This window comes from Mauremys mutica, chromosome 25, assembly GCF_020497125.1.
Source record: "Mauremys mutica isolate MM-2020 ecotype Southern chromosome 25, ASM2049712v1, whole genome shotgun sequence".
NCBI classification, from domain to species: Eukaryota; Metazoa; Chordata; order Testudines; family Geoemydidae; genus Mauremys; species Mauremys mutica.
Window position 1 is genome coordinate 9543843 of NC_059096.1, and position 201942 is coordinate 9745784.

Below are 201942 nucleotides of genomic sequence, written 5' to 3' on the forward strand. Positions count from 1 at the left end.
CCACTTTGTAGGAAAGGTTATTAAACTAATTTCTACTGTAAGGGTGAGTAAACTGAGGGAGAATGCATCCAACGAAGTGGGTATTCACCCACGAAAGCTCATGCTCCAATACGTCTGTTAGTCTATAAGGTGCCACAGGACACTCTGCTACTTTTACAGATCCAGACTAACACGACTACCCCTCTGATACTTGAGGGAGAATAAGACCACAGAGGGAGTCAGGACCAGAGCAGGAATTAGGCAAGTCAGTTAAATGAGCGTGGACACCTGCATCTCAGAAGGCTTACCCTGAAACACCAAGTGTGATCAGCTGCAAACCTGAGAAGCCAACGATGAGTTTCTTTTCACACTGTGCAGATGGCATCATTTTAATTACTGGTAGGCATCACAGGGTGAATAGAACATTCTCATTTTTTTTAAATATATGGACTGTTGTATCTGCTTTCCTTTCCTGACTGCACCAAACAGTCATCGTGAGATGAGGCAGAGACAATAAAAGCCAAACAGCAGCCTTTCTGCAGTGTTATCACATACTAATTATTTAATACTAAAAAGACAAAGTTGACAGAATGGAACATATGACCATGATGACAGGCTCTATTAAAAAACACTTTGCACTGGCTGCATTTCCTAGTTACCACAGCATAGAAACAGGTTGCTAGGTAACAGTCTGCAGTCTCCAGTTCCGGCCATCCTGGATTCGGAAATCAGCCATAAAAGGAATTCCCATACCAGTGCATGGTTGCCATGGGGACCATACATAAGTGATGCATCCCAGGTTAGAGGCAACATTGTTTCTCTCTTGCTTTAACACTTTCCAGACCTTAAATAAAGGGAGCCTGGAATTCTAAAAGCCAGCTTTTAAACAGAAAAAGATACTGATGATAACCAGTTAGTCAAGAATCACGTTTCAAGGGTACACTCTCAGAGCTTCCACAAAACCAACTTTTTTTAAATGTTCAGATTTTCTGAGACTTTGCACACATATATAATTAGCAAGGACAAATGTCTGCAGTATCAAATTGAAACCAGCAGTCAAGCAACAAAGGTGCACAGTACATATTTAACTGTATTCCTGGAAGGAGTTAAATAGTAAGGAGAGTGGAATGTGCCAGGTAGACAGATGTAGGATTTAACTATCATATAAAAATAGCCTGAGGGGGAAAAAAAATAAAATCAGAGGACATTTGGTGAGACAATTTAGCCTACTGATTAGTGCAAGACAGAGTCAGCCTCCTGGATGTTATTGTTGGCTCTGCTACTGACCCATTGAGACACCACAGGCAAGTCACTTAATCTCTCTGTGCCTCAATTTACACAACGGTGTAGGTATAAAACTATTTGGGTACAATTGTACTTGCTTATCTCACAGACTGTGGGGCTTAGTGTTTTTAAAACGTTTTGAGCTCCTTAGATCACAGGTGCCATAGAAAGGTGAAGTAATTAATTTGGGGAAGTTTACTGGAATGACATGCAAGAGTAACTATGTTGACATGCGGGAGTAAGTTTGATCAGCCGAATGATTCATGGGGATCTGGGGGTATCAGCTTTAACAACCTGCACAGTATGCCCAAGGTCTTCCTTTCCATGACTATTATTACACGGATTATTATGCTGTTAAACCAGACATGTACCTTGACTGGGGACTTCACTTGTCAGAATCAATGAATGCCGGCTTTTAACAATGTCAAGCCCACATTCATCTCACTGTGCTGGACAGTAGCTGGATCCTGAAAGATACACCATGTGCAAGTGATGAGGAAAGACAAAGAGCACCCTTTGCATTTGCAGTGACATCCCTCTGAAGGGCAGCTGAATGAGGGTAGTTTGCAGCTGATGAGCTCTTTTTCCCCCCCTGGAAGAACTGTCTAAAAAGGCCTCGTGAGCCAAAATTATAAAGTAATTATACTCAGCCTTGAACTGAACACAAAAAGGGTTATTCACTACAAAAGCCCTCGCAACCATGCTGCCCTGAAAGAAAAAGAATACCGACTGTCAAAAGCAGTAATGAAAGTGACACACAACTATTAATTTCATGTCTGTCTTTCAAAAGTCTCTAAGAAGAAGTAATTCTTTCAAAGTATCCATTATTGTTCCATATTAAAGGACTTTGCCATTCCCTAGCTATGTCTTTTATCAGGATAATGTCCACTTTATTCCTTAATTAAAAATACTCATTCTTTTTTCAGTTCAGAAAGGAGCTATAAAAGTGCCGAAACAAATCTGTAGGTCTTAGTACAGTAGTTCTTAAACTTTTGTACCAGTGACCCCTTTCACACAGCAAGCCTCTGAGTGCGACCCCCCTTATAAATTAAAACCACTTTTAAATATATTTAACACCATTATAAATGCTGGAGGCAAAGTGGGATTTGGGGTGGAGGCTGACAGCTCGCGACCCCCTATGTAATAATCTTGCAACTCCCTGAGGGGTCCCAACCCCTAGTTTGAGAACCCCTGGCTTAGTATGTCGTATCTGAACATACAGATGAATCCCATCTGTTCCCTACATTAATTGGTGGCCTTAGCACCATGTTTCACATCATAGTCACCTTGTGCAGTTAATATGTTTCTGCTTAGAGCGAGGAGTGAGCTAGACCAGATTCTTTTGGAACAAGTCAGGATTAAAGCTGTGGGGATTTGCACCATAACTAGCAGGAGCCAAACAGCAAATTCCACATTTGAGTGCCATCATTTTTCCTTCCCTGCTACAGGAGAAGTGATTGCAGGGTGACCAGACAGCAAGTGTGAAAAATTGGGACAGGGTGTGGGGGGGGGGGAGGGAAATAGGTGATTACATAAGACAAAGCCCCAAATATTGGGACTGTCCCTATAAAATTGGGACATCTGGTCACCCAAAGTGATTGTTAACATGTAGCTAAAGGACCAGACAATAATAGCAGATGCAGGTAGGATTGGGCGTAGCTCCTATAATTGTATAACAATACGATGTCACTGGATAATGAAAAAAGGAATTCAATCCCAGAAGCAGAAATTTCTGTGTAGTCAGCATAAATACAGTACTGCCTCCAGCCATTGATCCTGAGTCAGGAGTGGCATTAACAGGTTTGCTAGTCTCATTCAGGCCTCAGCTGGAAGGGCAGGGGCTAGCATCAGGGTCTTGTGTGTGAGGGACTACACTGAATTAAAACAAGGGTGTTCTTAGAATTAGAGAACCACAAACTCCCCTCCTCCCCACCAAAAAGTGTGTATGCAAAACCTGCTCTGATAAAGTATAGATGAATAATATTTCACACTTTTAGCACCTTCTGTTGGATGCGTTCAGGATTCTTTATAACATGAGCCTGCGAAATACTGCCACCTCCATGACACAGAGGACCAGAGAAGATCATAGACCAAGCCAATGGCAGAGATGGGGATAGAAGCAGGGACCAGGACACCTCAAATCCTGCATATAACAGGAAAAGTGCAGTCTTGTAGAGCTAGGGAAACACTCATCTACTTGCAACCTGGCTACCCCAGCCCTTGCAGAGGAAAGGGAGGTGCATTGCTCTGTGAACTGCTCAGGAGAGCAGTCCAGGAATAGGGGGACTGCATCTGTGTAAATAGAAATGCCTGAATGGTGATAAAGCAGAGTGTAGCACTCTCTGCTACACGTGCAAAGTGTGTATTAGCATGGTGCTGTTTAAGCCATTTTGGAGCTTGTATAAGTTGCCTCCCTGGTTACCAGTCAGTCAATGTGAATATATGTAATGCATGCCATTTCACATGTTCCCTTTCGTGCCCAATTCACAGACTGAGTCTGTTGCAGGACCCAGCTACAAAGCTTGGAGGTTTAGCTTCAGCTGTAGAAACTCATGCGTTTAGCATTAGAAATCCTCTATTCAATCCCCAGTGTTAGCCATCAGACATGGATATTGACTGAGACTTCAGCCTTGAGGGTCTGCAGCAGAATGACTTGGCTCAACCTAGTTTGGGCTTCCAACCATCTCTTTACTTCTCTGTCACATGCCCTGACAACTGGGAATCCCGAGTTTTCACAAAGCACTGTCTGTGTTTAGAGTCAGCCACTGTATGTTGCAAATGACTTATAAAAAAAAATAATGACAAAAAAAATTGCCAGGGGTGAAATCTTGGCCCCAGTGAAGTCAATGGCAAAGCTTTCATTGATTTCAGTGGGTCAGGATTCATCTGAGGACTTTATGATGGTACATTCCATTGTCTTCCTTCTGTGACACACACAGGAAAAATACAGACATCATGATAAGGGTATTCTTACCATGAATGGAATTTTGACAGTTTTCCCTCACCACACAGTGTGCTAAGTATATTCTCTGCCTGGGTTCCCTCATCTAAAACGTGGTTACATCAGCATGCTCTGCATTGCCTTGGGGTACTATTAAATGTAATGCAAAATAAAAACAGAGCAATACTTATTTATTGCATGGCAAACTCCCTGGGTTACCATGGAGAGACCCAAGACATCTCCATTTTGTGATCTTAGGCCCACTCTCCCACTGCTTCCACCCACTGCCTTCTGCACTCACTGCCTGTCCTGTGCTGATTAGTAGGGAGTGGGATGATTCTTTGCTGATTGCATTATAAAAGATGGCAAAGTGCTATTTCAGCCTCTCTGGATCAGATGGATCACAAAACCTGCTGCACTCACTAGACCACACTTAGAGTTTCAGATCCTGTCTCCCCCAGCTCCAGTAAGTGCAGCCCATCAAGCTCCTTTAGCCAGAATGAAGCTCCCTTCCTCACTTCTCTGGTCCCAGCAAGGAACTGACATGCTAAGGCCCTGCAGCTCCTTTTATCTGAGCCTGCTGGGCTCTGATTGGCTACTTCTGTGCAGCTTTCTAGGCAGCCCTGGAGGACCCACCTTCACCGCTCTTTTCCTGGAGGGGGAGGGAGGAGGAGAGAGAGGGTGTATAAGACCTGCTACACCCATCACACCGAGTATATTGGTGGCCCAGTACCACTCACTCCCATTCTCTGAGCTTGATTTTCAGTTGTCCCCATCTCTACAGAGATGGGGACAAAGGGGAAAATAGACTTTATGCAGCCTTTGCATTGGACATACAGTAGAACATCAGCGTTACAAACTGACCAGTCAGGTACACATCTCATTTGGAACCAAAAGTACACAATCAGACAGCAGCAGACATGGGCGCCAACTTTTTTCGGTGCCGGTGAGTACTCGCGCACCCCCCCGCCTTGGCCCCACCCTGCCCCTATTGGATCCCCCCCAAATCCCCACCCTGGCCCCTCCCAGGCTTGCCATGTGAAACAGCTGTTTCCCAGTGCAAGTGCTGGGAGGGAGGAGAGAGAAGCAGGATGCGGCGGCGTGCTCAGGGGAGGAGGCGGAGGCGAGCTGGGGTGGGGAGGCAGGGCAGGGAGCTGCCAGTGGGTGCAGAGCACCCACCAATTTTTCCCCCATGGGTGCTCCAGCCCCAGAGCACTCACAGGAGTTGGCCCCTATGGCAGCAGAGGCACACAAAAAAAAAATTAAAAAGCAAACAATACTGTATTGTATTAAATGTAAACTACTGAAGAAAAAAAAAGCAGCATTTTTCTTCTGCTTGGTAAAGTTTCAACACTGTATTAAGGCAATGTTCAGTTGTAAGCTTTTGAAAAAATGGACATAGTATTTTGTTCAGAGTTACGAACAAATCACCATTCCTAAGGTGTTCATAACTGAGGTTCTACTGTATTCTGGCACCACACAGAGCTCTGCCCTGCTCTTGGTGTAAGCTAGAAGAGTCTCAAGGCTGAAACTCAGATGAGAAATGGTATAATCAAACACTTGCACAATGGACTATATTATTTATACACATATACACACACACACATACACACACACCCACCCACCCACAGCAAAGCTCAAAAGCAGACCTTCACAAAATGAATCTCTCCACCGGCTTGTACCAGCAGGCCCTGTTTATTTCCATTGTTTACATAGTGGTTTAGGTGTACAGAGCAGTGTATAATGGGTAAAATGTGCTGAACAAATAAGTCTGCTCCAAAGATCTGACTAATGGCACCAGAGGGGTGCAATATAGAGCACACATGGAGCAGGGTGTGGTGTTTCTGGCTGGAATGCATCCATTTTTTTAAAAAGGAGAGGCGAAGCCTTCGTGAACTCTACTTGGAAGGCTATTTCCAAGCATACGGGACAGCATAAAAGCAAGCACAAAACAGTGGTGGCCCAAGGAGAGAAAGGAAGGTGTCAGTACAAAGAACTGAGCTAAGTTTAGGGTGTTGGGGAAGATATGTAGAGGGTGGAGTTGTGTAGAGCCTTGAAGGCTGGAATGAGGAACTTGAACTTGATACATACGGCACTGTGATATATTTTAATTACAGTACATATTGCGCCAAAGTTAACATATGGCTGGTAGACTTGTTTTGCTTTTTAAACCATATTACGGAGATGTCTATCAGTGACTCCATAGTTAGAATCATAGAATCATAGAATCATAGAATTCAAGATCAGAAGGGACCATTATGATCATCTAGTCTGACCTCCTGCAAGATGCAGGCCACATTAGCCGATCTACCCACTCTTTTAGCAAGCGACCCCTGCCCCATGCTTCGGAGGAAGGCGAAAAACCTCCAGGGACACTGCCAATCTGCCCTGGAGGAAAATTCCTTCCCGACCCCAAATATGGCGGTCAGCTGAACCCCGAGCATGCGGGCAAGACTCTCCAGCCACACCCTCTGAAAGAGGTTAAGAATATCATATTATTGACCCAATTTGACCCAATTAAGTACCAGTTTGGCACTTAATTGACCTATTGACTAAGCCCGTTATCCTATTATACCATCTCCTCCATAAACTTATCTAGCTTAATCTTAAAGTCATGGAGGTCCTTCGCCCCTACTGTTTCCCTCGGTAGGCTGTTCCAGTATTGCACTCCCCTGATGGTTAGAAACCTTCGTCTAATTTCAAGCCTAAATTTCCTGACTGACAATTTATATCCGTTTGTCCTCGTGTCTACATTAGCACTGAGCTGAAATAATTCCTCTCCTTCCCTGGTATTTATCCCTCTGATATATTTAAAGAGTGCAATCATATCTCCCCTTATCCTTCTTTTGGTTAAGGAAAACAAACCGAGCTCCTCAAGTCTCCTGTCATACGACAGGCCTTCCATTCCTCGGATCATTCTAGTGGCCCTTCTTTGTACCCGTTCCAGTTTTAACTCATCCTTCTTAAACATGGGAGACCAAAACTGCACACAATACTCCAAATGAGGTCTCACCAACGCCTTATATAACGGGACTAGCACTTCCTTATCCCTACTAGAAATACCCCGCCTAATGCAACCCAAGACCGCATTAGCTTTTTTAACGGCCACATCACATTGCCTACTCATAGTCATCCTACGATCAACCAGGACTCCCAGGTCCTTCTCCTCCTCCGTTACTTCCAACTGGTGCGTCCCTAGCTTATAACTAAAGTTCTTGTTAGTCATCCCTAAATGCATAACCTTACACTTCTCACTATTGAATTTCATCCTGTTACTAATACTCCAGTTTACAAGGTCATCCAAATCTCCCTGGAGGATATCCCGATCCTTCTCCGAATTGGCAATACCTCCCAACTTGGTGTCGTCCGCAAACTTTATCAGCCCACTCCTACTCTTGGTTCCCAGGTCAGCAATAAATAGATTGAATAAAATAGGACCCAAAACCGAACCTTGAGGAACTCCACTGGTAACCCCCCTCCAACCCGACAGTTCCCCTTTCAGTACTACCCTCTGCAGTCTCCCCTTTAACCAACTCCTTATCCACCTCTGGATTTTCCTTTCGATCCCCATCTTTTCCAATTTAACCAATAATTCCTCATGCGGTACCGTATCAAACGCCTTACTGAAATCCAGATATATTAGATCCACCGCATTTCCCTTGTCTAAAAAATCTGTTACTTTCTCAAAGAAGGAGATCAGATTGGTTTGGCACGATCTACCTTTCGTAAATCCATGCTGTAATCTATCCCAGTTGTCATCGGCCTCCTGCTCCTTAACCACTCTCTCTTTCAAAATTTTTTCCATTACTTTGCATACTACAGATGTTAAACTAACAGGCCTGTAGTTACCCGGGTCACTTTTTTTCCCCTTCTTGAATATAGGAACTACATTAGCTAATCTCCAGTCCAACGGTACAATCCCCGAATTTAGAGATTTATTAAAAATCATCGCTAACGGGCTAGCAATATCACTCGCCAATTCCCTTAATATTCTGGGATGAAGATTATCCGGGCCCCCCGATTTACTTCCATTAAGCTGTTCAAGTTTGGCCTCCACCTCAGATACCGTAATGTCTACCCCCATATCTTCATTCCCATCGGTCCCTCTATCACTATTCCTTAGCCCTTCATTAGCCTCATTAAAGACCGTGGCAAAATATTCATTCAGATATTGTGCCATTCCAAGATTATCCCTAATCTCCACTCCGTTTAAAGTTTTAAGCGGTCCCACTTCTTCCTTCTTGGTTTTCTTCCTATTTATATGGCTAAAAAACCTTTTGCTATTGCTTTTAATCCCCTTCGCTAGGTCCATCTCCACCCGTCGCTTTGCCTTTCTCACTGCATCCCTACACCCTCTGACCTCAATAAGGTAGGTTTCTTTGCTGATCCCTCCCATTTTCCACTCCCGGTACGCTTTCTGTTTTTTCTTAATGACCCCTCTAAGACGCTTGGTCATCCAGCTCGGTCTAAAACTGCTACCTACGAGCCGTTTTCCCTTTCTCGGGATACATGCCTCTGACAACTCCTGCAATTTCAACCTGAAGTAACCCCAGGCGTCATCTACCTTTAGATTCCTAAATATGTTGGTCCAGTCCACTTCCCTAACTAGTCGTCTTAATTTAGTAAAGTTAGCCCTTTTGAAATCGTAAACCCTAGTCTCAGATGCAATATTAATTATCCTCTCATTAATTTTGAAACGAATTAGCTCGTGATCACTCGAGCCAAGGTTGTCCCCTACAACTATTTCCTCAACAAGGTCCTCATTACTCACCAAAATCAGATCTAAAATGGCATCCCCCCTCGTCGGTTCAGCAACCACTTGATGTAGGAATTCATCAGCTATCACGTCTAGGAAAAGCTGAGCCCTATTGTTATTACTAGCATTTGTTTCCCAATCTATATCTGGGAAGTTAAAGTCTCCCATGATCAAGCAGTTCCTATTAGTGTTTACCTCCTTAAAAACATTAAAGAGCTCTCTATCCGTCTCCAAGCTAGATCCCGGCGGTCTATAGCACACCCCAATCACTATCCCGGGTGAGGCTCTGGTAGTTTTCTTCCCTAATGTGACCATTGCCCACACAGACTCCGTATTAACCATTGCATTGCTAGTTATTTCATTACATTTCACCTCATTATTGACATACAATGCTACTCCCCCACCTTTACCTTTGCATCGGTCTTTTCTAAACAGCACATACCCTTCCATACCTGTACTCCAGTCATGGCTATCGTTCCACCATGTTTCGGTTATTCCTACGATATCCGGTTTCAATTCTCGGACCAGGAGCTCCAGTTCCTCCATTTTATTACCTAAGCTTCTCGCATTGGTGAACAAACATCCTACCCTTTAGGGTTGTAGTCTTATGCTTACCAGCAATTTTATGTCCATTTTATTTCTCAAAAGTAAGTGGCCAGTGTGAAATTTCACACACGGTTAGCGATCATGCCCTTTGAATTTTCTGTGCGGGTCCCTCCCTGCCCTTTTCATAAAGTTTTAAAAAGGCTGTACTTGCATTCTGGCTGAAGTTTGTCTTTGGCAGTCCTCCTTTTCCATTGTTGACCAATGTTTTACAGAAAGGATTGTTTCTTTACACAACACTGAATAGAAAAAGAGGGACCTGACTAGGCCTGTTGCAACAGGTAGGTTTGGTATTATTATAAATAAAGAGATTGACAGGCAGACACACAGGCTTTGGGGTCATTTTTAGCTGTGATTCACATTAGAATAGAAGTTTATGTGCTATGCATACAAACCTGATTGATGGTATGATTGATGCAGGCTGGGCTTATGCAAGCATGATGGATGCAGGCTGTGCACACACAAAATCTTCTCTGTCAGGAGCTATGCTTTTCCTCGTGTTATCCTACAGCAGCGAGGACCTTAACAGCAGCCTTAACTAGGGGCCCTAGGGATGCTAACTTTGCCCTGGTCTACACTACGAGCTTAGGTCAAATTTAGCAGCATTAGATCGATTTAACCCTGCACCCGTCCACACAACAAAGCCATTTTTGTCGACTTAAAGGGCTCTTAAAATAGATTTCTGTACTCCTCCCTGATGAGGAGATTAGCGCTGAAATAGACCCTGCTGGGTCGAATTTGGGGCAGTGTGGACGAAATTCGACAGTATTGGCTTCCGGGAGCTATCCCAGAGTGCTCCACTGTGACTGCTCTGGACAGCACTCTCAACTCAGATGCACTGGCCAGGTAGACAGGAAAAGCCACTGCTCAAAGCAAGACCAACACCAACTAAATCATCTCAGCCAGGCACAGCAGGGCCACTACATTTCTCCCCTGTCAGTGCAGGTTAGTAGAAGGAAGTGGGTCAAGATTCAGCATCCCAACCCCACATAGCTACCCATATAGGCCTGGGACAGGCATTTCCCCTTTGTAGCGGGGGAAAGACCAAGCAGCAGATTGTAGCAGAGCAGGAATCAGTCACAATGTCAGCACAACAGAGTGCTGCCCCTTTGTTGGGGATTGTGGCAAGGCCATGATTTAACCCTCACAAAGCAAACAACCCGCATAGCAGAGCCCAGAAAGAACAAAGGCTAAAAAAAGAAAACCCCATAAAAAGGACCTCAATAAAACACCATGTTTCTGAAAGTGTAATGCATTGTTGTGGTTTTCAATGTAAAATATAGTTTACAGCAAACTTTGTAAAATTACATGCTTTGCTTAGAAAGATAGTTACAGACAGGAGATAATTACTAGTCCATTTCTAGGAGTCAGAATCCTGGTGTTCCTCCAGACGCACAGTGCATTCCTGCTAATTGTCATGCATTTACACTAAACACACACATTTTTGGCTTTAGTTTAAAAAAAAAAAATACACCTACCCCCTTTGGTGCCTCGATCCAACAGTTGCAATTAAGTCAGTGATTTTGATTAAGTTATTAGCACTTAATGAAATCTAACAGACAAATGAAGGTTACTTACCGGTAAGTCAAGCACATTCACACTACTGAGAAACGCACCTCTGGGTTCAGAAACCAATGGAGCCTCTCAGAATCAGTGACATTACAGCAGTCCCCAAATGTTCAAGAGTTATAGATTGGGACCCCTCAAAATGATGATTGGCTTAAAAAAATGTTTAAGGTATTACTTTTGGGCTTTGGTTATCTGAATTCTGTTTTTTGAGCGTTCAGGGTACACTCCAGTCACATTTTCAAGCTTCAGAGTAGCAGCCGTGTTAGTCTGTATCCGGAAAAAGAACAGGAGTACTTGTGGCACCTTAGAGACTAACAAATTTATTTGAGCATAAGCTTTCGTGGGCTACAGCCCACTTTATCGGATGCATAGACTGGAACATGTAGTGAGGAGATATATATACATACAGAGAACATGAAAAGGTGGGAGTTGCCCACTCTAAGAGGCTAATTAATTAAGATGAGCTATTATCAGCAGGAGAAAAAAAAACTTTTGTAGTGATAATCAAGATAGGCCATTTGAGACAGTTTGACAAAAAGGTGTGAGGATACTTAACATGGGGAAATAGATTCAAACACACATTGAATGGACACAAATCTGGCATCAGGAATCATAACATTAAAAAACCAGTAGGAGAACATTTCAACCTCTCTGGTCACTCAGTAACAGACTTAAAGGTGGCAATTTTGCAACAGAAAAGCTTCAAAAACACACTCCAACAAGAAACTGTTGAACTTGAATTAATATGCAAACTAGATACCATCAATTTAGGCTTGAAGAGAGACTGGGAATGGCTGAGCCATTACACACATTGAATCTATTTCCCCCATGTTAAGTATCCTCACACCTTATTGTCAAACTGTCAGAAATGGGCCATCTTGATTATCACTACAAAAGTTTTTTCTCTTAATTAATTAGCCTCTTAGAGTTGGTAGGGCAACTCCCACCTTTTCATGCATGTGTGTGTGTGTGTGTATATATCTATATCTCCTTACTATATGTTCCATTCTATGCACCCGATGAAGTGGGTTTTAGCCCACAAAAGCTTATGCTCAAATAAATTTGTTAGTCTCTAAGGTGCCACAAGTACTCCTGTTATTTTTAAGCTTTTCTCTGTAATCATGGGCAGCTAGAAGCATGCTTAAAATAAATAAATAAATAATAAAATAAATTTAAAAAAGCTGAGATTCTCACCTCTCCAGGAGTTGAGGCTTTAAGTAAAATATCAAATATGACAAGATTCATGATAAAGTCACGAGAGTTGGCAACATTGCATTGCCCAGATTCTAGGTCAGCAAATGCACTTCACAAATGACAGCAAGATGAGATAACATGCGCAGATGGTCATATAAACCTAAACTGGGCCCAATTCTCATTTACAATGAGGTCCTTCATGCTGCTCCAGCACTGTGAAAGGCCCTTTAAGTGAGTGCTAGCATAAATATAATCTACAAACATTTTAAGGCTCTTTCACACTGCCAGAGGACACAGGTCTTGGTGTCAATGAAAATCAGGGACAAGAAAAAAACCCCAATAGCATAGGCAAAAGTTACACCATAAACCAGGGGTAGGCAACCTATGGCACGCGTGCCAAAGATGGCATGCAAACTGATTTTCAGTGGCACTCACACTGCCCGGGTCCTGGCCACCAGTCCGGGTGGTGGGAGGGGCCCTCTGCATTTTAATTTAATTTTAAATGAAGCCTCTTAAACATTTTAAAACCCTTATTTACTTTACATACAACAATAGTTTAGTTATATATTATAGACTTATAGAAAGAGACCTTCTAAAAATGTTAAAATGTATTACTGCCATGTGAAACCTTAAATTAGAGTGAATAAATGAAGACTAGGCACACCACTTCTGAAAGGTTGCCGACCCCTTCCATAAACAAACTTATTAAACCTGAATGTAGCTGAGGAGAAAACAATTCCAGTAGAAACTGACCTTTGCATTTCAGGGCTGCAGAAGGATGCTTAAGAGCTGGTTGGCCCTGCTTACCTGAGTAATACAATGGATCCATCATAGCTGGAGCTTCATCCTGCTTCTCCTTTTAAGAGTCTTAGGAGTGGACCCTTAGATGTATGAAGATCATTCAAAACTAGTGGAAGTGGAAGAGGAGTTGAATGGATCCTCTGTTCTAACAGAGGTATGGATCTTATTCATTTTGGCCCTGGATCCAGAAACCAGTGTCAATTTAGGCACTTGGCTAGGATTTTTAGGAACTAAAGATGGGTTGGAAATAAGTGAAAGATGGCCTCTTTGGGTCCTGGATGGAACACAAGGACTTAGCTGACAAGGCCTCTTGTAGGAAGAGTGCCTGCAAACAGTTCTGCATCTTTTTCTTTGCCTGCCATCTGTTTAAGCCAGTGGTTCCCAAACTGGGGTTCATGAAACGTATCAAGGGGTTCTCAGAAAAAAATTCTGTCATGGTGGACAGAGCCATCTCTAGGGACCTTGGGTGCGGGGGCCAGCAGCCCAAACCCTGTGACCATGACTTCCTGGCAGAACATAAACTTCGGTTGGATCAGTACACTAAAACCAATACATGTGCACACCTAAAAGGACTTTGCACAATGTTGAGGCAATACTTTCCAGCTATGTCAGGCGATGATGACTGGATTCACAACCCCTTTCATACTACTTTCTCAACGCAAATATTGAGCACTGAGGAAAAAGAAATTGATTGAGATCTCCTGTGATTATGAACTGAAAAGGAGTTTCAGCAGTCTGTCATTGATCAACTTTTGGCTGAGTTTAGGAAACGAGTATCCCCTGCTGGCAAAAAAAGCTACTATAGTTGTTACCGTTTTCAACAACATACTTATGCAAGAAAGTATTCTCCTCGTATGCACATGTGAAAACCAAATACAGAATCAGACTCAATTCTGAACTGGACCCGAGACTTTATCTTTCTCCAATGGTTCTAGACTTCCAAGAGCTATGCAGATCAAAAGCAAGTGCATCCATCACACTCAGGAGATTTAAACTTCAGGACTCCTTATGAGAAATGGAAAGGGAGGTGGATATTTTTTGATGTTTCTAAAATTAAATAGGCTACTTGTGTTGTTTTTAAAAAATAGATAAGTACAGAACACACAAACTGACATGTAAATCCAGGGATTCATTGGTGGGATAAAGTAAACTGGAATAGCAACCTCAGGTCTGTAATTTATATAAAGAAATAAGCAACTTTAAATCATATGGATAAAATGAGTTGGTTGTCATTTTAGTTCTTTGCCTTCATCATCTGCCCGACAGAACTGCTATGTTCGCACAACACCACTTAATAAAAAGTGACTATTGAAAGAAGGGGTGAAGGAAGGTCAAACAAATATACATAAGTGGCAAATTAAAATAAATATATGTGTGTGTGTGTGTGTATACACACACTACAAAAAGCACACACATCACAAAAAGCAAACTGACCAGCAATGAGATGGAACCTGCTCCTAGTGACGTCATTAGTTTTGACTTCACTGGGAACAAATGGGATTCTGTATCAGCACCATAATGGACTAAGATGTATTCTGTGGACATTCTTTGAGCAGGTGGGGGCATAAGTGCAGAGATGAGTGCAGAGATTCCCCCCCTTTGTGCACCTGTTCAAAGGGAAGCCAGAACCCCACACTTCAGATTACTGGCCAGATTTACAAGCAGTAAGCCATAACATGATAACCATGTAGGCGGCAAAATAAGATTGACGATGATAAAGACAGACTGAACATCCAGCCACATAGTCTTAAGAACCTAGTTAGAAATCAACCCATGTGGCACTCTATCAGCAAGGATTTACCTTGATAATGATGATGACTGGGTGCCTAAAGATGCAAAGAGGCATTTTTGTAAATCTCACTACATATCTAAGCAGGTTAGAGGCCTAGCTCCCATGATCTGATAATGGCTTCTTGGGACTCCCACCGAATTTAGTCTGTAAGCTCTTTGGAGTAAGCATGATCTTCATTGGTCGTGTCTTGTACAGCTCCAAATAAATTTGGCACTAAAAATAAAGTAATACCAGCAATAAAAGACAAAACAGCAGTGGGTATGTAAAAGGAACACCATGACCTCATGGGTGAATGTGGATCCACGATGTCCTGCCTTAGTTTCCCCCAGATGAGGTAACTGAAAGTCACTCTAACAGCCTTATGGCAGGATCTAGGAGAAGCCAAACACTTTACTTTACATCCGTATGGCTCCCTTTAACAAAGTTTATGAAATGAAGACTATATATAATGGTGTAAAGGTTCTTACCTCAGAGCCCAGACCAAACTTAAAAGTCCAAGAAACAAAAGAATCCCGGTCTCAGCAGCAGGTTGTTCTCCAGTAAGGCCTCAGGCGTCTCCACTACCTGGAAAGCTCTGCAGTCTTTCTCCTGCTTGCTCAGGGTCCTTCACAGACCTCCCTGCCTTAGGAGTACAGCTTTTGGTTAGTTCAGGCTCCCCAGGCACGCCTTCCCTCCAGAACTTTCTTTTTCCTCAGGGGCTCTCCCCAGCTGAGCTCTGCTAAGCTTTTCTTAGGCCCAGGTGCTCCTTACTTAACTGCCTTCTAGATATCTGAAGAAGAGCTCTGTGCAGCTCCAAAGCTTGTCTCTCTCACCAACAGCAGATAAAAGATATGACCTCACCCACCTTGTCTCTTCCAGTTATTGGGAATCCAGAGATGGGTGGGTACAAGCCTGCCCACAACTAAAGACTCCTTCCCCAGTCTAAGGGGAGGAGCTACCAGATCCAAATCCCAAGTAATTTAGTGGGTCAACTAATGAAAAAACAGGGATGGAACACCTTGTCTCTTTCAGCTATGTAGGCAGTTAGCTATCTTCAGGTAGAGCTGGGTTGGCTTGCTTCCTTCAGTGGAGCCTGTCACAGGTAGGCTGGGGAATCTGACTCCGCTTAAAGGGCCAGCCCTGAGATAGGGTGAATATTGAACCAGGAACTAATATTCTGCCGGTACTGCAGTATTCTGCTACTAACTCAACCTTTTAGTTTGTTTCAGTAAAAGGAGGTTGAATGAACAACAACATTCAAATAAAGCTTATGGCCTGACACCAACAAACAAGGAAATTCCAAATTAAGGATATCACTGAGTTCTGGAAGCTCTGCAATACTAAAGGGGATGAGTTAAGGGAAGAGCAGGATTCTTAATTTTGAATGTTCTTTGCTTGTGTTGGTTTCACCCTTTCAAGCCTGAAATGGGCAGCTGTTTACTAGGATGTCAGCATGACCCAGATATATTCAGTCACAGTGCAAGAGTGTGTTTCACATATGTATCCTGTATGTAGTAAATCCTGGAATTGGCAAGTCCGATTTTAAAGGCCTTCTCATTACCAGCTAGACATTAGTAATAGTCTAAACTCCTATATCACTTTTAATTTGAAGATCTCAAAACACTAATTGGGCCCCAGTTCAGCAAAGGACTTAAAGGTGTGCTCAACTTTAAGCATGTGAATAGTCCCATGGCATTTTGTAATCTCCATTCTTTATACTACCACATTTCCTCCCTAACTCCCCTGCCCCCAAATAGGAGACCAGCAGCAGTGAAGAGATATGGATTTGTTTTATCATCTGTACCTATTATCTCCTTTCAAGGTTTTGAATATGATCGCACTGGGATTTGACGCTGTGTAAGGCTTTCTGAAAAATCCAGAAAAGAGGAAACTGTCCTGTGCTTCAGAAGAGTTCAACTGAAGTACAGGAAAGGGGAGCATAATAATAATGGTACATAAATTTACCCATTACCAGTTACATACTCATGTGATTAAAATTAAGCAAATGCTTTGCTGAATCAATGTCTAAGTCTCACATAACCCTCTTCAGCTAGTGAAGTAATATTAAACCCATTTTACATACAGAGAAATGTGGGCAAATATGTAAACTGACCCAAGGTCCCACAGCAAACTAGTGGCAGAGCTGGGAACAGAACACAGGAGTTGTATCTTGTACTTGAATGACTCTGCCGCTCTGAGAGCTAAAGACCAGAAGGGACTTTTACCCTCTTAAAAATTCACACCGTATTGCCAGTTTGAATTTTTCTAGCTTCAGGGTTTAGTCATTGGATCTTGTTATGCCTTTGTTTGGTAAATTTATGAGCCCTCTAGTATCAGATGTCTTCTGCCCTCATAGATATTTGTATAGACTGAACAAGTTGCTTGTTTACTTTCTCTCTGATATGCTAAACGGCACTGGGCTCCTTAAGTCTATTATTAGGGGTGTCAAGTGATTAAAACAATTAATCGTGATTAAGCGCGCTGTTAATAGAATCCCATTTATTTAAATATTTTTGGTTATTTTCTACATTTTCAAATATATTGATTTCAATTACAACACAGAATACAAAGTGTACAGTGCTAACTTAATATTTATTTTTGATTACAAATATTTGCACTGTAAAAAATAAATAGTATTTTTCAGTTCATCTAATACAAGTACTGTAGTGCAATCTCTTTATCATGGAAGTTGAACTTACAAATATAGAATTATGTACAAAAAAACCCTGCATTCAAAAACAAAACAATGTAAAACTTTACAGCCTTTAAGTCCAATCAGTCCTACTTCTTGTTCATCCACTCTCTCAGATAAACAAGTTTGTTTACATTTATGGGAGATAATGCTGCCCACTTCTTAATTACAGTTACCTGCAAGTGAGATCAGATGTTTGCATGGCACTATTGTAGCTGGCATAGCAAGATATTTACATGCCAGATGCACTAAAGATTCATATGCCTTTTCATGCTTTGGCCATCGTTCCAGGGGACATGCTTCCATGCTCCCCTGGAGCTTGTTAAAAAAATAATGTGTTAATTAAATTTGTGACTGAACTCCTTGGGGGAGAATTGTATGTCTCCTGCTCTGTTTTACCTTCATTCTGCCATATATTTCATGTTATAGCAGTCTTGGATGATGATCCACCACATGTTGATCATTTTAAGAACACTTTCACATCTGTTCTCACTTTCAGGTGACATTGTAATTAAGAAGTGGGCAGCATTATCTCCCATAAATGTAAACAAACTTGTTTCTCTTAGTGATTGACTGACCAATAAGTAGGACTGAGTGGACTTGTAGGCTCTAAAGTTTTACATTGTTTTGTTTTTGAGTGCAGTTATGTAACAAAAAAAACTACATTTGTAAGTTGCACTTTCATGATAAAGAGATTGCACCACAGTATTTGTATGAGGTGAACTGAAAAATACCATTTATTTTGTTTATCGTTTTTACAGTACAAATATTTGTAATAAAAATAATATAAAGTGAGCACTGTACACTTTGTATTCTGTGTTGTAAATGCAATCGATACATTTGAAAATGTAGAAAAACATCCAAAAATATGTAATCAATTTCAATTGGTATTTCTATTGTTTAACAGTGCGATTAATCATGATTAATTTTTTTGAGTTAATCGCATGAGTTAACCGCGATTAAGCGACAGCCCTATCTATTAGTAAGGTGTATTTTCAAGACTTTGAATCATTCTTGTAGTGCTTTACTGAACACTTATCTCCCTACTACTATTCTATATTGCCTTGTTTATCCATCCAAGGACTAGTAGCTCTCTCAGTCACAGTATAGCACTGGGCGTTCCCATTCAGTTGGTTACCTACAATGAGCCCTTTCAGATGCCTGAATGACCTATATTGTAATTTCAGAGTTACAGATTACCAGGATATAACCCCACATTCTGTAAATAGGACCTACATTCTTTGTTCCAAGATATGTGTGGCTGTGCATTTGGCCAGATAAAACCACACAATTTGAATGAGCTCACCTTACCAAATGAGTCAGCTGTGCATCAGTGACCTCCCCTTGCTGTCATTCACCACCCAGCCAATCTTTGTGTCATCTACAAATTTTACCAGCAATGACCTGACACCTTGGCACCATATTGTTGTGTCTGACTTGATACAATGTGACAGTGTTTCACAGAAGCAATCCTGAAAGGGAATTTGGGAATCTCATGAACCACAACCAGAGTTTCAGACACACTCCAACCCAGAAGGTAAATTCTATCTGCCTCTGAGAGTCCTTTGCACTGGTAACGGGGAGTCAGATACAAGGGCCAAAATTTGACTTGAAACTGCCCCCCCCCGCCCCCAAAAAGCAGAGTCAAGTACACACAATTTTTTTCATGAATTTGTGTTGATTTCAGCAAATTGTTTCGGTTGAAACAAACATTTCGATTTTTGGGGGGCAAGCGCTTCACAAAATGACCAGAGGAGGTGGTCGGCCACCACCACCCTCTTATGATCTTTAGCTCAGTGGCTAAGACCTTCATCAGGATGTGGGAGAACTGGGTTTGAATACCCATTTGACAGCAGGGACTTAAACCCATGTCTTTACCCACCCAGGTGAATTCCCTAAGCACCAAGTTATTCTGGGGGGTGGGTCTCGCTTCATCTTTCTTGCTGAAGCTTGCTCACTTTACATACAGTTCTTGAACGGACATTTGGGCAGAGAGTGAGAGAATGAGTCTAGCCTGGTACTCAGGGCACTGGAGGAGGGACACCTGGCTTCCAGTCCCTGCTCTGGAGGGGAAATTCAAACCTGGGCCTCCCACAGCCTGCATGAGTGCTCTAACTACTAGGCTAATAGTTAGAAGGGGGCCATCGCCAGCCCTAGGTTTGTGAATCTAGCCCTTCATTTCCTTTTACTGAACGTACCTAAAACGAAACTTCGATGACTTTTTGAGCTGCTGAAAATTCCAAAACCATCTCAGTTGTGGCTGAACAGGAAGGGAATTTTTGTTTTGATTTGTCAGAACTGCCAGCGAACCAGAAAATCAGTTAGTTGTCCGGCTCTAGCCAGGCCCCAACTCCAGTGCCTCACCGTGGCACCCCAGGATCCTGTGACTGGGGCCCGGGCCACCCCCACTCCACTTTCTGCCACCCCCACTCCTTGAAGCCCAACTTTCTGCCTGTATTTGCCCTACTCCTCCTCTATCCGCTCTCCCATTCGCTGCCCCTCCTCCTCTTCCATTCCCCTTCTCTCTGCCCTCCCCCATTCCCTTCCCCCTTCTCGCTGCCCCTCCCACTCTCCCATTCCCCTTCTCTCCACCCATCCCCTCTCCCATTCCGTTCCCCCTTCTTGCTGCCCCCCCTCCTCCAGCCCCTCTCCCCCATTCCCTTCCCTCTGCCCCTCCCCACTTCCCCCTCCAGCTTCCTGCAGGCGACTAGGCCCGCTCGCTCCCCGGTGATTGGCCCCGGCCACAGGCGCGCGCTCGCTTCCCCCAGCCCGCCCCCGAGCGGCGCGCGCCGCAGCCGGCAGGCCGGCGCGGTTGCCTTGGGAACAGCCAGACGCCGGTCTGGCAGAGAGACGAGCTGGCGAAGGCCTCGCGAGGTGAGCGGCGGGGAGCCCGCTCCTCTCCAGCAGCGCCCCCAGCTGGGGGGCGCGCCCCAAACACCCCCCTGAATTCACCCTCGGGGGCGGGCAACATCCCAAACACCCCCCCCTAGCGGGGAGACCCCGCCCTTCCCTCCCGGGGGCCAAACCTTCCAAACACCCCCCCCGAACCCCTCCCACTGGGGAGACCCCATCCTCAGCTCCTGGGGGAGCCTCCCTAACCCCCCCATCCCTTGGGCCCCAGCTCCCCCGTCAGGGAGGATCCTGCCTGCACTTCCTGGGGGGGACCTCCTAAAAGACCCTCACCCATGGAGGGAGCACCCCAGTACTCCCCCACCCAGCAAAGGCCTGTTCCCCATTTCAGGGCGCCCTGATAAGTGCACACTCCCAAGGGAGTGCTCCAGCAACCCCTCCACCCACCCCAGGGAGCAACGCTTCCCTCAGTGCCTCAGAGAGGAGACACCCCACAGTTAATCCCATTTGGGAAGACACCTCCTCCTCATAGGGGAGTGATCTCCCAAAACACCCCTTTCTCAATGGAGCATGCCCCAGCACCTCCATTAGAGGGAGACCCCCCCCCAGCATCCTCTCACATGAGCAGAGCCCCCCTGATCCTCCCACAGGGGAAGCCTCCATAGCATTCCCCCCATCCTGAGGGAGGGGAAACCCACCACTCATTCCTAGGGGAGCGTTCCCAGGAACTAGCTTTCATGCTCCATTAGTGTAGCAAATAGGGCAGGGGGGTTATCCCCCCCCCCAAGGTGTCTCCAGGGGAGGATTTCTGCACTATTCAAAGGTATGTTGGTAAAGCCAGGTAAATCCCCACTCCCAAAGCACTGCCCTTTGGTGGGAGGCATCATCTAGCTTCCGATCCTGCATCCAAATGTTCAAAATACACTCAGCTGAAAAAGTACAGGGAACATCTAAGAGAGGGGTCGGCAACCTTTCAGAAGTGGTGTGCCGAGTCTTCATTTATTCACTCTCATTTAAGGTTTTGCGTGCCAGTAATACATTTTAATGTTTTTAGATGATCTCTTTCTATAAGTCTATAATATATAACTAAACTATTGTTGTATGTAAAGTAAATAAGGTTTTAAAAATGTTTAAGAAACTTCATTTAAAATTAAATTAAAATGCAGAGCCCCCCCGGACCAGTGGCCAGCACCTTGTGAGTGCCACTGAAAATCAGCTTATGTGCCGCCTTCGGCATGCGTGTCAAAGGTTGCCTACCCCTGATCTAAGACATGGGAGGGTCATTGACAGTGTGAGTTCATCTGAGGAGGCAGTAACAGGGGTCATCCAAAATGTTATATGTGCTGGGAGAGGGACATTTGATTTGGGGTGCAGGCTAGGGCTTTTTATGCAATGTGGGATGCACACTGCTGGGTGGGGGTGTCACCCAAAAGAATATGAAAGGAAGAAGTGTGATGTTCTGAAACAGCTTTCCAACTTATTTTAAGATGAAACTTGATAAGTTTATGAATGGAATTGTATGCTGGGGTTGCCTCAGCTAGCAGGGGACTGGGCTCAATGACGACCCGGGAGCTTTCCAGTCGTATGTTAGTATAAATGCTGCCAAGAGTACTTATCACCTTAGAAGGCTGGAGCTGTTGTCTCATTTGTGTCTACTCAAGCCTGACACTGGTTCTTAGGGTTCGGTAATTTTCCCATGAATTTGCCTCCTACTTCTCTCTACCCAATCTGGGTTTCTTTTTCTTTATCATTAACCTAGTCTACTATTAAAGTGAAGACTATTTATACTGCCCCTCCCAAGGGTCTGCCACATTTCTGGATGTTGTAACAGATGGCTGCATAATACAAAGTGATTAATATGGAGGAACTTCTGCAGAGATTTGGCATTAGGACAGGTGATGGTTAGCACAGGTTTCACAATATTTTAATTTCTTTTAGTACAGTGTCCCAGCTGCAGAATGAAGAGTGTGATAGGCACAATACAAACCCTTACTCATGCAATAGTTCATACTGATGTGAGCAGTTCCATTTGCTGCAATGTAAGGGGTTCAGGCTTAGAATATATATGAAATAAAATGAATAAATATAGTCAAACAAACAACCCCCCACCGACATAATGCAGTGTACTATTTATGTGACTATGCAGCCATCAGATCTGTGTGTGGTTTCCCTTCTCCTAACAGAAATATTAATACCCAGTACTGATACCCCAGAAAAATCATATTAGGACCCAAAAACCATAAGATTGGTTTAAAAATTATGAAATTAAAAGAAAAAAGTGGTGGTCTTTTTATTTCCCGTATGGTTTCTGAGCATTTAGGATATGCTTTTGTCACGTTTTCAAACTCTTTCATCCACAACTGTAAAGCCAAAAAAAAGTGTTCTTGATTTTTTTAAAATGAAAGCTGAAATTCTCACTTAGTCACAGGCCTGCAGAAGATGCAGACAAAGATAATAGCTGAGCTAACTTCTGCTCTCGTTACCACTATTATAAATCCAGATTAACTTCAGCAGAGTGACTGGCTTTATAGTGGTGTAAAAGCTGAATTTGGCCCCTGGAGAATAACTCCAGCAGAATGACCTCAGGTATTCCGATGGGAAAAATATTCTCACTGTTTGTGTCAGCGTTCTTAGAATATTAAGTCATTGAAAATGCCTAGGTAAACGGAATGTTTATAGGAGAGAACCCTGGCTCCTGGCTTTGCATTCCCTTTCCCACTTCTCTATCTTCCCATGCCCCTTCCTTTCCTCTTCCTTCCCTTCCCCTTTTCCCTTCTTCCTTCCCTTCTCCTATTAATTGTGAGCAGGACTTACCTCCAGAGAATTAATACAGCCCACTATAGTACCATCAGGAACCAATAGCTGCAGTGAATACAGCAGTGAGTGCATTTTAAATTGAGAGACAATTTCAAAGGTGAGGAGCTGTCAAAGTTAAAATGTCATTTGTAATAACTGAGAATATGAAATTTATTTACAGTTAGCAAGTATGTCCTTATTTCTGATAAATTCACCATTATCTCATGAAAATAAATCCCTGTATCCTTTTTATAGTTCTTAAAAATCATCACTGATTTGTGTGGGACTATTAATGCTTGTAAAAGGCCCTGAACATCTCCTTTTTAATTACTGAAAATATAAGGCACGGGCAACATTAGTTTAAATTCCTCCACTCTGTCCTCCCAACCTACTTCAGCCTTGATCTGTAGGAATGAAAAGATAGGTCTGTTCTCTGTAGCTCAGTTACAGCTTCTCTACACAGAGATATTTCTCAACATAGGGAATTATTCCTGAATAACTTTCTCATTGACTCTGTGTGTGCATTCTTATTCTGGATTAATTCCACAGGTTAGAGTTAATTCAGAATAAGGCACTCATATTCCAAAACAAAAGCATCCACATATGGATTTTATTAGAAATAGCTGTTCTCTTTAAATTCCTACCCTACTTTATTCTGGATTAAGTTTTGTGTTTAGATGAGCCCTAAATGCTTGGTTTCTTTTCTGAGATTGCCGACAGAGAACCAGTTAGTGCCATACATTGTGATGCTTCTTGTCTAGGTCCTAGCAGACAGACATTCAGTTTCATTTTGCATGGGCCACTTTACAGTTTATCAATTATACAGAGTGAAACAATGCATATATGCACATTATGAGGTTTTTGTGACATCATGGGAATCTTGAGAATGAAACTTGCATAGATTGGTATATCTGAGATGTTCTCACAGACCGCCTGTGTTTATTGTATGTGATGGACCACACAAAATGTTAACAAGAATACATAATACCTGACACAGAACAAGATTTACAGGTATATAATTTATTGTCTGGACTCCACACATTCTTTGCCTGCCTTATTTGATGACGTCTGTCAACTCTTCTGAAAGAAGTAGCAGTACTTTTAATTAACTTAATATATATCTCCAAAACCTTTTGGTGCTTTTAGCATGTCTATCTGACATTCTCAAACATCAAACAGTTGACGGTTGTTCATCTTCTTAGCTGAACCTGGCAACAGTCAAGGTTATTGTTCTTTTCTCTTGACAGATGCTAAATGGGTTAGGCAGCAAGACAGCAGGTTCACGGTGGCTGCTGCCTGACCCACAGTTGTTAGGATTCTTGATGTCCCTGATCATCTCTGAACTGAGTATTTGAACTTCATTTCTATTTTCAGGACATCCATTTTCTATTTGAGGAACCTTGTTGCCTTTGTCATTTCCTCAGGCTTCTGTGATTGTTCAAGAAAACTTTGTCTCACATACTTTCTGCAAGAGATGACTGCATCTTGCTTAATGGTCTATGAGCTTTCTGTAGCTATCACTGATTTCTCTCACTAATTCTCCATTAATTTACCTCAGATCATTTTCGCTGATGTCTTGCATGCAGCTCTTTGTACAGGGTGATGAGCATACATGCCCTCTAGAAATGTGTACACTGCTCATTTAGACCAAGTCAGTATGATCTTCTCTTACATTACTGCATTTTTATTATTAGTTTGAAGTAGTTTATGTTTCTGGATAAATTTGGGAGGTAGCATGGTCCATTGGGTAGGGGAAACTAGACTGGAAATCAGGAGACCTTGTTTCCTGTGCTGGCTCTGTAACTGACTTGCTGTGTGACCTTAGGCAAGGCATTTTACCTCTTTGTGCCTCTGTTTCTCTCCTACTGTAAAGTGTAAGCAAGCTCTTTGATACAGGGACTGTATCTCATTAGATATCTGAATAGCAACTAGCATAAATGGAGTTCCAATGTGAATTGAGACTGCTAGGCCTTGCTGTAGTAATAATTTTCCTCTGCGCTTTGAGATGCCATTCGTGGTGACCATCAGACATGATTATTCAACTTCTTTTAAATATAAATTAAAATATGTTCTCTCCTGTGTGGTTAACAAATGTTAGAGATTAATAAGGCTTCTTTCAGCAGGACTGGGACCAACAACAATTTTCAGTTCTAGACCTGTGTTTTCAAGGACTCTCTCAGAAACTTTAGCCTTTGAGGATGATGATATTTTTTCATACATGGATTCTGGCTGAAGGTGATTTTTTTGAGTGAAAATGGTGCAGTAGTGACATACAAAGCTGGGAGAAGAGCTCCTGCAGACCTTGCAAGATGCAAACACATTGGAGAAGGGCTCCTAAGCACTTCAGTATAGATTACGTCTTTATGGTGCAATCCTAAGTGGGGTGTGAGGTGCGGCAGAGCTAAGATGATCATATTTAAAAAAATAAAAAGATGTTTTTGTGTTAGCAATTTTTAAGGGGCCTCAAATTGATATTCATATAGGTAATGCAGTTTCATACTCATGGTATAATGATATGAAACCATAGGCACTAGACTTTTATAACAATTTCTGTATGTTTCTGGGAACCACAGGAAGGAGGGACAGAACAGGTATCAGGTACACATCCTCTCCCTTCTCAACCTTCCCAGAGGAGTCCAAGCATCTGGCTTTGCTCTGATTAGACTGGATCATTAAACCATTGTATTCATAGTGTAGTGGTGTTGCCCGACATGTTATGATAAGCTTTGGCCCTGAATAATGGTTGCCATAAAATGCATGTTCACTACCTGATGAGGGTGAAACAGGACCACACATTTTACAATCGATATAGCAATATGCTTTGAACAAACACTTTGTACTTCAAAAACACATTTTGGAAAAAACAAAACAAAAAACACACAGGCCATTTTAGGTATTCTGAAAGTCATAAGAAAAACTGGGAATTGTCCCAGTGAAATTCAGACATATGGCCTCTGTAGGCAGGGAGAGTTTAGTGGAGGACTGGGTCTTAGGAACAGACCATCTCCAAGTGGCCTTCTGGATGGTGCAGCCTGCACTCCCCTGTATCTCTTGTCTGCTAGGGATAGCTAGGGCCATGGCATCACCTTACCATCTTCTTGTTCCTCCTATGTTTATAAACTGGTAAGGCTGCAGCTGAGGCATCCAGAACCCAGGAAATATTAGCATTAAAGGTATATATTTCTCCCTCGCATTTTTGTACAATGCTGCCACTAAGCTCCTTTTTCTCAGGTGATAGATTAAGATATCTAATAAAAATTGCTGTATATTTTTCCTGTTTTCCATACAGCAGTAATCCAGTTATGTGCAGAGGCATTTCTAAAAGTTACAGAAAGTTACTACTTTGGCAAATTTATTACAGTTTAATGTAATATGAGAACCATAAGTATGAGCAAAGATTCTATCAGGCTATATGCCAAACTGAGGCAGGATGAGAATTATGAAAAGTAAAGGAGTATTTTCTAGCGACTCCTTAACTTTAATTCTCTCTCATATAGTCATACAAATCCATGCACCTTTGTATCCTCTGCTGCCTGAATGTACACTGGCAGGTGGAATAGTGGATTCAATACTGGGCCCAGTCCTACAAGGTGCTAATAACCTCCTGCATGGTGTTGAGCACATTGGCAGTTGCACATTGCAGAATCAGGCTCCAGTATTACAGTTCAGTACAGATTTGAGAAATAATCATTAGCCTCTAGTAATTGCACAGGAGACAACTAATTTAAGCTTTCTGTCCTTAGTATGTCTTGGATTCATACAATTCTACATTAATAAATAATTTACCTAGATCAGATTCCTTGTTGCTATCTATACTACTACTGCTGTACCAGATCACCGTGCAGCAAATTTGGGCTGATTTCCTGTTAATGATCAGAACGAGTTCATTCATGGTGGTTGGTACTCTGGAATTAGTAAAGAAAGGCTGTAAGAATGCCAGCATGGCAGGGCTTTCTTTAAACAGGAACATCTCTTCTATCTACCATTAGTAATTAACACATAGAGAAAAGGCAATTAGAGCAGAGCAAAACTGAAGTAGTGAGATAAAAAAATGATCTTTAAGAAGACATACTTGCTTTATGTGCAGGTCCTGCTTACCTACTGTAATGTACGACTCCAGAGAAAGACAGAAGTTCATCAGTGATGCTCAGTATGTGAGGGAAATGCAACACAAGATGGATTCAGAGTATCAGGTACGCCCAAAAAGCAATAGACTTTGGTCAGCTATTTCATTATTTGTTGAAAGTTACCTTCACTTGGGTAGAACATTAGCTGGTGATTAAACAGCTGATTGCTACTGTTTTAATATATATATTTCTAATTAGGGAACTTACATTTTATCTTATATTCTAATATGAGTAGAAATCAGTAAGATTTCATCAGTGAACGTTTTCAGGCCATTCAAAGGAAGTCTCCTTATGCCAGTGGTCCCCAACCTTTTCGGCGGGAGGGTGCCAGCCGAAGGACTACTGCGGCAGTGGAGCACCCGCTGAAATGCCGCCGAATTTCGGCGGCATTTTAGCGGCGATGCCTCTCGATGACGTCGCTTGTCTACGGCCAGTGGCGTCAGCGAGAGGCATCGCCGCTGAAATTCGGGAGGGACGCCTCTCGATGACGTCACTCGTCAGCGACAAGCGTTGTCATCGAGAGGCGTCCCCGACGAAATGCTGCTGAAATTCGGCGGCATTTCAGCAGGTGCTCTCCCGGGGGCCAGGACGTGGGCACATTAAGATGCCCCCGCAGGCGCCATGGTGCCCATGGGCACCGCGTTGGGGACCACTGTCTTATGCACAAAAGTTTTCTCTGTACCTCTCGCCATGCACTCCCTAACTTAGCAGGAATATTTCTGCTCCCTTGAGGCCCCTCCACCAGCCCAGAGAACCTTGAGCAAACACATTTCCTCCCACTTTCCTTCTCAACTGCCTTGGATGCTCTGTGGCGCAGGTCTACCTACATTCCTGCAGAGAGGCTTTGTCTACCTGCAGTCTAACTCACCTGGCTAGAATGATGTAGGTTTCTCTCACTCAGCAAGAGTGAGAGATTTGCTCTTCTTCCTAATCAGCCCCCATCTATGATGAGTTCAGCCATTTTCTACTCACCCTTTCCAGGCTTGAGACATACTGCAGGTGTAGCAGGGTGAGGCTGATTGAGCTCATAGGCCCTTATTAACCCCTTCTGACTCAATGCCTAACTGTAAACATGTGAGTAGTTGAAATCAATGGAATTACTCTATTCACATACTTAAAGTGAGGCATGTGTTTAAGTACCTTACTGATCCTCAGATGTATTTAGCTGCATACCTTCCATTGATTTCAGTGGAAGTTAGGCACCTGAATACCTTTGAGGATCTGAACCTTTGTGATGTATTGAGCACCTTCAGTTCTCCCTGATGTCAGTGGTAGACATTTGGTGCTCAGTATCTTGAAAGATGGGATTCATATTTTTCATTTATCTATTAGGATGAATGTGAAGCAATACCAATGGGCTACATTTGAAAAATGTCCCTGGGGCAACCCACTTTACTTGAGAATATTATCACTGTTGCTGTAAATGTTGAGAAAGAGGGTGCTGGCAGTTCTGCTGCTGTTGGTTTTATTTTCAGCGTTACTAGTACATTTTGTTGAGAATATTTTAAAGTGGCTTTTTATTATTGTAACCTCCATAGTTGAGGTTAATTTGAAATTTTCACATAAAGCAGTGATCTAGGTCCCATTCAGCAAAGTACTTAAGTATATGCTTAAACATTTTGCTGAATAGGATGGGCTTAAGTGCATGTTTAAAGTTAAGCCCATGCTTACGTACTTTGCTGCATAAGGATCTTAATTTTTTTCTTAAATATTCAGTTACTATTCATAATTATTTATTTGTATTGTGGTAGCACCTAAGAGCCCCAATTATGGGCCAGGGCCTATTTGTGGTAAGCACTGTACAAATATCTGACAAAAAGGCTATCCCTGTTCTAAAAAGCATATAATCTAAGTTGAGCAATATTTTACCTGCGAGACTCTCAGTGGATTTATAGTTCCATGCAACTTTTAGAATGTTTTTCCAGTGTGTGTACTCTATAACATGACATAACTGAATTAGGGTTGAAAATGACATAAGTAGGTTGGTATACAGTACACGTCTCAAGTGTCCTGAAGGTTAAAAACTTCTGCTCAAAACTAGTGGTTTTGTGAGCTACCACACTTCCAATAATGCATGGCCTTGCCTTGGAGATGCAAAAGATATAGGTTCAGATCTTCTGGACTGGCTGAGTTGCACTTCAAATAAACCTAGGAAGGTGGGAGCAACAGTTCCTTTAATACACTCTGTGCTCCCTCATCCTGGTTTGATGAGATTCCTAGGTTGGCAGGCCCTGGCCCCAGGCCACATTAGAGCAGTCTCACAGGCCATTCTAGTAGCAGGGGATCTACAGTGTTTAGTGGCACTGTGACTATATCCTGTTTTTCCCAGCCATGATACCTACCCCAAGGGCTAGGAGGAAGGGGTTGCAGAAACCACTGTTCCAGGCCCTCACCATCTGGGGAGTCCAGCTTTTTAGTGGGAATCCTTGGGCAGCAGGATCCATTGCCTCTGTGGCCATTCCATACTGGCAGACCAAGGTAAAGTAGTAAAGTGTTTTGAGTTCAAAGGATTTGGCTGTTGGATTAGACTAATTGGTCTGACCTCTTTGCAAGTACACTGCAACACCCTCCTCTTTGACACAAGCATTTCCACAGTAACTAGAAGGATGATAATTAAAAAACCCCAAACCTTTCATTTCCCCAAAGGAGCCTCTTTAACTAGTGAGGGGAGAGGAGCAGAAATCTCTGTGAACTCCATTAAGTACCTCACCCTGCAAATTTAATGTACTTGGGAAATGCTTTGATTCTATGGTGATGGGCGTCATAGAAAATCCTAAAATAGATGAGTGCATGTGGGGTGGGGGAACAGGACATAGGAACACACACACACACAGAGTCTGATGAGCTGCTGCACAGTTTATTAGTTGTTGATAGTTACCCAGGATTATTGAAGCACCAGGTCAGGTAATTATTCCGATCAGTGTTAGGCTTAGACATTCAATAGGTTAATTCTTTCATTCTATGATGTATTTTGTGACAGGTGTGAATACAGAACAATTGGAGATGAGATTGTCTTGACAAGGTGGACTGTAGCTAGAATTAAGACTCAAGTTATTCAGAAGGAAAAATCTCTCTCATTCCAGACAAAGAATGTGTTTTGTTCCTTAGGCTTGCCTGAGAAGACAGGAGCAGAATAGAGAACAGACTGAGAAGAAACGAGAGCAACATGCCAGGCAAGAACAGAGGCAGAAAACCCTATCTTCCATCTATGCTACACGCAGTTATGAAAGACCATGGATATCAGGCATACCAGTTACCAGACAGGTACTTAAACTATAGGTCACACAGGGTTTGATAATTTAAAAGATAAAGTCAAGTGGAACAGAATATTGTTACACTGTAATGGTCTCCTGCTGCTGCATAAAATTCCAGGGAGAAAGGGAAGCAGTTAATAGGAAATGATTGGTGAGGAACAGTCAAAATATTTACTTTTACATTGAGCCTGTGAGTGTTGCATTCCAGTGACTTTATTTTTTTCTGTCAAATTATGGACGTACATGTAATCATTTTTTAAGAGGGATGCTGGGCAAGGTAAGTAACATTTACTCACTGTTCCATAACTACATTTTTTTTTAATGTGATAGTGAATTTCATGGCAGTATTCAGGAGATTTTCAGTAAACCGAACATTAAATTCTTCCATCAGATCCATGTCTGTGGAATCTTTCCATACTTCAAATAGTGAGCCAAATCCTTGATCCTGATAAAGCAGCAGCTTTGTGTAAATACAGCAGCACAAAGGAGTTTTAAAGCTGTCCTAATGGGCCAGCTAGTATTGCCTTAGTACAGGATATCTCCAGCACTCACAGTGGCCCCTTAGAGCAGCCCTGAGGCTGCTTGATTCCACCAAGCTCAGGGAATTGAGGAGAGCAACTGTGGTATAAAGTCACCTTTACCACCATTTAGGGGCCTGCAATGTGCACTGTTCACCCCAACCCAAGAAGCAAGACCGCTGTTTCTGTTATCTCTGCAGTACAGGCTTGGAACTAACTGATCACCAGAGGGGGGATGGCTTTGATCTGGCTTGAGCATGTTGTTTCTAGCATGACACACATCAAATCTAAAATCCTAATATTTGTTTAAATTGTGCCGTTTGGGTGAAAAAGTATGATAGTCTATTACTGGAATAACAGTATACTGTGGCCTCCTTTAATGTGGAACCAGTGACTCAGCAGATGGATGGTTACCAGGGACAGGTACTCTCACTAGGGAAAGAACAAACACTTTATGTGGATTCATTTTTTTCACAAATAAACTAACATTTTAAGTACTGGACTATACAGACCTATTAGACAACATATATACATTTTGACTTGTGTATCAACTGTTTGTCTTGTACACAAATATATTCAGTAATTGCCATGGTGACTGTGAAGCTGAAGGATGCCCAACTCCCAGGCAGGTGAAGAGGAGCTGCTGAAGGGCCAGGGAGCTGCAGATAGATGCCTTGCCAGGGATGGAGTATGGATTTGTTAATTCAAAAACTTAAAAAAATATATACTATTAACCTTTTAAAATATATCAACATGGAACAGAGATTAAAAAACATTAGGTACATAGGAACTGATGAACTGGATCTGACCCATGGGCCATCTAGTTTAGTATCTGTCTCTGAGAGTGGTTAATCCTAGCTGCTTTGGAGGAAGGTGCAAAAAAACTATGCAGTAGCAAATATGGGATATGTGCTCCCAGGAAAGTTTCCTCCAGCTCTGAAACACGATGGTTTATATCCCTACCAAAATTATTGTTTTGGTTTATTTTAACATTTACTGTTATGTGACATAAAAAAAACCCAGCTGTACTATGCGATCTCATTATAAACACTGTACAACTGCATACAGGATTTGGCAAAGCACGACATAGCTTTTTCAAAGTTTATTGGATGTAGAGCTCCTGCTAACAGTTCCCCAGACTTTACTGTCCCTCAGACTATAAGTCTCTAAGATGGGATAAGTAAATTTGTCATGTGAACACAAGGTCCCTTTAACGCACAATCATCATCATGGGTTCCTCCCGAGATCATGGGGCGAGTATATGTCTCCAGGTTATGTCCTGCTTTAACCTTACCTGCCTGTGCTTACTGTTGGTAGTGGCCCTGCAGAGCTCAATTAATCTCTTCAATACCCAGCAGGGCTCTCTTTGCAGCCTCCATGACATAATGATGATAGAGCCAGGGCAATAGTGCCTGAACAGGGAGGTTTTCAAAAGCATTACACTGAACTTTGGAGCCCTGAAAATAGCTTTATTTGACTGTAAGTCAAAGAGAAAAACCCAAAGTTTTTCACCAAACTGAGAGATCCAGTGCCTTTCCTTCCATTTTATTCCTGGCAGAGACAAATTAAAAGATCACAGCAGAATGGGCCACAGTGATAATAGTTGCTTCTGACTGTGATGATGCTGTGGTTCTTGAACTTAAATCAAATACAGATACCTCCTGTGGTGGTGCTGTCTCAAATCAGAGACTTTTTCTGATATAGGGGCAAGTAGTCCTCCCAAACTCCAACTTGCTATGTCTAGCAGCCTGGAAGTTGGAATTGATCTCCCTGAGATACTCACAAAAAAAGTCAATGAAATGCTCCTGTCTCCCAGGAAGAAGTCAACAAACTCAGCGCATAGAAAATATGGGCAAAAATCATATATTGGTGTTATAAATAACATACATGAGCTCAATCAGCAAAAATGAACTCCATGTTGAAGTTTTTGCAGTTCAGCTTGCGTATGGGTGGTAGATCAAACACTCGCAAAAAACACGTTTCAGCCATCTCAAACATGGTCAGATGCAAAAGACCTTGGCTGATCACTGGACTACAACACTTACGTATATCAATTCTTGAGGGTGGCATCATCATCATCATTCACAGATTCCCCTCATGGATCTGTAATGTAAGCACTGAAAACCTCTCCTTTTGAGCCATCAAACTAATAGAATCATAAGGTTAGAAAGGACTGCAAGGGTCATCTAGTCTAACCCCCTGCCGAGATGCAGGACTTGTTGTGTCTAAATCATCCATACAGATGGCTCTCCAGCCTCCTTTTAAAAACCTCCAATGGAGAAGTTTCCACAGCCTCCCAAGGCATGCTGTTCCATTGTCCTACTGTTCTTACAGTTAGGAAGTTTTTCCCCGAGATTTAATCTAAATCTGCTATGCTGGAGTTTGAACCCACTGCCTCTTGTCCGGCCCTCTGTGGCAAAAGAGAACAACTTTTCTCCATCTTTTTTGTGTCAGACTTTCAAGTGTCCAAAGACGGCTATTATATCCCTCCTTAATCTCTTCTTTTCCAAACTAAACATACCCATTTCCTTCAGCCTTTGCTCATATGGCTTGCATTCCATACCTTTGATCATTTTTGTTACTCGCCTTTGGATCCTTTCCAGTTTCTCTACATCCTTTCTGTACATTGGTGACCGTAATTGGACACAGTACTCCAGCTGAGGCCTAACTAGCACTGAGTAGAGCAGTACTATCACCTCCCATGACTTGCATGCTATGCCTCTGTTAATGAAACCTAAAACTGCATCACATTGCTGACTCATGTTGAGGCTGTGATCCACCACAACTCCCAAATCCTTCTTAGCAGTGCTGCTGCCAAGCCTTTTCCCTCATTCTGTATTTGTGCATTTGTGTTTTGTCTTTGTTGAATTTCATTTTGTTGTCTATAGCCCAGTTCTCCAATTTATCAAGATCCCTCTGAATTTTAGCTCTATCCTCCAAAGTATTGGCAACCCGTCCTAGTTTTGTGTCATCTGCAAACTTGATCAGTATGCATTCTGTAGCTATATCCAGGTCATTAATAAAGATATTAAACAACACTGAACACAGAACAGATCCCTGTGGAACCCACTTGAGACCTCCCTCCAATCCAACATCATTCCATGAATAGTTATTCTTTGTCTGTGGTTGTTCAACTAATTATGTATTCACTTAATGGTAGTTCTGTCGAGCTTGCATTTCTTCAGCTTACTTATCAAAATGTCATGTGGGACTGTGTCAAAACCCTTGGTGACGTCCAGGTATAATTATGTCCATCGCATTCCCTCATCCACAAAATCAGTTACCCTGTCGAAGGAAATCAAGCTGATTTGGTATTATTTGTTCTTGGTAAAGCTATGTTGTCTGAAAGTGATTATCCCTTCATCCTCCAGGTATTCACAAATTGAATGTTTTATACATTGCTGTAGTAGCTTCCCAGGTATCAAGGTCAGGCTGACTGGTCTATAGTTTCCTGGCTCCTCCTTTCCCCACTTTTTAAAGATGGGTACTATGTTAGCCCTTCTCCAGTCTTCCAGGACCTCTCCTATCATCCATGAGTTTGTAAATATTATTGCCGGTGGCTCTGAGATTTCTTCAGCTAATTCCTTCAGTACTCTCAGATGAATAGCATCCAGCCCCACTAATTCGAATTCATTCAAATTGGTCAGAAGATCTCTGACATGTTCTTTACTTATCCTGATCTGCATCCCTTCCCCTTTATTGTCTATGGTAACTTCAATAACAGTCATCCGCTCACATATTATTTTTTGTGAGAAGACTGAAGCAAAGTAGGCATTGAGCCCCTCTGCCTCCCTATCATGTTCTGTTACCAGCTCACCTTCTCCATTGAGCAGCAGACCCATGCTGTTCTTGGTCTTTCTTTTTTGTCTGACCGCCTCCTTTTTTCCCATACCTATCCTTTCAGAACAAGCTATATCCCTCAATGAGGGTATTCCAATCATGGGAGTTGTCCCACCAAGTCTCTGTGAGGCCAATTAAGTCAATTTTCTTCATATACCAGGCCTTCCAGTTCATCCTGCTTGTCCCCCATTCTCCTGGAATTTGTATACAGGCATTGAAGAGATGTTGCAGACTGCCTTGTTGCTTTTCTTTTTGCCTTTTTACTGCAGTTGTGATTTCTAGACCCTTCTCCAGAAATCAGCCTCCTTCCCTTGTCTGCATTCCTTGAACCTAGATGCATGTTGGCTGGATTTTTGTTACTATCCCTCATAGGAACTAGTTTAAAGCTCTCCTTATCAGGTTAGCCAGATGATGTCCAGAGATGTTTTTCCTGGCATTTGATAGATGGAGCCCCACCCAGCACAGTAATCCTCTTTCCTGGAATATCAGCTCATTGTCGAAGAAGCCAAAATCCTCTTGCCGACACCACCTGCATAGCCACGCATTTACTTCCACAATTCGATGGTCCATGCTCAGGCCTTTTCCTTCAACAGGTGTCCCAAACTCTTTTATCCTTCTTCCCAAAGCCACGTAGTCTGCAGAGATCCGCTCAAAGTCATTTTTTGCAGTATCATTGGTGCCCACATGGATAAGTAGGAAGGGTTAGTGGTCTGAGGGATTGATGAATCTCAGCAGACTCTCAGTCACATCCTGAATTCTAGTTCAGGCAAGCAGCATACTTCTTGGGATTTCTGGTCCGGACAGCTGATGGATGACTCTGTCCCCCTTAAGAGGGAGTCCCCGAGCACCACCACTCTTCTCCTCTTGGGAGTGGTGGTCATGGAACCCTCATCTCTAGGACAATGCATCCCATGTCTTCTGGTCAACGGGGTATCCTTCTGATCCCTTCCCTCAGATGACTCTTCCAAGACATTCTCAGCAGTAGTACATGTGCAGATAGCTTGAAAGTGGTTGCTTACCTCCATCTGTGTTGGGGGTATATTGGTTGTCCTCCTCCTTCTCCTGGAGGACACATGCTGCCAACTTTCTTTCTTGTTCTTCAGTCCCCCCTGCACTGCCCTCTCTGATTCTTCAGCATGCTGTGCCCACAGTACCAAATCCTAACTTCTGTCTAGGAAGTCTACATTTTCTCTGATGCAATGCAGGGTTGTTACTTGGGTCTCTAGTCCTTTATCCTTTTCTTCCAGCAATGGAGGTCAGTGTCTTTGTGCTTTCTCACATTCAGTCTCCTTTGCTGTCAACTCCAGGAGGAGCGTTTCAGAAATAGGTGCGTTATACAGGAAGCTGTAGTACTGCACCTTTCATCAGAGTAAGATCGTTCTCAGAACTGATGCTTTTCATAGAAAATGTTCATTTGTTTCCCATAACACAATGTAGTGGTACTGCTGTAATTCTGTCTGAGTCCCAAGTACCCAAGGAGACCAAGTAGTATATTCTAGACCAGGGGTCGGCAACTTTTCAGAAGTGGTGTGCCGAGTCTTCATTTATTCACTCTAATTTAAGATTTCGCGTGCCAGTAATACATTTTAACGTTTTCAGAAGGTCTCTTTCTATAAGTTTATAATATATAACTAAACTATTGTTGTATGTAAAGTAAATAAGGTTTTTAAAATGTTTAAGGAGCTTCATTTAAAATTAAATTAAAATGCAGAGCCCTCCAGACCAGTGGCCAGGACCCAGGCAGTGTGAGTGCCACTGAAAATTAGCTCGCGTGCCACCTTTGGCACACGTGCCATAGGTTGCCTACCCCTGTTCTAGACATTAGCGGGGCAATCAAAATATATATCAGCATCGCACTGAGGTCTAAAGAAAGGCAACATCCCTTCCAGTGCTTTACCAGCCAGCAATCCAGAGCAGGAAAAAAGGTCCTTAAAAGCCTCAATAAGAAAACGTGATTAAGAGATGCATCTAAGACTTGCAAAGCTAATAAGGTAAGCCCACTTGTTGATATCACTACACATTTAATCAGAAGAACAGCATCTATGTAGCCAGAAAAGTTGAATGCATCATACAAGAAAATGTATAAGTCAACAACTTGGTCTTCAGTACACTTACTCAAGACATTACAAAGTAGACATCCTGTCCTCTGCATATTCAAGCTTTGGCAGGAAAGTTCTACAAGTGTTATCTCAGTAACACATCATACCCCTGAGGTTTGCAATAAATGTGTTAGTTATCTAATTAGCACCCCTTCCTCTTTGGGAATGTCTGCATTGCCATGTAAGCCCAGGGTTAGTACAACTCAAGTTAGCAGACCCTGGGGTTGTTACTCTAGGGCTAGAGTGTATACACTCATTTGTAACCCCAGGTTAGGAATTGTTGAATCCTGGGTCCCAACCTGGGGCACCAGCATCTACACTGCATTATGTATGTCTGAGTCCCACCACTCAGATCCCAGATTTCCTAATCCCTTCCCCACCCCCACCAAAAAAATGGCCACTGTAGCCCTTTTTTCTTGTTGCAGCATGGGAAAAGCTGACTGTCCACTAAACTTGATAGTCCGTAGGACAAAGAAAGTCAGCCCATGGGATTGTGGGATACTTTTGGTGGATTCCCAGAGCACAAGTCTGGAAGGGCTGCATCTACACAACAAAACAATAGGGATTGGATCCTGAGTCCCAGCTTAATTTAGGCTCAGACCTTCCTCCCCAATGGGGTCCTGGGACCAAGCCCTGGGTTAGGGCAATTTGTGTGTAGATGGAAGGGGAGTTAGGCTTGGTCCTGAGTTCAAACCTTGGGCTTACACTGCAGCGTAGAGATATCCTTTAGGCCCACTAAACAGTCACTGTTCAGAGCATGCCTTGCAAAGATTGCTGGACATGCAATGGTCTAGAAAAGAAAAAAAAATATTCTTACCTGTGAATTTATTGTCTTGGTCCCCACAATCCTGCAGTTTGACCCATTTAGGGAGGAATACATGTGAGGGATTATAGAACAATCAGTTAATTTTCTAAAGTTTATCAAAGGCGCTTTTGCAAGTGTAATCTCAGTTTTACATGAATAAATACTATTGCTACCTTAAAATTTAGTTCTGAAAACTATCAACTATGGGTAGGGTTTCCAAAAGATGGGACCCAAGCCCAATGTCAGAGATCTGCTCTTCCTCCAAGCTCCTAAAAGACAAAGGAAAACCCACTATAAAGACTATTGGACATGAAATGCTTAAGAAGGGAAATAACCACTGAGAATACTTTTTTCTTTCTGTGCTCTGAACAGATCTTGTCCATGTAGGAGGTCAGATATGGAAGGATTCTACCAAGGCAAAAGTGAGGACTAGAGAGTAAATCCCATATTCTCTTCTGGGGTTGATTCCATTCTCAAATCATGTCATTACATTCACATCCCAGTCACTCCCTGATACGTATGCTGTTGGTAAATGTAGAGCTAATCAGATACTATTATTCTGAGCTGGGAAGCATTCAGACTGTCCTGTTCTGTGAACAAAGTGCTCTGACTTTTGGACTCAGCTAGAGTTCAAACTTTGCAGTCAAGGCATGTTTTGTCTGGGTGTGCCTGACTCTCCCCCTTCCTATATATTTTTTTTAGGGTGACAAAATATTTCTATAATAACAGTGTTCTGTTTAGGATACATTTTTCTGGTGTGATTTGATCACACTGCTCACTCACCAAGGTCTATTCTACAGAGATTGTTATACTGTCTTATCTCTGTATTATATGAGCACTTTCAAGTAGTGCATTGAGCAAAATGACCAATATTTGTCACATGTGGTTCATTCTTTTTCTCATCCTCACCCCAGGAGGAGAATTGTGTGTGCAGCGTAATGTTTTGATTTTAGTTTTTTATTTTTTAATGTCCATGCTACTATGTATTTATACAGGAGAAAGTGAGGTCAAAACAGCATGTCTTGCCCTTAGAGTGGAAGGTGGTGAGGATTTATGGTTGTCTTTAGTTCCTGCTTTGTTCCACAGTCTTGGACTGGACCCTGAGAAAATTCTGTCTCCTGGAGTTAACTTTGAAAGTTATACTTTGTGCTTTTTCTGTTGTATGAGCCTCCGGCTAATACTCCTACACCCTTTCCCTGAATTTGAGAATCTCCAAGAGTGGGAATCAATTATAATTTGAACTTTTGGAGACAAGACTTAACTATGCTTCAGATGATTCCCAGGTAGGCTGATGTTCTTTGCATAGTATATTCAGATGAGGGAACAAGTAAGGCAGTGAGACAGAACAAGGTTCACTGAAAACACCATGCATGAAGCTAACTATTGATATGGTATTTAGTCATGTAAAACTGAGATTATACGTACAGGTTTCAGAGTAGCAGCCGTGCTAGTCTGTATCCGCAAAAAGAACAGGAGTACTTGTGGCACCTTAGAGACTAACAAATTTGCCTATTAAGTCAACCTCAGCAGTTTCTCGTTTGAAGCTTCAAAAACAGACTCCATCGAGAAACTGCTGAGTTTGAATTAATATGCAAACGAGATACCATTCACTTGGCTTTGAATAGAGACCGGGAGTGACTGGGTCATTACACATATTTAATCTATTTCCCCATGTTAAGTAGCCTCACACCTTCTTGTCAACTGTCTAAAATGGGCCATCTTGATTATCACTACAAAAGTTTTTTTCTCCTGCTGATAATACCTCATTTTAATTAATTAGCCTCTTACAGTTGGTATGGCTACTTCCACCTTTCCATGTTCTCTGTATGTATATACATTTCTTACTATATGTTCCATTTTATGCATCTGATGAAGTGGGCTGTAGCCCACGAAAGCTTATGCTCAAATAAATGTGTTAGTCTCTAAGGTGCCACAAGTACTCCTGTTCTTTTTGAGATTATACTGCAAAAGTGTCTTTATAAACTTTAGAAAATTAACTGATTGTTCTGTTATTCCTCACATGTAGTCCTCCCTACTGGTTGAACACTGAGCATTTGTGTGAGTAGCGTGACTTTAGAAATAGTTTCATAGCTCAGTCCCCACTGAAGACACAGAAAGTATTCAAACTGATTTCTTTTGTTGTAGTTGCATGCTGCAGTCTACAGACAAATGTATTTAGGCTCAAGTCACTAGATTTAATCAAAAAAAAAAAAGCAAGAAAGTCAAAATCCTCAAATAAAATGTGAGAATTATTCTCATAAGGGCACTAATCTTGATGAAGACTATTTTGAGTCAATGATAATAGCTTGTTTTGGTTAGATCAATTTTTATCTGAAAATCTCATTTCCTTTAGTTAAACATTCAAATTTCCCCTTTTTATTTTGTAGAATTGTACTAAACAGAGTGCAGTCTCTGAGGGAAACATTGTATTGAGTAAAAACAACAAGGAGTCCTTGTGGCACCTTAAGAGACTAACAAATTTATTTGGGCATAAGCTTTCGTGAGCTACAACCCACTTCATCAGATGCATGGAGTGGAAAATACAGGAGCAGGTATAAATACATGAAAAGATGTGAGTTGCCTTACCAAGTGTGAGGACAGTCTAACCAGACAATTCAATTAACAGCAGGATACCAAGGGAGGAAAAATAACTTTTGAAGTAGTAATGAGAGTGGCCCATTTCAGACAGTTGACAAGAAGGTGTGAGTAACAGTAGGGGGAAATTAGTATTGGGGAAATTAGGTTTAGGTTTTGTAATGACCCAACCACTCCCATTCTTTATTCAGGCCTAATTTGATGATGTCCAGTTTGCAAATTAATTCCAGTTCTGCAGTTTCATGTTGGAGTCTGTTTTTGAAGTTTTTTGTTGAAGAATTGCTACTTTTAGGTCTGTTGTTGAGTGACCAGGGATACTGAAGTGTTCTCCTACTGGTTTTTGAATGTTATGATTCTTGATGTCAGATTTGTGTCTTTTTGCGTAGAGACTGTCTAGTTTGGCCAATGTACATGGTAGAGGGGCATTGCTGGCACATGGCATATATCACATTGGTAGATGTGCAGGTGAACGAGCCCCTGATGGTGTGGCTGATGTGGTTAGATCCTATGATGGTGTTCCTTGAATAGATACGTGGACAGAGTTGGCACTGGGGTTTGTTGTAGGGTTTGGTTCCTGGGTTGGTGATTTTGTTGTGTAGTTGCTGGTGAGTAGTTGCTTCAGGTTGGGGGGCTGTCTGTAAGCAAGGACTGGCTTGTCCCCCAAGCTCTGTGAGAGTGAGGGATCGTCCTTTAGGATAGGTTGTAGATCCTTGATGATGTGCTGGAGAGATATTAGTTGGGGGCTGTAGGTGACGGCTAGTGGCGTTCTGTTACTTTCTTTGTTCCTTTTCTTTCTTCCCTTGGTATCCTGCTGTTAATTGAATTGTCTGGTTAGACTGTCCTCACACTTGGTAAGGCAACTCACATCTTTTCATGTATTTATACCTGCTCCTGTATTTTCCACTCCATGCATCTGATGAAGTGGTTCTAGCCCACGAAAGCTCATGCCCAAATAAATGTGTTAGTCTCTAAGGTGCCACAAGGACTCCTCATTGTTTTTGCTGATACAGACTAACACGGCTACCACTCTGAAACCTGTCACATTGTATTGAGTGAACTTAATGATCATGAAAGTGAGGGAACCGGACTTAGTATGGACTAACTCTATGCAGGGTTCCCTGCACTGCTCAATCCAAGTACTACATTACCATTTGTTGAGCAGGGACTGCCAGCCTAGTCACATTTCACAGTGGTTTTATGATCTGAATAAATGGAAACTGGGCATAGACTCTCAAACTCATTTTCACTTACAATTTAAGGGAGAGTAAGAACTAGTATGGAGTGAATCTCACAAGGTTCCAAGGTTCATTTCAGATAAGCCATAAGACTTTTGTATTTTTATTTGAATAGACCAGAATCTTTTGAAGCAACAAAAGATTGGCTGATGCAGATTTCAGTTATTATATTGGATATTTTCATTACATTGATGCAGCTGTTCATTGTGTAAATATCTGAAATCAAAGTTTACACTACAGGTTTTTTTTTATTTGTGGGATGTTGAACCGTTTGGTAATTATTCAGTAGCTTTCATTATTTAATACACAGTTCCATGAGAAAAATTCATGTGTATTTAATGAGTTTTTCTCTAGTACTGAACTAATTCACTAGCATGCAAATGAACAAAGCTGTCTACTGATTTATCTTCTCTACAGTATATGTAGTTTTTTAAACTTCTTACAAACAGTATTTGTCAATGCAATTATTATGCGGCTTTGAAAATGAAAAAAGCCTGTTTTATACTTTGGTTTTATCCAAACTTTATAATAATATCCATCTCCTGCTAGCTGAATCAAAGTTAATACATTTGTATTTCAGACCCCAGTGCAGACTATGTTCATGCTCTTGCTTGTTCGTATGTTTGCCTCCTTTTCTGTCTCCCATATGTAATGATTGTTTCCATGAAGTCATATATTTCATATTTCTATCTTTATAATCTACATATCTGATGAAACAGTGGGAAGGCAATAGGGATTTTTCTTTATTCAGGAGAATAATTGGCTAATTTGTATTGGAATATAAGAATCAACTGAGATTTAGGGTTTTATTTACAAACAGCAGCTTCCTTTATATTTGGTTTTATTTGCTGCTGAAATTTTAAAACCTTCACCTAAACAGAGCACTAAACCTAAAATAAATCTCTTCAGGAGACAGATTGTTTTTTGGTGTCCTAGTATTAGACTTTTGAAAATTGTATTTATGCTTTTCATTCCAGATTGAAAGCCCAGCGGAGTTAAAATAGTGAAACTAAGTATGTTAAAATAGACAATGAGATTAGAAGAATTTACACACTTTATGGTCTCAGTTTGTATAAACATACAAAAACATCAAAGAAAAAGAAAGCAAATTGCAATGTTTGTGAGAAAATAATCAAAGTCACTTCAAAGCTGAATATTGTGGCTTTTTAAATGTTGTAATCTATGCATTCAATACAATTATTTGTATTCATTAGCTGAAGTTTACAGATTGAGCTAGTTACTGAGCATAAGTATTTTTTAAACAACTGTATAAAAGCTAACTTTTATTCCACTTCTTCCTCCCTGTAATGTTCCAAACTTTCACCTTGTGCTAAAATAGTGTGGACTGAACTTCTGTGACCAGTGTAATGCTTGTTACATTGTAACAGTACTTCTATTTTGAAAGCAGCCTCCCCAAAAACATACATGGCCTCCCACATAAACATATTTATCAGTAGGCAATACTTAACGGTGAGATTTTCCTAGGATGCCTAAATCTAAAAGCAATGGGGCAGACTGGGAACTTAGTTTCAGAGTGGTAGCCGTGTTAGTGTGTATAAGCAAAAACAATGAGGAGTCCTTGTGGCACCTTATAGACTAACAAATTTATTTGGGCATAAGCTTTCGTGGGCTAGAACCCACTTCATCAGATGCATGGAGTGGAAAATACAGGAGCAGGTATAAATGCATGAAAGGATGGGACTTGCCTTACCAAGTGTGAGGTCAGTCTAATGAGACAATTCAATTAACATCAGGATACCAAGGGAGAGAAATAACTTTTGAAGTGGTAATGAGAGTGGCCCTGACCCATTTAGTCTGGCACTGACCCATTTAAGCTTGTATCGCAACACCATGATTCAGCACTGCAGCCTATAATTTCTCACATATACCTGTTACTAAAGACCTCTTTAACATAAAAGATAAAGGCACAAAAATATCCAGTGGCAGGAAGTAGAAGCTAAAACAATTCAAATGTGAAATAAGGTGCAAATGTTTAATGGTGAGGGTAATTAACCATTGGAGCAGCTTGCTAACAATATGGTAAATGCCCCATCACTCTAAGTATAAATCCAGGTTGAAAGTCTTTCTAAAAGATACACTGTCATTTACCGGGCTCAATGCACATACTCCCTGTCTCAGTTTCCCTTCTCAGGAAGCCAGTAATTCCACTTCAGGCACTCTTGACATTTGATTCAATAGCACCCTTCTTCGGACTTGTTTATTACAAAACCTCCTTCAAAAGGGGCCATAACAAAAAGTCACAAATAAACAATGTACTTTTGGGTTCCTCTGAAACCTGCCTTCTATGTTCTGTTCCCCTCTCTCAGTCTTTAAGTCTCTCTTTATGGCAGGCACTCCAGCTTTCCTCCTGGAGCTGGGTTGCAATTTATCTCTGGCAGCTGGCCCCACTTAGGCCTCACATTCATAGGACTGGCAGCCTTCTGCTGGGGTCTGCTCCCTGCTAACTCAGAACCCTGCAGGGGTCTTCTTACTCCTTTCAGTGTCTGCAGACATCTACCCTGTGATGAAGGAGGAGCAGCATTTATGGTGGTCCTCTTCTCTCAACTCATCCTCAATTGGTTGGGAGATAGGGGAGTTTTGCCCCACCTCTCTGTAAGTCTCCTGGCCCCAGGCCCTTAAAGAAACAGTAGCAGTGTTTCCTCCCAAACTCCGCTTGCTCCCAGCATCTCCTAGATTATATCTGTAATTGGAACTTGCAACTCTTTCGAATTATACTGGGTGGACTGAGCAGTAGACATTACTGCCCTTAAGTGGCAGACTACCCTGGCAGTGGCCTACATTATACAAAGGCTTGTCAGGATTTGATTTAAGGTGACAGATGTCAGTAAATGTTGATTTCAGCTGACACTGAAATTGACCAAAACAAAAAAAAGAGTATTGATGTGCAGCCACCCTTGTGCCTGCAGGGATTGAGGGTCACTAGCCCTGTAGCAGTGCAGGGAGCCCTCCACAGCCCCACTACTTCAGACCCACTCTCACGACAGTGGAGTGGCAGAGGGCGTCCTACAGATTTAGGCCTAACTACGGGTTAAACATTGCCATTTGAAAACAGCTCTTCATTATTTCAAGGGGGGCTTCCAAGGGCCAGATTTGTAACTCTCCAGAAGTATATCACATTTTCTTTTACTAACATGTGAGAAAAGTCATTTGTATGGACAATATGCAGAGAGGGTCATACCAACACGTGTAACCATTCACACTCACTTATTAATGGCAACTAATTTTAAAAAACCCTTTAATAAAGTAAAATTATAAAATTTAGATCAGACTCTCTAAAAATAATGAAAATAGGGGTTGAACATAGTGGTCCAGTGGACTCAGAGTCAAGAGACAGAATAAAATCCTGTTCCCGTTGAAGTCAATGGCAAAACTCCCATTGACTTCAGTGGGGCCAGGCTTTCATCCCAGGGTTCTATTCCTAGCTCTGCCACTGGTCTGCTGGGTTACTTTGGGCAAGTCACTTCAACTCTCTGGTTCACTTTTCCTCATTTGTAAAATGGAGATAGTGACATTATCCTACTTAGTATAATTTGGAACCACAGCACATAAGTTAATAACACTACTACTAATTTGTTATAAAGCACATTTCATCCACAGAGCTCAAAGCATTCCACTATCTGCCAACAAATACAATCAGTAGATTGAATGTAAACTTCTGTTCTTGAAATCTGATTTTTGTGAGGATGAAGTGGAAAATACAAATAATGATGGACATTAAAATCTTTATTAATAGAACTGGCCTGATCCAATAAATAGAAGAGAGATACCAAGATGAAAATGTTGTGGAATCAGAAAACATGTAGTAGTTTCTCCAAGAATCCCAAATCTTTGGTCCCAACTTCATAATAAAACTATCTTACTTTTTTTTTTATTGAAGTAATATCTTAATCAAGTGAAGTTTTCAAGATATTATATCAGAAATTCTTACCTGAATACCAAAAACTGTTCACTGATTTGGATGACAAAATATGTTCTGCTTCCTATTGACTTATTTCTGTAATACTTACATACAGTGCAGCATCTTGAATGTATAGCTGTGATACAATTGAATGAAATAATCTTCATTAAAATATACAGTGTACTGCAGAAAATTGAAAGAATTATAATCAGGGTGGAGTGTGCTTGGCAGAAGCAGCATGGAGAGAAACCTTAGGAAAAAATGTACTTCAGGAAGAATTAACAATAAAACTAATGAATATCTAGTGGTCTGTGAATATCTAATATTTATCACTTTTGACTCTACCACATTACTTCCTGAGCTGTTTCTCTATAATTATTAACAAGAACCTCTACTAATAATCTGCTCTTTTATTTAGAAAATTAGGTGTTTTTGCCCCTGCATGGAAAAGTGGAATCTTTTTTTTACATCTGTCTTTCTTGTTAGCATTTATTTAGGAGGTTCAAATAGATTTCTGTAATGACCCTTTCTGTACAATCATTTGATAGAGAGATGATGTATATGCATAATTTTCTGGCATACAGTCCTTCCAGTGTACTTATTTCTCTGCATGTATAAATGAAGGCCCAAATTCTCCACACCCCATCCAAGTCATTGTGCTTCACATCTCTGAAAAGGGATGGGGGAAGAACTCTCCCCACCCTTTCAGTGTCTGGAGTGATGATGCTTATGATTAGTGTTAGGTTATCAGATACACCTCAAGAATATTATATTTAAACACTACCAAACAAACAAAAAAACCTTGCTGTTTAGTTCCATTGCTATTATGTAACCAGTAATTCAAAGCTACCTAACATCTTGATACCAGAGCAAGTGGGAATTAAATAGGGACTGCCATCAGCAAGAGCTATGAACAGGATTAATAGAAACCTGCAGAGCATATTTTTCAAGAAGTTTGAGCAAGCTTTCCCCTCAGTGTGAGGAATTGTTGGGACACAATGCTAATGGGGAAAGCCCAGTGTTCCAGTTTGGGCACTTAATATTTGGGTACTCAAATGAGAATTTAGGAGCACAAAACACCTATTTTTATACTTAATCTCTCCTAAGCAATTTACATAGAAATCTAGATGATCTGCATTCATACCCTAGTATTAATAGTAAATGGATGTGTGTAGCACTGGAAAATTATGACACCATAGCCACCAAAGATCATGCCTCTCTTGTAGGGCATAATTGTCTTGTGGAGTAGGAACATACAGTGTTTTGGAATTGAATAGCAGCAGTTTACCTTGTGTGATTGCATTGTGATCTCCTTTATGGTGTTAACATGTAAATGATCATAGGTTTAAACTAGACATGACAGTTAACCACTCTAGTATAATTAATGGGAGACATTCACTCACATATCTGTTAGGATCATTGTCTTGCTTTCTGATTATAGATTTAGGGCCAAATTCTGCTCTCAGTTCTATTGCTGTAACTCCATTGACTTCAATTGAGTTACTGCAGAATTATATGGGTGTAAGCAAAAGCAGAATTCGATTTTTAATGTCTGAAGATGCTGATTTGCACAGTGAAGGTTCCAGCCCATTTGAGAGAGTTTTCATTTTAATCTCAGCATAGATATTGAATTCTCTGGAAATATCTATTTTGATATATACAGGCGAGTCTCATCTTACGCTGGGGTTACGTTCCGCTGTCAGTGCGTAAAGCGAAAATCGCGTATAGTCAAAATTACACTGAGTGTAATGGCGGGTGGAATCGCCTGCACTACAGTTACAGTATTTAAATTGTTATTTTTCTCTCTTTTTTTTTTTTGCTGACTGCGCAAATCTGAATTCTTTTCTAGACCTCTGCAGATGAGGGTTCTGGGTCTGCCATCAAGTCTTCTGCAAACAGATCTGACTCAAAATTCCCTGCTATAGAAAAAATATCAAGCAAGCAAAAGCAAAAACCTCCCATGAGCTCCAGCAAAGTAACTCCAGGTGAGCTAAAGGGTGCATAAAATGGAACTAGTTACCATGGTATTAGGAATTATCAAGTACGTAGAAGATGCCTTGTGGATTCAGAGTCATTATGGTACTGCCATGCACACTTATGGGCCTGATTCTCATTTACAGTTAACAGAGTAGCAGCCGTGTTAGTCTGTATCCGCAAAAAGAACAGGAGTACTAGTGCTCCTGTTCTATTTACAGTTAAGTCACTTTACACCATTCTGGCAGGGTACAGTGACCTTAAAATGAGTACAAATGAAATTTACACCTGCTTTACGGCCACTTTACAGCACCAGGGTAGTGTAAAGCAACTTAACTGTAAATGAGAATCAGGCCCATATGACAAACAAACAATCTCACTGAATTAACTGAAACCCACTAAACCATTTTAAAATCATTTAGTTCCCTTTTAGAACCAAGGAGATTCATTTTAGAATAGCAATAAAAGGCACTGCAGGGCATGTTTGTATGTTCTGCAGTCTCGCTTATTTCGCCTTTGATCTCATGTTCACACTGGAGAAGTCTTACAATCACCTGACTTCTTCGGGGCCTGGGAGAGTTTTGATTGACTTCAATAGGACTCTAGTGGGAGCAGAATCCATCTAATATCTGGAACCCAGGGCTGAGAGTGTTAAAATAGCAACTGAAAATGTGGGATTGGTGTTTAAAACATAAACAGATGATCAGAATTAAGGGCAGCTTTCCTATTATAAATAAAGTTAATTAAAAAAAGGCTTAATAATTCTAAATATCTGCTGTTAATACCAAAAAGTGCATGAATAAATTCTCAGAAAATGGTATACGTTTAGCCAGGATTACCTAATCAGCCTGTTGCTTTAAAGAAGTCAGTTAGTATGCATGCCATCCAATTACCTTTTAAAATGGTATTCCATTTGTGAAAAATGCTTTAAATATTTATGCTATAAAAGTTATCCCATAATATAATAGAAGGTACCTTTCCTTTGACACAGGGAGATTGTGACAACATGGCTATATCTCCAGAGACAAACAAAACAAAACAGGCCCCCAAAGACCCAATCAGAGACAACAGTTGTGTGGGAATGATTTCTTACTATCCATGTATGTCCATGTCATTATGTAAAGCTCCTGCAAAGACAGAAGGCTATTTCAGTATGTTCATGAAACGATCAATTACATCAGGACTATCCATGTGGCCAAAGTTAAAGATCCCTCAGTGTTTACATTATAAATCACTACCAAATATTTGAGATAAATATATCAGATGTTCTGAGCTGAAATGGTACATAAATTAGTTTATTTTATTTTTTTTACTAAATTTGAGATGAGAGAGGGGAAGAATCAAGCTGATCGTTTTAAACCTAGTTTAAAATTAAAATTTCTCTCTTATTGCATTTTGGCATCCCACTAATTAAAAACAATTTCATTTATCAAAATGAATTTTTTTGCAGGTAATGAGGGTCTAGATATGCTCTCATTTACCCTGGTGTGAATCTGTATTACTTCTGCTGCCATCAGAGTAATTTCAGATTTATAATGGAATTTAGAGCAGAATTTGAGACTTGGGCATTTTGCGGGAAAAGTGTAATCAAAACAAATGAAGGCTCTAATCTTGCAACTGACTCTGCATGGGTTGAATCCTATGTCCATGCAGAGCTTTGCTGAAAGCAACAGGGCAGTACAGGGTTCTGCCATGCAGAATGAGTTGCAGGATTAGACATATTTTTTCATTTCAAAATGTGGATTCCTGAGCATATAAGAAGGGAAAATTGAATGTTTACCATATTATACCCTGAATCTTTTTTAATGTATTTATCCTCCCAGCACTCCTGTGAGATATTAATTATTCCCATTTTACTGATGGGAGACTGAGGCACAGAGAGACAGAGTATTTTGCCTGTGGTCACAAAGGAAGTTTGTGGTAGAGCAGAAAATTGAACCCAGCTCTCCTGAGTCCCAGGCTAGCACCCTAATTACTGGATCATCCTTCCTCTCCCAAGCTAGTAACTAGTACAGTTCCATGTCCTTTGTGAACATGAGCAATGTGCTGTGTCTGGGAGCAATTATAGAGCACCAGCTCTTCATTTTCTTTGATTCTGTGACTAAAACTTTGGAAATAGCACTTTCACTACCCAGGAGCTAGCAATTTTCAGTGACATAGTAAATGCTTTGGTTTGAAGTGGAAAACTGATCAGGTCGTCAGATACTCTCGATGAACACCCTATGTTCTCAGTCAGAACTATTTAGACTAAAGCAGTCTCTGACCCAAAGAGGTCTCTGTGGGCCAGATTCTCATTTACACTTATGTCTCGTTGCTACATTTGGCAGCGTAAAGGGACATTGAAATAGATGGAACTATAATTTACTTCCACTTTAAGGCCCATTTTCACTGACCAAGTAGCATAAAGGACCTTTAGTGTATATGAGAATCCAATCCTGCGTGTAGATTTGGATGCTTTCTTGAGATGGTTCACTGAAGTTAAAGATGAGATACTCATTTATATCAGGGCCTTATTCTAATACGTATATATATCAGACCAAAAAGGTGTAAGAAAAACTGAGTACCTGGGAAAATGGTGCAAGGACAGGGTAGGCCCATTACTCGGGGTGTGTGTGTGTGTGTGTGTGTGCGCGCGCAATAACAGAAAATGGGGAAATGGCAGAGGTGCTCAATGACTTCTTTGTTTTGGTTTTCACCAAGAAGGTTGGTGGTGATTGGCATTCACTATGTTAGACATTCAGTGCCCCAGTCCAGAGCCCCCTCTCACATCCTGAACCCCTCATTCCCACCCCTACCCTGCAGCCCTCACCCGCACACCCCAATCCTCTGCCCCAGCCCTGAGTCCCTTCCACACCCCAAACACCTCATCCATAGCTCCATTGGGTCACGGTGATCAACAATTTTCTTCAACTGGGTTGCCAGAAAAAGAAGTTTGAAAACCACTGATCTAGAAGATAGAGTGATAAGTAACAGTCATCATGGATTTGTCAGGAACAAATCACGTCAAACCAACTGGACAGCTTTCTTTGACAGGGTAACAAACCTTGTGGATGGGGGGGAAGCGGTAGACATGGTGTATCTTGACTTTAGTAAAGCTTTTGATATTATCTCACGTGACCTTCTCATAAACAAACTAGGGAAATGCAACCTAGATGGAGCTACTAGTGGTTCACAGTCATGCTGGAAGGGCATAACGAGTGAGGTCCATGCAGGGAACAGTTCTGGGTCTGGTTCTGTTCAATTTCTTCATCAGTGATTTAGAAAACGGTAGAGAGAGTACACTTATAAAGTTTGCGGACAATACCAAGCTGGGAGGGGTTGCAAGTGCTTTGGAGGATAGGATTAAAATTCAAAATGATCTGGACAAACTGGAGAAATGGTCTGAAGTAAACAGGATGAAATTTGATAAGTACAAATGCAAAGTACTCCATTTCGGAAGGAACAATCAGTTACACACATACAAAATGGGAAATGACTGTCTAGGAAGGAGTACTGCAGAAAGGGATCTGGGGGTCATAGTGGACCATAAACTAAATATAAGTCAACAGTGTAACCTCTATGCCAAGCATCCGACGAAAGCTCATGCTCCAATATGTCTGTTAGTCTATAAGGTGCCACAGGATTCTTTGCTACCGCTACACCTGTGTACCTCTGCCTGTGTAATGAGTCAAGTAGAGATATGCACCAAAGATCCTCACATTCACATGGCACTAATGTTAGGGTTTATTGTAAGCTGTCTATCATTTAACAGTTTCTCATGCACAGCTGTTTCCAGGACTGGTTGTGACTATAGGTCATGTTTTAAATCACTTTTAAATGCTTGCCTTCACTGCATTGTTAGGTCAAACTATAACTTGAGTTTTACTCCTAACTCAGCTCCTGTTCACACACTTTGGGTATGTTTACATAGCAGCTGGGAGATGCGATTTCCAGAGCTGGTAGTCATACATGTTCTAGCTTGCTCAAACTAACATGTTATGTAGAGGTATGTGTTTAGGTCTCTAGCCTGAGCCACCACAGGTGCTGCTGCGGCCGCACTGCTGTTTCATTGTATCTTCACTCTCACTTGGCCTTGGGTAGCTCACCTATTGTTACTAGAGTTTACTAACTCAAGCTAACTATTGCAGTGAAGATGAGTGTGTTTATAATGGGCTCATTTTACAGTGAATTTTTGTTACAGATGTGTAGTCTACCCCATCCTATATGGCTACTATGAGCACCTGGAACCTCCTTTCCTTTTTCCTCTGTGCTACTGACAGCATGGTGCTGAGGAGGATACTGTGACAGCAGTATGCAGTGATTTCAACCTGCCTGTTTGCTTTTTTGCATTCAAGGAATTTTGAAATCTGATTAATTTCATTATCTGCTATGTTTCATAACACAGTAACTGGAGACACCAGAATGCAAGAGGCTCTTTCCGTATTATTTTAACATACACTTTTGTGTATGAATGTGAACATACAGAGAATTCTATTGCAGAGTGCCCAGGAGGGTTGTCACAAGCAGCAGGCCTTCCCCAAAGTACACAATGAAAATTAATTCAGCGTCGCATTAGAACTGGGGCAAATTAAAAAGCTCAATAAAATGTTTACATTACTCTGTCACTTACTTATTAGACATTAAAGTTCCTAACACTGAAAATCCCACCTCTTGTGTTCCAAAATAAAAAGATATTTGTGGTACATAATTAAGCCTTAATTAAGAGTTCCTCTGCATATACAAAACCATAAACATCTCCAGCATACTCAGCAAGGTGAACAGTCTGAGCCCTTTAATTTTAGGTATACATCAGGAGCTGCCTATTACACTGAGGCAATATCAGTCATTTCTGTTTTTCCAACTGAAAAGAAATAGATGATATCTGTTAATTATCTTTTGGACCTAACCTTTGCACTTTCTGGCACTGCAGCTACTGGGAAAAGTAGTATTTAGTAAAAGGGGCAGAGGGTTCCTATATATTTGTTTATTGTCTGAACCAAAAATCTTCCTTCCCCTAGAACTGTCCTTTTATATTAGTGGCTCATTATCACCTCTTGATGACAGCCCAAAGTAAATCAACTCTGCCTTCTTGGTGCCTATCTCAACCAACCAGCATCCTGACACTGACTGAAAATTTGATAGAACATTTAATTCCTCTTCTTTCCAAGGCCAAGTGAAAAGCAGAGCCCTATCCTACCCACAGCTGGAAACAAGTTGCTTAGTGAACTACCAGTGCCAGGATTCCTAGGAGTGCCTTATGAACTGAAAATACAGATTTTTTTTTGTTTAGTTTGGAGACATGTCCTCCCCTCCTGCATAGAAATACACAGAAGGGGAGCACTTGCATGAAGAGAGCTACAGCTCCTGCATCCATGAAGATGCAACCTGTCATTCCCTTACCTATATGGGATCTGTATAAAGAGCAGGAATATAGTCTGCCAAATACTTAGAGGCCAAAGATCCATAGGATAGGGCCTGATCCTTCAGACTCTGGGTATGTATCCTGCTCCCCATCTCTTGATGTGGCTCGACTCCTCTGGCAGCTGCACTTTTGACTCCCTGAAAAGGGTCACGGAGCATATGGGAGGAGGTAATGTTAGTCTTGGCATTAATTAATGTATTGTTCATATCCACTGGTTTGTACAGGGAAAATGCTGAATGGAACAGCTTTTCCTTACCCCTCTCCTCTGCCTGGGCACACTACCTTTTTGGCACAGTGCTGAAGTCATTATCTTTATCTGGACTGGGATTGTGAATGCTCTCTAAAGTTTGGAGGTGTTCAAATGAAGAATTTTTTGTTTCAGGTCCATCTCCATATATGACACTTTAGACCAGAGATGCTTATCTTTGGCCTTTATCTTTCAGATGAGGGTAAATCCAACTTTACAAAATTTATAAATAATTAAAAATAGTGACAGCTCAATCTGTTCAGGATCTAGCTAATTTTAAACTGGAGGCCTCTTTATCAGAGATAAAGAATAATAATTCAAATTTCCTAACGCTTTCCTGGCAAATCCTGTTAACATTCTCCATGGGCAGGAGGCTCATTTAGGGCCAGATTTTCAGAGAGGTCTGTACCCACAATCAGCTGGATTTTCAGAAGAGTTGAGCTCATGTCTCCAACTGTAAGTGGGTAGATTTTCGAAAGAGCTCAGCACATTAGGTGTGCATTGGGCAATGAGCTCTTTTGAGAATATGGTCCTTGTTTAGGTGCATAAATGGCAGCTGAGCTTCGACAATCTGGATCCCATTGCGCATGTTGAGCAGTTGAAGAACTGATTGAGATTTTGAAAACCTGAACCTTAATTTCTATGCTAGGTGAATCCTTAGTTTATCTTTGGAAACTAATAGTTACCCCTATGGATATGGAGGTTGACCACCAAACTGGACAGTTCGTCAGTATGTAATGAAGTGAGACCAGCCACCAAGCCTCCTAATAGAACTTCAGCTGTGATTTATTACTGGAGAAGACAGGTCTTTGCTTCAGCTTTCAGAGATTTATGCAATTTCCCACTGCTTTGAACATATTCATTTAATTAGAGCTGTTTATAAAAGTTATTTTCCTTGAAAAAAGTTTTAAATTTCAAAATAGAGTTGTTTGAAAAAATTCAAATGTTTCTTTATGGCTCTTAATGAAGAGAGATTGGTATTTCGATATTGCGAAGCTAAATGTGAGTTTGGATAACCCCCCAAATCTCTGTTCACTGAATATGACTCTGTATATCTGTTTTTTAAAAAAAAAGCTAACATTATATACATTTTGCAGGAATAAAAAGTGTCTGGCATTTTTTCTTTGAAATACAAATTTTTCTTTCTATTTTGAGTATAAATGACAAAGATTTGCCAAAAGAGAAATCAGTGCTGATGTAGTCTCTTGCTCTGCAGAGGAAAACCTTGGAGGGACTTATCTTCTAGGTCTTTTAAGAACAAATATTTTAATGGAAGCTCTTTCCCTGAAAATATAAGAAAATTACTGAAAGGTTTTATACTTAACAGCTGCCCAGAAGCAGTCATTATTAAGGAGAAAGAGAATGAACCAGGGAGGATTGTTGGGAAGCCCAGACACACAGAATATGAGAAAATTGGAAGACAAAGACAGACGGGCCTCGTTGCTGCAGGCAAAGGTACAAGTTACCAGCGCATCTGGTGAGAAAAATCTCCTTTACAACTCATTTGGTCTGTAGAAATGTAGAACTGTTTATTTCTAGGCTGCTGAACTCTTACAGATCCATTTCTCATTTACACCACGATGTCCCCACTCCAGTACCATAGAGAGCCCTTAAACTGTCATTTACTTTCACTTTAAGGTCCATTTACACTACCATTATAGGCTTAGTGTAAATGAGAACAAAGCCTTAATTAACTGATATTCTCATATTGTCATCTTTCTCCTTATATAAAATGAGAGATAGAGAGAGAGAGAGAGTGTGTGTGTGTAGAGGAGACATAGAAGCAATTCACTAAATAAATAAGTAGTCTTAATAAATGTATAGCTTTAGAAAAATTTATCCATCCTCTAAATTCTGTGCAGCCTATTTATCTACATTAAATGGCTGATCCAATTGATTGAAGAAGCCATTAAAAATTCTTAAAATAACAAATATACTGAATAAAATAAGCATCACATATTGCTGCATTTTATTCTTCAATCTTTGATAACTTTTATATAAGATAAATACCTCTGAAATTCTAATCTAACACATGGCTATACACAACTTCATGCCTTGGAACTGGCCAAATAGGTTGCCATTGTCTGGATATTCTGTTGCAGTAAAGCAGCAGACAGGGTCACACAATCGTAGGGTTAAAAAGGGACCTGCACTAAGGCAGGAGCAAGTGTACCTAGACTATTCACAACAGGTGTTTGGTCAACATATGATATAAGACCTCCAGTGATTGGAATTCCACAACCTCCCTTGGAAGCTTGTTCCAGAGTTTAACTACCCTTATGGTTTGAAAGCTTTTCCTAATATCTAATCTAATCCCTTGGTATATCTTAAACCCATTACTTCTTATCCTACCTTCAGTGGACATGAAGAATAATTGATTACTGTCCTCTTTATAATAGCCCTTTACATATTTGAGGACTGTTGTCAGGTGCCCCCTCAGTCTTTTTTTCCTCAAGACTAAATATGTCCAATTTTTATAAACTTTCCTTGTATGTCAGGTTTTCTAAACTTATCATTTTTGTTGCTTTCCTCTGAACTCTATCCAGTTTGCCCACATCATGAGTGATACAATTACCCCCTGTATCTTACATACAACTCTCCTGTTAATACACCCAGAATAATATTCACCCTTTTTGCACATGCACCAATTGTTGACACATATTACCTATAACCTCCAATACTCCAATTTGTCAAGATTGTTTTGAATTTTAATCTTGTCCTCCAAAGTGCTAGCAACCCCTCCCAACTTGAGATCATCTGCAAATTTTATAAGCATACCCTCCCTTATCCAAGTCATTAATGAAAATAATGACTAGTATTGGACCTGTGGGACCTCACTAGACACATCCCCCAAGTTTGACAGCAAAACGCTGATAACTAGTCTGAGTACTGTCCTTCAACCCCACCTTATAGTATTTCCATTTAGACCACATTTCCCTTCATTGCTTATGAGAATGTCCTGTGGGATTGCGTCAAAAGCCTGACTAAAAATCAAGTTATATTCTGTCTACAACTTCCCCGTGGCCCCTTTCCCCTCATGCACTAGGCCAATAACTCTGTCAAAGGAGGAAATTAGGTTAGTTTGGCATCATTAGTTATTAACAAATCCATGCTGGCTATTACGTGTAATCCTATTATCCTCAAGGTGCTTACAACCTGATTATTTAATAATTTGTTCCAATATCTTTCCAGGTATCAAAGTTAGACTGAGTGGTCTATAATTTCCCAGGTCCTCTTTGTTCCCCTTTTTAAAGATAGGTACTATGTTTGGCCTTCTCCAGCTTTTTGGGAACTCACCCATCCTCCAGGAGTACTCAAAGATAATTGCTGATGGTTCCGAGATTGCTCCAGCTAGTTCCTTAAGTCCCTAGGGTGAGTTTCATCAGGCCCTGCCAACTTGAGTACATCTAAATATCTTTAACCTGTTTTTTCCCTGTTTTGGCTTGTATACAGCCCCCTTGTTAACATTAATTCTGTTAAGTATTTGGTCACCATTAACCTTTTTAGTGAAGATTGAAGCAAAATAGGCCTTATGCACCTAAGCCTTTTTGTTGTCATCGGTTATTAGCTCTCTTTGTCCACTAAGTAGAGGGCCTACACTTTCCTTCGCCTTTCTCTTGCTTCTCATATTTAAAGAGCCTCTTCTTATTGCCTTTTATGTCCCCTGCTAGGTGTAACTCATTTTGTGCCTTAACCTTTCTGAATTTGTTCCTACATGCATGTACTATTCTTTTATACTCCTCCTTGGCAATTAGTCCATGTACTCACTTTTTGCAGGATTCTTTTTTGATTTTCAGGTCGTCAAAGAGCTACTGATGGAGCGATATTGGGCTCTTCCTAGTCTTTCTATCTTTCCTTCTCATCAGGATAGTTTGCTGTTGTGCCTTCAGTCTTGTCTCTAAGAAACTGCCATCAATCCTGAACTTTTTTCTCTTAGATCAGTGGTTCCCAAACTTTAACAACCCACAAACCCCTTTCACAAAAATATCAAATCTCATGAACCCCCTCCTAAAAATGAATATTCCAGGGATTTTCTCCCTTACCTGAGCATAAATTTTAGCAGCAGTGATCTTGGAAATAATTTGGCTTTTTATGATATGCCTATTACACACTATTATTTATTACATTATTCATCATTACATTATTAATTTTATTACATTATGAAAACAGCAACACTCTTCCAAGATTTCACTTTTGTAGCTCATATCACTTCAGTTAAGCCTCCTACATGTTTCATCAAGGAGTACCAGATGTGAAACAGCATGAAGGTATTTAAGACGCCAACTCAAATAAAGAATTCCTTCCACAAGCATTTGTGTCTTGAGCAGTCCAGGCAAACAACGCACACAACTACAACAAAGCTTAAACTTGTTCTTCATAATAATATTAAAAACAACACTAGCAGCCTATTTAATTTTAGAAACAGCAAAAAATATCCACTTCCCTTTCCATTTCTCATAAGGAGTCTTGAAGTTTAAATCTCCTGAGTGTGATGGATGGAGAGTGGTGAAGCACTAGAATGGGTTTACCTAGGGAGATGGTGGAATCTCCATTCTTAGAGGTTTTTAAGGCCCGGCTTGACAAAGCCCTGGCTGGGATGATTTAGTTGGTGTTGGTCCTGCTTTGAGCAGGGGATTGGACTAGATGACCTCCTGAGGTCCCTTCCAACCATAATATTCTATGATTCTATGATGCACTTGCTTTGATCTGCATAGCTCTTGGAAGTCTGGAACCACTGGAGAAAGATAAAGTCTCAGGTCTGGTCCAGCATTGAGTCTGCTTCTGTATTTGGTTTTCAGCTGTGCATACGAGGAAAATACTTTCTCGCATAAGTATGTTGTTGAAAACATTAACAAAACTATAGTCGCTTTTTCTGCCAGCAAGGGGTACTCATTTCTTAAACTCAGCCAAAAGTTGATCAGTGACAGATCTCTGAAACTCCTTTTCAGTTCATAAGCACAGGAGATATCAATCAATTTCTCTTTTTCCTCAGTGCTCAATATCTGCGTTGAGAAAGTAGCATCATCAAAGGGGTTGTGACTCCAGTCATTATTGCCTGACATAGCTGGAAAGTATTGCCTGAACATTGTGCAAAGTCCTTTTGGGTGTGCGATTATATTGGTTTTAGTGTACTGATTCAACCAAAGTTTATGTTCTGCCAGGAAGTCATGGTCACGGGGCTTGGGCTGCTGGCCCCCGCGCCCAGGATCCCTAGGGACAGCTCTGTCTGCCATTATAGATTTTTTTCTGAGAACTCCCTGATACATTTCATGAACTCCCAAGGGTTCACAAACTCCACTTCGGGAATCACTTCCTTAGATTTTCTTTCCATGGGTCCTTACCCATCAATTCTTTGAGTTTGTTAATGTCTGCTTGTTTGAGGTCTATTATCCTTATCTGCTGCTTAATTCCTTCCTTTTCTTAGAATTATGAAATCTATCATTTCATGATCCCTTTCAACCAAAATTGCCTTCAACCTTCAGATTCGCAACCAGTTCCTCTCTCTTGGTCAGAATCAAGTTTAAAACGGCTGTCCCCCTGGTTACTTCCGCTACCTTTTGAAACAAGAAGTTGTCACCAATACATTGAAAGAACTTAACGGACATTTATATTTTGCCATATTACTTTTCCAACAGATGGGTGGGTAGTTAAAGTTCCTCATTACTACCCCATCTTATGTTTGTATATTTCCATTATTTGTTCTAGAAATGCCTCATCCATCCTCTGATTTAGTGGTCTATAATAGATCCCTACCATGACATTGTCCCTGCCCACCCCCCTTTTTTAATTTTCCTCTAAAGTATTTGTATTCTTGATATATAATGCATCACCGCTTCTCTTTGTCCCTGCCTGTCCTTCCTGAACAAGCTATGCCCCTCAATACCAACATTACAGTAATGAGATTTATCCCACCAAGTCTCTGTGATGCCAATTAAGTCATAATTTAGTTTATGTAGTATTACTTCCAGTTCCTCCTGTTCATTCCCCATACTACTTGCTTTTGTCTATAAATATGTAAGATGTTGAGCAGATTCTTCCACTGTTATCCCTCTCACTGAGTCTATGACTATTGTAATTTTCCATTCCTCGCCACCCCCAACATTTAGCTCTCTGTTAAGGTCACCATTTTTAAACCTACTTAAGGGCTTTTGTCAGCTGCCCCCTTTGAACCCAATTTAAAGCTCTGCTCACTACTAGAGGTCTGTTTGGGCCTACTTTTTAAACCCAACCCAGTCCGAAACCCAACTGACCCAAGCCTGAGAAAGCTGAGTCATTTTCCAGCCCATCCCGTCCTCTCTCTCCTGAGTCAGCACCAACGTTTCCTCCTGCCTATGGAATTGGCTTGGCTCAGCAGCAGCTACATGCCCTATTGCTAGCCACTACCCCCTGGTGTGATGTGTGTGCTGCAGCACGAGAGGCACTGTGACTTCTCAGTACATGCATTCTACAGCACACACAGTGAGGCAAGGTGGCAGCAGCTGGCAAGAGCGGGGCACAAAGCCACCGCTGCACCAACCCCATGGGCAGGAGGAGGTGGTGGTTCAGGCCAGGTTGCAGTGCTCTACTCAATATGTTGGTGAGTTGTATGTGAAGATGCTGTTCTCCCTCTTAGTCAGGGGGGCCCCATAACTTCCCAGCAGTCCTCTTTCCTGGAACATCCCATAGTTGAGGAAGACAAAAGCCCTCCTGTCAACATCATCTGTGGAGTCACGCATTCATCTTGCTGTCCTTATGGGAAACGTCCCACTTGAGCAGCGTTTATTCTGTACTGTATATTACACATTTTAACACCTTAAATAGTTACTATATGTAATAAAGAATATCTGTTCAGTAAAAAGTCAGAGAATTGACTGTTAACATTCAAACATATAAATATTCTAGGTTTATTATCTGGTGATCTGTAGAAGAGTCATATTCCAAAGAGACTTTAAAAAAAAAAGTAAAATATACAGTAGAATGTATCTTTAGTGCTTATCAAAGTGCTTAAAAATTTTAAGGTGATTAATCCTCAACTCCCTATCCATAGGAAATTGGGTAAACACAAAGCAGATATGTTAATGTTCACATTTTCAGATGTGCACTAATTTTGTATGCCTCAGGTGGTTGTTTTTTTTATAGTTGATGTCAATGGTAGCTACTCATGATTAGCAACTCTGAAAATCAGTCCATAGATGTCTGTTGCTGAGCACTCAAAAACGGAGACATCCAAAATAAGTTTTTTTTGAAAATGTTGACTTAAGTGACTTGACCAAAGCCCCAGAAGAAGTCACTCTCACAGCTTCTCTCTCATTAGAATTCAGGAGCTATTAGTTCAGTCCTGTTTGTAGACCTAGCCTCTCTCTCCCCCTTGCTCCTTCTTCTCTCACTGTTAAGACAGTTTAATTAAACAATTTCATTAACACCACACCTTTATAATAGGATATCTGAATTTTGCCCACCATGTGCTTTGTATCACCTCTTCTTACCATGTTATTCTTCTTAATTGTAAAATAACATGATAAGAAGAGGCAGATACAGCCTAGTGATTTGTGAAAAGTCTAAGGTGAACACAATCTGTTTTTCCTCCTCTTCCTGAGTCCATACTGTGTACTGTGATAAAAGAAATAAAAAGCATATGGTCATGGATAAAATGGAAAATCCTTTCCAAAACCAAGAAATATAGGACTAAACCCTGCCTTGGATGCATCTGTGTTCTCCTGTTAAAGTCAATGGGAATTGTAGGAGCACTTCCCAGAAAGAAGTTGCTTGTAATTTAGAGAGAGGAAGCAGTGGTAAGTCTATGCACTTTTATTAGACAATGCCCTTAATAGCTGTTCTTTGCTTATTCCCTAACACACTCATGTAATGTCAGAAGATGTTACAATAGAGACAGAATCTACACCGCTACCTCGATATAACACCACCCGGTATAACACAAATTTGGATATAACGCGGTAAAGCGGTGCTCCGGGGGGCGGGGCTGTGAACTCCGCTGGATCAGAGCAAGTTCAATATAACACCTATAACACCTAAGTTCAATATATTCACCTATAATGCGGTAAGATTTTTTGGCTCCCAAGGACAGCGTTATATTGAGGTAGAGATGTAGTTCCATTTTCTTACTCATTTTTATTCATACTTGGAAAGTTTTGACAAAGGATGCCTTCCCATTATGACTGACGGTCTGCCCTCCTCTAGCTAAACTAAATTGGCTATTTTGGATACTGCAATGGAGGACAGGCTACAACAGAAATCTTTTTCAGATCTTGGTCCTTGATTCTCATTCATGCTAGGTTAATGATGACTAAAAGTGATTTATTGCTGTTCAGTGGTCTTTGTGAAATCAGCATGTCTCAGTCCTGTTTCTAGGCATCCATGTTGGAAACAATTGCTATGACCACAAGTGGCATTTTATGTTGCACTTAGAAACCAAGATTTAGATGGTTTCTTGGAGAACGAACTATTCTTCACTCCCTACAGGTGGGTGATCCTCTATGATACAGTCACTAATGGGCACAGAGGATTTCAGGGATGTCATTCTGACCCCTTTCACCAACCGTACAAATCACGTGGGAAGGAGCATTATTTGGGGTTAGAATGGGTGACTGGGAAGCTGGAGAGCAAGAGTCAGTTTGCATATCTACTGCTGATAAGCTGTGAGACTTTGGGCATATCATTTCACCTTTGTGTATCACTTTTTCCATTTGTAAAACATGGATAATACCTACTCAATTTGTGAAGAGCTCTGAAAGCCTTAGAGGAGCTATGATGTTATTTGCAAATAATTATTATTATAAATTTTGAACAGAAAAAAATCTAGAACATTGTGATAATTTCTGTTGATCACAAAAGGGCAGTTCCTTCTGGAACTACACATGGAATGCAAGTAGTAGGTGCGACAGTATTTATGCTGGGAAGGAGACGTGTTAATTGGATCTCTAGACGTGCCAGTGCACCATTTAGCATGATTTATGAATTTCCTTTATATGGTCTTACAGGTGTCCAGATAGCAAAGAAATATTGATTTCTTGTCTGAACCCTAGAAGAGTTTATGAATAAAGTCTACTAATTGTGTTAAAGTGCACTAGAACTGCAGTTACCTATAATTGAACGTGTCATAACATCAATACCAGAACAGCAGTGGTAAGAAATAGCCACTTTGAGCATGTGTTAGGCACTAGAAACAAAAAGGATCAAATGCTGAAAGTGATTTTGTTTTCACGGCAGATCTTGGAGTGACAAATGAAACTACGCTCACGAACAAGAAGAGATCTCAAGAGAGAAGGAATGTAATCCAGTCTTCTAAGCTAAATCTCGATCGTAAAGGTCTAGACAAAGATAGCAAAATAGGAAGTGTCCTTCCACAGACTCGGCAGTCTCCAACTCTATCATCTGCATCTACCTTGCAAGGAGCTCATGGTTCCTTTGTCTCAAATGAGTCACATGGTCCATCTTTTATACCCACTAAAATGGCCCCTTTGAGGTTTAGAGATGAAAACTTTTATTCTATGGTTTGCTTAAACATGGAAGAGTCCTGTGAAGAAAATGATACTAAAGATGATGATATACTAGAGAAGGAATTCCTTTCTTTCAATCTAAATCACTCTCCTACTCCTCTAGAACAAATTAGCAAATTTAGTTTAACATCCTTGGCACAAGATGAACAATGTAACTTTGAAGAAACTGGAGATGATAGAAGCATTTCATCAAGGAGTGTGGAATCTTCTCATCAACCATTAAGACAACACAATGTAATGGACACAACTGTTGAACAGTCTTCATTAAGGCAAAGAAACTTTAGGGACTATGGAAAGTCTTACACTCCAGATGGGAATTCTTCTGAAGGTGCTGATTGCAATAAAAATGAAAATGAAACTCCATTATTTAGTTCAAGAAGCTCACAAGCTGAAAGCAGACCAGGCAGCGCACCTATTGCTGAGACTCTTAATAACATTAGCTCTATAGATAGGCCTAGTGTCAATATTTATAACAGAGAATTGCAAGCCTATGAAAGAAATCAGAGGCGTTATACTGATCTCCTTACTTCTGCAAGGTCAACAGTTCATAGACCATTATTGTATTCTGCATATAATACTCCAAGATCATTAATACAATCTGCACATAGAGCTGAGGTCTCAACAACTGTATCATCTCAAGTATTGGATTTGGATGGAAGTTCAAGGTTTAATGTTCGTAGACCCTTGTCTCCTATAAGAAGTAGAGATTCTTTTTCTGCTACAGAAAGTTATGAATCTTCATCACCTATAGTCAGTACACCTGAAGATAATAGCCTACTGGATGATAGTATAGATAATGGTTTAAAGAGTACATCTGCAAATGCTGCCTTACATGATGAAGAGAACTTACTAAATTCACATAGTTCTTTTTTATCTATAGATTCTTCCAGCCCATCTTTGTTTCAAACAAATTTCACAGCCCACCTTCACATGGCTGGCACATTACATGATCAATTACCACTTGCTTTGCTGGCAGTGTCTGATTTACAAAATCAAAGTAGTGCTATGAGCAGCATTGCAGCCTGTGATACCACAAGTGCAAAGGAAATAAACAAACATGCAGACCCAGAGAAGCTTAAGAAACTACAGGAGAGGTGAGACATATGTATCGTTACCTTTTTGACATGAGCAATTAGCCAAAGTTTGAGGCCCTGTGGGTTGTTTCCATTGGGAGGAGAAATTGATGATGGAGGCAGGTATCTTTGAAGAAATCCTTTTTATTTCCAAAGAACATACAAAGTCCTTTTTCCCTGAACACAGAAGGAAACAACTGGCGATATTTTCTTTGCTGACAGCTCTAAGTCCATTCAGCCAGCATTCAGCCTAAAAGCTCTTTCTATAGGTTTTTCTCAGGGCCATACTCTGTGCTTGTTCAGGCTGCACCTGGCTTTCTTCGTCTTCTATGGGGTTTCTCCTGCCTCTCTCTCTCACATACACACAGCACTCTACTAAAACAGTCCCTGGGAAGCCCCCCCTCCACCCAATTAGTTCAAATTCCCGAGCAACCTCACATGTGCTTGTGCCTGTGTTTTGGGCAGCACCATGCACTTCTGTTTGAGGTGGAGACTTATTGTTCCATAAAAGGATCGGACTGTTTCTTACAGCTATCTTAAATGAAGGATGGCCGTTGCATACCCCAATTTTAATGAGACTTAGCTTAACTCGTAACAGTATAATTATACGGGTCACACATCCATGATTTCACAGTAACATGCCGTTCTAGAGCTAAATGGAGAGCTCTGTGGAATCTCTCTGTGGAGAGCGCTGTGTTTGTTTAGATTAAGGTTGCCCAGTGGTTGACCTTTTGGATCCCCTTTGGTAATAAATGGCTGGATTTTATAATCTTTCAAAATTTCCATATGGTTAAAAACTCATTGCCAGCTACCTTTGTGTACACAGGTGAAGAATCAGATAGTAACCCCTTTCCCTCCCCCCCCACCCCTCATATTGCCCATTATAGTTACGATTTTCCCATACTCAAATGCTTGCCATTTTTCATAACGTACAATGGCACTGAAGCTGCTTATGCCATCAGTTTTAGTAGGGCGTGCGCACACACACACACACACACACGTGCCACACTAGTAAAAATGGCAGTACTTCTCGTTGTTTCCAATGGAACACAGGCTGTGGAAGATAACTGCCATTTTACTACAGCAAAACATAGGTTGCATCCCGATGGTTCTCTCACTGACACACGACACTTACCTTGTGTCAACCCTGAATATTTGCTAATGTTGCTGAGGTTGTAATTAAGGTTTGTGTAATACTGTGAAGGGGATGAATGTGTTCTTCGCAGTACGTTTCTTTATCAGTTGAAGGCAGAAGTAAATTCCTTTGGATGATCTGGAGTCTGTCACTGTCAGTGGAAGTGTGCTGTGTGGGCATTAGGATACAGTTAAGAGTTAGCTCAGCTTATTATTTTCTTGCTTTTTAGGGTATCAGCCATCCTTAATCTCTTTTAGACCAAGTTTTTGGTTATGGAAGGAATATAGATAAAAAGAAGCCATCCGTACAGATGCTAAGGAAGTTAAGAGGATTGTCTGTTCTAAAAACTTGTTAGCTGACCCAGTTTCTTCACTTTCTTCCCTAAAACTGTAATTTCCTTGACTGAAAAGACTTTCTGATAAAGGCATATTGGTCAACTCTGGGTTTCCTGCTGCTGACTGTAATCGGCAAGCTGCTCTTTTTCTCAAGCAGTTGTTTCAGCAATTAAGAACAAAGATGTTTTCATTAAAATATGCCTCTCCATCCCATCTCTCCACTCCCCCGGAACATAAACCAACTGGCCACATATTCAGTTTTGGCACTTAACAGAAGTGACATAGCTCTGAGTCATACAGTAGTACCAGAATGTAAACTGGACCCTTAAAAGAACAAAGATGCTTTATTTCAAAAGGTGTTAACCCTTAGAATACTACAGACATGCTGCACTGAAAAAATGACTGTAGAGGAATAAACTCATCTCCTCCTCTCTACCCCCATCTCCAACAACAGCTCTGTTTCATTCTCAGTCCCCTACCCCCTTTCTTTCCTCACTCCAGCCCAACATGTCCGCTTCTTCCCACCCCCCCGTCCCCTTTCCAGAAAACACCAACTAGGCTGTCACAGACTCTGTCTTTTTCACCCACCTCCTTACAGCTACCGGCCCCAGATATCAACTCTGCCACTTCCATGCTCCCGCTTGACTTCCATCTGCTGTACCCCGGCAAGCTCTTAGCCCTGGGGATTGCTAGAAAACTAGCAGCAGAGGGTAGAGTGACCAGATGTCCCAATTTTATAGGGACAGTCCTGATTTTTGGGTCTTTTTCTTATATAGGCTCCTATTACTCCCCACCCCGTCCCGATTTTTCACATTTGCTGTCTGGTCACTCTAGCAGAGGAAGTTGAGTCATGTTGGAAGGGCAGGCTAGGAAGGAAGTGGGAGTCCTGGGGACAGAAGCTTCTCCTACTGTCTTAAAAACTGTCCAATTGCTAATCAGCTGTCCTGAATAAAGATCCCTAGATACTCTACAAGCACCAGGAAATAGCCCATAGCCAAGTGATATTATTTGGATATTATTTGTTCAGATCACTGACATCTACTGAAAGATGTTTAGGAAATCCTCTTTAACCCCCCATCCAAAACATGTTAATTAAAATATAAATTAAGTCTAATGTTGGACTGTAGAGTTTGGTGAAAGAACACTTCTGATTTGTTTTATTGTGTCTTTAGTCTACTAGCAGAAGACTCAGAAGAGGAAGGAGACCAGTGTCGGATATGTCAGATTGCTGGGGGCTCTTTAACCAATCCACTAGTAGAACCATGTGGGTGTGTAGGAACCCTACAGTTTGTTCATCAGGAATGTCTAAAAACATGGCTGAAAGCTAAGATAAAATCAGGTAGGAATGTGAGAAGAGAATACAAGTGCAACAGCATGTCACTAATTTAAGAAACCTCATCATATGAGGGCCAAATTCACCTTTGGAATCACTCCCTGACATAAGTGGAGCTATACCAGGTGATATCAGTGGAGTTACACCAGGGATGAATTTATTCCATAGGTTTGTCAACATTTCAGTCTTTTTCCACAATGCAAAAAATAGGTCAAATAACTTCAAATATTTGATGGCCTTGCTTAGACTCCTGGCCATTAAATCAACAGATGATTACAACTAAAATTCTAAATCTCCAGAGTTTACCATTTAAAATAAGCCAAAATATATATCAAACACTGAGGGATTTACACATTACCAGTGGTATCATGTGAAGATCAAATTGTGTAGGATCCATAAACTTCACATGTAAGACTAATTAATGGGGAGGAAAGGGAACATGTTGAATGACAAATCCATAAAGTGAGATAAATATTTTTTTTTAAATATTGAAATAGGGGGAGAAGGAACCTGCATAGAATGAATTTTAGTGCTTATGAAAGTAGCGGCTAGCAAATTATTGCTATGCAAGCTTTCCTTATCTTCATCCCCAACTTGGTCAATACATACTAATACTACATTGAAACATTCCAAGTATTCTATTTCTATTCGTGTCCTCAATGAAGATCAAAAATGTTATTGTGCTATAAATGTGAATTGCAAAGCAGGGTTTTGCAAAGTTTTCCATAATATGGACCAAATTTTAATACAAAGATTCTCTTGTAAACCACTCCCCCTTACATTTGAAATCACACATCAATTAAGCCATTGCTTGCATGGAAAAGGAATATTGAGCATACACGTATGTGTTTTAGTTGTCTGTTACTGCAATTTAGTAGCTAGAAATGAAGGAGAGGAGTCAGTGGCTAAGAGTCTAAGAGTCACAGAATCAGGTCTCAGCCTCCAGAGATAACAATAAGCAAGTTTATCACTTAATTCCGTATATGTGAGAACTCACTGTTTAGATTTGTGTCAAAAATTCTTTTCTTAGATTCAGGAAGACAGGCGCCCACACCAACCTTGTTTTACTCTTCATCAGCAGAGAATGTAGCAGTTAAATGCAGATTCTTAATCCTTATTCAAATTCCTGACTGACCCCAGTATCCGGGGAGTGAGCTACTTCCTTCATCTTCCCTAGATCCTGCCCTGGTTCAGGGAGAGTTCAGCCAGCCAGCTTGGGAGCCAGAGTGAGAGAGAACACTAGCAAGGGGAGAGAGAGTTGGGAGGGCATAGTGGAAATTCATTTGGTATTTGACTAGCTATGTGTTTGGATGGGCAGAAATGGGACTTCTGGTCAGCAAAGGATTTTTTTTTAAGGTGTCTGGCTTTAGGGTGAGGCCCTGATCTGAGTATCTGTAATAACCTTAGATTATTTTCAATACCCAAGAAAAGTTTATAGAAGGCCACATGCTTTTAAAAAATACTAACCACGTATGAAATATAATACAGTGGGCCCAAAAGCAACTGGAACCCATTGTTCTAACTTAGAGTTTTATACAGGCACCTGTCACCACAATATATGACTGTCTTCCACACAAAAAATCAATGGCAATAGCAAAGTCCCAAGAGGATTTCATGGAGTCTCTAGTATTTCTTCCATTTGGGGTGAAAATCTGCTTGAGGGTTTTTTTTTTGTTTTTTTTTTAAAACGGATTTTATTAATTTCCTCCTCTTTATTGAGGTGTGTCTCAGTGCCATTTTTATGGTGAAAAGCAACTGGAACCGATTGTTCCCTTCTTTGTTGGTGGGGGGAGGGCCGGAAGGGGAGGAAAGATATCCAGTGAAAATACTAGGCAGCACACTAGGCCTTTATTTGGTTGGTATTGACCAGGCCTTGCGTGTAGAGTCTTGATGTGTGGATGCTACTGTTATATTTTACTTGAGACTCGGGTGGAATTTTCCTGCACCTTTTCTCTTTTTCACCACTATCCCCACCAGTTCAGTGAATGAAATTCTGTTTCAGAAGGTATAGGTCTCACTATATAGTCAAAGAGAGAATAGCCAGTGTCCAGTCTCGTTTCCACTGCAGTCAGTGGCAAAATTCTTGCAGACTTCAGTGGGAAGAAGCCCAAACTATTTAAAACAAATACAAATAGAAGTGTGTTACTGGTTATCTGGAGTTGTTGTTTTTCAAATGTGGTTCCTGGACTACAAGCAGACTTCTAGTGTTTTGTGGAATTAAGGATTTGGAGAAGCAAGCGGTTGGTGTTGATAAGAGAGGTCTCGATACAAAGATTTCTGTAATGAAATGGTCTGCCAGAAAGAAAACTGACCCTCTGAGATAGATATGACTCACCATTTTGAACTCTGCTTTTTGACTCTTCAGTTTACAAGGGGAAAAAACAAAATCTATCTTGGACTCTGTTATTGTTTATTTTTCTACAATATAACATACATTTATATGTAACAAGCAAGAGGGGAAAAAAAAGAGTATTTCACATCATACTGTCAGTCTTGAGTGAGTTGGTCCCTAAGGGCCAGGCCCAAATAGTTAGGGCCAGATTTTCAGACAAGCTGAGCTTCCATTTAGGTACTGGACTAAAAAGCCAGATTTCCGAAAGATCTCAACACACTGGGTGCATGTTGGTTGCTGAACTCTTTTGAAAGTCTGGCCATAAGTGTCACAATGGGAGTGGAGGACTTTTGAGAATCTGACTTTCATTTGGGAACCTAAATGGGAACTGAACTCATCAGAAAATCTGGTCCTCGTTGTGGGTGCTGAGGCCTTGGAAATCTGGCCCTGAATGGCCACTTACATTAATTGAACTTACATTTGTTTCAAACAAATGGACATAAATATTACTTTTCTACATCAAATAAACCATATTGATCAAGGTATGCATCTCATAACTCCTGCATTTGTAACCCATATCAGTTACAGTTTTGTAAACTGTTATACATCACATGGAGTGTAATAGACAATACAGCTAGTATTTAAAACCATTATACAAAGCTTACATAATAATGGGTATGATTAGAATAGAGTTCAATGGAATTTAGAGTCAAAGCTAGCAACTTTGAGTAAAAAAATGGCTTAAAAATAAGGGTTCAACGTAGTAGTGATTTATATATATACAGAGACACTGTGCTCAATATGGACTTACAAGTTCAGTATTTAATTCCTCATTTAATTTCAGGTGCTGAGCTGGGGGCAGTGAAAACCTGTGAACTGTGTAAGCAGAGCCTGATAGCTGATCTGGATGATTTTGATGTGAATGACTATTATAGAAATCACCAACAGTCTCGGGTAAGAAACTGACTCTTTCCAAATAAAGGCCTGTAATCCTATTTTGCTACTGCTAGCTTGCAGTACTCTGTGCGTGTAATGATCTGCCATCAGGCACTGAAGCCAGCTAAACTGCAAGGAAGAGATATGCTTCTTTACGGCGATTTAAAGAAATGTAAAAAAGCCCCTGAGTAATAAGAGTCTGAGAATAATAATCACAGTTCACTTCACAAAACTGCCCAGTATCATGAGGCTTTGAGTGAAGGAAGTTTGTAATTACATTTGGAGATGGGGAATAACATTCTTGTTTGCTAGGTAGAGATGACATTGCAGTGTGCAAGCCTCTTGAGGGGGAGACTTGCCAAGGTTACTTCTCCTCTGCAGCATCTTACAATTTAAAAAATACACAAACAGAAGATTCAAGGAATTGAACATCATCCCATTATTAATATCAAAGTGTTATTTGTGAAACAAGTTAAATAAATGTATTTTAAACAGAAAAATGCAGGGGTAAGATACAGAGATATTGAGAGCTGTAAGAAAACAAACCTAGCATCACAATAGATTTAGTATTTTTTAGCTTTATGCCTGCCAAAGAATAGCTTAATTTTCCAGAAGAAAAATATTCCAAGCATGGAGTGCTAATACTTTTCTATAAGATGGTGATGGGGTCAACTTGTTCAGAAACAAGATAAATGTTGTTCATAAAGGAAGACAGGAATGACAGGGTAGGTCATGCTGGTGGGGGAGTGGCAAAATATGTGAAAGAAAGCATATTGTCATATAGCAGGGTCTCTACACTCTGAAATAATCACACTGAACCATAAACAGACTAAAGTGATAAGCATACACACCCTTTTTCAAACTTGAGTGTTTTACAGAATTACAGGCTGTACCTATATTGGGTACAGTTTGATGATTCAACACATCAGATTTACACATTTAAGGACATACTGCAAAGCTCATCTCTTTTCCTAGGCATTTGAAAATGGGTGGAATTGTAAGGATGAGTAATTGTTGGAGAGACAGGGGGAATTAAGGTAATGGGAGGTCTTGCTTGCTGGTTGTGATTTATATCTGTTTGTATTGATGTACTTTTAAGTATTATTTGTGATGTATTCTAGTTATGCCAAAAGCACCTAAAGCATATGGATAGATATACTATTTAGTATTTATAGAAATCTAAATAAATACTGCAGCGTGCCAGAGTTTTTCCCACTGATTCGTAGAAGATAGCCACTTCTACCAGATTGTGTTTCTCAAATTATTTGCAGTAAACAGTGTATATTTCCCCATCTGCATCGCTCTAGGACTTATTTAGTTATAAAAAAGTAAATGATTTCCCAGCATGCTTTGACAGAAGTTATACCACCAAACTATTTTCTAGCTGATTGATTTGCCATTGTGCTGTAAAATGTATATGAATATAAAGGTTCACTTAGAATGAGATTGTCTATAGATACCCATTGAAAGCGCAGAGGAGAACATCATGGCTTGGAATATAATTCCCTGTCTGAATGGAACAAAAAAACCACAAACAAGCAAACACACCATGAGAACCAATCAAGATACAGCTTCCAAAAAACGATTTGAGGAGATTTTTGTAAGTGCTAAGCCATGCAGATGAATGCTGTAGTTTCAGGAAGGCTGTAGTTTCCAGATTAATGACCATCTCTTAGGTTTATTACACTGGTAGCACTGACAGAGGATGCTGTTGAAAAAGTTTGACCAAGTGACTTGCTCAAGTTCAGAGAAGCAGTTAGAATTGATGAGTACCTATCTCCTGGGCCTGTGCTTAGGCTTTGCCTCTCAGGGACTACTGTACCTGAATGCTTAGTTTTTAAGCCACTGTTCTTAATCAAGAACATGCTGCTTAGAACCAGCACTATTATTAGTAACTTCAAGAGTTCATTTAGTATTCAGTGTGCACCATTAAAAAAATTACTTTTTTTTTTTAAATCTCTGCTTCAAGAGTGAAATGTAACTACTTCTGGGCTGGAAAGATGGCTGGCATTCTGAGCTAGCAACATGATACAGTGTATTTGGAGGGGAAATTGTTATTATTGTTAATTTCAGTGATTCTTTTCACCAGTGGCAGCTTGATGCACTAATTACAGAGAATAAAACGTAAACAAAAAAATAGTCAAAAGCCAGGCAAAATAATTCTTACATTTTGTTCTGCCAATTGATTAGATTCACAGTTAATAACATTCAGCTACAGAGGGGGAATTTGGGAAGGCAGAATTAATTACCTACCCAGAGTGTGGCCAAGACACTGGGTTTTCAGCACCCCTATGATTGCTACAAGTGCTGTGAGATCTTTAATGCCCACAAATGGTCAGGATCTCAAATTTCCATCATATCAGAAAGCTGAAACATCCAGCAGCATAGCATACTCTACTCCATGATATAGCATTGAAAGGGAAGAGTGCCACATGCTAACTCTCCACACTCATGGTTTTCCCTGGAGAGCTCCCATCTAATTATGGAAAGGCCCACTCCTCATTTGCATGTTAGATCTGATGATCTGTATTGTATTTGATATGTGCCAAAATATACAGCAGTTTAAGATGGCATAGCTTCATCTTTTTGTTAATTATTAGCTGAGATTTGCCATTATTTGTGCCAAAAAGTTAATTTATATTTTTTTTCCTCCTGTTTTGTGCTGTATGGATACCAACTGATTTTCTCCTCTTTACATTTCCTTCCTATAAGATCCCAGGTTACATTCTAGATGAAATTCTATGGTCTGTTTTATGCCAGAGATCAGACTAGATGAGCATAACGGTCCCTTCTGACCTTAGCCCCCACCCCCAAGCCCCTCACGAATTTACCAATCCAGAGGTGAGCCTTAGACAGGACTCTCCTTAGTCTCTTTTGTCCCTTTAATTGCCCGCCAAAAGTCAGTGCTGAATCTCTCATCCACCCTATGTCCTTAGTATGTTGTGTTTTAGGAATGCTGGCAGTCCCTGCTGGCCCTGGGGTCTGATCGCTTCCCGATCCAGTCTAAGCCAGGTCACTCATATGTCAGTGCAGAGACCTTATGCTAGGCTATTATATGTGATAGTCACTACTCACAGTAATTAAGAAATTAAATACAGGCCACGAAGATAGGTCAGAGTTAATAAATGAGTTTGGTAGGTGATATAGCCTCGGGCTGAAGTAACTGAGTACTGGTTCTAGTCCTTAAGGTCTTTAGAAACCAGCATTACAGTAACAGTAAATAAATTGGCTCTCTTTTCGGCACACAGGCACAAAGTGAGCTAATGAATTCAGGTCTCTACCTTGTGCTGCTCCTTCACCTTTATGAACAGAGGTTTGCAGAACTCATGCGCCTAAACTACAATCAAGCCAGTAGAGACAGGGTAAGAGGAGTGAAAATGATAGTGCTTCAAATCAGACACCACTAATATCATATACTCATTTGTTACTTACATGGCTCCTTATCCAGCTAATGACGCCTCCCTAGTTGTCAAGCCCACAGAAGCTCTGCAATCCACTTAGAATCCATGGCAGTCTTTCTTTTTCAAAATCAGCCACATGAAGTTTTATTAAGTAACCTAAGCCTTCCTCAGAGGTACAAGCGACAATCCTGCCTAACACTTATCCCAGTGCAGGATGGGTATTTCCCCCACTGATTGCCAATTATTTACACATGCTCCATACCCTGTCTGTCAGCTCCACAAGATACAGCTGTGCAATGGGCAGGAGTGGTGTTATGTGTTTCCCTTGCTTACCAGCCACAGTAGAAGAAAAGTTTAAAAAAAAAAATTCTGGGATTAACTATGTGCATGTGGAAATGCAGCCTGAACCACTAAAGAATGAGAATCCCAAAAACCTTGTCTACAGAGCAGAGTTATGCCCCTGTAATTTCTATCAGTGCATTGTACCCGCAATCTGGCTAATCTGGTTAACATAAACCTATTTACAATGATCTCACACAGAATTCCCTCTAGCTATTTCAGTGCATTCCCAGACTTCCCAACCCAGATCCCTGAAATGGGGTTTGTGGAAGCAGATCTCCACAGTTAGAGAGCTGCTATCAGGGCCGGCTCCAGGCACCAGCACAGCAAGCAGGTGCTTGGGGCGGCCCATGGGAAGGGGCAGCACGTCCGGCTCTTCGGCGGCGGGTCTCTCAGTCCCTCTGGGAGGGAAGGACCCACTGCCGAATTGCTGCCGAAGAATGAAGCGGCGGCGGTAGAGCTGCCGCCAAAGTGCTGCAGATCCCTTGGGGTGGCAAAAACGCTGGCGCTGGCCCTAGCTGCTATACCAAGTTTTTTTTAATTGTGGCCTGTATAAATAACATGATTCAGCATGTAAGATAGCAGCTATCTAAAGCTGAATAACAGCAGTATTACATTAAAAGCTTCTTTACTTTTTTTTAAATAAAATAAATCTTGAGTCTGTTGTATTGCACCCTGTGAACAGAAAACTTTTATGCATAAAATTACAGTCAGAAGCACTGGAGATACTGCACAGGGTAAGTGCAAGAAGAGTTGTAGGAGCCTTATAAAAGCATGCTGGGAGATGCCAAATGCAGTGATGCAGCTGCCACACCAGTGATTTCTACCAGCACTACCACAGCGATGGTCAAGAGTGACTTGATGCAGGTTGCAACAGTGGCAAGCCATACTTCGAGCAAACGCAATTGCACAAGTACTAGCACCATTAAAAGCACTTTTGAATGTGGACCCAACTGGCCTAATTCTCAGTTACCACATGCCTGCAGCTGAGGCACGGTTAAGGTGGCTCAGGTCTACTCTAGTTTTCACTCTGCTTCACATGGCCACATATGGGCCCTGAGAAGAAAACTGCTGAAGGTCAGGATTTTCAACAGTGTTTATGTGATTTAGGAGAACAAGTCTCAGCAACTTTCAATGGGACTTGTGTTCAAAGACACATAGGTACATTTGAAAATCCCACCGATAGTGCAGTACATGCTAACCATTCCGCCGATCCAATCCCTGATCCAAGGGCTAGGAACAGGGTCATTTTAAGGCCCTCGTATCAGTGCTACACCATCCAATCACGCCCCCAGTGGAACTGGTATACTCTGGGGGCTCTTTCCACCCAATTTAAGGCTGATTTTTGGTGCCAGCATAGTATGAGGGGGTCTTTAATGTGATTGAGAATCAGGACTAAGCTGTGTTACAAGCATATACACAAGACTTCAGGATGGTTCAGAATGCATCTGATGGTGGCACCTAGTATCATATTTCACAATAAAAAATTGACATGATGCAGCTTGTTGGCATCATGAACATATTTCAGAGCAAGATATATTTCTGTTCTCTTAGAGCACTTCTTATGAGTTGCAAAGCTACCACAGAGGCTTTTAATTCAATTGACAGGAAAAGTCCATCTGGAGCTGAAACTGCTTTATACCTTGTGGAGCTCTTTTTTATTTTTAAATTCACAGAACACTGCTTCATTGGAGTGTTATAAATATAGTTGAGCTGGTCTGAAAAGGTCACATATACTGATCCAGTGGCTTTGGGTGCTTGTAGCTAATCTGTGGTCCCTCCTTGATACTGATGGGAACTGAGGCTTTCAATCCTAACTGTCTGGAAGCTGGAAAGGAGTTTAATTAGAACATGACCTATGGGATATTGGATTCTCTTGATACTCACTATGTTTTGAAAAACTGACCATAAAATAATCCAGATTTTGCTTTTAGTACAACAGTCCTCATTACATCGTTATTGTCCTGATGTGTTTATCTTTACAATTAGTAGTTTTTCAGCCTCTTTATACCTCTTACGTTTCCAAGGCCCATATCATACAATTAATTAAGGCTGAGTATTTGTGTCAGAAAAAATTGGAAAACTCACAACTTTGTCATGGCAAAAAAAATACTAAAATCACAATTTTAGCTGGAAAAAACAAGTCAACCCCTTCCTATTTTTAAATATCATGCATTTTTAAATTTTAAAAAGCTTATGAATTGGGAAACAGAGAGGCCCAACATTTTCAAAGGTGGCCTCTGATTTTGGGTACCTATTTTTGGTAGCTCATTTTGAAACACCTTATTTTGATTTTCAGAGATGTTGAACACCCACAGACGCAGCTGAAGTCAACAGTAATTCAGCACATCTGAAAGTCAGGCAGAGGGTGTCTCATGTTGACCACTGAAAAACAGAGACACCCAAATCAGAGGCCACGTTTGAAAACTTGAGCCTAAATGACAGGTGCAAGATCACCTACATAGCGAGCTAGTGAGAGAGGTAGGAATCGAACCCAAGTGTCAGTAAGATCCCTGTTCTTAACACTGGGCAAACTTGTCTGACGTGGGACATATACTCCAAAATGAGGGACAAAAATTCTATTACAGGAAGCTTAAAAATAATTTTGTTTCTTTAACATAAATAATATTTTCTGTGACCTTGTGATTCAGTATTTTAGGTTACACTTCACAGCATTTTCAGTCTAAAACAATACACCATTGCTGTAGTGAGAGGTTATAGATAGTCTTGTCATCAAAGATGGTTATAAAACAGTATATCAGCACCAGGCAAACTCGAAGAACCTTTAACAAACACTTCAAACAGAAAACCGAACTAAGATTTAATTCCAGGGCTTTTGTTCGGTGAAGCTCTTTGATATTAGTCACTGGCTAATAATGAGTATATTGTGACACAGTGAGTCATCTAGTTTCACTTCAAAAATATGTGCCTTCTGAGACATGATTCAGCACTTCTTATATAAATATATGACAGCAATAAAAGAGAGAACAACCAACAAGGGTAGCCAGGAGGTAAGTTTGAGACTATAAATGAGAGACAATTGAGAAATACTCTACACCCATTCTGAGCACTTGCTAACGGCACACTCCTGCTATTGGGCTGCCCTTGTTGTTTAACCTTCCCGTCCACAGAGCTACACATTACAGCTATTTGGGTGGGGCATAGCCAGTGAAGAATATTTATCTCTGGCAGAGAGAGAGAGAGATTTTTTTTGTGCTTCTATAGAAATTGTTCCTCCCCGACAGAGTCACTCCCAATAAACTCTCTCTCTCTCTCTCTCCAATGCTTAGTCAGACAGTTGGCTGACGGCCTAAGAGTCCAACATCAGAACAGACTTGATGAACCCATGTAATAGGGGGTCTGCCTCTGGGCTGCCTCCACCCCTCGGTTGGTGGAATTTTATCTCAGATAGTACAAGCCACCTGAAGAACAGTGTTCGCTGGAACATCTTGTGGTATCCTTGCAACATGCCCAAGAAGTGTAATGCATTGCCTCTGGACAATGGCCCCAGTAGTCTGTAGACCTGAACGACCATAAACATCTGCATTACATATGAAGTCATTCCACTCTATGCCCAATATACAACGTTGACATTTTGTGTGGAAAGCCTCCAGCTTTGTCCAGTCTGCGTGGCATAGTGTCCATGTTTCACAGCCATACAACAGTATGGGAAGGATACAGCTCAAATAAATCCTGAAGTTGGTGCTCATACTAAGATGATGTTGATTACATATCCGTTGTCAGCCCATGGCAGATGCTGCGATGCCAATCTGGTGGGGAACTTCCATGTGAGAATTGGAGGAGCTGGTAAGTATAGAACCCAGATAGCGAAAGCTGGAAACTGATTTGACGGTTTTGTTGTTCAAAGAGAATGGAGTCGCAGGTGGACCTGGTCCTAGATTTTGCAGTTTTGTGTTTGACCATGAAACATGGAGGCCAATTTTAGCTGACTCCTATGCTGGAGTGCCTCATGAAACCTGTCGGGGCTCGGTACTAAAAGAACATCATCATCAACGTAGTCAAGGTCTGTTGGTGATCTCTCACTCACCTCAATGCCTATGGACCTGATGGAATGCTACAGTATGAAATCCATTGCCCGACAAAAGAGTGCAGGGACCAGAACGTAACCCTGCCTACCACCAGATACTGATTTAAAAGGCGCTGACCTCCGGTTCAACAGAGGACCATGGACAGTGGTTCCATTATGAAGCTCTCTAATCAAGTGCAGCAGAGTGGTAAGGACACCTATGCCCTTTAAGGCCTTCCATAATGCAACACGGTCTACTGAATCAAATGCAGCCTTAAGAACAACATACGCTACATGCAGGGGCTTTCTGAACTCGCGATGTATCTCTGCCAAGAGAAGGGCCAAAATGGCATCTAACATGGACCTGTTCCTCGTAAAGCCTGACTGTTGGGGGTGACACTTCCGATGTAGCAAAGGCTCCAGGCTTGCCCGCAAACCATGCGCAAACACCTTTCTGGAACAGAGAGCAAGGTGATCGGCCTGTAGCATGGGTAGGGGAGGCTGGGGGAGGCAGTGCCTCCCCAAACAGCCAGGCGTGGCCCCACCCACACTCTGCCCCCAAGGCCCTGCTTTGGCAGTGCTTCTAGGCTCAAGGGGGCGCTCGGGCGGGGGGGGCTGTGGACACTAGCCAGCCTGGGCAGAGGCCAGCAACTGCAGTGGTAGGGGCTCTCGGTTCCAGGACATGCAGAAGGGGCATGGCCTTGGATGAAAGGGGTGGGGCCGGGGGCTAGCCTCTGCTAGCCAGCGGTTCACGCATCGTCCTATGGCCTGTAGCTCTTACATTCATTGCATGGTCCCTTGCCCTTATAGAGTGAGATCACAATACCGTCCGTCCAGGTAGTTGGCAGGGTTACAGTTTTTCACACCAAATGAAAGATGGTCAGTAGTGATTCTGCTACAGGATCAATAGCACATTTTAGCAGCTCTGATGGAATGCCATCAGCACATCCATTTTTCAGTTTAGCGATGGCACACTTTCACTTCATCCAATGTTGGTGCATCAGTACAAATGTCTGGATCTGGAACTGCAGTGACTGCCAGATCATCCAGCTTTGAACAAGCGGCGGCTGGAGGATGGTTCAGAACACTGTGATAATGTTTCACCCAGCGTGAGAGAATATCATCATCCGATTTACATGGATGGCCTTGGCTGTCGTTCAGGATGCCAGTTGTTTTGACTACCTCTTGACCACTGAGGTTGCGAATGTCACGAAATGCTGGCTTCAAGTCACCCCTGGCTAAGCCAAATTCACCATCATCCGCCACTGGGTTATAATATGCCTCATGATCACGGAGTGCCAGGGTGTTAAATTTTCACTTCAGCTGATTACGAGTGTGCTTATCGCCACGTTGGCGGGCTGCAGCCTTCAACTTAATTATCTGGAAGGCCTCCTCTGATAGCCATGGTTGATGTGCTGGGTGCCTATAGCCAATCGTCTGCTCAGCAGATTGGTTGAGGGTAGAAGTGAACAGAGACCAGGCAACCTCCACATCATCTGGCAGATTAGCTAGAGCTGAGAATCTGTTGCTGATGTCAATACAAAACCTGTTGGCTAAACCTGGCACATGGAGTGCATCAATGTAAAACTTCATCGTCACAGAGGGCTTACCTGCCCATTGGAGCATCGACACCATACTAGATGGTGATCTGTATTCGCCACGCATTCCGCAACGTGATATACTCTACAGGAGGTAAAGAGACACCTGTTGTGTGTAATGATGTGGTCCAACTCCTTCTGAGTGATGCCACCATGAGAGATGCATGACAGCTAGTGTATGCGTCACCGCTTGAACCATGACCCAAGAATGGAAAGATTCTGGGAGGCACAGAATGTAAGCAAGTGGCGAGAGTTATCATTGGGTGTGCCTGAACCATAATGACCAATCACCTGTTCAAACCCAGTCTGCAGGGAGCCAGTAACTGCATTTAGGTTATTTGGAGGGACTGTGCATATTAGAAGTTCCAACTGATCGTAGAAATGATCTTTAACTGAGTCAACAGATTCCTCCGTTGGCGCATAGACTACTGTGACAGTGAGGTAACGGTGTCGCTGTTTAAGACGTGCAGTAAGTAAACAAGGAGACACAGGTGTCCAGGTTGTCAGGAAGGACTTGGTGTCACCTCGCAGTAGTAGTGCTACCCCATATAGATGGTTGGGGCCGCTAAAATACAGAAGTAAAGAATCTTCCACCTCATGACGTCCGTGATCCATCAGCCTTTCTTCTGTTAGTCCTGCGATTGAAATACCAAGACGGTCCATTTCATGTGAGACAGCAACCTGATGACCATGCCTGTGAAGAGTTGCAACATTCCAAGTTGCAATTTTGGTGGACTGTCGGCGATCCTAGATAGAATTGGATGCATTGTCACAATGTACTGCAGACGTGCCTGCCGACATCAGAGGACACGTGATCTCTCTCCTGCCATCCATCTCCACCCTCTGACAAACAAACAGAGTCTAGGGACACCATTCCTTACCCATCATGGCTAATAGCCATTAATGGACTTAACCTCCATGAATTTATCCAGTTCTCTTTTAAACGCTGTTATAGTCTTAGCCTTCACAACCTCCTCAGGTAAGGAGTTCCACAAGTTGACTGTGCACTGTGTGAAGAAGAACTTCCTTTTATTTGTTTTAAACCTGCTGCCTATTCATTTCATTTGGTGACCTCTAGTTCTTGTATTATGGGACTAAGTAAATAACTTTTCCTTATCTCCTTTCTCCACATCACTCATAATTTTATATACCTCTATCATATCCCCCTTTAGTCTCTCCTTTTCCAAGCTCAAGAGTCCTAGCCTCTTTAATCTCTCCTCATATGGGACCCTCTCCAAACCCCTAATCATTTTAGTTGCCTTTCTCTGAACCTTTTCTAGTGTATAGAAAGAGAACTGTATAGAAAAATATTGAGAAAAATAACATTGATACAAAGAAAAAGTCCCAAACTAAGTTGCAACCTTACATCTTATTAATATTATCAATACTGACAAACTCAAATGCTGATCCTGGGATGAACTGCTTCAAAGAAACAAGTCTTTTCACATAACCAAATATAGCTATGTCTAATAACAAACCAGGTAGAGGTTGTGACTGTTTATAACAGTCACAGGGGACCAGGGGGTTGGACTAGATGGCCTTCTGAGGTCTCTTCCAACCCTAATATTCTATGATTCTATAACAAGACATTGTAACATTAAGAATAATCCTTCATTTTTTGTATCTTAAGTGTTAATAGTGCTGTGATTTCCTCACTTATCATGCTTTTAAACAATTTCCATGCCTTCTTAAAGTGTTTTCAAGACATTTCCATAGCAGTCTCTAGGTATATTAAATTTTATGTCTCATCAGTGTTCATGTGGAGAATTTTTATTAATCCTTGTCTCCTTTCTCATAGCTCTCAAGACAGCCTAGAGCAGAGGAAAGTGAAAGTAGGTTTTTGGAGTTCAGAATCACTTCTCAGAGATTCTTGCTTATTAGTTCTCATTAAACATGCTAACCCTCAGATAGTGGCAGGAAGTACTAAGACCCATTCAGATGTAGAAGTTAACAGACCAGAAAAAAAGATTTCTGGAATTTCAAGTTGCACAAAATCGTCAGGAAGATTTGTATCACACCAATGTATAATGAATATGAATTTTTAATTGTGTTTGTGTGTGTGTGTGAGAGAGAGAGATCTGCAATAAGATTTTATGCTGCTTATACGGGCATTTATGAGCTATTTTTAGAACACCCAGAAGGAAGATTGGTTACTCATTCATTGAAGACTTCATCCATTTAATAAGGTTTTTTGTTTTATCCATTGTTTTTGAGTGCTGACATTTGGCTTTTCTCCTTTGGATTGATCAGGAAATTTTAGTTGTCCATGCAGGCTCAGAAAGAAACCCTAAAAGTGAGACTTTACCGTACATAAAACAAGGCAAATAGTGAGATTATTTTTATGGGACTAATCACAAGCTGTAAGAAAATATTTTGGTTTCACTTACAGAAGAATCTTAAACTCTCTGGGCTAGAATGTGGAGCTCTTACTTAATCTAGTGAGCATTTATTCATGCAAATAGTCCCATTGAAGTCACCTGCGTAAATGCTCACCAGCATGAGTATGGGCTCCATAGTCTGGTCTGCTGAGAAAATGTACTATGTTCTTTTTAGTGTTTCAGATTAAAAATCTAAGACTATGTCAATGCCATTGTCTTTTAGATAGTGAGCTTTAGCGCATACTAAAGGTTCCCTAGTGCTCTTTAACAAAATTCTGTTTCAAACAGCATTCCACTAGAAGGGTCTAGATCACAGGTAGTGAATATGGACTATGGGCCAAATTCGGACTGCCAGATGCTTTAGAACAGACTGCAAAATCTTTTATTTACTTATCATCCTGATTGTTATTGAGGTGTGACAAATGTTTCTCTGAAGTCTGGACCTTGACTATACCTTGACCAAGAAATTTGGATCTTGACAAAAAATAATTGACTACCCCGGTCTACATGGACCAGTTACAACGCAATGCATCACTATGCTTCAGCAATCACATCCTGTAGAGTGCACCATGTAGACAAGCCCTCAGTTTTCAATTGTGCTTTGCAGTTTAGTTTTAAAACCTCCTTCCTGTAAAGTTTCTAGCTTCATCCTTGGGGTTGACCTCCATGTTATATAATATCATATATCACAAAGACTTTTTTGTCCTACAGCTGTGAGTTGCAAAGAGCATTTAAACAAAGCAAGCTTTAGATTTAGAGCAGTTGTCTGGCTAATGGTTACTTTCTCATACAGGAAGAGATTAACCCATCAGTTCTGAGGGCAAATTCTTGCCAAGTTACACTACAGTATAGGGAGTCTTATGCCTCTGTCAACAGGAAGGACTTTTGTCTCCATCTCAGAAGTAGAGTGAAACAGAAATAAAGTGGAGAAAAAACTTTGTGGCAAATGATTTGTTAATCCTTAGAATGTTAACATTCCCCTAAGACATGCCATTGCCATCTTGTGGCTAAAGCCATTTCTACTTTCACCTATTTTGATTCCTTATTTATAGTGGTATCGCTAAAGAAAAACCAGAAGGTAACAAACGAGAATAAATATTTTAAATACATGTTTTACTAATGCTAGACGAACCAACAAATTTATCCATGGTCTTGCAGTGCCAGTTTATCAAAGTTATAATTGTGATATATGAAAACATCCTCTCTTCTCCCCAAACATAACTGTACTGTTAGTGGATAAGGGTCATTACGCTGAATCCATTCCAGACACATCAGCTACAGAGAAAAATATCAAATATTATAAACATGATATAAATGAGGATGTAAAACTAGTAACATCTGGGAAGAAAATCAACTGCCCAGCTTGTTATTCCACCCATAGGCAGTCTCCAGGTCTTGTACCTATAGTGTATGGCACGTGTGCTCACAGCCACTCTCTTTTAGTAGGCGTCAGGTTAGACGCTAGCAGACTTGATTCAATCTCTTGGTGTTTTTGCCAAAACAGCACTGTTTCAGTTTTATGGTGTCATACTATAGTGACACCTAGTTTCTAGTTAGGTTAATTACACCCAATTTCCCCTATGCATGCCCTGCAGTGAATATACCTAGAGCCTATTTTCTTCTTGGGGCATTGGCTTCAGCAGTCAGAAATTCCTGGTTCTAAGCAAAACCTGCATATGCATTTATTGCCCCTAAACGTCATTAACTGAACCAGTACTTAGAATGTAATAGTCTAAACTATAGTGAAATAGCAACTACTTATTTAGGCTGGTCCATCTAGAAGTACTTGGAATATAAAATAGCTACAGTACATGCTTACAGTCATCTTTTAATTAATTGGTGACATACCATGAATCTTGAAGATGGATGGCTCAATGCCGAGTGTTTTCCAGTCCTTTCTGTCTTGCCACTAGACTTCCACATTTTTCCTCATCTCACCTATGCTGCTAGTCCAGCAGCTCATTGCTTACGTAGCGTCACCCCAGAGGAGCATATTTTCCTAATTGTCAAACTGTGACAGTATAATATGAACAAATATCTCAGCTTCCCCTGCCAGCTCCACATGAGAGATCCGCATTTACATTTTGTCTGGGATAAAGCAGCCTGTGATTAATCTTAAACCCTTTCCATGCTGAGCACCTCCTTGCCTTGTAGAGTCACAGTTAATAGTGGGGCATGTCAGAGCAGAGAGAAGCTTAACCTTACATTTTTTCCATGTAGTCTTATAGGTCTTCTCCTGTTTTTAAAATGATTCCATATTTCACAATCCTTTGCTTTGACCATGAGACTACATTGTGTCTCTAGCTGACTAAGTCATTGCAAATAGACATCAATTCTCAGTTATTATTTAGCAGCTTTCTAATGGACCACTCTCTACTGTGCTCAACAAGTGAACCTAATCTAGATGGTCACTTGCTGTCCACCATTAGCACCATGTAGACATCTGAAAGGTCAGTTTTAAACCCTTGTTGTTGTATGGGTCAGCAGCTTGTGTATTCAGAACAAATACATTTGTCTTTTGGATACCTGAACCTGAGTTTTAAAGAAGCAAGTGCCAGTTGTAAGGCTATTGAACATTTTAGCAGGCATCTTGCAGTAGTTTGTTTTCTTGCAGAATGACAACCCATGGAGAGGCTTTAATGTTGTCATTTGCTGGTGCAGCCCAACAGAGCACACACTACATTACTATTGATCTGGCTTAAGCTCCAAGAAAGGAAAACAATTATGCTTGTCTATACATACATAACCTGCTCAGCAGGTGTTACCTGTGTTGGAGTGAGTAGTTACTGCCTCAGAAGCAGCTCAGCTATGGAGCCTTTCTCTGCTGAAGCTTGAACTTCAAATGAACCATTCAAATACCAGTAGACAAGAGCAGTTTCTATATTTATTTTTGGAATATGCCATAGTTTTTACAAAAATTATAAACAAGGACCAAAGTATAATTTATACTATGCTAACTCCAATGATATTAAACCAATGTAATAGCAGAATTTGGTTTTTTAGCACTCCTTCCCACAATGAACCAGCCCTTTTTTCTGTTCCACTGCATGCATGCCCCCTATTCATAAATAGTGGGCTCAGAATAGTCAGCCAAGCACTACTAATATAATAGAGTGGACTAATATCTCAGAATCGGTGGGTTTGCCAGTCACCCGATCGTTAGGAAACCACCCTTGCTGCAGTTGTACTTCTGAGAAGTAATAAATAAGGCCATTTAGGAAAACAATACTTTGCCCTTCTTTAACAGTGTCAACCCAATGATCTCAAAATGTTTTACAAATATTAACAAATGAAGTTTTGCAGCACTCTTGTGAAATATGCATTAGCAGCCCTATTGTACAGATAAGGAAACTGAGGCACAGAGGGTAAATGACCTCCCCAAGGCGCCACAGACTTCCTGTGAAACATTTGAGAATAATACATCCTTTTCTCTTGCCACAAGACCATGTTTTCCCACTGTAATTCAAACTGTGTAAGCCCCAAGGCAGTCTCAAGCAATGTGCCCATTTTGCACTTTGGGGGCCCAGATCTGCCCGCAGATAAGCATGCGTGACTCCATTTGACTTCAGAGGGAGCTGCTTAGGCATGTCCGATAGCAAAACTGAGCTCCTGGTAGTGCTGAGACATGGCAATGAGAGTTTGCCTAGTTATTCCTGCTTGTGCTTTGCTGTATGTGTTTAAAAGAATAGTTTTTAGGTTGCTGAATTCACTGAATATTATTCCTCTCTACAAAGGGAGGAATTCTAAGTAGTCTTTTTTTTTCTCCACTTTACAGATTCAGAGTCGGGGAACAATGGATAGGAGAGTGCTTACCAGATTGTCCAATGAATTTGGAATTTGGCAAATAGCCTTTTATATTGAATACCCTTCTCCATGTGTTTTATATCCTTTTTTGGGGGGGGGGGCGGGGAGGAGGGTGTCTTGCTTTACACCAAACTAAAACAAGTTTGTACATGTCACACAATCCTTTTCAGGGGGTCTATTATTGTCTTTAGAGGTGGAAACACCAATTGATAATTACTTTAAAATAACATGGAACAAAGCAGCTAGTAGTGAAAAAAAACCATGCCGTTTCTATTGATTATATCCTAAAACTGCTCACCATAACAGAGAACAGATGACTAGCAGGCAGTGTGTGTTACTGACTGGCCTTCTGTAACCTTTAAAAATCAGAAGCTACAGAAAGGCGTGTGGTTGCTTTATTGTGTACGCTGGACCCATATTTCATTCTGAGATTCAGAGGTTTCTCCTGATTAGAGCTTGGGTTTGTACAGTAAAGTTAAACCATCATATATACAGCTTACACTGGAATCTTCTAGAGCGTACTTGTATAGTATTGATTTACTGTATGTGATGACAAACTTATTAGTGTATCATCTCCAGCTTGAGTGGGACAAACTTTCAGTAAAATAATTTTATTCACCCCTTAACATTAGTGTACACTAATTTTTAAAGAACAAGGAATACACAAGTTCTTTTCTTTTTGTGGGGAAGAGAATAGGTGCTGGAACTAGGGGTGCTGCCACACCTCCTGGCTTGAAGTGGTTTCCATTATATACAGGATTTACAGTTTGGTTATATGGCTCTTAGCACCCCCACTATACGAATTGTTCTAGCACCTGTGGGGAGAAGGACAAGGGAAGGCAAAAGTCCCTATTCTGACTTGAACCAGAGGAAAAGACATGTAGTAAGACATCGAACCATTAGTTATCTCCACAGACAGCAACTAGAACACTTATCCATCCATTTGGTGTATTGCTATGTTGGTAATAAATGGCATTTTGCAGCATTTCCTGAATAGTGGAACATGAGGTGGGATGGAGACTGAATGCTTCACAGAGTGAGATGCTGTGTAATCAGCCTGGAGCACTCAGGATTTCACACAACTTTGAACTGATCAATACAGATTTGCTGTAGCTTTCCTTTCAGGCAATGATCAGATCTGTAAATGACTAATTTCTCTTTGATTTACATGGAGGGGTCTCCTCCTGCCCACATGGTGCATGTGGCCCCATGGAGCACCCCACTCCTTTGGGACCCATGGAGGCTATTCTGTTGGTCTGGGGCCCACGCAAGGGAAAGGGGCAGACAATTACACTGCCTTCCCCTTACTCTGGCCCCACAGACCACAGGCAGAAAACAGAACACATATGGGCTAAATTATCTTTCTGATGAAGCCTCAATAAGCCCTGGCAGGTCCTGTGGGCTGCAGGTGATGGGGCTGAGACAGCTCCATTAGACTTACAGTGCTGGGAACTGTGGGGTGCAGTTAAGAGGGGACAGAGTTGGAGCAGAGGCCCACTTTCTGGGGATCACCTCAGTTTGGGGGTTGGCCCCACAGCTCATTCCATGAGGCAACCTCCAGCCCCAGACAGAACAGGAGAAGAACTCCAGGAAGGAATCCTCATTGAGATTTTCTCCCATAGAGACCCATCTCATGGGTTTTACTGCAGGAGATGATCGAGGTCTGAAGAATTTTATGGCAGTCCCTAAAACACATTACCAGGATGGGAAAGCTTATGCCCATCCCCTGGATTTTGAAATTCTAAGCTCCTGTTGGGCATTTTATCTCTGACTACTGGAACATCAATTTGTTGCAGGCTCTGAAAATCCAATAAATCAATAATTACGTTAATAGATGAATTTTTTCTTTAGAAAAAATTAAAACCTGTTAAAGTAAAAAATTCATAGTAAGGGCCCAATTTTGTGGAAGCTTTTGCATGTGAGTTGTCCCATTCGTGTAAATTAGTCAGTTTAACTGCAGGTGAGTAAAGTTACCCACATGTGTGAATATTAGCAAGATTGGGAACTATGGGCAAGATCCTCAGTTGCTGTAAAGCAGTTTAGCTTCTTTGGAGTCACATACACTAATTACTAAGGTGATTAAGAAGAAAGCTAGAAGGAAAAACATTTACCCCAACTCACTCCTCCTTTCTGCTTAAAGTCTAGTTTTACAGTGGTGTAATTGAGAGCTCAGAATCTGACCAGAGGTGCTGAGCTGCGATCCCTATACAGCTTGTCTACATTACCAAATGGACTACTGTGGATACCGGGCACAGCTAAATCTGTGCACAGTATGGCTTGTCATTAGCTATACTACCATCTAAACCACGTTCGGCGGCAGTTCAGCTGCCCCTGACGACATCCATTGTCAGCAACAGGTAACTTTCTAGTGTAACTTTTAGAAACACCAGTTCTGGATTGTGTAGTGATAAACAAGGTGGCCTGGAGCTTGGATATCAACTCAAAATATATTAACAGATTATAACACCACTGTATCAATTAGCATGGTTAGAGCAAGAACTTAGCTACACAATGAGAACTTAATTGTTGTTTAAGTAGCTGTTAGTCACATAACATCATATAGCTTGTGGTTTGAGTGAAGAGTACTTAGTAGAATTATTGTCTATGAGTAAAATCACTTATTAAGCATTCACCATATCCACTGAGCATTGTGTTCCTCCATTATCCTGCTCAAGTAGTGTCTCCTGAGTCCAGACTCATGGCTGGATTCTGGGAATTGGAAACAAAGATCTTGAGGTTACTTGTTTTGTACAAACCAGTTCTATTCAGAGGAGTGGTTTTCACCACTGGGTGAAATGAAAATTGCCACCAACTGTTGCTTTTTTATTTTTTAAACAATGTGCAGTAATTGCAATCCATATGGCACTTTAAAAATACTATAGAAACCAGAGCTACCAGTAATAGGCTGGCAAAACCAGTGGGGTTTTAAAAAATTATTTATTTATTTGGCAATGTGAGTGTGTAAGGGTGTGGACTCACCCCTGCGGTGCCTCCTGCTGGTCATCCTAGGGAATTAGCTCATTTTCCAGCCAGGAATGACCTCTGCAGGCTGGTAATCCGCCTTACCTCACTCTGGCCCCTGTGTCCCTCCCAGGACCCAGTGCCCCTTCACTGGGTTTCTGTCCTCCCTTGCAGAACTCCCTCACTCTCAGGGTCTCCCCATCCCAGGGGAACCCCCACCCACTATCCCTGCTTCATCTCAGTGTTAGGCTACTGTCAGTCTCCATCTAGCCCCCACTCACTGGGGCAGACTGCAGTGTACACGCCTAATCATAGGCAAAGGGGGTTTGGACCTGCTGCCTCTGCCTACCCATGGGCTGCCCCCTGCAACCCAATACCTAATGGGCCTTACCAGGCCTTCAGCCTGGGGCTTTCCTAGGCCAGAGCTCCCAGCTCCTCTGGCCCTTCCCCAGCCCTGCTCCAATCAAGGTTCCTTCCTTAGCATCTTGCAGCCAGGCCCTTCTCCCTCTACAGACAGAGGGAGACTGAGTGGGTTCCTGGCTCACTGCCTTTTATAGGGGCCAGCTGGGCCTGACTGGGGCTTGGCAACAGCTGAGCCTGCTTTCCCCAATCAGCCCAGGCTTTTTGCCCCAGCCACAGCCCTCTGCAGGGCTGTTTTCCACCCCAAAGGGCAGGAGCGGGTAACCACCCCACTACAAAGTGGCACCCGCCCACTTCCCGGAAACCCAATAGATACAAAGTGGCACCCGTCCACTTCCCGGAAACCCAAAAGGTACAAAGTAGCACCCGTCCACTTCCCGGAAACCCAATAGGAACAAAGTGGAATCATTTTTTGTTCTCCTTTTGAATGGCCATTGTGCCATGAAAAGCTGTTTTCAGCTGTTTGCAAGGAATGACTACCTGGGCAAATGCACAGTAGTATGCTCCCCCTCCCTGCACCCAGATGGATTTACCCATTTTTCTCCAGAAATGCTGTATCCACTCTGAAAATAGTCAAATATATGGTTCCATCAGATAAGTTTCTGAGTGCTCATAAACATCATTTTTTCCCTGGGAGCTGGGCACAACGCAAAGAGTGATAGCACTGACTAGACGGTGCTGATAAAACCCCATTCCTTGATGAGCTGCTCTTGCTAGAGAGTGATTTGAATCCTCTACCTTGGGGTACTGAGTTTGCCATAACCTGTCAGGCAAGAGTTAAAATTAAGCTAACAGCTAAGACAAAACCCGCAGATCAAGCAGGAATGCTTTAGAAGCCCAAGGACATTGACAACTGTAAACACTTGATAAACTTCTATGGTCAAATGTCCACCCAGTAACTCAGCTCTCAGAACAGAACAAACCCTCCCTTCACAGCCCTCCAGGTATTTGTAAACACCCCACCCAATCCCATCAGGTATTCACAAATAATTAATGTCATCAACACATGATGCGCATGTTCTGTTCCTGTCACTGTCGTGTTAAATGCGTTCTCTGTCTCTGAAACAATGTTTGTCTCTGTAAGAACAAGATAAATGCAAATGAAGTGATAAAAAAGGTATATAACTGATCACTGTAACCCCACACCTTTGAAGCCGTTTATCAGTCTTCTTGGTACCGTGAATAAACCCCCTTCAGTATTGTCTGTGCTTGCCTGATTCTTGGGGGGAAAGAATCTCTTTGCTTAACAAAATTTTAGGCACAAAATCACAAGTCATGCCACATTTATTTTAAATCACAGATTGTATCAAAATTTCACCTCTGATCTCACCGCCTCCCCCCCAAAAAAACCCCAACAACCACCACCACCACCCTGTCGTCTCCTTTTTCCAGTCTCATTCTTTACTTCATAGCCATCCTTTATCTGGCAGATTCTTCAAAGGCCCCCTGCTTCATTTCTGCTCACAAAGGCATCACTGAGGACTCTTCCCACACTGCAGAGAAACCTGCAGCATCCTTCCTGCCTGCAGAGGAGAGTGGCAGCAGGAAGCCACAGGGACTTTGGGATGAAAGGGAAATTATGGACTTTTTAAGGAACTCCCTGCTCTACATATGTGTTTTCTGATCTGTCATACTAATCTTTACAGCAGTGGTTCTCAAACTTTTTTTTTCGCGGACCACTTGAAAATTGCTGAGGGTCTTGGCCGACCAGTTAATGATCTTTCCAAATGTTGTTTGTACCATTAGCTGACTATTGTAAAGCCCTTTGGATAAAGCACTATATAAAAAAAAACCTTAATAGTAAAAGTTTTTTTGTTCTACAAATAAAAGCACACAACTCATATTTTAATATCAGTAGTCTCTCCCTTGCCGTGGCAGCCACTGGGCTGGGCTGGGAAGAAGGGGTGTGTCTCTCATTCTCTCCCCTGCCGTGGCAGCCCCCGAGCTGGGGTGGGAAGGAAAGGGTTTCTCTCCCCGGCAGCTGCAGCTCTGGAGCTGGAGAAAATCGCCTCTTTCTCTGGCTGCCACAGCCCTGCATGTCCCAAATTCCCCCTACCCCCTCTTCTCACTCCACTTCCCCCCCACCTATCTACTATTTCTTCCACCTATCCCCTATTCCCACCTAAGGCCACCACCTCACCTTACATGTGCATCTTCTCCAGGGTCCAGGCACCTAATTAGTGGAGCCACACCTGCACAGCTCCACTAATTAGGTGGGCAGCCCTTCATTCTCTTGTGTGTGGCTGCCCAGAAGGAATAATCTGCGGACCACCTGAATGGAGCTTGTGAACCACTGGTGGTCCGCGGACCACAAGTTGAGAACCTCTGATTTACCGGGTTGACTATTTTTAAACATGTCTGTCTCTAGGTGTTGGAAAGTGATGGACATACAGAAATACTGTGAAACCAGCAGATGAATTGTCATTTATGATGAATGATCAGTATTAATTCTTCTACAGTGAGATTTTCCTCTCCTCTCTTTCCAGCAAACACACAAGAAAGGGCATCCATTTCCTGGACAAGTTTCTGATCTTCAAATACAATGGTTTAAATCTGGAGTAATTCCATTAATATTGAATTACTCAGAATTTGGACTAATGTAACATGCACCCAGAGCTACCGGAAAAAATTCAAAAGAGCCTCATTTTCAAAAGCAACTTGACATTCCTAAGTCACTTAAGCACTTTCAAAAATTTTACCGAGACTCTGGAATGCAGAGGTGAGGTGAAGTGTGGCAGAGTGGTCAGCCTCAGAGATACCACCTGCATTTCTGCCTGACAGATAAGTAGTCGGTAGGAAACTTAAAAAGGAATTTAAAATAATGATTCTGAGTATCCTTTTCTAGATCAGCTTGGGCTGGACCAGGTTTGGGTGCAAAGTGAGACTGTAACAAAAATAATCTCAGAGTTAACTAGCCATTCCCTTAAAGCAGGTTTATCTGGTGCAAGTTTTAAAAAATGACAATACTTATTCCATCTTATTTCCACCATTTCTTATGTTCCTTTTGCTACCACAAGCAGCTTCTGCCTCTGAAAGTTTTAATTTAAAAACATCTCTCATTCTGGACTTTATTGTTTAAAACCAGCATCGTAATTGCTACTGAGAGCCCTCCATAACATAAGCCATTTACCTGAAATCAGGTCAAGTCATCTTGAAAGCTTTAAAATTCCAGAGTGAGGGTGACTCAAATGTCCTTTCACCCTCTGCAATGTAGTGTTTCTCAGAAAGATTTCCATTGCTGTTTGTCATTAAACATCATGGCCCATTGTGACTTTCCCATCAACCCATCAGCTTCTCTTTCCCCCACTCATGAGGAGCACACTGGAGAAAAAAAAATCAACTGCTGCTACTCTTAGCTTTTCTGCTTTCAAGCTCCAGCTCTGTGGTGGTGGTGTTTTTTTTAAATCAACGAGTAAAAGAAGCAGAAAGCTTCAGTAAGACACATAGCACCAAATTCTGCTCTGATGTGCAGTCTCACTGAGATCAGTTGGATCATGCTGGGTATAAAGCAAGGCAAAATTGGATCCAGGCAGTCCAATGTTAAGTGTAATAGACATGGCATTTTGATTAAAAAACTAGAAAGATATTAAATTAACCTAGCACACATCAAGTGGATTAAAAGATGGCTAACTGAATTGTGAATAGGGAATCATCACTGAATTGGTGTGTTTCTAGTATGGCCCCACAGTGATTGGTTCTTGGCCTTGTGGAATTTAACATTTTTATTAAGGACCTGGAAGAAAACATAAAATCATCACTGATAAAGTTTGCAGATGACACAAAACTTGGGGGAATGGTAAATAATGAAAAGGATATGTCACTGATACAGAGCAATTTGTATTGGTTGGTAAGCTGGGCACTAGCAAATAATGTGTTTTAATATGGCTAAATGTAATTGTATACATCCAGGAACAAAGAATGGAGGCCATACTTACACAATGAGAGACTCTATCCTGGGAAGCAGCAGCTCTGTGGATAATCATAGCTGAACAGGAGCTCCCAGTGTGATGCTGTGGCCAAAAGGGCTAATGCAATCCTTGGATGTATAAACAGGGGAATCTAGTGTAGGAAGAGAGTTTATTTTACCTCTGTATTTGGAACTGGTGCAATTGCTCCTGGAATACTGTGTCCAGTTCTGGGGTCCACAATCCCAGAAGGACGTTGACAAATTGGAGAGGGTGCAGAGAAGAACCACAAGAATGATTAAAGGATTAGAAAACCTGCCTTATAGAGATATACCTAAGGAGCTCAACATATTTAGCTTAACAAAGAGAAGGTTAATGCGTGACTTGATTACCGTCTGTAAATACCTGCTTGGGGAACAAATATTAAATAATGGGCTCTTCAATCTAGCAGAGAGTTATAACATGATCCAATGGCTGGAAGCTAGACAAATTCACACTGGAAATAAGGCACACATTTTTTTTTTTAAACAGTGAGAGTAATTAACCATTGGAACAACTTACCAAGGGTCATGGTGGATTCTCTATCACTAACAATTTTAAAATAAAGTTTGGACTTTTTAAAAAAGATTTGTTCTAGGAATTGTTTTGGGGAAGTTCCATGACCTCTGTTATTCAGGTCAGACTAGATGACCACAATGGTTCCTTCTGGCTCTGGAATCTATGAAGCACATGCTTACATATAAGCAATATTTAAGCTTGGTCCTGAAAAAGGCTGCGTTCATGAATCAGGGCCAGAAAACCAAGTTATAAAATTGATAAATAAATATTCTAGGCTCAGATGATCAAATTCAACCATCCTGAATTCCAGCCCCTGAATCTTCCAACTCTTATTGAGGAAACCCCAGAATGCTGGCTCCAAATCTGACATACTTCAGAAACTGGTGGAACTGGCTGGCAAAATATAAATGCCCCCTTTGAAAAAAAGTGCACCGCTCGCTGACTGAGATTTAAAGAGAACAACAAAGATCCGCCGCCTCACTCTAGGGGCAGCAAAAATCAACCTGTAAGGTCCCTTGACTATCTGCAGAGCAGCCATTAACAAACGCAACTCCATCAACTGGGTGATAGCAGAGAGGACAGACACAAGCAGAGAGGAAAGTTAAATCTGAGCTCCAGCTCCTTGGGACCATTAGGGACCCAAGGGAGGAAAAAAACAAAAAAAAACCCCAAACCCTTGCATTTGGCAAAAGAAAAAAAAAAGAAAAAAATTGGTGGGGAAAGGAATTTTATTTCCAAGTTTCTAGAAGGATCTTACAAAACATGGAGAGTTAAAGAAAAACATATAATGGATAGGGTCCTTTCAAGCATTTCTTCACATTATTCTAACGGTGATGGGAAATACCATTTAACTGTATATGAATTTTTCCGGTAATCCCAGTCACTGTCAACTGATGACAAGAATCTTTCTATACAGAATTTCCCCTGGATTGTGCAGTTCTGAGTTTGTTATTTCACCTTGAAAGAAAAAGAATTGATCAGAAACATAACCAACACCCCCCTCATTTTTTTTTAAAAGTGCTGTAATCCCCTGCTGTTTCAGTCCGAGCTCTTCAGCCCCAACCAGCATCACCTTTCTTTTCCAGCTCGGGGCCCCCCCACAGCTATGCCAGTATACCTCTATTCAGACCGAGCAACCCTCCTGCTATTTGAGTTCTGAAGATCCCTGGGGAAGAGGTTGCCAATGCTAACAGTGTTGTTTTGTGGGTGTGATGTAGCTAAATGCCCACTGGGGATTAGAATGAGATCAGCACATTCGTTTTCATTCTCATCAGGTTTTTCCACCCAGATCTTCAAAGCTCAAAGGCTAGTGCATTTGTTCGCGGAGGCCCTCCCTCCATATGTGTACAAAGAAACAGCTCTGAATTGGAAAAAAATCCTCAGGAAATAAACACAGAGAAAGCCACAACAAAGAAATGGAAATGGGGCGGTTCCATTGTCTGCAAGTTGTCCCTCACTGTGAACTACTGTGGCAGATTTTAGACACCACCCAAAATAAACCAACCAAAAAGACAAAAACCAAAAAAACCCCAGGAGCACAGTTTTACAAACACTTAATTTCCAGCTTAAGTGAAATCAACAAATTTTAAAATTCATACAGGTGCCATAATCATTAGAGTAACAAAAATTAGCTATTTCCCATTGTCTTTAGAACAACACAAATTCAAGCCTCGGAGGCAGAGGGCTAAAGCCAAGTGTCTCTTGCAGGCGCATGCTGTCCCGCTCCAGAGATGTTGGAGGCCTCCTTCACGTCCCATTCCTATCAGAGATCACCCCTCAAGGGCCGAATGTCTCTCGCTGTCTCCAGTCATCTGGTATCCCGACTCTGGCAAAGTGTTGGTCACTGAAGCCAGATGGTGGAGTGGAAAAGCTGAGCTCCATTCCTGGCTTCTTCCCCAGGAAACCCAGGCTTCTCCTATTGCACAGCTCAAAAGCATGGAAGAAGGGTATTGGCCATGCATTGCCTTCCTCCTTCCTAGCTACACTTAACACATGAAACAGGCAACCACAAACTCCCCGGCCATCTGTGTGAAAAAAGGTATATACTCAGCACGCATTCAATACAGTACCGCAAGAAGCTATCATTTCCTTTTAAAAAAACCAAAGAAACATCCAAAATCAACCCCATCCCCCTTTTATCACAGTCCGAGTGAGGCAACCAATTCCAAAAACACAACAGAAAACCAACTAAATGCTCTGGGTTGTTTCTCCCAAGAAACACGATTGGTCTGAAAGTCAGCAGAGACTAACAGCAGAATGGCTGGTATGGAACGAAGGGGAACAGACAGAGGGAGGAGTGAGACCATCAGTCTGGCAGCTCTGCGGCTGGGTACTGGAAGAGGGAGAGCAATGAGCATCATGGAATGCTAAACTGTATTATACAGTTCAGCCACTAGGTGGCGCTATGTGTAAAATACCTTATTTAAATGAACCTCAGTCATACCTGGCCGAGCATTAAAGGATCTTCTGATGAACACATCTGGTATGTATAAGCAAACTCTGTAGCCAGTCCATATCTGGTACAGAAGAACATGACGTGGTGACAGGAGTAAAATAAGAATAGAAACATAAAGAAAACAGCAACAAAGGTTTCAAATACACCTCTACCCCGATATAACACTGTCCTCGGGAGCCAAAAAATCTTACCGCGTTATAGGTGAAACCGCGTTATATCGAACTTGCTTTGATCCACCAGAGTGCACAGCCCCCCCTCCGAGCACTGCTTTACCGCGTTATATTCGAATTCATGTTATATCGGCTTGTGTTATATCGGGGTAGAGGTGTAGAAGGAACAAAGCAAAAAAGGTTGCAGGATCTCAATGCCCCAGAGAACTTCAGCTTTGACAAACCTTCACAATGGACAGACTGAAAACCATATTTTGCAAGTTTCACATTGCGACCAAGCTCAACAAGGAAACTGATGATATATAGCAGGGGTAAGGCAACCTATGGCACGAGTGCCGAAGGCAACACGTGAGTTGATTTTCAGTGGCAATCACACTGCCCGGGTCCTGGCCACTGGTCCGGGGGGCTCTGCATTTTAATTTAATTTTAAATGGAGCTTCTTAAACATTTTAAAAAACTTATTTACTTTACATACAACAATAGTTTAGTAATATATTATAGACTTATAGAAAGAGCCCTTCTAAAAACATTCAACTGTATTACTGGCACACGAAACCTTAAATTAGAGTGAATAAATGAAGACTCAGCACACCACTTCGGAAAGGTTGCTGACCGCTGATATATAGGTATCTTCTTTAATTTATGCTATGGGGAAACAAGCAGAACATATCTTTAAATCCTTGACTTTACTGAAGACAAAGATGACCATGAAAGGATTCTGGGTATGTTTGACGCATACTTTATACTTCAGAGAAATGTGGTTTATGAAAGAGCACTGTTTTCACCAGAGAATTCAAGAACCAGGGGAAAGTGTTGAATGCTTTATAAGAGCTATGCATACAATGGCTGAAAACTGATCTGGAAATGCAAAACATGAAAATATCAGAGAGAGGCTAGCTACTGGGTTAACAGATTAAAAACCTTTCACAGCAGCTACAATTGAAGAACGATTTAACCCTAGCCACAGCTATACAGAGAGCAAAGCATTCTGAGCTGGTGAGACAGCAAAACCCAAATCAACTTGAAAAACCTACTGGTTTAGAAACCGTAAAAAGACACTTGAGTGTTAAAAGTTATCATCACAAAGCCCTTGAGGCAAGGAGAAAGAACTTCCAGGCTAAGAGGGACAAATTCCAGCCTACATGCACACAGGGCACTTGCTGGAGGATTCTCTGCAGCTTGAGGTCTTCAAACTACAATTTGAGGACTTCAATAACTCAGACATAGGTTAGGGGTTTGCTACAGGAGTGGATGGGTGAGATTCTGTGGCCTGGATTGTGCAGGAGGTCAGACTAGATGATCATAATGGTCCCTTCTGACCTTAAAGTCTATGAGTCTATTAGTCTAAAGTCATATCCCAAGAGATGATGCATATCCAGCCAGAGGCACATGGTGTAATAAATGCAGGAAATATGGACATTTTCCAGCTATTTGCTGCACCAAAGCAGTCAGGGAGGTGAGTCATATTACAGACAATCAAGCGCCATTGTTTCTGGGATCTACCACTTGTGATGACACAGAACCTGCCTGGAGAGTGAAACTGAATATTCATAGCAAGACTAATGACTTTAAAATTGATGCAGGAGCTGATGTCACAGTCATGTCAGAAGAGACACTCAAATCACCTTCCACACCTCCCAGAGCTCACCTGACACAGCTCTGACTAGCCCTGGTTGTATTCTGAACTGCATCGGCCAGTTCACCATAGAAACAACTTAAACATTTTGCATTCAGAGTGCACGGGATCAAAGATGAACAACCTTCTCAGCTGCAGCATGGCAGCCATGATAGGCCTAATGAGAAAGGTGGAAGAACTCAGTGGAGGATTTGATGATATTGAACTTTTGAGAGGCGATCCGGTACAAATCAACTTAAGAAACAATGCTGAACCATACAATGTACAAACATCTCTACCAGACAGATCTGGTAAGAGACTAGCTGCAGATTTATGTGAATTCAGAGGACATCATTACCTGGTCATTGGGGACTATTTTTCCAGATATATAGAAATAATGTACTTGAAAAACATAACATGTTGCAGTGTGATGGAGGAACTGAAATGCACTTTTGCACACTTCGGTATTTCAGGACAACTAGTGATGAACAATGGACCACAATTCACTGCAGCAGAATTTATGTCATTCCAAACGAAATAATGATTTTGATCATATTACTAGCATCCCATTTTACCCACAAGCAAATGGAGAGATGAGAACGCTCTACAGACAGACAGGAAAGTCCTGCAGCAGGAAGATTCATTCATTGCTTGTCTGAGTTACAAATCAGCAACAGCGGCAGCTACTGGATACAGTCCAGCACAACTCCTGATGGGAAGACAACTCACACCTTCTGTTCCAGCTTTGGAAAAGAACATATTTCCAAAATAGCCACACATGAAGAGAGTAGCCAAATTGGATAAAAAGGCTGAAAGAGCTTATGAACATTTTTAGAACAAACGCCATTCAGAGAACCACCAGGTCTAGAACCTGGTGACTGTTCACGTCAAACTGGATGGAGAAAAAGGATGAGCAACTCCAGCTGTCGTAAAGAAAAAGAATTCAGCACCCAGATCACGTGTGACCAAGACCGACAGTGGAGTGTTCAACCCAAACCATTGACATCTACTGTTTGTTCCTCAGAAAGAACAATCAACAGAGCAAACTCTGCACATGGCAGAGGCAGAATGACTCCTCGAAGAATCCAACTAACAGCCAGCCAGATGGCCAAGTGTTCCATGTTCGGGTTGTCTAATTAGAACAGTATGAATCAGAGCCACTTAATAGACTGATATGTACTGAACTTCAAAGACAATGTGATAGTTTAAATATTGTAAGGTAGGAATGTAGAACTTAATGGGGGTGAAGTCATGGGAACGATAAACTGTTACGCTGCTCAGCCTCCACATGGCAGTGTGTGTAAAATACCTGATTTAAACGCATGTCAACCATCTCTGGCAGAGCATTAAAGGAATGTATAATGAACACATCTGCTGTGTGTAAGCAAGCTCTGTAGCCAGGCCATATCTGGCCCAGGAGCATTTTGTAGACTCAGGGGCCTTTCATTCCTTACTCTGAGCTTCTTGTCAGAAATCTGCAATCAGAACGGCACCGATCAGGCTGCTTGGTGGCTCAAGTCTCAGCGTAGCCTCTTGTTGGCACATGGGACGAAGTGGGTCAGTTCACCTTCCAGTTCTCTAAGTCATTCGGGCATGGTGGACGTGGCTCTGTTTGAGTCCACAGGAGAGGAGAAGTGGGGGTGGGGATGGGCAAGGGATTCCATCTCTGACACGCTATGGAATAAATATAATTGCACTGTGACACGATGAGAAGGCGCAGGAAAAATGACAGGGTGGGAATGAAGGCTGTGTGGAAAACCATTCCCTTGCAGCCCCCCCGCCCCCCGATCAGACACAGCGCTAGAAGAGAAGGGAGTGCTCATGCCTTTGTATCTGGCGGGGGGATGGGAAAGGAGGCCTCTGATCTGATCCCAGGGGAGTTAGTGCGATATCACGCTCCAGTCCCCGTGGCCATGCTCTGCTAACTGAGGGAGGGATGGAGAAAGCGTCTGTGCTGCAGTGACCCAGGGAGGCGTGATGGAGCTAGCTCAGACACAGATGCTTGGGGAGGGGTGGGGAGCCCTCCCACCTGGATACACGGATGGGGGGAAAGGTTGGGTTTAGAGATCGCTCACCTGGAAGGAAGTTCTCTCTGGCCACCAGCCTGTCTCCTATGTGGCCTCAGGGGAGCCAGTCCAGAGAGCCACATAATGGCCCTAAATGCCCGAGGCTGTTAGTACCGCAGGGTCGCAGGTGCCTTGGCTCCTGTGGAGGTCTCTGAAAGGCCCTAACTGGGCGATGCTCTGCCCTCCCCCTGCGGCCTAGAGACTGCTTTCCCCCGAACTCCCACGGGTGCCGCGGAGCAGACGGGGCGGCTTTGTGCCTCCCAGGGCATGCGAGAGGGAGATGCTGCTGGCCCCGTGTTTGATTTCCTGGTTCCACCCCAGACCCCTTTTGGCTCTTCTTCCCTGTCCCAGCCGCAGTGATTCTGCTGTTGTGCTTTGCTGACCTTGTGTATTTGGTGTGGAGATAGTGTGCCTGGTGCTCTCAGTTCCTCCCCCTCCCCCCCCAGCTCCCCCCATTAGTCTTGCTGTTCGTTCATCTCCATGTCAGACACCAGAATGTTCTTCTCGGCAGATTCGCTGGGGTTGGAGGTGGTGCGGCTGTAGCGGGCGCTCTCAAAGGCGCCTCGCTCGGAGCTCCGCCGGCGCTTGTACAGGTAGACGGCGAGGGCGATCAAGGCGCACAGCGCTAGTGCTGAGAGGACGACCACGGCGATGGCGGTCGTGTTGTCGGGCAGAGCTGAGGGAGAGGGGAAAAAGCACGTGAAACCCACCGCACTAGGCCCAATCCCGGTCACCGTCTCCACCGAACTGAAGGGAGGCTGAAGCACAGCAAGCGGAATGGGTCAGTGGCAGAGCAGGGCATAGGACCCAGGTGTCCTGTGCTTCAGCCCCTGCACTTTCCCAGACACACGAGTTAGGGGTAGGGCAGGTCACTGCAACATAGACAGCTCCCGCGGCTCAGAGGCTGGCAGCGAGGCCCCCGAAGCCGAGCTGGTTCCCAGGACGCCTGGGGGGGTGTCCTTTTCCATGGTTGTAGTACTTGGCTCACCAAGGGGGTGTCTATCCTGCCTGGTCCCACTCAGCGCCCCATACTCCTCACTGCCAACCCGCAGCGCATGGACGCCCTGGATCCCGGCCGCTGATGCTGTCTGGGGGGCGGGGGGAGGGGGGGTGATCGGAGCAAGGGAGCGGTGTGTTCACACAGTCTCCAGCCACAGAAATCAAGTGTGGCCCCTGCCCTGGGGAATTCACAGGGGAAGCTCTTAATCCAAAGGCGACCCTGGCCAGCCTGCCAAGATACGGGCGCAGCGGCAGATGGCAAACACGGCCACTCCTGCTGGTGATAATAGGAACCAGGCTGCCAGGCCCTGGTACTCCCTGTCTCCCGTACGACCCCTGGAGCTGGGGCTGGACAGGAACAAGGCCTTGTGCCCGTGTTGATCTGTGACGCTGCTGTGCCACTCACCTGAGCGGGAGAAGCTGCTCTCCTCAGCTGCAAGGGGAATGAAGAGAGAGAGAGATCAGTAGCCTGCCAGAGTGTCCTTCCTTCCAGACCCACTACTGCCAGTGGGGGAATGGTGTGTTCCTCCCCTCACGCCCAGCCCTGCCTGCTACAGCTGGGGCAAATGGCTGCTGCAATACAGAACACGTGCCCAGTCTACGCATTGCCTCAGCTCTCTTCCCAGACTGGCACTCGACCTGACCCCCCGAGCCTGCCCCGCACCCGCCGAGTCCCCGGCGCTGCCCCCCAAGCCTGCCCCGCACCCGCCGAGTCCCTGGCACCTGCCAAGCCTGCCCTGCACTGGCTGAGTCACTGGCGCCCCTGAGCCTGCCCCACACCAGCCGAGTCCCTGGTGGTCCCCGTCCCCCACGATTACCTGGCACTCCTTGGGCATGTTTGTACCTGCCAAGTCCCTGCTACTTGTTTTTACCAAGTCCCAAATACTGGTACTGCCCCAAACACATCCCGTGCCCTGCCACAGGGACATGGATCAACAGCCCCAGACTGCAGGGTGCAGAAACACTGACTAGCTCGGTCCTGCCTCGGTCTCCCATTAGCTTCTCCACAACGTCCCCACCAGGCGGCAGACTGGCCCTCCCAGAGAGGCGTTGGCCTATGGGTGACAATCCTGCAGGGAGGGAGGTGCTTTCACCTGGGCATGAGCAGACTCCCCACGCTGCTATTCCAACCCTGGGCTCCCCACCCAGCTCCCCTGACACCCCTCAATCCTACTCCACAGCCCCCGGCTATTCCAACCCTGGGCTCCCCACCCAGCTCCGCCCACACCCCTCAATCCTACTCCGCAGCCCCCGGCTAGTCCAACCCTGGGCTCCCCACCCAGCTCCGCCCACACCCCTCAATCCTACTCCACAGCCCCCGGCTATTCCAACCCTGGGCTCCCCACCCAGCTCCGCCCACACCCCTCAATCCTTCTCCGCAGCCCCCGGCTAGTCCAACCCTGGGCTCCCCACCCAGCTCCGCCCACACCCCTCAATCCTACTCCGCAGCCCCCGGCTAGTCCAACCCTGGGCTCCCCACCCAGCTCCGCCCACACCCCTCAATCCTACTCCGCAGCCCCCTGCTAGTCCAACCCTGGGCTCCCCACCCAGCTCCGCCCACACCCCTCAATCCTATTCCACAGCCCCCGGCTAGTCCAACCCTGGGCTCCCCGCCCAGCTCCGCCCACACCCCTCAATCCTACTCTGCAGCCCCCGGCTAGTCCAACCCTGGGCTCCCCTCCCAGCTCCGCCCACACCCCTCAATCCTACTCCGCAGCCCCCGGCTAGTCCAACCCTGGGCTCCCCACCCAGCTCCGCCCACACCCCTCAATCCTACTCCGCAGCCCCCGGCTAGTCCAACCCTGGGCTCCCCACCCAGCTCCGCCCACACCCCTCAATCCTACTCCGCAGCCCCCGGCAAGTCCAACCCTGGGCTCCCCACCCAGCTCCCCCGACACCCCTCAATCCTACTCCGCAGCCCCCGGCTAGTCCAACCCTGGGCTCCCCACCCAGCTCCCCCGACACCCCTCAATCCTACTCCGCAGCCCCCGGCTAGTCCAACCCTGGGCTCCCCACCCAGCTCCGCCCACACCCCTCAATCCTTCTCCGCAGCCCCCGGCTAGTCCAACCCTGGGCTCCCCACCCAGCTCCGCCCACACCCCTCAATCCTACTCCACAGCCCCCGGCTAGTCCAACCCTGGGCTCCCCTCCCAGCTCCGCCCACACCCCTCAATCCTACTCCACAGCCCCCGGCTATTCCAACCCTGGGCTCCCCGCCCAGCTCCCCCCACACCCCTCAATCCTACTCCGCAGCCCCTGGCAAGTCCAACCCTGGGCTCCCCACCCAGCTCCGCCCACACCCCTCAATCCTTCTCCGCAGCCCCCGGCTAGTCCAACCCTGGGCTCCCCACCCAGCTCCCCCGACACCCCTCAATCCTACTCCACAGCCCCCGGCTAATCCAACCCTGGGCTCCCCACCCAGCTCCGCCCACACCCCTCAATCCTTCTCCGCAGCCCCCGGCTAGTCCAACCCTGGGCTCCCCACCCAGCTCCGCCCACACCCCTCAATCCTACTCCACAGCCCCCGGCTATTCCAACCCTGGGCTCCCCGCCCAGCTCCACCCACACCCCTCAATCCCACTCCACAGCCCCCGGCTAGTCCAACCCTGGGCTCCCCGCCCAGCTCCGCCCACACCCCTCAATCCTACTCCGCAGCCCCCGGCAAGTCCAACCCTGGGCTCCCCACCCAGCTCCCCCGACACCCCTCAATCCTACTCCACAGCCCCCGGCTATTCCAACCCGGGGCTCCCAGCCCAGCTCCCCCGACACCCCTCAATCCTACTCCGCAGCCCCCGGCTAGTCCAACCCTGGGCTCCCCACCCAGCTCCGCCCACACCCCTCAATCCTACTCCACAGCCCCCGGCTAGTCCAACCCTGGGCTCCCCGCCCAGCTCCGCCCACACCCCTCAATCCTACTCCGCAGCCCCCGGCTAGTCCAACCCTGGGCTCCCCACCCAGCTCCGCCCACACCCCTCAATCCCACTCCGCAGCCCCCGGCTAGTCCAACCCTGGGCTCCCCGCCCAGCTCCGCCCACACCCCTCAATCCTACTCCGCAGCCCCCGGCTAGTCCAACCCTGGGCTCCCCGCCCAGCTCCGCCCACACCCCTCAATCCTACTCCGCAGCCCCCGGCTAGTCCAACCCTGGGCTCCCCACCCAGCTCCCCCGACACCCCTCAATCCTACTCCACAGCCCCCGGCTAGTCCAACCCTGGGCTCCCCGCCCAGCTCTGCTGATGCACCTCCGTCCTGATCTGCTACTCCCCACCCACAGCTCTGCTATTAAATTCAATCTGACCTGCCGCAGCTCTTACCATGTCAATCCTGCACTTCTCCAGAACAAAGGCTGGGAACTGCACTGAGCTGCACTCTGGGTGCTGAGGACGAGGTGCTCTGAAGTACCTTGCCCCGCCCAAACTCCTCTAACCAGGGATCTGAGACCAGGTCCCCAGAGGCAGAAAATCAATCCCTGACACCTCGACAGCCCCTGAGCCCCAGAGCGATTTACTCTGCACCGGAGGGAGGTTCTTTTGTTCTCAAACTCTTTTGCAGTTTGCAGCGAAAGCCACCAAGCCAAGTCAACCAGCTCCCTGGGCCCTCTTACCTCGGGGGATCTTACAAATGACCCCCATGGTGACATTAGAGCAGGAGCCCAGGTGCCACACCCCGTTACTGCTCTGGATCCAGTAGCAGCTGTTCTGGCTGAGCATGCTGGGCCCAGTGTCGTGCTGGCCCCAGTTGGAGTAGTTCATGGCTGTGTTGTCGTGCCAAACCAAGGTGCCTCCTAGGAGAAGGGAAGAGACCATTACACAGGGCTGCAAGGGGAGCCGGAACCTTGCCCAGCTGAGAGCAGCGAGGCTAGTGCCTCGGCAGGACACCTATCTAGTGTCACACGGGAGCACGCAGCTGCTGCCCTCAGGTGACGGAGCAGACTGTCGATGCTACAGTTCCCAGCATCCAGTGCTCTATTCTGATCTGAGCAGCAGCCGGCAGAGTCTATAGGCTCCAGCAGGATGAGCTGAGTGGCCTGGCCACATTGAAGGCAGGGACTGGGCATCTCCCAAGACATGGGTGGCTTTAAGCTGCATTGCAGAGCAACATGGGCTGCCCTCTGACCAGTCCTGGAAAACTGTGCTGAAACCCAGCACCATGTCCAGCGTGGCCTGGAGGTCCCCTTAGATCAACCCTGGAGGTGATCCAGGCAGGTCGAAGACACTGTCCCAGGCCAAGCTCTCTCTTGGGAGACCGGACTGGGCTGCAAACGTCCAGCCACTCCTTTGTCTCGCTTCCCCGAGACTGACACAACAAACCCTTGTACCCCAAAGTGCCTAGAGCTAGGCAGGCCATTGCATGCACAAGACACATCTTCCCCCAGAGAAATGGGTAACAGCGCCCACAAGAGAGTGCCTGGCTTCCACATGCCTGGGCTCTTTGATACGTGCAATCCCTAAGCGCTCACTGGCCGCAGTGCATCGCTGGTGACAGTAACACTGAGCCCAGGTCTGGCAATTCCCCTTTGTAGATCTCCAAGCACCTCAGCACAGGAGGGACAGTGCCATTATCCCCATTTGTGCAGACAGGAAAACTGAGGCAAATAATGGAAGAGCTGGAACAACCCCGAGCTCTCCCGACTCCCAGTCCAGTGCTCCACCCATGGGGCCATGCTGCCTCCTGACACCAGCGATCTGCAGTGAAGTCAGAAGCGCTGCTCCAACCTCTCCAGTTTCTAAAAACGCTGGAGCCAGACAAATCGCTCCCCTTGCAACGTGATTCTTTTACCTTTGGGGTTAAACGTCATCCCCAACCAGGCGCCCTTGGACTGACTCTCATAGGCTTGGAGATGTTCCCAAACGAACACGTTCTCCATCTCATCCTGGATGGACAGCACCGTGCCGCCAGCTGCGGAGGAAAAGGCACATGAGCCAGGAACGTTACGGGGCTGGCTGCTCAGAGGAAGGGAGGCGCAGCCTGCGGGTGCTGGATCTTGCTCCCAGCGGTGCACCTGCTCGCTTTGCTGAGACCTAACAGGAAGGGGCCTTTAAGTAGCTCCACCGCCCAGCAATGGTTCCACAGACAATCAGCGCGAGCGTGCAGAGCCTCAGCTGGTGCAAAATGCCCGACACGTTCCACGGAGGTCATCAGAGCTCTGACAACGGGTAGTGATCAATGGTTCCATGTCTAGTTGGCAGCCGGTATCAAGTGGGGTGCCCCAAGGGTCAGTGCTGGGGCCGGTTTTATTCAATATCTTCATTAACGATCTGGAGGATGGTGTGGACTGCACCCTTAGCAAGTTTGCAGATGACACTAAACTGGGAGGAGTGGTTGATACGCTGGAGGGTAGGGATAGGATACAGAGGGGCCTAGAGAAATTAGAGGATTGGGCCAAAAGAAATATGATGAGGTTCAACAAGGACAAGTGCAGAGTCCTGCACTTAGGACAGAAGAATCCCATGCACTGCTACAGACTAGGGACCGAATGGCTGGGCAGCAGTTCTGCAGAAAAGGACCTAGGGGTTACGGTGGACGAAAAGCTGAATATGAGTCAACAGTGTGCCCTTGTTGCCAAGAAGGCTAATGGCATTTTGGGTTGTATAAGTAGGGGCATTTCCAGCAGATCGAGGGATGTGATCATTCCCCTCTATTCAGCACTGGTGAGGCCTCATCTGGAGTACTGTGTCCAGTTTTGGGCCCCACACTACAAGAAGGATGTGGATAAATTGGAGAGAGTCCAGCGGAGGGCAACAAAAATGATTAGGGGGCTGGAGCACATAACTTATGAGGAGAGGCTGAGGGAACTGGGATTGTTTAGCCTGCAGAAGACAAGAATGAGGGGGGATTTGATAGCTGCTTTCAACTACCTGAAAGGGGGTTCCAAAGAGGATGGATCTAGACTGTTCTCAGTGGTAGCAGATGACAGAACAAGGAGCAATGGTCTCAAGTTGCAGAGGGGGAGGTTTAGGTTGGATATTAGGAAAAAAATTTTCACTAGTAGGGTGGTGAAGCACTGGAATGGGTTACCTAGGGAGGTGGTGGAATCTCCTTCCTTAGAGGTTTTTAAGGTCAGGCTTGACAAAGCCCTGGCTGGGATGATTTAGTTGGGTTTGGTCCTGCTTTGAGCAGGGGGTTGGACTAGATGACCTCCTGAGGTCCCTTCCAACCCTGAGATTCTATGATTCTATGAATTTACACCTGCTGAGGATCTGCCCCACAGCCCTGCGAGAAGAAGTGATTATTGAAAGGCTCAGTTGATCACATGCCGAACACACAGGGAGATTCGGCCTGAGAGTGACTGAAGTGGGGAAGCACCAGGACAGAGATACACAGGGGGATGAAGGTTAATTTATACTGGCCGTGAGGGACGGCAAGTGCTGGAGTCCGTGGAACCAGCTCTGCATGGGAAGGGGTGGAAGCTGCACTGCTTGGGGTATTTGAAATGAACTGGACAATGCACCGGCAGGCACGTTACAGGGAACAATCCTGCCCAGGCAGTGCGGGGAGCCCATGATCTAATGGGTCATAACCATCTTGCATTCCTAGGCTCGCGCGCTCAGGCTTGCTGCACTCGAACCTCGTTTGTACCTTTCTGGCATCTCTTCATGGCGTCCTTCTGCCCCAGGGTGACCTCCATGTGGAAAGTGTAGCAGTGATTCCGAAAGGGGATCCAGGAGGAATCCTCCACCGACTTGGGGCAGCTCCCACTGTAACTCCACTTGTGTGACGGGGGGGACCCTGCAAAGGAGCCCAAGAATGGGGAAGGGGCTTTTCTTTTCCCCCCGAGGTTCTCCACCCCCTCTCGGCCCCGCCACCGCTCTGCCCCCTCCCTGAGGCCCTCGCCTGCTCGGTGCTCTCCGCCCTCCCCCCAGTCAGCTAATCTGGGGTACCGCCAAACAGCTGTGGCTGAATCCGGAGAGAGCACCCCAAGGGGGAGAGCAAACAGCTCTGTCCAGGGAAGCGGTGCGAGCAGGAGCATTGCTGATGACCCACCAACACTAGAGTTTAGTCTCGTCTGTGCCCTGCCTTGCATGGACGGGCAGGGGGGGGAGGAGCAGGGGGCATGTTAAAGAGAGGTCTCAGGCCATGTCTGGAACACCTTCCTGCCCAGCCAGCTCTGCGGGATCCCTAGGAAGCACTGCAGGGCACAGCACGTGCTCCCTGGATGGATTCTTGCTGCTCGGCCTGCAACCCGCCCAGCCATGGGGTCTGCAGCTGCCCGGCGAAGCAGCACCAGGAGGGCCCGATGTCCTTCTTCCTCTGGCTCCCCCCTGCGTCTCCTCTGCTCCCGGGAGACCGGCGCACACACCTGTGTTGACCTTGCAGATAGCCCCTTGCAATTTGGTGTCACAACCGGCCGTCCGCCACGTCCCGTCCACGTCCACATAGGAGCAGCCCGTGACCTGCCGAGGCTCCCCGTCCTGCCAGTTGACATAGGAAAGGCTCTCTTCTGTGAACCACGAATAGCTCCGGCCTCCCTGAAAACCACCGACATAGGGGAAAGCTCAGGGGCAGCTCAGACCACAACCCCGCCCCGCCCCTCCAAGGGGACAAGCCCCTTCCTCCTACCTCCTCATTAGCCAGGCCGATCCAGAGCGGGGCCCGCAAGCTGCTGATGGCCTGAGTGAGGTAGGCCTGGGTGTAGGGATCCAGCACGCTGGCCAGTGTGGCATTGCGGGTCTCGCACAGCAGCAGGGCCTCCTGCCACTTCAGGGGTTTCTGCAGGATGCGGTAGGTGCTGTTGAGGTAGGAGAGCGGGGAGCTGGGGGAGGGGAGGGAGCTGGTCCGGGATGAGCTCAGAGCTGGGTCTGGGGGAGGAAAGAGACATGCTCAGATCTCCGTCCAGAGTCTCTCTTTGCTCTGGCGCGATGCCCCTCGGCACTGCCACAGGGCGTCCCATCCAGCGCGGGAGTGGGGCCATGTGAAAACGCCCCCGTGAGTAACTGTCGCACCAGCTCGGGGCAAGCATCTCACTGGGCAAAACACGCCGCTGAGCGCCCCACCCCCAGCGGGCGGCACCCAGCTCCAGGAGAGAAGGCAGCCACCAGCTGCAGGATTTTGTTCCAACCAGGAGCCAGGCTGAGTAATGTGCGTGTGAGCGTGGGCGGGGGGGTGCCAGCCTGGGGGCACCGCGGAGCCTTCAGAGTCTCACAGGTGGGACCGTTTAGCACATGAGGATCCGGGCCCCAGGGTGCTGCCCACACGCAGCGCGAGACGTGGGCCGGTGGAGCCGAGTGAGCTGCAGACGCAGCCCGCGGGGGACAGAATCACGTTAAGGAGAAGGGCAGGTTGCTGAGACGTGGCGGGAGGACGCGGGGCGCTTTGGTGCTGAGCGGTGCAGCACTGCACCAGAGATGGATTTAGCTGGGCCTGGCACAGTATTAGACCTGGGCCCGACCCCACAGCCTTGGCTCAGGATCTCAAAGCACCGGGTGGTGCGTGTTGGAGCCGGTATTGGGGCTCCGACTCAGTGCTCTGGCGTGGCTGCTGAGATACCCCGGGGTGGGGCGTTCTAGGAACGGCGGTTGCGTTTCTTTGCAGCGTATTGTCGGACACTCTCGGCTGGACAGACGTGCCAGCACACAGACAGCCTGGCGCCTGGGTGGCACACAGGCTTCCTGCACCGATCCGTTCCCCAGCTCGCGTTGCAGGAGAATTTGGACCGTCGGCCCCACAAGTGTGGCTGGTACCAGAGAACCCAGGCGCAGCGCACGCTGCCCAGAGAAGCTGGATGCTGACAGCCGGGCGCAGGGCTGATCTGGCAGGAGCAAAGCCCAGCTGCAGCCAATGACCCAACAGGGGTAGTTTGTAGGGGGCCGTGATGCCAGGTCACCGGGGCTACGGTTACAGAGCTCATTTCTGACCTGCACCTGCCCCGCCTTCTCTGCGGTAGGTGCCATGGGCAAGGCACCTGCACACGCCCGGTGCTGTCGGCCCCTCTCCCCTACCTATGCTCCGCTGGCAGATGTAGCCGTGTTTCTCCTCCAGGCAGTTCCTGTCGTCCCAGCGGCCCGTGAAGTGGGGAGGGGAGCCGTGCCAAACCAGCACGCAGTTAGTCTGCAAAACACAAGCCAGCGAGGTCAGCGCTGCCTCTGCAAGCCCTGCCCTGCTCTGCATCCCGAGCCCATCCCCTGAAACCGTCCCTGGGAGCGGAAAGGATCCTGGCCCCACATTCTGGCTGCCTGGCACCGTTATGGCAGCCAAAGCAGGTGGAGCGAGCTGGCTGGCTGCAGACTCCTCGAGTGAGGCCAGCCCCATGGCGCCCTCCCCCAGCGAGGCCAGAGCACTGCCAAGTCTCTGCTCCCTTCCTGGTGCGGCAGCCACCCGAAGATGCACTAAGTGGTGCCGAGAGCCAAACCAGGCTGCTGCCAGCCTCCGGACTGGCACCATAAACCCCACCCCCTCCTCTGGGGCGCCGAATGCAGCCAGGGATCCAGCCCGTAGAGTGCTACCGGGCACACTGCTCCTACCTATCTCCCGGACCGTCAGACCCCGTTAACTGCCCTGGCGGCAGCACGGGGAGAGACGGGGTAGCTAGAGAAGGACACTGCCCCACCCCACCGCCAATGCAGGCTGATCCCTCCAGCGTATTCTCCCCGGCTCTGTCCAGTCCTCCCCAGCCCCTTGGGAGACGGTTCCACAGCCCGACAGCTTCCGCCATCAGGACCCATTTCCCAGGGTCCCACCCAGGTGTCCCTTTGCTCATTGTTCACCCCAGACTCCTAGGTACCCACCTGCGCCCGGCTGCTGTCTATGGGGGTTCGCAGCCCTCAGAGCCGTGCCGATGCTCACGTCTCCTCGCTTAGCCACTGTTTAGCCAAGCAGAGCTGCCAGCACTGAGTCTCCTATTAGCCAGTGCCCAGAAGATAAACCTCAGGGCTTCAGCAAACCTCTAACTATTAGGGACCAGGAGGAGACCTGCCTGGGGGTGGATGATCTGCAGGGGTCTTGCTCCTCCCTCTGAAGCTGGCCCCTGCTGGGCTCCGATCTGGGAATTCCTGCGTTCCACCCACACCCAGGTAGAAAGCAACGGGCTGGGCTAGTCCAGAGAGAAAGGGGCCCAGGGAGTCGCTCACCGGCTTGTCGTTCGCTGTGGAGGTGCCGTACCCGGAGGGCTCCCCTGGGGCCCAGTTGACGTAGCGGAGAGGTTCCGACTCCGCCCACTGGAACTCCTGCTTGGCGTCGTGGAGGCCGAGCCAAAGGTCAAAGGTCACATTGGGAAGGATGGAGGTTATAAAAGCTGAAAGAGGAACACACAAGGGAAGCAGGGAACCGGCTGGTCAATGGCGGCGTCACGGGGCACTGCCGAAAGCGCATGCTCCTGACCCCTCCGTCTGCAGGGTCAGCACCTGGCCCAGCTGTTAGCCCAAGCTCCTCACAGGCAGCCCTTGGGGTCCTGGCCTGGAACTGCCCAGCCCTGGCAGAAGAAGAGGCCCCAGGGGGACGCCCTACCTTGCTCTAGGTGGTTGGAGATGGTGGCCAGCACGGCGCCCTGGCTCTCACACGCTTGCTTCGCTTCCTGCCACTTCACCTGCTCGGCCTTGTCGTGGCCCTTGATGCTGAAACACTGGGCAAGGCCCGAGGGCAGACGAGAGAGACGTTCAGGGGGCGTTTCCCCAACCCAGCGAGCAACGCACCCACCCGCCTCCCTGCCTGCTCCCCTCTCTGGTGCTCCTGGGAACCTGTCTGAATCACTAGTTGTATGACTGCAGCACCCAGTTACGGACCAGAGCCCCAGGGTGCTAGGTGCTGTACAAACAGAACAAGAATGACCTCCGCGAGTATACCCCTTACAAACCCGCACACAGACGCACCTATTCCCCACCTTAACCCCCTCCCTTCCCCGACTGGCCACAGACCCCCTCTGCCACCAACACACCTTGTATCCTTCCCGCTTCCCTACACACACGCACAAGCCTCTCTCCTACACACACAATTCCCTCTCAATGTAGCATTTCACTTTCCTCAGCCAGGTCGTGGAAAGCCCCAGCAATGCTGCCCCTAGACTGGGGTGGGCAAACCTTTTGGCCCGAGGGCCACATCTGAGTGGGGAAATTGCATGCAGGGCCATGAATGCAGGGCTGCGGCTGGGGCAGGGGGTTGGGTGCAGGCAGGGGGCTCAGGGCAAGGAGTTGGGGTGGAGGAGGGGTGCAGGGGGCTCAGGGAAGGGGGTTGGGGTGCAGGAGGGGGTGCACAGTGCGGGAGGGGGCTCAGGGCAGGGATGGTTGTGGAGTGTGTGGGGGGGTCGGGGCAAGGAGTTGGGGTGGAGGAGGGGTGCAGGGGGCTCAGGGAAGGGGGTTCGGGTGCAGGAGGTCCCTGGGGTGGGGTGTGTGCAGAGGGCTCTGCGGGCTGCCCTTGCCTGTGGGTACCTCCCCCGAAGCTCCCATTGGCCGGGAACATGCAAGAGCAGCGCACGGAGCTCTCTGCCCCCCTCCCCCAGTGGTACAGAGGCAATCCCATGGGCCGGATTCGGCCCGCAGTTTGCCCACCACTGCCCTAGAGGGTCCTAAGCCCTGCCTGGGAGCTCAGAACCGCAGCGGGCACTTTGCACGAGAATAGGCAGAAATGTCAGCAGACGCACATGGGGGGTGGTACAGACAAGACAGACGGCCGCTGCGTCTGCAGGCCTCCTGAAATACCTTGTTAATGAACGGGACCCAGCCCCGTGCGCAGCCGCCAGGAACGGGAGCGGGCAGTGGTGGCAGAGAGGGCTTCACAGCAGTGGCGTTACTCCGTTTGCAGATATACGGCAGAGCAGTTAGACACTTCTGGTCCCCCCAGTCCTCTTCAGGGAAAAGGAGAGAGCATGCGACTTCCCTCTCCATGCTCCAGGCAGCTGGTGGAACTAACTCCCTCGACTGGAAGGGGCTTTGCTATTGCAAGGACCTTGGGGCCTCCCGTATACCAGCTACCTCGAATATTAACCTCAGGTTGGGACATCTGTGCCGGGCGTGTGCAGAGGGGACGGGTGTGTAGGGGGGGGTCTGTCATGCAGGACTCACCTGCACAGTCCATGGTGGGTACATGGGATACTGGCTGGATTAGTCAGAGCAAGGGACTTGGGGTCAGGACTTGATTCTCAGCTCTGCCAGTCACTTGCTGGGCAAGCCAGTGCTCCCCGCCCCCCAAGATTCCCCCCGGGGCTGACTCCAGAGGTACCTCCCATTGACTTCACTGGTGGGTGCTCAGCACCTCTGAGAACAGGCCCAAGGTGTCTCCAGGCTGGGCTCCCAAAAACAGAGGCACTTACGAAAATGTTGGTTCCCCCTCCCTCCATGCCTTAGCTCCCCCCTCAGTGAATCGGGGCTCATGGTACTGAGCCACCTGGCCGGAGGGGCTCCCAGAGGGGTCACTGACGGTGCTTTGAGATCGCTGCTCCAGTAGCGCGGCCATTCGCCTAACACGTACAAACCTCTCACCTCTGCTGGCCGTCACGTACACGCACTTCTTCTCCTTGCTGATTGGCCGCGGCTTGCCCGGCGCCCAGGAGATGAAGTTCAGGAGGGAGCCGTCGGACCACCTGCGGAAGGCGAGGGCGGGAAGTATCAGCAGCTGCATGTGGAAGGGGGTGGGAGACGAGGCTACTGAGCAGGCAGGCAGGCTCTCGCACTCGGAGCCGGGTCTGAGAAGTGGTGATTCCTGCAGCGCAGGCTCCTTGCTGGGCAGCTCTCCCTGCGCCCCCTGCTGCTGCCCATTCAGCTGGGTGCACTCACCCGCCATGGGCCGCTCATAATCAAGAGGGTGGGCTTCAAAGCAGCCAGTGTGGTGGAACAGCTGAGGAGTAAATCTGCTCCCGTCCAAGCCCAGGGGAGCCTGGTCACCGACTGCAGGGGAGATGGGGCCAGGAGGGAGCCGTGGGTGCAGGTATCACTACTGCCCTCTGCTGGTAGCACAGGCAGACCTGCGCAAGCATGGGGCTGGAGCTCCTATTCCACTCCCAGGCCAGGCACCGCTCATTGCAGAACCCCTGTCCAGGGGAGCTCCCAGACTAATGTTAGACAATATGTGTCCGTCGAGAGGAGAGTGGGGAAGGGGAATGGGGTGCAGACTGTGTGTTAACACCATGAAGGCCCATGCATAGCACCACAGACTACACCTGGGTGAATTCTCACTCCTGGGGCAGGTGGTTTAATACCCCATCAACTGAGCGCAGCCCACACCCGCTCAGCACGTCACACTGGCCCTCTTCTAACAGCTTTAATCTCATGCAGAGCTCCACGAGCCTGCCACAGGCATAGCCAACAGGGGCTGGCTGGTTAGTGCAGCAGCAGCGGCTCGTGCTTTAAGACACAGATTTGATGCCCACTGCCGACGGCCCACCCGGGGAATGGTGCTGCACTTGCTGGAATGAAACTCGCAGCAGCAGCTGCCTGCTTTCTTCATGACTTGTGCTCAGCGTGACTGGAGCTGGCTTGTCAGCGTTGGCTGCTTGCTCTCTAGGCTGGAAAGGCATTTCCAGCTGGGATGAGCTGGGGAGTCCAGAGTCCTGCCCCATTGTCCCCCCTACAGCTGGAATTTAACGTGGGGTTCCCAGTTGGATTTGCACTGAAACACAATCCTCGTTACAGGGGGGCAAGGCACGAAGGAAGGTGAGAGGATGCATGGGGAGGGTGGGGGGGGGAGACGACTCACTTGAATCGCCCGTCGTTTTCATAGGTGTGCAACCCGATCCACCAGTGCTGCTCCTGGCCCCTGGAGAACTGGGGAATCAAAACACGGGACACGTCAGCGTCCCAGGCAGAGCCGAGAGAAGAGCAAATCCAGCAGGGCCCCATTCAGGCAATGCCTTCTCCGCCGGGACCTACAGGAGCCGCCTGAGCCCGGCCCTTGGTCTGGGCTGCGGCCAGCAGTTTCTCCAGGATTTCCCAGGGCCTAGAACCCAGCACAGGTGCCCTGTGGCTATTGCGGGCTGGCTGGGCGATGAGCCGTGTGCAGCCTCCCCTTCCCTCCCAGACCCTGCGGTGCCTTTCTCAGAAGGGGAAGATGCTCAGTACTCACCCACCCACCCTCCTCCTCCCCCACCCACCCTCCTCCTCCTCCCTTCTCTTCATGCAGCAGCTTGGGGGGACCAATGAGATGCTTTTGCTGGTGCCAGTCAGTGGCTTCGTGCACCAGCCAGTGCAATGCACCACAGCCCTAAGGCCAGCGCTCAGTGACACGCAGGTGTCCGACAATGGCCCACGGATGCCCCACGCTTGGCTACGTTCTCCTACCTTCTTCAGGCTCTGGCCCAAAAAATCCAGCTCGGCTTGGTTATGAACAGACACCAGCTCGGCTTGAAACCAGGTGCAGATCCGCTGAGCCTGCACCCAGGTGGAGTGATGCTCAAAGAATTTGTATTCTGCGTCCTGATATTTCACCCACTCTTTGCTGCCTGTGGACACAGAAGCAGACAAGACGAGGCTGGGCATTGTGACGCGGGCTCAGCCGGGGAAAGCAGTGACGGAGCGAGGAGACAATCTGTTCTTACAGTAACAGGCCCGTCAGCAGCCCTCTGTACAGCTTCCTTTGCATCTGTCACTCTTGCCACAGGTGCTGGAAAGCAACAAGCAAGGGGGTCTCCCTTTGGCAAGCTGGAGACGTTTTAGTACCGTGAGAAACTGACCGTGCCAGTGAAGAGTGGAGCCCACGCTGTGCGAGCTTTCCCTATGCAGCTCTGCCAGTGCCCCTCACACCTGATCTGCAGCCCCTCCCGCTGTTCCAGCTCTGGGATCTCCCTGCATCCCTGTTCAGGCCCCTCAGTCCTGATCTCCAGCTAGTCCCCGCCTGGCCCTCCTCTCCCAGTTCTGCTGTAGGCCCTCAAGCCGGAGCTACACACCCCGTGTCATGGCAGCCTTGCCTTGACCACGGCCTTGTCTGTTCTGCCAATTTCCCTTGCTCCTGACTGCAGCACTCTCTGCTATCAGAGCGAGACTCTGGGCCCCCAGCAGCACAGCTCTGCCGATGCACTTCAGTCCTGCCCTGCTAGCCCAGCCCTTCCCCCTTGCCTCCCTGCTCCGCTGATTCTGCACAGCTCTTCCACCCCGACGGCACCACCGGGGTTCTGGGGCAGAGTGCTCTAAGCAGGCCATGCTGCACGGGGATCGGGCCATGCTGCCACGTTCAGGGGCTAGGCGGAGGGCAAATGCCTCGCACTTCGGCTCCTCCCTTGCACTTCCAGCGGGGACTCACGAGGTGGGTGGTTAAGGCCACGGCTCCCACGCTCCTGGGCACAGAACGAGCCCGAGGGTGCCCTGGGTTGCTCTCCAATGGGATCAATGCGTGTTTGTGGCTGAGGGCATTTACCCACCAACGCCATCCCCCCTTCTGGCACTGCGCGGCTGCTGGCCCTTACTGAACGGCAGTGACACCCAAGCCAAGGCTGAGCAAACCCTTCGGGGCGGGTCAGTATCTGGGGTGGGGGAGCAGCACACCACGGGAGTTCGCCTGCAGACGGAAGGACGGGCTCTGTGTCGTCCTTGTTACACAACAGCACAGCTGTGCCCCAGTGGGGAGCCTGGCCAGTGTGGGAAGGACGGCACCACCCCTCGCTCTGGGCACTGGGCATCTCAGGATTGCACAATGGCCCCTCCAGAGACACACCCGAATATTCAGCCTCTTTCCAAACTCAGCATTCCAGCTTTGCAGCCCAGTAACCCCTCACTGGGGCCAACTGCATCCCGGGCCTCGAGAACAGCTGCCTGCTTGGTTTAGTAACTCTGTCGCTTTGGGTTATGGCCCAGAGCCCCCCTTCCCTGCCACTGCTGAGACCCTGATGCCCAACAGAACAAATTCACTCCTGGGAGAACTCTAGTGACTCCTCTAGGGTTGCGCCTCCTCACACGATGGGGGAATTTTGCCCATCAGACATCCAACTCTCTTTGCTGAGACATCCGTCCATTTCACCCACAGCCTGCTTGTTTCATTAAACAGCATTTGCAAAACTTCACATACAGTTTGGAGAACGACTAATCTTGTGGCTGGAAGGCAGGTTTGGGAGCCAGGACTCCTGGGTCCTTGTGTGATGCTGGGCAAGTCATGCTGCTGCCGTGTGCCTCAGTTTCCCCCTCTGTAAAACGGGGCCAGCGATACTGACCGAGCTCCAATGAGGGTTATGAAACTTTGCTCATTAACGTTGTTGGGTGGGAGGCACCATGGAAGGACAGACACGTCCACACAGGGGAGATAGACGCTTCATTGCACAGGCACTCAGTCATGCAAGGTGGATACAAACAGGGGAGATGCACGCAAGAGGCAGACTCTTCCCAGACACACGCACACCCCACGAGATCATAGAACCATAGACTATCAGGGTTGGAAGGGACCTCAGGAGGTCATCTAGTCCAACCCCCTGCTGAAAGCAGGACCAATCCCCAGACAGATTTTTGCCCCAGATCCCTAAATGGCCCCCTCAAGGATTGAACTCACAACCCTGGGTTTAGCAGGCCAATGCTCAAACCACTGAGCTATCCTTCGCTCCTCCCCCCTGCAACAAACACATGCCCTCGGGATGTGGGCACGCTCATCGGGGGAGGCAGACAGCAGGAGATGCGCAGAGACTCCAATGCGTACGGAAACCTCCAGGAGATGATTCAGTAACACACCTTGGGTGGGGATCTCTGGCTCCTTCACATCAGCACCTGTTCAAACACAGAGGAGAAAGGGGATGAGGGAGGGATGAGCGATGCTCCTGAATTCAGCTCAGCTCCTGCCTGCAGGCCTCAGCAGCTCAGATTCCTGCAAGGAAGACGCTTTGCCCCTTTACGTTCAGGCCTGCGCCACGTCTGAAGAATCCACTCAGACTGATTTCAATTAAATAAAAGTAACTTCCCAAGCCAAGTGGTTTTGGCTGGCAGCAGCTTCCTCTGGCTTTCATACCACTTCTGAATTATGGATCACCTGCTTCCGGAGCCTGCTGACATTCTCGCGCTCTGCTGTCCAGGACCTGGGGGGGCGGGATGTGTATGGATAATGACCTCTAATCACAGGGCTATCAGAGCAGTGCAGCAGCTGTTGGCACCTGCAGGGGGTCTGCGGTGATGGGAGGGAGAAGGGGAATTTTTATTTCATGAATTTGGAGCTGGTGAAAGGTGCAGGACAGATGTAGACGTCCCTAGGGAGGGACGCCCCCCTGTGAATCCACAGGGCAAGCGTTGCATGGACAATAGCAGCAGCAGCTTCACACAGCCACTGCCTGCAGCCCTGACCGGGAATCACACAGGCCAGAATTCAAAAGCAATCAGCACTCCCAGCTGTGGCCGGCTTTTCCCAATTGCTCGGCCCCCAGCGTGCTGAGGCCTTATGAAAAATCTGGCCCTAAATCTCACCATGGGGGGGCTGGGGAGCGGTGCTGGGGGTTGAGGACTTGGGAAAAAATCCAGCCCTTATCTGGGTGCCTAAGAGTGAACTGAGCTCTTCGGAAACTTTGTCCCTTGGTGTCTATTGGAGATTTGGTCAATTTAGCAACTGGACCGAGGCTCCGGACACTTTGAAGACAGGCCACTGAGGAGCTCTCAGGTTGCTGGTAATGACTTTGGGCCAGTGCCAACCTGCCCTGCAGCGCAAGCCAGACTCCAAGTGCCAGACTCAGTCCCCCCAGCCAGCCAGCTCCCTGCGAATCGACCCAGGGTTTCAGTTTTTGCTCCAGCAGCAGCGTCCTCAGAAGCCCCCGGATTTGCTATTCGGTCTGAAGGGGCACGAAGCATGGAGAAGATCGAAGAGATAAAAGTGCATCAAGCAAGACCGTCCCTTCTGCTCTCTAGGGGTTTTGCGGATGTGTATAAATAAACCACTCAAGCGCCACTCTGGTGGTTTACAACAGCACCAGGAACCTGCAATAACAATTCAGCCTTAAAGGCAGAGGAGTTGTGTGCCTGTGCACGCATATATTTAGAACAGGTTTTCTAATCTATCTACACATGCACACACCCCCCGACACACACCCCCTCCAGGCGCCCATTACACACACACACACACAAAATGCATCTTCTATAAACATCACAAAAAAATAATAATAATCAAGCTTAGAAACGTTTTGTAATTGCTTAAATCTCATTTATCCGTAAGCTTCCGTCCGCCCCAAACTTCCCTAACAATCTCAGACATTAGCCCTTCAGGGCAACTAAGCTCATGGTACATTTCAAGCTTCAGTTACCTTGGCTGGAGGGGTCTCAAAACACTAGGGCTTAGATTCTTCCATTAACAATGGGAGAAACGGATTATTTTCCATCCTGCTGTAACTCCAACAGTGGAAGGGATTTTTGGCTCAAAAAAGAAAAATCACCTTTATGCCGAAGCCAAATCTGAACCGTGCCAGCCCCGGAGGTGAACATTTCCGAGCGATACGAGCATGTGAACACAGAGGGGTGGGGGGTTTACAATGGAAATAGTTTTAATGACACCCCAACTACTGTAATTATATGCATGCCTGCTACAACTGGCCTCAGTATCTCTGTGCCCCTCAGGACCCCATCCGGAACCACCTTACCTCCCGGGGCGTTGAGAGACTAAATTCAGTAACATCTGTGAATCACTCAGACACGGTGCTGCTGTGTGTCACAGAAAAGCCCTGTCAGAAATTAACAATTCTGTATTCAGAGCTGAGTTGGATGGGGTGCAACAAATGATGGGAGGCAGTGTAGCCTAGTGGATGGGACTGGGACTCAGGAGACTGGGTTCAATTCCCGGCTCTGCCACTGCTTTGCTGGGTGACCTTGGGCAAGTTACTGCCCTGCCCTGTGCCTCAGTTTCCCCATATGTAAAATGGGGATAACAATACTGACCTCCTTTATAAAGCACTCTGGGATCAGTGGGTGAAAGACGCTAGATAAGAGATACAGTGTTTATTAGTGTTAAACAAAGCTTGAGGCCACACACTGAATGATCAGATTAAAAATTAATACTGAAGATCTGCTCATGCAGTGAGCACTTTCCTGTGCACTGAATACAGCGGGGCCCTGTGGAAAACAGAGCATGTGACCATGTAATTAAAGACTGTTTCATAATGCATATACAGAACAGGGCTGAATTAAGGTTGCGCAGGAAACCTTAACTCTGGAATTTCCTAACTTTGGAACGCTTTGGAATGCTTGCAGGGTTTTTTTTTTTGAGATGCGATGTATATTTCAGAAAACTCAACCTCTCCTCACTGGTTGTGTGCTGCGAGTTTTGGGAGTCTACACTATATTCTTCATACAAACCAGCAGGCTGAATCCCTGCTTTAAGCAAGAAACTCAATGGAACCATAAACGACTGAGTCATAACCAATTCCTCCTTATTTCAACGGCTATCCAGGGATTTGGTCCAAAACTCCTTCACAGCTTTGAAAATTTCACCCATACAAATGGACAAAGGATCTGTCTTCACTTCCTGTCCCAAACTGTCATGTGGGCTCACTGTGATTAAAAACGGTTACAGCGATGGACAGCCAACATTTTAACAAAGTGCTCCCACAAAATTACTCCTCGCCCGCCGGCAACCCTGCCTGTGTGCATGGTCATGCACAGATCAGAGGAATGAAGTCACTGGTGTTCCCATTTAAACAAAACTACTTGCTCATAAAAATAACCCGAACCGCTTGGCAAACAAACTTAAGTGCATTTGCCGAAAATATTTAGATTCCGCTCCTTAAGCCCGTCAGTGTGTTGACAGTACTGCGGGGAGTGTGGGGCGGGGGGGTGTCAGCGTGTGTAATTTGAAGAGTGTGAGCATCTGTGTGTGTAGAGCTTTCAGGGGAGCCTTGGTGGGTGCAGATTTCCTCCCTCCAGGAATTTTTCAGAAACATCTGCAGCTTGGTGCTCTTCCATTCTACCCAGGTTATTGTCCCAACCCCATCCCCGGAGTTTCTGAGTGCCTCCTGGTCGCGCTTCGAGCGATGTGACTGACACCTGTCATGTGTGCCATCTTTTCGCTCATCCTCGCTCCCTGTGTGTGTGGTAGGGCAGTGTTTTGGGGGGTTGTTTGGGGTTTTCCCCCCTCTCCTCAATCTGGTGCATTCTGAAGGCAGAACATTTCCTCCTCAAATGTAGCTACACATGCTCCCCAGCAAGACATCAGCTCTGGCCAGGAAGGCTTAAGGCATGTCTACACTGCCAAACGGGGTGTGTGGGTTTGACTCGGGTTAACTAACTCAGGTTAAAACAGCAGTGAAGACACAGCAACTTGGGTTAACTGGGTGAGTTCAACCCCAGGCTTGAGGCTGAGCTGCTACGTTACCCTTTCTTCACTGCTACTGTAACCCAAGTTAAGAACACCCTTATTTTCGTAGCGCTGACACAGCCTTGGTTACATCCAGAAAGAGGCAGCTCCATCTCAGGCAGGGAAAACTCCCTACACTGCCTTGGTGACAGACTCCAAACAAGCAGCCCCTGAGAGTCCCCGTCATTGATCCCTTCAGACCCCTTTCCTACCACACAGGGGGGCTGGGAGGCTGAATTCGCCCATGTCTGTGACGTGATCCGAGATCAGCGGACGGAATGAACGTAACATAAGAAAGGCCGTACCGGGTCAGACCAATGGTCCCTCTAGCCCAGTATCCTGTCTACCGACAGTGGCCAATGCCAGATGCCCCAGAGGGAGTGAACCTAACAGGTAATGATCAAGTGATCTCTCTCCTGCCATCCATCCCCACCCTCTGACAAACAAACAGAGGCTAGGGACACCATTCCTTACCCATCCTGGCTAATAGCCATTAATGGACTTAACCCCCAAGAATTTATCCAGTTCTCTTTTAAACGCTGTTATAGTCCTAGCCTCCTCAGGCAAGGAGTTCCACAGGTTGTCTGTGCACTGCGTGAAGAAGAACTTCCTTTTATTTGTTTTAAACCTGATGCCCATTAATTTCATTTGGTGGCCCCTAGTTCTTGTATTATGGGAATCAGTAAATAACTTTCTCCACATCACTCGTGATTTTATACACTGCATTCTCCCGGTTTGCCCTGCCCCCGCCCTGTGCCCCTCTCCCTGTTACCTTTGGGCAGTTTGCAGATCCAGTCCAACTGTGACTCACACTGCATCGGCATCCACTGCAAGGACGCCAGGTCCAGCACTGCACAGTTACGGATGTCGTCATCGTCATGGTTACTGCGGTCAAAGTTGTGGTAGAAAAACTGGGAGCCGGGAAAGATGGGCAGAGTTAGAGCCTGCAGACCCACGGGAACTGGAGTCACCCCACTGGGCTGGACAATTGGCCCTTATCGTCTGGTCTCCTGGTGCAACGGATCGGAGGGTTGATCCGTCTATAGCGCTCTGGCATTCTGACTCAGAGCACAGCCAGTGCCTGATGCTTCAGATACGAGCAAACCCCTCCCAGAATGCACCCAGCCAGCTGTGCAAAGCTGTACCCCCAGAGTGCCCAGCTAATCCCAGCAGCAGCCCCACCTCAGCCTCACTCCCTCTGCCCTACACCTTGCATCTGTGCAAAAGTGGGTGTGAAAAGTTCCAGGCCAGGACAGTTGTGCTTTCCATCCATTTTGGACACACGGCGCAGGGCACTGGGGAATAAGATCCCAATCTCTAATATGGGTCAAAAAATGATCCAGCCATTTTTCTAATATGTGGCCACAGTAGCTGCCCTGTGGTGGAATCAGAGTCAGGTGGGAGCAGGGACGTGTGTCCCTCTCTCTGTCAAAGCCCAATGCTGCAGTCACTGTCCTGTAGAAGGATCAGACATGAAGGATTAGGCCAGTGGTTTTCAACCTGGGGCCCGCAGACCCCTGGGGGGGGTCACAGATTATCTCAAAGATTTCCAAAGGGGTCCGCGCCCCGTTCAAAATCTTTTAGGGGTCCGCAAATGAAAAAGGTTGAAAACCACCGGATTTGGTAAAAGGAACGTCGAGCCTCTATGGCCTCTCCACGGTGCCTTTCAGACATTACACCAGTCCACCTCTGGTGGCTCTCCATCCGGCCAGCCAGGAGGAAGGGAAGAGTCCCAGGGACTTTGTCAAAGAGACAAGGGGACAACCCCGCAGCCTTACCAGTATTATCCTGTCTCAATAAAACAGCTTTCAGTGCCCAAGGAGATGTGTGAACGATCATCCCAGGGAGACGGAAAGACGAGGTGCTGGCCACTTGTGGTTAGTAAAAAGCTCATTTTGCAAGTCAGAGGATCAGATCCTCAGCGGGTGCAAATCGGCAAACTTCCGTTAACGTCAATAGAGTAACACCTGCTTGCACCAGCTCTGGATCTGTTCTGTGGTGCCCTGACCAAATTCCAAATGGGTAACAGTCACCTTCTGCCTCCCTAAAATTCCCCCTGCAGACGCTGCTTCCTCTCCTGAATTACCACACAGCACTGCTGAACAGCTGCTGTTGTCCACCCCAGAGGTGGCTGCATTTCAGCAACAGGCGAAGTGGATCCTCTCTATCTATCTACGTTGATGGTTTGCAGTCAGTGTGTCCAGCACTTTGAGGTCTTTGGATGCCGGTTTGCCACCCCCACAGAGCACGTGGCCGCCCTGCTTGCCTCTCAGCTCATGGCACTGCTGATCTGGCACCTGTTCCTGTGCAAAGCGCATCTGCACTCACCCCGAGGCCGTCGCTCCACCTCCAGCTCCTCTCTGCTCCAGGATCCCGCCGGTTCAAGCCGATCCAGAACCAGTGCTGCTCATGGATCTCCGGTTCCGATTCGCTGGAAGAAACCACATGGAGCTAGTGAACTGTGGGAAGGGGAAACACTTCCTGTCTCCTTCCTTTGGCATGGAGCTGGAGGGGGAGCTATTAGGAAGAATGCCCAGGGCCAGTTCTAATGCCCCCGGATGCACCGCAGTGAGAATGGGCAAAGCGCAGGTGGTATATCCCACAATGCATCTGCAAACATGATTTTATCCCTATCCCCAGGAACACCAGTGGAAAAAAAATCATGTGCACACCCACTTCAGGCACGCGTGTGTGCATGCTTTGCCTACAGCGTACACCCTGCCTAGGCACCGGCAAAACATACATGTATGCACACGTGCACGGATACACACAGACACAGGACATACAAAATGCCACACAGGATCGGACCAACGGCCCAGCTAGTCCAAATACCCTGTCCAAGATGCTTCAGCGGAAGGCACAGGAACCCCCTAGTAGAGAATGATGGAATAACTTGCTCATGGGGGTTTAGTAATTCTGTCGCTGTGGGTTATGGCCCAGAGACCCTCCTCCCTGCCACAGGGGTGAGGGAAGTGGGGGGGAGGGTTGCTCGGGTAGTTATTTAGAGATGCAGTTTCTCATTGGCTTATGCTCTGTAGCAGAAAGCTTTACACTCCTTGATTTCCATCTTTACTGTGCAACCCTGGGTGTTCTCATTATCCATGCAAATGCCTGGAGTCCTGCCAAGGTCTTGGCCTCAAAGAGGTATTGTGGCAATGAGTTCCACAAGCCAATCATCCCTTATGGGAAAAAAGGGTTTCCTCATTTTACGGCTTGCTCCCTATAATTTCACGGGGCAGCTCCTTGTTCTGACAAGGAAGGGTAAATAGCTCCACGTTTCTCACCTATCTACTTGCCACTTTATGTTAGTACAGGGGTGTCCATCACCATGGGCTCTGGGCACCGACTCAAAACTATTCAGTATTTCATACACGTGTCAGGTGCGTGTTGCCTCCCCAAAGTGAAAAGTTCCAGTCTCTTGTACTATGTACACACACGATACACACCTGCTCACACTCAGGTCAGTGTACGTGCTTTGCCTACAAAGTCGCACGTATAGACACGGCCAGTCATGCGCACGAGCACACAGACACACACACAAGCATCTATGCACACAAATACATGCAGACTCTTGTACACGCAGCCACCCTCACATGGGTGCAGGAGTGTATGTGCACGTGCACAGGCACCGACATCCGTGCACACGCCCAGGCCCCCTTTCCAACCGACTCCTCACCCGAAGATCTTGTTCAGGGTGTTGGCCACAAAATGCTCCTCCTCGTAGCTGCCCAGGCTGAGCAGCTGCGCCCCCAGGTCACGGCAGAACAGCTGGGCCAGGATCCAGGTCTTTTTGTCCTGCAGCTTGTCGTAGTTAAACACCTGGCATGGGAGAGAGGGGCAGACTCACTGCTCTGCTCAGAGCACGCCCACGGTTCCCTTCTGCTGCTTCCAAGCGGCCGCCCCTCTCGCCTGGGGCATGTTACACGTGATGAGATGCTGAGTCCGCTCCAGCCCGACCCCTGGTGCATCTGGCGGGGCGGCCGAGGCCTGTCTGGTCACGGTGGATTCTCACCTTTTGCAGACCAGGCACCTGCCACTACACCCCACCCCACGGCCAAAGGTGGGCAAGATCCACGGGCAGTTGGGGCCAGCTCCCCGGGGGGGCTCCACACTGTGTTTTAAAGAGCCTCAAATGCCCACGGGTGCCATTCGCAGCCTGGTGACGCACAGGGCCTGTCCCGTAGCACCGGCTGGCCTGTGCAACATGTACCAAGAGCAGCAGAATTTAGCAAGTTACAGAAGCTTAATGCTCCAGCGGAGAGGGGTGGAGGCTCTCCAGCGCTAGCAGGGCCTTATCTGCCATCCCAAATACCTAGAGTTAGGAAAGCCACTCGGCCAGCTCCTCTGCCTCCCGGCCTGCAGCATCCAGTCCTGCGGATGATGAACTGGCTGGGACAGGCAGCCTGCTTTCCATCCTCCACAACGACAGCAGCAGAGAGACAGACCCAGAGTGACGTAACTACCCCCTGCCTCCGGCCCCTCGCTGCTGTGCAGCTCCTCACACACTAAGGCCAAGGCGCCTTCTCCATCACTCCCTGCCCAGGAGCCAGCTACACTGCTGGTGTTTGGGCTCTGGATGCCCCCGGACTGGGGGAGTCCAGCACCTCCAGCAGCACTGGCTCCCCGGGCGTTTGGGGAGAGCAGACTCACAACTCTGTCCCGCCCTCTAGCCAGCCAGGAGGGCTGGAGGGGCGCACGGGGGAGGGACGCTCCCCTTGGACCTGGGCCGAGCAGAAGGAGATACATTGTCTGCCCTGCCCATGCAAACCTCCAGGAGCTTCTGCCAGGCGGCTGGGCCTCTGCGCCCCGCCTCCAGGGCATCCTGCCTGGGGAAGGCGTGTGTGTGACAGACTCAGTCTGGCTTCCCTGGGTGCACACTCACTCCCTACAACCACCGCTGTCTCAGCAGCCTCGCAGGGGCACCGGTGAGGGCTCCGCAGGTCGCCTGGTTTCCCTGCAGTGGCCTCTGTGGTCACGGCCGGCATAGGGTTGCCAGGTGTCCGGTTTTCGACTGAACAGTCCAGTCGAAAAGGGGACCTGGCAATGTCTGGGCAGATGTACTGACCGGACACCAGAAGTCCCGTTACCGTGGGATGACGGAAGGGAAGGGTGGAGAGGCTCTAGCTAGAAGGAAGGAGCAAGCAGGGGCAGAGCCTCGGGGGAAGAGGGAGGCAAGGGGGACTCAGGGGGACAGACAGAAGGCGGGGGGTGGGGAGGTTGGTTGTCAGCAATTAGGAAGTTGGCAATCCTAGGCTGGCAGCTTTGGGGTGGGATGCAGCCACCCCAAGGACACAGAACATGTGTGTACACCACACACTAAGCCTGGGTCTGTGGGGCCCAGACTTTCAGTGTTTCCAGCTCTGTGCTTAAGCGTCCACACTGAACTGCAAACCGGGGCTTACACGTGCCGGACCCGGGTCTCACAGCCGTGCTAACGCGTCCACACCGCACTACACAGAGTTTCTGACTTGGATCTGCAGCCTGAGCTGCGTCCACATTGCAAAATGACTGGGCTTGGTCTCCAACCCACCCACTAGCAGTGTCCTAGGACCCGGATCCTGAGTGCTTGCTAACCGGAGTCAGACTGATTTCCATGTGGACGGAAGGGGGGCTTGGATCTGAACCTGAACCAGGGCCTGGATTTAGTATACAGTGTAGACAAACCCAGAGAACCCTACCGTCTTCCCTGGGACACGCTGGCTTCTTACCAGGGCCGGCTTTAGCTAGTCCGGGGCCCGATTCGTGGGGCTTGTACTCACCGGGCGGCGCTCCAAGTCTTCGGCGGCACTTTGGATTGCCGCACTCCGGCCGGGGGAGCGGGGCCGCGGGACTTGCCGCGCTGGCTGGGTGCGGGGCCCTCTTCGGCGCAGGGCCCGATTCGGGGGAATCGGCCTAAAGCCGGCCCTGCTTCTTACCTTGTAGCAATGTCGGAGCTTGGGGTCTGAGCTCCATCCCTGGGGGCATGAGCCGGTGAGGCTGGGCGTCGGGTACGGGGCTGGTAACTCGGGGTTCACCGGGGTGCCCAGGTTCTGTCTGCAGATGTATTTGGCCTTGAACGTGCTGCAGTTCTTCACCTCCCATAGCCCCATGGAGCTCCCCGTGGCCAGGGCGACGCAGCCGCCTTTGTTGTAACCTGGAACGCTCGTGGAAAGGGGGCAGAGAGGGGGACACGGTTTGAGCCTAGATAGAGTGTGGAACCGGCCACCTACCCCTGGTGTCACAGGCCCCCGCCTGGGGAGATCTTCGCTGGCCCTTCCCCCTACCACCACCCGGGGAGTGGGGAGTACAGACCCCACTGCTGCCCTGGGGCATCCAGGCTGGCGGTGCCACCCTCCAGAGGGTCGAATGGTGGGGAATGGAGAAGATATGCAATGGGGATGGGGGACGAGTGGGACTGATCCCCTCCCCCTCAGGGCCCATAGGAAGTTGAAATGGACCAGAGCTGCCAGGGGCAGGCAGGAGCATCCCCTACAGGATGACTGCTGACTGGTTCCCGTACTGGGGCTGCCATGGGAGCTGGCCCCACAGCCCAAGAGATTGGGCTGCGGTGGCGTTTTCCTTTGTTCAGTTCCCTTCCACGGCTCTTTGTTACCCCCCCACCCCGTGCGCTGCTCCAGATGGCTCCCCTCCCTGCTTGGGGTCTACTCCCTTCACATCCAGGAAGATGCGGAGGTAGAAAGAGCTGCCGCCGTTAGCTGGCCACTGCTCCTCCGGCCATCGGCGTCTGGCCCTGCGCTCCTTGCCACGGCAATGCTCAAGGAACACAGGCTGCCATGTGTCTTGCTGGGGAGGAGAATGATGGGAAATTGGGGGAGGGAACGAACACCCCACCCCACCCCCCAGCTGGCTCCTGTGCCATTACCGGGCTGGTCGCGGTTCCAGTGGGTGTACATGACCTCGTCGCCGCTCAGCCAGCGGAAAGCGCCCGTCTCGTTGATGTCCTGCAGCGCCGTCCAGAAATACTCCCTGTCCCAGCCATAGATGAGGCTGCTGACGTACGCCTGCTCAAACCTGACACGGGAGAGCAGTGAGATGCCCTGCGGTTAATCTTCCTCCTCTGTGGCTCTGGCCCTGAGACACGGGCCTATTCCCGCCCTCAGCCCTAGGGCCTGGTGCTTTGACTCAAGCTGTAGAGACTCAGGCTTTTAGAATTTGGGAACCCCAGTTCAATCCCCAGCGGCTGTCACGCAAGGAGTACAGTCTCAGATGCTTCCTGCTCTGTCCCCTGCTAATTAACTCTGCAGCCTGCTACTCCTGGGGGAATTCTGCACCAACAAATTAAGAATTCTGCGCACGATATTTTAAAATTCTGCAAAATTCTGCATATTTTATTTGTCAAAACAACACAATATAATCACACCAGTTTCAATTATTTTTGGTCATTTATTTCAAAATACCTCTCAGCAAGTATGTCTGTAACAACACAGACAACAAAAAACAATTCAGGAAATGTTTTTTTTTTGACAAATAGATTCCTTACTAGGCCTATTAATACAGAACTCAGAGTAATAATTCATTTAAACTACAGTACAGAAACGTATTTCCCGCCCCCCCGAGAAGCAGTGCAAAGGCTTTGGGGAGTCGGGGTAACTGAGAAGCTGAGGGAGAGGGAAGTAAATTGCTGGGAAGGAGCCTGGGTGTGAGCTTGGAGGGTTGTTGGGTGTGGGTGGGAAAGGTACGGAACAGGTTTTTTGGGGTGGTGGGAAGAGATTGTTAGGGAGCTTCCCCCATGCAGACCCTAGCTGACCCCTAGCCTCTCCCATTCAGTCAGTCTCATCTGCCCCTGTGCCCATGTGTGTCTGTACCTCCCTCTCACCTATGGCACTGTGCTTCCATTCCCATTCAGCCCCTGCCCGTCTGACCACCCCACAGCACCCCCTGCTGTCTGTCTCCTCATAGCCCCTGTCTCCTGACCTGGCCTGGTAAACTCTGAGAAGAAGGCAGCTCTCTCTCTTCCCTTGCTGGTCCTGAGCTGCAGCTTTGTTCTATCACCACAGCGCCCTCTCGTGGGCAAAAGGCGGAACTGCAGCGACATTTTTGCAGAACCTTTTTTTGTGCGCAAAAAAATTAGAAATCTGCAGGGCTCATTAATTATGCACATACACAGTAGCACAGAATTCCCCCAGGAGTATCCTGTGGTAAGTACTGTTATCCCCATTACATAGATGGGGGAAAACGGGACATGACTTGCTTCAAGACCGTACAGCCAGCCACTCAGTGGCAGAGCTAGAAATAGAAACCAGGGTACTCCCTCTCCATCCCTTCTTCAGACCACAGGCCATCTCTGCTAATGAAGTATTCAGCAGCAAGCCGGGGGGGTGGGGGATGCGACTCCAGCGACCTCAGCTAGGGTTATGGGCGTGTCCCGGAGGGAATGGAAGCTGAACAATCATGGCAGCAGAGCTAATCCCCAGAGCGCACCCACCTGTTGGTGATGGTGATGAGGGTGACCCCGTAGTCAATGCACATCTTCCGTGCATCACTGTAGGTCACACGGTCTTCTCCTAGCCAATAGCAGGAGGGGCTGTGCCATTTCCAGCCCTGGGGAAAGAGAAGACCATGACGGTAAGACATCTTGCAGACTTTAGTATCATCTGAGCAGATGTGCTTTCCAAACGCCCTTTACCCACAATGCATAATTGTCCAGTGGAACTCGCTGCTACAAGATGTTACTGAGGCCAGGAGCCTAGCAGGATTCAGAAAAGGGATCAGACATGCACCTGAATCAGAACCACCTCTGCAGTTCCACTAGCTGGGATAAAACAATCTGCTGGGGATATAAACCCTCTTGCTTCAGGCCACAAGAAACCACTAGGGGGTTCCTTGCATCCTCCTCTGAAAGCAGCTGATGCTGGCCACCCTTAGAGACAGGCCTACGATAGACAGACGCTGGGTTTCATCCAGTCTGGCAATCCCTATGCAAACTAACTAGAATTACTTAGGACAACAGTGTTGAGTCTCATCCAAAACCCAGCGGCAAAGAGTCCCCTGCAACTCCTGGGGCACTGGGCTCAGCATGGCTTCAGAGGGAAGAGCGCCATGACCTGACTCACCACCATCACTTACTGAAACACCCTGGGTTTTTCTTGGGAGGTCTCCCATCCACAGGCTAACCCGGCTTGACCCTGTTTATCTGGTGAGATCTAACAAGATTGCAGCCTGAGAGGACAGGGCTGCAGAAAAAACATAGAGGCAGCTTCAAAGTAACAGAAAAATCTGCGTTGCCAACATCCCACCCCCGAGTGGAGGTTCAGGGAGGGGAATACAATCCCCTCCTTATGCGGGAAAGCCAAGTCCCACCGCAGTCCGCTTTAATAGCCCTGGTTTGCTGATGCTGGAGCCTCTCTGGAGTTGGGGACACAATAGGGTCTATTCTCTGCCAGAGCAGACGGGCAGGAGGGACTGTGCAGAGAGCTCCAGAAACACTTGGCAAAGGCAGCGGCAGCCACGGCTGCATGGGGTGGGAGGAAGGAGGCTTGATCGCTGCAGAGAAAAGGAGGAAGAGTGAAAGGAAACACTCCGAACAAAAGAAAGAGCCGGGAGGGTTTTCCTTGCCCAGCCTGAGGCCAGGGTGGGGGAGAAGGAAGGAGCGGCTCGGCTGGAGAAACTGGCCTTGCTCAGGCCTGGGCCACACTGCCACCTTCCCGCGCCCTAGGCAAGCTAACAAATCCTGTGTGGTCATGTCAGGCTGAGCTGTTCATCCACGCCGTGGGGCCCGCATCCCCCTCCCTATAGCCAGCCCGAGTCCCAGCACTCCAGTCCAGGGCACAAATGCCCATTGTCTCGGCCTTCGCTAGCTACGCACCCTGCCACAACCCACCTCCCACCAACAGCGCCGCCGGCCCGGCCGCGACAGCCCCCGTAGGTGGCAGCAAAGAGCCGGGCGCCGGGCAGGAGACAGAGTCGCGCACTAGCTTTGTGCATTACGAAAGTGCTAGGCAAACCCAGCTAATGAATCCTCCCAACCAGAAGCGCAGCTACGGCCAATATGCCAAGGAGGGATGTCAACAGGCTGGAGGGCATGTCCCCTTATCCGTACCTAGCTCCACAACCCCCCTGCAAGATAGGTAAGAATCATCCACATTTTGCAGATGGGGAAACCTAGACAACAACCAAGAGGGAGGGCCCTTCCCAAGGCTCACCGAGGGCATTAGCGTCTGGTCCAGGATGTGAACTCCCAAGTTCCTGGCTCCCATTGGCTGGGCTGGTTTAGTTGGGGATGGGACCTGCTTTGAGCAGGGGGTTGGACTAGAACCTCCTGAGGTCCCTTCCAACCCTGAGATTCTATGATTCTGTGATTGCTTTACTCAGAGCACTTGCCTGAAAGCGCTTGGAAACCTTTGCATCAAGTACTGCCCGTTCTGAGCTTGCTCCCGCTGGAATGCAGCATGCGCCAGGGGCAGTGGCCTCATGCAAAGCCCACCTCTCTTCTTGGTGGACTTCCACCCACAGCCAGATGCAGAGGCAAAACCTGGGGCAGAAAGTCCCCCACAGCAACCAGATAATTATCCAGGCAATTATGCAGACGATTCTAGTTCCACAGCGGCATGACAGGTGCCTTTCCCCGAGGTATGCAGAGGGCACAGGCGCCATATTTTATTTTTCCAGGTGGGTGCTCCACCCTGCTCCTCCCCAAGGCCTCAACCTCACTCCAACCCTTCCCTGAGACCCCACCCTGTCTCCACCTCTTCCCCACCCACCCACCCAACTGCTCGCTGCCTACTCTGAGCGCCTCCCGCCAGCCAGCTGATCAGTGTCCCCACCGAAAAGCTGTGGCTGTTGGGTGCTTGAGCCCCGGAGCACCCATGGAGTCGGCACCTATGGCAGAGGAGCTCCTGCCCCAGACAGCCACAGACCGAAGAGACAACATGCAAAGAAGGACCGGGAGGTGAGGGAAAGTCTCAGAAGGCAGCGGCTCAAGCTACAGAATGAAGCCCTGATCGCCAAGAAACATGGCAATTATTTCTTGAGGACCCTAGAGCGCGCTGGGGGTCCCTGGCTGGCAAACGGGAAGAATGTGATCCCTGCCCCGGGACAGCCCACAATCGAGAGACGAGACAGAAAGAAGGAAGAGCAGCTGGGAGCGCTGGAGTCACACAGAGAGGGCGGCTGGTGCCTCCTCGTGCGCGGCTTCTGAGCCAACACCACCGGTGTTAATTATCGTTTCACTCCAGCTCAGTTGATTTTGTTTGTAAGGAGCAGAGCCGCAGTGACGTTAGTGCCTTTCAGCTGAGAGCTTCCCGGCAAAGGTGGGTCGGGATCGTCAGCCTCAGCTCACCAGTGGGGTAGCTGAAGCCCAGGGGAGGCAGGGGTACAAACAGAACCCAGGAATCCTGGCTCCCAATCCCCACCAGGGAGCACTGCTTGCTGTGGGCGCCTGCACCCGCCTCTCACTGAGCCCTGTTGTCATGGCGTTACCGCAGCTTTCCCCTGGTGTAAGCAACGGGAGACTCTGGCTCTGACACCAGGAGTTGAACTCGCATCTTCTCGGTGGGTTCTAACCCCAGGCTGGCCTATAGTTGTGGGTTACAAACTATTACCACCTTCCAGATCCGTCTGCATGGAAATCAGCAAGACAGAAGGGGGAGATGGGGGCAGTTCCCTGCCCCTCCCCACCATCAACAGAAACAGCATTTAAACGAAAGCTGGAGGGAGGGAGAACGGCACCCTTTGGAGCGGCACATGGGTCACCCTCAGAACCTTCCGCCTAGCCCTGGGGACATGCCAGGGGAAGTGCAAGCTGCACTCCTCTGACACTGGCTCTCAAAGGGCTCTGGGACACAGCAGGTTAACACACCAGCCTCTCTCACCCATGGAGACTTGGGTTAAATTATTGCTGAGCAGAAGCTTGGCAGCCCCAGTCCAATCCCTCGTCCACATCTGTCTGCATTACAAAACCACTGCACAGTTTGGCATGACGGGCAGGCTCTTCTCGGAAGAGGCCCCAGCTGGGAGCAATGAGAATTCTTCACGGCAGCATTCAGAGGAGACCCAGCACTGGGGGCTAGGCCGGGGGTGCTGCAGCTCAGGAGTGACGGGCACTGGAGGAGCCCAGCACCGGCATGGCAGGGTGGGAGCTGGGAACTGGGACCACCACCTGCCTGCAGCCCAGCTGCTCTGAGCTCCCTCCCTGGTGGTCCTACCCTGCACTTTTGTGCACCCTTCTCAGCTGGGGTGAGCAACTGGGACCCTCCGGCCTGCTCACCCTGTCCCACTGCTCCTGGCCTCCCCCTCCAGCACCATTCTCCATCCCCTAGTGCTTCCGGTCCTCCTCTTTCCGTGTGCTTCCACCCTCCCTCCCAGAACCCACGACCCAAGTCCCCTTCTAACCCAGCCCCCAATACCTCTCTCCGCTGCCCATCACCCAGCTCATATGGTGCCCCAGTACCTGACTTGCTTGTGGATTTTACACCAATCAATCAGCGGGGAGGTGGGGGCTATGGAGCAGGTCGTTGGCTAACCTGGCAGGGAGGCCTGGGAGAACCGTGACCGATACCGTGAGCAGATGGTGTTTCCACCTGTGAAACACAGCACGTTTTCTTTATAGCACCAAGCAGCGCTGGCTGCCCTGCAGACGCCAACGGGCTGGTCCTACAGACCAACCCCAAGGAGCTGGGGCGGGACAGGCTGGGGAGGAGAGGGGGGCGGCCTCCCGCATTGCGTAGCGGCTGGCTCGGGAGACGTGAGTGTCTGGATCTGGTTTAGAAGGAATTTGGGAGAAGGAAGGAGGGTTCTGGGGTGGGCGTATTGGGCTGAGGGGGCAGGACGCCTGGGTTCCACCGTCAGCTCTGTCACCCCCTGAGCAAGCCAGTGCTTTCTGTCTCTGTGACACGGGGACAGAAATACGGGTCCTGCTCACAGTGCACGACCGCCAGGGAAGTGCACTGGCGGGCCAGGCCCCGCAGAAGGGCATAGGGTGCGGGGCGGTGAGAGCAGCGCTAGAGGAAGCCGTCAGGGCAGAAGTATGGGGGACACTGGAGGAGGGAGGGGCTGTAAGGACAGCAGTGGGGGGGCTGCGAGGGCAGACACATGGGGAATACTAGGGGGCCCGGAGTGAGTGGACGAAGTCTGCAGTGTCCTCAATGTCCCTGAGGCGATACTGGTGAGCAAATCCCCCTCCACACCACACTGCTGGCAAAACAGCCTCTCAGACACTTCTACTGAAATCCCAGAGCCTTTCTTCCCTCCTCCTTCCGCCTCCCTGCTCCCTGCCACCACAGGCGTCGTTTGACTTCTATGTTTGAGAGTGTGGCCACGCGTGGGTGGGGGTGGACAAATCCCGTGCCTGCCCACAGGGGCGCCGTTTCAGATTTGGGGGCGGGGGGCAATTTTAACCATGGCTCCAGGGGCTGCTTAGGCAACTGAAAAGTCTAGTGTTTTTGCAGATAATAATTTAGAAATATCCAACAGGAGCATTGTATCTAATTCCTACGTCAAGAAAAAAATAAACAAACTTTAGACCCATTCGGCTCTAATACTAACACGTTTGGACATCTTGTGGCGAGTCACGTAAGGGACACTGGGTTAGGTTTAAAATTGTAATGTCTATTCTGCTCCATGCTGCAGAAGGTGAAAAACCCACATGGTCACTGCCAATCTGACCCAGGGAAGAATTATTTCCTGACCCCACATATCATGATCAGATAGACCTGAGCATGTGGGTAAGATCCACCAGGCAGACACCTGGGAGAGAATTCTCTGTAGTAACTCAGAGCCCTCCCCATCTAGTGCCCAGTCTCCAGCTGTTGGGGATTTTTTGCTACAGGCAGTTGCCAATGGGCCACATGCCATTGTAGGCAGTCCCGTCACACCATCCCCTCCATAAACTTATCAAGCTCAGTCTTGCAGCCAGTTAGCCTTGGAAGGCTGCTCCAGAACGTCACTTCTGCTGGTTAGAAACCTTCACCTAATTTCAAGCCTAAACTTGTTGATGGCCAGTTTATATGTATTTGTTCTGGGGTCCACACTGATGGTTAACTTAAATAACTCCTCTCCCTCCCTGGTATTTATCCCTCTCATGTATTTATACAGAGTAATCAGATCTCCCCATGGCCTTCTATTGGTTGGAGTAAACAAGCCAAGCTCTTTGAGTCTCTGAGTTTTCCATTCCTCAGATCATCCTAGTAGCCCTTTTCTGCACCTGTTCCAGTTTTAATTGATCTTTCTTAAACATGGGAGACCAGAATTGCACATAATACTCCAGACGAGGTCTCACCAGTGCCTTGTATAATAGTACTAATACTTCCCTGTCTACTGGAAACCCCTTACCTGATACACCCTAGGACTGCGCTAGCCTTTTTCACAGCTGCATCACATTGGTGGCTCATAGTCATCCTGTGACCAACCAATACCCCCAATTCTTTCTCCTCCTCTGTGACTTACAACTGATAAAATCCCCAGCTTATAGTAAAAATTCTTGTTGTTAGTCCCTAAATGCATGACCTTGCACTTAGCACTATTAAATATCATTCCCATTTCTATTACTCCAGCTTACGAGGTCATCCACATCTTGTATGGTCTTCTGGTCTTCCTTGGCATTGGTAATACCTCCCAATTTTGTATCATCTGCAAATGTTATGAGTACACTCCCACTTTTTGTGCCAAGGTCAGTAATAAAAATGTTAAAGAAGGTTGGTCCCAAGACCAATCCCTGAGGAACTCCACTAGTAACTTCCCTCCAGCCTGACAGTTCACCTTTCAGTATGACCTGTTGTTGTCTCCCCTTTAACCAGTTCCTTATCCATCTTTCAGTTCTCATATATTCATCCCCATCTTCTCAAATTTAACTAATAATTTCCCATGTGGAACTGCATCAAATGCCTTACTGGCATCCAGGTAGATTCGATCTACTGCATTTCCTTTGTCTAAAAGATCAGTTCTCTTCTCAAAGAAAGGTATTAGTAACTTCCTTACCACCTCTTCAATCCAACGATTGAAACAACTATAGAAAAAAAAAATCTACAATTTCTGTCATTTAGGCTACTCACTTTTCGCAGCTCACCAAGCTCGGAACAGATCATTTAACTTTAGGGAACCTCCTATCAGCCCTTTCTTATCTTAATCCCCTATTAATGACTCTGTTTATAAACAAAATTCTGACTCCCAGCCTCTGGGAGAACCCCTTACGGTGCACACTCAGGTTGCCTGCCTGAGGGTCCAACGCTCTCCCATGCCCCCACCCATTCTTCCTATACCTGCCACATCCAGAGAAGGCTGCCCCTCGCCCTCAGCTCTGCCAGAGCGCGGGATGCTTCACGAGGTGAATTAACAGACTCTGATGGAGGGAACGAGTGGAATTCACTGGCTGGATCCCCCAGAGACCTGCCAGCTGGGCATGAATTCAGCTGGCCTCCGAGTTACTCACAAGCAGCCTTCACTCATGGTGAGCTCCCATTTGGTATTTCTCTGGTAACCGGCTGTGCTTTTGTCCTCCGAGTCAGGCTGTGCAGCGCTGGCTTTAAGTACCCGGACAGCAACCAAGCACAGCAAGACGCTCCTGCTTCCCTCGCTGTGGGCAGCATGTGTGCATGGCGGAGTGAGTGTGTGTGAAACAGATTTCATAGCTCAGGCTGGAACGTGGTTACAGAGAGGTACAGGGTAGCAGGCCAATTATCAGCAGGACATTGATTTCCTTATTGCAGATGACAAAGAGCTGGGGGGTGCGGGAGGAAGGGAATGGATTTTTCTTCATTATAATCTGCAGTCTCAGGGTCTCATTTAATTTTCTGGCAGTTTTATCCCTTGGCAATCCAGGGACAGCATGATGGTTTGCAACCAGAGACGGGTTGTAACTCTGCTGATCTCATCGCTAGGCATGCTTAGGCCAGCTGAGCTGTGATGGGAAATCTCCCCGGTATTACAAGAACTGGTCGGGGTGATCCACTACATGGCATTCTCTGAGTCAGGGCTGAACCCAATGCTCCAGTCTGGCACCAAGGGACCCTGCCCTCAGGGGCACCTTTTTTCAGATCAGCTGTAAAACAGAGGTCCTGAGTACGGCTGGTCACTGAAAATCAAATGGCACTTTTCACCCCCTGTAAGGAAGGGCTATTAATACTGGCGTTCTCACCAACCTAGATAATGATATTCTCCTTTGCCAGTTTACCTGGAGGCTGGATCTTCGTCACTTCCTCTCCTAAGCTGTTGAGTAGCATTACTGTGAGATGTTAAAACAGCTGATGAGACCCACCTTAGAGGCGTCTGCAGTCAGGGGTGGGAGACGAGATCTCCAGAGAAATGTGGTTTGGGTTCCTTTAGGATGAAGGATACTACAGCGATTTCAGATCACCAGTGCCTTAATGTCATTTGCATAAGGCTTATCATCTGGGGGTTTTCAAGACTTGGGTGAAACTCACGAACCACCACCTGTGACCCACTCTAGCCTTTTCTGCCCAAGTACGGCAAAGCACCTTACAAACAGTAATGGAAGGAGCTTCACAGCCTTCATGGGCATCAGGGGAGAACCGTCCTCATTTTACAAGATGGAGAAACTGAGGCAGAGAGTAACTTAGCCACGGCTACACAGCATGGCCACGGCAGAGCCAGGAACAGAGCCCAGGGAGACCTTGTGTCTCAAACACAAGCACTGACAAAGAGGGCAGGCAGGAGGAAGCTTCTCTGGGGTGCAGGGCAGCGGGTGAGGACAACGGGTTCTCAGAGGGAAAGTCACTCAGGGCGGGCCCTTGTGCAAAGAGACCAGAACACAAAACCGAGAGAGATCAGGTCGGGGACCCTGCGTCAGGCGGCAGCACCCCAGTAACAGGGTGAGGACGCATGGACAAAACAAGAGGTCTGGAAAAAAAACGTTCAACCTTGGCACGACCCCTTCAGTGCCGGGCAGCTCACCTCCGGCCCCCACCCTGGGCTGCTCTGCTTGGTCTGTGAGCAGCACGGGCTCCCTGCAGCACCACCCTGCAGCACGAGGGACCTGCCGGCCACAGGCAAAATGACCCCATGGCTAAGACGCTTCAGTTTCCAATTCTGGCTGAAGGAATCTGGCAGCGTTGCAATGCAATTCTCCTCCCCCCATGCACCACACCCCTTCTGTCCGCTTGCAAGCCAGCAGCCTGACTTGCCAAAGCCTCAACTCCAAGGAGGGTCGCTCCTCATCTGCTGCCTCCCTAATCCCACCAGGACCTCAGTGCATCAAGGGGCCAGCTCCTCCCCCCTGGCCATGCTGGAGGGATTAGTGTGTCACTCCTGATGTCTGGCAGACTCTGGGAGTTCCCGCTCTGCCGTGCAGCCTGCCAAGGCGCGTGGGATGGAGGGAAGAAAGGGGAGCGACCGGAAAGACACAGGGGAGGCAGCTGCTGCAGCAGCGTGAACAAGGCCCGAGGCGGCTAATTGCTCTAGAACAAATGCTGCCCTGGCAACTGCTTTTAATCCTCCGGGCAGGATTTTTTATATTAAGCGGCGGTTTCATCAGCCCATTTGCAACCCTCCCCCACTGCCCAAGCTGCAGCAGCCTCGGCGCACACGGATCAAACACGATTATGGGCAAGCAGGAAGGAGCCTGAACCTGCAGATGTCATTACCAGATTTTGGCCCGTCGAGCCATCCTAAGCCCCCTCCCCCCCGCAGGGCTCAGAGCCCAGGCAATGCCCCAGCTGGAGGGGCTGCTCTGAAGTCAGCCTCGAATAGCGCTGGTGCATCTTTCCATGCCAGCCAGCCAGCTGATCAGGAAGCATGGAACTCACAGCCCTACCAGGCCTCATCTGAGCCACCCCCCTGGCCAGCGCAGGAGCGTTCCCTGCATCTGTTTCAAGAGCTCTGTACAGCTCAGCGCTAAAACGTCTCCAGTGATGGAGCTTCCGCTGCTTCAACAGAGGGATCGGGGCAGCTCGTTAGTCCTCCATGCAGGAGAGGCTGGGTGTGATGTGGTCACATCCCATACTGTAGCAGGAGCAAATGTCTGCATGGCACGACCCCATCAACGCCATGCACCAGGACTGGAACGGGTCAGCTCTCATGTGCCAGCCTGAGTCAAGCCCCGTCCGTCCTGCAAACCCTGAACAAATGAGGATTTACACCCATTTACAAACGTTAACCCTTAAAGGGCCTAGAACTGGATGAGCGGAAGCTAGCGGAAATGCTACGGGATCTGGTGGATGGCCACAGCCAGCTGGTATGGAGACCCAAGTTACTGTTAGCAACCTTAGTGCTGTAAGAGAGAGAGTGGGAGATAATTATACCTAGCTCTTATCTAGCACTTTTCACCTGTAGATCTCAAAGCCCTTTATAAAGGAGGTCAATAACATTATCCCTATATTACAGGTGGAGAAACTGAGGCACGCCCAAAGTCACCCAGCAGGTCAATGGCAGAGCCAGGAACAGACCCCTGGATCTCCCAAAGCCCAGACCAGTGCGCTATCCACTAGGCAACCCTGCCACCTAATAGGGGCAACGGTGGTACAATGTCCTGGGACAAACGCAGTGGCCTGACACATCCACTGCGAATGCAGCACGAGAGGAAGCTCCCAGCACCAGGGTGTCAATGGAGGACAAATGAAGAGCGGGGCCAGATTTCCAAGCATGCACCCGACGCACGGAGCCCGCGTGAGCCATCTGAGCGGAGCGAGGTGCTTTTGTTCTGAAAACCCGGCCACCGATTTTGGTGCAGAATCAGGAGCCGAGAGCCCGTCTGAAAATCAGGCCTCCGCCAGGGCGGGGAATGCTGCAGGAGAGCGCCAGGGAAGCAGGCAGTGCAGTTTCTTCCCAGAAGGAGGGGTCACTTTGGACAGCACCCCCATTAATGGTGCCCCCAAGCCCCTGAGCTACCGTAACCACTCGAACCTCATTCCATTCCCTTTGCGGCTGGTCCCACATGCGCTGTCTCTCCTCCCCTGCTCTCCATCCCATCACGAGGCGGGGACGGGACACCTCTTTTCACCTCTCCTTTTGACACATCCAGGTCTATTTATGCCATCGGGGCTCCTTCGCAGCGTATGAAGGCACCTTCCAGTTGCCCAGCGTAGCTGCTTTTTCCTAGCTTGAAACCCAGGCCTCCTGGCTTTCCGATCCTCTTGGGGCTGCCAAGCTGGGCAAGATGCCTCAGCAGAGGAACAGCCTTTCTGTGAATGGAGCCAGGGTTGGGGAGGGGACGACCAATCATTTTGTTTGAAACGCAGACCAACTTCAGGACGAGAGCGAGGGCGCACGTCTAACTGCAATTGGTTTGCCGGTCACTTGCTTTGACAGGGCTAATCGAAGCCTGCCTATGGCCCACACACCCTAAAATAACAGGGGGACGCAGCCTCGCGTTAACCACACTACCAGGGAACAGATGGGATTTATCCAGCTGGACTCAAACCTGCTCCCCCTGCTCGCGGATGGGAGCGGAGGGTGCTCAGTCTTTCGCAGGAGCCACTCTTCTCCTCCCTATCCAGGATCTAGTCATGTCACCTCGTCCCACTCGGTGGGGGCAGTGGGCCTGGTATTTCAGAGCTCCACCTCCCCCCTGGTAAGACTGCCAGCAAGCAGCCCCGCTAGCCCCCTCCGCAGCAGACATCAGCAGCACGGCCGCGTCCCAGCAGACCCGGGCCAGCACGCAGCTGGACTGGAGACGCATCTCGGCATTGCACAGCTGGCCTGATGCAAGGGCGGATGCACGTCTGGACACTATGCAGCTGGACAGCACACAGCTGTCAGGAGCCACCTCCCCACAGGCCTTCAGCACGCTATCCCGGGATCTAGGAGCGCGGAGGGGGGAAGGGCGGGGGCGGGGGTTTCTTCAATTCTTCACTCCTCCTTGCTCAGCTTTAACCTCCTCCTTCAAAGCCCCCTCCTGTAATTCTGGTGCTTGGTCCCACCCGCCAGCCAGGTGACAGTCCCTGGGGCTGGACCCATCCGAGACAAGTCAGGGTTACGGCTCTCCGACACCCGTCCCCTGCAGGCAGACGGGAAGTCAAGCTGTCTGCAGCAAAGCTCCATGCAAAGCTGAGCCCCGCACCAGCGGCTGGGCTAAAAGAGCTCAGGAGGCAGCTTGCAGCTGCGCACACCTCGCTGGTGGAGTCTGCCATGGGGCTGCCCCGTCAGCCGCTGAGGCGAGCTGCTGGCTCTGGAGGGCTCATGGGTAATGAGCCGAGACGCCATGGCCCCACTACAGATCCTGCTCCGATCTGAGCCTGCCTGCCTGAAGCAAGCAACAGCTCCTTGGCTTGGTGATTCAAGTACCACATGGGATTCCTTCCTCTGGCAGCAACCCCCACCCCACAGCCAGGGCCAGCGTGAGGGGGTAGCAAACAGGGCAGTTGCCTGGGGCACCACGCATTGAAGTTACATCCTGTCTACAGAGTCACTGTGGGTAAATGTCACGCGCCTGTTACAGTAACGTAGTCTCTAAAAGTGGAAATAAATCGCACTAAAGCAGCGATTTTCAAACCGTGGGGGTGCACCCCCCTAGGGAGGAATATTCGTGGGGGGAGAAGGGGAGGCGATGCTGGGGGACTCAGGCGTCAGCCCTGGTCAGTGGAGCTTGGGCTGGCAGAGGCCCACTCACCTTCCTGCAGCCGTGGTCCTCCTCCTCTCCCCGCTGGCTCACCCGGCCGGGCTTCTTACAGATGGAGGGCAGCGTCTGGTTACACGGGCTGTCGTTCCACCTCCCTTCCTGGAGAGGATGGCAAAGAGCAGGTCAGGCAAAGGGGGAATCACAGCAAATGCAGCTCTCAAAGGACCAGAGATGGGATATTTTCAGTGGCAAGCTTGGGTAAGTCCCACCCACCCTGTGCTTCGATCCCATGCTGCTCTACATCACCCCATCATTGTGGATCCCCCCTTCCCTTTATCTGTCCCCAGTACAGGGTCTGATCTTGCAGAGAACCTCTGGTTGGTTCAAATCCAGCTTAGGAGGGCAGTGGCTGTTGCGTGGCCCGTGTGATAGGAGTTTGGTGGCACTCGGTCCGGTTCTCAGTGGGTCAGCTGCCCACGCATTACAATCACCACCGGAAACGGCCCCCTTGTCAGCAGCCTCTGCAGGAGAAGGCAAGGAATGGGTCCGTCACGGACACCACCCTCGCGGTCAGGTTTGGGGGACACTGGTGGCACACTGCTGTCTGTGCCACACCCTTACGATGGACAGAGAGAGCTCCAGTCTCCAGGGCTGTCGGCACAGAGCTCATACCCATCTATCTAGGCTCGGCGGGATTAGATTTTGATCAGTAAACGTCAGTATACGCTGATTTCACCAAGCGCACACAAACCAACCAAAAACGATTTCCATCGATTAATAACTGAAATTTACAGATAGGCAAAAGTAAGAAAAACGCTGCTTGGAAACTGACTAGGGTTTGATGGAAGGATATTTACAATGTACACTCTGACATGCGAGGCTGACAATTTGTGTTTTGATGGTTACAAAGCTTAACTTCTTGAATCTCAACATCTACAGTCATTAAATAATTATTGTCTGACCCCCAAGTAATTTCCCGCAGCTGTAAAAATACTTAAAAATAAACATCGAGCTCTGTTGAGATTTAAAATATGTATAGATTGAATTCTGCCAAGCTCCAATTACTCCATTCCACCCCTGCGAATTGGGTAGGAAAGGTCCCACATCCTGTCCCGCTCCTCCTCCGCGATCAGTCCTCACCGGTCCCCAGATGGTCACACAGTCCTCCAGGCTGTCTCGGAAGTTGTTGGGCTCAAAGGGGTGCCAGTACGTGAACCTCACCGGCGTCCCATCTGACCACTCAAAATTCATCTGCAGCTTGAGGTCGTTCAGGCCAATCCAGAGCTCCTCAACGTCTGCCAAGCAGAAAGGGGAAGAACAGGTCAGAGTCCAGCTCTGGTGTCTGGGGCGAACCTCACCCTACTAATGCACAGTAGCACTTTGGCACGAAGAGAAAAGTCTGCCCTCTTTGAGCATTCACGGATGAGATGAGCTTCTCACAAGTTACAAGCCACGTTGGCTGTGAGCCGCCTGGGACAGGGACTGGCTTCCTTGTTAGCTGTTTGTACAGCTTCCAGCGCCATGGGGCTCTGATCCTCAGCTGGGATTCTTGGGGGTTACAGATAAATAAGAATGGTCAGAATTTCTGAGACATCCAAGGGAGTTAAGTGCCCAGTTTCCAGATCCGAAGTTCTTTTAGGCTCCTTTGAAAATCCAAGCCAACGATAACAATATTACATGCAAGACAAATTCATTAAAAGAACATTAGCGAAGTCAAACACTCAAAAGTTAGGCCATGCCAGAATTAAGGTTGCCCATACAACCTTCATGTTGGCCCCTTTGTGCGTACTTCCAAGTCTCCTCTGCTATTGTAACCCATGCCAGCTAGATTAAAGCTAACACCAGTATGCCTGCCTGTGCAGCAATCACGCCTTTATTTGCAGGGTAGACATAGCCTGCATTACTTGGCTGCAACAGGACATTCTGACATGCCAATGGTGATTCAAAACTCTGCATTAAACTCATCCTTAGAGTAGATCCATTGACCTGGGTTGGGAACATAGGACTCAGTTTGTACTCGACAAGAAGAGAATTTTCAAAAGGACATGCCTTGCCTTGGCTAATAATGAATAAATACTCTGCATGTCTGTTCTTGTGGGGAACGGTCTGGAAGTGCTTTACAAATGCTTCTCCGAGGTAGGTTATAGTATCACTGCACTCCATGAAAAGCAGCCACCTCTTGGATGGAACGTGGCGGCTATTTAACAGCGCACAGGAGCATTATTACAGAGCAAATTTAGGACAAAGATTGTAGACTAAAACTGTATCTAACTGAAACTGTTGGGGGAAGCTTTCCCTAAGCAGGTACCCAATTTGGAATCAGTCAGGGCAATCCCTATTCTTAAAAGAGTGCCAGGAGATCTTCAATAACCACTAGTGGTCCAGGGCCTCAGTTTCACATCTCATGGAAACAATGCCATCGCCAGAAGCACAGTGCCCGCCACCTTCCCCCTGGGGCATGGGGTCAGTATCGACTCAAAGAGAATGGGGCCATTCCTTTTTATGCCTTATTGAGATTAATGTATGAAATGTCAGTCATTGCCCCAGCAGATAATGATGCACTTAATACATAAGTGCTTCTTGTACTGTCTGATAGATTCATAAGACGTCAGGGGACGATACTTTCTATAGCATCTTCCATCTACAGATCTCAACCCCATTCACAGACTGAATTAACTACCTTCATAATCCCAGAGTCAGAGAAGTATCCCCAATCCCATTTCACAGATGAGAAAACTGAGGTGGTGGGAGGGACTTATCCACAGCCACACAATGAGCCAGCATTAGAGCTGGGAACAGAGCCTAGTATGGACCAGATCATGATACCTCTACTCACTCCGAGTAGCACCTTCCTCCACTAGTAGCCTCACTGGGACCACTCCTGGTGCAAGGTATATTACAGAGAGGAAAGACTGTCCAGTAGTTACAGCACTCAGCAAATGCAGGTTTAAATCCCTGCTCCGGCCATGGCCTCCCTGTGTGACCTTGGAGAAGTCACTTAGCCTCTGTGGGCCTCAGTTCTCCATCTGTACAATGGGGAGATTAGCTCTGCCCTGCCTCACTGGGGTGAATGCATTAGAGCGTGAGGGGCTGAGCTAGTCATAGGGGCTCTAGAAGTACCTTTGGTAGATATCCCACGTGGATGCAAACATGTAAAGGTCAATATGAACATGTATGTGCAGCACAGAACCATGCATCTGTAGGTACCGTGCCAGTGAAGATATGGGCTCCCCCCGCCATGCACATTCCAAAAGAGCTGATCCACAGCTCTGACCCGGGTCCCTAGCGTGTCCCCAGGGGGACAGAGTGCAGACCTGCTTTAACCCTACCTTGCTTGATCTGTTTGGTGACAAACTCCAGCTCGGAGAGCGTGTGGATGCTCACCAGGTCCCCACCACCGCGCAAGCAGGTCTTCTTCGCGTCTTGCCAGCTCTTCTTCTCGCCAACCAGCCGGTAGCAGCTGGACTGGAAAGGCTGCCAGGTAGGCTCACAATCAACCTTCACCTCCGACCAGGAGTCTGCAGGGACCCAGAGCAGACTGCTAAGGAGCCTTGTTGCTAACTCCCCGCACGGCCCCCTTCTAAGCCCGCTCTCCTCCACGGTGCCAGTGGCGTCCAGCCACGAATGCAGGGTCTGTGTTAGGAGTGGCAGAGCCCCCAAGCAGCAGGAGGGTCTGGAAATACACCAGACCGGAGTTCCTCAGCCCTGTGGTTCTGCTGTCGAGGGACGGGAAGGGGAGTTGCACGGATCACTTATGAAGAGGCAACTGTTCCCTCAGCGACGGGCCAGATTCCATCTCCGACTAGCACGTTCTCGGCAATTCCCTCCTCCCCACGCTGCGAGCCCCCACTGCCATCCTCCCCGCGAGCAATCTGAGTGCTCCATGGATTCCCCCGGGGCTGCCCCACTCCCCAACTGGCATCTTTACACCAGCACCTGGATCAACTGACTTCACAACAGCTTCAGGGGGAGTTTAAGAGCGCTGAGGTTTCTCCCTTCTTAAACCCCTTTTTCCTACCCCCACCAAGGGGGTGCAAATCAGTCAGCCCAGCTCACAGCCTGTGGGACAGTAGCGACTGACAGCTACAGCCACGGGGCAGCTTTTTGCTGGACGATATGTAGGCCCCTATCAAATCCACAGGCCATTTTGGTACATGTCACGGTCACAGCGTCTACAAAAAAAAAAAATCTTGAATTTTACGGTTTGAGATATTTAAATCTTAAATTTCACAGTGTTGTAACCGTGGGAGTCCCGACCCAAAAGAGAGTCGGGCGGGGGTTGAAAGGCCATTATAGGGAGCAAAGCGGTACTGCCACCCTAACTTCGGCACTGCCTTCAGAGCTGGGCGGCCGGACAGTGGCGGCTGCTGGGCAGAATCCCAGCTCTGAAGGCAGCGCTGTTGCCAGCAGCAGCAGAGAAGTAAGAGTGGCAATGCCGTGGCCCCCCTACAATAGCCAGATTTCACAGTCCGTGATGCGTTTGTCACGGTCGTGAATTTGGTAGGGTTCCTACCTATAGGCAATGAGCATGGCAGGCTGCAATCCAGTTCTCAGTGGATGGATGTCCACATTGCATGAACTGCCACCACCACAATCAGCCTTGTCACATAACTTAGGTTGCTCTGTGTTTGCACAGCACCTAGCGCACTGAGGTCCTGGTCCAGGACTGGGACTCCTAGGGGCTATCACAGTTCAAACAGAATTATTAAAATAGTAATAAAACAACAACAACACGCTGACAGCCCCATCAGACACAGCCAGAGAAAGGCCACGCTAGTAAGAAAAAAAAAATCTCTTGCGAAAACAGATTTACTGAAGAGGAAAAAAAACCAAAAAACCACCCACTAGATAAATAAAACATAGAAAACTGAGTGTGAGGAGAAGAGCCAGACACAGCATGGTGCATCAGCTGGTTTATTATTTCTGACACAGCACCATCAGGTAGAAGGTTGCCAGTCAGACACTGGCGTTAGATGTTCAATATATTTCATGTTTGTTACAAAGCAGCCCCAGCGCAAGCTGTAGGGAAGCAGTGACAGATCAAGCAGCTGGCTTGGCACAGATCTCAGCATGCCTGCCCAGGTGGCAGGCCAGCAGCTCGGAGAATGCTTTGAACTCATCATAAGGCGGAGACGAGGCTGAAGTGCTGAGCCGCTGGGAGACCTGACCCACATGGAGCTGAGAAAGGAGTCACTCAAGATAACCATCAGCTACAAAGCAGAGGAATTTGCTCAATGATTTAGAGTGCCAGACACCAAAGAAGCCTTCCGATTGGACAGCAGTAATGTCACACCCAGAGCGATAATGCCCCCTCCTCCCCTTGGAATACGATTAAAGTCCCATTTTGCCTCTTCTAATTTGCATTTCATAATTGCACCGAGCATCTCTAGGCTGTACCGCTCTGGGGGGAGTCAGTTCTCTTCTTGTGTGGCTGAAAGGTAGGAGGCCACACACACCTGGGATGTGTAATCACCACCTTGCAGACAGAAGGCAGCGGAGATGAAAGGGGCCGGGAGGAAGGAGAGGAAATGAGTCGCGTTTCCATGGTGCACATTAGCATTCTGGCACCGTTCCCAACGGACTGTATCCACGGTGAGACAAGCTGAACCTGCAAGGTGATCAGCACCCTCCAACTCCAGTCATTTAAATGGGAGCTGGGGGGTTCAGCCCCTCTCAGGCTAGGTCTACACTGGGGTGCGGAGGGAGTGTCGACCTAAGATACACTTCAGCGAATCTTAGGTGGACTTACCTGGCCGCGAGTCGACCGCTGCCGCTCCCCCATCGACTCCGCTTCCGCCTCTCGCCGCGGTGGAGTTCCGGAGTCGACGGCAGAGCGATCGGGGATCGATTTTATCGTGTCTACACTAGACGTGACAAATCGATCCCCGATAGATCGATCACTACCCGCCGATCTGGCGGGTGGTGTAGACGTACCCTCAGTGTCAGGCCCTAAGGTCTTTATGAAGGGATGGGGCGGATTCTCCACTGCTTTGCACCACGGGTCGTCACTGACACCTGCACAGAGCGATTCCAAATGGGGGCAAAACCATGTGATATTTTAATATATCCCAAGTGCGGGAGAGGTGGGAAATAATCAAAAGAAACAAGTTTGGCAACTTCCGAGAGCTGCGTGAAGGGCAAAGGTTCCCACTGGCTACTGGGGCAGTTCTTGTTCCCTCTGCAGGAGGCAACTGCTCATCCCTCGTCATAGGAAGAAAAACGCAAGCCGCAGTGATAGACGCAATTCTGTACTTAGGATTCTCAGTAAGCAGCCCTGGGAAAGGAAGTGTGGGAGAGACCGGACCCAACCGGAGGTGCAAGGTGGTGCAGAATCAGGCCCCATCCCTGCCTAAGATCTTAGGGTCTCATACCCAGAGGTGCTGAGCACCCTCGCTTTCTTTTTTCCTTCTTTTAAAAAAACCAAACCAACCAATACGGACAGCTGTGCAGAGTGCGTCCAGGGTTTGGGGGAGGGGGCTTTGTTTTGTTATCAAAGAAAGAAAAAGAAAAGCTGTGGGGGAGAAGGAAAAGCGAGAGATCTCTGGATACTGCAGTGCGGGCAGGCTCTCCAGCTCACCTGTCGTGAACGGATCGGAGGTGGCATTGGGTTTCTTCTTGCAAACATAGGGCAGTGCAATGCTGCAGTCCCTGTTCTGCCAGCCCCCCGAGGACTCCGTCCGGATCACCCCACAGTTTTCTTCGCTGGGATTGTCAGGCTGGTCTATAAGCAGGAGTTGGGGTTGGGAGGGGGGGCGAGAAGGGAGGAGGAAGGGTAGGGAATATATGAGCATTAGAGCCCATCCCCTGGATGGGGACACAGGAGTTCAAACAGAAACCAGAGCATGGTCCAGCTAGTGGACACTGCCAGATGCTTCAAAAAAAGGAGTAAACCCCTATAATACTGCTTTTGGAGCAATATTATACAGCAGGGGAAATTTCTTCCTGACCTCTAAAACTGGTGATCAGCCTATGCCTTGAAGCATAAGCACCTGGGGCCTCTAAAACCTCAGCTAGAGTCCTGGCAGGTGCTATTCTCATTCCCTAAAACTTACTAGGGTCTGATTTTCTGAAGTGCTGAGCATCCACAACTACCTTTGAAGTCAGTATTGAAAATCCAGCCCCCTAAACTACCTCCCCCAATAATATCCGGCCACAGCAATTGCCACAGGCTAAATACAGGCAGAAAAAAGGAAGGAGCAACTTTAAGATGTTGCCTTTAAAATTAATTGCCTGCCCCCGAGGGCTCGTCTCATGGAATGCGGTAAACAGCAGCAGACAGCTGGCATCTATTATACAGGACCATTCATTATTTTATATTCCATGGCAAAAAGTTACATCAAGATGGAGTTTAGGCTGAGAGTTCGTATCAGTAATTTAGGGGTAACGATCATTACAGGGATGCTGGAATTATCCCCAAACCAAGCCTTGTGAGCCCAGGGAAGTCAGAGTTAACATTATGTTTCAGAGAAATCCAAACACGGTGAGAGATGGAAATACAGTTAAGGCACCCGAACAGCCTTAACTCTGCCTGGCCATGCAATAACCACAGCATTACAAATTAAAGCATTTTAGTATTTGTGGTCCCAGATTAGATTAAATTAAATTTTTAAGATATTTATTTTCTAGACTCTGTTTTCCCCCTTTATGGCACTCGGGTGAAATCCTGAGCCCACTGCACTCCATGGCAAAACTCCCACTGAAGTCAATGGAGCCAGGATTTCACCCCAGCATCAGGTTTCATGTGGCATGGAGTTCCATGGAGTCTCATCACAGCACATGGCCCAGACTTCTCTGGTGTCCAGTGGCACACAATTCCATGGCAGCTCCTGGCCCAGGCACACGGTGCCCTGGCATCCGGCAGCCCTGAGACCCGGTGCCTGGCATGGCCCCAATGTCCCCATTTCCACTGCATCATGTGGAGCAGAAAGAGGTCATGTAATTCCATAGATGGCAAAGTGCTGCTGCCACATATGCGCCAGAAAATGAGCCTGCCTGTTAAATCCTGCAGGATCCTGGACCATCTCTCCTTAGCCTTCTGGGGCAGGACTCTGGGATTTGCCACAACACAACAACAGAGGATCTCTATGACCCTCCCTCTTCTGCCGGGCTACCCATAGACAGCATCTACATCTGCCTTTGTCTCCCTTGTTCTGTGAGTTTGCCAGGACCTCACCCCACTGCAGGATGCTGCTCCCCATCTGCATCACCCTTTACCCCTTGGCCATACTTACCGCTCTCCCAGTTGAGGTACTTCAGGGGCGAGTTGTCTGACCACTGCCAGCCCCCATTCATATCCAAGTCGTTGAGCCCGATCCAGAGGGTGGAGCTGTATCCCGTCAGCAGCCCTGGGGCAGAGAGAGGACGCCGGCGTCAGACACCTCCTGTTCTGGGAAGCCCTCGCAAGTAACGCAGCTCTAATCTAGCTGACACAACAGGGTCCCAGCATCAACTTACAAACACGTCTCCTTCCAGACCCGGGTCCACGGCAAACAAACTGCCACTGCACCCGCGGCCGCTTGCCCCTGTCATCCGCGGGCAGCAGAGACGACAAAGACCAGAAGAGCCAAAGAGACCAAACTCCCCCGTCAGCCTGAGGACCGGGTGGGTGAAACCGGCCCTCCTGCTACTGCCCAAGCTGTCTCTCTTCTGCCACTCACCGGGCGGCCAATCCAGAACCGGTCACTAAAAACATCACTCGCGCTTCTTCCCTGCTCAGAGCGCTGACGACTCCAACGGCTTCTTCCATGTAGCCGCCCGCATGCATAGGAAATACAACAGCTGCGGCCCACGCGCTAGCTGCACGGCTGCAGCCTGCCACTGGCTGTGCGCGCATCGCCTCCCCCCCACGGACTGCAGCAGGAGGGACACACGCACAGCTGCAGACAGAAGCTGCTCACAGGGTGTCAGTCACTCCGGTAGGATAATGGGGCATATCCCTAAATCCAGGCAGCAAGCTCCCGTCTTGCTGGGTCGCACAGACCCGCCAGGGAACCTGCCCGGCCTCACCTTGACGTGGTTTGCTAAACACCCATGTACCTCTAGAGGCCGCCACACACCTCGTTAGGCAAACGGGCATCGCCACCTTGCCAGGTTCTCCAGCTGCACAAACTGCTCTCTGCCAAGTTCCAGGCTACAGCCGCGTCCTGCCACACCCACAGGTCTCTAAAGGGTCCCCCTTGCAAGGACCCACCCACTCACTCTTGGAAGGGGGTTAATATTGAGGTTAATGAGCATGGGCGACGGTAGCATAGGCAGGGAAGGCTGTGCCTCCCCAAACAGCCTGGTGTGGCTCTGCCCCCAGACCCCCTCCTGCCTGCTTCCAGTTCCCTTCCCGCGCTCCTGTGGCCGAGAAGCTACGGCAGGCAGGCGGGGGCGCACAAGGCCTGGGACAGGGGGCGCTGGGGCCGTGCCGCGCTGCCCATCCGTCTGGCGCTGGGACCGTGGTGTCTGCCTGGCGCGCCAGGGCTGGAGGTGCACGGGGAATGGGGGAGGACAGTAGCCACGGGAGGGGTGCACTCTGGGCTCGGAGGGCGGGACCTCACCTCAGGCAGAGGGGTGAGGGCGAGCCACCCCCAACAGTGCGTTCACTCGCCGCCCATGTTAGTGCTCTATGGAAGACTTCAGAGGAGAGCTGAAGAGCCCAGGGCAGCGTTAGCCAACAGCTCAATGGCAGGTTTATAAAGCATCTCCCATTCAGGCTTCCCAAAGCATCCGAGTCCAGCACACCACTCCCACCCCGTTCTACGGCACCCACGCCCGGCCAGCACCTGCCCGGCCTGGGGGGCAGCACCCCACTCGGAGCAGCGAGAACCCAGAAAAATCTACTCCCGCCCAGCAGACAATGAGCTGATTTGCCTTACAGCTCCATGCCCCGTTTCGCAGCAAGCTCTAGGCGAACGTGCACAGCGACGCTACGGTGAGCGCACCAGGACGTGTTCCAGGAGAGGGTGCCGACGCACCTGTAGCATTGAGAGGCCAGGGACGTCACTGCTGAACGGCCCGGCAGTCAGGGCAGAGGAGAGCCCCACACTGCCCCTGTCCATATGACCCTGGTGTTTGCTGAGGATGCCCTCGCTGAGGCGAAAGCGGCCTTTCCCTGGGGCGAAGCTCGCCTACAAGGAGGCCAAGTGCCGGCACTAACTGGTACCTCCACGTCCCCTGCCGAGGAGCCTGAACCAGGGCCTCCCATTCCAAGCACCCTTCCTTCCCCAGGCAGACTCACCGTTGATGTAGGTCTGCTCGTGGATCTCGGTGATACTCAGCAGGTTGGCCCCCTGCTGCTCGCAGCTGCTCCATGCCTCCCGCCAGGACAGGGTGGACTGGAAGTTGAACTGGTAGCAGCTGTTGGTCAGGTGATCCTTGTCCCAAAAGGTCTCGCAGTCGTTGCCTGTGGGGATTGATGGGAAGTGAGAGCCGGGGGTTAGCTCTGACCTGTGCACAGAGCTCCCTGGAGAGCCAGCGGCAGGCGGGCACGTGCCGCTAATGACCCGAAGTGCAGCTCCCCTTAGGCTTCCTTCTCATTACAGAGGCTGCAATTTTCTTTCAGGGACACCGCAACGGCAGGCCGTGCCCACTGCAGACCCAAAGGGCTGGGGGCGGCCTCTGACTCTGGCCAGGTGCGAGACCATGGCAAACGTCTGCCTGCTACGCTGCATGCAACTGGCCATTACCCCCTTCTCCGAGCCAGGGTTACAGAGCCTGATTAACCTTGTGCCCTGCACTGAGCACCTTGCTCTGCCAGGCGTCCCTCTGACTGCCTCGGCACTCACAGTTTGGGGCCAGTCGGGCTGAGGAAGGGTCGCAGAATCCAGCTGGGAATCCACCCCCTCACCAGCGCCAGGCTGGTATCCCCCACTCAGCTGCAGCCCCCACCCCCTCGCCAGCACCAGGCTGGTATCCCCCACCCCCTCGCCAGTGCCAGGCTGGTATCCCCCACACAGCTGCAGCCCTCACCAGTGCCAGGCTGGCATCCCTGACACAACCCTCCCCTCTGCAATGCCAGGCTGGCATCACCCAAAGAGCCATCCCCACCTAGTACCAGGCCAGTTATTGATGATCATAGCCTCCCACCCGCCCTGTTGCTAAGCTTCTGGACGGGCCAATCGCCACTCACTCTTAATGGGACAGAAACCCCATCGTTCATCTTTGCCATAATCCTGCGTGGTGGCGCACCACAGATGCCCATCCTCCCGGCCCGTGCTGGTGCAGTCGTGGAACCACTGGTTGTCATACTTGAAGGGGATGGTGCAGGGTTTCCCGTGGGAATTGCCTTGGATGGTGTAAATTTCTGCCGAGAGAAAGAGTGAGAGAATCCTCCCCCTAGCTCGGCCTCCCTTCCTGGGGGACAGAGGGCTGCCGAGGGAAAATGACCCCACCATCGTGCCTTCAGACAGTGGGGCCACTGGGTGCAGCACTGAACTTGGTCTCAGCCCCTTCTCCTCACTGAAGTTCTACCGAACGGCCTCTGCCAGCCCTAGATTTATTATTCTCCCCCCTACCAACCCGCCCCAGATCTTCCTGCTTTGTTTGTTTGAGCTTTCAGAGCCCCTGTGGCCCGACTCTCCATTGCTCTGTGCCTGGTGGAGTCACCACAGCAGTGCAAAGCTACTGCTGATTCACACCCACGCCACACTGGCATAAAGAATGACCTAAGATGAAGGGCAGCGGAGAATCGGGCCCTTAGACGGTGTCCACACTAGCACTTTTGTTGGTAAAACTTTTGTCAGCCAGGGGTGTGAAAAAACACACCCCGACCAACGTAAGTTACACCAGGAGACCTTCCAGTAGTGCGGCTGCACTGGTACAGCTGTAAGGTCGCTAGTGTAGACAAAGCCGTAGAAGCTGGAGTTTAATTAGGTTTTCACTGCAGGATTCAATTTGTTTCCAAGGGTCTCGGCAGGACGGTGCTTTAAATAACATCATCATCATCCTGTTTGCCGGGGCTTTGAGATCCTAGGAAGAAAAGATGCAAAGTTCTACGGACCACTCAACTACTTGCATTTCAACTCCCCTGCAGCCTTGGTACAGACCGTTCATTCGTACAGTGCACAGCTCCCTGCGTGTCAATCATGCCATTAGTATAAATTTTTACTATATTTATGGGAGGAAAGAAAAATGATTTTAGAAACCCTTATACATTCTTCCCCTGGGGATTTCCCAGGCAGCCTGGCTCCTTGGCCCCTATCCTGTAATGGGACAGACCCTTGTGGAGTCAATTCAAGCCAACAGAATTGCACAAGGGGTGCACACTAAGGGCCCAATCCAATTCTCATTTATGCTGGCTAGAAGCCAGACTCGATGCAGGATATACAGCGCCTGGCACAATGGGGTCCTACTCCATGACTGGGCTCCGAGGGGCTACCACAATACAAATACATAATCCTCCCTTTTGGCCCTAAAAATCTAGGAAGTCAATGAGAGTCTCTCCACTGACTTCAATGGGAACTGGATCAGGACCTAGCAGATATCAATGTAGGATCGGGGCCGTGTGCTGTTAGCTGTTTGGTGCAAGGGCTGTTTTCTTCAACTTCGGTTAAACAAAGAAACAATAATAATGATGATGATAAGACTGAAGACCTCATTTCAAACAGTAATAATGGGCACATGGCTGAATTCTTGCTGACTCTGAGACCCCTACAGCACCTACCACAACAGAACCCTGATCTCAGTAGGCGCCTCTGGGCTCTACTATGATCACAGAACAGGGAAACTACCAGAGATCATGGGGATAACGCAGAACCACAGAGCCCTCCCCAGGCATTACCAGAGTAGGGGCTGGAGCACAAATCTTCATGGGTGGTATAGACGCTCCACTGCCCGCCGCGCGCCTGATCTCCTCTCTCGGCAGGAGCCAGGGAGAGGTTCCCTGCCTTGGCGTTCAGATACTGAGAGAGATGCTCCCCTAAGCTCCGGCAGCTCCACCTCATGTTGACGGACTCGCGGTCGCACTCGTAGGTGGCCAGTGACTGCACCGCCGCGGTGGAGTTGATGCCCTGCCAGGCGACCCCGAGGCACTGCATGGTCCCGAGGTTGAAGAGTCGGTTCCGGGAGACCCATTTCCACTGCTGGGCTGGGGCGCTGACGTTGCAGGATTTAGAGACCCTCACCAGGGTGTCCTTGGTCTCCAAGCAGCCCAGAAGCCTGCTGTTGTAAATCAGAAACACCTTGGAATCTGGAAGACAAAGAGAATAAAGCCAGTGAGAAAGGATGAGGCCCTGATGTGAACCTGAGCAGCCTCTGCTGTGACACCTGCCTGGACAACAATTCCCAGGGCCGGTCAATTCCCCTGCTGCGTTGTACAGCACCTAACACAAGAGGGCCTGGCTCTCAGCACGCCCTCCGGGGGATACTGTAACACACACAGTAACAACAGCTGGACTGTGGGTCTGCTCTGGCATAACATCTCACACTGCTTTTCGGGGCGCTCATGTCTTGGGGTGACGGCTGTTTATTCCTTAGCCTCTGCTGCCTAACAGGATAATGAGGAGGTGCATTCTTCCCACCGACTTGCACAGAAGGATCTCCAAGTGCTTGAAAAACAAGAATTAAGCTTCACGGGATGTCAGCAGGTGAGTTTAAGGTATTCGTAAAGATACAAAGATCCTGGCAAAATGGCATTTCTTTAACAGGGAAATTAAAGTGTCATTAAAACCTGAGCTTGCACCGACTGCTCTGAGTTCACTAACTGGCTCCAACAACTCAACCGGCCCGTTTAAAAGGATGCTAGGTTGCCTTATAACAATGGATTTTAAACTAGCTTTCCACCACTGTAAGTACAGCCCACGTCTTCTTTAGCCAATTCGTTCAAGTCTGAAAAAATATAGCTACGCGGGGAAATAAAATGGTGTTAGTCACTTTTATGCACATCTGGGGCCTAGTTTAAAAAAAAACAAAACATATTGGCACACACAGTACTTTGGGGAAGGTCTCCCGAGTTCGGCCCTCCTGCTGGAAAACACTCTCGGAAGCAAAGCAAACGACTCATGATACGCGGTGTTCGTTTTTCTTCTCTTTTCCTTATTGTCCATGTCATGTTTGAGGTTTGGTCTTTAGCTACGTTGTACATTTTTCGCTACGCTTCAGTGATTTTCCAAGCGGCCGCAGGACGGAGGGGCTCGATTCAATGGGAACGGAGCGCCTAATCCCAGGCTAAATGGGTTTTGATCATTTGACCATTGGGGAAATACTGGAGGGACAGAGGGGAAGTGAGTTGCTCAAGACCCCACACGCTACAAGTAAATCTATACTGCAGTTACGCAGCTTGTGTAGACGGACACCAGAGCTAGCCTGGGTATCGCAGCAGTACGAGTTTGAGCACAGACTACTGCCTGAGTAATTATCCAGGATTCCTGGCAGACACACACAGCCTGTAACAAAGCTTCAAAGACAGCTACATGAGCCGCAATCACACCTTGTAACAGACGTCCCTAAAGTCAGCGGCTGAGCTAGGAAGAGAACCAAGGAGTACCGACCCTGCAGAAGCACCACTCTCTTACGGTAAGTGACACTTTCAAATAGTTGCGGCTTGAAACATGACCAGCCTTAGAACGCTCAGATCTAACACAACCTTTGTTTTGTCATCACTAAGGTTGCATTAGAATACAGCCTACCCGCCCCATACCTTGAAAGCAGGAAAATTAACTCTGGGACACACCTTCTACACTCCCTGCCACTTTCCCATTGGCTACCACACCGTCAACAACACGACAACCCTCCACAAGGCTCTCACTTCCACCTCCAACAGATACTCGAAAGCACGATTTACTGCGTCTGCACTGAACGGTCTCTTTACTGGCAACTTCAGACTCCGGTGTATCCACGGGCCAGCGTGCCCTGCCGTCACTGACTGGTCCAGTCACTTGGGAAGTGAATCTGCCTAAAAAAACCTGCTTGTTTTGTGTTAGACTGCAGCTTTTGAGAACTGTGTGAGAAACAGAGGAAACCTACATTTCTCACCAGCTGATGTGTTATGACGTCACTGCTAATGCAGTGGGCTCGTCTGGGTGCATTCCCCCCCCTCCAGTTATAAAGGGGAACGTGCCAAGCTGATATTGTATTAATCTGCACGAGAGGAGCAGCATATGGCACAGAGCGCAGAATAGAGCATTTAAAATGTCTTGCAAAAGGGGCCAAATAAACCCAAGACTTTCCAGTAAAAATTTCGAAAAGGAACGATTTTGGAACTCTTTGTTCTGGTTTTAATCAACTTATTTTTCCATCACGAAAAAAATGAATCCTACTCAAAGTTTACACTCTATGGTTAGGGTTTTCGGGAGAGGGTTTCTTATTTTTATAAGATTTTTACAACAATAATAAAATGTCTTCAAATGTCTATTAAACTGAAACTTCCACTCCAAATTAACTATGCTGTTGCAACCAGTACTCCAGCATAATGAAGTTGCAAACAGCTCACAGAATTTAAATAACATCGTTTTAAACTGACTTGCTGTTGCAAAAAAATTTTTTAATTGCTTCTGTTTTTGTAGGACTTAACTATAACTACCATTTTACATTCCTCAAGAAGTGATCTGACAGTCCAACTCCCAAGTAGAGGTAACACCACGAAGGATATTAAAGTAGGGTCATGTCTACACGGAGCCGTCATGTGGATTCGAAGGGCGTGAACAGCAGAGCACAAACAGCTGCACTGTAATTGCAGTGTGCGGACGCTGCTGGCACAAACTAAGAGCAGCATCCACACAACGCAGGTCAGAATGACACTCTTTGATGGGCGCTGCAAAGCAGACCCCCGTGAGCTGCACTGCAGCACAGTCCAGACAAGCCCAAGGAAACAAAACAAAATAAAGTGTTAATGTCAAGCTCCCACTGGAAGGGGGAATAAACGAAAAATCGATGTTTGCACAGTGGAAAAGGATACAGATTTGAAGAGAAAGAAGGATGGGTTTCTTTCTCTGTGAGAAGTTTCATACATGATGGAGAGTGAAAAAAATAATCAATAACTTTGGCTAAGATTTAATCATAGGTATTTTTAGTAAAAGTCATGGACCGGTCACGGGCCATGATTTTTTGTTTTGTTTTTTTGCCCGTGACCGGTCCATGACTTTTACCATAAATACCTGTGATTGAGTCTTGGGGGAGATACTGTGAGGGGGGGTGCTGTGGGGGGAGAGTGAGCCCACAGCACCAGCTGTGGGGGGGAGTCCTGGGGGGCTTGCTGCCACTCCAGCCATGGTGGCAGGGGGGAAGCCCCAAGGGATCTGCTGCTGCTCCTGCTACTGCTGCTGCGGCCACCACTGGGTGGGGGGATGGAAGCCCCGGGTGATAAACCGCTGCGGAAGTCACGGAGGTCGCAGGAAGTAATGGAATCCGTGACTTCCGCGATCTCCGTGACAAACCCATAATTTTCAAAGTTGATTACTTAAAGTCAGGCACCCAATGCCAGATTCAGGCATCAAATAAGCATTCTGATTTTTAAGATGCTCGCTGTGATGCTGGCAGACCAGGTGCCTGCTCATGCCAAGGCCTCGCTGAATGCTGACAAATGCCTAGCTGGAAACCAGTCTGGCTCACCTGCGGGTTAGTACTGCTAAAATAGACGTTAGTGTTTAGACTTGATCAAACATTTGTAGGCTGCTACGTGTATTGATCTCGCTTATGACACCTGCGGCCCGCGGTATAAAGCTACACTGAGGGTTTGCAGTGCGAACCTCTATAACTGTGTAACACCCCAAACAGGAAAGAAGCACTAATTAATGTAGAGTGTGGTCTACACACAAGAAAGCCCATTGAAACCAAATGAGCCATTGTGAAACATCAAAAGACAAAGACTTTGTTGATCGTGTCCTCTTCATATGAAGAGGAGACCAGTGAAAACATTTGTCCCGTCAGCTTGGACTCTGGGGGAAGGAAATAAAAATCCCTGACCAGAAGTACCTGTATCACTACACTGCTGGGAATTTGGAGAGGGCAATATTTCTAAGCATAAGCAAGGGATCCCCAAGCTGCTTAGCTTGGGCTAGCTACAGAGGACATTGAAAGCTTGCTTATTGCAGCAGTTTTATTACCTTTTGGGACGTAGGGCTGTGACTCATTTGTGTGTGTATGTTTAACTGCTTTAACCTTGTAAATAACTCATTTCTATTTCTTAGTTAATAAATCTTTAGTTGGTTTATTATCGGATTGGCTAGAGTCTATGAATCTAAGTGTCTTGAGTGTCAGGTCTAAGGTGCAATTGACCTGGGGTACGGACTGGTCATTTGGGACTGAGAATAACCTGAAGATTGCTGTGATTTTTGATGTAAGGTACCATCTATCACAAAGGCAAGTTTGCCTGGGTACAGGGTGGATTTGATTCAAATCAAATTGATTTACATCATGATATAAATCACTAGTCAGGAAGACTTGATTTAATCATGGTTTTCTACATAAAAAGTGCATTCTTGTTGGTTGTTATAACCTGAATACATATTCTTCACAACTCAGAGATAGATGTAGGTTTCATTTTTAGAAGGTACACACTATATATTTTTAAACAGTGATTTATTTTGAAAACTTTTCAGATACGTTTTACAGCTATATCAGAAAATGAACGAGTGTTTGGTTATTTCACTTACCAAAGGTAACTGAAGCAGATATTTATGAAGTCATTGGGAGGTGAACGATCTCCAATCCAACAGGTTAATCAATAATATTTGGAGGATTTTCTTGCCATGCTGTATTAGGAGGAGATCCCCACCAGACGGACATTTAAATTGTTTTATTTAACTAAAACAAAGTTATGGATTCTGGATTTTTTTCTTCAACAGCAAATATATAATATTTTAACAAAACAAGCGTATGTCCCTCACTTCTCACATCTATCTCCAGACTTCTTCTCCTTGTCCAGATCTATTCCGCCCCCAACAGTCTTCTATTCATTGAACTTTTTGAAGCTTTGCACTTTTAGAGAGAGATAAGGGATTGATTCTGTGTACACAAATTTGCAGAGGGACAATAGAGTTGAGGTCTGTTATTTCTCACCTCTATATATTAGTTATTTTAAAACATTTTTGCTATTAACAAGCATGTTACCTCTGGAGACACATCTCCACAGTTTGAGAACTGCAGAACTAAGCATCTCTGATGGTATCTTCTAGACTAAGCACTGAGTCCCATTGGGTAGATAGAAAGATTAACCTAAATAATCTATACAGAAGCCCCTGGAACCCGATAAAATTGGGTCCCTAATCCATGAACTATTGGAACTCATTTACAAAACATGTAATGTTTAAAAAAAGGAATATATTGTCTCAGACTATAGAATTAGACTTTATAATCCCTATTCCACGATGAGATATCTTTGAGCTATAATGTATCTTAATTAAAACTATCTTTAGATAAAATGCTTTTTGAGGAAAAAAACCTATCAAAAAAATCCGATTTAAATAAAAAAAAAAAAATCACTGATTTTTATCCAGCCTGCCCAGGTGGCAGGATAGACCGGAGTGCCCAAGGGGACTGTCTGTGACTGCATGGTTAGGCTGCGATAGGGCTTGAGGAGTTCACACTTGTTCCTTGGTTGGTGAAATCTAAGGCGAGAACTCTCAACCAATTTAAGGTTTGTGCCCTGCCTCTTGACAGCCTGCCCTGAGGTTGGCCCTCACGTGACGCTCAGGAGCTGCTCCAGACACTCTGCCTCCACAACCCTGTTGACAATCAATGGGAGTCGTAAAAGCCCCAGTGGAGATCAGGGGCCTAAAAAAGACGGATCTAGGTGCTGAGTTTTAGGCAGCCAAGTTTGAAAACGTTGGCCCTGAGCTCTAGAAACATACTTGCAGGTGTCACTTTAAGCTGCCGCCGTTCTGCATTTTTCAGGCAAGTCTGCAATCAAGACCCAGGGTCTATTTGCCCAATTGAAAGCCAAACCGTCCCTGCTCTGAATTGCGTGAGGCCTGTTGGTGATGCCAAGCTCCTCCCAAAGACACCCCCAACACCCGCCATGCAATTCTGTAGTCACAAGCCCGGCCGTCTCAGCTCCTCCACTCCCAGACATGCATTTAAAGCCTGCATCTCTGGAGCCCTCAAACAGAAGGAGAAAAAAAATCCAGACACTGCCGATAAAGACGCCCTGAAGCTCTTGCCTACAAAACTAAATCCATGAAGAGCTGAACAGGGCCTGAAACGGACAGTGACCTGAGCGTGAACTTTGTGGAAATGCTCTCTGCAGGGAGTCCAGCGGGTCGGCATACCTGATTCACTGGAGCACAAATTCATACCAGCTCTGCTCCTCGGCAGGGAACGCAGAGGGGACAGAAGAGAACGTGCCCTTTTTTCAGGGACTCCGAAGAAGCAGGAGAGGTGGGTGTCAGGTGACTGCAGGGAATGAGCAACATCCCAATGCCGCAAACATTTCCACCGGATCCCTCTTTACAAGGCCTGTTACAGTGCACCCATGTCGGACACTGGGGTTTGTTGTTACAGGGGCTCTTTGGGGGATGGGTCAGACATTTCTGAGTGTTAACAGAATAAATAAAAAAAGGCTTAAAGCAGAACCGTGCACAAACTTTGTGCACAAAGCACTAACATCAAGCAGTAGGAATGTCCGATATCAGAGTGTTTTCAGTATCAGTAGTTCCATAGGAGCACTGCAGTACCAGTTCCATAATGGTGCTGCAGGAGCTAAAGCCGAATTAACAGCCCCATATACACAACTTCTGGAGGATGAGGACTCTGTTGGCTATGGGCAATTACAGCATCTTTATGCGAACCGCACTATACTGGACCGTCGTATGGAAATCCCAGCATCTTTGTATGGAACAGCACTGTCATGCTGCCAATAGATGTATTGTCATTGCTGGCAGTCAATGGCAGGGCACGGTATCAGGACCTGAGTGGTTGCTTGTGTTAAGATAACCTTGAAAACTGTCCCAAAAGCTTAATAGTCAAGGGGAAAAATACACCAGTCAGCGCTGAGAAAAATGGATTATTAATGACGTTTATTTCGACAGCATCTAAGGACCAACCAAGAACAGGGCCCCGTTAGTCCAGGTGCTGGACACACCCCCTAGCAGACAGCCGTCCCCTAAAGAGCTCTCTGTACAAACGCTTGTGGCAGCTGTACGTTGTTGACCTCGCCTGGTGTGGGACGAGCACTCTGCTGGCTGGGAATGGCCGGGAAGGGGTGGGGGAACGTGGGAAGGAAGCAGAGTCTCAGTGGCTGGGGGAGGCAGGAGAGGTGAGGTGGAAAGATGCTGTTGCTGGGGAAGGCCGTGTGGCTGCTGGGGGTAGAAAGAGAACAAGGGCTCCAATGGCAGATTGACCATCAGAGCTAAGAGAGGTGATGTGATCCCAGAGGCAGAGCACCGGACTGGGACTCCGGAGACATGGGTTTTATTCCCGGCTCTGACACTGACCTGACGTGTGACCCTGGATGAGGGCCTGCACCCCTCAGTGCCGCTGTTTCCTCTCCCAGCCTCGTCTCTCTGGCCTATTAGACAGTAAGCACTTTGGGGCAGGGAGCGTCTCTTATGTTTCTCCAGCACCAAGCACAATTGGGCCCCTGTATCAGTTGGGGGTGTGTGGGGGGGTGTCTCTAGGCATTACTATATTAACAACAACAAATGGGCAGATTTAGACCAATGGAGTCAATGTCCAGCTACCTGTTGCCGCTTGCATATTAGTGGGGCTTAGTAATACCTCCCATTCCAGGAGGGAAGCTAAAACTGCCTGGCTGCCTTGTCCAAAAGTTTCTCTCTCCCCCCAGCTGAAGCAGGTCCAGTAAAAGACATGGAATCATCCCCCCTTGTCTCTCTAAAGCCTTCTCCGAGTGCCGAAAAAGAAACTGAACTTCACACGGTTCACAGCCCTGTTACAACACTGCCACAGCTGCGTCAGCACGGCCCCTCCAGGGAGCTGCATGGAATTACAGGACAAAGGCAGGTTTAGCCCACGAGTCTGATGCTCCTTAACCTGCAAGTGCTCTATGGAGAGCATCTTCCAACTGCTGTGACAGATGATCACATATTCAGTTGCATCTATGTGAACATCCAGATGTTTGCACCTGCGGTTAACTGAAATGGGCAGACAGTCGTCCGTATGAAGGGACCTGTCTGGACTTGTGTACAAACAGCTGGTTCTTTAAATAGCTGGTTGATCGATGCATTCCACCTCCACTAAATGCAGGGGCGAATATCTGGCGGGTGACACCTCCACGGCTTGTCTTGTCTCACACATTCTGTCCATGGTAATATTTAGCACTTATACGGTGCTCTGTTTTCAAAGCACTTTACAAACTTTAATTAAACATGCCCCATGGATAGGTGATTATCCCTTCAAACAGATAGGGAAACTGAGGCTGAGCAGTTACCTGACTTGCATTTCCATCTTTGGGCCCAGTCAGCAAAGCACTCTGAGCCCTGGACTCAATCTCAGGACACCCAGGTTCTATTCCTGGCTCTGCCAATGGCTGACACTGGGCAAGTCACGGCGCGGCTCTGTGCCTCAGTTTCCCCCTCTGCAATATAATAATATTGTTTTCAAACCCGACACTTACACTTGGGTCCTGTCAGATCCACGTTGGGTTGCAAGGTTCTGCCGGGGTGCTTCACTGGTACAGTGTACCGATACAGCTACGCTGGCAAAGCTCTACTCTTATGGACACAGTTTCGGGCTAAAATTTTTAAGAGTACCTAAGGCCTAGATTTTTAAGGCTATTTAGGCATTCCTCTGCTCAGTACTGCAAGGCCACATCTACACTAGCAACGCTTTGCTGGCGTTGCTGAAATAGTACGCGGTACCGACAACGCACTCCTAACACGGACCAGGTTACACTTGCAAAGCTGGGTTTCTGGCGGTACAGTAAAACCACCCCCTGCAAGTTATCCCGGTAAAAGCTTACAGCTGTGCTAGTCTAGCTGTGTCTATGCTAGCGGCTTCGGACGACACAGCCTGTCGACCAAGGGTTCCCCCTGAAAGAGCTGTGCCGGCAGCAGTCTCTCGAGTAGACATTGGATATTCCCGTCCCGGGCTCCCTGCACGCACACTGCTCTGCCCACACACCTCAATCCTGCCCCGCAGCCCCCATCCCGCTATTCCCCTCCCTGGCTCCCTGCACGCACACTGCTCTGCCCATCCACCTCAATCCCGCCCCGCAGCCCCCATCCCGCTATTCCCGTCCCGGGCTCCCTGCACGCACACTGCTCTGCCCACACACCTCAATCCCGCCCCGCAGCCCCCATCCCGCTATTCCCGTCCCGGGCTCCCTGCACGCACACTGCTCTGCCCATCCACCTCAATCCCGCCCCGCAGCCCCCATCCCGCTATTCCCGTCCCGGGCTCCCTGCACGCACACTGCTCTGCCCATCCACCTCAATCCCGCCCCGCAGCCCCCATCCCGCTATTCCCGTCCCGGGCTCCCTGCACGCACACTGCTCTGCCCATCCACCTCAATCCCGCCCCGCAGCCCCCATCCCGCTATTCCTCTCCTGGGCTCCCCACACCCAGCTCTGCCCATCCACCTCAATCCCGCCCCGCAGCCCCCATCCCGCTATGCCCGTCCCGGGCTCCCTGCACGCACACTGCTCTGCCCATCCACCTCAATCCCGTCCCGGGCTCCCCGCACGCGCACTGCTCTGCCCATCCACCTCAATCCCGCCCCGCAGCCCCCATCCCGCTATGCCCATCCCGGGCTCCCTGCACGCACACTGCTCTGCCCATCCACCTCAATCCCGTCCCGGGCTCCCCGCACGCGCACTGCTCTGCCCATCCACCTCAATCCCGCCCCGCAGCCCCCATCCCGCTATTCCCGTCCCAGGCTCCCCACACCCAGCTCTGCCCATCCACCTCAATCCCGCCCCGCAGCCCCCATCCCGCTATTCCCGTCCCGGGCTCCCTGCACACGCACTGCTCTGCCCACACACCTCAATCCCGCCCCGCAGCCCCCATCCCGCTATTCCCCTCCCGGGCTCCCTGCACACACACTGCTCTGCCCACACACCTCAATCCCGCCCCGCAGCCCCCATCCCGCTATTCCCGTCCCAGGCTCCCCACACCCAGCTCTGCCCATCCACCTCAATCCCGCCCCGCAGCCCCCATCCCGCTATGCCCGTCCTAAATTCATAGATTCCAAGGCCAGAAGGGACCATTGCGATCACCTCTGTAACACGGGCCACAGAGCTTCCCCAGACCAGTTCCTAGAGCAGATCTGGAGCACACAGAGCTCTGCCGACACACCCGCAGCAGGATTTTCCATGCAAGGCAATGGAGTTACACTGGCATAAAACAGTTGTGAGAGAAGAGAAAGACCCTTGTCCCTTTTCTAGGGCTTCGCTAAGGCTCAGCTCAGCTGCTAAATGCAGGCTGCTGTTCTACGTCTAATCCCTGGTCTGTCCAGGGGAAATTCTTTTCCTTTTCCTGCCTTTCCAACGAGCCCCATGGCTGAACGGGCCAGTGACGCTGTGTTAAGACTAAGTGTCACCACGGCACCAAGTGAAGCTTTAACTTTAAGCCCAGGAGACCCGGGGAGGACGGGAGATGAAGTCGGGTTTCTCTGAAGTGCTTCCTCCCCATCACTCTATTCAGGTCATTACACCGTGCCCATCACCGTGGTACCCGAGTAACTCTCAGCGGTGCATTAAGCAATCTGACGAGCACCTGTCGCCTGTGGGTCATCCTCCCAGGGGAAAACTGGGCATGGATTTCCTAATGGTTTATAGTTCTTTTAATTCAGAATAACGCAGGCTTTGAGGAGAACGATTCAGACACATTCCACATGCAGCAGCCGACTGCTGGCCCCCTCGCAGCCAGGTCTGGCCCGGCCACTCCTGGGATTGGCTTTTGGAAACCCGCAGGTAGGTGACATGTCCTGCCTCTCTGGATACTGCTCATTGGGGGCCCCGATCCTGAGAGGTGTTAAGTGTCCGCAGCTCCCACTGACTCCAACATGGGGCAGGGACTGGCCCCATCTCCATCCTCCCCACCGAGGTCTGTTCTGAAGAGCTGTTTTGCTTTTCTATGGTCTCTCATGGCTGAGGTTTACAAAGCTGCCTAAAGGGATTTGAATACCCAGTTCCCGTTAAAACCAACGGGTGTCCAAATCCACCAGGCATCTTTGAGGAAGCTCAGCCTTTAGTTGTGAGCCGCGGCCATATGTCACCTAAAGGTCAAAGGAAGCTGTCCAGACCAGAGGGGGATGGCTGGGACCACAAAGGCAGAAAATAACGTCTTACTCTATAAAGAGACAGGCTGGAGGTAGAAAATTATAGCCTGGAGCGTGGGACCCGCCAGCTACAGAGACTCTCCCTGAAAAGAAACAATGGAAAGTTACCTTCAGGCAGCCAATTCCCTTCCACGCTCCGCTGCTCTGGCTTCTGCAACCTCGCGAAGGCACCGGAGAGACGCCGCCTACACAGCCAGGGGGCTGGCCGGACATACCCAGCAATTTTAGCCCTGGTGAGTGACGGCCCCAGAGATGGAAGGCCCAAGAGAGTGCTGGCACCGCAAGCTTCCCCTTCGCCATCCCAGCAGCACTCCCAGCCGCCGTCCTGCCCCGGAGACACCACTGTCAGGGGTGAGGCGAGTCCAGCTTCCAAGGGCCCATTCACCCCCTGGTGCCTCCCCCGGGACTGCCAATAAGCAGAATCCATGAGCGCCCAATGTCAATACACCTTCCCTGAGAACGGGGCTCAGCCCTACAACTGGCTTCGCCTGACCGGGCACCGGCTGACACAAGAGGCAAGCGGAGCATCGGTCGCCTGTGGGGTCGGAGGAGGGGCAAGGGAAAAATTCAGACGTTACAAGAGGCAAAGTCCCACCAGAGGGGCTGGGCGCGAGAGGCTCTAACCCTGCTGCTGGAGGCGTAGCCTTCCAAGCAAATCCCCGGAGTGACGGGCCCGGCCGCAAGCGGGGGCTTTACCCTTCATTAAAAGGGCACCAAGACCAACATTTTCAGCCATGGGTGCCCGAAGACAGACACCTGAATCAGCCGCCCGATTTCCAGAGCACCCACCGCTTGCTCACGGACATCGACGGAAATAGCAGAGGTCGGGCCGCACCCTGAGAGAACAGACCAAGGCGGATCCTCCTCTGGGGAATGTTATTGAGGGGTGGGAGGGGGGATGTGCGGGTGTCGACAGCAGGGGTCCCTTCCTATCTGCCATCACCAGGCCCCCAACTTCTCCCTCCATTCCCCGCCAGCCCCCATCTACACTCCCCCAAATTTTGGGGGTAACGTTTTTCCCTCCAAATCGCCCCCAACCCTTTTGCCGGTGGTAAAATGAAGAAAGGGGCCCGCCCCCAAATAAAAACATTCTATTTAAAAAAAAATCATTTTTCAGCAAAAACAAACCATGGAAAATTTTCATATTGGGGGCAAAAAAGCCAATTTTTCATCTAAAATTTTTGCTTTTGTACAAAAAAATAATTAATTAATGTGTCATCCATGCTAATTAATAATCCTAGAATAAGGAACCCTTCGACTTCAGCCTTGCTGGTAGGCGAGCCGCACACACTGCTCCCCCACAGGTCACAACGGAGCTGCCTCTCACCAAACGCCAGGCCTGTCCTGCTGCTGGGGCCTTATATAGCTGTCCCAGCTATCCCAGAATGCCCTGCTGCCATGGCAGGACTCACCCACCTTGCTACCCAATACTTGGGTGCAGCCGTGCTCCTAGGGGCTGACTCCCCATGGGTGCTCAGCACCCACCAGCAGCCCCCCCCCAATCAGTGCCTCCCCACCTGCCTGCCAATCAGCACCTCCCCCTCCCTGCTGGCATCTTCCACCTGCCGCAATCAGCTCTTCTGCAGCATGCAGGAGGCACTGGGAGGGAGGGGAGAGGAGCAAGGGCAGGGGGTGCTCAGGGGAGGGAAGAAGCCGGGCATGGGTGGGGCCTTGGAGGAAGGGGCAGCGCTGGGGGGGAGCATCCCCCCTCAGCACATTAGAAAGCCTTTGTGAAAAAGAACAGGAGAGAGCCGGCGGCTATGGTGCCCAGCACAGGGAATTGTCATTGTATCATTCATCCCATATTCACCTGAGTAGAAAACACCAAATAGAGAAATCTGGAATACTACCCCGGGGGCCAGTCCTTCCCGGAACAACGCTCCCTCCCAGTGCCCCTTCTTAACACAGGCCTTTTCCAGGCACACAGCTCTGGTGACTCACGTTTGCCCACGCTCCCTGCCCGTACAAGCTTTGCCAAACTTCAACATTCAAAGTCCTTCCTCTATCTCAAGGTCTGTCTCACCCTGCCGCCGGAGCTGGGATTGCAGCAGGGGCTGGCACGTCCATAACTATTTATCCACACAACACCCCGCCCCGACCGGGGCATGGCCTGGGTGAAGGGCAGAAGGGCTGAGCAGGGTACAGCGGGGAGCTCAGAGACAGCAGTGGCTTTTCCTAGGAAGCCTGTGAAGTGCAGGTGATGGAATGTTATGCTTGGCCCTGCCAGCCCCGCGGCCTAGGAACGGAGGAATCGTCTTCCCACACACACAAGAACGGGGACTGCACGACTTACTCCCCCTAGCTCAGACCGTGGGAGAAGGGAAAACAGCAGGAGAAGGAGAGAGGCTGGGGGAGCTCATTGCTTTCCCGAACTCTGACCACCCCGAAAAACACAGACACCTGACCCAAAATCAACGGTGTGGTCAATTTTTCCACAACACACCCAACGGACACAACTGCCCCACAGCAACTGCTACTGCTCTGGTCCCCCGCCTTCCCTCCCCCCCAACTCTGCCAAGGTACCTCAATCCTACTCGGCAGCACTCCCTGCTATTCAAGTCCTGGGCCCCCAGTGAGTCTACTGATGCATCTTAATCCTGACCAGCAGCCCCCCTGCTATTCCAGGCCCGAGCTCTTTCACAGCTCTGCTCAGGCACCTGCAACAGGACTTGCGACAACCCTTCTTGGTCCCTCCTTCCTCTCTGGGAGCCCGAGGAGACCGGGCACTTGCACAGAAGTCAGGGATTCAGCACAGGCCACTGTGCGACCGGGGGCCCTGCCCCTCCATATGCCTCTTTCCCCTATCTGCCTTGCCTGACTCTCTGGGGGCAGGAACTGTCTCTCATTAGCACTATGTAAAGCAGTGGCTCTCAACCTTTCTACAGGACCCCTTTCAGGAGTCTGATTTGTCTTGTGTACCAAACGACTTGCTTACAAAATCGGAGACAGCCATACAAACGTGTCCCAGACTGACAAATTGCTGACGTTCTCATTTGTACCATAGAATTATAAAATAAATCAACTGGAATGTAATGATTGTCCGTCATTTCAGTGTATAATCTATAGAGCCATATAAACAAGTCATTGTCTGTATGAAATTTTAGTTTTTACTGACTTTGCTGGTGCTTTTTAAATGTAGCTTGTTGTAAAACTAGGCAAGTATCTAGGTGAGTTGATGTACCCCTGGAAGACCCCTGTGTACTCCCAGGGGTCCGTGTACCCCCGGTTGAGAACCACTGCTGTAAAGCATCCAGCATGACGGGGCTGTGATCCCAGCTCTAGGTGTTACAGTAACAAAGAACAGTATTAATATCCTACTTCCCATTTATCACCCGTTCCTCTGCTTCACTAAACACAACCCTTCTCGTCTTCTTCCCAAGTTCTCTCTTTCATTTACTTCCCCCCGTATCTTTTTTCCCTCCGCCTCCCTTCCCTCTACATCTTACGTTGCTTACCCCCTTCCTTTCCTTCCACTCATTTACTGACAAATGCCCCATTCTTAAAAAACAACAACAACCCACCACCACAGTCAACGTGCCAAACCCACCGGCCTTCCTCAGATCAATCGCACTGTCCACTCCACCTCCGCCAGTCACCTCTCCTCTGGTGGAGTGGGTTAAACTCACTGCATCTGGGTCCACTGCTGGGCCATCTTCCTATGGACAGGGGCTTCCATCCAGTCATCCTCACCAGTCCTCTGAACTGTCACGCAGCATCTCTTAGAAGGTCAGAGTCACAACTGTGCAAAAGTCTCTACTATCAACCGACAGAGAGAAATCAACCAAGGCCCCAAAAGATGGGTTTACAAAAATACCCCCCCAAAACTTCTGAAAGTGGAAGAGCAGCTTAAAATTAACTCTGACGGCCACCTGGGCAGGCAAAGGTCACAGTTGGATGGACGCTAACCAGAGCCTAGGAGGACAGCTGCTCTTCAACGTGCATGCTCTGAATCCACTGCCAAGCTGTGGGCACGGCCCTGGACCAGCTCCGCCAAAAGGTGTTGGGACAGAGCAGTGCGCACACGCACGTCATACAGGGAACGGCCATCTCACCTGGCGCTACAGCATGGCTACCTTATAGCACTGCTCTCTCCCCGCAGAGCTAGAGCATTGCACCTGCAGAGAGCCTGACTCAGTAAGAACACCCGTCTCCAGCAGGGGAAGACCCACTTGTAACCCATTCATAGCCTCAGAGATGGGGAAGATGTATTAAGTCCCACATTGTCCCCATGACTCAACCCATGACTCCTGAGTCCCAGCCCAGTGCACTGTCCACTAAGCCATGCTGCCAAATAACACATTAGCCCTTTCTAAGCAGAGAGGAGTCTCCATCTCAGAAGCGCTCACCATGCAAAATTTCCATCAAGATGCTTCTTGGACAGAATGCAGCTTTTCAGTGACAATGGAAAAAGCAAACTTGAAAAATGCTGGTGCAAACAACCAAAAAGGGTGTTTTCCTAGAATTTCCCTAGAATCAGGGCTCAAGGGACAATCTCTATGGAGAAGAGGGATTTTCAAGCTCCAGGCCGAATGACTTCTTTGCTGGGACTCCCAGTCGGAGGGCAAATTACTGCCAGTTGTGGTGATAGAAGACAGCAGCTCCCTGCGATTTGCACTGGAATCCCTACTCTCGTTTTGTTTCACACAGGCCACCAAACAAGACGGTGACAACTTGCAGTCACTGTTGACCTGTGCTGGATTTGAACCAGTGACTTAGAGAACTAACTCCAATTCATGTAGACAAAGAGAGAGACGCCAGTCGGGGCATTCCTTGGGATTCTGACAGGATGGCGACATGACTGGGAAATTGTGAAGCGTTAACACAGGAACCCAGCAAATCCATGGAGTTGGTCTTGCTGTGTCCTGAGACTGATTCTTCTTCTTTACTTCTCCATGGACCCACAGATTGTTTGTACCACAACCTAGATTCCCAGCAGCCTTGCGTTGATAGACTGGTCGGAGCGTAGCGCAGATTGTGTGGATAAATTTACTGCGTTGGCTGTTCTGGAGTTCTGCTTAGGAATATTCTTGGGAGGATAGTTGGTATTTGCACTTAGCTGCGCTTGTTTCTGTTTAATTCCAGGGCAGGGCCGGATTACCCAGTAGGCAAACTAAGCACATGCTTAGGGCACCAGCAAAGCAGGGGGGACCAAAAAAAGGAGATTTTTTTTTAAATTTGATATTTCAAAACAAGCATTGAAGGAGTCGTCATGGGAAAAATCAGAACTTTGTTAGAGTTCCTGACACTCCACTGCACACTCTTGCCCCGTTTTTCTGTTCTCTTTTGATTACTTATCCCCACCTCAACCAGGGGGGCGTCCTGCTAACGTAGATCGAAATAATGCGAGGAAATCAGAGACTGTAACTGATCATCCTACTCCTGGTGGTAAAACATTGTTCTAGAAGGTGTGGATGTGTCAGAGGCTGAACCTGCTCATGCTGTAAATAATAGGAGGAAAGATCCTGGTATGTGGGTTGATTTCAGTACCGATGCTGTAGCTTACTGGATGGATCGTGGACCAAATGACTGTCAACGCTGCACTGGGCCATTTGAGAAATCACGACGGACTTTTACCAATGACAACATTGAAAGACGGAATACAATGTGTATTTCCAAATGTAGAGATCGCACTACGTATTTTTCTAACATTGACGATTACTAACTGCTCTGCAGAACGTTCTTTTTCTCAGCTGAAAAGAATAAAAAACCCTCAGAGAACAACAATGTGTCAGGACAGACTTGCTTCACTTTCCCTATTGTGTATGGAAGCGGATATGCTTCGTCGAGTCAGCTTCAATGAATTTATCCAGAATTTTGCAATCAGAAAATCTAGAAAGAAGCTATTTTAATTTCAGCATACATGTAAGTTTTGTGTCATTTCGAAAAATAAAATTTTATTTTAGGGTATAGGATTGTTTTTTATTTTGAATTACAGATGGGGGGGGCACCATAATCTTTTCAGTGCTTAGGGCCTCTGAAGGGCTTAATCCAGCCCTATTCCAGGATTATATCAGGGGTGGCCAAACGATGTCTCGTAAAGGTCCCCATACTCCGCCCCCCCCGCCTCCATTCTCCACCTACCAGACTTGGTGGGGTGGGGGGAGCTCAGGGCTTCTGCCCAGTAGGGAGGGGGGGCTTGGGATATCAGCAGGAGCGGAACTGAAGCCCCGAGCCCCGGCAGGAACGCCCCATGGGGCTGGAGCCCGAGCCCCAGAAGGTGCCTCCTGCAGGGCTGGAGCCCTAAGACTCCCCTTCCCGCAGGGCTGAGGCCCCAAGCTCCGGCAGGCATATCCTGGCTCACAAACGTCTGAAGATGGTCGTATGTGGCTTGGTGGGTCAGTAAGTTTGGCCACCCCGGACTAGTTTGCAAGCGGAGGCCAGCAGTGTGAGGAGATCGTGTTTTGGGGCAAACCCCTATGTATATTTGATTGGAACTGGGATGAAATGATTGGAAAATCTGGGAAATGTTCTTGATAAGTGTGAGTGGTTGGAGGGTCGGATGCGAAGACGATATGATATCAAGTAGGGAAATACCTACACGGAGAAAATGTATTTCTGGTGGGGTCTTGGTCTAGCTGACGAAAGCGTAGTGAGACTCAGTGGCTGGAAGCTGAAGCTACATACATTCACACTGGAAATAAGGTGCAAATTTTTAACAGTGAGGAGAACCAACCATTGGAGCAGCTTACCGAGGGATGGAGTGGGTTCTCCATTGTCCAATGCCCCTTTGGGGAATGCAAGATTATTCCCTATATTCCCCCAATATTTTGTTTTGCCTGTTCCCCTAGGGAGATTATTCCACAGCCTAATAGTTCTCACTTCTGTGAAATTCTCTACTATTCCCTTTCTTCAACTGTATCCCATTACTCCTAGATACACCCCCTTGAACTACTGCAAATGTTCCCTCTCCTTTCTGAGCATTCCCATCCTTCAGATGTATGTGAGTCATGGGTTCTATTCCCAGTTCTGCCACTGGCCTGCTGGGTGACCTTAGGCAAGGTACTTTCCCTGCTCTGTGCCTCAGTCTCCCAAGCTGTAAAATGGGGTAATGATACTGACCTCCTTTGTAAAATGCTTTGAGAGCGACAGATGAAGAGACCGATATTGTTTGACACAGGTTACCAAATCACCATCAGCTGGTGGCAGCTTTGGACAGGGCTCGAAAACACCTCTCCTCCCAGGGTGAGTGGGAATCTTTCCCAACTGAGTGCCACCAGCTTCTGTAAAATCTAACTTTCATTAACACAAAAACAAACAAACAAATGTTTCTCACAAAAAACCTTCCAGGCCGTGGACTGAATGTAAAGCAATGCAGAGGCATCTGCCTGAGCCAGCAGACAGCTCCAGTGTCGCTGCTGCTGCTCTGGGCTTTCCCAGGCTGCAGCAGAGAGGAAATTCATCAGTTACCATGATTTTTCATTGCTCCCATAGGGCTCTGCATAACCAGGATGAATAGTCAGCACATCAGAGAGGGTGCTCGGTGCATGAGAGCCATTCATGTGAATGGAGTCATTCCGTAACCTCCCCATCTTCCCCACCACACTGAACTCTCTCTCTCACAAACCAGTCACTAATTAGGCACAGGACACTCTGGGTGAAAGCTTGGCCCCACTGAAATCAGTGGCAAAGCTTCCTTTGACTTCAGTGGAGCCAGGATGTCACCCAGTGTTGCTGTAATAAATAGTATACTTGTCTTTCACATAAAGTTCTTAAACTGCCTTCTATCACGGAGAACATAGTCCTTTCCCGCAATACCACCTACCTTTACTATGATTTATTATTTGTATTATTGTAGGGCCTAGAAGCCCCAGCCATGGATCAGGCCCCCATCACGATAGATACTATACAAACACAGCTCTCCAGGGAGCTTAAAATCTAAGAATACCACCCACCTGTTATTTAGTGCATTTCATCTGCAGATCTCCAAGTGCCTTACAAAGCAGACAGATTTCATTGTCCCAGTTTTGGGTAAAACACATCAGCTCCCTGTGCCTCAGTTTCTCCAGCAACCCAATGGCAGAACTGGAAATTGAATTCGGGTCTCCTGAGTCCCAGTTCAGTGCACTGTCCACTCAGCCATGCTCCAATCTATGCCTGCAGCACTCAGTAGTCCCAGGCAGTCTCTCCCCTAAGTGCTGGACACATTCAGAGTGATATGGCCATAGACAGAACAATAATGAATGTTGTGACTGTTTCCTAGCTTCAATGAGTGATGCTGGGAAAAAAGGCGGATTATAGAGATAATTAATTAACCCTGTGAGGTAGGTAAATCGCATCATCATTCTACAAATGGAGAAACTGAGGCACAGGTAACACGGGAAATCCATGAGCAAACTATAGAACGCAGTGGGCCCAGCTCCCGGCCCCCCTCGATGCTCCCACCACTCAATGCACCCCCTCCCTTAAGTCCGTTCAGGCAGCAGGTTCCTCGCTCTCTTTCCATGCAGGCACGACAGCAGCTAGTACCCACGTGAATTCAAGACTCCCACACAATGTCTCCTAGCAATAACTGCACCCTGCGTCTCAGCGGTACTGCTCGCCCCAGAGCCTGGCACACCCAGCACTGCTCGCCCGAAGAGCTGCCTCGCAACTGGAGTTTCGTCTCAGTTGGGGTGGCAGCCCCACCGTCCATGCAGAGGATGCAGAGTGCCGCTGGCCAGTGCAGAGGTGTATAATCCTGCGTTTGCCCTTCCTCCCGCCAGGCAGCTAACACCTGCAGGGACCGTACCCCACAACAGGATTTTGGCTGGCTTTTGTGCAGTAGCTGTATGGGGACATCCTTGTGCTCCATGCTCTCCTCGTGTCTATAGACAGGGGCTGGCCAGAATCCGACTCTCCATCCATCCACAACAAGGTGACAGGCACCTCAAACATATGATTAGTTAGACGGAACCAAGAACACGTCCTTATTTACTTTCTCTCCACCAGTCTACACTACGGGATTATTCCGATTTTACATAAACCAGTTTTGTAAAACAGATTGTATAAAGTCGAGTGCACGCGGCCACACTAAGCACATTAATTCGGCGGTGTGCGTCCATGGTCCGAGGTTAGCGTCGATTTCTGGAGCGTTGCACTGGGGGTAGCTATTCCGTAGCTATCCCATAGTTCCTGCAGTCCCCCCCCCCTTGGAATTCTGGGTTGAGATCCCAGTGCCTGATGGGGCAAAAATCATTGTCATGGGTGGTTCTGGGTAAATGTCGTCAGTCATTCCTTCTTCCGGCAAAGCAACGGCAGACAATCATTTCGCGCCCTTTTTCCCTGGATTGCCCTGGCAGATGCCATAGCATGGCAACCATGGAGCCTGTTTTGCCTTTTGTCACTGTCACCGTATGTGTACTGGATGCCGCTGACAGAGGCGATACAGCAGCGCTACACAGCAGCATTCATTTGCTTTTGCATGATAGCAGAGACGGTTATCTGTCGTTCTGTACTGTCTGCTGCCATTGTAAATTGGCAATGAGATGACTTATCTGTCGTTCTGTACTGTCTGCTGCTGTCATGGGTGCCTCTGGCTGAGGTTGGCCGGGGGGCGCAAAGAAAAAAATGGGAATGACTCCCCGAGTCAATCCCTCCTTTATGGTATCTAAAAATAGAATCAGTCCTGCCTAGAATATGGGGCTAGTGTACTAGAGAACCAGTGTATCAGCGAACCAGAGAGCACAGCCGCTCCGTGTCAGATCCCGCAGAAATGATGAGCTGTATGCCATTCACAGGGGGTGCCCCTGCAACAACCCCACCTGTTGCTTCCCTCCTTCCCCAGCCTTCCTGGGCTACCGTGGCAGTGTCCCCCCCGATTTGTGTCATGAAGTAATAAGGAATGCAGGAATAAGAAACAGTGACTTGTTAGTGAGATAAAATGAGGGGAAGGCAGCCTCCAGCTGCTATGATAGTCCAGGCAGGACATTAAGCGGTGCGGGGGAGAGGAGCCCAGCATCCCGCTGCTATGAGAGTCCAGGCAGTACAGAAGCTTTTCTTTACACATGAAGGGTGGGGGCTGATGAAGCTCAGCCCCCAGTTGCTATGATGAGGACGGTTACCAGCCGTTCTGTACCATCTACTGAGAATGACCGGGAATCATTCCTATTTTTACCCAGGCGCCCCCGGCCAGCCTCACCTGAGGCCAGCCAGGAGCACTCATGGGCTGATAACGAGAACGGATACCAGTCCTACTGTACTGTACCATCTGCCACCAGGGAGAGGGGAGAGGATGCTGCTGTTTAGCTCTCCAGCACCCCGTCTACCAGCAGCATGCAGTAGACATAGGGTGACATTGAAAAAAGGCAAGAAATGATTTTTTTCCCTTTTCTTTCGGGGGGAGGGGGTGAAGGGTATAAATTGACGACATACACCCTGAAACACCCAGGAAAATGTTTTTGACCCTTCAGGCACTTGGAGCCCAGCCAAGAATGCAAATGCTTTTCGGAGACTGCGGGGACTGTGGGATAGCTGGAGTCCTCAGTACCCCCTCCCTCCCTCCATGAGTGTCCATTTGATTCTTTGGCTTTCCGTTACACTAGTCACGCAGCACTGTGCTGAGTCCCTGCTGTGGCCTCTGGAGATTTTTTCAAGTGCTTTGTCATTTCGTCTTCTGTAACGGAGCTGTGATAGAACAGATTTGCCTCCCCATACAGCGATCAGATCCAGTCCGGTCCCGTACGGAGCTCTTTTTGGATTTGGTATTGCATCGCCACCTGTGCTGATCAGAGCTCCACGCTGGGCAAACAGGAAATGAAATTCAAAAGTTCGCAGGGCTTTTCCTGTCTACCTGGCCTGTGCATCCGAGTTCAGATTGCTGTCCAGAGCGGTCACAATGGTGCACTGTGGGATACCACCCGGAGGCCAATACCGTCGATTTGCGGCCACACTAACCCTAATCCGATATGGTAATACCGATTTCAGCGCTACTCCTCTCGTCGGGGAGGAGTACAGAAACCGGTTTAAAGAGCCCTTTATATCGATATAAAGGGCCTCGTTGTGTGGACGGGTGCAGCGTTAAATTGGTTTAACGCTGCTAAAATCGGTTTAAACGCATAGTGTAGACCAGGCCTCAGTCGTCTCTTTTCCAAGCTGAAAAGTCCCAGTCTTATTAATCTCTCCTCATACGGAAGCTGCTCCATACCCCTAATCACTTTTGTTGGCCTTTTCTGAACCTTTTCCAATTCCACTATAATGCAGCCACCTCTGCAATTCTGTTAGAAAGGATTAAACGTGTATAAGGGATTTATTTAGACTGTAAGCTCCTTGGGGCAGGGCAGGGGCTGCCCGTGTCTCCTCATTCTGTGTTTCTAGGGTGCCTGGCACAATAGGATCCTGGTCCACGACAGGAACTCATAGGCCCTACTGCAATAGAAATAATAAAATAAAACATTAATCTTACGAACCACCTTGTTTCAGGGCACGAGCCAACCGCTGACCTCCAGCGGTCAGGAAAAAACGTCCCGGATGGCAGGCAATTCCATCACTGTCAAGGAAATACATGCTCGCACCTCCCTCGGAAGCGTCTGATGCCGGCCCTGGTGGAGCAGTGGCCAGAGCAGTGGGCTGGGACTCGGCAGATGACATGCAGCGTCCCAGCCCAGCGGCGCCGCACACCGAATCCTGGCAGAGGACACCAGAGCAAGGATTCCCCCTGGGGTCTTTGATGACTACGCAGGGTTTGTACATTCTCACCCCCCGAAAAGCCCTCGCCCGTGGAGCCGCGTGGAACTCACTCCCCCTGCGGCACAAGAGGGGGGACTGCACCCACCTTGCAAGATTTGAAGCCCAAGGTCCAGAGAGTCCAGCTATTTCTTCTCCCTGATGCTGGGACCCTATAAGGGCTAAATGTTATGTCCTAGGGGCAGCCGGTGTAGGAAGCAATCACTTGAGGCCAGAGAGCAGACAGCTAACCAAAACCTCCATTTTATTTACAGAAACAGAGAGCTCACTCAGCCGGTTGAAACCGGCTGAGCTATCCCTTAATAGTCTAACTCAGTTGCCATAGTAACAAAACCCATGACAACCAAATACACAACACTAAACACATTGCAGAGCCCCTGCTTGGGGAGACCAGGGGTTAGTGCTCCTAAGGGGACAGACAGGAACGGAGCGGCCAGCAGGTTACCCTGCACAGCCACGGTGCCCAGTAACAGGGCCGGCTCCAGAGCCCAGCGGGGCAAGCACCCGCCTGGGGCGGCCCTTTCCTGGGGGGGCGGCAGGCTGGGCCGGCGGACCTGCCGCAGTCATGCCTGCGGGAGGTCCACCGGAGCCCCGGGAGCAGCGGACCTGCCGCAGGCATGACTGCGGAGGGGACGCTCGGCCGGCGGCTCCAGTGGACCTCCCGCAGACATGACTGCGGACGGTTCGCTGGTCCCGCGGCTCGGCTGCACCTCCCGCAGGCATGACTGCGGCAGCTCAACCGGAGCCGCCGGACCAGCGAACCGCCCGCAGCTGCGGAAGGTCCAGCCGAGCCGCGCGACCAGCGGACCCTCCGCAGTCATGCCCGCGGGAGGTCCGCTGCTCCCGGGGCTCGGGGGCGCCTCCCGGGCATGACTGCTTGGGGCGGCCAAATTTGTAGAGCCGCCCCTGCCCAGTAAGCAGCCTCCCCACAGGGTGGGGCAGCTCTGCCCCGCCCCTCCAACGTGACACTGCAGCTACAAGCCAAAAACCCAGCCCTTGGCTCAGCTGCTATTCAATTCTCATGCAGAACCCATGCCAGCCAGTCAGACAGCTGGAAGCCCAGCTCCCAACCACTGATAAGCGTTTGACGAACACTGCACTCTGCAAGGACTAAACTCTCCTCTCACCCCAGAGGGGCTCCCTCCTTGGCAGCTCTCCCAATATTCCATGTTTTTCGTCCAGCCCCAGCTCCTGGAGTCATGTGATGATGTGAGAATCTCAGCGTTCAATGGGGGGGGAAAAAAGCACATTTTTAGCCCTTGCGGGTGCGGAAAAAAAACTTGAAAACATCACCCACGCAGGCACAAAGGCTGACAGGCAAACCACGGGGATTACTCTCTGAAAAAAAATCTTGCCATTTTTAAGCCAACTTCGTGATTTTTGGGGACCTGACTTCGATCGCACAAGGCTGGGGCGCACTGGGGAGGCCGTGTGGGAAAACTGCCGCTGTGCCCACTCTGTAGATTGACAGAAGTCCCGTCTCCAGGGCCGACGCCTTTCAGGCTCCACATTCTGTAAAAACCTGGAAAATCATCCTGATGTTCTGGGGGCTTTTAAATCTACGTACTGCTTTTATGATGAAACTGCTTCCTAATTGGCCACGGCACGCGGCAGCCTGATCTCAGAGCCTGTCGTGACGCAGTGAGGACTACGGTGAGCAGCTGCTACCGTACTGCATCATCATCTAATGCGCCTTATAATTCCATGTGCAGCAGTCATCTAGCATACTAGAAACAGCCACCATCTAGATCAGGGATCTCAAACTCAAACCACCATGAGGGTCACATGAGGACTAATACATTGGCCCAAGGGCCGCATCACTGACACCTTTTCATACAAAGATACAAAAGCTCTCCCGGTCCCGCCCCCACCCCCGCTTCCATGAGCCCCACCCCTTCCCCGCCCCCATTCCAACCCCTTCCCCAAAGTCTCTTCTCCGCCTCCTCCCCCAAGCACGCCACGTCCCTGCTCCTCCCTCCTGGAAAGTCCGAAGCGCCGCCAAACAGCTGTTTTGGAGGTGAGGGGAGCCATGGGGGGGGCCCACAGGAAATAACTCCACGGGCCACGTGTTTGAGACCCCGATCTAGATCAGCGTCACGGGGATCAATTCATTTACTAGGACAGGTTCTGTCCCCCGCCCTGGCCATGCTGTAGGCTGTAGAGCCAAGGGTGGAGAGTCTTGGTAGCACAGACGGATTCTGGGCTGTTCGGAACCGCGGTGAAGTCCACTGACAGCCCTCAGGAGGCTGGGACCACCGGCCTCAAATCCCAAAGGTACAAAATGGGCTTCTCCCGGCAACTCTCAGCCACCGTATGCAGGAGCCGGAGAGCATTATGTAATGACAACGTTCTGCTCCTTTGGCATCTGTCACTTAAACATCTCACACCACAAGCACCAAGCATCACTTTACAAAGAAAAGCCAGGGAAAGGGACCCGGGCCGGATCCTGCTCTCAGTCACAGCTTTGTAAAAACTAGAGTAACTAACTCCCTGGACTCCAGCTGAGTAAATCCAGATTTACAGCACAAGAACAGACCAAAATAAGGCCCGTGTATGTTTCAGCATGCTGCACAGTCTCTGGCAATGTCGAAAACACCCTCTCCTCCCTGGCACTCTGCCCACCACGACATGCAGGCTTCAGGGGGTGGCGTGGAAGCCACAATATGCCTCTCACTTTGCAACTGAGAGCTCTTTATGGCAGTGCTCAGAGACACAGTAATACACCTTGTCCCTTCTGCAAGGATTCGACAAGCACATAAATATTTATCCTGAGGTCACCCATTCATTTCGTTAGGGAAGAACAGAAAGGGATGCAACAGCCAACAGGAAAACATTCTCTGAGGCATGTCTGCACTAGGAACACACACTGGCTGTTCACGAAGCCGCACCCACAGTGTCAAGCAAACCCCCACCGCCCAGAACCTGTATCCGTGTCTGTATTATGTGCAATTACTTTCTAAAAGCTCACTGAGGCTCTGGTACAGAGGCAGTGCAAGGCAAACATAACAGCCAACCCACGCCCCCAAGCTGGTAGATGACAAGACGTCTGCAATCTTCAAAGCATTTTTTACACTTAGGAAAATTCTCCTTGGTACATAGAGGCTGAGCCTCAGAGCCTGATTCTCCTTCCATTTACACCAGTATAAATTAGGAGTAACTCCACTTAACAATGGAGTTACACTGGCATGGACTCACAGACCCCAAAGAGAATTGATCTTATAATTAAGGTGCTCTTCTACTAGGCATTCTGACTAGCAATTATTTTTACTTGCCCAGAGGACCCAACCGTTATGTTCACGGCATACAGACAGAGAAGGTAGAGAAAAACCACCAAATACTCTTTTTGGAAGGTTGCAACATAACACCATAGTTCTTCGATCCAGAACCCTGACACACAAGAACCCAAAACAGAGAGAGACAAAGCAGGCTGCTCTCTAAGGCAGAGCGCCACAGCTCACTCCACCTTGCTCTAGGCTTAGTCTTTGCAGACTTACTGCTGAAGACCCAGATCACATGCTTCCCTACAGAGCCCACTAGTCTGCAAGCAGGACCAGGAAACCCTTTACACTTAAAGTGGCAGTTTGTCATTATAATAGTTTTCAATATATCACACCAACTAAGACCAGAGCCCTGCTGTGCTAGGTGCTATCATATATGAGGTAAGAGGGACAACCCCTGCCTCGAAGACCTTACAGTCTAAGTAGACACAGGGTGACAGGGGAAACAGAGGTGGGGAAGCCACTTGTCCCAAGGGGCATGGCTAGGAACAGTGACCTAGTCCAGTTCCCTATACATGGGACCTCTAGAGATGAGTTCAGGCTGCAAAACTCAAGTCTGGGCTTTGATTTTTGTCCAAACTTCCCACAAGATCTAGGGGGAAATTTTCCAGTCAGGTATTTCAGTCCAGACCCTGCTTACCATCGGGGGTGCCCGCAGTGAGACGTCACCCAGGCTCTACTTCCCCCGCTTTAAAAAACATTTTTTCTGAAGGAGGAGAAATAAAACTGTTCTGGGCAGAGCTCGGGTCTGATTTTCCCATCAGCGCTCCGCCTCCATTCCAGCATCCTTCCCAAGCACAAGCTGTCCCATCAGAGAAACACACTGGCTCAGGCTGGGGCCTGACTCAGCAGGAAGTGGATCTACACCCTCAAGCCAAGAAAGAAAATAAAAGAGGTTTTTCACTAAACCTCAAGGAAAAAACAACCCGATCTCTCACTACAGGGAAAGAAAGGGAATCTCGCGATGGGTGGGATTTCTGTACAAAATGCCACGAAGCGCCAAACTCATTTCAGCCAACACCGTGCAGGTAGCAAAGCAGCTTGCATGGTGAGGGAGCTGCTCGAATCCCTTCTTCTTTGCTGTAGCTGAGCTCACTTCTTGGGAGACTAGCCCTCTGGGTTCTTACAGGACCGGATTCAAAGTTCATTTAAGTCAATGGGAATCTTTCTACTGGTGGAGCAGGCCCATAGAACACAGAGCGTTATACAGTACGAACATTCATTCATTCTCCCAACCCTGCCCGGGAAGGAGGCAAATATTATTTATAGCCACGTGACAGAGGTGAAACCGTGCACAGGCAGGTTAAATGATTTCCCCAAGGTCCCATGGTGAGGCAGAATCCAGGAGCCCTGACTCCTAATACCCCAATCCAACTATTACACCTCATTTGCACCCGCATACGGGCCTGGGTCAGCCCCTCGGGCCTTCCCACAGCCTGAGCCTCATTTTACTTTGGACAGATCCAATCGCAGGATCAGGGCCTTCACAATTCTACCTTCCCGATTCCTACACCAAATTTCCATCCACAAGCACCACGGAATAACCTTCAAGAGCCAAATGCTGCCCGTGGGCGTGCATGACTTCCACTGCATCCACGCAGAGAACTGCGTGTGCATCAAAGGGCAGAAACGGGCCGAGCGAGTCACAACCTACTCTCTACCGTGGGCTTTTTCATTGCCCGTTACCAAAACACAGGTGTTAACAAGAGACTTCTTTGCTATCAGTTTTCCCATTGCCCACCCTGTCTCATCAATGCAACCGTGACACTGCCCTTGTTTCAGGTGGACTGAAGTGCGACAAGGAAGAAGATGGGTGGTGGTGATTATCGTAGTGCCTAGGAGCCCCAGGGCCCATTGTGCTAGGTGCTGTACAGACCCAAAAGATGGTGCCGGCCCCAAAGACACTATCTACATACAGATATTTTGAGCATTGACAGCAGAGGGTAAAATATTTTAAAATCCGTGTGATAATTTCATGGGGCTTTAATAAAGTACGTGGGCCTGTTGTAACGTATTTACAGCTTTACATCCCCACATATGCACAAAGACCATATTTGCAAAATTTGCTGCTGGTCTTTGAATGCCTCCATTTTCGAGCACCTCACTTGGCCTCCGTTTTCAGAGGGGCTGAGCTCACACGGCCCCCAGGCGTCGTCTTTCCTCTTATCTGAACTCTGTCTTAGGCCTGGTCTTCACACAGAAATTGTAACACTTTAATTACGCTGGTAGCACTAATGCAGTAATGCCCCCCCCCATAATAATAATTGGAGACATACCAATCTCCTAGAACTGGAAGGGACCTTGAAAGGTCATTGAGTCCAGCCCCCTGCCTTCACTAGCAGGACCAAGTACTGATTTTTGCCCCAGAACCCTAAATGGCCCCCTCAAGGATTGAACTCACAACCCTGGGTTTAGCAGGCCAATAGCTCAAACCACTGAGCTATCCTTCCCCTTGCAGGAATGGAAATAAGCTATACTGGTATAAAGCCCTTTTATATAGGTACAAGTGAGCGTACACCAAGAGGATGAAGTTGGTTCCATATTCGCCGAACCAGTTACTTATTCGTGGTTCCCAGTTCCTTATTCAAAGGCAAAATGGAACAAGTAATCTACCACTGAGAGCTCTTGACACGTGTCTTGCTTTGGGCTAGCATCAGCGCTTGATAGGCTCCCCATCGAGACAGCTGCGCCCTGTGTCACTGGGGCTCAGGGACCGGGCCCCCACTCCTCACACAGCACCAGGCTCCCTCACGCCGATGCACTAGTGCACTTCGACGGCTTCGCGCTGCTCTGGTACCCGCGATGCTGCCCTCAAACGCTAACTTTACAATTAACACTACAGATCTTCCAAGCCACAGAAATACCGCTCGGCCGCATTCCCTTTGAATTTCTTGCTTCGTGTTCACACGCGACATTTTTTATTTAAAAAAACCCAAGGAAACGGCAAGATTAAACAAACTACGTTAAAGTGTAGTTAAGGTTGAAAGCATGCATCAGCAACTGAAAGGTTACTGAACCATTACAGGGATCTTTTAATTATCCTAAACCCAAGCATTGCAAACCCAGGAATTTCAGAGTTAAGATCATATTGAAAAGAAATCCAAACCTGTTAACCCATAGAAATGAATCATAATGCACCTAAACAGCCGTAACTCCTTAACTTAACCTTAGCTCTGAATTTCCTGGCTTTCCAATGCGTGGTTCTGGGATAATTGCAACATCTGTGTAAAGATTTGCACCCCTAAGTTATGGAGATGTCGTCTCAGCCTTCACTCCATCTTAATGGAGCCTCGTCTTGTAATTCACATTAGGTTTTTTAAAACCCTTTCAAACCAAAGCTACAACTAAGCTCCTCTCCCTGCCCCATGGTCTGTTTCCCCTTTTGCCCTTCCCAACCATCTCTGTTCCTTTTTCACTAGGTGCTACAGTAACACAAATAATAAATGATGATGAAGGGGCCAGGCTGGCCACAACTAAATAACATCTTGTATTTAATCACAGAGCAGACACAGCGCCACAAGTGCAGCAGGAGCGTCCTACCCCCTGACAACGTGCCCCACCCTTGGAGGGCCCACTTTGGGGAGAAGGGGCGTTTGGTCCCCAAGGCCCATTCTAGTCTTGGCAGCTTTTCTTCTCTGTTATCTCCTCACGCTCCTTTTTCTACAGCGTCTCATGCTTTACACGGTTTCTGTTTAGTCAGTTTTTCTCTAGCATGCCCCAAATCCCCTTCCTGGAATGTTTTCTTTTGGATTTAACCTTCTATCCAGCGTGCGTTTCTGGCCTCTCTGATGAGGGTTCAACCGTGGCGGTGGTTTCTGTGCTTCGGACACCCATCCACGGGGACCTGGACTCAAACCCACCAAAGCTGTCATAGAATCATAGAATATCAGGGTTGGAAGGGACCTCAGGAGGTATCTAGTCCCACCCCCTGCTCAAAGCAGGACCAACTCCAACTAAATCATCCCAGCCAGGCCTTCAAAACCTCTAAGGATGGAGATGCCACCACCTCCCTAGGGAACCCATTCCAGTGCTTCACCACCCTCCTAGTGAAATAGTTTTTCCTAATATCCAACCTAGACCTCCCCCCCTGCAACTTGAGACCATTGCTCCTTGTTCTATCATCTGCCACCACTGAGAACAGCTGATCTCCATCCTCTTTGGAACCCCCCTTCAAGTAGTTGAAGACTGCTATCAAATCTTCCCTCACTCTTCTCTTCCATAAGCTAAACAAGCTCAGTTCCCTCAGCCTCTCCTCGTAAGTCATGTGTCCCAGCCACCTCATCATTTTAGTTGCCCTCCGCTGGACTCTCTCCAATTTCTCCACATCCTTTCTGTAGTGGGGCCCCAAAACTGAACACAATACGCTAGATGTGGCCTCAGCAGTGCCGAATAGACAGGAATAATCACTTCCCTCAATCTGTCCCCACAGGCCAGCAAACAGCTGTCTGGTAATAACGTCCTTCAGTCACTAGCAAGGTGTGCTGGATTAGAACTGGTGACCTAGAGGTGAAAATATCCACATCCCATCCCCAGCCACCCAGTCTCCAATCCATCCACCTCTCTTCCTTCCACACTGGGAACTGGGACCCAGGGAGCGATGTTCAGGAATCAGAGCAGGCCTGTCATTTTACAAGATGGGTGGCAGGAGAGCCAACAGAAAGAGTGGACAAGAATATCTAAGAACGTGGGACATTTCTCCTTACCACGTCACTATTCTCTGGGCTGACTGATTTGTGCAGCCAGCATTAGTCAAACTGGGAATGTAAAAAAAAAAAAATCTAGTTTACTGTGAATGATTTATGGGGTTTCTTCACTTCCTGAATTCCTTGGGCAAACAGCTTCCCCCCCCTCCAGGCCTGTCTCCCCTCCCACCGTTTGTCTCTCTTGTCCATTTAGATTGTAAGCGCTTCAGACCAGGGCCTGTCTCTCACTGCACATGTGTGCACAACACCTAGCATGCTGGGGCCTTGAGCTCAGGGAAGGCCTGTAGGCACTTCTCCAATACAAACGACAAATAATAGACACTTGCCCTCTGCCTCCCGTATTCTAACTTAGCCCAGTGCCGCACTGTCTGAGTTGCAAAGACTGCAGGGGAAAGTTTACAGCTAACCAAGCCGTTTGATTGAAATGGAGGGACAATTACACAAGAACTGTTCTGGTCACCTTCTGCTTTGGAAAAATCTTCTCGCTGCCCCTTTTGCGCCCTCCCTTCCCCACGCACAAACATCTACATTTTGGACCGAACTCAGAACAAGCAGCTGGATATGCAGGGGCCACCCCCAGATCCCTTCCATAGCTCGAGGCAAGGACTGGACATAGCTAAGGGCATTCTTGCATTTTCCATTTGCACAGGAGCTCCATGCAACCTCTGCCTGGATGGGAAATGGACATCGTTCCAGAGTCAGGTTTGTCACACACTCCAGCTTGCTCATCTAAAGCAGTAGGTGAGGAGGTTTTAAATCTGCGTGGCTGAGGCCCAAGCTCCCTTCCACATGTTCTCAGCCCTTCCTGAGTCAGACCTCCCATGGCCTCCAATGGGAGCTCTGCCTAGCCAGGCATGAGTAAAACCTGGCAGTTACCGATCCATCAATTCAGCCTCAACTGTTGCTGTGATTTGATCACTGTATCGTTCCGTCCTCTGTGCATTTCGGGAAATTATATTCATTGAGAGCCAATGACGGGTTGGTTTAGGTTCTATGTGCTTGTACATTCCCTTAATAAAATCCATAAAAGTTATACCCCGGTGGTTTCTCTCTTAAGACAGCAACAAGGCTAAACAACCCCCAGGCCAGAGGTGAGCCCCTGGACTCTCCCCTGGATTAATAGCTCATTACGCTTACACTTTCCAGGCTCAGGGCATGGAAAGCCCTGACCTCAACCAACAGGGAGAGGGGCACTGCCTCCAAGCTCCCTGGAATTCCCTGCACGTTTTCGGTTCTATGTCCCGCCTAGCTCTGGCGGGTGACCAGCAAGGCAACCGCCACTCTCTGCAGCACCGTCCCCTGCTAAACCCGCAGATGCACAAGCAGCGCTAACGCCCTCTGGGCTGAGCTGCTGTGTCGAGAGCCCAGGAAATTGACTTCTTCTGGAAAGGGCCCACACCCACAGAGAGCAGCAAGCATCTGGATCGTGACTCTGCAGACCCAAGGGAAGCTTTGGTCCCCGAAATGCGCCTCTGACCCCTGTGCAGCAGCATCAGTTCTTCAGGTTTTTAATCAGGAAGTTGTCCCTTTAAAGCGTGATCAGCAACACGACTGTGAAATGAACCAACCACCCAGATCCCAAACCAAAGCGAGAATTGCTTCCTGCCTGCTAGCTCGGCCCCACGTGCAAGGACCAGCCAGGCCCCCTCCCCTGCCTAATGAAGGCCCAGCAAGATATGTTCTGGGACCAGACCCCAGAGGACATCACTGCAGCCCGTGACCGCGCGAAGCAGAACGCAGCCCAGCCTGCTTGGTGTCAATAATCTAAACAGGCCTGATTCGTGAGCAGCAGAGACAAGAAACCGGATATTTGCCAGTGCATCTCAGACCATTGGCAGCATCACCTCCAGCCATATCCAATGCCACGCTGCCCACCCGACTTCAAACCCCACCACAGAGCTACAGTGGAATGTTACCAGCTGGTCTGAGGAGAGAGCGGCAAAAGGAAGGAAGGAACAGAGAAGGAACTGGATGGGGACGGGGGGAGAAGAACCGACATGAAAATGGAGCCGAGAAGGAAACAGTGGAAAATGATCAGAGAAGGCCTGTGAGAAAAGCAGCAGCGAGGCAGAGGAGAAGAGCTAACATGGTCCATGTGCTGTGCGTCGCTTGGCGGCTTATGCCTAGGGAGCAAGTGGGAAGAGATGCTTTGAACCCTAATTCTGAGCACAAGCCTCCCCTTTGCCTTGCTGGTGGGGGCAGAGCGGAAGGCTGCCTTTCAATTGAATTTCCCTTGGAATTTCACTAGGGTTTCAGTGACTGGGTGCGGGGGCCCGAAAGGTTTGCGAACTCAAAGCAGTTTTGCAAACACCACGAAGAGTCGGAGAAATTCATGCAATCGGGCTCTCACTCCCCAGCCAAAGCCCTTCCCTGTAAACCCAGCCACTCATGACACCGCGCACGACGATTTCGTCCCACGTCCCTTCCTTGTACCATTAATCGCAGCTGCAAGGGAGAGCGAGCTCTGGCCACCCCAAGCTCAGCCAGACTTAAAGCAAACGCGAACAGCAGCCCATGGTGCCCGGCTTTACAAGGGGCTGCCTTCTGCAGCCGGGAACCTACTTTAGAATAAGGTTGGTCTTTTGGTTACGGCATCAGAGTGGGATCTGCAAGACCTGGGTTCTGTTCCTGGCTCGTCCCAGGGCAAGTTGACTAGGGTATGGCCACGCGGGAGCTGGAATTTCCTGCTCAGGTAGACATACCTGCGCCAGCAGCGATTGAGCCAGCGTGCTAAAAATAGCAATGCTGCCATGATGGGGGGAGGGGCTAATTGCCCCAGGTATGATCCCACCTGAAACCCTAGACGTACTCAGGTCTGGTAGCTCACCCCACCACTCCTGCAGTTACACCTGTCCGAGTTGGAAATTACAGCTCCTGTAGAGACAGTCCGCGACTGACTCGCAGGTACAGGTCTCTCCACCTCACTTCCCCATCTGTAAAATGGGTATAACAATGCATCCTCTCTCCTACCCTTAGCCTGCTTTGCCTGTGTAGCTAGGCTTTAGCACAGGGAAAGGGGCTGTCTCTCACTATGTGTCAGCACAATCATCTCTGTCATGCTACTGCAATACTACCAATAATAACGGATTCCTCCCAGGTTTCGATAGCCCCAAGGAGTCGGCCAGTTCAGCCGCCAGTAACCGTGAAGGGCAAGGACAGGCCCAGAAGGTAGTTCCCATTGTTACTTATTAGGTAGAGAGGAAAATGTCCCCCTGCAAATTGCCATTTACGACTCTGGTTTGGCTTTACGGAGAGCACTCTAATAAATTAAACCCAGGGCTTACGTTTGTTTTTGTTTAGGCCAATAGACCCTATTATTTTCTTTAATACAGCCAAATTAATTAAAGGAAGCAACTAAATGGACGTCAGTCACTCACTTATGTAAATAGACACATCCTGAGTTAGAAAACAGCTCAAATGGCTATTCCACGGGAGGTCTTGAAAGCTGCAGGCCATCTGGCATGTCATATTTACCAAGGTAAAAGAATTATGTTATCATGAGAAATTAAAACAAAAATCATAGCCTACAAAGCACCTATTAAGGTCCCGGTTCCGCAGAGCAATTAAGCATATGCTTAACAGCCAATGGGTCTTGAGCCCATGCTTATGTGCTTGGCTGAATTGGGGCCTTCAAAAGTGTAAACTCCTTTAAAAAAGACACAACAAAAAACCAGAACACCTCCCACTCCGGAGACAAGAGGTTCCAGATTGCATCCACAGCTTCCAGTGCTGACAATCAAATTCCTGAGCTGCTTTGATTCACATCCAATCTGACCTAATAATCTCTTCTTCCCCCTATGCTGCTGCATTCTTCTCCTCTGGTGACAGAGCATCCGATTCTTCTGGGAATTCCTAATGCTGGGCTGACTTTTCTTTTGCATTTAACAGCATGTGTCTTAAAAATATCAGCTGAAAAAGACTTTTTTTAAATTTATTTTTTAGTATTTCTATCTGGTACAAACTGTGAGTTGTCCAGACTCTTGGGTGGATTTTAGCCAAGTTGGCCAAAAGAGGAAGAACGAATACACTAAATAAATAAACCACAACCCACCCCCACAGGCACGCTGAGTCTGCTTCAGCATGATGGGATCCGTAAATCTAGCTAAGCTACTGATGCCGAACAAATGACCAGCAACCCGTTACAACACACCCGAGTGACACATGCCAAATCGCTGTCACCCAGAGAGAACTAGGGACCCAGGCCATACCAGAGAGGGCAGATTTTTCAGTTCACTTTTTGGGGGGGAAAAAAGCATTGCTGGAAAACTTTGTATCGACCAAAGTTTTTGTTGGCCTGGAGCGATGTGGAATATTGATCGGGGGTGGAATCACTGGTTAAGCCTCAGCAGCAGAGAGGAGCTGATCTTTAAGGGGAAAAGCACTTTTTTAGGGAAGGGGGGGTTGCTGTGTTTTGAATGAGCGGTGTGGCTTCATTCCTGCTCCCTCTCCATCCCAGCCCCACTTCGAGCAGTGCCAGGGAGGGGAGCCCTCCACATCTGGTTTCACTCAGCTCTTCGCTTCCCTGCACACCCCCACCCCCTGCCTCCTTTCCCTCTTTTCTTTCCAAAAAAAAGGAAGAAAAAGGAATCGATCTAGAGCAGCCGATGCACAAAGGAACCGAGCACCCCCCCCCCCAACTCTCTCCCTCCCAGACACACTCCCAGAGTTGGAAAAACGTGTGTAAACTCTACCTGAGCGAGCAGCGCCGAGACGCAGACCAAGGCTCAAGACGCAGACCAACGTGTATTGCAGCATCCGTGGCCATGGAGAGCAGGCGAGATTAGTGAGTTTCATGCCCAGGGAGAGGTTTTGCTGAAGGTTTTTTTTTTTTTTTTTTGGATGGAGGCTGGATTCCTCCCCCCCACCACACACACACAGTCTCTCGCCTTCTCTCCTTGCAGGACTCCTGAGCTGGGTAACTGGTTTCTCCCTTCTGTCCTCCTCTTGCTCAGGAGGGGAGGACGCTGGAGGAGAGGGGGGTGGAAAGACAGAGAGAAGGAGGAGAGGAACACCAAAAAAAAGAAAAGAAAAGAAAAAAGTGGCTCTGCCTGTCTGCTAATGGTTCAAAGAAAGCTTCCGAGTAGACACTGCGTCACCGGAGAGCCAGTCACTTGTGGGCTGATCCCAAAAAAGCAGGGAAGGGGAAAGAGAGAAGGGAAAAAAAATGTTTCAGGCTTAGCAAACTGGAAGCAAACTTCGGAGGAGCTTGGCAGGAAGCGCTGCACGTTCGCACCGGGAGCTGCTGCAACACTTTGCAGCGGGGAGTTGGGGGCGGGCAGCCTTTCCTGTGTGTATTGCAAAGCAGTTTTGGGGGGTGGGAATGGGATGAAATACACGGACCCCGGCCGGGAGGTCAACTATTCAGACCTACCAGCTCCCACCCTAAACGCCACAGTTCCCCTCTGCAATGGGAGCTCGGGGGGCGGTTTGCTGTTGTCTTTGTTAATTGCAAGCAACTGTGGGGGAGAGGGAGCCGGGGATGCTCCCTCCCCCAGGAGATTAGCTCGGCAAAATTCCCACCTCCAAGGCGGCCAGAGTCCTTCTAGATTTTACAAATAATGTAAAACCAAATGCACTGCTGCAAACACCCCCCCCCCCGAATCATGCACCATGTTGCAAACTTCTATGATCTGTCTCCTCCCCATCCTCTTGCCGCCAGGTGGGACTAACTGCCCCCGGAGTCATTCTCCCAGGGGAACAGGGCACCGTGATTTTAAGGCCACACACAGTGATCTGCACCGGTGCACAAATACAACCCAGGAATGTTCCTCCAGCGAGAGCGACTCCACTGCCCCAGCGCCTTGGGAGGACTGCGCTGAGCAATTGGGCTAACTCGCTCCAGCTGTAGCCTGTTCCCCCTGGTGGGCCAGCCAACGCCAGTGAAACCCGCCACGCCAGCCTGTGCGTGTGTGGATGGGACCTGAGTTAGGGGCAATGCTTGACTTAAGCCTGTAGCCAAGACAAACCCTAAGGAGGCTGTGTGCCCCCCTGGAACTACGGAGCATCATCTGATGCTGCTCAGCTTGTGGAAGAGCCCACGGTCTTTTCCTGCCTCCGGAAGGATAGTTCTGGAGTCCGCCCTAGTGGATGGAAATAAGGAATAGGAGAGACAAGGCTTTGTTTTAAGGGCCAGTTTAGGGAAACACCATTGCACTTAGCCCATCATGGAATTGTCTCTCAAGTGTGCAGTGCAATTATCATAAGCTTCAAGTTAATGTTTAACAGGGTCCTTGTTCCCAGTTGTAACGCATGTCAGTACATCGCACAGTAAAGGATGGGGGGGTCACCCTAAGGGACAAATCAGTGAAAGAAGGGACGTTCTGCATGAGGTCCGACAAGATGATCTAATGATCCCTTCTGGCCTCAAAGCCTAGGAAACATGGAGCCCCCAGGATGCTTTCCTCCAGCCCACAGCTCACCTGGCCTCCGCCCAGCAGGCTGGCCCATCCTTGCTGTTCCTGGGGATCCAAGAGGGCGTGGGGGGTTGGCTGGAGGATGAGATGAGGAGTGAGCATAGTCTGCTTCAGCATGGACCACACGTGCCTCTCCTAGGGTGACCAGACAGCAAGTGTGAAAAATCGGGACGGGGGGTGTGTGGGGGGGTAATAGGAGCCTATATAAGACCGACCCAAAAATCAGGCCTGTCCCTATAAAATCGGGACATCTGGTCACCCTAGCCTCTCCTGCCCGCCGCTCCCAAGCAGCAGCCCTCTGCCCAGCGCTGCCCCCACGGGCCGGTTGGCACTAGACGGCGTCACCTGAGGCACAGAGGTTCGTAGCCTGGGCGCATCCACCCTGGTCTCTGCGAACGTATAACCTGCAGCCTCCCCTGGCCTGCCAATCAATTCCCCAGAGGCAGAAGAGGCGGGGCCAGACCAACCCAAAGGGCAGGCTGCTTTCCCCCATCCCCCACGCACCTGTACCTGCTGCACCAGGCCAGCAGTTCCTCCTCCACCTCCCGCTCCCCCTTCCAGAGGAAAACACCCAAAGGGAGAGAACTAGGAGCAGGGCCGGGGGGAGCCAAAGATGCTCTGGGAATCTCCACTGAGCAGGATGAGAAGAGCCCGCGGGGGTGGGGGAAATGCCCCTGCAGGGTTCGGGGAGGAACAAGGGAAATGGCCAGTGCTGGGGAAAGAAAGACAAAATTCTTAAAGTGATGGAGGTGGGCATGGGGGGGGGGGGAAGGCGGGGGACAGGGGTTGCCGGGCACACAGAGGGCAGTGGGGATGCATCAGAACAGGGCATCTGCCACCCAGTTGAGCAGTTCTGATTTCACCCAGCACCAGGGGACGGGGACAGCTGGTAGTGACCCCTCGATTTAGGCTGCCCAGCACTTCCCGTTAGAAAGGCTTCTTGCTACCTTTGATTTGAGACAATCTCCCACCTCCGTTGTTTGCAGCAGGTCTTTGAGCAGCTCCTCCATGCAAGGACGCCGCAGGGGTCCTCCACCCTGAGGGGTCAGCAGCCCTGCATTGGGGATCCAGCCCTAAAATGCACCATGTGCTGGCACTCGCAGTATCGTCCCCCAAGCCAAGGTGTCTGGGTGTCAATGGAAAGGGCGTTCTGGGATACACTGAGAGTTTCACCAGGCTAAGGGACATGCAATATATACGTGGAACAACTGGGGAGGTGGGGAATAAGACAGGAAGACTATTTTGAAGCATTTGGAGGAGAGGAAGGTGACCAGGAACAGTCAACATGGATTCACCAAGGGCAAGTCATGCCTGACCAACCTGATTGCCTTCTGTGATGAGATAACTGGCTCTGTTCATACGGGTGAAAGCAGTGGATGAGATATATCTTGAGTTCAGCAAAGCTTTTGATATGGTCTGTCTCAGTATTCTTGTCAGCAAGTTAAAGTAAAATGGATTGAATTAATGGACTATAAGGTGGATAGAAAGCTGGCTAGACCTCTGTGAGGTGACCAGAAACCAGAGAAGTCACCCTGTGACTTCATTGCCAAGCAACCTTTCCCCCGCTAAACTAGTCTATATTGTTCAGGGCTCTTCCGTTTCACTGGGAGGGCACTTCAAGTCAACGACCCTCTTTTGTTACACTTCTGCCACCAGCCCTTGGAATTTCAGTCCAACATGGCTGCAGACAGCCAACAGAGAAGGCAACGGGGTTGCACCTTCAAAATGGAGGTTGCAGCTTGGTAAAGATACATAGAGCGAGGTCAAAATCTCACCCAGAATCAACAGTTTTACTGACATTCAACAAATCATGACACCCCTTCCTCATTCACTGCACTGGAGGGATGCACCAGTGGGCAGAATTAGAATTGCACAGACAACAGTAAATCTGACATTTCCTACATTGCAAGCTGCATATCATTTGTTTAACACAGTTGTGTGTGTGCGCAATACAAAGATAGAACACAGCGATCCCCATGTAGGGCTACCAGGAAGCAGTTCCTGGATAGGGGGTGGCAACAGACACAGACACACACGAGCTTCTCATGTTCTTGTGTCTCTGTCCTCCCAGATTCTGGCCTGAGCTGGGAGCAGCAAGTCAGACCAAGGGACTGTCAGAGACTACGTGGGGATTTTTTCTGGAGCGAATGGAAGCAGGAAGATTTCTAGCCAGTTTTGCAGCCCGCGCACATTCAGCTGAGGATAGCGTACACAGCCGAGCTGCTGGAGATCGGCCTATCACTCATCCCCCCAGGAGACAGGGCTACCCAGAGCAAAGTATCTTTAGGCAAGTCCAGGGCATGCTTTCCACATAGACGCCCTCATGACATCGACACAGCTGATTCGAAGCACAGCAGATGGGAAGATTCTGCCAGGGATGGCGTAAGCTTTGTGATATGTGGCAGCATTTCAAGCCCTGCCAGACGTACAGCTGTCTTAATGATGCCTCTAGGAGAGCACAACTTGGGAAGCAGCATGGGCTGTCGCACAGAGCACTGGAGTCAGGATTGTCATGGTCCTGCCACTGACCTGCTGGGTGATCTTGAGCAAGTCACTTGGCTGCTCCGTGCCTCAGTTTCCCTCCTTGTAAAATGCAGTAATGATACTTCCCCTCCTTTTCAAGGTGCTCCGAGATCTCTGGTAGAAAGGCTCTACATAAGAACTTATCCCTGAGAAGTGTTTAGAAAGAAGAGGATGCTCGTGGGGAGTCAGGACACCTGGGTTTTGTTAATGTCTCTACCACCAACTGTTCCCAAGTTGCTTCAGCTATCTGTGCTTCAGTTTATCCATCTGTAAAATGGGTGTGATAATGCTGCCCTAAATCACTGGTCGCTGAAAGCACATTAAGTTTCTGGATGGCAGTGGAGTATTAATCAGTTACTCTTGGATGTGAGAGATGGGCTGAATTGGAGAGAGCTTGCTCACATCTGCCCGTGTGTGACATGCAGAGCTGCTTACAGCTTGGCAGCTAGGGCTTGTGCTTTAGAAGAACAACATGCCGAGTCCTACTTCCGCCAACCACCCTGCATACTGTGTGCGCGGACCGTGCTGAACATCTGACAGCCCCGGTGGCTGTCACTCTGCAGTCATGGAGGCCTTCCAGCTAGGTTTCACCCACCGTTAACAACCTCGCCGACTCACTGAATGTCTCAAACTGCTCTGAGATCTTGCAATGACCGTGTCATTACCAACCTTCCTCCAGCCTGGGGAGCAGGCCAGCCTGGAACGCTGTAGGGTTCAGGGAGCACCTGGCTCCCCTGATTGCTGCTCCCAGAAGAAAAGGGAGCAAGAAACCTGTTGGATTAAAAGGAAAGGAACCAAATAAGCGACAAGCTGGTGGCTTGCCAAGATTACAGGTCTCGCGTCTCCTCTCTCCTTGGGGGAGCTCATTCGCTGGCATCGCATGTGCATCCAAAAGCATTTCCGCTTCTGAGGTGGCTTCCCGCCCCTGCCAGAGTCTTTGGGTTTTCACTTGCCTTTTGCTCTTTTCTTGCCGAGTGAGAGAAAAGAATCGGTTTCGGATGGTGTTTGGTTAACGCCTCTGGTCTGGTGTGATCAGCGTCCAGCCTGGTTCTGGCTACTTTTACTTCTCGCTCAGCCCCCGTTTTTATTCACATTTCTTAGTAGGCTTAGCTGGGAGAACCACTGGGATAGAGCCCATCTCCATTCAAATGTCTCTGCTGGACCAGCCCAGTTGTGCGCACTGACTGTCGTTTGCAATAGCATGAATTGACTCAGCAATGCTTTGACTGTCTCCTTTTGAGTTTCTGACTTTCCACGGAGGGACGGACGCTGCTAATCAACTATCACTGGCCCGTCCCCAGGTTTCCCCGCTTTGGCAGCTCTCATGTAATGTTAAACTGGGGTATCGGAAATCTCTTGTTGTCTGGTTCTTCTTTCAGCCAGTAGGCTATTAACACCAGACCCGATCTCAGGTCTTTTCAAAATCACAACTAGCGCAGCAACCTGCCTGGGACGTGGAGGAGGCACCAGAAGTCAGTCAGTCTGTGTGCACAGGGCTGGAATGCCAGCTGCAGTTGCAGCACCTTTGTAAATAGTTATGAGCATGGTGTCCTTTCATGTTATTACCCAGCACCCTCTGCCTAAAATAACTAGCGCCAGACAGCTTGCACATGTGCAAGTCCCTTTTTAGCATGGCATGGCTTCGCTGGGGTTCTGCTCCAGTGCAGCTGTACTAGCGTTTGCATTCAAGTTCCCACCAAGGCCTCACTTACACCAGAGTGACTCTGGCATGACACCCTTGCATTTAAGGCTGCCACCTCTTGGGGGAAAAGCAGTTTACGGAAGTGTAGTCACTACTGCATGAGTTTGTGCAAATTATTGACCAAGTTAAGGTCCATGTCTGTGACTAATTTGCAGTGGAAGCGGGTGTGTAATTTGTTTAGAAAAGGTCCCATGCTGATGCAGCGCTGGTGAAAGGCCTTGGATCGACCGTCCTGGTAAATAAAATCTGTTTAGCCAGGGGGGTGAGCTCCCCACACATGCTGCCCGTACCCCTCGTAAAGCTCACCTTGGTTTGTCCCTGGATTTGGTTCATGCACGTGGGGAAGGAAGCGCTGCCTAGTAAGGGAACTCAGGGAAGGTATTGAGTAGTGGCGGTTTGAGCGCCTGGTGTTTGTGAGGAACACTGCAGCTGTTTGAACCCACCCCTTGTTGCTGCTGCCAACACTGGCATAGCAAAGATGCTTATATGGCCGTGTGAGGGTTAGAGCCTCTGGTTACTGGGCAGTATGGCCTAATGGCCAGAGTCCATAGAATCGCTCGCCCTCCCACTCCACCGGGCCCCCAACAGCGGTGTAGGACCTTGCCACTGGCTCAGCAGAGGGGTCCTACCAAAACACGCTGAGGCTTACCGGGGGCAAGGTACCAGTGCGTCACCCCCTCGCCCCCCAGGTCGCTTCCTACTGGCCTGAGAGTTGGGTCTCCCATGAGTCCCTGGGTTCTCCGCGGGCCTCCGGGTCGGTCGCCTCCTCGGGCTCCTCCCATAGTAGGGCTTTGAGCCGGCCTGGAGAAGCTCCGATTCCCGGTCCTTCCCTGGGGGCCACCCGCACTAACTGAGCTGGGCTCCCTCCTTTTATACTCCCAGAGCACTTGGAGCATGCCCAGTACGGAAGGGGCGGGACTTCCGCCATCAGTGCTAGCGGCCTGACGCTGCTGGGGCTAGCGGGGGCAGGACGGCCCTGTCACAGGCCCCCAGGACTGTATCTGAGGGTGAAGGCCCACGAAGGAAGTTATGTGTTGCAATGATGAGCATCACAGCGCTGAACAATTTTTAGGTGCCTAGAAAAATCACAAGAACGACGCTGCCATTTACAAAGCCTGTGCTAGGCACCAAGGCTCCCTCTACAATGAATGGGGAGAGACAGGCACCTGCGACGGTGACCCACAAAGCCTGCACATTAGGTGGGAGGCACCTAAGCTAGCCCGTGGGCGATGCCGATGACCGGGGTGTGTCCTAAGAACCATGCTGGGGAGAAGGGGGCCTCTTCCAGCAAGGTGCTGTAGGGAGGGTCGGATTCTTTCCGGCACTGAGCACAGATCCTGGAGGAGCCCCACCCAGCCCCGTCAGGAAGTCTGTAGCCAAGGCCGGTTGTTGCTCACTCGGATTCTCAGTTCTCTTTGGGGCCCCGTCAGTACCTTTCATTTAGGTTTTGCCAAACAATGGGGGGTGGCGTTATGGCAGCTTGGCGCCAGTTCAGTAGCTGCCCAAGTCCGCATGCAGAGACGGCCTTAAAAACAGGTAGACAAATTTTGTTTTCACTTTCGAAAACAAAACAAAAACCCAAATAACTTTTCCCTTCTTCATAAATCAGGCAGTTTTCAGACCGAGCCAAAGTCACGGGCTCTAACAAAGGGCTTAAAAAGAGAAGCTGGTTGCAGCCTTAAAAGTGGAAAAACTGCAGCCTCCACATACGGATTCTCTGATCATACATGGCTGGATCTTTTTCCTTCTGGACGTGACCACACAGGAGCTGATTCATCACGCCTCGGCCCCCTGACGCTCTCTGAGCTGGCAGCGGAAGCATTCGGAGTGCAAAGGAATGCAGAATCAGGGCCCAGCCTAGATCGCCTGGTTAGTGACTGAGTTTGCAAACCCCAGTTTCCTGCCGTCCGAGCCATTTGGACGGTTCTGGCCAAGCAGAGGCACACAAGGGAAAGTTGGCAATAGGGCGACTGCTGATGAATTTCTTAATGTGCTCGATAAGTCATGTGTCATCGTTCACCTATTTTTTTGGCCACGGATTATTCAGCTTCCGCGAGACGAAGTTGTTCTCTCTTTGCCGTAGCAATAGCTAGAGTCATGCGCGTGTTTCATCAGCCGAGGCACCGTCGCTTCTGGAGAGATCAGAGCGGATGACATTTTCCATCCAGCTCTTCTGCACCATTAGCTGAAGTTGCTAACAGGAGTCGGAGCAAGAAAACTATCCCAGTAGCTTTGTCCCATTCCCTGGGAGGGTTACAGCACAGGCAGTGGTCTTGTTGCTCTCATGTATTAAGCACAGCTGAACTTGGGCCAGCCTTCAAGGGACACCCCTGGTGCTGCAGGAGGTATGGGTGATGATTGCACCGTGAGACAGTTAGGAACAAACGCGCCAGGCTCCATGCTATCAGGGAACTCTCCTTTGGAGTGACGTTTAAGACCAGAGGGTCCTGACCATTGGTGGACATTAAAGATCTGCTGATTCTTTGCGCTGACATTGGGTGGTGAGGTTCCCCCTCGGGGATGGAGAGCGTCTCACGCACAGCTTAGCGCTTTCTAAGCTAGCGGGTCATCTTTAAACCAAGATGGGATGTTTTCCTAGGGTGACCAGATGGCCCTGTTTTATAAGGACAGTCGCTATTAGGGGCTTTTTCTTATATAGGCTCCTATTACCCCCCCACCTCTGTCCTGATTTTTCACACTTGCTGTCTGGTCAATCTATGGTTTCCGAAAAGATATTTTCTAGTTAAAACTGGAAGGGTTTCCGGGGGGGCGTTGTCTGACCTCCCGCTTTCCTCGATGTCGATTTGCGAGCTGTCATGTAGCAGTTTTTGTATTGCCATAGCACTAAGCACCCCAGCTCCTTAACCAGGACCCCGTTGTGCAAGGTGCTGGACGGACACAGAACAAAGTAAGTTACCATAGGCTCCATGTCCGGGTCCTTGTGGAAGGGCCGTCGATTGCAATTCCACTGTGTTATTTGTTCCTTGGCTTTTTTCCACATACACAAGACTTGGCTGTTACCTTCTCTTCTCTCTTCTATCAGCAGTGTACTGCGCATACATGATCTGGTTCTTGGCTTGTGTGAGATCTCATGAGTTGAGGCCAATAAAAATAAGACTCAGGGTGGGGGCAGATTGGAAAGTTCATCCCACTCCAATACTGCACTGGCTCAAGCCTGGGAGGAGAATAATTTGCCTTGAGACTCTCCTTCAGGCGTGGAATGCAGAAGTATCATCAGACACAGCTACCCCGTCTGAGCCTCTCCTGTCCTGCGCCCTTCACTATGCAGAGTTGATGTGCTCATCAGCTGAGCCATGAGGGGAAGGGAGGGGTAAAACACTATCCTAGCACTCCAGAGAGACAGGTTCAGGTCCTGCCTCTGCCACAGACTTCTCATGTGACCTTGGGCAAGTCACTTATTCTTGCTGAGCCTCAGTCCCCCTCCTCTCCCTCCAGCTGTAACAGGAGGAGAATATTTTGCTATGGCACAGGAGCCAATGAAGTGCAGTGCTTTGATACAGTCAGGGCAAGGATTATATGAAGAGGCAGAAAAGGTTTTTTCCCCCCAGGCCTCTCCGATGCTACACCTGAAGCTGGCGTTTGCTCTGTCATGAACGTGAATTCCCAGTGCAGGGTCTGTGTGGTGGATGACACCATAAGCACCCAGAAATCCTTCCCAATTTACACCCCTGCCGACAGAGAAGAGGGCAACCAGGCAGTGCTGCTGGCATATTCCTTCCAAAGCGCCACGCCAGCTGAGATGCGTCTGAGCCCTGCCCAGAGCGCCACCACCAGCTTTGCAAGAGGGAGCTCCTGAGATGCAGCTCCTGGCACAGGCCTGGGCCCTGCTTTGTGTTTCGAGCTGTAGTGCTAACCCCAGCGGAGCTAAGGCTCACGCTGAGTCACCGGCTGCAAAGCATGCTCATGCTACTAGAAAACAGGAGCACCCGTCACGCTCAGCGCTCTGTTTGCACCAACCTGACTTCATTTCTGGCCCCCAGCTGGAGCGGCGCAAGCCAAGATCAACACCCACCCGGCAGGCAATGGCTGCGCTGAGGTCACCGTTTCGAAAGGAAAGAGGGAATCAAGCGAGGCTGGAGATCACCTCGCCCAGGCACAGGGCGGTGCTTGAGCCCGCGTCTGTGTCTGGAGGGAGGGGCTGCATGCCGGCCTCCGTCTGTCAGAACCGCGTGTCCTCCATGGGGATGACGAGGGAGGGGCATCAGATATTACCAGGCTTTGCCATGCCCTGGATGACAGTCTAGGAGAGCAGGCGGATGCCGAGGGCCGCTGAACACTGAAGTCAATGAAAGCAATGAGGGCTCACGATCTCTGCCTGTCCAGCCCTGGAGTTGAAGGGCTCTGTGCTAGCCACTCCCAGAGGAAGCAGAGAGCACGGTCTAATGGTTAAGAGACAGGGATGAGGATGTTCTGGATTTCCTTCCCAGCTCTGCCACAACCCTTCCCCACTCTGTGCTTCATTTTACCCATCAGTAGAACAGGGATAGTAATACCGGGGGAGGGTGTTGAGAGAGAGAGAGTGTGTGTGTATATGTGTGACCTGCACATGAAAACCATGACAATAGAATGCAATATTCTAGAGAATATACAACAGATACAATATTCAAAATATGCTGCATGGCAAACTCTGTAGCAGAGTCACACAGTGACTTTGGGCCTCATTATAAGAACAGCCAGACTGGGTCAGACCAAGGGTCCATCCAGCCCAGTATCCTGTCTTCTGACAATGGCCAATGCCAGGTGCCCCAGAGGGAGTGGACCTAACAGGCAATGATCAAGTGATCTCTCTCCTGCCGTCCATCTCCACCCTCTGACGAACAGAGGCTAGGGACTTAGCCATTAATGGACTTAACCTCCATGAATTTATCCAGTTCTCTTTTAAACGCTGTTATAGTCCCAGCCTTCACAACCTCCTCAGGCAAGGAGTTCCACAAGTTCCTGTGTATCCCAAGGAACTCATTGCTACAAAGGTATCAGAGGAGCGAAGGGCATAGCAGGACTCAAACAAGGATTAGCCATTTACATGACTATCTAGGAGAGATACCTACTTGAAAAATATCGAACACTTTTGGTGGGGCTAGCACTTGCCTGTTTCATGGCTTAAGCTGCTCTCTAAATATTGGTGCCCCGGGGAAAAGTTTCCTTGGGGGCAGGTTCTCTCGTAACTGCCTACAATGGGATTTCTTCCCCCATTCCCTGAAACAGCTGGTATCGGCTGGTGTGAACAGGGTTGCAGACTAGCTGGAGTACTGGTTTGATCCACATAGCAATGCTCAGGGCATCCTTTGGGGAGAATGCCAATGCTCTCAGTGCCCGTGTAAGGGCAGAGGCCAGTCTCCTTATTCTAGTCCTAGGAGATGTTCACATGTGTTGCTGCTCTGAGTTCTTTTACCGGACGGACAGCTGGCAGCAGTGAAATTGAGACCTGTCTGGAACATGCTGGGGGGTGGGAGGTTCTGGACACTAGTCACATGACTCACAAGGTATTAAGCAATGAAATCACACAGACGTGTGAATTAACGGCTGGCAGGCCCTGGTGTGTATTTGTTGCAAATCATGCTGAAAAGGTGCTCAGTACTAACTCACTGCCCTTCTCTAGCACCTTCCGGTCACCTGCCACAAAGCCCTGGCCAGGGTGCAGTCCAGGAAAGTTGTGATCCTATGAGGTGAGCAGCTGCTGTCCTTACTCGATGAAAGGGGAAACTGAGGCACAGAACAATGGGACTTGGCCAAGTTCACACCAGAAATCATGTGGCAGAGGCAGGAATATAAATTGGATGGCAGCTGAGCCTCAGCTGGTGTAAATAGTCACAGCCCCCTTGTGAGCGCACGAGCTGAGCTTTAATGACTGTAACCCTTAAGTGAAGGCTCTCCCGGCCTCCCAGCTGCTAAGTACTATGTTGCCTCTGCTCTCTTATTCCTGAGCTGTCACGCTTCCCTATGCCAGAGCAGAGGGCTCACATTTGGAGGGTTAAAATGATGGCCAAGTCAGTGCTCAGGAAGGAAGCTTCCCCTCGGGGTGTTTGGGCAGGACTGTGGAGGGACCGGAGCCCAGATCCTCTGCTCAGGCCAGGTGGGCGTGTTGCTGTGACGGCAGGGGTTTAGCCCGTTTTGGCTGGACCATCAGTCCTCCCCATTCTTCTAACCGTGTGACTGGAAAATCCGGATCTGGCTTGCACGAGCCACATGGACGTGGCATGCATGGTTGCAGCTCCTCATCGGAATGGAAACATTGGACACAGATCGTAGTAAGACAGTCACTGACTTGGAGCCAAAGTTCCATTCCATGG

At 47.8% G+C, this 201942-nt stretch overlaps 2 protein-coding genes across 9 annotated transcripts; one reads left to right on the forward strand and one right to left on the reverse strand.

Annotated features, from left to right (window-relative positions):
- Positions 1-20386: 20386 nt before the first annotated feature.
- Positions 20387-86074, forward strand: MARCHF10 (membrane associated ring-CH-type finger 10). Of its 6 annotated transcripts, XM_044999915.1 has the most exons (11): positions 23113-23354; positions 27324-27429; positions 30472-30627; positions 47478-47613; positions 54578-54727; positions 62458-63841; positions 66463-66629; positions 69800-69909; positions 73140-73253; positions 81055-81088; positions 85410-86074. In XM_044999915.1, exons 2-11 carry the CDS (start codon positions 27343-27345, stop codon positions 85433-85435), a joined length of 2364 nt encoding a protein of 787 aa, XP_044855850.1. In that variant the 5' UTR covers positions 23113-23354; positions 27324-27342; the 3' UTR covers positions 85436-86074. The 6 variants fall into 6 exon arrangements, with proteins under 6 accessions (XP_044855847.1, XP_044855849.1, XP_044855850.1 ...); XM_044999912.1 differs by lacking the exons at positions 23113-23354; positions 81055-81088; positions 85410-86074 and adding exons at positions 20387-20464; positions 74317-74515; XM_044999914.1 differs by lacking the exons at positions 23113-23354; positions 81055-81088; positions 85410-86074 and adding exons at positions 21116-21263; positions 74317-74515.
- Positions 86075-96436: 10362 nt separating this feature from the next.
- Positions 96437-199668, reverse strand: MRC2 (mannose receptor C type 2). Of its 3 annotated transcripts, none has more exons than XM_044999737.1 (30): positions 199610-199668; positions 153961-154368; positions 152311-152484; positions 151420-151584; positions 149429-149542; positions 147775-147918; positions 144527-144715; positions 142338-142492; positions 141249-141356; positions 129177-129292; positions 127614-127762; positions 126667-126884; positions 124428-124570; positions 123080-123182; positions 121524-121662; positions 117160-117195; positions 114790-114950; positions 114209-114276; positions 112996-113096; positions 112216-112361; positions 111029-111143; positions 110653-110816; positions 109525-109633; positions 108146-108384; positions 107886-108054; positions 107165-107314; positions 105365-105484; positions 104190-104369; positions 100994-101020; positions 96437-100264 (listed from the first exon to the last, which is right to left on the reverse strand). In XM_044999737.1, the coding sequence occupies exons 1-30, from the start codon at positions 199617-199619 to the stop codon at positions 100044-100046; spliced, it is 4341 nt and encodes a 1446-aa protein (XP_044855672.1). In that variant the 5' UTR covers positions 199620-199668; the 3' UTR covers positions 96437-100043. The 3 variants fall into 3 exon arrangements, with proteins under 3 accessions (XP_044855672.1, XP_044855671.1, XP_044855673.1); XM_044999736.1 differs by lacking the exon at positions 199610-199668 and adding an exon at positions 189685-190217; XM_044999738.1 differs by lacking the exon at positions 199610-199668 and adding an exon at positions 155608-155687.
- Between the last annotated feature and the right edge of the window lie 2274 nt (positions 199669-201942).

Excerpts from the sequence above, each read along its gene's own strand:
- MARCHF10 (XM_044999912.1), top strand. The coding sequence starts at position 27,343 with ATGTACGACTCCAGAGAAAGACAGAAGTTCATCAGTGATGCTCAGTAT. Across the intron at positions 30,628-47,477 it reads GCATACCAGTTACCAGACAG|ACCTCTGCAGATGAGGGTTC; the intron begins GTACTTAAACTA and ends ATTCTTTTCTAG. Across the intron at positions 63,842-66,462 it reads CTTAAGAAACTACAGGAGAG|TCTACTAGCAGAAGACTCAG; the intron begins GTGAGACATATG and ends TTGTGTCTTTAG.
- MRC2 (XM_044999736.1), bottom strand. The coding sequence starts at position 189,787 with ATGAAACTCACTAATCTCGCCTGCTCTCCATGGCCACGGATGCTGCAA. Across the intron at positions 105,485-107,164 it reads CATGAAGAGATGCCAGAAAG|CTGGCGGCACGGTGCTGTCC; the intron begins GTACAAACGAGG and ends TTTCCTCCGCAG. Across the intron at positions 100,265-100,993 it reads GAGCAGCTTCTCCCGCTCAG|CTCTGCCCGACAACACGACC; the intron begins GTGAGTGGCACA and ends CCTCTCCCTCAG.